The sequence below is a fragment of the Dromiciops gliroides genome, chromosome 2, assembly GCF_019393635.1.
Source record: "Dromiciops gliroides isolate mDroGli1 chromosome 2, mDroGli1.pri, whole genome shotgun sequence".
Lineage (NCBI taxonomy): Eukaryota > Metazoa > Chordata > Mammalia > Microbiotheria > Microbiotheriidae > Dromiciops > Dromiciops gliroides.
This window is the reverse complement of record NC_057862.1, coordinates 476,054,731-476,343,088: the sequence shown is the minus strand read 5'-3', so window position 1 is coordinate 476,343,088 and position 288,358 is coordinate 476,054,731. Positions and strand designations below refer to the sequence as shown.

The window sequence follows — 288,358 nt, the reverse complement described above, 5'->3', positions numbered from 1 at the left end:
ACTATCCATTTTTCCTGAATATATCTTGTTTGTTCATAATTGCTTGCATGTGGTCTCCCTCATTAGATTGTGAGCTCCTTGGGAGCAGGAACAGGTTTTTGGGTTTTTTTTTCCCTAAAGTTTTTTTTTTTTTTTATTAATCCCCAGTGCTTAGCACATGTGACCAGGGGAATTCACTTAACCTCAGCTTCAGTTTCTTCATCACAGTGCCTTGTATGTAGTAGGTACTTGATAAGTGCTTCTTGACTGACTGGAATCTTATCATAGAATGATTTGGAGGTAAAACTTGATACTTGGATGGTGCAGTGGATGGAGCACTGGTCTTGAAATCAGAAAGACTTTCTGACTTCAAATCTGGCCGCAGACACTTGCTGGCTGTGTGACCCTGGGCAAGTCATTTAACTCGACTTGCCTCAGTTCTTCACTTGTAAAATGGTATGGAGAAGGAAATGGAAAACGCTCCAGTATCTTTCCCAAGAAAACCTCAAACAGGTGTAGGATGTGGCTGAAAATGAACAAAAAGACTAACCTTATCATCTTCCTTTGTGAACCTCACCCTTTCTCCAACTTCCCTATTTCTATGGTTTGCAGCTCTATTTATTAATATATCCACCATATCATAATGAATAGAGAGGCAGACTTGGACTCAGAAAGACTCAGGTTCAAATCCTGCTTCTGACATATTCTTACTGTGTAATCCTGATAATACAGGGTCTTCTTAATAATAATTACTAACGTTTATATTGCTCTTAGTATGTGCCAGGAATGGTGCTAAGTGCTTCACAGACATTATTTCATTTGAGCCTCACACCGATCCTGGGAAATAGGTGCTATTATTATCTTCACTTTACAGATGAGGAAACTGAGGCAAACAGAAGTTAAAATGTCTTGTCCAGGGTCATACAGCTAGTATCAGAGGCTATATTTAGTTTGTTGTTGTCGATGTTGTTGTTGTTGTTTTTAGAGGCTGTATTTGAACTCGGGACATCCTGAGTCCAGGTCTACTACTCTACCTACTGGGCCACCTAGCTGTCTTCTTAGTATTCCAGGTAGCTCTCTAAGATTGTAAGTTATGGAGCAGGTGAAAATCTATCTTGATCACATCTACCTTGATATAGATTATTTCATTTTGGCCTTTGCATATGGCCATGTACACAGTAGGTACCAAATAAATTTTGTTTAAATGATTCAACTACCTCATGAGGTAACCTGACAGAATAGAAAGAGGACTGGATCCAGAATCAAAGGGCCTGGGTTCAAATCCTGCCATTTGCTACCTGTAGCACTTTGGGTTCTTCATTCCCCCATGAAAGGCTTTCAATAAGTGATCTCTGAGGTAGTTTCCACCTCTGAAATCCTATGAACCCAAATTTACAGGCAGCTCTTCAGGAATTAGTCTATTACCTATAGCTATACTGGACTATCATGACCTTAAGCAAATCATTCTCCATCTCTGGGCCGTGATGGCCTCATCTGCAAAATGAGGGGGTTGGACTACATGACCTCTAAGGTCCCTTCTAGTTCCAAGTCTATGGGCCCCTGATCCTGTGAGAAAAACCTGGAAAGAAAAGCAGTTGAATTGGCTACAGGTCCCTTTAAGCTGCTAGGAAAGAACATTTATGCTACGTTACCAAGGCTTTTAAAAGGCAATGTTCTGTGCTGATGGTCTCCCTGCTGTATAGATAATTGTAAAACAAACTCCATATTTCAGTGACACCCTTTCTAATTACATCTCACCTTCATTAGGCTATTAAAGTGATAGATGGTAGCAATTACATTGAACCCCACTGAAAACATTCTATCTGTGACACACACTGACTAGAACATGAGTTATTTACCCAGGAGCCTGGAAGAACCCGGCTGCCAACGGGAGGCATGGCAAAAAGAAACCCCATTCACTCTGACAGTTGCCTAAGGCCTCCCGGAAGAGGGAAGGCACACAGGTCAGGCTGAATCTCCATCTTGGTACCTACCACCCCTGCCGGGCTTGCCAGATGTCAGGTGCAAAAGACAGAATTCTGCATATTCATTAATAAAATGTTGTTTGTCCTTCATTCTTGAAGAGGTCTATGACATTGGGAGGTGATGTCATGACTTGCTGTGAATTGGGTTTAAGTGAGGGAGGGCTGTGCAGAGTCACCAGCCTCACTCTCTTCTCCAGAGCCATCTGGGTCCTGTGGCAAGATATAAGGCAATAGGGGTTAAGTGACTTGCCTGGGGTCATACAGCTAGTACGTGTCTGAGGTGGATTTGAACTCAGGCCCTCCCAACTTCAGGACCAGTGCCCTATCCACTGCACCACCTAGTTGTCCCTTGTTTAGTTCAGTTTGTTTTAGTTAAGTTTTTTTTTTCCCTCCCAAACCTTATGTACTCTCTTGATAGAAGTACCACCAACACAAACAAGAGTGCTGAATTCTGGAATCAGATGGTCTACATTTGAATCCAGGCTCTGCCACTGACCTCCTTTGTATGACTTTGGGGAAGTCACATAACCTCCTTGATGTTAGCTTTTTTATCTTTAAAATGAAGGGATTAGATTACATGAACTCTAAGATTCCTTCCAACTCCAACGCTATGATCTTGTGATTCTCTATCCCCTCACTCACTCCTACCCTCATCCCCAGGAAATTCAAATAAAGGTCTCTTTAATCTTATCCCATTATTTTTTCCAGTGGAAGTCTTTGGCTCCCTAGACTTGGTGACCAATCTCCAATCATGGGTGCACTCTAGCGAATTAATTGCCTGCTGAGGACCTCAGCTTCACCAAGAATAGAATGGGATCTCACTGAAATCTATTGCAGTAGAGTCCTGCCCCTATGTCTCAGCTCAGGAGCTGCCCTCGGCCTGCAACCTAAATCTCACCAGTTTCTCAATTCAGGCTCAAGAGATTAAGTCCATGAACCTTCCTTAAGTCTCTTTGGTTTCCTAGGGTTCAGAAACTTCTTATATAGCTAACTCTTATTCACCGTCTTCTTTTTCTGCTTCTGCTGCTGCCGCTATCATAAGAGGTATCCTCAAATCAGCTGTTTCAGATAAATTCAGTTTGTTGACGTGAGAATGGGGACAGGCCTTGGACTTTGGGACTTTGAATCTTGGGGACAAAAGGCCCTGTGGTTCTAAAGACCCTAAGACACCACCCTCGAGAACAAAGGAGTCCTCTTGGTCCCTCAGTGGCACTGCTGGGAGGAAGTACTGTGGGACAGGGCCAGAGGAGCTAACATACAAACTCTTCTAGTTGCTTCCTGTTTTGACTAATTATACTTGCTAACTAGATTCCAGCTCTTCCAATTATTTCTATCTGCTGAAGCACAGCAGTGCTTAACTCAGCGGCTGGCATATAATAAGCACTTAATAAGCACTTGTTGACTGACTGATAGTACTAGTGTATCATTGCCCTCTATATGGTTGTGCCCTGGAGCAAAGCTCTCATTACTCTGTCCTGGTTTTGGCTCTGGCTGATACTACCCCTGAATACCCTCTGCTTCCTCCACTTCTCCCCATCCCTTCCCTTAGCACTCCCTTCTAATACCATCTCATAAATGTTTTCCCCCTGCTTAGGGTTTATTTACAAGTAAACAGAGTAATATGACTTCAGAAATAATATACAAGGCTAAAAATAGTCTTAGGTAAATGAGGCCACATTTAAACTCAGGTTTTCTTGACACCAGGCCTCGTATTCTACCTGGCTGTGTGACCCTGGGCAAGTCACTTAACCTCTATTTGCCTTAGTTCCCTCAACTGTGAAATGGGGATAATAACAGCATTTTTCTCCCAGGATTGTTTGGAGGATCAAAGGAAATAGTATTTTTAATACTTAGCACAGTGCTTGACACATAGTAGGCACTATATAAATGCTTATTCCCTTCCTTTCTTCCCCTATACTACAGGTTTTTACAAATATATACTCCTCGGGGGCAGCTAGGTGGCGCAGTGGATAGAGCACTGGCCCTGGAGTCAGGAGTACCTGAGTTCCAATCCAGCCTCAGACACATAACACTTACTAGCTGTGTGACCCTGGGCAAGTCACTTAACCCCAATTGCCTCACTAAAAACAAAACAAAACAAAACAAAAAAACAAACAAATATATACTCCTCTTACCCCAAGACACTTTTTTGTAATTAAGTAGGCCAAAACCAGCCTAATAATAATGAAAGCTCACATCAAAGTGTGCAATCTTTAAAATTTGCAAAGCACTTTACACATATTATCTTATTTGATCTTAATAACCACCTTATTGCTATTATTAATTTCATCTCAAAGAGGAGGAAATTGAGGCTCTGAGAATTGGAAAAGAATTGAGAATCATCCAAGGTGCCACAGCTAATAAGTGTCAGGTGAGATTAAAACCCAGGTCTTGCTGAGTGCAAATAAATGCTCTGTCCACTGTAGCCTACTGTCTCTCATATCTGACAGGGCACTTTGTATTCAGCATCCATAGTCCCCTGCCCTCTCATTGGCAAATAGCTCCCTCCTTCAGGGTGTCAACAGTGTACCCCCTCCCACCTTTTTTTTTTTTTTTTGGTTTTTGGTTTTTGTTTTGTTTTGCAGGCAATGGAGGTTAAGTGACTTGCCCAGGGTCATACAGCTAGTAAGTGTCAAGTGTCTGAGGCCGAATTTGAACTCAGGTACTCCTGACTCCAGGGCCGGTGCTTTAACCACTGCGCCATCTAGCTGCCCACCCCCCCCCCCCGACCTTTTTGCCTTCTTTATGGACCCAGAAACAATAAGGTCCTGACCCTTCTGCCTTTCACTATAAGAGGCTTAGTTGCAAAGGTCTTTCCCTGCTAGGCCAATTGGCCCAAGCTGGGCCCAAGCCCCAGAAATGAAATCAGTCTTATTAATCACTACCTTGCTAGTTAACTGCCCTTCTTCACAAACAAAAGGAAAGAAAATGGCCCAGTTTCTACAGACAGGTAACATTTTGGGTTTTTCTCCCATTGCCTTGAAAACTTATTCTACTGTTCTGAAAGTTCACAAAGATCATGTCATACACACCTGTTTGAAGCTTTCAGGGCCAAAGGCTCATGTCAGCCACTGTGGCTTATTCTGAATAGAAGCAGTAGCCTGAGACAAGAGAAGAGAGACCCAGCCTGCATTTGCTAATGACTTCAGGACTGTCCACTCAATGATAGACTGTCTTCCTTGTGCCTAGGTCATTAATTTGATAGTATGGGATTGTCAAGATTCACGGACCCCTAAAAATAAACTAGTGCAAAATCCCTCTTTATAAAAGAAAAAAAGTGAGGCATAGAGTACTTTAGTGATTTTAACAATATCACACAGAATATCATAAGATTCGATAAACATTTATTAATTACTATGTGCCAGGCACTGTGCTAAGCCATTGTTGTTTGTCCTTCATTCTCAAAGAGTATTGTGACAGATGTCATGACTTGTAATGAATTGAAGTGAGGGAGTGCTGTACAAGGTTGCCAGCCTCACTCTTTCCTCCAGAGCCATCTGGGTCCAGTGGCAAGGTATAGATCAAGACAACTAGATACGGCTCCAGAGGTTTGAGGCAATTGGGTTTAAGTGACTTGCCCAGGGTCACACAGTTAAGTGTCTGAGGTGAGAATTGAATTAAGGTACTGCCACTTTGGGGGCTAGTGCTCTATCCACTGTGCTACCCTCCCATGCTAAATGCTGGGAATATAAATAAGAAACAGAAAGACAGTCTCTGCCCTCAAGTAGCTTACAATCTAAGGAGGAAAGATAACAAACAAAAGGAAGTTGGAAATGGGTAGAGGAAGCCAGTGGAATATCTTGTTCCATGGAGTTGAAACCAGGCAGAACTGCAGATGGAGAGTGGAATTAGCTGAAAGTTCAGTTTCTGCTCCCTATAAAGGAAAGCTCTAGGAAGAGTTTGATACTTCATTCCCCAGTCCTCTAGTCAAAGGGAAAAGGAAATGGTATCCAAAGCTTGAGTTAGCAGCCTAGTGATGAGATTAGAACAGTGTAGCTAGATCCAGATGAGTATCAATAATGAATCCCCTGAAGTGGTCCCATCATTTAAATTCCCACTACATATTTCACTTGGGATAGAATTGTAAAGTGCTTTTCAAACCTTAAAACACTATACGAATGCTAATTATTATTATATTATTCTCTGACTTAAAAACCAGTGTCTTTCTATTAGACCCCAATAATCAAAAGAAGTGTGATTAAATTGAAGTTAGTGAAGGACTCCTTGCATCCATCCACTCCATGGATTAGGAATTTAATGAGTTGCTATGTCAAATTTTTTTTTAATTAAAAAGAATTATTCTTTAGAAGCTATGCTTTAGAGGCCAGGAGCCTTTTTTAATGTAGCAAGACAGGTTCTTGAATAGCTGATACAGAGTCTATCATTAGAACTCACACTTTCAACAAATACAGTACATTACCGAACATTAAATGCAGAATGTATTACAATCACAAGGCATTAAGGCTTAAAACTGCACTGACTTCAGGGATGTGTATCTATTACTCAAAACCTTTCCAGATTGGTGGGAGCTGCCAAAACTTCCACTCTGCTGGCATAGGCTTCAAGAGCCCAGGGTCATTTCCATGCTATAATATGACATTGGCATAAATAGAATTTAATGGAGGTGGCTTCAGTAAAAATGAATGTGATAATTAGCATTTTTTTTCCTACCAAATTCCCATGGATGGTATAAGGACTTGATGCCATAAGGGAGCCTGTCCTCTGACTTCTACATTGGGGAAGTGCCTTGCTTAGAAGTTCAAGATGGGGAAAAGTGCCTCCTTGGGGAGCCTGTCACTTGAGGAATGACTGAACTAATTGTGATATTTAAAGGTAATGGAAAATGATAGGGCCACAAGAAATGATTAAAGAGATGGGTTCACAGAAACCTGGGAATTTCTGTGAACCTATGCAGAGTACACTGAGGATAATCAGGGAATGATTATAGACTAACAAGAGTACAATGACCTTCCATGATTCTAGAGGACCAATAATGAAGAATGCTACCCACTGCCCAGTAGAGTGGTGATGGACTCAAGTTGCAGATAGAGACATGTTTTTAGACATAGCTACTGGGGGATTTGTTTTGTTTGATTATGCATATTTGTTACAAGGGTTTTTACCCCATTTTTTCCAGTGGGGGAGAGAAAACAAATGCCTATTAATTGAGAAACATTAAAAAATATATATCCCTGAGACTTATGGGAGTTAGTTTCATCGGCTCTTTTTCTTAAACATTATCTTAGAAAAGGAGGGTGTCTGAGCCAAGGGGAAGACTGACTGGTTTTACTGCCACCCAGTACAAAGGAATAGCCCCCATTTCTCTGCTCTCACTATTTTCTGTATGAATTTTAGAATGTTGAAAAATTCTTGAGATAATGACCAGGAAGGCCATGAGCTGAGGATAAGGAAAGGAAAACTGCATGGCAGGCTCCTGAAGACAGAGAAGGATTCCACGGTGCAATAAACACTAAAGAAAGGCAGTATGATGTAAAGAGAAATAACACTGGGCCAGGAGTCAGGGGAGAACTGTTTTCGAATCCTGCCTAGGATACATGTTAGCTCAGACCATGGGTAAGTCATTTAACTTCCCTAGGGCTCGGTTTTCTCCATTGTAAAAGGAGGACAATACTTTGATAGTATAAGAGGCTATGTGACCTAGTAACCAGACAATTGCTTCAGTCAAGAGGGCACAGGTTCAAATCTGCATCTGACATATACTATGATGCTGGGTAAGTCACTTAAGCTTCCAGTGCCCAAGTCAACTCTAAAACTTAAAGGTATACTTTGTAGAGCATTGGTAGAGATGGGGAGAGTCCACTACATTAGTAGATTTCAAAATGTGATTCAGGGACCCCTGGGATCCTTGAGACTTAACTATGTTATAATAATCCCAAGGTGTTTATATTTCTAATACATTTGATGTCAGTATATATAACTGACATAAGCAGAGCTCTTTAGAGGGTACTCAGTAGTTTTTAAGAATATAAAGAGGTCTGGGACAGCTAGGTGGTGCAGTGGATAAAGCACTGGCCCTGGATTCTGGAGGACCTGAGTTCAAGTTCTGACCTCAGACACTTGACACTTACCAGCTGTGTGACCCTGGGCAAGTCATTTAGCCCTCATTGCACTGCAAAAAAAAAAAAAGAATAGAAAGAGATCTTAAGATCCAAAAGTTTAAAAACTACTGCCCTATATCAATAAAATCAGAGACTCATGCAAAAATCCCTACAGTACCAACATTACAATGTTTCTGTGAAGATTGAATGAGAAAAAACATCAAAAGTGTTATATAAATGTCAACTTTTATTATTGTCAAAACCAAGAAAGAGGTGCTTATGACCAGTCCTTGGAATTATTCAATAGTAAAGGACCAGTTGCCATCAATCCAATGACTCATTTTCCTACCTTCTATCTGTACCATCCAACATCAAGAGGGCACTCCATGGTTGAGGCCAAGCTCTTATTGACTTTTGGGGTGTTGGCTGCCTCTTTGCCCTCAGCTCTGCCTTTTTTGGGAAATACTATTTGTCTTAACCTATAGTTTTGTATAAACCAATTATCCAATCTGATTCTTAGCTCAACCCCCATCTTACTAGGAAAAGTCTTCATCTCATTCCCTGCTGTCTTTACTAACAACTACAGCCTCTATATATAGTTAAAATCAAATGGAATTAGATAAATGGAAATGAAATGTAAGCATCAAAGACAGGTTTTTCAGAAGTGACTTGTCTGATTGATTAATAATAATTGCAAGTAACTAATAAATGCTTGTTGATTGACCCACCACTGAAATAATACCATTAATAATAGCAACAATTTACATTTATGCATCACTTTATGGTTACAAAACACTAATTTAATCTTCACAAAGCCCTTATGAGGCATGCAGGGAAAATATTATTATCTCTATTTTACAAAATAAGGGCAACTGAAGCTCAGAGAGACTAAATCATATGATCATATGGTGGATTAAGAGTGTAAAGGAAATCTTAGTGGTTATCTAGTCCAAATCTCCCATTTTACAGGTAAGGAAACTAAAGTTCAGAAATATCAGGAAGTATCCCCAAGGTCACACAAATATTAAATAGTAGAGGTGGGACTTGATTCCAGACCTCCTATTCTAAATCCAGCATTTGTGTGTGTGTGTGTGTGTTGACCCTTCTAGTATTGCCTAAGGCCACATAAATAGTAAGTGACAAAACAAGAAGTAGAACCCAAATTTTATTTATGAAACTTAGATTTACTCAGTCATTTTCTACATAATACCTGAACGCCATATGTGACATGTAGAACACATACTGAAACATTAGCAATGCATGGAGTGATGTCCAGTTCTGATTAGTTTTAGCTCTTGGCTTCTTCTAGGGTGCTTGACACACTCTTTATCGAATAGAAGGGGAGAAGAGGGAGCAGAGAAGCATTTAAATTGGATAGTACAGAGAAACAAGTGAGTTTTTAACAAAACGTTACATTTATGTGAATTGATTTTTCAAGATGTTTTCATAAATACTGTTTAGGCAGTCAGGTAGCACGAAAGAGAGAGCATTGGGCCTGGAATAAGGAAGACCTGAGTTCAAATTCAGCCTCAGACATTTCCTGGTTGTATGACCCTGGGCAAATCCCTCAACCTCTTTACCTGCCTCAGTTTCCTCAACTGTAAAATGGGAATAATACTCACATCTACCATCCAGGCTTGTTGTGAGAATCAAATGGAGCAATATTTTTAAGTCTTTAGTATAAAACCTAGCATACAGTAAGTGTTTAATAAATGAATTTATCCTTTAATATTTAATCAACATGACAACTTTGTAAAGAAATAGGACTAGAATTATGGTTTCTATTTCACACATGAGGAAGCTGAGGCACAGAGTGGTTAAATAACTTATTTGTTGTTTTAGTCATTTTTCAGTCAGGTCCTACTCTAAACTAAAAAGGGTTTTTGTTTGTTTTCAGAGACACTGCAGTAGTTTGCCATTTCCTTCTCTAGCTCATTTTGCAGATGAGGAAACTGAGGCAAACAGGGTTGTGACTTGCTCAGGGTCACATTTGAACTCAGGTCTTCCTGACTCCAGGCCCAACACTATATCCACTGTGCCACCTAGTGGCAGAGCTTGGACTAGACTCTAGATCTCCTGATTTTTAGTACCATTCTCTTAGAGAGAGAATTACAGTGTCCAAAAGTAGAACAGTCTGCCTCAAAAGATGGTGATTTCCTCCTTTTCAGAGTTTTAAAGAAAAGACTGGATGAGCACTCATCAGGTGTGTTATAATGGCAATGCTTTTGGGGTATAGATTAAACTAGATGGTCAATGAAGTCCTCTTTACTTCTCTTTTTTAAATTTTAAAAAATATTTTGTTAACAAACATTTATTTATTTATTTATTTATTTATTTATTTATTTATTTATTTATTTATTTATTTATTTTTTTGCTGGGCAATGGGGGTTAAGTGACTTGCCCAGGGTCACACAGCTAGTAAGTCAAGTGTCTGAGGCCAGATTTGAACTCAGGTACTCCTGAATCCAAGGCCGGTTCTTTATCCACTGCGCCACCTAGCCACCCCCATTTATTTTATTTTTTCCTGTTACATGTAAGGGTAGTTGCCAACATTCATTTTCATAAGATTTAGAGTTCCAAATTTTTCTCCCTCCCTCCCTTTCCTCCCCCCTCCACAAGACATCAACAAGGTTATATATGTACAATTCACAATTGCTCTTTTTATCAGTTCTTTCTATGGGGGTGGATAGTATGCTTCATCATTAGTCCCTTGGGATTGTCTTGGATCATTGTATTGCTGAGAGTAGTTAAGTCATTCGCAATTGCTCATCAAACAATACTGCTGTCACTATGCACAATGTCCTCCCAGTTCTGCTCACTTCACTATACATCAATTCATATAAGTCTTTCCAGGTTTTTCTGGTATCATCCTGTTTGTGATTTCCTATAGCACAATACCATTCCACTACAATCATATACCACAGCTTCTTCAGTCATTCCTCAATTGATGGACATTCACTTGATTCCCAATTCTTAGCCATCGCAAAGAGTTGCTATAAATATTTTTTGTGCAATTTCCCCCTTTCTCTTTTCATTATTACTATTGTTAACTCTTTCCCTCCAACCTATTCTCTTCCCCATGATAGTGACTCTATTATCTATCTTCTTTCACCCTATCCCACTTCAAAAGGGATTTGCTACTGTCTGTCCCCTCCCCCAATCTGCCCTCCTTTCTTTTGCCCCTCTCTCTTTATCCCCTTCTCCTCCTATTTTCCTACAGGGTTAGGTAGATTGCTCTACCCAATTGAGTTTGTATGTTATTCCCTCCTTGAACCAATTCTGATGAGTATTAGGCTCATTTACTGCCCAGATTAAATAGATTACTCCACCCAATTGTGTGTGTGTGTATATATGTGTGTGTGTGTGTGTGTGTGTGTATGTGTGTGTGTGTGTGTTAATCCCTCCTTGAGGCAACTCTGATGAGTTTAAGGTCTTTAATCCTATTCTGATGAGTGTAAAATTCATTTACTGCCCTGCTCCTCCCCCATCTCTTCCCAGCCTCCATAAGTCCTTTTCTGTTTCTTTCATGTGGTATTTCACCCCCCTCCCCCAATGAATTTCCCACACCCCTCAAATTAACCCTAAAGATGTCATCATGGGGCATCTAGGTGACACAGTGGACAAAGCATCCACCCTGGACCCAGGGGGATCCCAGCCAAAACCCAGCCTCAGAAAACAAGACAGTCACCCATTGCACGACCCCAGGTATGTCCCACAGCTCCAATTTTTTATGGTTCTCTAGGGTGTTGTATTTGAAAATCAAATTTGCCATTCAGTTCAGGTCTTTTCATCACAAATACCTGAAATTCCTCTTTGTCATTGAAGTCTCATTTTTTCCACTGAAAGATTATACTCAGTTTTGCTGGATATGTGATTTGTGGATGTAATCCCAATTCCTTTGCCCTCTGAAATATTATATCCCATGCCCTCTGGTCCTTTAATGTAGAGGCTGCTAGATCTTGTGTTATCCTGACCTTGGTTCCACAGTACTTGAATTCTTTTTGGCAGCTTGCAATATTTTCTCTTTGACCTGAGAGTTCTGGAATTTGCATATAATATTCCTAGGAGTTTTCCTCTTGGGATCTTTTTCAAGAGGTAATCAGTGGATTCTTTCAATTTCTATTTTACCTTCTGCTTCTAGAATATCAGGGCAATTTTCCCTGAGAATATCTTGGAAGATGGTGTCTAAGCTCTTTCCTTGATCATGGTTTTCAGGTAGACCAATAGTTTTCAAATTATCTCTCCTGTACCTATTTTCCAGGTAAGCAGTTTTTCCCAGAAGATATTTCACATTGTCCTCTATTTTTTTTATTCATTTGGATTTGCTTTATTGTTTCTTGGTTTCTCATAAAGTCACTAGCTTCCATTTCTTCAATCCTAATTTTTAGGCAATTATTTTCATCATAGAGCTTTTGTACCTCCTTTTCCATTTGGCCAATTTGTCTTTTCGAACTGTTGCCTTTTTTCTCATGTCTTTCCTGCATCACCCTCATTCCTCTTTCCATTTTTTCCTCTATCTTTCTAACTTTATCTTCAAAGTCCTTTTTGAGTGCCTCTATGGTCTGAGACCAATTCATATTTTTCTTGGAAGCTTTAGATATATGGGCCCTGATATTGACATCTTCCTCTGAAGGTGCACCTCCATTTTCCTTGTCACTAAAGAAACTTTCTATAGTCCTCACCTTTCTCTGTCTGCTCATCTTGCCTTTCTTTTACTTGACTTTTAGCTCCTAAAAGTGGAGCACTGTTTCCAGGCTTCACTATCCCAAGCTTCAGAAGGTCCAAGGAGGTATGATTTAAGGAGTTCTTCACTTGCCTGGCCTGTTGTCTGCTCCATAGATAACCCCAGACCAACTTGCTAATCAACCAGCTTTGTGTGTTGTGGTTGTTAGCTCTGATGAGCCTGTGTCCTTCCCCCACCTGGGCCACTGCTACTCAAGCCTACCTCCTGGTTCCCAGCAGGGGTGAAAAACCCAAATTCTGCCTCAGCACCAGCATAGACCTCTGTAGTTTCCCCCTGCCAAGGGCTCAGCCCTCTCACCAGACTGTGAGCTTAGTTCCAGATGACACTGGTGCTGCAGATGATTCAGAAGATCCGGGTGGGGGGGTGTCTCTTTCTCTGGAAAGGCCTTCCTAAGACTGGATCTGTGTCAGGGTGACTGTAGGGTTTATATCCACTCCTGTCTCATAACAGCAATTCCCTCCTTCTGACCTTCCAAGCTGTCCTTGGTTGGAAGATGATCTCAGCACATTCTTCTGTGGGTTTTGCTGCCCTCTTTACTTCTCAAACCCAGTGATTCTTTCCTTTAACACCACAATTTATAATTAGGTACTAAATGAATATTTGATCATGAGAATAAGTGGATGATGCTAAGGAAGAAGGTTAAGAAGGGCCATTGAAAAAACTTCCCCATGCCAATGTCCATAAATGTGAGACACACCCTTCAATGACTTTCTTCCTTAAATGGAGGTATTAAGAAAAGCAAATTGAAAGCCTAAAAGTAGAAAAATGCTGGTATTTAATATTTTATAATTATAGATAATGTTTAATGTCTATACTCATAGGCTCATAAGTTCCTTCATATCACAGATGAAGAAAGTGCGACCCAAGGAAGTTAAAAGATGTGTCCAGGGTCATAGAGATAAGTATCAGGGACAGTATCTGAATCTAGGTCTTCTGAATCCAGAGACATTGTTCATTATGCTGTACCATGCTGCCTAAATTTTTTTAATGAAAAATTTCATTGACATCATTGGTGGTGGAACTTCCTAAAAAGACTCAGATCTCAACCCTCCACTGCTTAATAGAGTGTCTCTATGAGTTTCTGTGGCTAATGGTCCAACTGGCTGCCAAGCCTCTGATGAAGTGCTTCTCCAAACTTAGCCACTTAGTTTCTTGGACTACAGATACATAGTACATCATTAGGCCTATATCTTATAGCTGGAGAACTTCCAGGTTGGCAGGAAATCCCAAATCTTATGTCCCACTGACCTAACTTTTGAGCACCCACAGTTGCCTTTATGTGATGAAACACTCAAGTAGGAGTTTAGTGTGTAACTCTTGTCAGGCTCCCTCCTGATATGAAGTGAGGGGACCTCTCACTTCTTTGGCTTGTTGCTCCAATGTAGGTAGAACCTGGGAGCATTAGTCAGTAACAGAAAACTCCCTCTCCACCCCAACACACACCCCTTCCACCCAGGGGATGTTCCAGCTCCCCTTGTAAGCTGTTGTTGTTTGTCCTTCATTTTCAAAGAGGACCATGATATTAGGGTGATGTCACGACTTGCAGTGAATTGGATTTAAGTGATGGAGGGCTGTGCAAGGTAACCAACATCATGCTCTCCTCCAGAGTCATCTGGGTCCAGTGGCAAGATTCACATCAGGACAACTGGAGATGACCCCAGATGTTTAAGGAAATCATAGTTAAGTTACTTTCCCAGGGTCACGGTGCTAGTAAGTCCTCAGTCTACAAGTTAGGAAGCACTGATCCAGAAAAGTCCCTTTGGGGGTTTTGAGCTTATAGAGAAAGTCTATAAGGAAAAAAAGGGGGGGAAATGGGAACTGCAATCGGAACACTTAAGATATAGTGATAGTGTCAGAGGAAGGATTATAAATTGGCTTTAGGTGCTAAAGAACTTCTTTCCCAAGATAGTCATATGAATGCCAGGAGCTTAGAAGGTCAAGAAGGTCAATGATCTAAGGAATTCAATGATCAGGGAAATTTAGAATGGAATGATATCAACCAGCATTTATTCAGAGCCTACTATATGCCAGGCATTGTAGTAGGTACTGGGTATACAGAAGCAAAAATGAAATACCTCTACCCTCAAGGAGCTTAATTACTATAGAAAGGAGAATTAAAGATTAAGGGATAAAGTCCTATTGAAAGTTCTCAGGATATGTTCTAAAAAGAATAAAGTGATTCACAAAGTTCTGAGGTTCCTGACTAGATCCTTGACCCCTTCATTTGGTGGCTTCAATAGTCTTAAGTCAAAGTCTGTTAATCTTCTTCAAGGACTACATTTGGGAAGATGTTGTCAAGAATTAACCAGCTCAGAATTCTGACAATGCTCTCTCACTTTTTTTATTTCTAAGGTCATCTCTCCTAGGCACCTATCAATTGATATGGTTTCTTAACAATAATTGTTTGGAATGCTTCAGACATTACCCTTGTGGTGAACTCCATTCCAAAGACTCTAGTCAACCAGCTGAAAAAAGACCACTTGTCTGGTTTACAGGAGAGGGACTTAGTCATCTAGGTACCAGGTTTGACATATGACTCATTATCACCCACCTGGGCTTGAAATGACTTCTTAACTGACCTATGGATTCTGGTAGAATGACACAGTTCATACTATGCTCAAAGGGAATGGAGGAATGATGGGAAAACATAAAGCCCAACTGGGCCATGGGGCACAAGAACTAATCATTTACTCATTCTCATTTTCTTTCCCTGCCCCCTCCAACATGATAGTATTTTATATTTTCCAATTATATGTAAAGATAGTTTTCAACATTTATTTTATAAGATTTTGAGTTCCAGATTTTTCTCTCTCCATCCTTTTACTCCCACCTACCTAAGACAGCAATCAATCTGATAGAGGTTAAACATGTACAATAATGTTACACATATTTCCACATTAGTCATGTTGTGAAAGAAGAATCAGGAGACAGAGCCAAGATGGCAGAGAAAAGGCAATGACTTGCCTGACCACTCCTCCCAAAGCCTTCCAAATAACTTTAAATGCCATAAAACAATTCCTGAAGCAGTGGGACACAAAAGTACTCTAAAATAATTTTCTGGTAAAAAAAAAAAAAAACTTAGAAGGTCAACATGAAAGGTCTATTGTACCAAGGTGAGAGTGGAGTGCAGTCCAGTGCAGGCTACACCAGTACAGATTTGCCCCCTGCAAACCAGGAGAAGATCTTGGGAGCCACTGAATCTGCAAAAGCAGTGGTTTCTTTGAGAGCTTGCAGTCTACAAACAGGGGGTTGAACAACTGGTCAGAAGGAGATTATGAGGTCTCTTTGCTGGCACTGAGGCAAGACTCTATTGCTTTATCCATACTCAGTTCCAGGTTGCATTCCTGGGGGTTGGGGAGTCCCAGGGTGAGGACGGGTGCTAGCACACCAGAGTTTGTGGCCACAGTGGACTGGGGACCCTGATCACAGTTTCAGGGCAGAAAAGAATGGTAACATGCCTCTAGGAGCACTGAAAACTTACAGGTCCCTACAAGTATCTCTGAAAACAGTTGAAAAAACCCTTGAAGCTTGTCAAAGTGCACCCTCCACTCTGGAAGTAGATACCTACTTTAACAAAGAGTTAAAAGTCAAGAAATAGACTGAGAAAATGAGAAAACAACAGATAAAAATCCTTACTATAAGAAAGTTATTATGGTGACCAGGAAGATCAAAACCTACCATCAGAAGATAACAAAGTCAAAGCTCCCATATCCAAAGCCTCCAAGAAAAATACAAATTGATCTCAGGCCATGGAATCACTCAAAAGGGACTTTGAAAGTCAAATAAAAGAGGTAAAGGCAAAATGGGAAGAGAAATGAGAGTGATCCAAAAAAATCATGAAAAATGAGTCAATAGCTCAATAATGGAGGCACAAACATTCACTGAAGAAAAAAACTCCATAAAAAATAGAACTGAGGGGGCAGCTAGGTGGCACAGTGGATAAAGCACCAGTCCTGGATTCAGGAGGACCTGAGTTCAAATCTGGCCTCAGACACTTGGCACTTACTAGCTGTGTGACCCTGGGCAAGTCACTTAACCTCCATTGCCCTGAGCCCCCCAAAAAAACTTTCATCAAGTAGAAGTTCTTAGGGGACCTGCTTCGATGAATATAAAAAATAGAATTGGCCAAGTGGAAAATGAAGTACAAAAACTCACAGAAGAAAATAATGCCTTAAAAATTAGAACTTAACTAATGGAAGCTAATGACTTTATAAGAAATCAAGAAACAATAAAACAAAGCCAAAAGGATAAAAAAATAGAAGACAATGTGAACTATCTCATTGGAAAAACAACTAACCTGGAAAATAGATCCAGGAGAAATAATTTTTAAATTATGGTACTACATTAAAGCCATGATCTAAAAAAGAGTCTAGAAATTATCTTTCAAGAAATTATCAAGGAAAACTGCCCTGATATTCTAGAACTAGAGAGTAACATAGAAATTGAAAGAACCTATCACTCACCTCCTGAAAGACATCCCAAAATGATAACTCCCAGAAATATCACAGCCAAATTACAGAACTCCCAGGTCAAGGAGAAAATATTGCAATTAGCCAGAAAGAAACCATTCAAGTATGATGGAGTCACAGTTAGGATAACACAAGATTTATCAGTTTATTCATTAAAGATTAGGAAGGTTTGGAATATGATAATCCAGAGGGCAAAGGAACTGGGATAAGAACCAAGAATCATCTACCCAGCAAAACTGAGTATAATCTTTCAGGGGGAAAAGTGGGTATTAAATGAAAGAGAAGATTTTGGGGCATTCTTGATGAAAACACCAGAGCTGAGTAGAAAATTTGACTTTTAAATACAAGACTCAACGGAAGCATAAAAAAGAAACAAAAATAATAAGGAACTTAATAACATTAAACCATTTACAATCCTACATGGGAAGATGATACTTGTAACTCATAAGAATGGTCTCATTATTAGGCCAGTTGGAAGATATATATATATGTGTGTGTGTGTGTGTGTGTGTGTGTGTGTGTGTGTGTGTGTGTGTGCATGAGAGAGGGCACATATATGTGTTGAATAAGAAGGGATTATATCTAAAAATAAATTAAGGGGTGAAAGGTAAATGCAGTTGGAGAAAGGGAAAGGGAGAGATGGAATGGAGTAAATTATCTGACATAAAAGAAGCAAAGAAAATCTTTTATGTGGAGGGGAAGATGGGGGAAGTGAGGTGGAATTAGTGAAACTTACTCTTATCAGCACTGTCTCAAAGAAGCAATAACATACAGACCCAGTTGGTATAGACATTTTTCTTACTCTGCAGGGAAATAGAAGGGGAAGGGGAGAAGAGGAAGGGGAAGGGGGTGACAAAAGGGAAAGCAGATCTGGGGAGGGGTAGTCAGAAGTGAAATACTTTTGAGGAAGGACAGGGTGAAAAGAGAGAGAGAGAGAGAGAATATAATAAATGGGGGTGGGGAGAAAAGGTTAAGGGAAATACAGTTAGCAATAGTAACTAAAAAAAAAAACTGAAACAAGTTGCTCTGAATACAAGTCATTTCCCAATTGATAAAGGGTCAAAAGATATGAACAGTTTTCAGATGAAGTAATCAAAGTTATCTACAGTCATATGGAAAAAAAATTCACTATTGATTAGAGAGATTCAAATCAAAACAATTCCAGGGTCCTGCTTCATACCTATTAGATTAGCCAATAGGACAGAAAAGGAAAATGACCAATATTGGAGGGGATGTAAAAAAATGAGACAATGCATTGTAGGTGGAGTTGTGAACTGATGGGCCATTTTGTAGAACAATTGCAACTAAGCCCAAAGGGCTATAAAGTCTTTCATATTCTTTGACTTAGCAATACCACTACTGTTTGCAAACAAAGAGAGATTTTTTTAAAAAGAAAAGGATCTATATCTACAAAATATTTATAGCATCTCTTTTATGGTAGCAAAGAATTGGAAATTGAAAGGATGTATATTAATTGGGGAATGGCTGAATAAATTGTGTTGTGTGATTGTGATGCAATACATTTGTGCTATAAGAAATGATGAGCAGGATGCTCTCAGAAAAACTTAGAAAGACTTATATAAGCTGAAGCAAAGTGAAATGTACTGTGTACCAAGTAACAACAATATTATAAGATGATCAGCTGTGAATGACTTAGCTATTCTCAGCAATACAATGATCCAGGACAACTCTGAAGGACATAATCAAAAATGCTATCCATCCCCAGAGAAAGAACTCATGGTATCTGAGTATATATTTGAAGCATATTTTTTTACTTTATTTTATTTGAGGCTTTTTTTGCTCTATGTTTTCTTTTACACCATGACTAATATGGAAATGTTTTGCATGGCTACACATGTATAACCTATATTAATTTGTTTGCCTTCTCAATGTGGGGGGACAGCAGGAGGAAGAGAGATAATTTGGAGCTCAAAAGTTTTTTTAAATGAATGTTAAAATTGTTTTTACACATAATTGGGGAAAAATAAAATACTAATTTTTTTAAAGTGTTAAAGGTCAAGAAATAGACTGAGAAAATGAGAAAAAAAAATTCTAATAGCGACAAAGATCAAAACACACCACAGAAGAAGACAAAGTCAAAGTTCCTATATCCAAAGACTCCAGAAAAAAATATAAATTGGTCTCAGGCCATGGAATATCTCAAAAAGGATTTTGGAAATCAAGCAAGAGAGATAAAGGAATAATTGGGAAGAGAAATGAGAGTGATGAAAGAAAATCAGAAAAAAAGAGTCAACACAAAAAAGGAAAATAATAAATGTTGGAGAAGCTGTGGAAAAAATGGAACACTAATGTTTTGTTGGTGGAGCTGTAAACTGATCCAACCATTCTGGAGAACAATTTGGAATTATGCCCAAAGGGTTATAAAGCTGTGCATACCCTTTGACCCAGCAATACCACTATTGGGTCTTTTTCCCAAAGAGATCATAAAAAAGGGAAAAGGACTCACATGTACAAAAATATTTATAACTGCTCTTTTTGTGGTGGCAAGGAATTGGAAATTGAGGAGTTGCCCATCAATTGAGGAATGGCTGAACAAGTTGTGGTATATGAATGAAATTGAATACTATTGCACTGTAGGAAACAATGAGCAGGCAGATTTCAGAGAAACCTGGAAGGACTTATATGAACTGATGCTGAGTGAGATGAGCAGAACCAGGAGAACATTGTACACAACATCAACAACATTATGTGTTGATCAACTGTAATAGAGTTGACTCTTCTCAGCAACATAATGGTCCAAGATAGTTCCAAAGGACTCATGATGGAAAGTGCTCTCCACATCCAGGAAAAAAGAACTGTGGAATCTAGCTGCAGATTGAACCATACTATTTCTACTTTTTTGTTTTTCTTTTTGAGGTTTTCCCCTTTTGCTCTGATTCTTCCTTTACAGCATGACTAATGTAGAAATATGTTTAATGTGATTGTACATATATAACCTAAATCAAATTGCTTGCTATCTTGGGGAGGGAACAGGGAGGGGAGGGAGAAAAATTTGAAAGTAGAAATATTATAAAAACAAATGTTGAAAACTATCTTTATATTTAACTAGAAAATATTAAAATATTTTAGTGATTTTAAAAAATCAATAGCTTATTAAAAGACACAAAAAATACTAAAGGAAATAATACCTTAAAAACCAGACTAGGCCAAATGTTAAAATAGGTAGAAAAAGGCAATGAAAAGAATTCCTTGAAAAGTATAATTGGCCAAATAGAAAAAGAGGTAGAAAAATTCACTGAAAAAAAAATAGTCCTTAAAAAGTAGAATTGGCCAAATGAAAAGGAGGTACAAAAGCTCACTGAAAAAATGATTACTTAAAAATTAGAATTGAATAAAAGGAAATCAATCTTACAAGTGTGAGTTGGTACTTCAGAGTTGTTTCAATTTGAATTTCTCTAAGCAATAGTGATTTTAGAGCATTTTTTCAAATGACTAGAGATAATTTTAATTTCCTCATCTGAAAATTGCCTTTTCATGTTCTTTGACCATTTATCCATTGGGGAATGACTTATATTCTTATAGATTTGACTCAGTTCTCTATACATTTGAGAAATGAGGCCTTTGACAGAAACACTGGCTGTAAAAATTACTTCCCAGTTTAATGCTTTCCTTCTAATCTTTGTTGCATTGGTTTTGTGTGTGTAAAACCTTTTTAAGTTAATGTAATAAAAATTATCCACTTTGTATTTCATAATGTTCTTTATTGTCCGGTCACAAATTCATCCCTTCTCCTTAGATCTGACAGGTAAACTGTTCCTTGTTCTCCTAATTAAATATAGTCCAAAACATGTCCCCATTTTGATCTTATCTTGGTATATGGTGTGAAATGTCATTCTATGCCTAGATTCTGCCATACTATTCATCCAGTTTTCCCAGCAGTTTTTGTCAAATAGTGAGTTCTTATCACAGAAGTTAGGGTCTTTGGGTCTACAAACTGTAGATTACTGTAATCATTTACTACTGTGTCTTGTGTACCCAACCCATTTCGTTGTTCCACCATTCTATTTATTTGCCAGTATCAAATAGTTTTGATGATTGCTGCTTTAAAATATGGTTTTAGATATGGTATGGTTAGGTTACCTTCCTTTGCATTTTTTTCCCATCAATTCCCTTAATATTCTTGACCTTTTGTTCTTTCTGGTGAATTTTGTTATTTTTTTTCTAGTTCTATAAAATAATCTTTGATTGAGTGGTCTGTCACTGAATAGTAAATTTACATAGAATTATCATGTTTATTATGTTAGTTTGGCCTACCCATGAGAAATTGATATTTTGCAACTTCTTAGATGACTTTATTTGTCCAAAAAGTATCTTGTAATTATGTTGATATAGTTCTTGGATTTGTTTTAGCAGGTAGACTCCCAAATATTTTATATTACCTAAGTTATTTTAAATGGATTTTCTCTGTCTTTTGCTACTGGGTTTTTTTTTTTTGGTAATGTATAGAAATGCTGATGATTTATGTGGGTTTATTTTATATCCGATGACTTTGCTGAAGTTAATTATTTCAATTATTTCAATTAGTTTTTTAGTTGACCTCTAGGATTCTCTAAGTATACCATCATATCATTCACAAAGATTGATAGTGTTGTTTCCTTATTGCCTATTCTGATTCCTTTAATTTCTTTTATTATTGCTAAAGGTACAATATTGTACCTTTACTAGTACAATATTGAATAATAATCATGATAATGGAAATTTTTGTTTCATCCCTGATTTTATTGGAAAGCTTCTAGCTTATCCCCATTACATATATTTCCAATACTACTTAGCATTCTAAGGAAAATGCCATTCATTTCTATGCTCATTAGTGGTTTTAATATCAATCAATGATGTATTTTGTCAAAATGTTTTTTTTTTCTGTATCTATTGAGGTAATCATATGATTTCTGTTGTTTTTGTTATTTATATGGTCAATTATACTGATAGTTTCCCTAATATTGAAATAGTTCTGCATCCCTGGTATAAATCCCACCTGGTTATAGTATATTATCCTAGTGATAAATTACTTTAATATCTTTGCCAATATTTTATTTGAAATTTTGCATCAATATTCATTAGGGAAATTGGTCTTTAATTTTCTTTCTGTTTTGACTCTTTCCTGTTTTTTTTTTGTATCAGCACCATATTTGTCTCCAAATAATTTATATATTAATTTTTCTTTAAATGTTTGGTAGAATTCACTTGTATATCTATCTGGATCCAGAGATTTTTTTCTTGGGGAGTTAACTGATGGCTTATTCAATTTCTTTTTCTAAAATAGGGTTATTTAAGTATTTTATTTCTTCTGTTAATAAGAGAAACTTATATTTTTGTTAAATATTCATCCACTTCACTTAGATTGTCAGATTTGTTGCCATACAGTTGGCAAAATAGCTCCTAATTATTGCTTTGATTCCCTCCTCATTGGTGGTGATTTCATCCCCTTCCCTTTTCCTGTTAATTTGATTTTCTTCTTTTTTTAAAAAATTAGGTTAATGTAAAATCTTTTTTTCCATAAAAACAGCTGTTAATTCAATTAGTTGAATAGTTTTCTTTCAATTTTATTAATCTCTCCTTTGATTTTCAAAATTTCTATTTTGGTAATTAATTAGGGATTTAAAATTTTTTTCTAGCTTTTTAGGTGCTTGCCCATTTCATTGACTTCCTCTTTCTCTATTTTATTTATATAAGCTTTTAGATATATAAAATTTCCCTTAAGAACTGCTTTGGATCAGACCCAAGATGGCAGAGAGAAGCCAAGAAGTTGCCTGAGCTCTCCCACATTTCCCTTAGAAATAACATTAAATCAAGCCTCTAAATGGATTCTTGCAACTTGAGATAATTTAGATGACTTCAGGAAAGGTCTAGCTCACTTGGGAAAAGGGGAGTACAGCACAGCTCAGCACAGCATGGAGGGTAACTAGGTAAGTCAGCAGAAGGCTTTTGACCACAGCATAGATCAGTAGCTGAGGACTCATGGAATAGCAGGCAAGTTGAGAGACCTGCCAACCCTGGGTGAGAGGGCACACTGCCAGCTATAGAACCACCCACATGTGATGAGTACAATCTAATGTGTAGTCACCTTATTCTTGTCCCAAGTGTAGGGAAAAGTAGCTAGGGTTTACTTATAAATTAGAAGCTTTAGCACCAAGTTTTGGCATTAAGCACTTAGTAAAGAGTAAAGAGAGAACATATGGAGTTCAGGAAGTTAAGAAACCTATCTACCTTAGAGGAGTGATAAGAATTCAACCTGGCCTGGTTCTTCTCCCAAATCTCCTGCCACTACCTCAGAGACCCAGCCAGAAAGAGAAAGTTCCTATCCCTGTGAGAGCAGAAGCTCTCTAGGATCTGGAAGAGAGGCGGTCCCCACACACTGCTCCAAGCTAATTGGCTGTTAGCATTCAAGTCCATTGATTAACATGACTTGAAGGTGGTCTTAAGTTAGTTAACTTCCTTTAGTTAGTTAGTTAGTGTGTGTGTGAGTTTTTGGGGGGGGGGAGGGGGCTGAGTCTATAGCTTCTCAAAACAATACTCTTGAGGGCCAGGCAAGTGTGGCATCAATCAAGTCAACTTTAAGTAGGTTAGTCAGCAAAGTCAATCACTTTAACTCAATTCAATCGATCCAAATCAATCTCTTCCAGGTAGGGACTTTGGGCTTTAGCAAATCCCATTATTTTCTCACACACAAGACAGGTGCGATGAGTCCAAGCCATCCTAGCACAGGGAGCAAGCCCGAGGAGTGAGGCATCCACAAGTCACAGAGGCCTCAGAGCAGAAACCTAGAGAACAGGCCCCTATCCAATAGCACAAGAGGCTTGCAACCGTGGCTCCTGTGGCCCAGGATCAGACCTCAACCTTACTTTTTATTTATCTATTCATTTATTTATTTGTTTCCCTATTCACTAATTAATTAATTTGCTCATTAATTTATTTAATTCATGCATTCATTCATTTATTATCTGTTTGTTTTGTGGGGCAATGGGGGTTAAGTGACTTGCCCAGGGTCACATGGCTAGTAAGTGTCAAGTCTCTGAGTCTGAATTTGAACTTAGGTCTTCCTGAATTCAGGGATAGTGCTTTATCCACTGTGCCACCTAGCTGCCCCACAGACCTCGACTTTAAAAGTCAAAAAAATACACTACAATATGAGTAAGAAAGAGAAAAGGACTCTTAGCATCAAGAGATTCTATGGCAACATGGAAGACCAAAACACAAATTCAGATGAGGACAATACTGTCAAAATGCCTAAATGTGAAGAAGCCTCAAGAGGGAAGATGAATTGGTCACAAGACCAAAAAGCCTTCATTGAAGATCTTAAAAAGGATTTTTCAAAATCAAATAAGAAAGATAGAAGAAAAATGGGAAAAGAAATGTGAGAAATGAGAGTTACACAAGAAAATTATAAGAAAAGAGTTTGGGGCAAAGGAAAGACAGTGAGCTCCCGAACTCATGACATGATTGCTGCAAAAAACATCCAAATAACACCATAGGAAAATGCCTGGAGCAGCAAAACTCACAGAAGATTGTGCTGAAATCATCTTCTAACCAAGAACAGCTTGGAAGATCAGAAGGAGGGAGCTGCTGTGCTGATACAGGAGTTGGGCCCAACCCCACAGTCACCCTGACACAGATCCAGTCCCAGGAAGGCCTCACCAGAGAAGGAGAGACCCAGAGCCTCTGAATCAGCTGAAGCACCAGTGTTGTCTGGAACTAAGCTCACAGTCTGGTGAGTGGACTGAGCCCTGGGCAGGGGGGAGACTACAGGAGTCTATGCTGGTGCTAAAGCAGAACTTGGATTTTACACCCCTGCTGAGAACCAGGAGGTAGACTCGAGTAGCAGTGGCCCAGGTGGGGAAGGGGCACAGGCTCGTCAGAGCTAACAACCACAACACACAAAGCTGGTTGATTAGCAAGTTGGTCTGGGGTCTTCTAAGGACCAGGGAACAGGCTGGGCGAGGGAAGAACCTGATTCTCCTTAAATCATACCACCTGGGACTTCTTAAGTTTGGGATACTGCAGCCTGGAAACAGTGCCCCACTTTAAGGAGCTAAAAGTCTAGTAAAAGAAAGGCAAGATGAGCAGACAGAGAAAGGTGAGGACCATAGAAAGTTTCTTCAGTAACAAGGAAGACCAAGGGGCACCCTCAGAGGAAGATGTCAACATCAGGGCCCCTATATCTAAAGCTTCCAAGAAAAATACGAATTGGTCTCAGGCCATAGAGGTGCTCAAAAAGGATTTTGAAGAGAAAGTTAGAGAGGTAGAGGAAAAAATGGAAAGAGGAATGAGGGTGATGCAGGAAAGATATGAGAAAAAAGTCAACAGCTTAAAAAGTCAAATTAGCCCAATGGAAAAGGAGGTAGAAAAGCTCTCTGATGAAAATAATTGCCTAAGAATTAAGATTGAATAAATGGAAGCCAGTGACTTTATGAGAAACCAAGACACAATAAATCAAATCCAAATGAATAAAACAATAGAGGGCAATGTGAAATATCTTCTGGGAAAAACTGCTGACCTGGAAAATAGGTCCAGGAGAGATAATTTGAAAATTATTGGTCTACCTGAAAACCATGATCAAGGAAAGAGCTTAGACACCATCTTCCAAGATATTCTCAGGGAAAATTGCCCTGAAATTCTAGAAGAAGAAGGTAAAATAGAAATTGAAAGAATCCACCGATCACCTCCAGAAAGAGATCCCAAAAGGAAAACTCCTAGGAATACTATAGCCAAATTCCAGAACTCTCAGGTCAAGGAAAATATTGCAAGTTGCCAAAAAGAAAGAATTCAAGTATTGTGAAGCCCCAGTCAGGATAGCACAAGATCTAGCAGCTTCTATATTAAAGGACCGGAGGGCATGGAATATGATATTCCAAAGGGCAAAGGAAACGGGATTACAACCAAGAATCACCTATCCAGCAAAACCCAGCATTATCTTTCAGCGGAGAAATGGGACTTTAATGAAAAAGAAGACTTTCAGATATTTGTGATGAAAAAACCTGAACTGAGTGGCAAATTTGATTTTCAAATACAAAACCCTAGAGAACCATAAAACATTGCAGCTGGGGGACATACATGGGGTCATAAAGTGGGTGACTGTCCTGTGTCTGAGGCCGTGTTTTGGCTGGTATCCCTCTGGGTCCAGGGGTGATGCTTGATCCACTGTGTCACTTAGCTAGGTGATGACATCTTTAGGGTTAAATTGAGGGGTGAAGGGAATTCGCAGGAGGGGCAGAAGTGAAATCCTACATGACAGTAACAGGAAAAGGCTTATGGAGTTGGGGAAGAGATGGGAGAGGAGCAGGGCAGTAAATGAATTTTACACTCAGAAAAGGCTCAAAGACCTTAAACTCATCAGAGCTGCCTCAAGGAGGGACTAATGGACACACTCAACTGGGTGGAGTAATCTGTTTAATCTGGGCAGTAAATGAGCCTAACACTCATCAGAATTGCCTCCAAGACCTCAATCTCATTAGAATTGGCTCAAGGAGGGAATAATGTACACTCAATTGGGTGGAGTAATCTCTCTAACCCTGCAGGAAAATAGGAGGGGAAGGGGATAAAGAGAGAGGGATAAAAGAAGGAAGGGCAGAGTGGGGGAGGGGACAGACAGAAGCAAATCCCTTTTGAAGAGTGATAGGATGAAAGAAGATGGATAATAGAATAAATATCATGGGGAAGGGAATAGGATGGGGGGAAAATTGTACAAAAAATATTTATAGCAACTCTTGGTGGAGGCTAAGAATTCAGAATCAAGGGAATATCCATCAGTTGAGGAATGATGGAAAAAGCTATGTTATATGATTGTAGTGGAATGGTCTTGTGCTACAGGAAATGACAAACAGGATGATCCCAGAAAAACCTGGAAAGACTAATGAACATGGATGTATAGTGAAGTGAGCAGAGCTGGGAGGACATTGTGTGTAGTGACAGCAGTATTGTTCAATGAGCAATTGTGAATGACTTAAGTACTCTCAGCAGTGCAATGATCCAAGACAATCCTAAGAAACTAATGAGGAAGCTTACTATGCACTCCTATAGAAAGAACTGATAAAAAGAACACTTGTGGATTGTAAATATATAACCTGATTGTGATCTTGTGGAGGGGGGAGGAAAGGGAGGGAGGGAGGGAGAAAAATTTGGAACTCTAAATCTTATGAAAATGAATGTTGAAAACTACCCTTACATGTAACTGGAAAATAAAATAAATCTTTGTTGCTAAAAAAAAAAAAGAGTTTGGAAAAGGAAGCACAAAAATTGACTGAAGAAAACAGTTCCTTAAAAAATACAATTGGTCAAATAGGGTAAAATTGGTCAAATGGAAAAGTAGGTGCAAAAATTTACTGAAGAAAATAATTCCTTAAAAATTAGAATCAGGCAGATAGAAGCTAATGATTCCATGATACACCAGGAATCAGTCTAACAGAATCAAAAGAATGAAAAAAAAAAAAAGAAAATGTCAATTACCTTATCAGAAAAACAACTGACCTGGAAAATAGATCCATGAAAGATCATTTAAGAATTGTGCTTCCTTTTTACTAATGAAATTCAGTTTTCATTCATGATTTTAATAAGCCATTTTCCAGAAGTTAAGTTAAACCTGTAAAAGCTGGGAAGTTCCATAAGACTAAAACATTCATCCTCCCCAGACAGTTTGAGGATATTTTATTTCTAGAGGTCCTGCAAGTCTTATTCCCATTGAGGGAAAGATGAACTCCAATAAATGCAAGGACCTGGGAACTTACCTGATTTGTTTGTTTCGTTTTTAGTGAGGCAATTGGGGTTAAGTGACTTGCCTAGGGTCACACAGCTAGTAAGTGTTAAGTGTCTGAGGCCGGATTTGAACTCAGGTCCTCCTGACTCTAGGGCCAGTGCTCTATCCACTGTGCCACCTAGCTGCTCCCAAACTTACCTGATTTAAACTGCTTTAAAATTCAAAATTAAAAACCAATGGTTCATAATTACGGCAAAACTTGGAAAAATGAACTGTTTATCAGAGGCACATTTATATCTAATGTAATAAAAGTGTGGCTTCATGGTGAAGAATTAGTTTGTCAAAACCATGCAGAGTGAATGACAAATTGCAAAACTTGTCATTGCTTCTAAAGGAGGGCATTTCGCTTATTAAATATTTTAAAGATGTCACAAAGGTTCATTATATATCAATAAATATAATTATTTCATTTGTCTCAAGTCACTTATATATCACTATAGTGACCTAAAACCCTTTCTTTTATCCCAGTAGAAATCAACAATTCCTTCCCTTTCCTTAAGAGATAAAACAAATAGTATAGTGTCTTGTGACAAATCACAAGATCATAAATTTTGAGCAGGAAAGGATGTTAGATGCCATATAATCCAACCATCTTATTTTACAGATAAGGAAACTGAGCCCTATAGAGTTTAATTGACTTGCTTCGAGTCAACTAATCAGATATAAAATAAAATTGAATACTATATATTATAATCACTAATTATGTCTACAAAGAAGAGATAGGGAAATATATGAGAGGTAAGAGTATTTTATCGTTTTTGTTGGATCTGACTCTTCATGACCCTATTTGGGGTTTTCTTGGCAGAGATATTAGAGCAATTTACCATTCATTACCTTCTCCATCTAATTTACAGAGAAGGAAACTGAGTTAAATGGGTAAATTATTTGTCCAGGGTCACACAGCTAGTAAGTGTCTAAGGCCAGATTTGAACTCAGGTCTTCCTGACTCCAGGTCCTGCAGCCTTTTCACTGTAACACTTATCTACAGGGGACTATAGGTATGGAACATTGCCTATGCTGTCAGATGCACTGTTCCAGCTAGTTTTACTTAACTATTTTTCTTAGTTTGTTTATTTTGTTGTTGTTGTTGTTAGAAGGGAAGGTTCATTAGATGGTATTGAGGTGGTAGTGGTATATCTTGAAATGATGGCAATATAAAATAAAAGGCATTAAATTGTTTTAAGCATGTACCACAAGACTTTGGTATGTCTAAGATTGAGGCATATGGTATCAGAACTTGGAGCTAGAGCCAAGATGGTGGAGAGAAGCCAGCAAGTTGCCTGAGCTTTCCTTCAGTTCCCTCAAAATCAGGGCAGCTAGGTGGTGCAGGGGATAGAGCACTGGCCCTGAATTCAGGAGGACCTGAGTTCAAATCTGGCCTCATACACTTAACACTTACTAGCTGTGTGACCCTGGGCAATTGTGTCACCAAAAAAAAAAAAACAACCCCACAAAAACAAAACAAAAACAAAACAAAAAAAAAACATTAAATAAATCCTCTAAATGAATTCTGAAACTACAGAACCTACAAAAAGACAGAAAGTCACAGTCACAATCTTCCAACCTGAGATAATATAGAAGACTTCAGGAAAGGTCAGTTTCACTTAGCAAAAAGGGAGCACAGCACACCTCAGTGCAGCACAGCATGGAGTGGATCTGGGTAAGTCAGCAGGAAGCTCTAGGCCACAGCCTAGCAACTGTGGAGGCCCTTTGATCCTGGCTCAGCAAGCTGGTAGCACAGCAGGCCAGTGGTGAGATCCACTAGCTCCAGCTGAGAGGGCAGACTGCCAGCTAGAAGGCCACCCACAGGACAGGCACAACCAGGCCTAGCCATCACAGTGTGCTGGGAGCAGGCACAAGGAGCAAGGTGAGGGGAAGGTGTCCAGGGCAGTGAGAAATCCATAAGCCTTAGAGTACTCAGAGTAGAAAGCCAGTGACACATGTAATGATTGGAATGATGCCACCTACTGGAGACTTGCTGTGGGAAAGCTCCACCATGAGGAAAATGCCTCAGAGGCATTGTGGCTTTTCCTTGGCATCAGGAAATGATGTTTGCTCATGGGTGCTGTCTATCAAAGTTACCAGCCAATCAACTTGAGGAGCCTCCTATTTTCTTGGAGGGGACAGGAAGGAGGAGAGGGAGCCTGCATGGAGAGCTCTTGCAGTTTTGGTGTTCCTGACTTGGTGGTGATGGCGGCAGAGGACTTCACAGGAAATTTGAGGAAAGATAGGAATGCCAGGCTGTTGGAATTCTGTTCTCAATCTTTTTCTTTCCATTTTCCAATAAACCCTTAAAAACCTAAACTCGTTTTATCAGTGATTTTAGTCAGTTTCCCCCAAAACTGGGGGAACAGATTAGAATCCACAATTAGAATCTTAAATTACACACACAGCCCCTATCTCTCAGCACAAGAAGCTTGAAACAGTGATCCTGGTGCCTCAGAAGCAGACCTCAACTTTAAAAAAATAAGCTGCAATATGAATAAGAAACAAAAAAAGAGCTCTTACCCTTGAGAGCTTCTGTGTTAACAAGGAAGAGCTAAACACAAACTCAGATGAGGACATTACTCTCAAACTGCCTACATGTGAAGCCTCAAGAGTGAAGATGAACTGGTCTCAAGACCAAAAGGCCTTCTTGGAAGAGCTTAGAAAGGATTTTAAAAGTTAATTGAGAGAGGTAGAAGAAAAATGGGGAGAGAAATGAAAGCAACACAAGAAAATTATGAAAAAAGAATCAACAGCTTAGAAAAGGAAGCACATTCCTTAAAACATTCATTTGGCCAAATGGAACAGAAGGTGCAAAAGCTTACTGAAGAAAACAATGCCTTAAAAATTCCATTTGGACAGATGGAAGCTAATGACTCCATGAGACACCAGGAATCAGTCAAACAGAATCAAAAGAAAGAAAAAATAGAAGATAATGTGAAATACCTCATTGAAAAGACAACTGACCTGGGAAATAGATCCAGGAGAGACAATTTGGGAATTATTGGACTACGAGAAAGCCATGATCATAAAGAGTGTAGACACCATATTTCAGGAAAGTATCAAGGAGAGCTGCCCTGATATTATAGAATCAGAGGATCAAATCATCATTCAAAGAATCCACTGATCGCCTCCTGAAAGAGACCTCAAAAGGAAAACTCCAAGGAATATTTTAGCCAAATTCCCGAATTATCAGGTGAAGGAGAAAATACTCCAAGCAGTCAAAAAGAAGCAATTTAATTATCATGGAGCCACAGTCAGGATTGCACAGGACCCGATAGCTTCAATATTAAAGGATGGCAAGTCTTGGAATATTATATTCTGGAAGGCGATGGAGCTTGGATTGCAACCAAGGATGAACTACCCAGCAAAAATGTGCATTCTCTTTCAGGGGAAAAGATGGACATTCAATGAAATAGGGGACTTTCAAGGTTTCCTGATGAAAAGACCAGAACAGAATAGAAAATTTGATCTTAACATACAAGACTCAAGAGAAGTTTAAAAAGGAGGGAAAAAAGTTATTCAATATGGTTAAACTGTTTACATCCCTACATGGGAAGATAATACTCATAATTCCTGAGAACTGTATCTCTATTCGGACAGACAGAAGGAGTATACATAGAGGATATAAATATAAATTGTCTTTGATGTGATGATATAAAGAAAATTAAGAGGTAAAAAAGGAGTTTATGGGGAGAAGAGGAAAGGGGAGGTGGAATGGGATTAATTACATCATATAAAGAAGTGCAAAAAACCTATTACAAGAGATGAAAAGAAGGGAGGGGTGAGCATTGTTTTAACCTTACTCTCATCAGACTTGGTTCAAAGAAGAAATCACATATACATTCATTTGGATAAAGAAATTTAGCTTATTCTTTAGGTAATTAAAAGGGTAAGGGGAAAAGGAAAGGTACTGATAGAAGGGAGGGCAGAAACAGGGGAGAAAGGGTAAAGAAAAGGGAGAGGGGCTGATAAAAGGGAAAGCAGATTGGGGGAGGCAAGATTAAGAAGCAAAACATTGGTGAGGATAAATACGGTGAAAGAATCACGGGAAAAGTACAAAGGGGTAAATAGAATGGAGGGAAATAGATAGTAATAATAACTATGAATATGAATGGAATGAACTCTGCCATAAAACGGAAGTGAATAGCAGAGTGGATTAAAAAACAGAATTCTACAATATGGTGTTTAAAAGAAATACATTTGAAGCAAAGAGATACACACAGAGTAAAAGTAAAAGGTTGGAGCAGAATATATTATGCCTCAGCTGAAGTAAAAAAAGCAGGGGTAGCAATCCTTATCTGAGCCAAACAAATGCAAAAATAGATCTAATTCAAAGAGACAAGGAAGGAAACTACATATTGCTAAAAGGCACTATAGATAATGAAGTAATATCAATACTAAACATGTATGTGCCAAGTGGTATAGCATCCAAATTCTTAGAGGAGAAGTTAAATGAGTTACAAGAGGAAATAGCAAAACTATACTAGTGGGGAATCTGAATCTTCCCCTCTCAGAATTAGATAAATCTAGCCACAAAATAAATAAGAAAGAGTGAAAGAGGTGAATAGAATGTTAGAAAAGTTAGATATGATAGATGTCTGGAGAAAATTGAATGGGGATAGAAAGCAATATACCTTTTTCTCAGTGGTACATGGCACATATTCAAAAATTGACCATGTAATAAGGCACAAAAAACCTCATAGTCAAATGTATAAAGGCAGAAATAGTAAATGCATCCTTATTAGATCATTATGCAATAAAAATTACATGTAATAAATAGTCATGGAAAGGTAGACTGAAAATTAATTAGAAACTAAATAATTTCATTCTAAAGAATGAGTATGTCAAACAACAAAGCAAAGTAATAATCAATAACTTTATCCAAGAGAATGGCAATAATGAGACAACATACCAAAATCTATGGGATGCAGCCAAAGCAGTGCTTAGGGGAAATTTTATAGCCCTAACTGTTTCTATGAATAAAAAAGAGCCCTGATTCTGAACTATTGGACCAAATCAAGTGTTGGTGGCCCAGTGGTGGAGGGGAAAAGGCATGCCAAGCTTCTGACCATAGAGAATGAGATTTCAGTCAGACATCTGCTTCCTTGTTGAGTAGGTAAAGAAAACAGTGGACAATAGACAGCTTCTTTGGGGGAAGGGTAGACCAGAATTCACCTTCAGAAGAAGATAATAACAAAGTCAAAGCTCTAACATCCAAAGGTTCCAAGAAAACTATAAAATGGTCTCAGGCCATGGAAGCACTCAAAAGGGACTTTGACAGGAAAGTAGGAAAGATAGAAGCAAGATATAGAGAGATGGAAGAAAGAATGGAAAGAGAAATGAGAGCAGTGCAGGAGAGTCATGAGAAAAAATTCAACAGCATAAAAAGCCAAATGTATAAGGAGATACAAAAGCTCTCTAAAAAAAATAATTGCCTAAGAATTAGGATTGAAGAAATGGAAGCTAGTGACTTTATGGGAAACCAAGACACAGTAAAGCAAATCCAATTGAACAAAAAAAAATAGAGGGCAATATGAAATATCTCCTTGGAAAAACAGCTGACCTGGAAAATAGATCCAGGAGACATCATTTGAAAATCACTGGACTACCTGAAAACCAAGATCAAAATAAGAGCTTAGACATCATCTTCCAAGACATTATCAGGGAAATTTGCCCTGATATTCTAGAATCAAAAGGTAAAATAGAAAATGTAAGAATACACCAAACACCTCCAGAAAGAGATCCCCAAAGCAAAACTTCCAGGAATATTATAGCCAAATTCCAGAGATCCCAGGTCAAGGAGAAAATATTGCAAACAGCTAGAAAGAAAGAATTCAAATACTGTGGAGCCACAGTCAAAATAACACAAGATCTAGCAGCTTCTCCATTAAAGGACTGGAGGTCATGGAATATGATATTCTGGAGGGCAAAAGAACTGAGACCATAACCAAAAATCACCTACCCAGAAAAACTGTGTATAATCTTTCATTGGGAAAAATGGAACTTCAATGAAAAATAGGACTTTCAGGCATTTGTGATAAAAAAGACCTGAACTGAATAGAAAATTTGACTTTCAAATAGAAGACCCTGGAGAAGCATAAAAAGGTAAACAGAAAAAATAAATCATGTGGCATATTAAAAGATTGAACTGTTTACATTCCTACATGGTAAGGTAATACTTTGAACTCATAAGAACTTTTTCTGTAAGTAATACACAGAGGGATGATATCTGTAAAGCATTTATTTTTCATTTATCCTTGTTCTTTGTGGGGCAAACAGGGTGGGGTGTCTTATGTCTGGGGCCAGATTTGGGCTTGGGGCCTCCTGGGTCCAGGGCTGGTGCTTTTTCCACTGGGCTACCTTGCTAACCCATGATGGCATCTTTAAAATAAGGTTGAGAAGTAGGAGGAATTGACTGGGGGAGGGGGAAGGGGAGAGGTGGACTGGGGAGAGGTAGCTCACATGAAGGAAACAAGAAAAAAGTTTATGGAGGGGATGGGAAGAGGGGGAAGGAGTGGGGGAGTGAGTGAACCTTACTATCACCAAAATTGGCTCAAAGGAGGAATAACATAGGTACTCAAGTGGGTATAGTAATATATTTTTGCCTTGAGGGAAAGTGGGAGGGGAGGGAGATGGGGGGGGTGGAGAAGAGGAGAAGGAGGGAAGGGCAGATTTGGGGAGAGAGCAGTAAAAAGCAAAACACTATCAACATAATCAACCATATCAATAACAGAACTAACCAAAATCATACGATTATCTCAATAGATGTAGAGAAAGTTTTTGACAATATATAGCACCCATTCATAATAAAAACACTAGAGAGCTTAGGAATAGGTGGTGCTTTCCTTAAAATAATAAGCAGTATCTACCTAAAACCATCAGCAAGCATTATATGTAATGGAGATAAGTTAGAGGCCTTCCCAATAAGATCAGGAGTGAAACAGGGTTGTCCATTATCACCTCTATTATTTAATATTGTACTAGAAATGTTAGTTTTAGTACTAAGAAAAGAAAAAAATGAAGGAATTAGAATATGCAAGGAAGAAACAAAATTATCACTCTTTGCAGATGATATGATGGTATACTTAGAGAATCCTAGAGAATCAACTCAAAAACTACTTGAAACAAATAACAACTTTAGCAAAGTTTCAGAATACAAAATAAATCCACATAAATCATCAGCAGTTCTATAGATGACCAACAAAGCTCAGCAACAAGAGATAGAAAGAGAAATTCCATTTAAAGTAACTGTAGACAAATAAAATCCTTGGGAGTCTACCTGCCAAGACAAACCCAGGAACTCTATGAATACAATTACAAAATACTTTTCAAAAAAACAAAATCAGATCTAAATAATTGGAAAAGTAGCAATTGCTCATGGATAGTCTGAGCTAATATAATAAAAATGACAATTCTACCTAAATTAATTTACTCATTCAGTGCCATACCAATCAAATGACCTAAAATTATTTTATAGAACTAGAAAAAATAATAACAAAATTCATCTGGAAGAACAAAAGGTCAAGAATATCAAGGGAACTAAGGGAAAAAATGTACTGGAAAGTGGGCTAGCTATACCAAATCTGAATCTATACTATAAAGTGGCAGTCATCAAAATAATTTGGTACTGGCTAAGAAATATAGTGGTGGATCAATGGATTAGGTTAGGCACAGGAGACACAGTAGTAAATGACTATAGTAATCTACTGTTTGATAAACCCAAAGACTCAAGCTTCTGGGATAGGAACTCAGTATTTGACAAAAACTGCAAGAAAGTATGGCAGAAACTAGGCATAGACCAACATCTTAAACCGTACACTAAAATAAGGTCAAAATGAGTACATGATTTAGACATAAAGGGTAATACCGTAGGTAAATTAGGAGAGGAAGGAATAGTTTACCTCTCAGACCTGTGGAGAGGAGAACAATTTATGACGAAATAAGAGATAGAGAATATTATGAAATGGAAAATGGGTAATTTTGATTACATTAAATTAAAAAGGGGTTGTACAAACAGAAGCAATGCAGCCAAAATTAAAAGGGAAGCAGAAATCTGGAAAATAATTTTTACAGCCAGTGTTTCTGATAAAGGCCTCATTTCTAAAATATATAGGGAAATAAATCAAATTTATAAGAATACAAGTCATTATGAAATTGAGAAATGGTCAAAGGATATGAACAGGCAGTTTCATATGAAAAATCAAAACTATGTATTGCTATATAAAAAAAATTCTAAACCACTATTGATTAGAGAAATACAAATTAAAACAACTATGAGGTGACACCTCACACCTATCAGATTGACTAATATGACCAAAAAAATAAAATAATAAATGTTGGAGAAACTGTGGAAAAATTGGAACACTAATTCATTGGTGGTGGAATTGTAAACTAATCTAGCCATTCTGCAGAGCAATTTGGAACTATGCCCAAAGGGGGAAGGGACTGTGCATACTCTTTGACCCACTAATACTACTACTAGGTCTATATCCCAAAGAGATCATAAAAAAGGGGAAAGCACCCACATGTACAAAAATATTTCTAGCAGCTCTCTTTATGATGGCAAAGAGTTGGAAATAGGGAGGATGCTCATCAAATGAGGAATGGCTGAACAAGTTGCAGTATATGAATGTAATGGAATACTATTGTGCTGTAAGAAATGATGAGCCAGCAGATTTCAGAAAAACCTGGGAAGACTTAAGTGGACTGATGATGAGTGAAGTGAGCAGAACCAGAAGAACATTGTACACAGTAACAGCAGCATTGTGTGATGATCAGCTGTGATAGACTTAGCTCTTCTCAGCAATACAATGATCTAAGACAATTCCAAAGGACTCATGATATAAAATGCTCTCCACATCCAAAAAAAAAAAAAAAATTGTGGAATCTGAATTCAGATTGAACCATACCATTTCTATCTTTTTTTTTCTTTTGTGAGGTTTTTCACTTTTGTTCTGATTCTTCTTTCACAATATGACTAATGCAGAAAAAGGAAATAGATGAGTGTCTGAGAAACAAATCACAAGCTTGGCATAGAGGCATAACATATTAGCAATGAGGGATCCTAATTTTCCAGAACTCTTGCTCTGTGAGTATGTGGCAAAAGCAAAGCTGCTTTTAAACAAAGAGGAACCAACAAGGAGGATTTGTAAAATGAAGGGCTAAACTATGTGGCATCTAAGATCCCTTTGAGCTATAGATCTATAATTCTATGATTAATAGGGCTGATATTCATTAACATGGAGGAACTGATTGCTATAGTCAAAATGATGGGAACACTGGGAAAAAGTAAGTGACTAGTGCTTTATAGAAGATAAAATAACAGAGAGGAAATAGAAGCATATTCCTAGATTTTGGGAAATTAAATTTCAAAAGTTTCTTAAGAAAGACAAATAAGCAGGATTCTATGAACTAAACTAATACAAGAGAAGCTAGTCCAGGAGAATAAGGGATGCCCAAGGATTAAATTCTGAGCATATTGCAGAGAAACAAAGGGAAATTATTCCAATGAGGAAGAAAAGTAGGATTTTTCTCAAAGGCCTAATCTGAAGTACAGAAAACTCACCACCTCACTTAAATTTTTAAAAGAAATGTACAAAAGATAGAAGCAGTGGAAGGTAATATAAGAGTATAGCACAGTCCTATAAAAAATAGTGTCAGGAAACATCCCCATAAAGACAGAGTGAACAGGAGTAGAATAGCCTAGTTTTCATTGAAGTATTCAAGCAAAGATGAAAAAAGGTTAACAGACCAACTAATGATTAAGGAATTCAAGGAGAAACTATAGAAAGTGCATTTTCTTGGCTCAGGTCTAGACAAAGAGAGAGCCTAAAGCCTGTAGGCACTAGGGAGAGAGTCCAGTAAGAAAACTGCAGCTTTGTAGTACAGTGCCCAGAAACTGTATAGCACACAGATCAGGAACTAACCAAGAACATGTAGAGCTTTGACCCCGAACTGGGGATTGGAAACAAAGGGAATTATACTGAGATGGCATTATCAGGCAGTATCCTTTATCATACCATTCTGGTATAATTCACTGACTTGCGATCTCCCTGAGGATCCTGAAGTATATAATGCTTAGCATCATGAAAAAGCATTGGCAGAACCCCAGATAACAAATATCAAGCTCAAACAAGGTTCTCTAATTCCTTCTAGAACTGAAGACTTCTTGGCTTTTACACAAAGTCCAAATAGAGAAAATAAGGTGAGAAAAATTAGCAAGCAAAATAAAATTCAAGAGATAAAGGAATATTATGGAACCAGTAACTCCAAAGCCACAAATCCATAATAAGAGAACAATCCTATAACATCTGCAAACAAAGCATCAAACAAAAACACATTCTGAGAGAAGTTCTAGAATTCTTGGAAATATGAAGTCAGAATTTTAAAATTATATTATAAAGGAAATGAGAGCCCTAGAGGAAAGAATGGTTAAGAAAACAAGTGCTTTATTGGAAAGAAGGGCAAAGGAAATAAGAGCAATAGAGGAAAGAATTGAAGGTAAATAAATAGCTTAGTATAGGATGCTTAAAGTCTTCCTCATATAATAGATACCTTGAAAATTAGATTGCACCAAACAAATTAATAACTCCATGAGATAACAAGAAATATTAGAACAAAAATGAAAGTCTGAAAAAAAAACATAAAATGGAAAGTATCTTTCATCCCCCTTAAAAATGATATGGAAAACAAGTCAAGGAGAAATAATCTAAGAATAACTAGATTCCCTGAAAATAACAGCTATAAAATAAAAAACCTAGACATCATATTTCAAAAAAATAACTATGAAGTCTATCCTTAAAAGAGATCCCCAAGAAGAACAAAAATAATGCATAAGTCAAAAATTATTAATACCAGCTCTTTTGGTGATGACAAAGATCTAGAAGCTAAGAAAATGCCAAAAATGGAGAATAGCTGAACAAATTATGGCATATTAATATAATGGAACACTATTGTGTTGGAAGTTTCAGAGACACAGAGAAATAGTTTGGTTATATTTTGATCATCTTATGAAAAGGGGGTAAAATAAAGTAAAAAGGAATACCCTAGGGAAGAAAAAGAGAGAAAGTTGAATTTATTATTACTTACATAAGAAGACTATATAAATATGGAGGAAGGAGTGGGGAAGGGGACACACTATATTTGAACTCCATTTTTATAATAGGGAGAGAGGAAATAAGGGTTGGGGAAGATTCTGGGAGGTCATAATTATTATTAGTCATAATAAAATAAAACCTCCATTGGGAGATAGACAATTAGGAGGAGGAATAAAGGGGATAAAGCTAGGATTTGATTGGGGACTACATGAGTAGAAGAGAAGAGTAGCAGTGGAGTGGAAATCTATTAAACCAATTGAAGATCTCTAATGATAAGAACACTCCATTATTACCATTTAGATCTCCCTTGAAAAAAGCAAAACGGGTCAAAGAGAAGAAAATATATAGGAAGGTAGGAAGGAGAAAAATAATTAACAGTGAAAAGAATGAATATAAATAGGATGAACTCACTCATAACTGGAAGAGAACAACAGAATTTTATTAGAAAGAAAATCTAAGTATATGTTTTTATAAGAAACACATTTGAAATAGAAATATATACATGAATTAAGAGACAAGCAAAATTCATTATGCTTCACTTGAACTTTAAAAATCAGGAATAGTAATCATGATCTCAGACAAAACAGAAGTTTAAAAGGACTGTTAAAAGAGATAAAGACATTATTCTTAAAGACAACATAAATAATGAATTGATATGTATATTTCAGAAAGATGTAAACAGTGAAACTATAATGATTGGGGACCTCAATGAACCCCTCTCTGACCTAAACAAATCTAAGAAAATTATAAATAAGAAAGGGGTTAAGCACCTGAATAGAATTTAAGAAAAGGTAGGTATGACAGAGATTTGATGACCACTGAATGGGAATTGAAAGGAGATGCATATTTCTCAGCAGTTCATGATATCTTTCAAAGTTAACCATATATAAGGCCATCAAAGCCTCATGAACAAATGAAGAAAAGAAGAACTATAAAACAGATTCTTTACTGACCACAATGAAATATAAATTATATTAAGTAAAGAGTCTTTGAAGAAGGCATTAAAAATAAGTGGGACTTTCCTCCCTGGGGCTTTATCATGCCTAGTAGCATTTTAGGAAGAAGTAAAATATAATTCTATAAGGACTTATAGGATTAGAGAATGTGGATGACACATGGCCTGTAGATATTGGCTTTAATTTTTTTGCCTTAACAATTGTTTTTCATTTTAAGTGAAAGAGACTATGTGTTATTACCTTTTTAAGTTTTGAAAGATCAGAAAAGTAAGATACTAAAAGGTCTAGAAGTGGAGTCTGTACTTGGTTTGTAGGCCTATAGGATCAAGGTTTGTTCTTCAGGTCCCAGCCCATAAATAGGTAAGACGGGAACTAAAGCATCAATCATATCACATTTGGATCTGAACTTGATGGGACCAATGCTATGTAAAATTGCACTGAGTCTGAATCTACCCTCCCTGAGACTGAGGTGGTATCTAAAAAAGCTTCTTCAACTGTGGGTCATAACCCCATATAGGATTGAATAAATGAATGTGGAGGTCACAATAATTTGGCAGCAAATGTTTGATTTGTATATTTATTTTATATGCCTATAAACCCAGGGTCATGTAAAAATTCCTTGGGCAAAAAGGGATTGTAAGTGGAAAAAAGTTTAAGAAGAACTGGTATAGGTAAGAATGAACATCCAAATTTATGGGTATAATGTTTGCACTTCTTTTCTTGCTATTTATTCAAAGTAAATTTACTTTAAATGGGACAGAAGTGTTAATCACTAGTGTTTAATATCAGAGGGACTGGACTAGAATATGGCATGAGCTGATAACATTACGAAAAACACACTCCAACCCTTAAGGGTACCTTAAGGGCAATATGGTCATCCTTGCTCTAGGAGAGTAAAGCCAGAGTACTTTCTACATATGGAGACTTGTCTGGAATAATGAGTTTTTTGTATTTACGAAAATTCCTAGAGATCTTCTCTGTCCAGGACTTTCATTTTTGGATACAACAGTTTTGGAAATCCACTAGAAAATGAATTGGTCACATTTTTTTCTCTTTGTGTTCAGCACAGAGTAAAATAGAAGGGAGGTCAGAAGTAACACAGACAAGCAAGACAGCTTGGAAAGTAATTAATTATAGCTAACTTTTCAGTATGTGTTTCCCTCATAAGTCAGTTCCTTTTGAGATAATTTTTGCTCACTTTGCATTTTTTAATTTGTTGAATATTTAAGTACTGTTACTTGCTATATTAGTGAATCCTGTGCAAGTATTAATATTGAAACTAATATGAGAAATATGAACCTTGCATCATTAAAATATGGTGAGTGGTTTAAAGAAACAAATGGAAGACTCAATTTAATTCTAAAGAATTATTGGTACAAAGAACAAATCATAGAACTGATAGATAACTCCATCAAAGGACAAAAATAGGAAAACAACAAACTTTTAGAATACAGATTAGGTTGTCATAAGGGGGAAATATATGTCTTAACACTTTCAATAGCTAAAGAAAGAAAAGAACAATGAATTTGGCATGCAACTCAATTTAAAAACAACTAGAAACACAACAAATTATGAAATACCAACTAAACAATAAAATAAAAATTCTGAAAATAAAAAATAGAATGAAAAACAAAAGAAAAAAGGAATTGATAAATAAAAACTGTGAGGAGTTTTAGGGGAAACCAATAAAATAGATTTAACCATTAGATAGTCTAATTGAGAGAGAGCAAATAATATTAAAAGTGAAAAAATTCAAATCAAATAGAGAAATAAAAAGAAATATGAGAAACCATCTCCATCAATTATATGCCAAGAAAAGTGACAACCCAAATGAAATGGCTGAATATTTACAAAAACAAAATCTGTTTAGGTTAACATTATAAGAAATTTAAAATTTCAGTTAATCAAATCTCAGAAAAAGAAATTAAACAAACCACATATCAAGTCCTAGGGAAACCAGATAGATTTACAAGCAAATTCCATCAAACAGCTAATGAACACTTGATTCCATAATATTTTTTAAATTACAAAAATAGGAAAAGAAGGGATCCAACCAAATCTCTTCCATGAGTACATTGTCTTGATGCTCCAACCAAGGAGAGAAAGAGAAAGAAAACTATATTTCAATGTACCTGATGAATATTGATGCAAAAATTTTAAATAATTAGCAGAGTCTGCAGAAACAAATTAAAATAATTGCACACTATGATCAAGTTGTATTTATACTAAAAATACAACAGGTTCTTGGAATAGGGTTTCCAGAAAAAAGAAGAGGGTCACTGAAGAATTTTTTGAATGCACAGAACAAAATAAAAGGGAGGACAGAAATAATAGAGATGAGCAAGATAGCTTAGAAAGTTACTTGCTAAATTTGCTATATTCCCTTTAAGTAAAAGAAAAAAGAAAGTTATACAAAATAGAGATTTATATACACTCCTTTTCCTGTTCCAGTTTGTATATGAACATGCCCATTTTGGTTGGTGTTAATTTCAGAGTAAAAAATTGAAAGAGAGTTTTTCAGCTCATAATAACCTTAAATTGCCAAGGGAAACTAAAGACAACAAAAAATGGAGGGATTTTAGGAAGTTTTTTTTTTCTATTTTTTGGAAGGGGGTTATACTATGAAAAAGAGGAGAATCAATGAACGGAGGATGTTAACTGAAGACAAAGAGAAGATAGATCTGCTCAATTTTTATTTTGTTTCTGTTTTATCTACCAAAAAGAATGACCTTTTCAGGAGAAATGACAGAAGAAAAAGACTAATGGAGCTGATACCCAAGATAACTTAGGAGAAAGTAAGAACACTTAGCAGCCCTCAGTGATTGTTAAATCGCTTGGTCCAGATGAACCAGTGGGTGTGATCACAGACATTGTCATATCAACAAACATTTATTAAGGGACTACTATATGCCAGGAACTATGCTGGGTAATGGGGATACAAAGCAAAGCAAGAACAGGTACTGCTCCCAAGGAATGGCATTTGAAAAATCATGGAAAATGGAAGAGGTACCACAAGATTCCAGAAGGGCAAATTTTGCCTTAATTTTTTTAAGCCTCTTCTCCCCATCTTATCCAGGTGCACAGGCCTCTCATAAGTGTGATCCCACTACTGATTTGCATAGGAGCTTTGCCTTGCTTCATTTCCACCTTGGGCCAATTTTCCCCTCTTTAGGCAACCCTGTGCCCCCCACCCCATGCTCCTAGGGGTTTATCACAGTGATGGTGAAATTAGTGCAGACCCTCAACTGCATAGATCATTGTGCCTCAAAACTTTTGAGCTCAAACAGCTCTCCAGTCTTTGCCACCATGAACCAGCTTCTTTCTCACTCCGGGGCTTCACTCATCCCAGTGACCTTCTCATAATGGAACATACCTCTACCATACAGGCTCCTTTATTGCACTGATGAGTTCCTTCCAGGACCCCAGTTTTGGAGATAAGCCAAGTTGGCATGCTTTATTCCCCTACTGTCTATGCTGCTGACTTCCCTGGGCTTCACCATCATAGCCTCATCTGAGTACCTTCTCCCCCCACCTTTTCAACTCTTTTTTATTTTGTCGTCTTCCCCCATTAGGAAATAAGCACCTCATAGCAGGCATTCATGCTTTTTGCTTGTATTTGTATCCTCAGGACTTAACACAGTACCCAGAACCAGTAAGTGCTTAATAAATACCTGTTCCCTTTTTTATCTCAGCATCCCAGGTAACTGGAATTATAAGCATCTGCCACCAAAACTGGCCTGGTTTTCTAAAAAGAGAAGAAAAGAGTCTTCACACTATAAGTCATAGAGTTTGATGTCAAATATTTGGAAAATTGTAGAATGGGTCACTGAAGAGATGGTTGGCAAATGTTGAGAAAGGATTACAAAGGCCATTCTGGGGGCAGCTATGTAGTATAATAAATAAAGTAGCAATGATGGAGACATAGCACTTTCAATCCTCTAATTAGCTTATAAAATAACCATCACATATATTTAATAGTCTTTTTAAAAACCCAGACAATCAGTTGTGAGGGCCAAAATTTGATATACTGAGCATTATTTGGGTGACTCACCTCAATATTGGGGTCCCAGAAATATCAGGGACCTTTAAGGTTTAACCCTCCCCTCTGAACAGCCCTTTTTTAGATATTTCTCCCAGGTCAATAAGAAAGGAGCCTCTAAGCTTTAGTTCACAAAAGGATCAGATTTTATTACTTGGGAATTAATTAAACAACAAAGGTAAAACTAATAAAAATCAAAGATACGGAAATAGGAAAATAGAAATACAGATAGATATTATTAACTCTAAGCTTAACCCAGACCCTTTCCAATTTAGCTAGTTCAAAGGAATTTAGGGTTTTCTGTAAGTAACTCACCAAACAACTGAACAGCCCGCCAGTCTAAGGTTGCTCATGCAGAGACAGCAGTCGCCCGAGCCAGAGCAACGAACATGCGCCACCAGCTCAAGGGCCCCAGCAGAAAGAATGAGAGCGAGCTCCTGTACCTTAAGTAACCCACCTCCCTTCCGGGAGCGTTCAATGTCCCCTTCCCCAAAAGGGGAAGTCCTTCATAAAGCTGCCTTCATAACCTTGGGGTGGGCCAGGTGTGGCTAACACCCAAATGAGTTAGCTAAAAATAGGAATATTAATCTTTACCACAAATAATTTTTACCACTCAGTCAAACAGGATAGATCATCAAGAAAAGAAATAGCAGATAAACTCATCAGCACAGTATTCAACAAACCCAAGAATATAAAGCACTGTGGAAAGGAATCCTTTATTGACAAGAACTGCTGGGACCAGAAAGCAGTTTGGGAGCCAATAGAGTTAGACACGCAGCACATAGTACAGTGAGCTTCAAACGGATACGTGAGTTAAATGTAAAAGGTCACCTAACAAGATAGTGGAGAATAAAAGGATATACCTTTCACAATGTTGGCTAGAGGGAGAATTCTTAACCAAACAAGGGATAGAGGAGATCATAAGAGAGAAAATAGACAATTTAGAATCCATAAAATTAAATGGCTTTTCATGAGCAAAATTAGCATGGCTATGACAGGGAAGATTTATTTGCAACAAATACTTCTGATAAAAGTCTGATATCCAAGATTTATAAGGAATTATCATATATAAAATAGTCAAAGCCTTTCCCCTATATTATAGCAGTTCCACCAAATAAAAGATAGATAAGAGGGCATCTAGGTGGCACAGTGGATAAAGCACTGGCCCTGGATTCAGGAGGACCTGAGTTCAAATCCAACCTCAGACACTTGACACTACCTGTGTGACCCTGGGCAAGTCACTTAACCCTCATTACCCTGCAAAAAAGAAAGAAAGAAAGAAAGAAAGAAAGAAAGAAAGAAAGAAAGAAAGAAAGAAAGAAAGAAAGAAAGAAAAGAATAGGCCATGCCAAACTAACCTCATTTGCCTTTTTGACAAGATTATTAAACTGGTAGATGAGGAAAATGCTGTGAATGTAGTTTATCTTGATTTTTAGCAAGGCTTTTTGACAAAGCACCTCATATTATTTTTGTGGCGGAGATGGAGAGATGTGGACAATACTATAATTCAGTGAACTGGATTCAGAATTCGTTGGATGACCAGACTTGAAGAGTTCTTAATGGTTCAATGTCAACATGATATAAGGCCTCTAGTGGAGTACAATGGAATATGTGCATTTTTATTGTTGGTTTAGATCTTGACAGACTAGAGTATTAGGTAGGATTTAATAAGATGAAACCAAATAGGGATAAATGTAATATCTTGTACATAGGTATAAAAAATGGGGAAGTCAACAAAATGGGGAAGACATGGTTAGACATCTACGTTGTGAAAAAAATAGATTTGCACAAGGCAAGCTTAATATGAATAAGTCACATGATGTGACAAGCTAAAACCTAATGTGATCTTGATCTCTGTAAAGAGAGGCATAGTTCTCAGTAAAAGGAAGGTAAGAGTCTCCCTGTACTTTGCTCTTGTCAGAACTTACCTGCAGTGCTGTACTGAGTTCTGGGTACCATATTTTAAGAAGAACATTGAAAAGCTGGGACATATGAATAAAGGGCAAATCAGGATGGTGAAATTTCTTGAGTTCATGCCATATTAGACCAGATGAAAGAATTGGTTATGTTTAGCTTGGAAAATGGGGGATTTGGTGGAGAGAAGGAGGGGAGACCGTATTCAAGTATTTTGAGAGTTGTCACCTGGAGAAGAGATTAATCTTGTTCTGGGTGACCTGGGGGGATCAGAACAAAGATCAATGGGTTGAAGTTTCAAGGGGACAAATTTATACTTGATGTCAGGAAAATCTCATAATAATTTGAGCTGCCCCAAAACAGAGTGAAGTGCCTTAAGAAATGCTGAGTTCTTCCCCCTTGGAAGTCCTCAAGTAGAGATTGAATGTTCATTTGTCAGAGAGTGTTATGTCGGAAACTTGTGTGTGTGTGTGTTGTGTGTGTGTGTGTGTGTGTGTGTGTATGTGGAACTAGATAGTAGCTAAGATCCCTCTCAACTCTAAAATTCTGTGATTTATGTAAGTTTCTAGGACCTTCTTCTCTAGGTCCTTGTTTCTTCATATTAAAAATGAAAGCATCAGACAGAATGATATTTAAGGTCCTTGCACTCTCTAATTTTCTGTGATTCTTTATCACAAGGTAGTTTTTATTGAAGCCAAAGATTATTGCAGTATACTGGCCTCATAGAACCAATATCTTTATTAGCATGAGTTAATACCTGGAATCACCTGTGCTTTAAGCATTAAATAAAACTATACTAATCATTCTTTACATGCTCACATTGGCAGCATATATACTAAACTAGAATGGTACAGAGAAGATTAACAGAGCCCCTGGGCAAAGCTGACATGCAAATTTAAGAAGAATTCCATATTCATTTAAAAAAACAAAACAAAACACATTCTTTGTATTTCTCTAGCAGAGGTTGTTTGAAAAATATTTTTAAAGTATTTTCACATCTATTTCTTCTCTTATTTTCTTACTTGACTCTGTAAGGGGTGTTATTATTTAAAGCTAGGATTATTTTTCTTCACCAGACCTTTTCATCATAGTGAAATGTGTAAGTTTCATATTTATCTACCTAGTAGATGAGTTGCTCTGATCTTGGGTACTGAACATTTCTGTTTTCTTCCACCTTTCAATAAAGCAATGAAGCAATGCAGCACAATGGAAAGAGTGCTGAATTTGAACTCAAAAGATATGAGTTCAAATCCTGGGTTTCCTCAAATAACTTTGCCTCTGTAGGTCTTAATGGTTTCATCTGAAAGATAATTAGACTAGCTGACCTCTAAGGTCCCATCCCTATTCAGAAGGGGGAATAGTACTTCCAGACCTCAAACTTCATTATAAAGTGGTAGTCAGGGAAAGCTAGGTGGTGCAGTGGATATAGCACCAACACTGGATTCAGGAGGACCTGAGTTCAAATCCGACCTCAGACACTTAACACTTACTAGCTGTGTGACCCTGGGCAAGTCACTTAACCCCAATTGCCTCACCAAAACCAAAACCAAAACACTCAAATAAAGTGGTAGTCATCAAAACCATGTAATATTGGTTAAAAAATTATTTTTTGAAGTTGATCAATGGACCAGACTAACCAAGGGAGAATCACAAATAATAGAACTCAATAACTCAGTGTTCAATAAACTCAAAAACATAAATTACTTAGGAAGGATCTCTCTATTTGTTAAGAAATGCTGGAAAAGCAGTCTGGTAGGAATTAGGTTTATGCCAACAACTTATACTATATTTCACAATAAATTCAAGATGGCTACATGACCTGAATGTTAAAGAGCATACTATTAAAAATAGAAGAGAAGTATGGAAGAGATCATATGTCTCTCACATGGACAGGATAGATGAACAGGGTACACACATATGCATATGTTTATGTATATATGTATACATATACATATATATATTTGCATGTGTGTAACTGTCTGTCTGTCTATCTATTGCTCGATCAATCATCTATCTAACCAAAGGAAAGAATCAATTACAAAAGATAAAATAGATCATTTTTATTACATTATAATAGAAAAGCTTCTACACAAGTAACATAAATGGATATAGAATAAGAGAAGTGGTCAAAAGGGGGAAATCACTTTATCAGATTTATCAGATAAGGGCTTGGTATCTAAGATATATGAAAAACTAACAGCAATTCAAAATCAAAAGTCATACACCAAGAAATAAACAATCAAATGATATAAGAAAAGTTCCCAAAAGAAGAACTATTATGATCAACCTATGAAAGGCTGCTCTAAATCACTAATAAGAAAAATACAAATCAAAGCAACCCTGAGGTTTCACCCCACAGTTAATAAATTGGAAAAGGTGACAAAAATGAAAATAGTCACCCTTGAAATATAGGCACACTGAATCATTGTTGGTGGAGCAAAGAATTAGTATGACCGTTTTGAGTTATTCTAATAAAATGACTAATATGTCCATATACTTTAACAGAGATTTCACGGGGCAGCTAGATGGCGCAGTAGATAGAGCACCAGCCCTGGATTCAGGAGTACCTGAGTTCAAATCCGGCCTCGGACACTTAACACTTACTAGCTGTGTGACCCTGGGCAAGTCACTTAACCCCAATTGCCCCTCAAAAAAACAAAAAAACAAAAACCAAAAAACAGAGATTTCACTACTTAGCATAGATAGATAGATAGATAGATAGATAGATAGATAGATAGATAGATAGATAGATAGATAGATAGATAGATAGATATAGGTATAGATATGTACACCAAAGTACCTATAGCAAAAAAAAAATTGTGGTAGCAAATAATTAGAAATAAAGTAGATGCCCATTGGAACAGGGATTGATTAAAGATACTGTGGTACATAAATGTAATGGAATATTTTTTGTTTACTAAGAAATGACAAATGTAATGACTACAGAAAACCATGGGAAGACTTACATGAACTGATGAAGAGTGAAGGAGGGAATACATAATGATGACAGCAATGCAAATAGAAAAATGACAACAACCACAAAACAGTAGACAATGAATACTATAAAATTACAAAGAACAAGTATGTCCAGGTAGAAGAAACCTCCCCCAACTCCTGTACAGAAGTGTGAAAAGGCAGTATCATTGGTGGGGGGAAATTTGCATATATTTGGGGGTATATATTGATCCATTTTGTTAGTTTTTTTTTAGTGTTCTTCCTATGTATTTTCCTGAAAAAAAAATTCACTTTTAAGTTAGCTTTCTAGGAGTGGGGAGAAGAGGTACATAGGAGGAAATACAGGGAATGTAAAAATATCAATAAAAATTACTTTTTAATATATGCTTCTATTCAGCAAGCATTTAATGAGTTCTTCTTGTGTACAATCCAATGTAGTAGGTGCTATAGATATAAGGACGAAGATGAAACAGCTTTTGCCCCCAAGAAGCTTACTTTGTCCACTAAGTAAGTCAATCAACAAACCTCATTAAGTGACTACTATTGGCTAGGGACTGTGCTATATGTTGGAGATAGGAAGAAAAGCAAAAGGCATTCCCTACTCTCAGAGAGTTTATGTTCTAATAGAGGAGGCAATATACAAATTATTAGGGATATACAAAATATCTATTCAGAATATTCATAATAAATAATATTAATAATGAATGGAAGACAATTCAAGATGGCAAGTCATTAGCAGCTGAAGAAACCATGACAATTTTGCAGAAGGTAGAATCTTAGCTCATTCTTGAAGGAAAACCAGGGAGTCTAAGAGGCAGATGTAAGGGAGCAGGACATTCTAGGGGTGGGGAATAGCCAGTTCAAATCCATGGGCACTAGAGTTGGAATATCATGTATGAGAAACTCCAAGTAGACCAGTGTTGTTGGATTGAAGAAGAACATGTAATGAGTGTTTACAAAGTACTTTGCTAAGCCCTGGCATTACAGTAGTGCCTGATTGCAGGTAAATTTTGGGACATCACAGATTTAAGACATTTCACCTACATCTGGTGAATAGTCCAGAGGTTTTTAGAGTGAGAAACCAAAGCAGATGTCAGTGCATCTACTATAATGCCATTTCTATTGATAAAACTACATCCATTTCTGAAGTTGAGTCATTTGACTGAACCAAGAAACTGGTTGCTTAGAACTTTCTTTTCTACATGTTCAGTAGCTGTGGCTGCTGAGCAGACAGGGGCTATTGCACTTGCATACAATATGAAAAGGGAAGGTAGAAAGATTTCTGCAATTGCAAAAATATGAAAATAAGATAGAAGGAGCTCAAATTTGTTGCTACAGAACATCTAGCCTTTCATAATCAGTCAGTCAGTCAGTCAACAAACATTTATTAAGGCTTGCTATGTACCAGGCACTGTTTTAAGCCCAGGGAATAAAAAATATAAACAAAAAGAAAGGCAGTTATTGTCCTCAAGGAAATTAAATTCTAATAAAGGAATATGATGTAAAAGGAAGCTGAAAGGGGGCAATGAAAAGATAGAGGCATGGCAGAGAAGCCCCAAGGGCAGTTTGATGAGAAACAATGAAATAGTTGGCCTGGGACATAAATGGTACAGGTTAATTAAGGCACGATTAAGACACTGTAGGTCAGGACCTGCACACTAAGGTATGGCCAAGCATATCACCAGTACTGCCTTTAACCCAAGAATGGTTTTTACATTTTAAAATAAAATTTGAATGCATTTTAAAATGTAAAGCTAGTCTTAGTTCATGCCTTATAAAAATAAGTAGTGGGCTGTATTTGCCCCTCTGGCCATACTTCTATAGGCCATGAATAGAAGAATAGAATTGGGAATAAACTACAAGGCAATAGAAAACAGAAGACAAGGAAAATGACAAATTTCAAGTGGAAAAAAAGGTGTAACAAAAAATTGTGATTTAAGGTGAAAGGAAATGTGGGGGATGGATTTTGAACCACATTCATATGTGTATGTGGAATGAGAAGAGTAAAAAGTAGAAGGGGCAGAAATTAATTGTTTAAGTAGAAAGAAATAAAAAGGAACAATTTAAATAGGAACTTCATATAAAGAAGGTAAATAGGACCTAGGTGAAAAGGGAAAGTTGAAGGAATAAACTACTATCAAAATACTGGAAACAAAATAAATCACAAAGTACTAACCCTGAAGAGGAAAGCAATAAAAATCAATACAAAATAGGTAAATGAATAAAAGTGCAAATATAATAATCATAACTTTAAATGTGAATATATAAAAGAAACCAAATAAAATATAATTGAATGGATAAGAAAATAAAGCTCAACCATTTGCTACATATTTATAAAGCTAAAGACACATGAAGATTGACACTAGGAATGAAAATGAGAGGCTGGAACAAAATTGGCTATGTATCAAGTAACTCCAAAAAAGTAAGAGCTTCAGTCATGCTTTCAGAAAAGCAAAAATAATAACTCGTGATGTGGAGAAATAGAGAAACTACATTATGCTTTAATTGACCATACACAATGAAAACAATCAATATTAAATGGGTATGAATCAAATGGCATGGCATCTAGATTTGTATATTAAAATCTAGCTAAATTGCAAAAAAGCGTGAATAGTATTAGAATGTTAGGAAGCTTTAATATTCTTCTCTCTGAGATGGATAAATCTAACAGAATGATTAACAAAATAGACATTCACTATAAAATAAAGCATATTGTTGGAGGAGAATGAGTTGGAAAATTTGTCAACTTCTTTTTGTGAACATTAAAGAATATCCATATTTTTCAACATTATATAGTACCTGTACAAAAGTAGACTATATGCTAAGGAATTGTTTATGTTTGTTCTCCATTCTTGAAGGGGATCATAATATCACATTGATGTCATGGCTTGCAGTGAATTGGATTTAAGTGAGGCTCCTGCAGAGCCATCTGGGTCCAGTGGCAAAATATAAATCAGGATGACTGGAGATGGCCCAGATGTTTAAAACAATTGGGGTTAAGTGACTTGCCTGGGGTCACACAGCTGGTGTCTAAGGTGAGGTTTGAACTCAGGTCTTCCCAGCTTCAGGGTCAGTGCTCTAACCACTGTGCCACTTAGCTGCATTCTAAGGAATAGAGAAACTATAAAAGTAGAAATATCAAACATATTCTTTATGGACTATAATACAATAAAAATAATAACTGGTGTGAAGAATGAACACGAAAGATACAGGGCTTAAAAGTAAAGACTTAATAATGACATCCTAAATAATCTGGATTAATAATCATATAAAAGAACATAATAACAATAAGACAACATATTAAAATTTGGGGGATGTCTAAACCACACTTGAGGGAAGTGTGAGAATATTATTACCAGGGGAGCAGCCAAGATGCCAGCTATCCATGAAAGGAATACATACATTACCAGGCATTGAACTGTCACAGAAGGGGAGACACACAAAGTCCAGGTAGTGTACTGCCTTGGGAAAGGCCAAGAGGACAACTATTGGCAAGAACTGAAGTTGGATTCTCTTGGTTTAATTCCCGCCCCTCCCCCCATATACCACCTAATGGCTGGACTATGCCTTCTCATTCTACGCCTGACTTCGATTCCCCCTCCTATATGCCTGATGCCATGGACATCTCAATCCTGTGCATCTGATTAAGCCTGACTTAGTTTCCCCTCAACATACTGCATTGGCTGTCTTCAGAGCCACAAAGTTTGGCTCATTTCTTTTACTCCTCTGTTCTTTTATGATAACCCCATAATTATCTCAGATGTCATGATAAACACGATGTTGAATCTGGCCATGGCATCTGTTACCAGTTATATTAGATTCTTTAATTTCTCATAATGACATGAGGATAATTAGGCAGATGATGCAAAAAGTGATGAAACAAAGATGAACATTCTTTTCTTAATTGATATCACAATTGTCTTAGCCTTGTATTAAAGAAGGGTATATAAGCATAACTTATGGACTCTCTTACAAGTAACTTAAGGAGACATCCACTTTTGTTAGAAGTTACATCTTCTGAATTTATTCTCCACAGGGGGCTTTACAGTAATATTAAGTTAAAAAAAAGTTTCAATTTTTGTTTTTATAATATCTGTTTCACATGTAACAACCAGAAGATAATTGTAAAATCTCTAAAAGTTTCTGAATTTCTTGAGACATGTTTTTTGGGTTTTGGGTTTTTTTTTTGTTTTTTTAAGTGAAGCAATTGGGATTAAGTGACTTGCCCAGGGTCACACAGCTAGTAAGTGTTAAGTGTCTGAGGCCGGATTTGAACTCAGGTACTCCTGACTCCAGGGCTGGTGCTCTATCCACTGTGCCACCTAGCTGCCCCGACATATGTTTTTGAGAACTCTCATTGTTTGATTTGGTTATTGGCAAAGCTACTTAAAGTTGTGTTAAAATCAATTTTGTAGGAAATTTCCCAGCTGAGGAGACTTTCTAGCTGATTATCAGTATCTGAATCACCTGAAAGACTTTTCTACAACCACACCTGAGAACATGCCCACGATCCAGAGCCAGAATCCAGAGCTATACAGAAATGACATCCCAAGAACCATCTGAAATAAGACTTTCAAAGACTTAAATGGACATTTTCCTGTTTTCCTCTCCCCATTGCATACACTATTTGTAATATTCACTTCCTAAATGGGAATGCCCCCTTTAGTTTTTCTTTGTTTGCAATGTCCACCTACTAAAGGGCAGTGCCCCCTTTAGTTTTTGTCAACGCATTGCTCAATTTCTTTTCTCTCTTTTCATTCCTTTTACTTTGTTAGCTGTAAGTATCTGTAATGTTATTGCTTCATTTAAGGAAACCATGTTTCTTTTTTGTTTTTTGGTTTTTTTAGTGAGGCAATTGGGGTTAAGTGAGTTGCCCAGGGTCACACAACTAGTAAGTGTCAAGTGTCTGAGGCTGGATTTGAACTCAGGTCCTCCTGAATCCAGAGCCAGTGCTCTATCCACTGTGCCATCTAGCTGCCCCGGAAACCATGTTTCTTAATGAAGCACAGGGAGGGAGTGTGAGAATATTATTACCAGGGGCTCCCCCTGCTGAGAGAGCATGGGTTGACCAAGGTCAACCCAGCATCAGGAAGTTACCTCCCAATTCATGGAGCACCTTCATGTCATGTAAATAAATCGACTTTTATGCTACCAGCCAATTAGCTTGGAGCAGCGTGTGGGGACTGCCTCTCTTCCTGACCCATAGGGAGCTTCCACTCTCTCGGACACAGGAACATTCTATTTGTGGCCTGGAACTCATGGGTAAAGGCAGCTTTTTCTCCTCTCTCTTCCCTGTAGATCCTAGCTAGGCATTCCTATCTTTCTGAACTCCATATGTTCTCTCTTTACTCTTTAATAAATGCTTAATGCCCAAAGACTGGTGCTAAATCTTCTAATTTATAAGTAAATCCTAGCTAGCTTTCCCTACATGAGGACAGAAATAGGCTTCCACACATTTAGTGTTACTCATCACGGAAGCTAGGTGGCACATGGATAGAGAGCCATACCTGGAGTCAGGAAGGTTTCTCTTCCTGAGTTCATATCTGGCCTCAGACATTTACTAGCTGTGTGATCCTTGGCAAGTCACTTAACCCTGTTTGTCTCAGTTTCTTCATCTGTAAAATGAGCTGGAGAAGGAAATGGCAAACCAATCCAGAATCTTTGCCAAGAAAATCTCAAAAGGGATCACAAAGAGTCAGACAAGATTGAAAAAAAAATTCTAAACAACAACAAAGACACTCCTCAGATGGAAAAGTATATATCTCTGAAAACATATGTTAATGAGATAGAGAAAGAGATAATTGGCTGAGTGTGGGATTAAAACAAAATTGGAGAATAAATTGAATTAAATTTTAAAAGTTTCAGAATGGTTCTAACACTATGCATGAATACTCTATCTGGAATGTGCTATCCAGGGTCACACAGCCCTTGAATGAATGAATAGCTAACTAATTAACCAATGGCAGCACCCATATTAGAATCCATTGACTACATAACAATTTACTGTTGTAATGGAAAAAGTGCAGTATTTAGAGTCAGAAGACTCCAGATTCAGTGCTGACTCTGCTATTTCCTACTGGTGTGACCATAGACAAGTTGCTTGATCTCTCTGTAATTTGGTTTGCTCATCTGTAAAATGTGAAGGCCATCTCTGAGGTCCCCCTCAGCTCTAAATTTCTTATCTTCTGATCTGTGTCCCGTAGTCTCTCTTGTCTTTAGCCACTACTTCTACAATACTTTCAGGGAGCATAACATGAACAAAGATCATAGAACCTTAGCTTTAGAGTGAGAAGGTGCCTAAGAGATTATCTAGTTCAACCCCTCACTTTACAGATGAGAAACCTGAGGCTTAGAAAGGAAGATTACTTCCTCAAGGTCACACAAATAGCAGCAATGGGGATTTGAATCTAGGCCTTTTGTCTCCAAATGCAGCATTCCCCCCACTATATACCAAGTAAAACAGCTTACACTTCACCAACAAGATTGCTCTCAAAGCCCACATTTCTGATATCCTCTATACAAATATTGACTTGGCTCACAGCCAGGCTAATGACACAGAAATGCCATTGGATTGTCAACATATTTTGAAGGAGGCCTGATAAAAATGTGAAGTTAAACTTGTCTCATCTGACTTTAGCTAGGCATAAGGCAAAGGAAAAACACATATCTTGCCCCCCCCCACACCCCGCAAATAATTTCACACAGGTAGCATCACATTTCAGAAGTCTGTAGGAATGTGGGATATTTTAAAAATGAAGTGCGATTAGAAAATGTAAGAAATCAGAGGTGGTGCTGAAATATAATGGGGCAATTGGAAAGAACTTGTTAAAATAATCAGTCCTCTGAGACACCTATAGAAATGTAAATCAGAAGCTACCCCTGGATCACTAAGCTAACAGAATTAATCTAGAGGCTGAATCAGTTTTTCCCTTTGGATCATAACTGCAATTTCTATAAGTTGAAAGCACAGAGGTGGAAAACAGAAAACTTCAGTTCTTGTAGGACAAGAAGACAGTTATAAAAGTGCTACTGTTTGCTCACTCAACTTTCCCAGCTCTTTTCCCACAAGGCCCCCTGTCTGAGCTATCTCCCATCTCCACTGGGCTTTGTTCTCACTTTCCTTGGATAAGTTATCTAGGCAAAATTTGGTTTCTCATGTCTATCTCTGCCTCTTGAAGCTTGATTAACCTAGCAAGTAATTTCCAATTACTCAGGTTCAGATTTCCAATGACAATGTAACTCATGAACAGTGAAATCCATATAACTTTAGTAAGGTAGCTTGACCAACAACAACAAAAATCAATGCTCTAAATTCTTATTTTGAAATTGCTCTATGCAAGTTACTGGGCATTGCAGATACAAAGTTAAATGGGATTTTTCTTTCTAGGAAAGGGGAGGAAGGGATGACAGTATCTCCTTCCTGGGTGAGAAAGATTATAATAATCATAACACTAACAAGTATATAGTCTCTTAAAGTTTGTATAGTGCTTTATATTGCTACAATGTTGAGACATAACAAGCCTGGGAGACAGGTACTATGGGAATTATTATTTCCTTTTCATTGATGAGAAAACTGAGGCTTGTAGAGGTTAAATACCAGGCCTGTTAAGGAACAGCTAGTAGATGAAGATTTTCTATCTCTAGGGTACTCCAGCCCCACAGAAGGATGTGATCATCTTCAGAGAATTAGGTACTAAAAGGGATTTTGTACTTGTATAAAGGGAGGAGGTATGGACCTAGTAGAATGTAATCTCCTTGAGGTCAGGGATTGTTTCATTGTTGTATTTTTATCCCCAATGCTTAGCAAGGTGATTCCTACATAGTAAGCACTTATTAAATGTGTATTAAATTGAATTATGGGGTGGTATGGGGAGAAAAAAAACAACATTAAAACTACAAAGTTACTCCCAGGGCACAAAGTAGCCAGCTGACTTAAGAGAAAAATTACAGTCACCTCAGAAAGAGGAGTTCGGGCAATGGTCTCATGAAATTTGGAGATAGTAGTAGGAAGTAGACCATCTTCTAAGGGTCTGGAAGGAGCATTAAAGTCTCTGTGTTCAGAGTAGTAATGCAAAGCCAAGTAACAGCAGGGAGAGAGTCAGGGCTCCTCCAATCCCTGGTACCTTCCCAGGAGGTACATGAAGCTAATTAAACTATGCCCTGCAGGAAGTAGGATCTCACCAGCCCCTAGAGTGAACTTTTCCACTGCCTTGTGAGAGGATGATTAATTCCACTTCCCTGCTCACATAATCCCACTGAAGGCTGCCCTTTACATTAAGATTTCTCAGTAAATGAATCAGGTTGAATATGAAGTTCAAGGTTCCTCCCCTATTTCTTTCCTATAGAACTACATGGAATATGTCCACATGCTTTTCGTGCCTTCCTTAAAATGTGATGCTTATAGACCAACATCTTACACCTTATACTAAAATAAGGTCAAAATGGAAACATGATTTAGACATAAGAGGTGATACCATAGGTAAATTAGGAGAGAAAGGAATAGTCTACCTATCAGATCTTTGGAAAGGAAAACAGTTTTTGACCAAACAAGAGATAGAATATATTATAAAATGCAAAGTGGATGATTTTGATTACATTAAATTAAAAAATTTTTTGTACAAACAGACGCAATGCATCCAAAATTGGAAGGGAGGCAGAAAGCTGGGAAACAATTTTTGAGGCCAGTACTTCTGATAAAGGCCTCATCTCTAAAATATATAGGGAACTAAATCAAATTTATAAGAACCTAAGTCATTCCCCAATTGAGAAATGGTCAAAGGATATGAATAGGCAGTTTTCTGATGAAGAAACCAAAGCTATCTATTCCCATATGAAAAAATGCTCTAAATCTCTAATGATTAGAGAGATGCAAATGAAAACAACTCTGAGGTACCACCTGACACCTATCAGATTGGCTAACATGACAAAAAAGGAAAATAATAAATGTTGGAGCTGTGGGAAAATTGGAACACTAATCCATTGTTGGTGGAGCTGCGAACTGATCCAACCATTCTGGAGAGCAATTTGGAATTTTGCCCAAAGGGCGATAAAGCTGTGTATACCCTTTGACCCAGCAATACCACTTTTGGGTCTTTTCCCCAATGAGATCATGGAAGGGGGAAAGGGACCCACATGTACAAAAATATTTATAGCTGCTCTTTACATGGTGGCAAAGAATTGGAAGTTGAGGGGGTGCCCATCAATTGGGAAATGGCTGGACAAGTTGTGGTATATGAATACAATGGAATACTATTGTGCTATAAGAAATGATGAGCAGGAGGAGTTCAGAGAAACCTGGAGGGTCTTGCGTGTGCTGATGATGAGTGAGATGAGCAGAACTAGAAGAACCTTGTACACAGTAACATCAACAATGAGTGTTGATCTACTGTGATGGACTATATTCTTCTCACCAATGCAATGGCACAGAAGAGTTCCAGGGAACTTGTGATGGAAGAGGATCTCCAAATCCAGGAAAAAAAAAAAAAAGAACTGCGGAGTATAGATGCTGAATGAACCATACTATTTCTTTTGTTTTTGATGCTGTCGTTTTTTTTTCTATTTTGAGGTTTTCCATCATTGCTCTGATTTTTTTCTCTTATAACATGACTAATGCAGAAATAGGATTAATGTTATTATGTGTGTGTGTATATATATATATAACCTATATCAGATTACCTGCTGTCTAAGGGAGGGGGGAAGGAGGGGAGGGAGGGAGAAAAATCTGAAATTGTAAAGCTTGTATAAACAAAGGTTGAGAACTATCTTTACATGTAACGGAAAAAAAATAAAATACTTTATTAATTAAAAAAAAGAAAACATTAAAAAAAAAAACTTGGTAAACTGAAAAAAAAATGTGATGCTTAAAAGGAAACGTGTGATCCAGGTATGAACTGACAAGAACCCACACAACCTAGTGGCTGTTCTCTCCCACACCCTAAAAGTTATACATCTATTAACTGCATTAAGGTTACCTTTGGTTTTGTGGCTGCCAACTCACTATTTGCTCTCAATGAAAATTACGAAATTGTCTTCATGTGAATTGTCATGAAACCAGATCTCAATGGAAATGTAGGACTTCACATTTAAGTCTATTAAATTTTATCTTGTTAGTTTCACTTCCAAACTGTTCCCAGCCTGGCTTTCTGGACCATTGCACCACCTTGTCCTACTTTTCCATCTTTACCTCCCACTACATGCCTGAAGTAGGACTTTATTGTTGTTTTTTGTCCTTCATTTTCAAAGAGGATCAATGACGTCATGGGTCAACGTCTTGATTCTTGGGTGAATTGGATTTAAGTGAAGTAGAGTTACCAAAGTTGTCATTCTCGCTCTCTCTTCCAGACTCATCAAAGTCCAGTGGCAAGACAAAGGTCAAGGAAACTGAGGATAGCTTGGCACATGGTGGATGACCTTCCCATCTTCCATGTCTAACCAAGTTCTAAGTGTTCCATGGTTCTTGCTTCAACTACCTTCATGAAGGTTGGAACAAATTGTTCTTATCAGTACATTTTACCGGAGGAATTTTTCACATTCTGGGGGCAGACACGTCCCCAACTTACCAAGGACTTTGAGGCCTGTTAGTTACCCTTAACCTGGTTTATTAAGTGTACTGAGACACTTTACCAGTGTGTGGTCTCTGCACATGCTATTGCTTCTTGGAGCCACGATTGAGAACTAAGCACCAGGTAAATACCAAAGATGGAAAGCAACCCTAAAAAGGACTCAGCAAGCCCTCACACAAGAGTTGCCAGTCTTCCTTGAATATGTCATACACCCCAGTATGACTTCAGCCAACAAATAGTAATAATTCTCATTTATAGAGTGATTTTTCAAACTGTTTTCCTCAATTTTAAAACAATTTTGAGGCAAGTAGTATTATTGCCATTTTAGAGATTCAGAAATTGAGGGTCAAAGTGTTAAGGTGGCTTGCCTAAGGTAACACAGCTAGAAAATCTCAGGGGTGAGACCAAAACTCCCATCTCCTGAATATGAAACTGATGCTCTTTTCACTATAGTATAAAAGATTAATCCCTCATATTATACTTCCTTGCCTTTGCCAATATTGTTCTTTCCACCTGAAATGTTCTCCTTCTACATGAAATATCATTCTTCTTCCTTGTCCACAAACAAACAAAATCCAACCCTTACATCAAAATGCACTTTGATTGGCATTCCTTTCATGAAACCTGAATCCTGTTTGATTGTATGGGATTTCTTCTTCATAAGGCACTATTTTGCTTGGTTTGGGCTTCTGCTAAAGCAATTAGTAAGCTCAACTTTGGATCATACTTATATTCATCCCAACTAGACTACAAGCTCTCTGATGGCTGAAGCTTTGTCTTACTTATCTTTGTATTTTCTTCAACACATAATACTGTCCAAGTTATGCATTCAGTAAATATATGTACATTTTAATTTAATTGAATACAAAAATTTGAAAGCTCCTTCCCCCAAGCCTAACTGCAGCTCCTCTATTTCAGATTGGGAAGGTGAGATAATGTGTTATAGCAAATAGAACATGTGACCTGGAGTCCGGAGACCAGGATTTCAATACCGGCTGAGACACTTAACTAGTCTTGTAACTAAGGGCAAGTTACTTCCTTTTAGCTGGGCCTATTTTTATCATCTGTAAAATGAGGGCAAGTGAAGCTAGGTGGTACTTTGGATAGAGTGCTATGTCTCTAGTCAGGAAGAACCTGAGTTCAAATCCAACTTCAGACATTTATTAGCTGTGTGACCCTGGACAAGTCACTTCACTCTGTTTGCCTTAGTTTCCTCATCTATAAAATGAGCTGGAGAAGGAAATGACAAACCACTCCTGCATCTTTGACAAGAAAACCCCAAATGGGGATCGTGAAGGATTGGACATGACTGAAACGACTGAAAGACAACAAAAATGAGATTAATAATATCTGTGCTGACCTTTCTCACATGGATTGGGAAGGGAATTACTAGGAAAATCTTAAAGAATTCTATGATCTGGGGTATCCTTAGAAGTAGGAAGGAAGTAGACCAGAGTTATCTAATGAATCAGCATAAAGACAAAGGACAGGAAGTTATATCCCTGCTTCAGCATAGAAGGCCTCTGTGACTTGAGGAAAGTGATTCAATCTCTCTTAGCCTCAATTTCCTCATCTGTAGAAGGAAAAGGTTGTATTAGATGTCTCCAAAGTACTTTCTAGGTCTAGATCTCTGATTCTGTGACTCCTATCCTTCATGTCAGAAACCTCCTTCTTTCCAAGAACCTCTCCTCACTTCTGGATATCCCTGGAAAATTCTTCTTGGAGCTTACCTGTTGTTATGGTGGGAGTGTTGGGGTGGTAGGGGTAGTAGTCCTTAGGAATTCCTCTTTAAAGAATTACATCCCTGGGAGGCAGCTAGGCAGTGTGGTGAATTAAGCACTGGTCCTGGACTCAGGAGGATCTGAGTTTAAGTCTGGCCTCAGATACTTGACACTTACTAGCTGTGTGACCCTGGGCAAGGCACTTAACCCTCATTACCTTGATAGATAGATAGATGAATGAATGGATAGATAAACAAATAAACAAATGAATGAATGAATGAATGAATAATTTTTTTTAAAAAAGAAGAAAAGAATTATACCCTCTTGCACGCAAATCCAATTAGAATAAAATAATATTTTATTTGGGTGCTAGGGGAAAGGAAACCAAGAGAGAAATCCTTGGACTTCTCATGAGGAGAAGGCATGGCACAGAGACTTGGTTCTCTGAGATACCTATCTCCTCGAGCAGGAGACAGGCAAATATTTTTATAGAAGACTGATAGTGGAGGGGGAGATGGGGTGATCATGTGACTGTGCAAAGTTCCCTTATTGGGGTGATCACCTGAGAGAGAGGACTGTCCCCCACTGGTGGTGACTGGGGGAACTTGGGCGAGAGGTGGCTCTGATCTCTTGAGCCATCTCTGTCCCCTTCACCACTCAGGCAGCAGCCTAATGGGCTTATCGCTCTTGCTTCAAGGTATAACTCAAGGAGAAGACCTGTGTCAGCTGGCCAGGTTAAACTTTAATAGTCCTAACCATATAATAACTGGTACCCTACAAAAGAAGACAGAGGTTGATTTTGCAGCCTTGTGAAAATGGAAATGAAATTTGCTTCCAGGATGCTTCAGGTTAGCACCTGTTACCACATTTATTTGCTGAACAACATATTGGTTGCCCTGTAAATTTGGCCTTGGGTTTGTAGTGGTCTGAAAACTCACAGTAGAAGGCTTTCAGATAACTGGGAAAATTAGCTAAAGATGAACTGGGAGGAAGGTGAGGAGGATTGTACTTGAGTATTAAACTGGCAGAATATGCATGAAAAGAAATGTGATCATTATTAGGCAGCCGGTTATGGGTCCTAGACATATGGATTAGAGTGGTGAGGTATTCCCCATGATCTGGCTTAATTTCTAAGTCCCTTCTTCTAAAAGGGGGCTCAGCAGTGCTGCCCTTTCCATTAGCTCCCTCCTCCTTTTCCTGATCTTTCTAATATTTCCTCCTCTTTATAAAACCACAGATAAGAGCTGAAATTATCTTGTCTAATCTACCAACTACAAATAAGGAAACTGAGACCCAGGAAAATCTCAGGGGTGGGACCAGATAGAAGGTCAACTACATGAGGGGACCAGTAATGTTTTGCTCTTCTTGGTAGCCTACAGATTACCTGTTTACACTTAACATTCAATAAATGTTTGTCTAATTGAATTGGATGGACAGCTAGGTGACAGTGAGTAGAATACAGGGCCTAAAGTCAAGAAGAACTAAGTTCAAATCTAGATTTGGACCGTTACTAGCTGTGTAACCCTGAATAAGTCATTTAACCCTGTTTGTTTCAGTTCCTTATCCATAAAATGAGCTACAGAAGGAAACATCAGGTTATTTTGCCAAGAAAACCCCAGATGGGATCATGAAAAGTAAGACATGACTGAAATGACTGAACAACAACAAAATTGAATTGAATAGAGCACTGGGCTGGTAGTTGGGAGACCTGGGTTTATTTCTTGACTTTGTCACTATTAACGTCTTTGAACCTCCATTTCTTACCTTATAAAAAAGAGGATAACAGTAGGGGAGGGGTCATGGAACAAATGATAATCTGGAATCAGAGGATGTGGATTCAAGTCTTGGTTCTTTCCAGTCACTTAATTCGCTGTGTCTCATTTTCCTTATTTGTACAATGAAAAAGTCAGATTAAATATAAAAAATCCCTTCTAGATAATCTTCTATAAAAAGTAAATTGAAGGGGCAGCTAGGTGGCGCAGTGGATAGAGCACTGGCCCTGGAGTCAGGAGTACCTGAGTTCAAATCTGGCCTCAGACACTTAACCCTTATTAGCTGTGTGACCCTGGGCAAGTCACTTAACCCCAATTGCCTCACTAAAAAAAAAAAAAAAAAGTAAATTGAAAGAAAAGTAAATTGCCCAAGGTCATGTATGTAGCTGGTTAGTTGTAGAGCCAAACATTGAGCTCAGCTCTGCTCATTCTCCATTCAGTGTTCTTCTTTCTACTGACCAAAGCTTTCTCCTCATCCACCAATGTCTCTTCAGAGGGGTGTTCCAAAAGTCTTAGTACAGTTTTAAGCTTTAATAACTTCAGAACAAACTTACAAAAACATTTGGAAGGTTAATTATTTAAAAATCTAAAATATTGATATGTTTCTCATTAAAATTTAAAGCCCCTGTCTTGTGCTCTATTTCACTCTAGTCAATTTTCAAACTTTGCAAAAACCTTTCCTCAGCAGCTGCTCAGTGATTGAAAGGAATGCATTTGAAATTGTAGCCCTAATATCATGCAAAGAATGAGGTTTTGATGCATCCATGACAGTTTCGATGTTATCTCACAAGAAAAAGTATAATGATAGATGAGGTGACCAAACAAGAGGACCTTCTCTATCAATCCACTAGTCTAGAGAAATGTTCTCCAGAAATGGTCACCCACAAAATGCATAATAAAAGGGTGCCCCATTTTGTTAAAAAGTCAAAATAAAAAAAAATTATTATTCAAATTAACAAAACTAAACAAGTATATGATAAATTTCAATAAAACTTTCAAATAATAGTCTTGTTTGTTGCATTTATGCTTCTGAATTTATTGACACTGAAAGCTTACTAAGACTTTTCAGACACCTTATATTTATCTTGTCTTCAGTTAGGTTTAGTTAGCCTGATGGGATGTCATGAAGGGCTGAGGTCAGGACTTGAAACAGGATGGGGAGAGATGGACCTGAATAAAGCAGATTGTGACAGATAATGAGAGTGGAGATATGGGAAAAGGAAATGGTTTTTGTGCTCTCTTCATCCCCCATACCCAGTCTACTTCAAGCTCCTCAATAAAAGGAAGAGTTGAAAATGGATGAAGTCACTCAAGATTCTCAAAGGAATCTCTTCTGGTGTTTCCAATATTGTTCCTCCTGCAGGACACTGCAAGGGCAAAATTTTCTAAGAACATCTATGCAAAATGGGATGTAATAGAAAGCATTTGTCTTGCAATCAAATGACATGAGTTCAAATCCCAGGTCTGACACCTACTAGCTCTGTGTTTCTGGGCAAGTCACTTTACCTCTGTGAATACTTGTTAATAAATGGAGCAGGGGGGTGGAGCCAAGATGGCAGAGAGGAAACAGCAAGCTGCCTGAGCTCTCCTTCTGTTCCCTCGAAAAGAAGATTAAATCAATCCTCTGGATGGATTCTGAAGCTACAGAACCTGAAAAGAGACAGAGAGACACAGTCTTTCAACCAGAGATAATTTAGAAGACTTCAGGAAAAGGTCAGTCTGACTCAGGCAAAAGGGAGGCCCAGCACCGGACAGCAGCCCAGCACCAAGGGGGTCGGGGCAAGTCAACAGGAGCTGTGGGCCACAGCCGAACAACTGAGGTCCCTGGAACCTGGCTCAAAAATCTGGTGACCAAGAAGGACAGTGGAAAAACCTACCTGCACCAGCCAAGAGGGCAAGTTTCCAACTGCAGGACCACGAACAGGATAGGCATGACCAGGCACACAGACGCAGCACGCTTAGACAGGAAGTGCAGGGGGGCGAACTGCACACACTATAAAAGCCTCAGAGTAAAAAGCCAGTCACACAGCACCTATACCCCTGCACAAGAAGCCCAAAACAGGGACCCTGGTGCCCCAGAGCAGACCTCAACTTAAAAAATAAATAAATAAGCTGCAATAATGAGTAAGAAGCAAGAAAGAGCCCGCTCCATTGAGAGCTTCTGTATCAATAGGGAAGAAGCCAACGCAAACTCAGATGAGGACAATACCCTCAAATTGCCTACATGTGAAGCCTCCTGAGGAAAGGTGAATTGGTCTCAAGAAAAAAAAAAAGCCTTCCTGGAAGAGCTCAAAAAGGATTTCAAAAATCAATCCAGAGAGGTAGAAGAAAAAATGGGGAGAGAAATGAAAGCAAAACAAGAAAACTATGAAAAAAGAATCAGTAACTTGGAAAAGGAAGCACAAAGATTGACTTCAGAAAACAATTCCTTAAAAAATTCATCTGGCCAAATGGAAAAAAAAGTGTATAATTTCACTGAAGAAAACAATGCCTTAAAAAATTCATTTGGCCAAATGGAAAAAAAGGTGCATAATCTTATTGAAGAAAACAATGCCTTAAAAATTAAAATTGGACAGTTGGAAGATAAGGAATCCATGAGACACCAGGAATCAGTCAAGTAGAATCAAAAGAATGAAAAAATAGAAGAAAATGTGAAATACCTCATTGGAAAGACAACTGATCTGGAAAAGAGATCGAGGAGAGACAATTTGAGAATCATTGCCTGCCTGAAAGCCATGACCAGAAAAAGAATCTAGACACCATATTCCAGGAAATTATTAAGGAGAACTGCCCAGATATCATAGAATCAGAGGATAAAATCATCATTGAAAGAATCCACCGATCACCTCCTGAAAGAGACCCCAAAAGGAAAACTCCAAGGAATATTGTAGCCAAATTCCAGAATTATCAGGTGAAGGAGAAAATACTCCAAGCAGCCAGAAAGAAGTAATTTAAATATCATGGAGCCACAGTCAGGATTGCTCAGGACCTGGCAGCTTCAACCTTAAAGGACCACAAGGCTTGGAATATGATATTCTCGAAGGCAAAGGAGCTTGGATTGCAGCCAAGAATCTATTACCCAGCAAAAATGTGTATTCTCTTTCAGGGGAAAAGATGGACATTCAATGAAATAGGGGACTTTCAAGGTTTCCTGATGAAAAGAGCAGAACTGAATAGAAAATTCGATCTTAAAATACAAGACTCAAGAGAAGTTTAAAAAGATAAACAGAGGGGAAAAAAGGTTACTCAATTAGGTTAAACTGTTTATATCCCTACATGCGAAAATAATACTCATAACTCTTAGGAACTGTAAATGTATTTGGGCAGAGAGAAGTACTTTACACAGAGGGTATACATATAAATTGTCTTTGATGTGATGATACAAAGAAAACTAAGGGGTTAAAAAGGGAGTCTATGGGGAGGAGAGAAAAGGGGAGGTGGAATGGGGTGAATTATATCATATGAAAAGGTGGGGAAAAAAACCTATTCCAATAGAGGGAAAGAAAGGAGGGGTGAACATTGTTTCAACCCTACTCTCATTAGATTTGATTTAAAGAGGGAATAAAATATATGTTCATTGGGATAAAGAAACTTAGCTCATTCTTTAGGGAAGCAAAAGGGGAAGGGAAAGGGGGGGACCGATAGAAGGGAGGACAAAAGCAAGGGAGAAAAGGGTAAAGAAAAGAGAGGGGGTGATAAAAAGGGAGGGCAGATTGGGGGAGGCAGGGGTAAGAAGTAAAACATCAGTAAGGAGGAATAGGGTGAAAGAAGGTGGGAAAAGTACAAAGGGGGTAAATAGAATGGAGGGGAATAGACAGTCAGTAATAATAACTGTGAATGTGAATGGGATGAACTCTGCTTTAAAACGGAAGCGAATTGCAGAGTGGATTAAAATCCAGAATCCTACAATATGCTGTTTACAAGAAACACATTTGAAGCAGAGAGATACACATAGAGTAAAGGTAAAAGGCTGGAGCAGAATATATTATGTTTCAGCTAAAGTAAAAAAAAGCAGGGGTAGCAATCTCAGACAAAGCCCAGGCAAAAATAGACCTCATTAAAAGCGATAAGGAAGGAAACTACATCTTGCTAAAAGGTACTATAGATAATGAAGTAATATCAATATTAAATATGTATGCGCCAAGTAGTATAGCATCCAAGTTCTTAGAGGAGAAGTTAAATGAGTTACAAGAGGAATTAGACAGTAATACTATACTAGTGGGGGAATCTGAATCTCCCCCTCTCATAATTAGATAAATCTAGCCAAAAAATAAATAAGAAAGAAGTGAAAGAGGTGAATAGGTTACTAGAAAAGTTAGACATGATAGATGTCTGGAGAAAATTGAATGGGGATAGAAAGGAATATACCTTTTTCTCAGCAGTACATGGCACATTTTCAAAAATTGACCATCTATTAGGGCACAAAACCATCATAGTCAAATGTAGAAAGGCAGAAATAGTAAATGCATCCTTCTCAGATCATGATGCAATAAAAATTACATGTAAGAAAGAGCCAGGGAAAAGTAGAATGAAAATCAATTGGAAATTAAATAATTTCATTCAAAAGAATGAATGGGCCAAACAACAAATCATAGAAACAATCAATAACTATATCCAAGAGAATGACAATAATGAGACAATCTACCAAAATCTATGGGATGCAGCCAAAGCAGTGCTTAGGGGAAAATTTATAGCTCTAAATGCTTACATGAATAAAAAAAAGAGGAGATTAATGAATTGGGCATGCAACTTAAAAAGCGAGAAAAAGAACAAATTAGAAATCCCCAATTAGATACTAAACTAGAGATCCTGAAGATTAAAGGAGAAATTAATAAGATTGAAAGAAAAAAAACTATAGAATTAATCAATAAAACTAAGAGCTGGTTTTATGAAAAAACCAATAAAATAGATAAAATATTAGTCAATTTTATTTAAAAAAAGAAAGAAGAAAACCAAATTACCAGTATCAAAAATGAAAAGAGTGATGTTACCACCAATGAAGTGGAAATGAAGTCAATAATTAGGAATTATTTTGCCTAACTGTATGCCAATAAATTTGACAATCTAAATGAAATGGATGAATATTTACAAAAATACAAACTGCCTAGGTTAACTGAAGAGGAAATAAAATCCTTAAATAAACCCATATTAGAAAAAAGATATTGAACAAGCCATTAATGAACTCCCTAAGAAAAAATCCCCAGGGCCAGATGGGTTTACAGGTGAATTTTACCAAACATTTAAAGAACAATTAATTCCAATATTATACAAATTATTTGGAAAAATAGGTGAAGAAGGAGTTCTACCAAATTCATTTTATGACACAAATATGGTGGTGATACCAAAACCAGGCAAAGCAAAAACAGAGAAAGAAAATTATAGACCAATTTCCCTAATGAATATTGATGCTAAAATCTTAAATAAGATATTAGCAAGGAGATTACAGTAAGTGATCACCAGGAAAATACACTATGACCAGGTGGGATTTATACCAGGAATGCAGGGCTGGTTCAACATTAGGAAAACTATTAACATAATCAACCACATCAATAAGAAAACCAACCAAAATCATATGATTATCTCAATAGATGCAGAGAAAGCTTTTGACAAAATACAGCACCCATTCCTAATAAAAAGACTAGAGAGTTTAGGAATAGGTGGAGCTTTCCTTCAAATAATAAACAGTATCTACCTAAAACCATCAGCAAGTATTATATGCAATGGAGATAAATTAGAGGCCTTCCCAGTAAGATCAGGGGTGAAACAGGGATGTCCATTATCACCCCTATTATTTAATATTGTACTAGAAATGTTAGCTTTAGCAATCAGAGAAGAAAAAGGAATTAAAGGAATTAGAATAGGCAAGGAGGAAACAAAACTATCACTCTTTGCAGATGACATGATGGTATACTTAAAGAATCCTAGAGAATCAACTCAAAAATTACTTGAAACAATTAACAACTTTAGCAAAGTAGCAGGATATAAAATAAATCCACATAAATCATCAGCATTTCTATACGTGACCAACAAAGTCCAGCAGCAAGAGATAGAAAGAGAAATTCCATTTAAAGTAACCATAGATAATATAAAATTCTTGGGAGTTTACTTGCCAAGACAAACCCAGGAACTCTATGAATACAATTACCAAACACTCTTCACAGAAATCAAATCAGATCTAAATAATTGGAAAGATATCAATTGCTCATGGATAGGCAGAGCTAATATGGTAAAAATGACAATACTGCCTAAATTAATTTACTTATTCAGTGCCATACCAATCAGACTACCTAAAAATTATTTTATAGAGCTAGAAATAATAATAACAAAATGCATCTGGAAAAACAAAAAATCAAGAATATCCAGGGAAATAATGAAAAAAAAATCACAGGAAGGTGGGTTAGGGGTACCAAACATGGAGCTTTAATATAAAGTGGCAGTCATCAAAACTATCTGGTACTGACTAAAAAATAGAGTGGTAGATCAATGGAATAGGCTAGGCACAGGAAATGCAGTAGTAAATGACGCTAGTAATGTAGTGTTTGATAAACCCAAAGACTCCAGCTTCTGGGATAGGAACTCAGTATTTGACAAAAACTGCTGGGAAAACTGGAAGATACTATGGCAGAAATTAAGCATAGACCAACATCTTACATCTTATACTAAAATAAGGTCAAAGTGGATACATGATTTAGACATAAGAGGCGATATATAGGTAAATTAGGAGAGAAAGGAATAGTCTACCTATCAGATCTTTGGAAAGGAAAACAGTTTATGACCAAACAAGAGATAGAGTATATTATAAAATGCAAAATGGATGATTTTGATTACCTTAAATTAAAAAAATTTTGTACAAACAGAAGTAATGCATCCAAAATTAGAAGGGAGGCAGAAAGCTGGGAAACAATTTTTGTGGCCAGTACTTATGATAAAGACCTCATCTCTAAAATATATAGAGAACTAAATCAAATTTATAAGAACCCAAGTCATTCCCCAATTGAGAAATGGTCAAAGGATATGAACAGGCAGTTTTCTGATGAAGAAACCAAAGCTATCTATTCCCATATGAAAAAATGCTCTAAATCTCTAATGATTAGAGAGATGCAAATTAAAATAACTCTGAGGTACCACCTGACACCTATCAGATTGGCTAAAATGACAAAAAAGGAAAATAATAAATGTTGGAGAAGCTGTGGGAAAATTGAAACACTAATTCATTGTTAGTGGAGCTGTGAACTGATCCAACCATTCTGGAGAGCAGTTTGGAATTATGCCCAAAGGGCGATGAAGCTGTCCAAACCGTTTGACCCAGCAGTACCACTTTTGGGTCTTTTTCCCAAAGAAATCGTGGAAAGGGGAAAGGGACCCACATGTACAGAAATATTTATACCTCCTCTTTTATGTGGTGGCAGGGAATTGGAAGTTGGGGGGATGCCCATCAATTGGGGAGTGGCTGGACAAGTTGTGGCATACGAATACAATGGAATACTATTGTGTTATAAGAAATGATGAGTGGGAGGAGTTCAGAGAGACCTGGAGGGTCTTGCGTGTGCTGATGATGAGTGAGATGAGCAGAACCAGAAGAACATTGTACACAGTATCATCAACATTGAGTGTTGATCTACTGTGATGGACTATATTCTTCTTCCCCATGCGATGGTACAGAGGAGTTCCAGGGAACTCATGATGGAAGAGGATCTCCAAATCCAAGAAAAAAAAAAAGAACTGTGGAATATAGATGCTAAATGAACCATGCTATTTCTTTTGTTTTTGGTGCTGTTTTTTTTTCTATTCTGAGGTTTTTCATCATTGCTCTGATTTTTCTCTTATAACATGACTAATGCAGAAATAGGATTAATGTTATTATGTGTATATATGTGTGTATATAACCTGTATCAGATTGCCTGTCTGGGGGAGGGGGAAGGGAGGGGAGGGAAGGAGAAGGATCTGAAATTGGGAAGCTTGTATAGACAAAAGTTGAGAACTATCTGTACATGTAATGGGAAAAAATACTTTATTAATCAATCAATAAATAAATAAATGGAGCAGGCTATTGTCAAAAGTGAATTTTTATCCTATCACTGGGAAGGTTCCAAGCACCCCCAAAGCCCCTAGGGTAGTGAGGTAGGCAGGAGAAAAGCATGGATAGATATGAAGGACATAGCTGATAAACTCAAGGAAATCCCATCCAGTTCTTAAATCTTCCAGGCTACAGAGAAAAGAGCCCAATGTCCAGTTCTCTCTCTGACTCCTGGATATTGAAAGTGCAAGGTTGAGTAGAAGAAAATGGGAGATTTCTTTTCCTTCTTGCCTTGCCTGACCTCACTCTGTGTCTAGAGAATAGGAAGGGAATCAGCCCAATGGGGACGCTAATTCAAGGCTTTTCCCACTAACCAATTAAAAGAAAAATACCACATCACCCTCAATAGACATGTTTTTATTGTAATTGCTTAGTATTTGAATAGCACACCATAACTATCCCCATAAATTGAACTTCTTTGGATTTATTAAGCTGTTTATTGAACGGTGGGTAATAAACATTCAGGATTAACTGCTCCACAACTGTTCTATGCCAGTTATGTATGGAGTCGCTAAACTTCCATAAAATAATTACAAATCAATTACTGCATCGACAGACCATCATTGTGGAAAGTTCAGCGCAGATTCAGGAGCTTATTTAAGTTTGTTTCTTTTTGTTCCTTAGAATGTGGTCTCCCCACTGTCCTGGGGTCTTCTCCTTTTCCTTCTTTCCTGATTTTTCTTATTTGAAAGAGGTTTACATCATAGTCCTTCGCCACTTTTAGATTTATTTTCTTAAAGCACTACTTCCCTATTCATAATGTGATAATCAGCTATTTGGTGGTAATCCTGGATTCAGGAAGATCTGAGTTCAAATCCAACCTCAGACACTCACTAGTGGTATGACCCTGGGCAAGTCACTTAACCTCTTTTTGTCTCAGTTTCCTTGTCTATAAAATGGGGATAATGACAGCACCTACTGCATAGGATTGTTGTAAGGTAATATTTGTGAGGTATTATTTGTAAAGCACTTAACACTTTTCCTAGCCCTTAGTAACCCCTATATACTCATCCACTCCCCCTCAACTCACATTTATGTTACATTGTCTGATTACAAAATGTTTATACATGATCTCAATTCGTATACTAACTCTTTCAGTTGGCTATACCTTATTTTTCTTTGTTCTAGACTTGTGATTACAGACAGTTAGATGGTGCTGTGAATAGAGTGCTGGGCCTAGAGTCAGAAAGACTTCTCATTCTGAGTTCAAATCTGGACCCAGACACTTAATAGCTGTATGATTCTGGCTGAGTCACTTAATCCTGTTTGCCTCCCTTTTGGCCCTACTGTAGCCCAGAACTCCTAAACTGAAGTGATCTGCCAGTCTCTGCCTCCCCAGTAGCAGAAATACAAGTGTGAGCCATCATACCCAGCCTTTTCCTTTTTAAGTTTTATTGATGTGTTTTGTTTTTATTTTACATATGCTTACAATTTACTCCTACTTTGTAGGAGGTACATGTAACAAGGATAAAAATAATAATACAATGCCCTCATCTGAAATTACATGAAACATTTCATATCTTCAGCACATTCTCCCCATTTTTTCTATTTTTTATGAAAAGAAACATATTTTCTCTCTCTCCCATCTTGTACACTATTGAGAAAAGAAAAAACAAATTCCTTTTAACAAATAGAAATAGTTAAGCAAAAAAAAATGACCTCAATTGTTATATACATTACTGCATCTCTTTCTGCACTTTAAATATGGTATTTGAGGCTGTTAGGTAGTACCTTGGGCAGAGGGCCAAGTCTAGAATCAGGTAGATCTAAGTTCAAATCTAACCTCAGACACTTACTAGCTGTGTGACCCTGGGCAAGTCACTTAACCTTTTTGCCTCAGTTTCCTCATCTGTAAAATGAGGATAATGATAATACCTACCTTTCAGGGTTGCTTTGAAGATCAAGTGAGATATTAACTTTAAAGCAGTCACACATCGCCTAGCACATAGTAGGTGGTATGTACATGCTACGTATTATTTATTATTATATCTTTGTAATGGATTCGTGTTTTATCATAGTTGGATCATAGTTCTTATAGCTCTCAAAGACATTCGTTTTTATAGTATTGTTCTATTGTTTTCCTGGTTTTGCTAATTTTATCCATCAGTTTATAAAAGTATTCAAAAGTCTTCATTTTTGTAATATTGTTGTTAAAGTATAACTTGTTCTTCTAGTTCTGTTCACTTCACTCTCCATCAGTTCATACAAGCCTTTCCATTTCCTTTTGAAACGATTTATTTCCTCATTTCTTATTAGTACACTAATAATCCTCCATTCATATACCACAACTTATTCAACCATACCTGAATTGTGGACATCTTAGTTTCCAGGGTTTTTTTGGCACCACAAAAAAAAAGAGCTACTATAAATATTTTTACATAAAGGACTTTTCCCTCTTTCTTTGATCTCTTTTGGATATAAGCCTAACAATGGTGTAACTGGGTCAAAAAGCATGCACTGCTTAATAACTTCTTGTGTATAATTCCAGATTGTTTTCCAGAATGGTCATACATATTCACAGGTTCATCAACAGTGTATCAATGTGCCAATTTTTGCATAGCCCCTCTAACATTTATCATTTTCCCTTTTTTGTCATCTTTGCCACTCTGATGGATGTAAGATGGAATCTCAGGAATGCTTTTATTTATATCTCTAATTAGTAATGAAGAAGAATGTTTTTCATATGGCTACAGATATTCTGGGTTTCTTCCCTTAAGAACTTTCTGCTCATATCATTAGCCCACTTATCTAAAGTCAAGAGCTATTATTATTATTTTTAACAGAGATAAACTAGAATCTTTTCCAGTAAATTTAGGGGTGAAACAAAAATATGTATTGTGACAATTTCTATTTAACATCACACTAAAAAGGTTGGCTATAGTAAAAAGATAAGAAAAAGGAGTTGAAAAGAAGAAACAAAATTATTACTTCTTCAGATGACATGATGGGGTACTTAAAAAACCTTAAAGAGTCAACTAAAAATAATTGATAATAATAATTTCAAATTAAAATTAATAACTTTAGCGATCATCCAATAAAACCCAGCAAGAAGAGATATAAAGAAAAATTCCATCTAAAATTACTGCAGAGTAAAATACTTGGGAATCTAACTTCCAAAATATATACCAGATCTATATAAATACAACTACAGAAAACTGTTTAGAGAAACAAATACAGATCTAAGTAATTGGGAGAATATTGATTTTTCATGGCTAGTATGAGTCAGTATAGTAAAAAAATGATAATACTACCTAAATGAATTTACTTATTCAATGCTGTACCAATAAAACTACCAAAGAATTACTTTATAGAACTAGGAAAATAACATCAAAATTCATATGGAAGGAGAAATGGTCAAGAATTTCAAGAGAAATAATGAAAATAAATGGGTATGAAAGGGATCTAGTGGTGCCAGATCTCAAACTATACTATGAAGCAGTAATTGTTAAAACATGTTGGTACTGGTTAAAAATTAGAGAAATCGTGCAGTTAGGGGGTACAGTGGACTTGGAATCAGGAAGACTCATCTTTATGAGTTCAAATCCTGTCTCAGATGCTTACTTACTAGTTGTGTGATCCTGGTCAAGTCACTTAACCCTATTTGCCTCAGTTTCCTCATCTGTAAAAATGGCAAACCATTCTAGTATCACTGTCAAGAAAACTACAAATGGTATCACAAAGAGTCAGACACTACTGAAAAATCACTGAACCCTATAGCCAAACTCGTAATGAGTCTTTCCAAACTTAGCAAGGCTATTCCTTCTATGCTAGACACCTTAAAAGCCTGTTATCTGAGCCATACAAAAAGCTATTATAACTTCAGAGGACCTGACAGAATTCATGTTTAACTGGCAAAGCCTTTAAAACCCAGGGTCAGATCTGTGCCAATATGAATTATCTCAGGGTCACCTTGGTATATGTGCAAGATTACAAATAAATTGAAATAAACATTCTCATTTTATTAGACAATGAGATATAAGTTAACTCAGGATATGATTATGTTTTTGGGTTGGTTTCTAGTAGTAAGAACAACTAAGGGAGATGGAACTTAGAGGTAGAGAGAAGCCAGTAAGTTTCCTAAGCTCTTCTAAATTTCCTTCAGAAACAACATTATATCAAGCCTCTAAATGAATTCTAGAGCTACAGAACCTATAAAAAGATGGAATGAAACAATTTTCCGAAAATTTTTCTGAAACCCTCAGTCCTAGGTCAGTACACTATTGGCACAGTAAACCAGTTGTGAGGCCCCTAACCTCCATGCAGAAGGCAATTTGCCAGCTGGGGTATCCACTACACAATAGGAACAACTAGGCCAGGACACCCCAGTATACTAATCAAGCCTCTGAGATCTCAGAGCAGAAAGCTAGTGATCAGGGCCCTGACCCCCAGCAACATAAGTTTGGGACAGTGTCCCCTGTACTCCAGGAGCAGAACTCAACTTTAAAAGTCACTAAATAAGTGAAAATATGAGTAATAAAAAGAAAATAACCTTCAACATAGAAAGCTACCATGGCCACAGAGAAGACCACAACACAAACTCAGAGGAGGACAACATTGTAAAAATGCCTACATGCAAAACCTCAAAGGGGAAGATGAATTGGTATCAATACCAAAAAGTCTTTTTGGAAGAGCTCAAAAATGATTTTATAAATCAAATAAGAGAGGTAGAAGAAAATTTGGGAAAAGAAATGAGAGTTATGCAAGAGAAAGTCAATAGCTTGGGAAAAGGACAAAAATTGACTGAGGAAAACAAAACAAAACAAAAATATAATTGGCCAAATGGGAAAAATCCACTTAAGAAAATGACTCCTTAAAAAGTAGAATTGTCCAACTGAAAAAGGAGGGACAAAACTTAACTGAAGAAAATAATGCCTTAAAAAATCAAAATTGGATAGGTGTAAGCTAATGACAACAGGAAGTGGTCAAACAGAATTTTAAAAATGCAAAAATAGAAGAAAATGTAAAATACATCATCTGAAAAGCAACAGACCTGGAAAAAAGATCCAGGAAGGACAATTTAAAAATTATTGGACTACCTGAAAGCCATAATCAAAAAAAGAGCCTGGACAGCATGTATCAGAAAATTATCAAGGAGAACAGCCCCAATATCCTAGAAGCAGAAGGTAAAATAGTTATTAAAGGAATCCACTGATCACTTCCTGAAAGAGACGCCAAAATGAAAATTCTGAAAAATGAAGAGCTGAGTGGATTAAAAAACAGAATCCTACAACATGCTGTTTAGGAGAAAGACATTTGAAGCAGAGATACACACTGAGTAAAGGATAAAGGGTGGAGCAGAATATATTATGCTTCAGCTGAAGTAAAAAATAAAAAACAGGGGTTGCAATCCTGATCTCAGACAAAGCAAAAGCAAAAATAGATCTAATTAAAAGAAATAAGGAAGGAAACTCCTTCTTGCTAAAAGATACCACAGACAATGAAGTAATATCAATACTGAACATATGTGCATCAAGTGGTTTAGCATGCAAATTCTTAGAGAAGTTGAGTTATAGAAGAAATAGACAGCAAAACTATACAACTAGGGGACCTCAACCCCCCTCTCCGAACTAAATAAATCTAACCACAAAATAAACAAGACATAAGTTTAGAAAGTGAGTATACTTTTTTAAAAATTTAGATATTTTAGAGCTCTACAGAAAACTGAATAGGGATAGAAAGAAATATACCATTTATTCAGCAGTACAAGGCACCTATAAAAAGATTGACCATGCATTTGGACAGAAAAACCTCACAATCAAATACAAAGGCAGAAATAGTAAATATATCCTTTTTAGATCATAATGGAATAAAAATTTTGTACAATAAAGGACCATGGAAAGACAGATAAAAATTAATTGGAAACTAAGTAATAACATCCTAAAGAATGGATGGGTTCGGGGGTAGCTAGGTGGCACAGTGGATAAAGCACTGGCCCTGGATTCAGGATGGACCTGAGTTCAAATCCGACCTCAGCCACTTGACACCTACTATCTGTGTGACCCTGGGCAAATCACTTAACCCTCATTGTCCTGTGGGGGGAAAAAAAAGCAAAGAATGAATGGATTCAACAAGAAGCAATCAATAACTTCATCCACGAGAATGACAATAATGAGACAACATACCAAAACTTATGGGCTGCAGCCAAAGCAGTTCTGAAGGGAAATGTTATATATCTAAATGCCTACATGAATAAAATAGAGAGAGGAAATCAATGAATTAGGCATGAAACTAAAAAAAGTTAGAAATAGAACTAGTTAAAAATCACCAATTAAATTGCAAATTAGAAATTCTGAAAATCAAAGGAGATATTAATAAAATTGAAAGAAAACAATTCAACTAATAAATAAAACTAAGAGTTGGTTTTATGAAAAAACAATAAAATGGAATGGAATGGAATACTATTGTGCTGTAGGTAATGATGAGCAAGCAGATTTCAGAAAAATCTGCAAAGACTTAAGTTGACTAATATTGAGTGAAGTGAGCAGAACCAAGAGAGCATTGTACACAGTAACAGCAACATTGTGTGATGATCAATTGTGATAGACTTAGCTCTTCCTGGCAATGCAATGATCTAAGACAATTCCAAAAGACTCATGATGGAAAGTGCTCTCCACATCCATAAAAAGAACTATGGAGTCTGAATGCAGATTGAAGCATAATATTTTCACTTTTTTGTTGTTTTTTGTTTTTCCTTTCTTGTGGTTTTTCCCTTTTGTTCTGATTCTTCTTTTACAACATGACTGATGTGGAAATATGTTTAACATGATTTTATGTATATCATGTGTAATTTTACATATATCACATATAATCTATATCATATTTCTTGCTATCTTGCAGAGGGGAGAGGCAAGGGAAGGAGAGAGAAAAATTTGGAACTTAAAATCAAATGAATGTTAAAAACTCTCTTTACACATAATTGGAAAAATTAAATGCTTTAAAAAAAGAACAGCTAGGATAATCATGCAGCTATGTTAGTCTGGGGTAATTAAATGAAACCCAGGAATTTGTTTTCTGGATTTTTTGAAATTTATTTTTTAAGCATTATTATACAGATACTCCACCAAACTTCAGATTTATTTTAGGGAGGAGAAGACTGTATTTAGTATCTGTGCATAAATTATATTCCTCCAAACAAAATATAAGCTCCCCGAGGGCAGAAATTATTTCAATTTTTTTTCTTTCTATCTTCAGCTTTAGAAATAGAATCTTGCACTTAATAGGGAGATGATAACTATTTTAGGGTAAGTTGAGTTGAATTTGTGCACATATATGCACATGTGTGTGTGTCTTCTCTAGAATAATACTTGGATGAGATTCTTTTTGTTTGTTTGTTTCTTTTGTTTTTTTGGAGAGGCAATTGGGGTTAAGTGACTTGCCCAGGGTCACACAGCTATTAAGTGTCAAGTGTCTGAGGCCGGATTTAAACTCAGGTACTCCTGACTCCAGGGCCGGTGCTTTATCCACTGTGCCACCTAGCTGCCCCACTTGGATGAGATTCTTAGATGCGTCGTCAGATTTAAACCAACCTCATTTAAAACAGCACTATAAAAGACCCATTTTCTCACAGGAATGATTTTATAAAAGGGAATTTTATTTCTGAAGATTTCCCTAGTGACACATAACACCACTTAGGAAAGGACAAATGTTAAAACTGAGAGTTGGAGGAAAAAATGAATCATAAGGAGAATTTTGTCTCTTTAGTCTTTCTAGGTATGATAAAGTCCAAAACAAGAGCATTTTCTTAAGAGCCATTTAGGGAATAGACCAGTTCTCCCAACTGGCCAGGCACTGAGACTTTAGCAGGCTTCTGATCTTCTCTTCATTTCTCTCTAAGTTGTTAGCGTTTGACATTCACAATGTCAGACCTGTGGAGGATGGAAGGAGGACAGAGGAGACAATATTTCTGGGTCCCAGCTTTAGGAAGGCTCTTCTTATAGATGGTTAATGAAATCAGCAGTAGCGTTATGAAAATGGTCTCCCTCGGACCTATGTATAGCAAGAGTTTGCCCTGAATCATATAGAAGCTCACCATTGCTTAAGCTGGTGCTTATAGTCTTCCCCTATGCTCACCCAGTGGGGTACAAGGTGGGAGAGGAAGAAAATATATTTCTTTTCATTTAAAAATAAATAAGGGAAGGGGAGTGCTTTGCATATACTTTCCAATAAAGTCACTGTATTATGAATTTTCCTTAACCATTTTATCTTGTTATAGTCACCTTTTACAACATCAACGTAAACTGTGAGGTCATGTAATATCAAAATAAAACATCAATAAATTTTGAAAACACAGGAGAAGAAGACAGAATCAAGATTGTAAAGCTTGTTTATTTTGTTGGAAGGATTCTGGTGCTCTTGACTTTAATAAGGAAGTTCAGAGAAGGAGAGGGTTTGGTGGGAAAGAGATTGAGTTTACCTGGATAACTGTATGGGTGATAGGAAGAATTTTAAATAGCTATCTCTATAAAACACACCCAGTGCGTTCATCAAATCTCCACTGATCTGATAAACATTTTTAAAAATAATATTGTTTTCACCCAATTACATGTAAAAACAAATTTTAATATTCATTGTTGCTGTTTTTTCAGTTTTGAGTTTTTAATTCCATCCCTCTTTTCCTCCCTTCCACCCTCCCTGAAGTGGTAAGCAATCTGATATAGGTTATACATGTGCAATCATGTAAAATATTCAATAAACATTTCCAAAGAAGAGAATGTTCCTGTTTGTAACAGAACATTATGTGTATTCTAAGATTTATTTGTTATATCATCCTTATCTTATAGAATGCATGTGCCATCTTGATCATTGCATATTATGCTCTGCATGCTGGGGGACTTAATAGACAACCAACTGACTAAAGGTTTGTGGCAGGTGGAAAAAGAGAAAGAAAAGCAATAATAAGGTCCAGGGTCAAGATATATGGAATTTCTCTAGAATTCTATCTACAACTTGCTGTAGGTGAAAGAACATTAAACTGGAATTCAAAAGGTCTAGGTTAGACTTTACTCTTTCTTAACTAATTAACTCTTTCCCTTTCTAGCTGTGTGACCTGAAGAAAGTCACTTAACTTCTCTGAGTTGTTCCATCTATAAAGTGGGAATCATCATGCTTGAACCACCCATATCACAAGATGTTTTTGAGGACCAAATGAGGTAATGAGTAAAAAAAAAGGTTAACAACAATAAATCTTATATAAATGGAAGCTATTTGGAGAAACTATAAAATTCATGTATTTCTTAGGGAATCTTCATATACAACTTTAAAAAAAATTATCTTGGCAAGGTATTTTCCAAAGCAATGCAAAGTTCTTAACAATATGCCAACAGACTGCTTGCATTCCTGAAAAACACAGCACATGGTTGCACCCACACCTATGCGCCATTCTTCCCCCACGTGTTAAAAAGCTATATGAGGTTTAAAGTACTATGCAGGTTCATATCAACTCAAAATCATTGCTCATGAGCCCTCACCAATGTGCTGACATTTACTTTTCAGCCAGAGGACATAATTAGTTGAGAAAAGATATTTAATAAAACAGCTTAGTAAGTAAAGTAGCAACAAAATATTTCCCCCAGAAATCTGGGACATTTTTCCACAGCGGCATACACCCATCCTCCTAACTTCTTATCCTCTCTATAGCATCATACCAATCCATCTCCTATCATGCTTTCAGTTTCTTGGAAAGTTAACTCCTTCAGCTTTGGAATTCTCACCCTGGCTTGAATTATTTTTATTAATTAAGAAAATCTAAACTCACCTAGCACACTATATCTATTGAATCCCCCAAAATATCGTGCTTCACATGCTATCCACTTAATTCATACAAATATGCCTCCTACCCTTCCACTAATTCTTCCTTTAAAACTCCTGCTCTGGGCGTGGGCAAGGCCTGAAGTCAGAAAGACCTAAATTCAAATTTGGCTACAGACATTCACAGGCTGTGTGACCCTGGGCAAATCACTTTCCCTCTATTTGCCTCAGTTTACACACCTATAAAATAGGAATAATAATAGCATCTACTTTCCAGGGCTGTTGTGAGTATCAAATGAAACAATAAGGAAAGTACTTAGCACTATCCTTGGCACACAATAAGCTGGATAAGTAAATGTTAGTTACATTCAAATTAATATGAACATTTCTTCTGAAAGGTCAAACCAATCTATGGATGAAAACTTGTGACTACCCACACTAAAATTCAATTCCCTGGCCATCACTCCTCTATATCTGTCATCTCCCTTTCTTTGAATATAAGCTCCTTGAGAGAAAAGACAGTGTCACTGTTGCATTTATATTATTAGCACATAGCATACTGCCTAGCATATAGTATGTGCTTGACAAATGCTTTTTCTTTTGTACACTCATTCATCTATTCATTTTCTGGTCACAAATATTCTTGATATTATTTAGTCCTCATTTTGATTGTAAAGTCATCATTGTTTATATTCTGCAGCCTGTTTCTCTACTCACAGACTAACATTATACCACTTCCCTTTGAATAATCTTCAATTTTGCTTCTAATAAGATTGTGAAATTCTAAGGTTTGTAGTAATCACCAGGAGATTTTGGTGTTAAAGAGTGTGGCTTGTATAGCAGAAAAATGGCTCAAGATAATTGAGAATGCTATATAATTTTCTACTATCTGTGATATTGCCACTGAAGGGAGACAGGTCATCAATATGTACCCACAAGCTACCTCCCTAGGACCTACAAAGGCTATGGAACCAAAGAAAATCCAGAGAATAAGTCACATAGAAAGTACTTCTGTGAGCAAGTAACAGTTTTCACAGAAGTTGAGGTAGACTTTAGCCCCACCTTTTAAAGTCTCCAGGCTATGAATTGGTTTAATTCATTCTAGAAAGCATTTTTTAATTATGTCAAGAAAATATTCAAGATTTTAATTACTTTTGATTCATAGGACCCACCACTAGGCATCTATTCCAATGAATTCAAGGGAAAAAATAATCGTCCAATATACTTCAAAATATTTACAATAATATTCATAGTAGCAAAGAACTGGAATCAAAGTGGATTCCCATACAATGGAAAATGGCTAAATAAGCTCTATATAATATATGAATGCAATAGAATATTATGTCACAGTAAGGGGTGATGAATGTAAAAAAGTAAAAAGAAATATGAGGATATTTATATGAACTGATAAAAATGAGGCAGAACCAAAAAATTGTTTTACACAATGACAACAACGATGTAAATGGAAAGAACAAGAACCACAAAAATCAAAGCTGAGTCCCTTGCCCTCATAATAACCAAGCTTGGCCCTGAAGAAGAGATATGTGAATTTGATTCTCTCCTTTCTATGGAGATGTTGGGGAGAATGACTGGTAAGACGGGAAAAGCATTGGCTCTAAAATCAAGAGACTGTAAAAATAATTAATAACTTAACTTAATCTGAAAATTTCATAACTGTACTTATATAAAAGATATCTATATGGAAAATTATAAGTTTAGAAAAATTATAATTTGGGCCATAAGTCCCTTTGTGGACACCATTCAAATGTGAGAAATATTTAGCTAACTTGCTTGGGGGGACTAATCTGACTGGGGGCCTAAACTGGGGACTTTTGACTGGCTGGCTATCTGACTGCTATTAATTTAATATGGGCCATTTAAAAAATTTCTCCACACAGCTCCCAAATTGATAAGCAAATAATTAAGAAGCCTCTTAATTAAATAACAGAACAGAATTTATTTATAAAAATCAATGTAAAGAATAAGGGTTAAGAAATGCAAATTATACAACCTGTCTGCTTTTAATATAATAAGGGCTGTTACCTCCTCTTGCCTTAGGGTATGCTCCAGCTTTCTCTAACTTTCATTCTTTTTCTCCTTCACTCCAGCTCCCCTGCACTTTCACTTTCACTGCTCAGCTCCTTTCTTCTAGCTCCAAGCCCCTTTCACTTTGTCAACCCCCCTTATTGTCTAACTTTCCTTTCTGTACTGCCAGCTGAACCCCTGCGTCTCTCTCTCACAGACCTCCTTGCATTCTCTTAGTACTCAGGCGTCCCTTCTGTTCTCTCAATCTTCTGGCCTCCTCCTTTCACTGTCTTCTCCCCTGTATATATGTTCCTTCTCTCCCCTCAAACCTTGGGCTCCCTGCACCCCCACACATGCCAAGCTAATCTGCCGGCCACACTAGGGCTGCGACCAGGGGCACTCAAGGGGCCTGTGCCCCTTGCTGCACACCTGGGACCTCCACACGGGCTGCGCTAGGTCCTGGCAGGACAAGCCTGGGATCTCTTGGGTAGATCCCCCCAGGGTGGAGAGAGCTGGGGCTTTTTTCCCCAGCCATCTGACCTGGTGTCCCATAAAGCCCATAGGACTTTTTGGCTCAGCTGGAGCAGAGAGGGAGGGCCACCAGACCCTTTTACATGGAAAAAAAACCCCTGAGGGCCTAAGGCTTTTTAATCTCAGCCCAAAGGCAGGGTCCCCAAATCAAAATAAAGTCCCACAAGACCCAGGTTCAAATCTGAACTGTGACATGTCTATTTACATGACTCTGAGCAAGTCACTTCACCCCTATGGGCCTCAGTTTCTTTATCTCTAAAGTGATTTGATTTGATTAGGTCCTAGCTTCTTAAACTGTGGGTTTGACCCCATATGAGATCATGTAACTGAATATAGGGGTTATGAAAAATTTTGAAATGGTAAAAGGTTATGTATACCTATTTTATATACTTTCATACCTGGAGTTGTATAAAAATTTCTCAGGCAAAAAGGGATAACTTGTGGAAGAAATTTAAGAAGCTCTTGACTAAGTGACCTCTGAGGCTCCTTTCAGCTCTAAATCTATGATCCTTTAGAATACAGTAAAAAATGCCAAACATAGTTGATGTGTCTGTTTATCTGACTGGTTTTATTCCTCTTTTTTAAAAAAAATTCTTTGTTATAAAGGATGAGTCTTTGTTATAAAAGAGTATATACTGGAAAGTAAAGATGATATCAAAACTAAGAATAGCAATTTTAAAAAGTGTTAATGGGATAAAATATTTATTTAGATAAAGAAAAAAGCTCCCAACAGAGAATCTCACTGAATTGAATGACCATTCAAAAAGAATAATACCAAATTAATAAAGTCAAGAGAAACCCTTCTTTTCCTTACCCTATTCATCTCAGGTGAATGCATGAAAACTCTAAAACAGGCATCTGTAGCTTTTTTGTGTCAGATGAATCCTTAGAATACTGTAAAAAGTGTCAGACATAGTTGATGTGTCTGTTTATCTGAATGGTTTTATTCCTCTTTTTAAAAAATTCTTTGTTATAAAGAATGTCCCTTTAGCAGTCTGGTCAAGTCTCTGGACCCTATTTCAAAATGTTTTCAAGTTCATAAAATAAAATGCTTAGAATTTCAAAGGAAACCAATTTTAGTGAAGTAAAGCTTTTTTCATTTAAGTTGTTGGATCCCTTAAAATCTATCTATAGACACCTTAGTTCCTAAGTTAAGAGCCCTGTTCTAAAACAAAATGGTCTTTAATTCAAGACCAACAATATTCCTTCTGCCTCTAACACAACTTCCCTGTTACATGATATTCCTTCCTTGGAAGCCAGAAGCACATTTATTAATTCATTCTGATATTGACACAGATGAAGTAAGAGCAGTAACCAAAAATTGGTAAGCAGAATTAAAAATGGATTTATTATCAAGTGGACCCATAGCATTTATCAAATCACCATTGATCTAATAAGAATTTCTCAAGAAGAGAATGTCCCTGTTTGAAAAATAATATTAACTATATTCTAGGATTTGTTTGTTTACCTTATCCAAATCTTATAGATGATAGATTCTTTTCTTAGTAATTACAGATTGTGTCCTGTATATTTGAGGAATTTTATAGATGCTTTTGACCATATGACTGAGTAGTTTGTGGAGATTGGAGAAAGGGAGGAAAAAACAGTAATAAAATCAATGTTTTGTCAAGATGTATAGGGTTTCTATAAGCCTGCATCAGTAATTCAATGTAGTTAAAGGAACATTAAATTGGGGTTCAAAAAACTTGGTTTGAGTCCTAGCTCCAACCTCTGGTACAAGTCATTTAACTATTTGAATTTTTTCATCTGTACCCTGAGCTTCTGGGGATGTCCAATTCTAACACAGAGCCCACTGTGTGCAGTGGAGAAAGTTTCATTTTATTGGACGCCTGAGACTTTAAAAGTGATGAGACTAAGCCATTTGCTCTTTCCCACCATCTTTTCTGACTGAGCTCTTTTCAGCAACTCTTATCAGTATGAAAGCCATGAATTAAACCATTGAGAGAGCAAGGGCTTACCTTCCCCTGCTTACCTTTATTTTATGCCAATGCTAATAAATATGTACAGTGATGTTTATTTCTTTTCTGTGCTGTTTGTCCTCAGTTTCAGGTGCCTGAGTTGATCCCCCTGGGATTGAGAATAAGAACCATGGCAACCTCGAAGCCAGGATTGCAGTTGGGGTAGTTCAGTTAGCCATCCTGAAATGGAAATCCTGAGAAGCCAGTATGTTTGAGACTATAGCCTGAGGGGGGTTTTGACCTTTGAAATGGGATTGTGATCTATTGAAACCAGCTAAACTATGATCTTAATCTCCTTCCCAACCCCAGAGACTGTAGTAGTACAAAGGAGAAGGAGAATTATGGCTCCCACATGTTGAGGGAGTAAGTTTGTATGTTTCTTATTATACCTGTCTTGAAGTAAATATTACTCTGTAAAAAGTTCTATACTACACATCTAAAAAAGTAGAAATGATCACATCTGAACTACTCATCTCACAAGACTTTTGTGAGGATGAATGAGGTTATATATAAAAATGTTTTGTATTAATAAATCTTATTAAAATGGAAGATATCTGGGGAGAGAAACCATAGGATTCATATATTTTAGTGAATTTTCATATATAACATAAAAATTAATCTTTTCAAGGTATTCCCCAAAGTAATGCAATGTCCTTAGCAGCATGAAAATATACTACTTTCCTATAATACATGTAATACCTATTATCACCTATATCTATAAAGACCTCCCTGTCATACATTCACCAAAACATTACTGAAAATGTAAACTACTCTGTGGGTCCACATTCATTCAAAACCAATACTTTTGAGCTTTACCAATGTGCACACACTCACTGACATTTAGAAGATAATTAGAAAAAGCAAAAGGCATTTAACAGAATAGTTTAATAAGAAAAGTTGTAGTATAGCAATTACAATAGGACTATGCTAATGGGGGGGGGTAAAAAAAAAGACAAAAGACAGTCCCTGCACTCAAGAAGCTCACAATCTAATGGGGAAACAACAAACAAATATGTACTGAATGGGAATAGAAAGGAGTATACCTTTTCCTCAGCTCTAGATGGCACCTTCACAAAATTTGACCATGTATTAGAGCACAAAAACCTTGTAAATAAATGCAGAAAAGCAAAAAAATACTAAACGCACCCTTTTTGGACCACTATATAATAAAAATTACATTCAATAAAATGACTTCAAAGAAGAGATTAAAATTAATTAGAAATTAGATAATCTAATCTTAAAGAATAAGTGGGTCAAAGAACAAATCAGAAATAATCGATAATTCATTAAAAAGAATGACAACAATGAGACAACATACCAAAATTTGTAGGATATAGCCAAAGTAGTACTTAAGGAAAATTTTATATCTCTAAATTCTTACATCAATAAAAAAGAGAAAGAGTAAATTAATAAATTGGGTCTGCAACTAAAAAAAAAGCACAAGAAAAGGATGTTGTTGTTGTTGTTTGTCCTTAGTTCTCATAAAGGACCAACAACATCACTAGGGTGATGTCTTGACTTGCATGTGAATTGGATTTCAGTGAAGCATATCTCACTCAGCCTTATCCTCTCCTCCAGTCTAGTGACAAGAGTAAAGGCAATGGGTGACCTTGGCCTTTCTAAATTAAGGTCTTTCCCAGGTCTCAGTTTGTCTGAGGTAATGTCTATTCAATGACTAGGAGCTAGGTAAAAATTGAAACAAAAGATGGCCAAATTTACAACCACAAAATATCAATGTCAGTGAAGAGTTCACTGGTAATTTTAGATGGAACAATTTCAGTTCCATTATTAGGTCAAAAGCCAGAATGGTGAGGATTTATAAAAGTGAGATGAGAAGAAGTGAAGGCACTGAATGTAGATTTTCTTTTTCCAAGTTTAATTGAGAAAAAGAGTGACATAGAATATAGAACAATAAATGGTGGGCACAGTAAGATCTGGTTAGTTTTTGTTGTTTTTAGAATGGGGAAGACTACCGGGATGATTGTAGGCAACATGGAAATAACCAGTAGTACGGAAGACTGAAGCAGAGACAGAGACAAAGAGAATAATAGTGGGAATAATGTGCTGGAGAAAATAGAAGATGGGATCAAGGGTATATGTAGAGAGAAGAAGGGACAGCTTTTCTTCAAAGACTAGAATGAAAGGAGATAGTGGAGGATGATTTCAGGGGGATGTAATTTCAGAGGAGAAGGGGTGATCTTTAGTGAATTGTTCTCAATTTTTTGATGTATGAGGTGAAATCCTCAGTTGAAAGGTTGTGTGCGTGTGGGGGGTGGGGTGTAATATGACTTATAGGAGGCTTGTGGAGAGAAGAAACAGTTTGGAATAGCCATTGTGGTGAGTTTTGTGACTTCCAGCTGCATTCAGTAGCATATGAGTAGAAGTACAAGTTAAGAATTAAGAAGGGTTTAGAAAAGCTTGCTATAGATGAAAATTTTAGTTGGGACTTAAAGGAAGCCAGTAGGCAAAGATAAAAAAGGAGAACATTCTCCCTCCCTATGGGAGCCAAGCATGGGTGGGGTAGGGATGGGGGATAACAAGCCATAGAAATTGCCCGGAACTGAGATATATAGTTTCTTATTTGTGGAATAGCAAGGAGGTCAGTGCCACTGGAAAAAAGAGCATGTGGTAGGAAGTAAGGGGTTAAAAAATACTAGAAAGGGAGCAGGGGGTCTAGATTATGAAGGGCTTTGAGCAACAAAGGATTTTGTATTAGATACTGGAGGTGATAGGGAGCCATTGGAATTTAGTGAGTTGGGGTGGGGTGGTGGGAGTGACATGGTCAGACTTGCGCTTTAGGAAATTAACATTGGCAGCTGAATAGAGAATGGATTACAGTGATTCAATATCAGAGGAGAGAAGGGACTAGATTCTAGAGATGTTGGAAAGGTGAAATCAATAGGTATAGACAAAAAATTTAATGTGGGAGGTAAGAGATGGTAAGGAATCACAGGTGACACCTAGGATGTAAGCCAAAAGGACTGGGAAGATGGTGCTGCCCTCAACAATAATAAGGAAGTTTTAGGAGAAAGATGAGTTTAATTTTGAATACATTACTTCTAGGATGTCTACCATATTATCCAGTTTGAGATGTCTGAAAGGCACTTGGAAATGGGAGGCTGGAAGTAAACAAAGAAATTGAGACAGGATAGGTAGATTTAAGAATCGTCAGCATAGAGATGATAATTAAATCCATGAGAGCTGATGAGATCACCAAGTGAAGTAGTATAGAGGGAAAAGAGAAGATGGCCCAGGACAGAACCCTGATGGACATTGATGTTAGAGGGCATGATCTGTATGATGATCAGGCAAAGGAGATAGAGAGAGTTGTCAGACAGCGGAAAAGCAGTAGAGAATGCTGACCTGAAAACCTAGAAAGAAGAAAGTATCAAAGAGGAGAGAAAGACAAACACTGTCAAAGGCTGCAGAAAGGTAAAGGAGAGTGAGGATTGAGAAAAGGTCATTGGATTTGGCATCATTGCTAAGGAGAGAGAAGATTCAGTGTGATGATGAGGTCAGAAGCTGGATAGTAAGGGGCAAAGAAGAAATAAGCCTGGGGCATTGTCAGATAAATGCATATCCTCATCATTCCAAGAGTAAATTGACATTGGGAACACGTGTTAGGGATAGAGATGCAGCCAAGATAAAGGTATTGAGGAGGACACATGTTGGGGGCATGTTTGTCAAGGTCAGACTGGTAGAAGGGCAAGTCATTCCTCAAGTACTTCAGGACTATTGATAGCTTCTGGGATTCTTGATCATTGTTGGGTCTACTGTGCCTTGTTCTTTCTCTACACTCGGTGCCACATTGTAATTACTCTGGGATGGGCATGGTGCTTCAACAGTTTTCTTCTGAGGAATAGTTTAAAACTCTGCTGCCTCCAACTGGTCTTTAGCAAGCAGCCATCTAGTGGGTACTGCCACCTCCCTTTTAGTTTTGTGCTAAAATTCTAGCTATGATGTCTAAAATCTAATGAGAGGGTGCTTTAAATTAGAAGCTTTAGCAAGAGTTTAGACATTAAAGTATTTATTAAAAGTGCATCAGAAGTTGGTGAGGAGAGAGAGGTAAAAATCTAACTATTTCTAACTATCTAATAGACCCCAGCATCTGACCCCTCAAGCCAAGGTCAGGAACCCAAAAGGACCAATGCTTCAGCAGCTACTCCCAGAACCTCCTGTGAAACAGGAAAAAGGGCTGTCCACACACACCCAGCTCCAAGCTACTTGGCTGGTAACTTTGATTGACAGGACCCATGAGCAAACATCACTTCCTGATGCCAAACTGACCTTCAAAACCCCAGAAAATGTCACTTCCAGACGCTAAAATCACATGGTTTCTAAATCACGTGCTTTCTCTTCATGGTGGAACTTCCCTGCAATATCTCTCCAGCAGGGGGTGTCATTCCAATTCTCACAGTGCAAATGCTAAGCTTTAGCATTTTCAAGGAGAAGGTAGAATCTCTTAGTCCACTTAGGGACAAACAACTCCATACCTCAAAGTATGGATGACTTAATGGTTTACCTTATCAATTTTCTCTCACCAAGTCAGTCTGGTGTGTATGCTCTGGAATATTATCAGAAATTACAAGAATTGCAAAAACCTTTTCTCTAATTGGCTCAACAAACTTCTCAAAGTGATGGGGAAAATCTCTTTTGTCATGGATGACTTTCCTCTTTCTTAATTTCAAGCCACAAACTTATAAACTTAGACAGAAATAACTCTTAATGTCCAAATAATTAATTAGAAATATAAAGTAATAAATAAAGGAAATTAAACACATGAGATTAGCATAGAAACTCTGATGGGGCTTTTATCCAAAGTCATCTCTGGGCTATGGGAAAACAGAAAATATAAGGGCTACTGACTCAATTTTCTCTCACAAACTGTAATGACTGCTATTTTCTCCTAGTCTCAGCTCCCAGCCACTCTTCTATCATACATTCCCATTCTCCCTTCTTACTCTCTGAATCACAGCTTCATTCTTACTCACAGTCTTCCACAAGGAGGAGTAAAATTAACTTGCAGAAGATCAGCCTTCAGGAGTTGAACAGTCTTGAAACTCAAATCAGTCATTCAGGTAACAGGAACCCACAGATAATAAATTGGTCTTTTGGACGTAACTTCCCCCTGATAATAGGATCCATCTCCCTGTACCATGCTTCTATCTAACTGAATAAAAAGTATTTAGAATCCTTGTCTAATGTCCTATAAAGATCTTGAACCCCAAAACCCATTTCAAGGAGCTTACTAAAAAACGACAAGGTCTATGAAGGTTACTTCTCTCACCAAACATCTTGCTTAAAAATCAAGTGAATCTGAGGAACAACAAAACTAATCAAAGACAATAAGATCATTATCCATTACCTTACCTAACCTGGGTCATATTTGTGTCCTTTACTATATACATAAATATATGTCTATATAATATTTCCATGCATATGTGGGTATGGATGTATGAGTATTATATATACATGGGTGTATATCCTATATAGTTGTATAGGCTTTAGTTGCTGAGACCAAAAATCTCATAATCATTGGTTACTGATGAGTACTATGATCATAAAGACTTTGTAGTACTTTCCTAGATAGATAATCTTTGAATGTATATAATTAACTGATGTGGAATATATATATACATATATATATATATGTTCTCTATATTAACATACATTCATATGGGGCAGCTAGGTGGCACAGTGGATAGAGCACCAGCCCTGGAGTCAGGAGTACCTGAGTTCAAATCCAGCCTCAGACACTTAACACTTACTAGCTGTGTGACCCTGGGAAATTCACTCAACCCCAATTGCCTCACTAAAAACAAAAACAAAAAACATTCATATAAATTTGTTTATACACACACACACACACACACACACACACACATATATATAAATATAATATCAGTTCCAAGTTGCTTCATATTCCCTAAATTCTCATCTCTTCCAAAGTGCAGTATTTCTTTGATGGGCGCCACTTTCCTGCCCGTCATCCATGCGCACAATCTTGGGGTCATTCTTACCTCACTGTTCTCTCTTAGCTCCATATATAATCAGTTTTCATATCTTCTTGATTCTGCCACCATATGTCTTTCATTTGTCCTTTTCTCTAGTCCTGTGGTCACCACCCTAAATGAGAGCCTCATCATTTCTCAACCTCTCTATTATGATAACATCTTAATTCCTTTTCACTGTCTCTAGTCTATCCCCTTTCTAACCCATCCTTCACACAACTGCAATTTTAAAAATAATAATAAACATTTTTATTTAAAATTTTGAGTTCCAAATTCTATCCTTCCTTCTCTCCCTTCCCTTTCCCCTCCCTGAGGTGGTAAGCAGATATAGATTATACATATGCAATTATGTAAAACATTACCATATTAGTCATTTTGTATAAGAAAACAAATAAAAGAAGAAAGTGAAAGAAAGTGAAAAATAGCATTTTTAGTCTGTGTTCAATCAATATTGGTTCTTTCTTTGGAGGTGGAGAGTATGCTCCATCATTAGTCCTTTGGGATTGTCTTGGATCATTGTGTTGCTGAGAATAGTTGTCATTCATAGATCTTCATCAAACAATATTGTTGTCACTGTGCACAACATTCTCCTGGATCTGCTCACTTCACTATATATCAGTTCATATAAGTCTTTCCACGTCTTTCTGAAATCATTCTGTTTGTCATTTCTTATAGCACAATAATATTCCATCCCAATCAAATACCCTAATTTATGGGCATTCCTTTGATTTCCAATTCTTAGCCATCACAAAAGAGCTGCTATAAATGTTTATGTATAAATAGGTCTTTTTTGGAATGTCTTTGGGAAATAAACCTAGCAGTGGTATTGGTGGATCAAAGGGTGTGCACAATTTTATATGCTTTTGGGTATAATTCCAAGTTGCTCTGCAGAATGGTTGGATCTATTCATAACTCCACCAACAGTGAATGTGTCCCAGTTTTCCCACATCCCCTCCAACATCCAATATTTTCCTTTTTTGTTATATTTGCCACTCTGATAGGTGTGAGGTGATACCTCAGAGTTGTTTTAATTTGTATTTCTCTTATCAATGGTAACTAAGAGCATTTTTTCCTATGACCATAGTTTTGATTTCTTTGTCTGAAAACTGCCTATTCATATCCCTTAACCATTTATCAATTGGAGAATAATTTGTATTTTTAGAGATTTTATTTAGTTCTCTATATATTAGAGATATGAGGCCTTTATCAGAGATACTTGTTTCAAAAATTCTTTCCCAGTTTTCTGTTTTCCTTATAATCTTGATTACATTAGTTTTGTTTATGCAAAAGCTTTTTAATTTTACATAGACAATATTATCTATTTTACATTTTGTATTGCCTTCTATATCTTCTTTGGTCCTAGAGTCTTCCTCTGTCCACAAATCTGACAGATAAAACTATTCCATGGTTTCTTAACTTGCTTATGGTATCACCCTTTATGTGTAAATCATGTACCTATCTGACCTTATTTTAGTGTATGGGGTGAGATGTTGGTCTATACATAGTTTTTGCCATCCTGTTGTCCAGTTTTCCCAGCAGTTTTTGTCAAATAATGAGTTTTTGTTCCAAAAGCTTGGATATTAGGTTAATCATACACTGCATTACTACAATCATTTACTATAATGTAATTTGTACCTATTTTATTCCACTGAACCACCTTCTTTTTCTTAGCCAGCACCAGATTGTTTTGATAATTACAGATTTATAACAAAGTTTGAGATATGGTATTGCTAGACTACCTTCTTTTTCACTCTTTATTGATTCGCTTGATATCCTTGAGCTTTTGTTCTTCCAGATGAATTTTGTTATTATTGTTTCTTGATCTATAAAATAATTTTTGATAGTTTGATTGGACAACTGCCAAATTTAAGTTCCTACAATACAGGCCTAACCGTGTCACACATCTGTTCAATAAGCATTAGTAGCTACACATTGGCACTAGAACAACGACAACAAAAAAGAAATTCTCTTTATTATTTAAATTCTTTCAGTCTGGTTCTCATATTTCTTTTTTGACTGATTTTATAATATTTTCTCACATACTCTTTGATCTAGCCAATATGGTTTTCTTATTGTTTCCCATGCATGGTATTCTGTCTTATCCTTATATACTTTTCACCTTTGTTCCTTATGACTGGAACAGATTCCTTCACTTCTATTTTATCAGATCCCTAGATCCTTTTATAGCTTTGCTTCCCAATATGAAGGAGGCTTTCATGTTCTCCTAAGTTGTTATTGCTCTCTTCCAAACAACTGCAGCCTGGGAATCACTTTGTATTTATTTTGTATATATTGCATATGTATTCTTGCCTATAAGAATTTCCTCAATAGATTACAGCTCTTTGAAGGTAAGAAAATGTTTCAATTTAACTCTGTAACTCCAATCATTCTCACAGTGCCTTGCCCACAGTAGACACTAAACAAATACTGAATCGAATTAAATTTAATGAAATGATGTTTATGTCTTATGGAGACTATCTGTGCTTCAAATTTAATTCTTGAAAGTGAATGGTACCTTTTGTTACATAAGATGCCACACAATTTTCAAAGCAGATTTTTTAAAAATCCCAGGATAAGAACATGATGAGTTTTGGAATTAGAACTTAGGTCACAGTTAACCTCTATTTCTGATTAGGGAATTAATACCACCAATTTGCATACCAATCTTTAATAAACTTTGGCAATTTCTGGGACTTGTGATCTCATCACTGAGCACCTCCTCCATTGGTGGTATAGCTGATAATCTCCTGACAAATTTTCACAAAGCCCAGTTTATATCTATGTATTCCTATAAATCATATATTGAAGGTTCACCTACAATTTAGAATGTCTTCTTTTGATTCTTTAGATAATTTGTGGATAACAATGAAAAACTTAAACTCCCTATATGTTACCTTTCTCCCTCTGTGCATCACCAGCCCATCTCCTATTATGCCTCCAGTTCTAAAGAAGTTAATTCCTTTACTATGTAATTCTCAGCTGGTGGTGTTGTAGATAGAAGGCCAGGCCTATATCATCAAGAAGACATGTTCAAATTTGGTCTCAGACACTTACTTAGCTGTGTAACCCTGGGAAAGTGACAATTTTTGTTTGCTTCAGTTTCAGTATCTACCTCACAGGGTAGCAAACTTAGCAAAGACATTGGAGTTGTTTTTTTTTTCCATTTCCTTCTCCAGATCATTTTATAGATAAGAAAATTGAGGCAAGCAGGGTTAAGTGACTTGCCCATGATAATACAGCTTGTGTCTGAGGCCAGATTTTTTTTTTACAAGTTTATTTAATTTTTTATACACTGTTTAGTATTTGTCTCCTCGCCCCCCGCCCAATTACATGGAAAAACAATTTTAAACATTCATTTTTTAAAACTTTGAGTTCCAAATTCTTTCCTTTCTCCATTCCCACCCCCCTCATCAAGAACACAAGCAATTTGATATGTTATATATTTATAAGCATGGAAAACATATTTTCATACAAGTCATGTTGTGAAAGAAAACATGGACAAAAAACTCAAAAATAAAGAAAGTTTAAAAAGTATGCTTCAATATGTATTTAGACATCATCAGTTCTTTCTCTGGGAATGGATAGCATTTTTCATAATAAGTCCTTTGGAGTTGTCTTGGATCATTGTATTGCTGGGAATAGCTATGTCATTCACAGCTAATCATCTTACAATATTTCTGTTACTTTGGACACAGTACATTTCTTAGGTTTCAGCTCATGTAAGTCTTTCCAGGTTTTTCTGAAAACATCCTGCTGATCATTTCTTATAGCACAGTAGTATTCCATCATAATAATATGCCACAATTTGTTCGGCCATTCCCCAATTGGTGGCCATCCCCTCAATTTCCAATTCTTTGCAACTAGAAAAGCTGCTATAAACATTTTTGTACATATGGGTCATTTTCCTTTTTCTTTTTCTATACAGACCTAGTAGTGGTATTTCTGGGTCCAAGAGTTTTATAGGGTTTTATATGTATGGTTTTATAGGCTTTTGGACATAGTTCTAAATTGCTCTACAGAACTGTTGAATCAGTTCACAACTCCACCAACAGTGCATTCATGTCTCATTTCCCCTCTAACATTTGTCATTTTTCCTTTTTTGTGCTATTAGTCAATCTAATAGGTATGAGGCGGGACCTCATAATTGCTTTAATTTACATTTCTCAAATCAATAATGAGTTAGAGCATTTTTTCATATGGCTATAGATAGTTTTGATTATTTCATCTGAAAATTGTTCATATATTTTGATCATTTATCAATTTGACTCAAATCTCTATTATGTTTGAGAAATGCGGCTTTTATCAGAGAAAATGGATTCATTTTTTTTCACTTAATATTGCTAACTATATTTCCCTCCATCCTATCCCTGCATTTATTCTATTATCTCTTTCCTTTCACCCTGTCCCTCCTCAAAAGTGTTTTGTTTCTGACTATTAACTCCCCCAGTCTGCCTTCACTTCTATTATCTCTCCCATTCTCTTACCCCCTTTTCCTCCTACTTTCCTATACATAATTATATTCTATAGATTCTATAGATATATAGATAGTTTCTATGCCCAGTTGAGTGTGTATGTTATTCCCTCTTTCTGAGCCAATTCTGATAATGGTAAGGTTCACTCATTCTCCCCTCATATGCCCCCTCTTCCCCTCCACTGTGAAAGTTTTTTCTTGCCTCTTTTATGTGAAATAATGTGTCCTGTTCTATGTCTCCCTTTCCCTTTCTTCTAATATATTACTCTCTCACCCCTTAATTTTATTTTTAGATATCATCTTCATATTCAACTCATACCTGTTCCCTCTGTCTATATATACTTCTTCTAAGTGCCCTAATAATGAGAAAGTTCTTAGGAGTCACAAGTATCATCTTCCCATGTGGGGATATAAATAGTTTTACCTTATTAAATCCCTTATGCCTTCCTTTTCCTATTTGCTATTTTGTTTCACTTGAGTATTGTATTTGAAAGTCAAATTTTTTATTTAGCTCTGGTCTTTTCATCAAGAATGCCTGAAAGTCCTCTTTTTCATTGAATACCCATTTCCCCACCCTCACCCCCGAAGGATTATACTCTTTTTTGATCATGGCTTTAATGTTGTGCAATAATTTAAAAATTACTTCTCCTGGATCTATTTTCTAGGTCAGTTGTTTTTTCCAATGAGATTATTTCATATTGTATTCTATTTTTCATTTTTGTTTTGTTTTATTGTTTCTTGATTTCTCATAAAGTCATTGGATTCTATTTGCTCAATTCTAATTTTTAAGGAATTTTTTTCTTCAGTGAGATTTTGTACCTCCTTTTCTATTTGGCCAATTCTAATTTTTAAGGAGTTATTTTTTACTTCCACGAATTTTTATGCCTTTTTTTTTTCAGTTTGGCCAATTCTACTTTTCAAGGCATTTTTCTCCTCACAGGGTTTTTATACCTCTTTTATTTACCATTTGGCCTTATTTGTTTTTAAGGTATTATTTCAGTTCTTTATCTGTTTCCCTTACAAAGCTATTTACTCATTTTTCATGATTTTCTTGCATTGCTCTCATTTCTCTTCCCATTTTCCTTTACCTCTCTTACTTGACTTTCAAAATCTTTTTTGAGTTTTTCCACGGCATGAGACCAATTCATATTTCTGGATGCTTTGGATGTAGGAGCATTTACTATGTTATCTTCTTCTGAGGGTGGGTTTTGGTCTTCTTTGTCACCATAGTAGCATTCTGTGGTCAGAATTTTTTCTGTTGTTCGTTCATTTTCCCATTCTATTTCTTGACTTGCAACTCTTTGTTAAAGTAGGGCTCTGCTTCTATGATGGAGGTTGAACTGTTCCTATCTTCAGGTGTTTTATGCAGCTATTTTCAGAGATACTTCTAGGGACCTGTACCTTTTCAGTTCTTCCAAGGTGGTGTGATCTAAGAAGAGCTGTGTTTATTACTCTGTCTCCTGACCTGAGCTTTGGTCTGTAAGTAAGCCCAAGCACTCTATTCTGCCCTGGAAGTATGAGGAGGGTCCCTGTTCTCTTGCTGTCCCAAGCTCTGGTGTGCTAGTACTCTTTTCTCTAGGACTACCACCCAGGGCTGCAACTCAGATCTGAGTATGGGAAAAGCAACAGAATTCTGACCCAAGGGACAGCAAAGATACTTCTGTAATTTCCTTATCAGTTGTTCGACCCCTTTATCTTCTGTGGACTGAGAGCTCTTGGAGCTGTCAATGCTACTGCCACTGCAGATTCAGTGGCTCCCAAAGTCTGCTCCTGGTTTGTTAGGGCAGGTGTGTGTTGGCACAGCCTGTTCTGAATGTGTGCTCCACTCTTACCTTGGTACAACAGACCTTTTCTGCTGACTGAAGTAGTTTTTGGCTAGAAAATTACTTCACTGAAGTCTTTTCTGGGTTCTGCCACTCCATGAATTGTTTTGTTGCAATATTTAAAGGTGTCATGGGGGTGAAGAAGTCAAATGGGGGTTAGGGAGAACTCATGTGAACTGCTGCTTTTTCTCTGCCATCTTGGCTCTGCCCAACTAGAGGACTGAGGCAAGATTTGAAACCAGGAAGATGAGTCTTCCTGAATTCAAGCTTGGTGCACTATCCACTGTGCTACCTAGTTGCCCTGCTTGCATCATAGTATATTCTATATAAATGCTTATTGCCTTAGCCTGTTCCCCTTCCCTCTGCACTAGAACTATTGTTATTGGCAATTAAGTCAGTCCTGTCTCACCTATCCCATTATATCAATTGAACCTCTGGCCAGATGATGCTTCACAGCCTATCTACCTGATCCACCAGGGCCATTTTACAATCTGTCCTCTGTCTTTCCCTCTTTCCACAACTAAAGCTTTCTTCTCTAGGCATCATAGTCAAATTAACATAAATGTTTGTTCTAAAAATCATGCCAATCAACTGACCTACAGATGAACACACCATCCCTGTGACTTGCCAGACAAAAATTTCCTTCCGTGGCTCTTACTCCTCTCCATCTGTTATTAGAATGTAAGCTCCCTGAAGGTGCAGACTGATCCACTTTCACATTTATATTACTGTTTCTTTGCAAACTCCCCAGCAAGTAGTGGGAACTTAATAAATGCTTTTTCTTTCATATATTTTAGTCATTATTTTGCCTCTAAGTCATCATTGATCATAATCCAAAGCCTGATTTTGCTTCTTATAAGATTGTTATGTACCATGGTTTGCAGTAATATATTATCACCAGGAGAATATTGGTGTTAAAAGAGATTGGCTTCCATTGTTATGAAACTAGCTGAAAATGCTTTGTGGTTTTCCAGTGTCTATGATATTGCTCCCAAGGGGAAATAGGTCCTCAGTCACTAGCTCAAAATTTCTTTCCTAAAACACACATAAACTTTAATACAAAAGAAGCTGAGTAAATAAGTTACACAGAACAGATTTTTTGAGCAAATCACAGCTATCTCAGGAATCGAGGTAGACATTTGTCACCATTTAAAAAGTCTCCAGGGGGAAGCTAGGTGGTGCAGTGGATAGAGCACCGGCCCTGGAGTCAGGAGCACCTGAGTTCAAATCCGGCCTCAGACATTTGACACTTACTAGCTGCATGAACCTTGGCAAGTCACTTAACCACAATTGCCTCACCAAAAGAAACAAAACAAAACAAAACAAAAAAGTCTCCAGGCTTTGAATTTGTTTAAGTATTCTGGAAAGCATTTTTTAATTTTGCCAAGAAAAGATCAAATATCAAATATTTTAATGCCACAAGACCCAGAATGCCCACTATCAAACACTTATTCCAGTGAGGTCAACAATAAAAAGAACAGTCTGATATAAATCAAAACACTAACAGCAGTACTTTTGATAAAAGCAAAGAATTGGAAACAGAGTAGATGCCCATCCACTGCAGAATGAATAAGCAAACACACACACACACACACACACACACACAATTTCATGCCAAGAAATGATGAATATTAAGAGTATAGAAAAGAATGGGAACACTTCAATGAACTGGAAAAAAAATGCAGTGACTGGAACGAGAAAATTGTTATTACATATACAAGCTTATATACGTGTGTGGACATGTATATATTTGTCTCTAAAGAAATTATGAATATTTTCCTCCAACTAATCCACATATATAGAATGTACATAAATTATATACTATATAACTATAAAGCATATTAATCATATTTATTTATAGTTTATATTTAATTATATAATGTGTCATATAGAGAATAAATAAAATTGTATATGTGTGTATACATACATGCATGTATGAATGTATATGATAAAAGCAGGAATATGATCTAGATTGGGTTAAGGAAATCAGAATTTTAAATGGATTTGTGTATACAGAGTGATAAAATAATGGGATTTGTCAGACACCCAGGGGTACCACCAAAAACGTAATTATTCACTCATCCTATTGTTGATTCAAATGAAGTAAGGGCATTAAGTAAAACAAGGTAAGCAAAACTTATTTCTTTTATAAGGGCGAGTGGTGGCATTTATCAAATCGCCATTGATTTGATAAGCATTTCTCAAGAAGGGTGTGCTTCTGCTTGTTTACATTATCCCAATCTTGTAGATGACAAATTCTTTTCTTTATAATAGCCAATTGTGCTCTGCATGCAATGGAAATTTTAGAAATGTTGTAGACCGTATGACTAAGTGATTTGTGGAGGGTGGATGAAGAAAAAGAAAAGTCAAATTAAAGTCAAAGTATGCTCTAGATAGCTAATGTTTCCATAGAACTGTATCTACAATCCAAAATGGTTGAAAGAACATTAAGTTGGATTCAGAAGACATAAGTTTGATGCCCAATTCTGACCCTTTCTACCTGCATGACCTGGGGCAAGTCACTTATACTCTCTGAGATTTTCCATCAATAAAGTGAGAATTATCATATTTGCATTAACTATCTTACCAAATTTTTGTGAGACTCTAATCAAGCAATATATTTTTTAAAATGTTTTGCAGCACTAAAACTTAGATTTTTTTTCTTTTTGTTCTGATTCTTCCTTCACACTATGACTAATGCAGAAATAATTTTAATGTGATTGTACATATATAACCTATATACTTAAATATGGAATTGCTTGCAGTCTTTGGGAAGGGGAAGGGAGGAGAGGGAGGGAGAAAAATTTGGAACTAGAAGTGTTATAAAAATAAATGTCAAAAACTATCTCCACATGTAAGTAGAAAATAATAAAATATTTTTATGATTCTATGATTTTTTTTAAATGGCCCTAAAGAAGAGAGAAAATTTTCTGAAATATTTTCCTATCTAATTTGAGGGATCCCTGGAAATTTCTTCACAGGATGTTTAGCTCCAAAGTTAAAAAAGCCCTGCTTGTAAAATATCAATGGACACCTCTTCTGCCTCTAACTTGTTAGGTCAAGCCCTTTAAGACCCCAAACACCTATTTTCTCATTTTTCTGTTGACTTAGATGAAGGAAGGGCATTAGCAAAAAATGGCAAGCAGAATTTAAAGTTGATTTGGATATAGCATTTATGAAATCACTTTTGATCTGATGAGTTTCTCAAGAAGAGATTGTTTCTATTAAATAAAAGTATGTGTATTCTTAGGATTTGCTTGTTTATATTATCTCATTTTTATAGATGCTAAGTGTATTTCCTGATGATTCCTTGTTACCCTCTGTATACTGAGGAATTTTGAAGACATTATTGGTCAATTGACTGACCAGGTGGATTGTGGAGGGTAGGAAAAAGCAGGGAAAATTAATAATAAGGTCTAAGTTTGGTTAAGATATATGGAGTTTCTGTAGAATTATATCTACAGTGTACTTGAAGGAACATTAAACTGGTACTCAGAACACCTAGATTGGGGTTCTAACTCTGATCCTTTCTAGTTGTGTGACCTGAGACAAGATACCTAACCTCTCTTGAGTTTCTTATTGTTAACATTAATTACATTACCCAATTCATAAGGTTTTTATGAGGATCAAATGAGGTAGTATTTAAAAAGTATTTTAAAGCAAAAAAAAATTATAGGAAGGAAAAATATTTGGGGAGAGAAACTATAAAATTATTTCTTGAGGAATTTTCATGTACACTTAAAATTAATCTTGGTAAGAAAAAAATTAATCATGGCTTTCCTCAAAGTAATGCAAAATGCTTAGCAATGTGTAGACATGTTGCTTACTTTCTTGTAACATATTTCTTACCTAAGTACACCCACTTCACTGTATTTCTCCCTTTCATGTGTATCTCCCAAATTTTCCAGAAGCCTATGGACCCTTTCTCAAATAAATTTTAAATGCATAAAATAAAATACTTAGGAAAACAAAGCAAAGAAATTTTTTGAAATAGTTTTTTTTTTCCATTCAAGTTGAGAGATCCTATAAAATTTATCCATAGAACCCTTAACTCCCGTTAAGAAGCCCTGCTTGAAAAATGGCATACCCTTCAACTGAAACCAAATAATATGCCTTCTGCCTCTAGCTTGTTATGGCAAAGGCCTTTGAGACCAAAAACATAATTATTCACTCATCCTGTTGTTGATTCAAATGAAGTAAGGGCATTAAGTAAAATAAGGTAAGCAAAACTTATTTTTTTTATAAAAGTGGCATTTATCAAATCGCCATTGATTTGCTAAGCATTTCTCAAGAAGGGAGTGCTTCTGCTTGTTTACATTATCCCAATCTTGTAGATGACAAATTCTTTTCTTTATAATAGCCAATTGTGCTCTGCATGCAATGGAAATTTTAGAAATGTTGTAGACCATATGACTAAGTGATTTGTGGAGGGTGGATGAAAAAAAAGAAAAGTAAAATTAAGGTCAAAGTATGCTCTAGATAGCTAACGTTTCCATAGAACTGTATCTACAATCCAAAATGGTTGAAAGAACATTGAGTTGGACTCAGAAGACATAAGTTTGAGGCTCAATTCTGACCCTTTCTACCTGCATGACCTGGGGCAAGTCACTTAAACTATCTGAGTTTTTCCATCAATAAAGTAGGAGTGATCATATTTGTAATAACTATCTTACCAAATTTTTGTGAAACTCTAATCAGGCAATATAATTTTAAAAATGTTTTGCAGCACTAAAACTTATTAAAGTAGAAGATATTTGGAGAAACCATATATATATGCACACACACGAATATATACATATATGAATATTCCTTAATAAATGAATTAGTTTTATGGTTTCTCCAAATATCTTCTACTTTAATAAGTTTTAGTGCTGCAAAACATTTTTAAAATTATATTGCCTGATTAGAGTTTCACAAAAATTTGGTAAGATAGTTAATACAAATATGATCACTCCCACTTTATTGATGGAAAAACTCAGATAGTTTAAGTGACTTGCCCCAGGTCATATATATATATATATATATATATATATATATATATATACATATATATATATATATATATATATATGTGTGTGTGTGTGTGTGTGTGTGTGTGTGTGTGTGTATAACCTTTAAAAAAGTAATATTGATATGGTATTCCCCAAAGTAATACAATGTGCTTAGCAATGTCTAGACATACTACTTATTTTTCTCTATTACATTTTGCACCTGCGTATACTCCCCACCATATATTCAACATCTATCCATAAATCCCTTGTGTGCCAATTTAAGAAGCCTGGATTTAAAATAAAGTATACTTTTATATGGGGCATATTACACCCTTAAAGTTTCTTCATTGTTATGTTCAAGCTCTCTGGCCAAAAGCACAGTTAGTTAGTTATTTATCCTCCTGTTGACTCAGTTAGCTGAGGCAAAGGCATTAAACAAAAAATGGCAAGCAGAATTTAAAATGAATTTATTTATAAAAAGTTCCCCTACCATTCATTAAATCACTGTTAATCCAATAAGCATTTCTCAAGAATGGAGTGTTTCCATTTAAATTTTTTTTATTTCCTCTTTGACAATTCCTTAATCTGAAGTTTTGGGTTTTTTGACTGTTTTCTCTCAGAACTAGCTAATATGTGAATTTTTCCATGACTACTCATGTATAACTTATTTTGAATTGCTTGAGTTCTTGTGGGTGGGGGGTGAGAATGGAGGGGGGAAGAGAAGTTGGAACACAAAGTTTTTTTAAAAATTGATGTTAAAATTTTGTTTTTACAGATATTTTGGAAAATAAAATTCTATTCAAATACAAAAAAAGAATGGAGTGTTTCTGTTTGTAAAATATTATTTGTATTTTACAGTTTATTTTTGCTTGCCTAATCTTTTGTTTATTTTTTTAAAAAAACATAAGAAAATATTTTATTTTTATTTGATATGTGTATTTCTAGAAGTTGATGAGATTAGAGAAGGCTCCATGTTGTATCTATAAGGCCTAATAAAAAAACTGCAGGAAATTATTTAAAAGAAACTTGAATTCTTAATAAAAAATTTGAAGAGAAAATCTATGAATTAAAACATAAGTTTAAAAAGCCTTAGGTGAAATGAAAACTGGAGGATATAGATTAAATAACACAATAAGCATTTGGAAGTATGGTTTTCTTTAATTCATAAAAGTATTTTATTATTTTCAGGTTACATGTAAGGATAGTTTTCAACATTTTTTTCCATATTATTTTTAGTTTCAAAATTTTCTCCCACCCTGCCTTTCCTCCCACTTTCCCACAAAATGGAAAGCAATCTGATATAAGTTATATATGTACAATCACATAAAAACATATTTCTGCATTAGTCATATTGTGAAAAAAAGAAGCAGAAACTCAAAAAAGAGAAAAAAATAGCCAAAAAGTCAAAACAGTATGAATCAATCTGCATTCATAACCCACAGTTCTTTTTTCTGGATGTGGAGAACATTTTCTAGGATGAGTTCTTTGAGATTCTTTTGGATTATTGCAATGCTGAGAAGAGCCAAGTCTATCATAGTTGATCATCACACAATGTTGCTATTACTGTGTACAATGTTCTCCTGGTTCTGCTCACTCAGCATTAGTTCATGTAAGTCCTTCCAAGTTTCTCTGAAATCCTCTTGCTCATCATTTCTTACAGAACAATAGTATTCCATTACATTCATATACCACAACTTGTTTAGCCATTGCACAATTGATGGGCATTCCCTCAATTTCCAATTCTTTGCCACCACAAAGAGAGCTGCTATAAATATTTTTGTTCATGTGGGTCCTTTTCCCTGTTCTATGATTTCTTTGGGATACAGACCTAGTAGTGGTACCACTGGGTCAAAGGGAATGTACAGTCCCATAGCCCTTTGGGCATAGTTCCAAATTGCTCTCCAGAATGGTTGGAGCACAGCTCCACCAACAATGCATTAGTGTTCCAATTTATCCACAGCTACTCCAACATTTTTTATTTTCCTTTTTGTCATATTAGCCAATATGCTAGGTGTGAGGTGGTACCTCAGAGTTGTTTTAATTTGAATTTCTCTAATCAATAGTGATTTAAAGCATTTTTTCATATAGATAGCGTTGATTTCTTCATCTGAAAACTGCCTGTTTGTATCCTTTGACCATTTCTCAAATGGGGAATGACTTGCATTCTTATAAATTTGATTTAGTTCCCTATATATTTTAGAAATGATAGCCTAATCTTTTAGATGGCAAATGACTTTCTAGATAATTAATTACAGGTTGTGCTCTGGATATTTTGATTATTTTATAAATGTTGTTGACTGTAGAGGATGAAAGAAGAGAGGGAAAAGCAAAATTAAGATCAAAATATGGTCAAGGTAGCCTGAATTTCTATAGAATTGTATCTACAGTCTAATGTTGTCAAAAAAACGTTAAACTGGTAATTCAGGTCTAGGTTTGGGGCCTAACTCTGACCCTTTCTAGCTGTATGACCTGGAGCAAGTCACTTAAGCTCTCTGAGTTTTTCCATCAATAAAATGGAAATGATCATATTTGCAATATCTCACAAGATTTTATTAATATAATATCAGATAATATACTTTTAAAAGTTTTACAGCACTAAAATTTGTAAAAATGGATGGTGTTTGGAAAGAATAAATTTCTTGTGTTCTAGTAGAATTTTCTTTTATAACTTTTTTTTGGTGATTTTATAATTTATAAAAAACATTTAGTCTTGATAAGACGATCCCCAAAGTAATACAAAGTGCTTAGCAATGTGTAGGCATACTACCTACTTTCCTGTAACATGTCACACCTGGGAGCACCTAGGAGAAGTGGACTCTGGTCTGGAATCATCAGGAAAACTGGACTCTCGTTGTCTCTGGACTCATTTCTTTAGCTGTTGAACTGTTGGATTTTCACTAATCCTTAGCATAGCATTGTCAATGATCAAATTAAACAGTGAGTTCTTCAAAATATAATTAATGGGGCAGCTAGATGACGCAGTGGATAAAGCACCGGCCCTGGATTCAGGAGTACCTGAGTTCAAATCCGGCCTCAAACACTTAACACTTACTAGCTGTGTGACCCTGAGAAAGTCACTTAACCCCAATTGCCTCACCAAAGTATATATATACCACCATGTGTCTGGATCAAGGCCAATTGGGGAATGGCTGTATTTTGATACAAATAGACATGACTTCACCCATGATATAAAAGAATGACAAAAGGCACATGCCACTGTGTTTGTTGAATATAACTAAAGTAATGTGTCTGTGATGACACCTGAAAATGTTATGGAAAGCTTGCCATAACACATCTCATGGTTCTGAGACATCCCATTTGTAACATGTATTCTCTGCTGAGGCCCTCCCTCTGCAGGAAGTGTCAAAATTCCGGTTCATGAGGAACTGCCCCTCTGGAGGGGAGGGAGCTTTAAACCTAGAGGTCCCTCATTATCTCTGGGACCCCAATATTTAGGTGAGCCACCCAATTAACTCTTCATATATTAAATTTTGCCCCCACAGTCATATTTTCTTTTCAGGGTGTCTTTCTCAGCAGATGGTGGCACTCTGATTCTCACAGTTACCACAAAATTTAAATTACTCTGTAGGTCGATCTCCACTGAAAAATTTTTCCTATGATCCTTACAAGTATGTTTATGTTTACTTGCCAGACAGAAGACACAATTGGTACAGACAAAAGCCATTTAATAAAATAGTTTAGTAAGAAAAGTAATCCTTATGTTATCCCTCATCTTCTCTACATTACCAGTCTATCTTCTGTCATACATGCCTTCAGTCTTAGGAATCCAGTTTTGGAATTCTCATTCTGGGTTAGAACTGCTTTTATTGGCAACTGAGTCCAGATTCACCTAACTTACTGTAACTATTGAACCCCCAGACCATATTAAGCTTTACATCCTATCCACCTGCTCCATTGGACCATATCATTATCATCAACTTCCTTCCTTTCCTCCCCACTTACCATTTTCTGCTCTTGTAATCACATTAATATTGCCATTTCTTCTGAAAGATCAAGTCAATCAACTGACCTATGGATAAAAATATGCTTCCTGTGACTCCCCAGATGAAAACCCCCTTCTGTATCTGTTAACTCCTCTTATTGAAAGATAAGTTCCTTGAGCACAAAGGATGCCTCACTTTTGCATTTATATTACTAGTACTTAACTTATTGCTTAACACTTAAGAAGGGCTTGATAAAATATTTTTCTTTCTTTCATTTATTTATTCATGTTTTGGTCATAAATATCTTTTGAGCTTTATTGTGCCTCTAAGTCATCATTCATTGTTCATGCTCCACAGACTGTTTCAATTCACTTACTAACATTATACCACTGCCCTTGGATCATCTGCAATTTTCCTTCTTCTCAGATTGTGATATTCCATGGTTTGCAGCCATATAGCATCATCAGGAGATCATTGGTGGTGAAGAGGTTGGCTTTTACAGTGGCAAAAGTAAGTTAGGATTATTGAGAATACTTTGCAATTTTCTAATATCTGTGGTCTTGCCATCCAAGGGAGACAGGTACTCAGTCTGGACCCAGAAACTTCCTGGAACTTACAGAAGCTGTCAAAGCAAAGAAAATCTTGCAAATAAGCCACTTAGAAAGAGTTTTTATGACCAAATCAAAGCTATTTCAGGCATCAAGATGTAATTTTGTTCCTTTTCAAAAAGTCTCTAGATTGTGAATTGGTCTAACCATTCTAGAAAACATTTTTGAATAATGCCCAGAAAATATCAAAGAATTCAATGCTCTTGAACACAGAGTACCCTCTATCAGGCAACTATTCCAATGAACTCAGTAAAAAAGAATGCCTAATATATATCAAAATATTTATAACAGCATTTTTTATCATGACAAAGAACTGGAAACAAAACATATGCTCATTTGTCGATTAGAGAATGGCTAAACAAACTATGGGCAGTGAATAGAGTGCTAGACTGGAGTCAAGTTTAAATCCAGCCTCAGAACTAGTTGTGTGATTCTGGGCAAGTCATTTACCCCTGTTTGCCCCTGTTAACTTATCTATAAAATGATCTGGAGAAGAAAATGGCAAACCACTCCAGTATCTTTCCCAAGAAAACCCACATGGGGTCATAAAAGAGTTGGACACAACGGAAATGACTGAACAACAAAAAAGCAAACTGTACTACATGTATTTAGCAAAATATTATTTGGCAATAATAAATGATGAATATGAAGATTACAGAGAAATATGGGAATGTGTAAATGAACTTTTAAAAAATGAAGTCAAAAGAACCAGGAAAATGTTATACACAGTGGCAACAACAATGTAAATGGAAAGAACAAGAAAATACACAAAAAATCAAAATCAAAATCAAATTACTGTCATAATGATCAGGGCTGGCTCTCTAGAAGTAATATGAGAATTTACCTTCATTTCTTCTGTGCAGAAGTTGGGGAGAAAAACCGGTAAGGTAAATAAAATCACTGCCTCTAGAATCAGGGCGACTTGATTCAAATTCCACATCTGACACTTAATAATTCTGTGACCCTGAGCAAATCACTTTCCCCTTATGGGTCTCATTTTCTTCACTTCTAAAATGAGGGGAATGGACTCTGAGGCACCTCACAGATAAATCTGTAATCTTTTAGAAGACTGTAATGTCAAACATAGTTAATGTGTAAGTTTACTTGGTCTTTATTTGTTTTTTTATTCTTTATAATAAGGGATTGTGATGAAATAATGGGATTTAGCAGATACTCAAGGACCCACCTGGAGATTAATCTAGACTGATTGAATCAAGTGAGAGTGATTGACTGCTGATTAGCCTATTTCAAGTTAACTGGATTGTAATCACATCTGGCTAGCCCTTAAGAAGGTATTGTTCTCAGAAGCTAGACTGTGAACTCAACTTGAGAACACCTTCAAAAGCAATGGATTTGGATGACACCAACCAATCAGCTTGAAGCAGTGTATAAGGACCGCCTCTGTTCCAGACCTATAAAAAGCTTCCACAATCAGCTTGCTGGAGAGTTCCTGATTAAAGCAGGCTTGTGGAGGAGGACTTGAGGAAGAACCCAACCAGGATGGAACTCTAGGCTAGATAGACCTTTTCTTAACTTTCTGAACTCCATGTGAATACCTGTATGCTTTAATAAATGTGTAATGCCCAAAGACTGGTGCTGAAGCTTCTAATTTAACGTGACCACAATTTAGATTTTAAACATCAAAGTATGAATCTTTATTGTTAGGGATATATTGGAAAACAAAGATGATATAAAATGACAATAAAATGAAAAAGTGGAGAAAAGGAACTTGTATGGATAGAAAAAATCTCCAATAGAATCTCATTGAATTGATACAAATTATTTTAAGAAAAGAGGAACTCAGGGCAGCTAGGTGGCACAGTAGCTAGAGCACCTGCCCTGGATTCAGGAGTACCTGGGTTCAAATCCGGCCTTAGGCACTTAACACTTAATAGCTGTGTGACCCTGGGCAAGTCACTTAACCCCAATTGCCTCACTTTAAAAAAATAAAAAAGAAAAAAAAAGAAAAGAGGAACTCCTCTCTTCCCCTTGCCCTATTCATCCCGTGCAAAAAAACTTTAAAATAGATAACCAGATACTTCTTTTGTATTATGCACTACATTAGCAGTCTACTGAAGTCTATGGAACTTTTCTTGGAATATTTATAAGTGCATAAAATAAAAGAATAGGATTACAAAGTAAATCAGTTTTACTGAAATAAGGACTTTTTTCCATCAAGGTTGACGAACCCCCTGAAATCTATCCACACTTCCCTTGGATCTCAAGTTTAAAATCTCCGCTTGTAAATTATAATACATTTTTTTTTCTCTTGTACAACTTCATTGCTACATCAAAGCCCTTGGAGGCCAAAAGCATGGTTATTCCCTCCTCCTGCTGTTGACTCCTTTAGCTGAGGTAAAGGCATTAATCAAAAATGGCAAGCAGAATTTAAAATAGATTTATTTATAAAGAGTACCCTCATCATTCATCAAAATCATTGTTGATCCAATAAGCATTTCTCAAGAAAAAAGCATCCCTGTGTGTAAAATAATATTATGTATATTTTAGGGGTTGCTTGTTTATACTAACCTGATCTTATGGATTGTAAATGCCTTTCTTAATATTTGCATATTGTGTTCTGCATATTCTGATAATTTTATAGATACTGTTGACTGACTGATTTATTGAGAAGATTTTGGGAGGTGAAGGAAGGGAGAGAAAAAAAAATGTAAGGTCCAAGTTTGGTCAATAGCCTGATTTTCTGTGGAATTGTATCTACAACCCAGAGTAATTGTAAGAACATTGAAATTGAATTCAGAAAACCTGGATTTGAATTCTATCTAATTCTGTGACCTGGGGCAAGTGACTTATCCTCTTTGAGTTTTTCTTCTATTAAAAAAGGGTAATCATATTGTAATATTTTTATCTCTCAAAATTTTTATAAGAATCAAATTAGTTTGCTGCAACTCAATTGATATATTTGGGAAGATTTTGTTATTACTGCAATAGATGGGTACACACAATGTGGGTCTATAGAACTAGGCAAAAGGAGTTCAGACAGATGATAACTGGTGAATTTAGAAAATCCCTCAGGGGGCAGAATCAATTTCCATATTGCTGCCAAGTCCTCAGCCATTTGGCTAAATTGCCCTGTTTGAATGCTCCCCCCAGCAGCACATGGGGACAATAGCTCAGCCCCCCGCTCCTCCTCCTCCTCTAGGGACCACAGCTCTTTCTGCTGTGACCTCATTTCCCCTTTCCCTAGCCCCACCTCCTGCTCCCTCCATGGCCATGCCCCTTGATTCTCCCACCAGGGCAGTCAAGAGATGGAATCCACCCCCCTCTGGTCCTGAGCTTACACATATGCTGACTTCTCTACCTGCATTTCCTGCTTCTGCACAGTTACCAGAGCCACCTGCTGCAGCCACTGCCATTGCCCCAACCCTGCCAGCCTCAGCCCCAACTGCTGCAGCTGGGCCATGCTGTAATTCTACCACTGACTGTTTAAAGTCCAGAAATGTTCATTTTGTTTATAATCATTTTGTTAATCTGCTTTTGCCTTTAATTAATAACCTTATAAAGCATTTGTATTTTGAAAGGACCAACAGAGAAAATAAAGGGGTTAAGAAAAACAAGAGAAACTTAGCCCAAATAAAAGTGTACAAGACAATTATCATATTTCAAAAACCAGTTTCTAATACCATAAACGGTGACATATTTTACAGAAATGTAGAATTAGACAACAAGATATTAATATGAGATTTGGGGATTTTAGATATCAAAATCAAAAATGTCCTAGATTCATTCAGAGAAATAATGTCAATTCAAATGTTACATAAAGGTTTCTTTTTTATGCTATTACATCTATATTTTGAAATTAATGGTATGGGTTTATTTTCATAGAGATTTCCATTCTTTTAAGATTGTGTTTTAAATTGTATTAGAATATGTTCTGATTTTTCACAAAGATGTAATCAGACTTATATTTTGCAATATTCTCATTAATATTAAGTTCATATTCATTTAGACTTTTCCAGTTTTCACAGTATGTTTTACTTTTTTTTTTAATTACTAGGCCATTGAATTTCATTGACTTTTATTCTTCCATGTGTATTTTGTTCTATTCATCTATCTTTCTATTATTTTTGAACCAATGCAAAATGTTCTTGATTTCATAGTACAATATTAATTCTGGAAATATTATTCTCCAATATTCTAAATTGTTTATTTTTCCAACTGATTATTTGATCAAATTCTATGAAGTATTTCCTTGGTAAACTGATTGCCATGGCAAGTGTAAATTAATTCTATAAGTATTATTTTTACTAAGCTTAAATATATATATGTATATATATATATATATACATATATATATATATAAAGGGATTCATGGGCAGCTTACATTGATTCTCAAGGTAATGTAATTATACTTATTAATGCATTGATGGAAATTATGTAATAATGAATTATGAATAATATCAGTCATTTATATTTGTCATCTATTTTCTATGTGATGTTGATTTGTAGTTATTATTTGGAATTATTTTATATTATATCCTGAGTCATAAAGCAAATTCACATTTTTTGCTTTCATCAATATTCTCATTAGTTAAGTCCATTTTAGCCTTGGATTATGGGAACTTACCATTTGAGACATTAATTGCCTTTATCAGATCAGAGCAGCCAAGATGCCAGCCATTCATGAGGGAAATACATACAAGAGCAGGTATTGAACTGTCTTGGATGGGTGACACTCATGAAGTCCAGGTACTACACTGCCTTGGGAAAGGCTGAGAAAACGGCCATTGGCAAGGACTGAGGTTGGATTCTCTTGGTTTAATTTTCCCCTCCTACATGCCTGATGCCATGGACGTCTTAATCATATGCATCTGATTAAGTCTGACTCAGTTTCCCCTCAATATAGTGCATTGGCTTTCTGCAGAGCCACAAAGTTTGGCAACATTCATTTCCCTTACTTATTTAGGGGCCAAATTTTAATTGGGGAGTGTTAGTTAGGTGGCTCGCGTCAATATTGGGGCAAGGAAGGAGATGAACAGTATCTTTCAAAAAGAGAACAGGGTTTATTAACAAGAATGAACTTAAAAACACAAGATTAGTAGAATTAAGGGAAAAGGGAAAAAAGGGAATGGGGGAAGGAGAATAATACGACCTGAATCACACCACTGCCCGGGACTCAGCAGAATATACGGCTGTGTCCAGAATGGCAAATCTCCTCCCTTCTCCTTACCAGCAACCCCCAGGCTCCCAGGAAACAAGGCAGACAGACACACAATGCAAAGCTAATTGGCTGGCAGTCCTAACTGACAGAATTAACAGATGTTTATAGAATGGCAAGCCTCCCAGCTTCCGCACGCCAAAGGTCACCTGGCTTCCCATCATTATAATTTGGCCAGGCCCACATAGGCATCAGCACGAGGTGGGTGAAGCACTGCACCAGCATAGAGGCCCGGTGCCTAAGCCCCGTCTGGAACGTGTGCTGGGGCTTCTAAATCATGATTAATTCTTTACACTTCTCTATTCTCTTATGGCAACACCATAATTATCTCAGGTGTCATGATAAACATGATATTGAATTTGGCTTGACATCTGTTACCAGTTATATTAGATTCTTTAATTTCTCATAATGGCATGAGGATAATTAGATGATGCAAAAAGTGATGAAACCAGGATATAAATTCTTTTCTTAATTAATATCCCAATTGTCTTAGTCCTGTATTAAAGAAGGGTATACCAGTATAACTTATGGAGTCTTTTGCAAGTAACTTAAGGAGACATCCACTTTTGTTAGAAGTTATTACAACAAATTAATCTGACAATTTTTACATTACATCTTCTCAATTTATTCCCCAAAGGGGGGTATGTAGTAATATTAAGTTTTAGAAAATATTTCAATAAGAGGGTATATCATAATATTAAGTTTTTTAAATGTTTCCATTTTTGTTTTTATTATATCTGTTTCATGTGTAACAACCAGAAAATATAAAATCTCTAAAAGATTCTGAATTTCTTTAGACATATTTTTGAAAGCTCTCATTGTTTGATTTGGTTATTGGCAAAGCTATTTAAAGTTGTATTAAGATCAATTTTGTAGGAAACCTTCCAGCAGCATGGAGAACCAGGCAATCCCCAGTGTTCTCTGGGTACCCGATTCCAAATTCCATCAACACCTGAGAGACTTTTCTATAACTATACCTGAGACCATGCCCAGAATACAGAGCCAGAATCCAGAGTTACACCCAGATGACATCCCAAGAATCATCTAAGATAAGACTTTCAAAGACTTAAATGGCCATTTTCCTATTACATATACTATTTGTAATATCCACCTCCTAAAGGGGACTGCCCCCTTTAGTTTTTGTCAATGCATTACTCACTTTCTTTTCTCTCTTTTCATTCCCCTTATATTGTTAGCCATCATAGAACTCCTTTATAAGTATTTTATCATATGCATTGCTTCATTTAAGGAAACCCTGTTTCTTAACAAAGCAGAGAGCGGATTGTGAGAAAATTATTAATAATAGGGGGTTTGGGACTCCTAGGGGCCCCCGCTGAGAGAGCCAGGCTGACCTTTCTTAAGGTCAGCCCAGAATCAGGAAGTTACCTCACCTACCTAAAAGCCTTGTTTCTGCCAGAAACTCTGGGCTCTGACCTCAGCATGACTGTGCTGAACCACCCTCAAATCCAGTGAACCAATAGATTTGAGTGATGCTAGCCAAGTAGCTTTGAACAATGTATATGGGCAGATTCTGCTCTTGCCCACAACAAGCTTGCACAGACACTCATTCTTTTTGACCCAGAAGTTTGATGAGAGCAGATGCAGTCCTCTATGGTTTCCCATTTTCTTTCTTCTCTCTCTTCTATTTCCTAGCTAGACTTTCCTATCTTTCAGAGCCATGTGAGCTCTCTTTACTAATATTTAATATACTTTAATAATTGCTTAATGCTGCAAAACTGGTGCAGTAGCTTCGAATTTCTAAGTAACAAATATATGATAAACCCTAGCTAATTTTCCCTACACTTGGGACAGAAATAGGGCAACCACATATAGTTTTACTTGTCACAATTTCCCTGTCTCACCCCCTAGTCATCAGTCTTGGAGAAAAACAAGCAAACACACTTCATCTGCTTTCTTTCCAGATGAAAGAGGAAGTCTTTTAGCTCCCAGAGTCTTAGCCTTCAAGGGCTAAGCTGTTTTGGAACAGAAAATAGCCATTTAGCTAATAAGGACCCAGAGGGATTTAATCAACCTTTATAACTCTACCTCCAGCTCCCATAGGATCTATCTCCTTGATCTAAGACCCTAAGATTCGAGTTTGCAATTCTGATTTATCTATGCTGATCCTGGATCCCAAAAATATATTTTATAACATCTATGATTCCCCAACACCCCATAAGAACTATGAGGAACTGCGGTATGATGGCTATTTCTCTTCCAAAATACTCTTTGGCTTGGCATGGAAGTGGATCCAAGGAAGAACAGAGGAAAACACTTAAGATCATTCTCCTGTATTGCCTTGGACCATAATCTTGCCTTTAATGTGTGTGTGTGTGTGTGTGTGTGTGTGTGTGTGTACATCAATAAAACTTCTAACACCTCAACAACCCTACATGCAGAAACGAATGTATGTTTGGCATTCAACAAGTCATGGAACATCTCTGAATTTCCATAAAATGGAATTGTAAAGTATAAAATGAGATAATGGAGGCAAAATGCTTTGTAAAACACAAAACATCACATAAATGCCAGTTATTATTGCTTCAAATATCTTATATTTTCCTCTCTAGACTATTGAACCACCTCAACACATCTCCCTGTTCTTAGAAAGAGCCCAAATGATTGAAGTCTTAAATGGTTTCAGAGAAACCTTGGAAGACCTATATGAACTGATGCAGAGTAGAAAAATCATAACCTAGAAAACAATGTACAGGATGGCCCACAAGTCACAAAGGGGTTTCAATACTTAATAATTCCTTTATTTTTTGTTTTTAATTTATAAGGTAGAATAATATATTACATATAGTAAATGAATTTACATTATGTGTGAAAAATAAAATTTCATACATGCAAAAATTAGAAAAAATAATTTTCAAAAAGTTATTAAAACATTGTGACTTTTGGCCCACCCTATATATAATAACCTTATAAAGAAACAACTTCGAAAGATTTAAAAGAACTGTGACTAACACAATAACCAACCATGACTCCAGAAGATACTATATATATTCAATTGTGGAAATTGGGAGAAAACTTTATTGCATTGTTTGAACCCAGACCCACCTGGCTGGAAAGCTGGACCACCTCTACATGCTGCTTAGAGATCCTTAACTAAGGACCTGGGTTATGCTGACCAGAAAGCCAGTCAGATCAAAATATTGATGCAAGGAGTTTTTTCACAATTATACATCCCAAGCAACATATCTTACCTAAAAACTGACTCCATATTGATTAATCAATTATTGTTTCCATGTTCTTTTGATTGTTTACAGACACTTGTGGAAAGTGGGATGCCTTTTTTGTCTTAATTCAGGGAACTATATCTCTTCAATCTCTTTCTCCCACCTTGTAAAATCCCTTATCTTTCCTTCAATTACAAATCAGATCACCTAATGGTGTATTGTTCCCTTTAAAATAATTGACCTTGGGGCAGCTAGGTGGCACAGTGGATAGAGCACCGGCCCTGGAGTCAGGAGTACCTGAGTTCAAATCCGGCCTCAGACACTTAACACTTACTAGCTGTGTGACCCTGGGCAAGTCACTTAACCCCAGTTACCTCACTAAAAAAAAAATTGACCTTATTTGATTAATTGTTCTAATGTATAAAAGTCTGTCTCCCCCTGTTGTTGATGTTCAGGCCTAAACTGAGGAGCTCTAGTCCCAATTTGTTAGTAAATTGCCATGCATTACTTAATAAATCAATATGCTCAAGAGATCAAACCTTTATTTCCTTAGTCACTTCATCTTTTATCCACCACAATATTGTGTGTATAATAAAGCTGTAAAGATAGTTTTGAGCCAGAATATGGAGTCTGTTAAATGCTAGGCTAAGGAGTTTATATTTTATCCTATAGTCAGTAGGGAGCCAGCAAAGGTTATTAATCAGGGGAGTGGTATGGTCAGGACTGCTCCTCTTGTAAGGTTATTTTAACATCTGTGTGGTGGATAAATTGGAGAGGAGAGAGACTGAAGTCAGGGAGACCAATTAAAAGCCTTTTACAATGATACAGATGAGAAGTGAAGAGTCTGTGAACCTGAGTGATGGCCAGCTACATGATAAAAATAGAAGTTGGGTTCAAAGGATGCTGTAGAGGCAAAATCTATAGGACTTTGTAAATGGTTGGATTGCAAAGTGAGGAGAGAGAGAAGTTAAGAATGACCCTGAGGTATCAAACCTGAGAGACTGAGAGGATACCTGACTAAATGATCATCCCTGCTTCCAGCAGTGAAAGGGGAATAGAAGATGATGTGCAATTGATGATCCTTCCCATTATGACTGTGAAGGCTGATGGAGAAAAGGAAAGTGGTGGCATCAATAGGCATCAGAGGAGAATAAGATCAGCCTAAATTTTATAAGCAAAGTTATCAGAAGTCACCACAGTAAGAGTGTCTACCTCCTTCTAAACACATGGCACTTATAAGATCACACTTGATGCAGTAGCCTCTCACTAAATATGAGGTACTTGTTAATCTCTCCCCCTCCCCTACCCCCTGTAATTAAAATTTTCTAGATCTTTAGACAGCAAAAAAATAGAGATAGAAGTGAGAGGGTTTTGGGGCCACCATAAAAGACAATTTTCATGGTTGAGTAGAGTTGAGTGCTTTGATGGGACATTTAAATAGAGATACAGTTCTTTCTTCTGGGGTCTGATCTTTCTTAACAACTGATACTCCCAGTAGATGGCTACAACACTGGGAGAAGCTGTAGCCATATATCTACATGAGAATTCCAAGGGGTGAGGTAGAGGGTGGACCCCAGGGTCAGCCCATAGGATTATGGAGAAGATGACCTACCTTTAGGTTTCTGACTGAGTCCACCCCATATTTGTAGAAGCAATAGGAGGAATCTGAGCTGTCCAGGTAGCCCAGTGAGATTTTCTCAGTACCAGCAGTTGAAATATCAGATAATGAGTTTCACCTGACTGTTGGCCAGGTGATGGTACTAATGATAGCCACTGGCCCTACCAAGGAATTGGGGAGCTGAGAGATAATCTCTCATTGTCTCTGAAGATGAGAATGTTTGATAATACATTTCTACAATGGCCTTCAGGTGTTTCCCTACAGCGACCTTTGGGTGCATCTGAATGACCTTCCCTAACCCATATACTCCTTTTCTCTATGAGAATAAAGTAGTTAGTAATAATAACAACAACAAATAACTAGCATTTATATAGAGATTTAAAGATTGCAAAAAGTCTTTACAAATATTACAACATTCCTGCAATGTAAGTTCTTTTATTAACCCCATTAAAGAAGAGGAAACTGAGACAGACATTGGTTAAGTGACTTTCCCAGAGAGAAAAAGAGAATCTGAAATTCAGTTTCAGGAGTGGAAATTCAGGAATGGTTGCATTCTGCCACTTCAATTTATTGTTACGCTTGATTTTCATTTTAATTATAAATGCATTATAGCCAATATTCTGATTGAGTTCTTTGGGGATATGTTGAGGAAGGGAGAGAGACTGGGATCTAGATTATTGGTGAATGTAGACCAAAAGATTTATGAATTTATATTATAATACCCATAACCCTAGATGGGAGCACAGAAAACACTAAGAGGGGAAGAAATACTTTGGAGAAGTTGGGACTGCTAAGTATTTTTTGTGTATGCCTAGTTGGATGTGAGCTGGCAGAGTTCACTTAGACACTTAGAGTGCCACCTAGTGGCTTGTATAGATAGTAGCCCTTAGGGCTACCGAATGAACCTTTGTATCCATGAGAACTATTCTTGTTTCCATTGAGATGTGTTTCATATGAACATTTTATTACCCGGTGATTCTGAACAATTCATGTACTAATTAGGGATGTTTCCCTTCTTCTCTATCTTTCCAAAGCTTAGTACTGTAGGCTTGTGATATAGTAGAAGGAACACAGGGTTTGAAATCAGGATACTTAGATTGAACTCAGATCTTCATTCTGCCTCTAGCAAGGCACTTCTCTCTCTTAAAGCTCCATCTGTAGAATGGGGACAGTGGTATTTATCCTGCCTTCCTCACAGGGTTATTATGAGAAGAATCTAATCTAGTAACCTGGAAAATGCTACAGAAATGAGGATATAATAATTCATCATTTCAGTAATGTCACCATCAGCCTATCCCAATATTTACCTGTGAAGCCACCACTGTGAAGATGACTCCTCTTCCTCCAAAGACAATGGACTGAACAAGTACAGCAGTGTGACACAGTAGAAATACACCAAAATAATAGTCATGGATGGATATGTCATTAAATAGCTCTGTGACTGTGAATAAGTCACTTATCCTCTTTGGGACTTGGTTTTCTATGCAGTAATATGAAAGAATTTAACTAATCGATCTCTAAGGTCCCTTCCATCCCTAAATTCTGATCTGATGAAATTTGTAGGGCCTCCATTTTAAGGAGGCTAATTCTGATGTACAATCAACCAGAATGGTTTAGCTCAGTGGTGTAAAATTCAATAAGAGGCTGGGCCACTAAATGATACATAATAGATCCCTCTGGGCCATACATTGATTTGGAAAGTCATATACTAACATTATCTACATTTTATCATGTTTTGTTTAATTAAACTAATGAAACTAATTTAATTATATAAATTAATATACTAATTTTGTTATATAAACTAGTTAAATAATTCCCAATTACATTTTAATTTGGTTTACTGCACTTAGGAGTTCTGTGGGACACATGCAGCAAGCAGCCAGTGTTTGACACGTCTGGTTTAGGCAATTAATCCACCTGTGTTCTCATTCAGTATTTATTTGATATATTGAGAGAAGACATCATTCAAAAAAGCTGTTACTAAAATAAACAAATCAGTCATTCAACAAGCATTTACTAAGTACTTACTATGTGCTAGGCACTCTAGCTGGTATAAGTAAGAAGAAAAAGTCCCTGCCCTCAAGGGATTGCACTCTAATGGGGAGAGATAACACATAAAAGGAAGCTAAAGGAGGAGAAGGAAGGTAAGCATCATAAAGTCATGATGGAGGGCATGATAGAGAAATCCAGAGTGTAGCCTTGTAAGAAATGAGAGAGCTGACTTGGGAACCCTCCTTCAATGGAGTCATGCATTCAGAGGGAAAAGCTGCAGAGGTGGTGAGTACTTCCAGGCTGAAGAGATTTCTGGGGCATAATGGAAAAGTCTGGATTTAAGCCTGGTGAGAGAGGAATGAATGGACTTCAGTGGGCATCAATTAGAAAAGACAGGTGTCTCTTAAGGAGTTTACATACAGGGACTCTATCCTATGAGAAACCATCAAGTAAAAGTTGAATGTTGGGAGCAACTTTGGAGATCACCTCACTCCAATCAACTCCCCATCTTCTCTATTCCCTAGCATAGTACAGTACCTAGAACTTGATATTTTTTGGTAGTGGGGCAAGACAATCAGGGTTAAGTGACTTGCCCAGGGTCACACAGCTAGGAAGTGTCAAATGCCTAAGGTTGGATTTGAATTCAGGTCCTCCTGACTCCAGGGTCAGTGCTCTATTGTTTGCCCCAGCTGCCCTCTAAAATTTGTTCCTTGCATAGAATGGAATTTAAATGACATAATGAATGCTAAGAGGGATTAAATACCAATTTTTGTTATTAGCATTATTATCTCATTTTTCTGATCTCCCTTCACCCACCCAGCACAGCACCTAGCACAGTGCCAGGAATATAGTAGGCACTTAAATGCTTGTTGAATGGAATGGAATTAAAATGAAAAAAAAATGCTAAGAGGTTTATAAATGTCCATTGATGCTATTATCTAGTGCTTCACATCTGTTCTTTCTCATTTCTCACCCCTTAGACCTCTACCAACATCAATGTCAGAAATATAGCAGGTGCTTTATAAATAACTGTTGATTAATTATTGAAATTCCGTGTACCTCCTCTTTTCCTCTCCTTTCTTCCTTTCTGGTAGGGACAACCAAATCCACTAGAGGTACACATGTTGTTGTTGATTATAATGATTGGAATGACGCCACCTGCTGGAGATTTACTGTAGAAAAGCTCTGCCATGAGGTGAAGGTCTCTGAGGGCCAGACCATGAGTCTTTTCTTTGGCATCAGGAAGTGACGTTTGCTTGTGGGAGGAAGAAGGAGGAGCCTGGTGCTCTGATTCACTCTCTTTCATGGTGAACTCTAGCGGAGAGCAGAGCTAGGAATCTTCTCTCCCTTTAATAGATAGGAATCTAGGCCTTTTCTTCTCTCTTTACCAAATTCTTATTCTCCTTAATAAATGCTTAAAAGTCTAACTTTTGCTAAATCTTATAATTTATTGGCAACCACTTATTAGAGATTTTAGACAGACTAGCTAGAATTATAGCCCTTAACATGATGATACAATTATTCAGTCCTTGCTGTGGAATCTGCCTGAACCACTAGCAGGATAAGGCTGCCAACAAGGCTAAAAAAGACCACTTAGAAAAATAAATAAATAAACAAACAAACAAACAAATAAATGAATGAATGAATGAATTAATGAATAAATGAATGAATAAATAAATAAATAAATTGTGGATGAGGGCTTGTGGGACTTAGCTCTCCAATTCTGGGTGAAACAGACAAATCCAGGCACCATCCAGACTTTTCTTGAACCATCCCAGCCTCCCTTGCAAGCTTACAGGACCTGGCATTGTTTTAAACTTAGGAGATGCAAAGATTTTAAAACCTCCCTCTGGGCTTGCTGGTGGTGCTTTCTAATCAACTTTGCCATGAATGTAGTTTGGACAGTAATCCTATCACTTAAACAGAGAGATTGGTTCATTTAAGCAGAGATTGGTTCCAGACATTGAGCCACAACACCTGGAGGGGAATAGACTGGTGGATACCCCCAAAGGAAGAGTGATTAGCAGCACATACAGGCTGCTTGATGAGCAGGCTCTGGGGTTTGTTCAGTTCTTAGCTCTTTGTTTATAAGGGGAAGGAGAACTCCCTAAGCTTGTTGATGGGCCCTATTCTCCCATCTTCCTTCCTTCCAAGTTATCTTCTTAAAGGAGAACTGATTCAATTTTGCTTGCTTCCCCCTCTTCACCTCTCCCAACCTTCCCCCACCTAACCCCAATATCTTTAAATATAAGAAACTAGGTTGTGTAAACCTACTCAAAATGAAATGCTCCAACATGCTTTGAATCAGTAAAGTTTAGTGGAATGTACATTATCTATAGAGTCAGAAAAGATCTAGGTTTTATTCCTTTATCCCACAATAAGTGTGTGATCTAACCTCTCTGATATATGTAATAGCAATGATGGTGGTGGTGGTGATGGTGATGTCACAGATGAGGAAAAGGAGGGAAGAAAAGGAGGAGAAAGAGGAAGAGGAAGAGGAAGACAAGGAGGAGGAGGAGAGACGATGTGGTGTTGGTGAAGTGGAAAGAGGACCAACCTTGAATTTAGGAATCAGAAGGTAGGTTCTGGTCTTTCTTCTGACATATCCTGACTTTGTGATCCTGGGCATATCATTTGATAACTCAGTGGCTCAGGGAACTCTAAGACTGTAGGTTGCAAGGAGCAGCTAGGTGGTGCAGTGGATAGAGCACCGGCCCTGGAGTCAGGGGTACCTGAGTTCAAATCTGGCTTCAGACACTTGACACTTACTAGCTGTGTGACCCTGGGCCAGTCACTTAATCCCAATTGCGTCACACACACACACACACACACACACACACACACACACACAGACTAGGCTGCAGGATATTCTCTTATCCACATCGGTAGAGGAAGTTTTCTCATTGAGAACTCCATAAATGAGTCAATTGGTCAGTCAGTGAATAAACATCTGATTGCCCAATGTATGCCTGGAACTGTGCTAAGTACTGGGGTTGGTTACAAATAAAGACAAAAGATAGTCCCTGCTTTCAAGGAGGTCACAGCCTAATGGTAGAGACAATAACAACTATGTACAAACAAGATACATACAGGATAAATTGGAGATAATCAACAAGAGAAATGAAATAGCATTAAGAGAGATTGAGTTTGGGAAAAGTTTTCTATAGAAGGTTGGATTTTACCTAGGAACTGAAGGAAGCCAGAGAAGCCAGAAGGGAGATGACAAGGGAGAGTATTCCAGGAATGGAAGAAATGCCCAGAATCAGTAGATAGAATGTCTCATTAGAAGAACAGTCAAGACAGCAGAGTTTACAACTAGATCACAGAGTATGTGGGGGAGGGTGGTAGTAAGGCATAAGACTTCAAAAGTAGGAGCTTCCAGGTTACAAAGGGCTTTTAACATCAATCAGAGGATTTTATATTTGATCCTAAGGGTGATAGGGAACATGTGGAGTTTATTAAGTTGGGTGGGGGTGAGGGATATGTATAGATATGTTCAGACCTTTAGTTAAAACATTTGAGCTAGGGGTACAAAGAAAAAAAGTGCCTGCCTTCAAGGAGTTTAAATGTTACTAGGGGAAGCCACACATGGATATTAGAACACACTAAAGTAAATGGAAGGTCACTTTAGAGGCAATGGCACTAGAATCTGGAGGACAGAGAAAGCCTTGGGAGATAGCATTTGAACTGGATCTTTAAAAAAGTCAAGGATTACTAGAGTTAGAAGTTGGAAAGAAGAGCATTGTAGGCCTGGCAGTATGACCAGTGTAAAGGTACAGAGATGAATAATAATATCACGTTCAAAGAAGAGCAAATAGGCCAGTATGACTGGGTCATGGAATATATGGAAAGCATTAGAATATAAGATGATTGAAAAGTAGGAAAAAGATGGTGGAGCAAAGGCAGGGACTTGCCTGAGCTCTCCCAAATTCCCCTACAAACAACTTTAAATAAGGTCTGAAAACACATTCTGGGGCAGCAGAACCTACAAAAGGATGGGGAGAAACAATTTTCCAGCCCAATACAGCTTCAAAAGTATGTCACATGGAGGTGAAAGTGGAGTGCACTTCAGCATTGGCTACAGGAAACCTGCAGCAGACCTTGGGAGAATCTGAATTTCTAGCTACAGACAATAGCTGCTTCCAGAACTCCACAGACAGTAAGGGGGTTGGACAACTAGTCAAAAGATTACATTGAATGCAGGACTGTTGCATTATCCACACTCAGATCAAGGGCTCAGTCTTAGGTCACAGTCCCAGTGTAAAGAGGAGCAATAGCACACAGGAGTTTGTAGCTGTAGGGGAGCAGAAATACTGGTCACAATTCCGGGGCAGAAAAGAGTGCTTGTGATGACTCACAGACCAGGGCACAGGTCAAGAGAGTAATTAACACACTCAGATAATATCACCTTTATAGAAATGAATGCTTACAGACTACCAGAACTAGATCTGAAAACAGCTACACACTCAAAAAAAATCTGAAGCTTGGGACAGTGCTCCCTCCACCTTGGGATCAGAGTCTAACTTTTATTTATTTTTTACAAGGCAATTAGAGTAAAGTGACTGGCCCAGGGACACACAGAATCCAACTTTAATAAAAAGCTAAAAGACAAGAAATAGACTTGAAAATGAGCAAACAAAAAAGATACTGACAAGAAAAAGTTACTATGGTGACAGGGAAGATCAAAATACAAACACAAGAAAACAAAATGAAAACTGCCACATTTAAAGCCTCAAAGAAAAATATGAATTGGTCTCAGATCCTGGAAGAGCTACAAAAGGATTTCAAATAAGAGAGGTTGAGGAAAAAAGGTGGGGGAAATGAAAATGGTACAAAAAAATCATGAAAAAAGAATCAACAGCTTGGTAAAGGAGGCACAAAAATCAGTGAAGAAAATAGTACCTTAAAAATACAATAGGTAAAAAAATGTACAAAAATCCAAAGAAGAGAAGAATGCCTTAAAAAGTAGGATTGGTCAAATGGAAAAAGAGGTACAAAAATTCACTAAAGAAATAAATGCCTTAAAAAGTAGAATTTACCAAATGGAAAAGGAGGTACAAAAGCTCAACAAAGAACATAACTCTTTAAAAATTAGAATTGGGCAATGACTTAACGAGAAATGAAGAAGCAATAAAGCAAAATCAAAACAATAAAACAAGTAACCTGAAAAATAGATCAAGAAGAGATAATTTAAGGATTATTGAACTACCAGAAAGCCATGAATTTTTTTAAAGCCTAGACATAATCTTTCAAAAATTATCAAGGAAAACTGCCCTGATATTCTAGAACCAGAGGATAAACATTGAAAAATATCCAATGCTCACCTCCAGAAAGAGCTCCCAAATTGAAAACTCCCAGGCATATTGTAACCAAATTCCAGAGCTCCCAGGTCAAGAAGAAAATATTGCAAGCAGCTAGAAATAAACAATTCAAATCACAGAGCCACAATAAGGCTAATACACAATTTATCAGCTTCTATCTTAAAGTATTGAAGGACTTAGAATATTATAATCTAGAGGGCAAAGGACTTAGAATTAAAACTAAGAATTATTTACCCAGTAAAACTAAATATAATCTTTCAGGAGGGAAATGAATATTCAATGAAACAGAGATCTTTCAAGAATTTGTGATGAAAAGACCAGAACTGAATAGAAAATTTGACTTTCAGATATTACATAAGAGAAGAATAAAAAGGTAAACATGAAGGAGAACTCATAAGGAATTCAATAAAGTTAAAATGTTTATATTCCTACATGGGAAGATAATACTTATAACTCTTAAGAACTTTCTCATTATTTGGGCAGTTAGAAGGAGTATACATAGACATAGGATATGGATATGAATTGATTGTGATGGGATGGTATTTTTAAAAAATAAAATTAAGTGTGAAAAAGAGTAATGTTGCAGATTATCTCATATGAAAGAAAAACAAAATAGATTATGATGGAGGGGAAAATGGGGAGAGTAGGTGGGAGCACCTGAACCTTACTTTCACTGGAATTGGCTCAATGAGGGAATAACACACATTCAGTTGACTATAGAAATCTCTCTTACACTATAGGAAAGTAGGAAGCAAAAAGGGTTAAGAGAAGAGGGGAGTTGATAGAAGGGAGGACAATTTATGGGAGACAGTAGTTGAAAGCAAAACACTCGAGTATGAACAAGGTGAAAGGAGAGAGTAGGATAAACAAAGAGAAAAATAGGTTGGAGGAATATATACAGTAATTGTAACTGTGAAAAAATTTACAGCAAGTATCTCTGATAAAGAGCTCATTTCTCAAATTATAGAGAACTGAGATAAATTTACAAAAAATAAGAGCCATTCCCCAAATTACAAATGGTCAAAGTATATAAACAGGCAGTTTTCAGACAAATTAATCAAACCCATCTAGAGTCATATGAAGAAATGCTCCAAACTGACACTGATTAGAGAAATGCAAAGGGCACTCTGAAGTACCATTCCATACCTATCAGATTGGCTAATATAACAGAAAAGGAAAATTATAAATGTTAGAGAGTATGTGTCAAAATTGAGACACCGGGGCAGCTAGATGGCACAGTGGATAGAGCACCGGCCCTGGAGTCAGGAGTACCTGAGTTCAAATCTGGCCTCAGACACTTAACTAGCTGTGTGACCCTGGGCAAGTCACTTAACCCCAATTGCCTCACTAAAAAAAAACCAAAAAAAAAAAAATTGAGACACCAAGGGCAGCTAGGTAGTTCAGTGGATAAAGCAATGGCCCTGGATTCGGAAGGTCCTGAGTTCAAATCCGTCCTCAGATACTTGATACTTACTAGCTGTGTGACCCTGAGAAAGTCACTTAATGCTCATTGCCCTGAACAAACAAACAAACAAACAAACAAAATTGAGACACCAAGGCATTGCTGATAGAGTTATGAACTGATTCAGCCAATCTGGAAAGGAATTTGGAACTATGCCCAAAGGACTATAAAAGTGTGCATACTCTTTGGGCCAGCAATACCACTACTAGGTCTAAATCTCAAATAAATAAAAAACAAAAAGGAAAAGGACATATGTGTACAAAAAATATTTATAGCAGCTCTTTTTGTGGGGGAAAAGAAATGGAAATTGACATGAGCATCAATTGTTTTTTTTAATAGTAATAGCATCTTTACAGTTACATATAAAGATAGTTTTGAACATTAGTTTTTATAAGATTTTGAGTTCCATATTTTTCTCTCCCCCTCCCCACAAGACAGCAACAAGTCTGATATAGGTGATATTTGTACAATCATGTTAAATATATTTCCATATTAGTAATGTTGTGAAAGAATCATCAGGAAAAAAGGGGAAAATCCCAAGAAAGAAAAAATAGTATGAAAAAAGTATGGTTCAATATGGATTCAGATTTCACAGCTCTTTTTCTGGATGTGGAGAGCATTTTATATCATGAGTCTTTTGAAATTGTCTTGGATCATTGTATTTTGGAGAAGAGCCAAGTCTATAACAGCTGATCATCACACAGTGTTGCTGTTACCGTGTACAATGTTCTCCTAGTTCTGCTCATTTCACTCAGCCTCAGTCCACTTAAGGCTTTCCAGGTTTTTTCTCAAATCTGCCTTCTCATCATTTCTTATAGCACAATAGTATTCCATTATATTCATACACCACAACTTATTCAGGTATTCCTCATGGATGCCCATCAATTATAATGGAATATTATTGTGCTATAAGAAATGACAAGAAGTATGCTTTCAGAAAAACCTAGAAAGACTTACATGAATTGATGCTGAGTGAAGTGAGCTAACCAGAATAGTATACACAATAGAAGCAATATTGTATGATGATTAGCTGCAAATGACAGTTATTCTCAGCAATACAGTGATCCAAGAAAATTCCTAAGGATTTACGATGAAAAATGCTATTTCCAGAGAAAGAACTGATGAAGTCTGAATGCAGATCAAAACATACTTTTAAAAACTTTATTTTTCTTTGTTTTTTTTGTTTGTGTTCTCTTTCACAACATGACTAATTTGGAAATATATTTTGCATAACTGCATATATATAACCTATGTCAAATTGTTTACCTTCTCAATGAGGGGGAAGAGAATACAGAACTCAAAGTTTTAAGAAACAAATATTGAGAATTATTTTTACATGTAATTGGGGGGAAATAAAATATTAAAATTGTTAAAACGCAATTACCAAAATAAAAAAAAGAAAAGATAGGGGGAGGCTAAATAATTGAAAAGTGCTAAGCACAGTATCTGGCACATAGAAAGAGCTATATAAATGGTAGTTATTATCATCGCCATCATTCTCATTATCATTGTTATAAGAGCTTTAAAATTCCAAGAAAAGGACTGTATTTGATCTAATCATAATGAGGAATAGGGAGTCACTAGAGTTGGGGAGAGAGGTAGGATAGATTGCAGTGGAAAAACATTTGAATCAGGAAGGCCATTGAAAGTCTATTGCAGTAACTGGAGTCAACTGTGTGGCCCAGTAGATAGAGTACTGAGACTAGGGTCAGGTAAACCTGAGTTCAAATTCAGTCTTGGACAGTTACTGGCTTTATGACTCTGGTCAAGTCATTTAACATGTATCTCAGTTTCCTCAACTGCAAAATGAGGATAATAATAGCACCTACCTTGATAATAATAGTTAACATACAACATTTACTATATTCAAGGCACTGTACTAAGAACTTTGCACATATTATCTCATTTGATTTATATGGATTGAGAAAGAAATGATAAGGAAGATGAAAGTGTATCAAGACAGATTGTTCTCAAGTCTTTTTGACTCTGAGTCCAGCTCTATATACACTTCCACTAGTGAAGAATACATGTATTACTCACCTCACTGAAGAAAGTGCTTTGTATATCTTGAATCCTATGTAAATGTAGATGCCTAGACTAGCCAAAGTATTTATTTCCCAGCCAAAATAGAAAGGTCAAGAGAAATCTTAACTTAGAAGGTAGGACATCCAGGCCCTCCCTGACAAAGCCCATTTCCTTTCCAGAAGGCTAGATATAATTTGCCTTAGGGAGAGTGTATCTCCTACAAACCTCAAACCCCTGTGGGCTGAGATGGTAAGGCAGCTCTTTATTCTCAATGTATGCTATTGAAACCTAGATAAATCTAACCAGAAAATGATCAAGAAAGTTCAGGAAATGAATAAAAATTTTTAAAAGTTAAATATAATATCTCTGGAGAATATTGAATGAGAATAGAAATGAGTATATTTATTTCTCAGCTATGTATGGAACCTTTGCAAAAACTGACCCTGTATTAAGGCATAACATCATAACAAACTAAAGTAGAAAAGCAGAAATATTAAATGCATTTTTCCTAACCATCATATAATAAAAATTACATTCAATAAGGGTTTTTTGAATCATAGGTTAAAACTGATTTGAAACTAAAGAACCTAATCCTAAAGAATTAGTGGGTCAAAGAAACAATCAGTAACTTAAAAAATAATTACAACCACAAGACAATATACCAAAATTTGTAGATTAACCAAAAACAGTCCTTGGGGGGATATTTCTATCTTTAGACTCTTATATCAATAAAAAGAGAGTAAGGGGGGCAACTAGGTGGCACAGTGGATAGAGCACCAGCCCTGGATTCAGGAGGACCTAAATTCAAATCCGGTCTCAGACACTGGACATTTACTAGCTGGGTGACCCTGGGCAAGTCACTTAATCCCAATTGCCTGACTAAAAGAAAAAAAGAAGAAGAAGAAGAAGAGTAAGATCAGAACAAAAAATTGGGACTGCAACTTAAAAAAATCCTAGAAAACAACAAATTTTAAACTCCCAATTAAACACCCAAAACAAAATCCCTCAAAATCAAAGGAGAGATAAATATAATTAAAAGAAAAACAAAAACCTTCTTGATCTAATAAATAAAGCAAGGATCTTGTTTTATTTTTTTATAAAGCACTACAATTGATAAACCATTGACTAATTTAGTTTAAAACAAAAAGAAGAAGGGGCAGCTGGGTGGTACAGGGGATAAAGCACTGGCCCTGGATTTAGGAGGACCTGAGTTCAAATCCGGCCTCAGACATTGGACACTTAATAGCTATGTGACCCTGGGCAAGTCACTTAACCCACATTGCCCCACCAAAAAAAAATTTAAAAAAATAAAAGGAAAGAAAACCAAATAACCTGTATCAAAAAGAAAAAAGGTAAACTGGTAATGAAGATGAAATAAAAGCAATTATTAGGAGTTATTTTGCCTAACAATGTCATTAAACTGATAATTCAAAGGAAATGGATTAATATTTATAAAATAAATCAATTGCCCAGATTAAACAAAGAGGAAATATAATATTTATACTATCCTATCTTAGAAAAAGAAATTTAACAAATCATAAATTAAGTCCCCTAATAAAAAAATGACCAGATGAATTTATAAGCAAATTGTATCAAAAAATTTAAACAATTAATTCCAATTTTGAAAAAAATGTGTAAAAATGGACCCCTACCAATTTATTCTATGATACAAAAGGGTTTTGATACCTAAACTAAGGAGAGTCAATGCAGAGAAAGAAATCTATAGACCAATTTCCCTAATGAATATTGATGCAAACATTTTAAATAAAATAATATCAAGGAGATTACAATGATACATAACAAAGATCAGACACTATGACCAGACTATATTTATATGAGTAATACGGAAATAGTTCACTATTAAGCAATCTATCAGCATAATCAATCATATCAATACAATAATAAATACAACAAAAATCATATGATTATTTTAATAGATATAGAAAAGGCCTTTGATAAGATACAACGCCCATTCCTGTTAAAAACACCAGAAAGCACATGCATAAATGAGTCTTTTCTTAAAATAAGTAGCATATATCTAAATCAAGAGCAAGAATTATCTATAATGGTGATAAACTAGATGCCTTTCCAATAAGATCAATCATGAAGCAAGGATGTCCATTATCACCATTATTGCTCAATATTGTACTAGATATATATACTAGCTATAGCAATGACTAGAAAAATAAATTGAAGGAATAAACACAGACAATGAGGAGACAAAATTTTTGCTTTTTAAAGATAACATCATGGCAAAGTTAGAGAATCTAAAAATCCAATTTAACAATGAAGAACTTTAACAATGTTGTAGGACATTAAACTCACACAAATAATGAGTATTTCCACATATTGTCATCAATAGATAGTAAGAGGAATTCCATTTAAAATGACTATATTATAAACTAATTGGGGGTCTACCTGCCAAGACACACCCAGGAACTATATGAACATAATTAAAAATATTCTTCATGCAAATAAATACAGAGCTAAATAAATGGAGAAATATTAATTGCTCATGGGTAGGTAATTTGATTAAACCAATGTGATTAATCTTATTTTTTTTTTTAGTGAGGCAATTGGGGTTAAGTGACTTGCCCAGGGTCACACAGCTAGTGTTAAGTGTCTGAGGCCGGATTTGAACTCGGGTACTCCTGACTCCAGGGCCGGTGCTCTATCCACTGTACCACCTAGCTGCCCCAGCCAATATGATTAAAATGACAATGCTACCTAAATTAGTTTACTTACTCAATGCCATACCAATCAAACTGTCAAAGAATTGCTTTATAGAGGAAGAAAAATAACAAAATTTCATCTGAAGGAAATAATGGTTAAGAATATCAAGGGAATCAATTCAAGCAATTCAAAATAAGTTATACATGAGTAGTCATGGAAAAATTCCCATATTAGGGAATCAATGAAAGACAAAGTTAGGGAAGGCAGCCTAGTAATACCAGTTCTCAAACTATGCCACAAAGTTTTAATCACCAAAACAATTTGATACTGGATAAGAAATCGAGTGGTTGATCAATGGGAAAAAAATAGGTACACAGTATACAGAAGCAAATGAACACAGTAACCTTGTGTTTGATAAACCTCAAAAACCCAGCTATTCGGGGCAGCTAGGTTAGATAGAGCAGCAGTAGATAGAGCACCGGCCCTGGAGTCAGGAGGACCTGAGTTCAAATCTGACCTCAGACACTTAACACATACTAGCTGTGTGACCCTGGGCAAGTCACTTAACCCCAATTGCCTCATTAAAAAAAAACAGCTATTGGAGTAAGTATTCACTATTTAACAAAAACAGCTGGAAAACTGGAAGTAGTCTTACAGAAGCTTGGCATAGGCCAACATATCACACTGTATACTAAGGTAAGCTCAAAATGAGTACATAATTTAGACAAAAAGGGTGACATCATAAGCAAATTGGATCATGGGAAAAGTTACCTGCCAGATCCATGAATAAGGGAAGAATTCATAAAGAAACAAGAAGTAAAGAAGTTCATAGGAAGTAAAATAAATTATTTTTATTGTATTAATTAGAAAGTTTTTTCACCAAAAAAAGCAACTAAAATTAGAAGAAAAACAGAAAAGCAGGGAAAAAATTTTGCAGCAAGTTTTTAAATAAAAGTCTTATTTCTCAAATATATAGAAAACTGAGCTAAATTTATAAGAATAATAGCCATTCCTTAATTGATAATCAAGGGATATAAACAGGTAGTTTTCAGAAGAAGGGATTAAAACTATAAATAGTCATATGAACTGTTCTAAATCACTAATAGAGAAATGCCAATAAATGTGGCTCTGAGATTCACTTCATCCTTATCAGATTGGCTAAGATGACGGAAAAGGGAAAGGACAAATTCTGGAGGACCTGTGGGAAAATAGGTATATAGCTGTACTATTGATAGAACTGTGGACTAGTCCAACCAATTTAGAAGGCAATTATGCTCAAAAAGCTATTAAATTGTGCATACCCTTTGACTCAGCAATAGTGCTACTAGTTTATACCCCAAAGAGATCAAATAAAAAGGGAAAAGACACACATGTACAAAAATATTTATAGTAGCTCTTTTGTGGTGACAAAAATAAGAAATAAAGGGAATGTCCATCAACTAGGGGATAACTATACAGATTATGGTATATGAATATGATGAAATATTATGATGCTATAAGAAATGTAGGGGATAATTTTAGGAAAAATCCAGGAAGACATATTAACTGATCCAAATATGAAGTGAATAAAACCAGGAGAACAATTTACACAGGAACAGTAACATTATAAAGATAATCAACTATAAAAGACCTAGTAAAACTGATTAACATGATGGTCAACCACAATTCCAAAAGATTCATGATAAAAATTTCAATCCACATCCTGACAGAGAACTAATGTATTCATAGATTAAACGCATAGATTGAAGCAATTTTTCTCTTTATCTTTCCTTTATTTCCCTTCAGAACATGAATAATGTGGAATTTTATTTTGTATGTTTTCACATTTGTAATGGATTTTCTATTTCCTGCTTCTCAGTGGGAGATGGGAGTGGGGAAAGGAGAGAATTCGGAACTAAATATAAAAGAAAATTGAATGAAAAAATAAATTAAAAAGACCTACTCTCTGTAAGAAAACCATTGTACAACTCATATGTACAAAGGACTTCTTATCACAGATTGCCAGTGAGGATACAGTGAGATAATTCCTACTTTCCATGTAGAGAGGGAAAGTAGGCAAACTTATGGACGGTGGTCATCTAGATTTCATATAGTTCACAGGGGTGGAACCCAAGAATTTAAAGACAAGGCTGGCATAGTTATGAAGCTGAAATGAACACTAGCCTAAATTGTCAGTCATCTTTGGACATACCCCACTCTATAGAAGGGATACACAAAGAGAAATGAAACTAGAAATTCAGAAGCAATATACATTGGAAGCAAGAGGCACTGGAAAGATTGCTGCATCTTGAGTCAGGGGGTCAACCTGGGTTCCAATCTCGCTTTTGACATTTTCTAGCTTTGTGAATATGAGCAAGTCACTAAACTTCACTGAATTTCGGTGTCTTCATGTATAAAATGATGACAATAATAAATCTGACTCATAAGATTGTTCTGGTGGGGATCAAATGAGATCACGTAGGTAAGGTGCTTTGGAAAGCTAAATGCAATATATCAATGTTAGCCATTCTTATTCATGAAGAAAATCTAGAGGGACTTTTTCTGGGACTAGACCCAAAGCCACAGTCTTTTCTTTTTCTTTTGACACCAGGCAAAGTAGATTCTTTTTCTTTATTGACTTTCCTTTCACCCTCCCCCCCCCACCCCAGTATTATTTGCCTCTACTGTAATCACTGGTAGGTTGGGACAGTTCCATTGAATAATCCCCCTGGTGTCCCAACTTGTTTACCCAAACACAATAACTCCTTTGTTCCATATTTCAAAGGAATGCACATGAATCCTCTACCTAAAACTGGATTCTAGGTTGTTTTTTTTAATAAAGGTAGGAGGGAAGGGAGCTTGAATACTTTCCCCCATCAGCTTAACTATAATTGTCTTCACAGGTTATTTTTATATCCTGTAGGCCCTTTTTCTTCGAGGAGCTCCAGGCATTTTACAGTACCAGATTGAAACTGTCAATCCATTTCTCTAGTAGAGGAGAGAGAACAGAATAGGACAAGCTGGGAAAAGAAGAGCAAAAAAATAGTAAGGGTTGAACTAAGGAGGAGGCAACCTCTGTTTGGCATGTGGAGTCCATCACATCCTAGCCCCTGCCTACCTTTTGAAGCCTTCTTACATGTTACTTACCTCCACATGCTCTTTGATCCAGTAACACCTACCTCCTTGCTCTCTGTCACACAGCTTACTCCATCTCCTAAATCTGTGCCTCTTTATTGTTTGTCCCTGCATCTGGAAAGTTCTCCTTCCTCTCTTCCACCTACCTACCTACTAGGCTCTGTGGCTTTCCTCGAGTTGTTATTCAGTCTTTTTCAGTCGTGTCTAACTCATTGTAACCCCATTTGGGGTTTTCTTGGCAAAGATACTAGAGTGGTTTGCCATTTCCTTTTCCAGTTTATTTAATAAATGAGGAAACCGAGGCAAACAGGGTTAAATGACTTGCCCAGGGTCACACAGCTGGTAAATGTCTGAGGCAAAATTTGAATTCAGGATGACGACTCTAAGCATAGCACTCTATCCATTGTACCATCTAGCTGCTTCCACAGGTGCATGATCCCCAAATAAACTACCTCACAGAGAAATATAATATAGGATTATGTCTAGGCCCGAGACATAATTTCTCCATTTTATCTATGTTTGTGTACCCTGAGTCAAACAAAAATGTGTTGGCCATGGTAGGTGTTTAATACATTTGTAGAATTGAATTAAATCGAATGGAAATATGTTTTGCATGATTTCATATGTACAATTCATAACACACTTCTTGCCTTCACAATGTATTGGGGAGGGTTGGGAGGGAGAGGGAGAATTGGAAACTAATTTTTTTTTTAAAAAGAACGTTAGAGGGGGCAGCTAGGTGGTGCAAGTGGATAAAGCACCGGCCCTGGATTCAGGAGTACCTGAATTCAAATCCGGCCTCAGACACTTGACACTTACTAGCTGTGTGACCGTGGGCAAGTCACTTAACCCCCATTGCCCCGCAAAAACAAACAAACAAACAAACACACAAAATGTTAGAATTAGATTGAAACTTAACTCTATTGGGAGAAAGTTACAGTAGAGAAACAAGATACAGGGAGCTATTGGCCTAGAGAATAAACCTTCAGAAACTACAAAATAATGAATGATTTTTCCTCACATTTCAATTCCCTTTCAATACCATCTTCCCACACCTCCCTTCTGCCACAAGGTCTAGGTTGCTAAGAACATGAATTCAAATTTGGGCCCAGCCACTTAGGAACTGTGCAGCCTTGAAGAAGTCACTTAACCACCAATAGCCTCAATTTTCCTCTGCAACATAAGAAGGTTGCAGTAGATAGCTTCTAATGTCTCTTCTAGAATTAAATCTATGCTCTATAGTTCTCTGAACTATATCATCAGCTCCTGATATTGAACCCAAGCCTGGGCTTTTCCTCTCTGGTAGGTTCTAGACTTTTCTTCCTGTATTTTAAAGTGGATCTTCATTTCTATGTTCCTCCCCAAGTCCCTTACAAACTTCTTGTCTATTTCAGTTTGGAGAATTTATTTAAATATAACACCTAGTATCTTTCTTGTGACTTGTCACAGTATTCAACTTTAGCACTTTTATCAAAACAATTTTTATCTGTAAAGGTTGCTTTTATAAGTTTAGTCATAAGGCTTCTAACTCATGTACCACTTACCTCTTTCTTCAGTGTATTCCCCAGCAACATGACTAAGAGCACATTCACTTCAGCCTCACTAGACATCTAACACTAACAGTTCTCTTTCAATCCCTCACTGTGGTGTGCAGATGACTTTAGAATATGCAAGGCCATGTCAGGGAAGTAAAAGGTCTAGCATCCCTACAGAGCTGGAGGAGCTCAGAGTACAGACCTGCAGATGGACTATATGTTTAATGATAAGCCATAGTGTATAGTGCTGCACTTAGAGTCCAGAAGACTTGACACTAGCTTCATGACCCTGCCTACATTACTTAACTTCTCAGCACATTTCCTTACCTGTGAAGAGGGGATAATAATATCATCTGTCACTTAGGGCTATTGTGGGGATCAAATGAGATAATATATGTCCAGTGTTTTGTAAACTTTAAAGCAATATATAAACATTTATTCTTATTATTCTTGTCATCAGATAAGCCTCACTAGGTTTAGGGAAGCTCAATACTAGAAGGTGGGCCACCAGATAATGAATACCTATAGCACAGGAGTACATTTCAACTTCTTCCTACAGTATAGAGGTATTGTTTTCTAATTTGGTGGAAGGAAGAATCACACTGATGAGATCATGGACATTTGACATAATAAAGTTTGAAGTCAGCAGATGAGCCTGGAGTCAGCTCCAAAACTTATTATTACTTGTATAAACCTAGACATGTCACTTGATTTCTCTGGACTTCAGGTTCCTTTTTTGAAAAATGAGAGGGTTGGACTGGATGCCTGAATTGCCCTCTAGAAATAGTGATCTATATTTATTTTTAGGCTTAAATCTCCCTGTATCTTATTTCTGTACTGGCTCGTTCCCACAATAGAGTTTAGTTTCAATTTAATTCAATTCCACAAATTTATTAAGCACCTACTGTGGCCAAAACATTTTGCTTGACTCAGGGGACACATAGTTCCAATGCATTTTCTGCTCTTAAGTAGGTTACAATTTAATGGGAATGTGAGGAACAAGTACACAAATAACTGTAATATCAAGGACAATGCACGAAACTTACAGAAAAACTGGTCTGAGAAATTTGAAAAGGGTTAGATGACTTGCACCTCAGTGTGGCATTGGAATCAGCAAAGTTTCATGGAGGAGGGAGTAGATTTTGAGATGCAGGGTCTTGTTTTGCTTTCCTCTTTTTCTCCCCAGAACATAGCACCTTGCACATAGTTCCTAGGATCATAGATTTACAGACAGGGAAAGGAGACTCAGAGAAGTTAGGTGAATTGCCTATGGTGCTACAGTTGAGAGCCTGAGATTGAAAAACCTTTTTCTGACTTCAAGCCCAATGCTCTGTTCATGGTACTGAATTGATATTTATTGAATTAAACTGAATCTGTTTCCAAATGCTATCAATTCAGCCTGTATAATGCCTCTTATATTTGTCTTCTCCTTCCTCGTCTACTATCAGTCTGACCCAGGTTGTCAATATGGACTTGGCAGGTGACATGGTATTAAAGTATAGCATACATCACCCCATGATGTTAGCCCAAACCTGATCTTGTGAAAGTAGTTGTTGATCACTTCTCCTTACCACTAGTCATACAATATGTAGAAAGATCTTTGCTTTGGACACAGAGGACAGGAATAGAAATTGAACCTGAGATTTCTATGGTATAGGGAACTCCTAGGTGAGAAAATGTCCTCAACCTGCCTTTTTCCATAACTTATCCTAGATAGTGGCCAAGCAAAGCAATGAAAATTAAGTGACTTACCCAAGATGCTGAAGTAAATAAAGATTGGAAATACAGAACTGGGACTCTGGTGAATGGTTGGAGTTGTGATGAGGTAATAAGGGACAAAAGATGGCATTTACTTTTCAATGATTTCTCATGGAAGCATTTCATTTTTTTTTCCTACATCAAGAGGGAAGAATAAGAGAATATTGCGTTTCACTATATATGGTGTTTCCACTTCTGAGCATCATCTCAGGAAATCCCTGAAATCTGCAGTGGAGTTCCAGGAAAGAAGAGATTATAGTAGGATAATGACTGAACTAAATGTGACACCTCTGGCAACACTGAACAGCTACAATAAGGGCAATCAGCCAAAAGGAAATCCTTGAACCCTTTGACTTTCTGGAGAAACAGTAAGGACCAATGTTTACCCAGTTTAAACTAGGTAAACTGTTTAACCAAGGAGGGGCCCGACAGCTGTGGTTATATAAGGAAGAGCAGGAGAGAAAACAGCAAATAAGTGCCAACCTTCTTTCCCTTCTTCCAGAAGAGGTTATAGAAAGGTGCAGTGCACAGCCCATAAAACATCTCTCTGTTGAGAGACCAAGCTAGCCAATATTTCTATTACTGATTCCAAGGAGCAACCCAGTCTTGCTTTGACTTGCTGCAAGTGAATACCTGTCAATTTTCATCAGATTCACCAACCACAGGAAAACAGGTAGGGCGCTTCAATATTTCCTTAGGGGTTCTTATTCTGGATCCCATAAACTTTTTTCTGAATATTTTGTTAACTCGATTTCAATAGTCAATTTCATTTGTAATGTATGCATTTTATTTTGTGCTTTTAAATGCATTATTCTGGAAAATGGTCCATAAGCTTCACCAGACTGCCAAAGAGGTCCAGGACACAAAACAGGTCATATTCACTCATTGTATGATCTGCAACATTGAGTTGCTTACGGTAAGGAGGGAGCAGGGTCTGACTTGATTCAAACATTGCCATGCTCAGGACAAAGGGGGTGAGTCTCATTACCATTCCAACTCAATCTACATTTTGTTCACAAACCTAGGACCTGATATTTTGAAGGCAATATTGTCCTTAATCAACAGATCAGGTAACAGAAATCTTGAAAGAAAAGCAGATTGTACCTCTTTAGGCTGGGAAGTCAATGAAGCAGAAAACTTTTTATGCATTTTAAAGAAATGTAATGTAGTCAATATACTTGTAGGCCACATGCTATCCCATTGCTGGGACTTAAAGAAGGGTACTGCAGAAGAATTAGATGGTCCATTAATGCAAAGCAATAGGCTTTTATCACCATTGTATTTTAATTCACAAGGGAAGGTTTGTAGCTTAACTGAGACACTCAAGGGCATGAGGAGGGGGAGTGAAGGAAGAGGAGAAAAGGATACATTCAGATAAATTGCTGGTGAGATATGAGCACAGCTGAAATCCAGAAGGGGCAGATTACATAGGGTCAAGATCAAAATTACCATATTCTCTCTTGCTATACTACCAACCTATTGCTTTTGCTGATCAAACATCTCTTAGATGAAAGGTAGTACCTATTATCCATTGAATTTTTAAAAGATTTTTAACTTGTCTCTGTCTCAAAAGATTTGAGGTAGTGTGTAGATGAAATCACAGTATTGGATAAGATGTTTAAAAATAAACAGTCTATTAAAAAGAAATAGCAGGGGGCAGCTAGGTGGCGCAGTGGATAGAGCACCGGCCTTGGAGTCAGGAGTACCTGAGTTCAAATCTGACCTCAGACACTTAACACTTACTAGCTGTGTGACCCTGGGCAAGTCACTTAACCCCAATTGCCTCACTAAAAAAAAAAGAAAGAAAGAAAAAAGAAATAGCAGGCCTTGTTCTAATACCCAAGATGAGCAGACTTTATTGCTTGGGTAATAAATTTTGCTTTAACTCTTCTGGCAACTAAAGCAAAAAGAGAAATACACTGGGCCACATAGCCTTCAGTTTCTTATTACAGAAAGTACATAAATTCATCTGTAAAGAACTTCTTTTTCTGATACCCAATTCAAGCAGGAATTCATTGTGTGAAACTTTATATAAAAGACACTATATTAATCTACTTGGCATCTCAAGGAACAAAATTCCCATCATATCCACCTTAAATCTAAATGTGGAATTTATTAATAGCATACAAACAACCAGTGAAATCTCACATACACAAAAAGCATACAAGGAGGCATTCTTCCTCTTCACTGCCAACTTTTGGACCCAGTGTTGGTACGGTTCTGAAAAATGAAGCTGCACATATGGCTGTAACATATGTAGACAATTCCATATTACAGGAAAACTCAGGGTGACTTGAGGCTATTAGGGGCTATGTGGTTTTATATTGAGGTAAAGCAAAGGAGAGAGACCTACTTGCAAATGAATGAATCTACAATGAATAGACTAAAGGACCCTTGAATATACCAGTATGCCAAAGAATAGAGGTTGTTGGAATTTGCATGGAGTCAAGGGTTACAATTTTAGATTCATCAGTCATTGTAACTATTACTTTGCAGTGACCTCCTCCTTTCTCTGAAGGATGGAAACCAGTGTATAACTAGCCAGCCGGCACCAGACACCAAGTGATATAGGAAGCAATGTATTTACTCATAGTTTCACAAAAGACATAAAAGTGCTGTTCAACCAGATGAATATCTTATTCACCCTCTAAAAAGGCAGAAGTCCTGACATTAAATTGTATTTCAATTAAAGTGTTTCATGGAGAGAATAGAATGTGATACAAGTTTTCAGAAAAGCTAATGCCCCACTGGATTTGTGATCTCATGGAATCACACTTTCAGACTTAGAAGGAATACCATTGGTCATCTAGTCCATTACATACCTAGAAAAGTGGATTGCAGTTTCTTGGGCTAATTATAAAGAATTGTAAAGGGCAGCTAGGTGGAGTAGTAGATAAAGCACTGGCCCTGGATTCAGGAGTACCTGAGTTCAAATCCATATTCAGACACTTAACACTTACTAGCTGTGTGACCCTGGGCAAGTCACTTAACCTCCATTGCCCCACAAAAAAAAATTGTCATTTAGCCTTCATTTAAAGACTTTCAGGGAGAGAGAACCCACTATCTTCCAAGTTAATCCACTCCACTTTTTTTTAGTTCTGATAAGGAAGTTTTTATTTCTTGCATCAAGCCTAAATATGCCTTTTTTCAACTCTCCACCATTATTTATGGTTATGTCTTCTGGGATGATACATAGTAATTCAAATCCCTTTTTATACAGGCTGATCCTTGAAATGCTTTCATAGAATATAATGAACGATGAGCTGGAAGGGACCTACCTCATAAGCCACCCCTTATTTTATAGATGAAGAAATTGAGAACTAGAGAGGTTAAATTAAACTCAAGGTTCATGTAGGTGATAGACATCAGGTATGGGATTTGAATGTTGGTATTCTCACTCTTTCCACTGTAGCATGTGTTGAATATTAAATATAGTTTTCATACCCATACTCCTACAAGATGATAAACAGGTCAGAGACATCAATAATTTCTCCTATAATTTGTTCACCCAGATCAGAAAAGGCTATTTCTGCCTCTCTTACCAAAAGTAGGTATCTCGCAGAAACCAGATCAGAGAATGGATAAGAAAAACATGATATCAATGTAATATTTTGTCCCAAGAAGAAATATAACACATGATCATGTGGAGACTCACCTCCTAAGAAGAGAACTCAGGGGACTCCCCATTTCTGAGGGTATATATGGGGTTTTTGTCCACTAATTACAAGGGCATTGCCAGTTTCAATAGTATGATACAGAAGCAAAGGCAGTTTAACAATTTCAGTTATAACAAATATGGAGGAAAAGCTGAATCATCATGATAAGATTACAAGATTCCAAAAAATGGTTTGGCAAGGACGAGAACACCCAGATGTCATCAAAAGATAGGGACTTACTATCCTGAGGGAAAAGAAGTCACTAGGTAGGGTCTTTTATCTGCTAGCTTTCCGGGTTCAGTTTTGGAGTTCAGTTGAAGGACATTTTGGTTCCTATTAATCCAGGGTTTTATAAAAAATACTTTTGGATAAGAAGGTACCTCCATCAAATACAGGTGATACATATATTCCTATTAATACATGCCACTGTATCATGAAAGCCATTATTATGTCCTCTACTAGTCTTCTCTTCGCCAGGCTAATTTTCCCCATTTCCTTAAATGAATCTTCATGTGGCATATCACAACTCCACCATTCTGGTTGTCCTCCTTTGTGTGCACTTCAGCTTTTCAATTTCTTTCCTAGAATGTGGTGCTCAGAAATGAGAACAGTACTATAGATATGATATCACCAAGGCACAGTATGGTAGGACTAGCAGTTCCTTTGGAGTCAGAGGGTCTGACATCCCCTCCTGGCTCTGCCATCCCCTCCTGGCTCTGCCATTTTTATTCCCCCCCCCAATTACATGTAAAAATAATTTTTATCATTAATTTTTAAAGTTTTGAATTCTGTATTCTATCCCTACCTCCCTCCCCTAACCTCTCCCTGAGATGGTAAGCAATCTGATATAGGTTATATGCATGTAATCATGTAAAATATTTCCATGTTAGTCACTTTGTTTAAGAAGACAGACAAAAAGAAAGAAAGAAAGTAGAAAAGGAAAGAGGGAAGGAAGGAAAGAAGGAAGGAAAAATAAAAATAATATGCTTCATTTTTTTAAAGGCAGGAAGGAGGGAAAAAAGATGAAAGAAAGAACAAAAGAAAGAAAGGGGAAAGGAAAGAAGAGGAGGAAGGAAGGAAGGAAGGAAGGAAGGAAGGAAGGAAGGAAGGAAGGAAGGAAGGAAGGAAGGAAGGAAGGAAGGAAGGAAGGAAGGAAGGAAGAAAAAGAAAGAAAGAGAGAGAGAGAGAGAGAATATGCTTCAGTCTATTCAAATGACATCAGTTCTTTCTCTGTATGTGGACAGCATTTTTTTCATCATAAGTCCTTTGGATCATTGTGTTGCTGAGAAGAGCCAAATCATTCACAGTTCTTCATCATACAATTTTGCTGTTACATGTACAATGTTCTCCTCATTCTTCTCATTTCACTTTGTATCAATCCATATGACTTTCCAGGTTTTTCTAAAATCATCCTGCTTGTCGTTTCTTTTTTAAATTTATTTTATTTTGAATTTATGGAATAAAATAGGCATTTCTATAACATAGTATAATAAAATTGATCATTGTATATGAAAATTCAAGTCTGCTATGAACAACTTACTATTCCTTTCAAATATACAACAAAATTATCATGTAAATATCTTTTTTCCCTTTTTTTCTTTACTCCCTCCCCTGCCCTAAAGATGGCCACTAATGGATACAAATGTGTGTGTATAATTATTCTATACATACTTATATATGTTAATTCTTTCTCTGGATTCAGATAATATCTTTCTTCATATGTCCTTTATAGTTCATTTGGTATTTACAATAGTCAAAATAACTTATTCAAAGTCATTCTTAAAACAATATTAATGTATACAATGTTCTCTTGGTACTGCTCATTTCATTCTTTGTTATTTCATCCTAGTCCTTCCATATTTTTCTGAAGTCATTAAGTTCATCATTTATTATAGCACAGCAATATTCCATCACAATCATATACCATAACTTGTTCAGCCATTCCCCAATTGATGGGCATCCCTGCAATTTCCAGTTCTTTAATGCCAAAAAGAGTGCTGCTATAAACATTTTAGAACATATAGGTTCTTTTCCTTTTTTCTCTATTCTTCTTTGGAAATAGACCAAATAGTGATATTTCTGGGCCAAAGGGTATAGATAGTTTAATAACTCTTTGGGAATAATTCCAGATTGCTCTCCAAAATGGTTGAATCAGTTCACAATTCCACCAACAATGAACTAGTGTCCAAATTTTTTCATATCCCCTTCAACGCTTGTCTGAAAAGTGTTTTGTAATTGTGTTTATACAGTTCCTGGGTTTGTCTTGATTGGTAGACTCCAAAATATTTTATAGTCTACAGTTACTTTAAATGGAATTTCTCTATCTTTTGCTGTTGGGTTTTGTTGGTCATATAGAGAAATGCTGATGATTTATGTTTTTATATCCTGCAACTCTGCTAAAATTATTCATTGTTTCAAGTAGTTTTTAGTTGATTCTTTAGGATTCTCAAAGTATACTATCATATCATCTGCAAATAATGATAGTTTTGTTTCCTTCTTGTCTATTCTAATTCCTTCAATTTCTTTTACTTCTCTTATTGCTAAAGCTAATAATTCTAGTTCAATATTGAATAATAGTGGTGATAATGGGAATCCTTATTTCACCGGTGATATAATTGGGAATGTTTTTAACTTATCCCCATTACATATAATGTTTGCTAATGGTTTGAGATAGATACTGCTTATTTTAAGGAAAGATCCATTTATTCCTATGTTCTGTAGTGTTTTTAATAGGAATAGGTGCTATAATTTGTCAAAGGCTTTCTCTGCATCTATTGAGATAATCATATGATTTTGGTTAGTTTTGTTATTGATGTGGTTGATTATGTTGATAGTTTTTCTAATATTTAACCAGCCCTGCATTCATGGTATAAATCCCACCTGGTCATAGTGTATTATCCTAATGATATATATATATATATATATATATATATATATATATATATATATATATATATATATATATATATATATATATATGTACATATATATATATATATATTGCTGTACTCTCTTTGCTAATATTCTATTTAGAATTTTGCATCAATATTCATTAGGGAAATTGGTCTATAATTTTCTTTCTCTGTTTTTGTTCTTCCTGGATTAGTAATCAGCACCATATTTGTCTCACAAAAGGAATTTGGTAGGATTTCTTCTTCATCTATTTTTCCAAATAGTTTGTATAATATTGGAATTAATTTTTTTAATGTTTGTTAGATTTCACTAGCCCTGGAGACTTCTTCTTTGGGAGTTCATTGATGACTTGTTCAATTTCTTTCTCTAACATGGGCTTATTTAAGGATTGTATTTCCTCTTCTGATAATCTGGGTATTTTATATTTTTAAAATATTCATCTATTTCATTTAGACTGGCATATAATTGGGCAAAATAGCTCCTAATCATTCCTCTAATTTCCTCTTCATTGGGTGCAGCTAGGTGGCACAGTGGATAAAGCACTGGCCCCGGATTCAGGAGGACCTGAGTTCAAATCCAACCTCAGATACTTGACACTTACTAGCTGTGTGACCCCGGGCAAGTCACTTAACCCTCATTGCCTTGCTCAAAAAAAATCTTCTTCATTAGTGAAGCATTCACTATTTTCATTTCTTTATACTGATAATTTGGTTTTCTTCTTTCTTAAAATCAAACAAAGGTTCATCTATTTTATTGATATTTTCATAGAACCAGCTCTTAGTTTTATTTATTAATTCTGTAGTTTACTTACTTTCAATTTTATCAATCTCTCTTTTGATTTTCAGAATTTCTAATTTGTTATTTGAGAATTTTTTTTAATTATAAAAGTATTTATTTTCCAGTTACATGTAGAGATAGTTTTCAATATTTGTTTTTATAAAATTTCTAGTTTCAAATTTTTCTCCCTCTATCCTCTCCCTCCTCCCTCCCTAAGACAGCAAGTAATCTGATATAGGTTATATATGTACAATAACATTAAACATATTTCTGCATTAGTCTTGCCATGAAAGAAGAATCAGAGCAAAAAGGAAAAAGCCTCAAAAAAGAAAAACAATAGCACCAAAAACAAAAGAAATACTATGGTTCAATCTGCATCTATATTCCACAGTTCTTTTTTTCTGGATTTGGAGAGTCTTTTCCATCATGAGTCCTTTGGAACTATCTTGTTCCATTGTATTGCTGAGAAGAATCAAGTCTATCCTAGTTGATCAACATATAATGTTGATGATACTGTGCACAATGTTCTCCTGGTTCTGCTCATCTCACTCATCATCAGTTCATGAAAGTCCTTCCAGGTTTCTCTGAAATTCACCTGCTCATCGTTTCTTACGGCACAGTAGTATTCCATTACATTCATATACCACAACTTGTTCAGCCATTCCCCAATTGATGGGCAATCCCCCAATTTCCAATTCCTTGCCACCACAAAAAGAGCAGCTATAAGTATTTTTGTACATGTGGGTCCTTTTCCCTTTTTATGATCTAATTGAGGATTTTTAATTTGTTCTTTTTTTAGCTTTTTAGTTGCATGTCTAATTCATTGAACTCCTCTTTATTTTATTCATGGAGGCATTTAGAGATGTAAAATTTCCCCTAAGAACTGCTTTGGCTACATCCCATACGTTTTGGTATGTTGTCTCATTATTGTCATTCTCTTTGATGAGGTTATTGATTATTTCTATGATTTGTTGTTTGACCCACTCACTCTTTAGGATGAGAGTATTTAGTTGCCAATTAATGTTTGGTCTATCTTTCAATGGCCCTTTATCACACATTTTTTTTATTTCATCATGATATGAAAAGGATGCATTTATTATTTCTGCCTTTCTGCATTTGTGTGAGGGTTTTGTGCCAATTTTTGTGTAGGTGCCATGTAGTACTGAGGAAAAAGTATATTTCTTTCTATCCCCACTCATCTTTCTACAGAGTTCTATCAAATTTATTTTTCCTAAAATTTATTCACCTCTTTAACTTCTTATGAATTTTGTGGTTAGATTTATCTAGTTCTGAGAGGGGGAAGTTGAGGTCCCCCACTAATATAGTTTTGCTTTCCATTTCTTCCTGTAACTTGACTTCTCTAAGAATTTGGATGCTATACCACTTGGTACATATATGTTTAGTATTGATATTACTTCATTGTCTATGGTACATTTTAAGCAAGATGTAGTTTCCTTCCTTATCTCTTTTAATTGGGTCAATTTTTGCTTTGTCTGAGATAATGATTACTACCTCTGTTTTTTGTTTTTATTTTTACTTCAGCTGAAGCAAAATATAGTCTGCTCCTATCTTGTATCTTTACTCTGAGTGTATCTCTCTGCTTCAGATATGTTTCTTGTAAACAACATATTGCAGGATTCCGATTTTTAATCCACTCTGCTATCCACTTGTGTTTTATGGGAGAGTTCATCCCATTTACATTCACAGTTATGATTATTAGCTGTGTATTTCCCTGTATCCTATTTTCCCTTTCTTTGTACTTTCCTCTCTCCTTTCCCCCTGTCCCTTCTTACCAGTGTTTTGCTTCTAACCACCACTTCCCTCAATCCACCCTCCCTTTTTTCCTCTCCAGCATTTGTCTATTTGCCCTTCTATAATCTTAGCCAATCTGGTAGGTCTAAGTTGACATCTCAAGGTTGTTTTAATTTGCATTTCTCTAATCAACAATTATTTAGAATATTTTTAAATGGCTATAAATTGTTTTGATTTCTTTATTGCAAAATTGCCTATTCATATCCTTTGACCATTTATCAATTGAAGAATGACTCATACTCAAAAATTTGACAAAGCTTGTTAAATATTTTATACATGAGACCTTTGTCTGATAAACTGCCTATAAAAATGTTTCTCACTTTTCTGCTTTCTTTCTGATCTTGACTAGATTTGTTTTCTTTGTATAAAACTTTTTAACTTAATGTAATAAAATTATCCATTTCACAACTAACTTTGCTCTTTATCTCCTATTTATTCATAAATTATTCACATATCCATAAGTCTGATAAGTAATGTGTTTCTTGTAAAATTTACCTGTATATCTATGTCATGTATCCAATTTGACCTTATCTTGGTAAATGGTATAATATATTGGTTTATGCCCAGTTTCTGCCATATTACTTTTCAGTTTTCCCAACAAGTTTTTTAGCAAATAATGAATTCTTAACTCAAAATATTAAATCTATATACTTGTTAAATGTAAGGTCAAAGGGTTTCTGATAAAAGCCTCATTTCTCAAATATATAGAGAAATAAGTCAAATTTATAAGAATACAAGTTATTTCCCAATGGATAAATGGTCAAAGGATATGAACAGGCAGTTTTCAGATAAAGGAATTGAAGCTATCTAGTCATATGGAAAAAAAATGCTCTAAATCACTATTGATTAGAGAAATGTAAATTAAAACAACTCTGAGGTACCATGTCATACCCATCAGATTAATTAATCTGACAAAAAAAAAAGAAAATGATAAATGTTGGTGAAGATGTGGGAAAATTGGGACACTAATGCACTGTTGTTGGAGTTGTGAACTGAACTAACTATTCTGGAGAACAATTTGGAATTATGCCCAAAAGGCAATCAAACTGTGCATACCATTTGATCCATCAATACCACTACTAGGTCTGTATCCCAAAGAAATCATAAAAAAAGGGAGAAAGAACCTACATGTACAAAAAATATTTATAGTAGTTCTTTTTATGGTTGTCAAAGAATTAGAAATTGAGGGAATGCCCATCAATTGGGGAATGGTTGAACAAATTCTGATATATAAATGTAATGGAATACTACTGTACTATAAGAAATGATGAGCATGCCTTCAGGGCATCATAAAAGCACTTTGGATTGTTTCTATCAACACAAAACTCAATTTCATCTGCCTTCTTCCCTAACCATAAATCCTGCATCTCTAAGTTTTGCTTGCACTTAACTTTTGGTGAGGTTAAACAATGCCTGTTTAGAAATGGAGGAACCCTGGGGCTGGTTTTGCTCTGGAAATAGTCTCTCTACTGGGAGGTCACAGGGTGGGAATCTGTTGTTGACCTGCTTGGGTGGAGCTTCACTACTATTCTGCCAGCTCTGAGGTCTGTTGTAGGCTTCTGCTGTGAGCCCAGAAGCTGTTTCTGTTACTGCTCCTCCTGAACCTCACTTCCCTCACACCCAGTATAGTCTAAGATCTGGCATTGCTAAACTTTCTTCCTTTATATTTCTTTTCATTATTTCCTGATATTCTTGACTTTTTGCTTTTCCAAATAAATTTTGTTATTCTTTCTTCTAATTCACTAAAAAACAAAAATTATGGGGCAATTTAATTGGGATGGCATTGAATATGTAAATTAGTTTTGGTAAAATTGTTATTTTTATTATATTGGCCCTGCTTACCCATGAACAATTAATATTTCTCCAATGATTTAAATCTGATTTATTTGTATAAAAATTTAAAAAATAATTTTGTTTATATAGTTTCTGGGTGTTGTTTTTTTTTTTTGCAGGTGTACTCCCAGGTATGTTATACTATCTAAAGTTATTTTAAATGTGGTATTTTTTTTTTACTATCTTTTCTTGCAGAATTTTGTTTGTGACATATAGGAATGCTAATGATTTATGTGGATTTACTTTATATCCTGCTACTTTGCTAAATTTATTAGTTGTTTCAACTAACTTTTTAGTTGAGTCTTTGGGATTTTCCAAGTATATCATCATATTGTCTGCAAAAACAGATAGTTGGGGTTTTTTTAACCTCATTTCCTATTTTAGTTGCTTCTATTTCTTTTTTTTCTCTTATTGCTATTGCTAAGATTTCTGATATAATTTTGAATAATACTGGTGACAATGGGCATCCTTGTTTCTCACCTGATCTTACAGGGAAAGCTTCTAGTTTATCCCCATTAGAAACAATGCTTTCGGGGCAGCTAGATGGCGCAGTGGTTAAAGCATTGGCCCTGGATTCAGGAGTACCTGAGTTCAAATCTGGCCTCAGACACTTAACACTTACTAGCTGTGTGACCCTGGGCAAGTCACTTAACCCCCATTGCCTCACTAAAAAAAAAAAAAAGAAACAATGCTTTCTTATGGTTTTAGATAAATGCTTCTTCTCAATTTAAGGAAAAATCCCTTTATACCAATACTTTCAAATGTTTTTATTAAAATGAATCATATTTTTACACTTATTATTTATGTAATAATTATGTTAATAGTTTTCCTTATGTTAAACTACCCCTACATTCCTGGTATGAATTCCATTTGATCATAATATATAATCTTTATATTATGTTGATATAATCTTTTAACTTGTATTTCAGGCATCATTATTATTTATTTATTTGCTTGTTTATTTATTATTTATTTATCTTGGCATCCATATTTATTAATGAAATTGATATGTATAATTTTATTTTTCTATTTTTACTCTTCTGGTTTAGGTATCAGTATCATATTTGTTTCATAAAATGAATTTGTCATTTCTTATACTACAATAATATACCATTATAATAATACACTACAATTTGTTCAGCCATTCCACAGTTGATAGGTATCCCCTCAATTTACAATTTCTAGCTACCACAAAAAGAGCTGCTATAAATATTTTTGTACAAATAGATCCTTCTCTTTAAAAAAAATCTTTTTGGGATGCACACCTAGCAGTAGTATTGCTGGATCAAAGGGTATACCCAGTATGATTGTCTTTTGGACATAGTTCCAAATTGCTCTCCAGAATGGTTGCATCAGTTCACACAACTCTACCAACAATTCATTAGTGTCCCAGTTTTCCCACAGCCCCTCCAACATTTATCATTTTTCTTTTTTGTCATATTAGCCAATCTGATAGGTGTAAGATGGTACCTAGAAGTTGTTTTAATTTGCATTCCTCTAATCAATAGTGATTTAGAGCATTTTTCATATGACTATAAATAGCTTTTATTTCTTCATCTGAAAACTGCCTGTTCATATCCTTTGACCATTTATCAATTGGGAACTTGGATTTTTTTTTGTGGGACAATGAGGGTTAAGTGACTTGCCCAGGGTCACACAGCTAGTAAGTGTCAAATGTCTGATACCAGATTTGAACTCAGGTCCTCCTGAATCCAGGGCTGGTGCTTTATCCACTGTGCCACCTAGCTGTCCCTGACTTGCATTCTTATAAATTGGTTCAGCCATTTTTAACTAACAACTAGCCCAAATTTCTACAAGTATAGAAGTGGCATGTGGGAATCAACTCTTTCCTAAAAATGTCCACTTCTGGTACAAGACTTGACCATCTGTAAGACATATACATAGATTTTAAGATGAAATGTAAAGAATTTCATATTTGGTAGAAACTGCCCAGGGAATGGGCCAAATGTAATTACTTTTTGGGAAGAGAGCCAGGGTTGTGAGGTTAACATCTTGATCCAACTAGAAAACCACCAGGGGACTTTTTTCCAACACTACATTGAATTAATGGTCCCTTCTGTAAAACTCTACTTTCTAATCACTAACTAGATCAATTTCAATTTCTCCAATAATATTTTCTACAGATGCCTACTCAGTGTATATATAGACACACATGTGCTATGTACATACATACATACATATATACATATGAAACCTTACCATTTCATGGGAGCAAAGAGGATCCTGAGATCAGGGAGGGACACTGACCTAGCAATAATAGACCATTTTCAAAGTTGACCTGGTAGGTGCTAACAGTATGTGGCACATTATAAGTAGGTGCTTGTAAATTGTAACTTAATTGTAAAAGTGCATGGTTCTTAACTGATTGGTTGCTATTGTTTCTTCCAATATAACATGAACTCCTTGAAGGCAGACAATTCATTTTCATCTTTAGATTCTCAGCATCTAGTACAGTGCCTGGCACATAGTCAGTGTTTAATGAGTGCTTGGTGTTTGGTTAATTTCATAAATTATAGTGCTAAAGGGCAGCTACATGGTGCAGTGGATAGAGTGCTAGACCTGGAGTCAGAAAGACTCACTTTCCTGAGTTCAAATATAGCCTTAGACACTTACTTAGACCGTGGGTAAGTCACTTCACCCTGTTTGCCTCAATTCCTCATCTTTAAAATTAGCTGGAGAAGGAAATGGCAAAACTACTCCAATATCCTTGCCAAGAAAACCCCAAATAGAGTCATAAAGAGTTGGACATTAGTGAAAGGCGTGAATGACAGTAAACTTCACGTTAGATTCTTTTAAGTGACCAGGAGCACAGTGTTTTAGAAATAGAAAGGAAGAAGAGAGAAAAGATACGTTGAAGCTCTGTTCAACAAAATTATTAAATACCCTCAGTAGTCTAATTGTTTTCTGGAATGGACCTGTTGTTTCTTTGGTATAGAGTTATTAGTGAAGAAACTCCTTTTATGGATGTAGATTACCAACTACCCTGCAACTAAGAGTCTTCTATACCCACCTGGGCCATGGAGGGGTTGTTTAAACCAGTATGTTTCTGAAGCAAGACTTGAACTCAGCTCCTTTTGATTTCAAGGCCAGCTCTCTATCACTATGCTATGTTTCCTCTCAGTCTATTTAATAGGATCATTAAATAGATACAAAATGTCATACTCTCCATTAGAACAAAATAGTGCTCAAGGTAAAATATTATCCTCTTAGCTTCATTAGTTTATAGTCAAGGTAAAAGCACTTTCTCATATGAAGGGAGGGGAGTATAGGTGGGCAGGGAAGTGAAAAGACTGGGATTTCTCCTTTCTTTGTACCTGTGAGATATTGGCACTGATACTGAACATGTGCTGGCACCAAGAAAAGTATTCTCCTTTGAAATTGCCTGCAGTCATTAACAGACAATTGATATTTGGGTTATGTATTTATTTACTTAGTATCAGGTCTGGAAGCATCATTACAAGCAGAGGCAAGTAAAGAGTTTCCCTTTGGTTTTCCCTTTGTCTGGGAATAGTAGAACTGGCCTAATCTCAAAGGATAAGAAACATAAGCCTAAACTGTTCACTTTGGAGCAGAAAATGATGGCTTCTTTAGAAAAGGGTAGGATTTATTGTTTGTGGGTTTGCCTACTGGAACTGACAGGGCCTTGGAATATTCTATCTGGGCTCTATTCCCAGTGCTATAACTGGCTCACTTTATTTGGTTTCAGACAAGTGACTTCCTCTGGATTTTCATTCCCCCATATAAAGAGAGAGCCCACCATAGTCTGTCTGTCTGTCTGTCTCTCTCCTTTCTCCTCCCTTTTTCTACCCTCCCTTTTCTCTTTTTCTCTTTCTCAAATGCATTTATCCCCCTTGTTATTACATCATAGTCACTGCCAGATATCACTCCTTCTCACAGAAATGAGCCCTCCCTTATAACAAAGAAAAACTGTTGAGAAAAAAACATACCAATATAATAACACATGGAAAACTGATAATATAACTGCATATGCAAAATGCTGTGCTTATGGTCCTCCATTTCTCTGCTCATAATAAATTTGAAATCAGAAAGGACTTTAGAATTTATCTACTCCAATCCCTTCATTTACAGATGACGAGGCTATGGCCCAAAATGACTTGCCCAAAATCACTCGGGTATTTTGTCAGAGTTTAGGAATTTGAACCCCCTTGACTCTGATTCCAGCACATTTTCTACTATATTTCAGAAGCTCTGGGTCATATATTTCATTATCTGTTCTGTTGGGACCATGATAAATCTTTATAGTTACTCAGAGTTTGACTTTATCTTAGTGGTCTTATTGTTCACATTAGTGTAGTCATTGTGTATATTGTTCTCCTGGTTTTGTTTACTTCACTTTGCATCAATTCATACAACTCTTCCCATGTTTCTCTGAATTTTTTATATTCATCATGTTATTGCACAATAATATTACATTACATAAATATCATATAATGTATTCAGCCATTTCCTAATTAGTATACATCCTTATATTAATTCTAGGAAGTCACATTAACAGCTATAGGTCTAGTTATTCTTTTCAATAAGTATTTTGGGAATCCGGGAAAAAAAATGAATCTTCTTGATAAAGAGTGATAAATTTGTTTCTAAGTGTAGGGTGTTGTTAAAGGAATCTGTTGAAAGGATAAGAAGCCTTAAATTTGAATTCCATCAAAATATCTTAAATTCTCATATTCTCATCCTCAAATGCTCATTTCTTTCCAATTGCTTACCCATATTTGTGTTGATGTATGTGTGTATGTGTGTATGTATATGTGTGTATACAGAGTGGGCCAAAAGTCACAATATTTTAATAACTTTTTGAAAATTATTTTTCTTCATTTTTTGCCATTTATGAGATTTTATTTTTCACACATAATATAAAATCATTTCCTATGTAAACCATGTATGATTCTATGTTATTGTAAATTAAAAACAAAAAATGAAGGAGTTTAAAATATTGAAACCCCTTCATGATTTTTGGCCCACCCTGTACATATGTATTATCTATATCTTATATCTGACACTTTCCCCTTTTCTCTCACCTGCTACAGCACTGAGAATTTAATAGTATAAAAATTAGAGCCACAGGGTTATTTTTAAATTTTGATTTGTTTTGAGATTTTTCATTTTTATGTTACTTTAATTTCCAAATCTCCCCCTCCTTTGCTGAAAGCATTTCTGCAAAACTAACACATCAACAGACTTTGACAGTATATGTAATTTCACATCCATAAATCTCTATCTCTCCAATGACGGGAAAAATCTGAATTTTCTCGTCACTTCTTCAAATCCAGTCTTGGTCATTATAATTACACAGTGTTCAGTTTCAATAATTTTCCAGTTGTTATTTCCATTTACATTGTTGTATTCATTGTATATATAGTCTTCCTAATGCTGTCTTCTTCACTGTATCAATTCACACAGGTCTTTCCATATTTCTCTGAATTCTTCAAATTTATCTTATCCTTCCAGCACAAGAATATCCCATCATATTCAAGCTCCACAATGTGTTGAATTGTTCTTAAAGCAAAGGGCATTTGCTCTCTTTCTAATTCTTTCTGACTACAAAGAGTGCTGCCATTATTATTTTTAATGGAAAGGTAACCCCAACATTTTAGAGATGATAATACTAGGGCCCAGATGTGTTGAAAGGATTTATACAAGACCTTGAGAGAGTTGAACCCAGGCCTCCTGACTCCAAAGCCAGTGCTCTTTCCACTCTAATTATGCCTGCTCTTCCTCCCCTCATGCCCCCTCTCTCCTTGTGGGAGACCCTGTAGGTATATGAGGCTTCATGCGGCCTGAGGCAACTAGCTCCCGCAGAGCTTTTCCACCAGAGAGCAGTTAAGTGCCTTTATTTTCTCCACTCTGGTGGCTAAATTATTCTCGATGTGTTAAACAATATAATTAAACACACACACACATGAGGGTGTGCATGCCCCCCCCAGCACATACCCCGTCCTTCCTTGTTCCCTGTCAGCCCTGAGCGTGTGTCAGCCCCAGCCTTCAAGCTCTGTTAGTTTTAATTTGAGTTGTGGAATTAGTAATCGGTTTTGCTGGAACACTGTTGTGGGAAACAGATCACTCCTTGAACAGAGCTCGGGCACCATTTCAAATGAGTATTTGTTAAGGGGAAAACCATCCCCTTGTTGTGTTCCACTACATTACATTAGATTTATTTCTATTGTACTGAAAAACACCAGTCAAGGGAGAACAATGAACATTTCTCTGGAGCTGGGAATGGTCGAGCTTTTCTTCTTGTTTTTCATTGGGTTTAGAAAAGAGGAGGAAGAAGAGAGATGAGGAAAGAGGAGAGGAGAGGAGAGGAGAGGAGAGGAGAGGAGAGGAGAGGAGAGGAGAGGAGAGGAGAGGAGAGGAGAGTAGAGGAGAGGAGAGGAGAGGAGAGGAGAGGAGAGGAGAGGAGAGGAGAGGAGAGGAGAGGAGAGGAGAGGAGAGGAGAGGAGAGGAGAGGAGAGGAGAGGAGAGGAGAGGAGAGGAGAGGAGAGGAGAGGAGAGGAGAGGAGAGGAGAGAAGAGAAGAGAAGAGAAGAGAAGAGAAGAGAAGAGAAGAGAAGAGAAGAGAAGAGAAGAGAAGAGAAGAGAAGAGAAGAGAAGAGAAGAGAAGAGAAGAGAAGAGAAGAGAAGAGAAGAGAAACCCTCTTATTGGCAAGATGATGTAATAGACCCAGTCCATTTGACAAGCTGAAAGTTATGTGCTGGTAACTCAGCTTACTTGTCTTTTTAAAGAGGAAACAAGCCATAGCTGCAGATTTAAATTTTGGCTTAAAGAGATCCCTGTGCATTCTGGTTCTGAAAATAAAGTAATAGAACCATTAAACATTTAGAATCCTATGCAGAAACATATAGTCATAGAAAGTCAAATTTAGAAGGAACCTCAGCACTCATCCAGAGCTCTAACTAGGAATTTTTTCACCAGGGGCAAAAATGGTAGAGGATTAAAAAAAAAAGTAATGTAGAAAAACAGTAGAAGATACATTTGTGGATGCTGGGGGTGTAATATTTGGGGTGCAGCCATGTCAGGAGAGGAGTCAGCTTGGTAATGGCAACCAGGGTGACATAAGATGGTAGAGGACCTTAAGGCAAGATGAAGAAACAATTGCCATTAGGAGGAAACATGCTCTTCTGGGCTGGAAATATGGCCCGTTGAGTATTGACACCATGGGCGAAAGCCCCTTAGCTCCATGATAGTTGTCCTTTTACAATAACCCTTGTCAGATGGTCATCTAGCTTCCTTTTGAACACTTCAATTAGAGGACCATCAACTACTTTATGTTTGAGCAGCTCTAATTGTTAGAAAGGTTTTTTTCCCCTTTTTATTGAGCCAAAATCTGCCTCTTAGGCATCTCCACAGAGTAGTCCTAGTTCTTCCCTTTGGAAAGAAATAAAACATGCCTACTCTTTTAACTCAAATGAGTAAAGCTCTTTGTGAATCTTAAAGTGTTATACAAATGCAAGCTAATTAAATGAGTAGGGATTACCCAAATTGGTGCTACTGCTTTCAACCCACCTCTCCCAGCCATCATCTGTGGAGAAAATACTAGCCATCCCCATTAATTGCCAACCAACTGCTACAGATAGGACAGGCAAGCCAGCCTAGTGGAGACAGAAAGGCACCCTGAAAGAGAGAGAGTGGGCAGCATGTTGAGGTAGGAAGTCAAACCAATACCTTGACCACCGTTTCCCCTCAGACCTTGATATAAAACATCCAAGGACTCTGAATCCAAGTGCCTTGGGGAAAACAGTCCCCATTCAAACTACCAAACCTGCTTCTGGACTCCCCCTCACAGCCATCATTGAAGAGAGAAATTTTGAAGAAGGGGCTTCACCTTCCTCATCACAATGAGCAACAACTTCTAACCAGATGCTGCCAAAGGTCACACAGGCATAGGAGCCCTGGGAGTGGCAGCACCTCCCAGACCAACAGTCCTGCTTCCAGCCCAGCCCTAACAGTCACCCTCCAGGGAAGCAACTCTTATAAAAAAGAGGTCAGTCATTCCCACCAATGGCCAAACACATATGAGGCAATCCAGCTTAGCTCAAGCAGCAAGGGAATACCTTAACTTGCATAAGGCAAACCAAACCACTAATATTGACCCCTGTGTCCTCTGTGCTGTTGATGTATAAAGTCCAGGACTCTGAGTCCAAAAGTCTTAGAAGAAAATTCAATATGTGCATCCCAGTGCCCTCAGTTATGATTGTGGGAAGTAGCCCCTGTGAAGATGCAGGTTCTTCAGCCACCACAACTGAAGAACCAAAGAAAGACTTGTCACCCAAAATATTTCAATGTCAAAAGCTGATATTTTACATAGGGGAAATGGAATTACCGAAGAGGCATTACCAACTACTTTGCAGCTGCACCCTAAGAACCATGGGATCTTTCCAACTACCTTACAACTGAAACTTTCCATCTATATTGTCTCCCCCAATAGAATGTGAACTCTTAGGAGCAAGGGCAGTCTTACTTTTCAGATTGTTTCTTTTGCTTAACACAGTGAGTTGCACATAGTAAGCACTTAATAAATGCGTAATTCATTCACTGAATCATAGAAGTCCACTTGGAGGGCCAACATGAAATTATGCTGGGAAAAGGGAGGAGAGAGAGGGAAAATTAATCATTCATATGTTTATTTAATCAATTATTTAAGCCTACGATCTGTCAGGCACTGAATTAGGCACTGGAGACAGAGAGACAAAAAATAAACAATCTGTGCACTCATAGAGCTAACATTCTGTGTAGGGAAATACAGTGTATGTGAATATGAATGTAAAAAATAACTACAAAGTGATTTGGAGGGAGTGAGGTATTAGTAGCTACATAAGTGGGGGGATCAGGAAGGAACTCATATAGATGTCACTTGACCTGAGGTGAGCTTTGAAGGAATCTGAGGATTTGAAGAGAAAGAAGGAATTAATTCAATGTATGGGAGATAACCTATTCCAAATCATAGAGATAGGAGGTCAGTGTGACTGTACTATATATGTTCTGTGTGAATGAGAGTAATATGTAATAAAGGTGGAAAGGTAGATAGTAGTCAGGTTGTAGTTAATTTTAAATGACACGTGGAGGAATCTGACTTGATCCTAGAAGTAATAGGAAGACAGAAGGGTTAAATTAGGCAACTAGGTAGCCCAGTGGATGGAGAATCAGGCCTAGAGTCAGGAAGATCTCATTTCAAATCCAGCCTCAGACACTTACTACCTATGTGATCCTGAGCAAGCAACAATCTCTTCTGCCTCAGTTTTCTCAAATGTAAAATGAGTCCAATAATAGCACCTGCCTCCAGAGTTGTTGTGAAGATCAAATGAAATGAAATATGTAAAGCATTTAGCACAGTGTCGGGAACATCATTGTTGTTAAGTGTTAGTTCTCTTCCCATTGAGCAAGGGATGGCATAATTCTGTGTTTTAGGAATATTACTTTGGCAATTGTATAAGGGATAGATTGGAGAGGGAGAGAGACTGAAAGCAGTGAGACAAACTAGTAGGCTTTTGCAAAAGTCCTCATAAAAGGCAATACTAGCCTGAACTAGAGCAACTAGATGGTATAGTAGATGGTGTGTTGGACTAAAAGTTAGGAAGACTTGACTTAAAATCTGGTCTCGGACACTTATTAGCAGTATGACTAGTCAAGTTATTTTTCCCTCTTTGTATCAGTTTTCTCGGCTGTAAGATAGGGATAATAATAATAATGTCTGCCTCTCGGGGTGATTGTGAGAATCAGATGGGTTAATATTTGTAAAGCTTTTTGAAAACCTTAAAGCAATACATCAGTGCTAGCTATTATTATGGTAGTAGCCATGTGAATAGAGAGAAGAGAGCAGATACCGGAAATGTGAAGATTGAATCCCCAAGATTTGTCTATTTGATTGGGTATCTGAAGTGAGGAAAGAGGAGAAGTTGAGAATGACTCAAAAGTTGAAACTCTAGATGGCTGGAAGTTTGGTGATTCACTTGACAGAAAATGAGAAGTGAGGAATTGTGGAGAGGCTTTGGGGAAAGATCATGAATTGTGTTTTGTATATTTTACTTTTGAGATGCCTATGAGTCATCCCATTCAAAAAACCCAAAAGATAGTGATTCAGGACTAGAGCACAAGAAAAAGACAATGGGAAAACATAGAGATATGGGAGTCATTTTCATAAAGATAATAACTGAACTCAGAAATGAATGATATCAAGAAGAGAAATCTATATGGGCTCAGGATGAATTGGGGGTATATCCACAGTCAGGGCTGGGGCTAAATGGAAGATGATACAGAAAAGAAGACTGAAAAGGAGTAGTCAGGCAGTTAGGAGGAGAACCATGAGAGAGCATTGTCACAAAGATACAGAAAGGGATGAATAACCAGAAGAAGAGGAGAGTCAACTTTGTCAAACGCTGCAAAGAAGTTAAGAACGAGAATTAAGAAAAAGCCTGTTATTTGACAATATCATTGAAAAGAATTTTAAAAGGAGATTATTGGAAGTTCTGTAGAAAGATGGGTACCTTAGCTTCATTGATGGGATTATGAATTCATCTAAATATTCTAAACAGCAATTTGGAATTATGCAAAAAAGAAGTATTCATATCATTTGAACCAGAGAACCCACTGCTAAGTTATATCAAATTGATCACAGACAGAAATGATGGTCCCATATACAATAAAAATTTCCTAGTCATACTTGTTTTTTGTAATAGCAAAGAAATGGAAATAAAGTACATGTCCATAAATTAAGGAAGGGCTAAAAATGGGGGTACAAGATTTAATGGGACATAACTGCACATGAAAATTGAATGAAACATTATTATACAGACTATAATGGAATATCCCTATGCTAAAAATAACGGAATATTACAGCAAAGGAACAATGAATATGAAGAATTCAAAGAAGAATGAAAAGACTTATATGAATTAATGTAAAATGAAGAAGCTAAAACCTAGAAAACAATATACACAAAACTGCAATAGTGTAAATGGAAACAATAAAAAATGTTGTACAGTTACAATAACCAAGTTTGGCCTAAATAAGTATGACAAAATATACTTCATTTCCTTTTTTGCTGAGGTGGAGAAATACAGGTTGGAGGATTACAAATACTGTCAGACTCAGTGGTTGAGTTGATCAGTTTTCCTGAACTGTTTCTTTTTTCCCCTTTTTTATTCTTTGTTAAAAAGTATAGCTCTGAGTAGGAGAGTGAAAGGGCTACATTTGAAAAGGAAGGTGTTATAAAAACAAAATTTATTTTTAAAAAATTAAGACTATTGGAATATTTGGAGAGAACATTTCAGTTGAGAGATGAAGATGGAAGTCAGATTGCAAGACATTAAGTAAGTGGGAAGAGATGAAGTGGAGACAATGAAAGAAGGTAACTTATTCTAGGAGCCTGTCTGAGAAAAGGAAAAGAGCTATAGCTTGAGAATTTGAGGCAATTATAGGGCCAAGAGAAAAGGTTTTGCTGCTGCCATTTTTGTTATTATTGTGATTTGTTTTTGTTTTGGGGATAGGAGAGGCCTGGGTATGTTTGTAGACAGCAGGGAAGGAACCAATAAAAAGGAAGAAATGAAAGATTGGTGGGGTTAGGGGAGAAGAATAATTGTGGAAGCATTTTTCTGGATGAAATAGGAAGATATATAGAGGGGTTGGACTTGGTAAGGAGAAAGATCACCTCTTTATCAGAGATTGGAGTAAAGAAAGTATTAGAGATGACATCAAGGAAGGACATAAGAGGGAGCTCACAGAAAACATTCTCTGTTTTTTCAATAAAGTATAACTTTAGGTCCTCTGCTAAGAAAGAAGGAATGAATAGCATAGGGGACTTGAAGAGAGAAAAGAAGATTTTAAATAACCTCTTTAGGAAATAGGTAGGAGAATCAATAAGGAAGGGATTGAAGAATGATTACCTTGCTGCAGTGAGGGCTCAGTTGAAATTAGATCAAATAAATTCATAGTCAATTCATCAAGATTGCATAAAAAGAATTGTCTCTTGCCTTGTATCCAAGTAAAAAAATTTATGCTGTTGAATTGGGTGGGGAAATATCAGAGAATACCATTTCATTCATTCATTTGTTCATTTATTCATTCATTAATCATTTACTAATAATTTTTATTTATTTCATTTATTATTCATTTATACATTCATTCTTTCAGTCTACTATACATAGGCTTTACAGCAGATGCCACCATATGTCTTGCATTCCCACCTTGGTCCATATGTAAACACCCCCCCTCCCCACAAACAATCTATAACATGGGATTCTCTTGATCCCTAGATGCACTAGAATGTAGCTGCTGCAATAGTTACTGAATTTGGAAAGACATAGGTTGTCAGAGCAGCCAGGGGTTCATCTTGTAATTTAAAGGCAAGAACCCAGTTCAGTTTATAGATGTAGAAAGAAAGGTAAAAGGGGAATTAGATTTTCAAATAGCAAAGTTTGAAGAAAACTCCCAATTATACACCATAAATTCCAAGTTCCACCCTGGAACTTGAGTCATTAGTCTGAGTAGCTCTTCAATGCCAAGTACTTGCTATTGACTAAAAAAAAAAAATACCTAATATCTCAGTGTTCCTGTGAGGACTAAGTGTCTTCTACTAATCCCTTTTGTCTATACTCTCTGTTTTTCTGTCATACCTAGGGAAGTAGTACCACATAATAATAATAATAGGCATAGGAACGGGATTGTACCAGACTTCACTGACATAAGGAACTAACTCCAGGGTAAGGAAACTCTGTCCATGCAGGTTGCCATTTTTCCTCAGCTTAGAATATTATAGAGTTGCCTAAAGTCAAGCATCCTGGGCACTTTAAAATGCTTTCACTTCCAGCCTAGCCCAGCCCTTCTATATTTGGGTTTTTAACTGATTTGTTGTTTTACACAAACCCCATCTGACATGGCTGAGTTTCCTCAACCAATCCAAATAATTTGCCTGGGTAGCTTCGTTTCATTTCATCCAGTTAATGTAATCAATAGGTTTTCACTGGTTTAAACCAGTTTTATACTGATTTGAACTGATTTAGACTAGTTTCAACCAGTTTCAACTGGTCTAAACAGGTATGAACTGGTCTAAATAGGTTTTGACTGGTTTAAATGGGTTCAAACTAATTCTGACTGGTCTTAACCAGTAAGAAGAGCCTAAATGACTGCTTTGAAGTGTTTCAAGCAGGTTTGAACTACTCTGACCTAATTTTGAATGGTTTGAATTGGTCTAAACCGGTTTTAACTGATCCAATTTTTTTTTTTTTTTTTGCGGGGCAATGGGGGTTAAGTGACTTGCCAAGGGTCACATAGCTAGCAAGTGTTAAGTGTCTGGGGCTGAATTCGAACTCAGATACTCCCGAATCCAGGGCCAGCCCTTTAACCACTGCGCCATCTAGCTGCCCCCATCCAAATTATTTTGAACTTGTCTAAACTGGTTTAGACTGGTTTGAACTGGTTTGAACTGCTCTGGTACTGAGGACAACTCTATAGCCATTATCTAGGCCATACCTCCCTCTAAGTAAAGTAGAACTGACTTTTATTGAGTACTTGGAAGTTTGCAAAATGCTTTCCATACATAATCACGTTTGAGCCTTTTAACAACCCTGTAATGGGGGCGGCTAAGTGGCACAGTGGATAAAAGCACCGGCCCTGGATTCAGGAGTTCCTGAGTTCAAATCTGGCCTCAGACATTTGATACTTACTAGCTGCGTGACCTTGGGCAAGTTACTTAAGCCCCATTGCCCTGCAAAAAAACCCCAAAACCAAAAAACAACCCTGTAATGTAGGTAGTACCTATATCATTATCCCAGTTATATAGAGAGGAAACTGGGGCTCAGCAATGTTAAGGGACTTACCCAGGGTCATACAGAGAGTAAAGTATCAGAGATAGGATTTAAAGTTAGATGTTATTGACTTCAGCTCTAGCCCTCTTTCCACAATACCATGCCATGCCCTAGGATGTAAATAAAGCTGCTGCATATGTACAGTGGCTTTTAAGAATTCAGTGTGGAATGATATCCTTCTTTTTAAGGTCTTTCCTTGTGGCAGTGATCTTGGGTATCTGTCTTTCACAGGCCTTGGTCACACACTCTTCATTTTTTTTTTGGTGGAGGGGTGGGTTTACACAAACAGGAAAAGCAAAAATAAAGACTAAGGGAAAATATACATTGGCTTCCCTTGTTGCATGATTACAGTGTGGGGCTGGAATCTTTCAGAAGCCATCCTGGGAGAATGAGGAGCTAGGATATTCTCTGACAGCTCCCTGTGTGGTGCAGAAAGATAGCAAAGCTGAAACTGGATAGGTACAAATGGAAATGCATTTCTGGACAACAGAGACAAACTTTCCTCTGTCCTGCCTTTCTCACTGGTATTCCTGACAGGAATATTTGTCTCTGTCTTTCCCATTCTCTCTAGCACCAGCGAGTAGCAAATGCAAGAGAATGTTGCCTCTTCCTTTTCTCTTATACACTACATCCTACAAGAAAATCCTATAAAGTCAACCGCTGAAGTATCTATGCTACCTATCCTCTCCTTTCCATTCCCAGGACCATCACCCTAGTTTGGTCTGTCAGCACTTCTTCATTTATCTAATGAAATCTTCTCCTAACTGTTCTTCCTGAATTTAAAATCTCTTGACTCCAATCCTGCTCTACACCAATAGATTAATTCTCCTACATCATAATTCTAATCATGTTTAGAATTCTTTAATACCTTTCCATTGTTTACCAAATAAAATCCAAACTCCTTAGCCTGCCCTTCAAGGTCTTCCAAACATACCTTTGCAGACTAACATAGTAGTCTATGCTTCCCAAAACTTAACTACTTTCCTCCATGCTTTTGTTCTTACCTATATTCTCTATGCCTATATTCCTTCTGTATACTACCCCCATACTTAATATATCCATTGAAATCTTACCTATCCTTTAAGACCTAAGCAGCACAAATTCCAGTCCCTTCAAGGAATTCTTCCCTGATTACTCCCAAGACAAAGTGATTTGTACCCCCTCTGAACTCTTCAGGAACTTTATTCATAACCTTTTAATGTACTTGTTATATTTTATATTATAATGATTTATACACATACCTTAAATTGTAATTTTCCTGAAAGTAGGAGCCATATTTTACTCATCTTTGTACATATGATATCTAGCATCATGCTTTGAACAAAGTAGGTGCATAATAAATGTTGATAGCATAATTGATTGAATGAATGTTTCTTCATTGAAACTGTTTAGTTCAGCTGATGAGAGTCCCTTGCCATTAGGGTCAGAATTCTGGCCCTAATGAGTTCCTCTAGGGGAAACCCCAAATCCAGACTTTTATCCAAAGCCAGTATTCCCTTGGTTGAGAGAATAGGGGAAGACAAAAGGAGGAAGCTCTAATTCAGAGAATGTAGCATAGGGATTCAAGGTTTACTTGTAAAAGTATCTCAGTGCGGGGGCAGTTAGATGGCACAGTGGATAAAGCACCAGTCCTGGATTCAGGAGGACCTGAGTTCAAATCCAGCCTCAGTCACTTGACACTTACTAGCTGTGTGACCTTGGGCAAGTCACTTAATTCTCATTGCCCCACAAAAAAGAAGAGCCAAAGAAAAAGTTTCTCAGTGCCCCAAATGTACCCACTTCTTTGACTGGGTTCACAATGTCCTCTTTGCATGTTGAGGTCAGTGCTATATGAACATTTTCATATGCATGGAATAAACCAGAAGAGACCCTGAAAGAATAGGTGACTCAGTCTCATAAAAATCTTTTCTTTCTTTCCAGAGAAAGGGTTTATTCTTTGGAGAGGCCATGTTCCGTGACCAGATGAAACAAAGATATTCCAACACCATGGACAGCATCGTAAGATTCAAAAACCAGGACTTCACCTCCTTGAGGGATCACTGTTTAAGGAGCGGCAAACTATTCAAAGATGACATGTTCCCGGCCAATGACAGTGCCATAGGGCAGAGACTCATAAATGAAAAAAATATTCCAAACATTAAGTGGAGTAGACCAACGGTGAGTTTGAGTCATATTGATAAGAAAATAAGCAGGAAAGAGCAAAGAAGGATGAAAAGGATGGTAAATAATCTTGAATTCATGTTATATGAGAATAAGTTGAGATAACTGGGGGTATTCAGCGTAGAGAAAAAAGATTTTGGGGAACATAATTGATTTCAAGGCTCTTAAGGGTCCTCACAAACCTAAGAGGGGTGAGACTTGTGTTAAGCCACATTGTTCAGAACTAGTAGTAGTGAGTAAAAGTTGCAATAAGACAGATTTAGGCTGGATGTGTGGAAAAGCTTCCCAATCACTAGAGCTATCCAAAAGGAAAATTGGATACCTTTGGAAGTACTAGTTTTCCTCTCGTTGTAGGCCTTTGAGTGAAGGTTAAAAGACTAATATTCAGGTATATGATAGTAATGATCCCTCTCATATACCAAAGAATCATAGATTTAGAACTGAAAGAGGGCTAATCTAATTTTTCAAAAAGCCCTTTCTTTAACATATGGGGAAACTGAGACAGAGAGGTTAAGTGACTTGACCAAGGTCACACAGGTAGACCCAAAGTTAATTACCACACCTGGGTTTTCTGACTCCAAATCCAGGGTCCTTTATGCTACACCATTATGTCCAAAAGGTATCTTCCAACCCAGATTTTGTGACTAGAAACATGGTTTTCCTAGGCCCAAGATGGGGCCCCATGCAGAATTTAGTACATGGTAGTCATATTTACAATTTTTATTGACTGACTAAATTTCTTGAGGTATTTATGAGAAGGGGCTGCAAAACTGGTAGTACTGTTTTCTTCTGGAGAGAGAAATGTGTCTATTAAATGAGATGGACAACTGAGGTTACATATAAAACCAAACTAGGTACCCCATAATTAAAGTACAGTTTCCCCTCTCTGGAGTAGATGAAGGGAAGAGCTGATCTTTCAAGTCAAAGATCTGAAACAACCAGACCCCCTCACTCTTTTATCAAGGACAGATCATGAATGATGGGGATCACATCCAATTTTGCCATTGTGGCCATGTCTTTGGACTTGCTTAAAATAGATGCAAGTTTTTGTTTTTGTTTTTGTGGCTCAGATTAATGTAGTAACATAAGTCCACAACAAAGATTCCCATAGATCTGTCTCCTTGGGGAAGAACTAACACTGGGAACATCTCCATTTTATATGGAGAAGAGTGTGTGTGTGTGATTATACATATATGTATGTTTGTGTGTGTATATATGTGTGTATGTATGTGTATATATGTATATGTGTGTGTACACATATATACATACATACACACACACACACACACACACACACACACATATATATATATATATATATATATATATATATATACACACACATACACACAAGCACATACATATGGTGTTCCAATAGTCTTTTTTTTTTCTTTTTTGGTGAGGCCATTGGGATTAAGTGACTTGCCCACAGTCACACAGCTAGTAAGTGTCAAGTGTCTGAGGCCGGATTTGAACTCAGGTCTTCCTGAATCCAGGGCCAGTGCTCTATCGACTGTGCCACCTAGCTGCCCCCTCCTATAGTCTTAATAAAGTTTTAACTATTAAAACTTTAAATTGTACTAAGACGTTAGAACTTTCTCTTTCTCTCTCTCTATATATAGATATATAGATATATACACACACACATATATTTCCATATATACACACATGAATAATATGTGTAAATGTGTGTATAGATTTATAGATAAAGCTATATGGCTATATTTTCTCTTGTTATTTTAAGACCTCAAGACTATTTTAGAACTTGTCTTTTTTTTCTCTTTTCTCAGAGAGGTGCTGAGCCAGAGAAGCAAGATTATATTTATAGCATTGAAGAGTTTATAACATTTCTATTTTGGCAGGGTTATAGAGTCACTCAGTACCCAAGTAAGCCTTGGAATAGCCCCGAAATGTACTCTCCATGTGGTGGGTGGAGAAATTGATGACACAAGACCAAACTCTTCTATTAAGTCTAATCAAAGACCTAAGCTGGAGGCAGGCTAGGCATCAAAGGCAAGCTTTCTTCTCAGCCATGAGCTTCTTCTGTTTCTTGACAAGCAGCTGAAAACCTCTTTGGAGACTTTGACCTGCTTGTGCTTTTCCTTTTTAAAAGTGTCAGGTGACACTTTCTGTTTCACAGAAGTAGGTATCTTGAACCATCTCCTAGTAGTTCCTAGCCTCACTGCTGAGAAAATGTGCAGGCTTTCTTTAAGAGGTAACTTACTGGGGCAGCTAGGTGGTGCAGTGGATAAAGCACAGGCCCTGGATTCAGGAGGACCTGAGTTCAAATCCAGCTTCAGACACTTGACACTAGCTGTGTGACCCTGGACAAGTCACTTAACCCCCATTGCCCCACAAAACAAACAAACAAACAAAAGAGGTAACTTACATTATAATCCAGGTATTCCTTTACACAGTCTTCTCTTTTGTGATACCACTAACTTTAAATTCAAGCTTGATTTATTGATTTTGCTACAGTTGTAGCAACAGAAAATTAAAAGGGATCTTTGAGAGTATACAATCCCTCTTATTTATGGATAAGCAAACTGAGGCCAAGAAAGAAGAAAGGACTTGGTCAAGGTCACACAGCTAGTTAGTGAGAGATATGGAATTTGACCCCAAGTCTCCAGTTGCTCTTTCCCCTCCGCACCCTGGGGACCTACAACATTCTGCTGTAATGTTCTGTCAATACCTCCCCGGTCTAAGACAAATTTATCATCTTACCTCTCATTCCTCTGAAGCCAGATCACCTCCTGATTTCCCTATGGATAAGAGGTTTAGAGATTTTTACTAGCTGTGTGACCCTGGCCAAGTCACTTAGCCCTGAGTGCCTCCACCCAAACATTAGAGATGGAATGGATTTTAGATGCCTTCTAGTCTCACCCCTTCATTTCACAGATGAATAAGCTAAAGACAAGAAAGGTTAAGACACTTGTCCAAGGTCATACAGGTACTAAGTGCTAGAGGTAAGATTAAACCAAGTCATTTGTCACCAGAGTCAGCATTTGTTTTATAGATTCTGGCCATGATACCTATAATAAATTCATACTGGGGTGCTTCCTAATGGCTTAGAGATAATCCTGAGACCCTTAAAGGGCTAGTGGAGCAAAGGCCCTGGAAGCTCCTACTTAGCTGAAAATCAGTATAGTAGTAAGAAAAATAATGGAAAAGTATAGAGTGTTTTGAGATTTGTAAAGCATATTGTCTCATTTAAGTTCCACAACAACCCGGTTAGGTAGGCATACAGATATTATTGTCCCCATTATATAGATGTGGAAAATCAAGCTAAGAAAGTTCAAATGACTTGCTCATGGTCACAGTGTCCAAGGTGGGATTCTAATCCAGATCTCTGCTGAATCCACATCCAGCCATCTTTCCATTATACCATGCTATCCAGGAATGGATTATGTGTCTATTAACAAAAGATCAACATGAAAGGGTTGTTTGATCACCAATAAAATCTAATTCAGAACCCCCCCCCAACACCATTCATTAACCTCCTACTCAGCAAGTCAAATCAACAAGCATTCATTAAGTGTTTACTATATGTTTGGTCCCTAAATGTTATGGGCGAGCCAATGTGCTAGGCTATAGGAATACAAATGCAGTTTAAAAATAGCCCCTTTTGGGGCAGCTAGGTGGTGCAGTGGGATAGAGCACCAGCCCTGGAGTCAGGAGTACCTGAGTTCAAATACAGCCTCAGACATTTAACACTTACTAGCTGTGTGACCCTGGGCAAGTCACTTAACCCCAATTGCCTCACTTAAAAATTTTTTTTTAAATAGCCCCTTCCTCAAAGTGCTTAGCTTTATAGTGAGCATGCCCTGATCCTCTATCTCAGAGCCTCTATCTCCCCCTTGGGGCTCTAGGGGTACCCTCAGGAGGCGGAAAGTCTTTTTTCCGAATACAATTGGCTCAAACCTCCAACAGTTTTGCTCCTCTCACAGTTAGATGCCAATGAGTGGCTAATGCCCTTTCCATTTAACCATACAATGTCAATTAGCTTTTGAAAAGGGATATTTACTTTGAAAAAAGAACACTAACAAAAGCAGAAAAATTTTGCCCACAACATTTTGAGGGCCACTCTCCCCTATACCACATTGGCCTTGAGGAGAATGGACTCAGATTTAGCAGTATCTTAATAGACTTGGTCCAGGCAAGTTCATATAAAAATATAATATTGCTCTCTGTTGAGTCCTCCATAAGGTCCTCACAGCTCAAAACATCATTGCTGGACTGCAAAATACTACATGAATTCAACTTCCAGATTCCTGTATCCTGAAATTCTAGGAAATTGGAAAGCTAGGAAGCTTCAATGTTCAAATTCCCATAGGATCACTCTCCTGGTATTTTGAAATTCATATAGTCAGAACCTCCAGATTAATATCCTTTACCTAAAATAAAAAATGGAAAGGCAAAAGACAGAGGCCCATTTTCATGGGACCTTATGTTGGCCTCAAAGGGAGAGGGCTCATGGGCTCTCCACTAACAGCATTATCTTTCATTGGATGCCATCAGCAAAGGCTCAAAATCAAGAGCAGAGATCCACCAAGGAATCCCACCAATGGGAAGACAGAGGTTAATTAGTGTCCTTTTGAATGCCTTCATGGCCAATCAAAGACCCATGTGGTGACCAGTCTGGAACCAGTTACATCATGTGTATTCATTCCCAAAGTCTCTCCAAGGCACTTCTATTCCATGTCATCATAACTCTCACACAATCAGACTATCCAGTCCCCTTCACCTGAGGAGTATTTATCAGTAAACTGATAAATATCTACATGATAGCACTAAGAACTAGGGGATGGGATGGAAAGGCTTTCTGGAGAAGGTAGTATTACCAGCTGAACCATCAAGAGATGAAGGGGAATAGGGACAGTATTCTAGGAATGGGGGCCAGCCTGTACAGTGGTGTAGGTAGGTGATGGAATGTTGAGCCTGGGGAATAGCAAGGTGGCTAATCTGATGACTGGGAAAGTATGTGAAGGGTAGTAACATGAAATCATGATAATCACAACAACATTGTATAGCATCCTACAAATATTGTCTCATATCATCCTCATAATAACTCTGGGAGGTGCTATTATGATCTTCATTTTACCAGTGAGGAAACTGAGACTGACAGAAGGTAAGTGATTTGTCCAGGATCACACAACTGTCTGACACTGAAATATCTGACACTGAACTAGAACTCAGATCTTCCTAATTGGAGGTTCAGTACTCTATCCACTGCACCACTTAGCTGTCTCAAAATGAAGCATGAGTTGCTGCCTCTTAATGTACTGAAGGTAGGCTGAACTTAGACTCTGCTTCATACCAGCCTTATACCAACATGGAGGGGGATTAGCAGTCAGGAGATACTCTTCCCATGATAAGAATGCTCAGCTCCCACTCCCAAGTCTCCCACAACAACCATATCAATTCCGTTTGTTTTCTATAATAAAGAAGAATGTTCTTCCTTATTTTCAAGAAGGCTTGCTTCAGGGCTCCATGGCGGAACACTTTCTAACAATTGGTGATGTCTTGGGAATGGCATGGGTTGCCTCTTTACATTCCCACCACTGGAAATGTTTAATCAGAAACTGAATGACAGCTTCTTGGGAATATTGCAGTGGGAATTCTTATATAGGGTAGAAGCTAAATGAGATCATCTCCGAGCTATTTTCCAAACTCTGCAATTTTAGGATTCTAAGAAAAAAGACAAAGATAGAGTAGGATAGATGAGTCAAAGGCTTTGGGAAATATACTATTGAACCTAGAAGATGGAGTCCTGTACCATCCCAGGACCCTGAGTCTTAATCCTAACCAACATGCTCTTACTTCATTCCTAACGAATAGCTGGATCATAAAATCATCCTTCTAAAGCTAGAAGGGAGGGCAGAGATCATCTAGTTTAACTGCTTTCATTTCAGATGAGAAACTGAGACCCAGGTGGACTAAGTGGCTAGTTTGAGTTCAGATAGTGAACTGCCAGAGACAGGATTTGAACCCAGGGCACTTGACTCTATAGTCAGTACTCTTTTTTTTCTGTACCATGCTTCTGGATGAGGACTATAGATACCTGCAGAATGGAGTATGGCTACCTTCTCCTTTCATAACACAAAGTGGGGAGAAGATAAAAGAAATAGAAACTGACCTCACAGAGGTCATCCAAATTAAAAAATGTAATGTTCTTGTCAACTGATTATGTTATATTCCCCTATTAGTGTGTAAGAGCTATGAATTCATCAATTACAAAACACATATCAAGTACTATGTGCTAGATATTGCTGCTAAAATTATTTTTTAAATTTAATAATAAGTCCTATTTATATAATGCCTTATAAAGTCACATCCTCACAACAACCCTATGAGGTAGGTAAAGCAATTATTTTAGCTCTGTTTTGCAAACAATTAGGCACAGGCTCTGAGAATCAAAGTGACATGCCCAGAGTCACAATATAATAATTTGGGGAGTCACATTTTGAACCCAACCTTCCTGACTCCAAGTTCAGAACTCTTTTCCAACATAGCATGAAATTATACATGAATAAACAAATTTTTTAAATCCTGTAACAAAGTCTTTCAATCATATGATTAAATAGATCAGGTTATGTGTAAGCTGATCCTACCCTTTAGCTTATAGGTGTCTGGCTTCATTTTCACATGCACCTCTCCTGTATTTTATATCTTTGGTTTACTTGTGTTTGCTAAGCAGGTATGAAAAACAGAATATAAATTCACAGGAACTATACAACAGGAAGGAGGTCTAAGTCTACTCTGGCAACAGACCATGTGAAAAAAAAAAAACATCTGTCCAAGAGCTCATGGGATTTCTTAGTTCCAGTTTTCAGCTTCCTAAAGTTTTCTAGCCTCTCTAGTAGACCAGTACAAGTCCAGGACATCAACTCCTAATCTTCTCTCTCCATCCCTATTGACTTGTTCATAGTAATGAAAACACAGGTTTATAAAGCACCTCGTGTCTAGAAAGAATTATCTATATTAACTATATACACTCACAGGCCATGGTGGTCCCATGTTATAGATGAGAAAGCAGAGCTCCAAGAAAGACACTTGCCAGAGCTAAAAAGCACTGTGCTATGTGTTAATTGCTTAACTCATGGATCCATAGAACTGCCTGTTGTGTTCTAATTGCTACAATGACTAGAAGAGGAATTAAACAGGAGTATCTATTTCAGCCCGTGGTCAAGCCATCATCCATGACTCTCCCTTCTTCCTCACCTCCTATCCCCAGCTAGTCAATATGTCCTATTGATCTTCCCTTTGTTTAGTCCCCTCCCTCCATCCTTTTGGCTTCGTTCATTTCTGCTGTCACCACCCTTAGTTACCTTTCCTTTATATATACTTCCATACTAAAATGGGCCAATGATCTCATAGATATGGACATTCCCACTGATAAAGCCAATCACATCTGAAACACACATTCTCATCCTTTGCAATTTCCTTTCTGTATATTCTGCCAACACCTCATGAAAGACCCACCCAATTATTATGAAGAAAATTCTTTGTCAGGTATAAGGTACTATATAAATGTTATCTATTACTGTTGTTGCAATAATCAACCTCATGGGTTTATTGTAAGGAAATCTCTCTTTAAAGTACTACATAAATGTAGTTTACTATTTTTTAAAAAATGATGAAAAGGATGCTATCAGAAAGACCTGGAAGAACCTGTAAGAGCTGATGCAAAGTGAAATGTACTGTATACAAAATAACAACAATATTGTGAGATGATCTGCTGTGAATGACTTGGTTATTTTCAGCAATGAAATGATCCAAGACAATTCTGAAGGTCTTATAAAAATGCTATCCATCTACAGGGAGAGAACTGATGGTATCTGAATACAGAGTGAAGCATATTTTTTGTTAGTTCCTTTATCTGAAGTTTTGTTTTTGTTTGTTTTCTTTCACAACCTGGCTAATGTGGAAATGTTTTGCATGACTGCTTATGTATAGCTTATATTGAATTGCTTGAATTCTTGGGTGGGGTGGGGAGGGAGGGAGGAAGAGGATTTAGAACACAAAGTTTTTTTTTTTAATTGATGTCAAAATTTGTATTTGACATGTAATTTGGGTAAATAAAAAATTCTAAACAAAACAAAACAAAAAATACCCACCCAAATTGCTGGAGAATTTCCTCAAATTCTTTAAATATCTCAGGATACCAATGAACCTCTCAGCCTACCTGTTGTTCCTCACTCTTGTTATATGATCTAGGCCTTGTTTTCCAGGAATGAATGTTCTCAATGATGCTTCTTACATCATTTGCTTTTCTTTAATCATTTGCTTAATGATATAAATAATTATGATTTAATAAAATATATTTATATAATATTTTATAGTATATTGTTTTTAATTGATTATAAATTTTATATTTTAATTTATTGTTTATCATTAATATATTATATTAATTTTAATAAATATGTTGAATATACTTATAGAATATATTTATATTATATAACAGTATTTATATAATATGCAATTGTATAACATATTATATGCTATATAATAATATAAATAATTATATTGCCATTAAGAATACAAACTTTACTATTCCTATTCTCTACTGTAAAGAGTTAAAAGGGAATATGTATCAATGGTACTACCAGGCTTAGCATACTTCAATGAAAAGAGAATAATAGATCTTCCATAACTTGTGTACATAAGTCATAGTCAGCAGCCTGCTTACACCCCCTATGCTCTTCCCACTTCTCTGTTGGCTACTTATAGTTCTGATCCTCCTGAGAGCATGATAATAGCTGATTTGTATTTAACACCACAAGGAGACTATCAGTTTTGTTTTAGTTTTTTTGGTGAGGCAATTGGGGTTAAGTGACTTGCCCAGGGTCAGACAGGTAGTAAGTTGTCAAGTGTCTGAGGCCAGATTTGAACTCAGGTCCTCCTGACTCCGGGGCGGTGCTCTATTCACTGTACCACCTAACTGCCCCAAGACTATCTGTTTTAAAGAGCTAGTTACTTATTGCAAAATTTGAGATCATGGAAAGTACAAGGCAATTTCCTCAATTGTATCTTGACTGATCTCAGCCCTTTGTAACCTCTTAAGGATGCTCTTGTCACTAGGCCCTTCCTCAGAAGCTTTATCAACCAATAAATCAACAATGCTGCAGCCTTCCATTACCATGGAAGCAGTTTGGGGGACTGTGCTTACTAGAAAGGGTGAGGAAGTTCAACAAACTTCAGCCCTCCATAATCATAGTATAGGGCCCTCAACACCAGAAACCTGGTTAGTACCAGAGTCTCAGCCACCAGAACCTCATCCAAGAGTGAGGCCTTGGTCACCAGACTGGACCAGGAGCTAAGTACTTGCAACACCTGAAAAAAATCACCTGATCATAGAAAATCACTTTATAGATTTAGAAATGGAAAGGTGTATAGAGGAGATCAAGTTCAACCCTCTTATTTTACATAAGAATCTTAGACCCAGAGATGTTAAGAGTCTTGCTCAGGGTTACACAGATAGTAAATGTCTGAGGGGAGATTTGAACCAAACTATTCCTTACTCCAAATTCTTCACTGTCCACTGTACTACATTGTCTCACTGTCTGTGCCAACTAAATAAAGTTCAAACTCCATGGCCTTGCAACCAATGCCCTCTATTACCACTACACCTTATCATGTACTATCTATCCAAACTGAATTACTTAATATCCTCTGAAGAGATCTTACTTTTTCCATCCCAAGCCTTTGTTTACACTATTTCTCTGCTCTTGCAACCTCCACTGCTGATATCCTATCAGTGAAGGCTATCCAATTGCAGTGTTCAATAACATACATGACTATGTGGAACCAGTTTATCTGTGTTTGCACAGGTGGCTACCATCCCTCACCCCTAGGATATGGTGTGGTTTGTAATTCTATTAGGATACTTGGCAGAAAATCCTTTCAGGAACAAATGTGGCCTTGTAAGCTGTGGATTGGGTTATCATGATAGAAGTTTTGATGGAATCCCCAAGTCAATGAAGACTTTTAATTTGGGGTTCCCACATTCTGGGGTTTTCCAATAGTGGGAAATGAAGATATGGGGAATGAATCCTCAGAAACAGATAAAATGGGCAGCCATATCTAAAGGAACATATTTGTCAAGATTCAATTTAATTGCCAGCTGATCCATGAAGTCTTCGACGAATTATTGTTCACCTATAAAACTAAGATAATTGTGATGGTTGATTAACTCAATGGCTTCCTCACCCAGATCCATATCCTATTTTGTGAAATATTAGACTTATTTCTTTACAGTTATTGCAGATTTCACTGAGCAGGCTTGGTGGTGTTCTGGGACTCCATGCTCTTATCATGATGTTATGTGTGTCTTCCAGTATCTAAAAGCCTATAGAAAAGGAATTAGATTTGCTCTGGTTGGCCTTACAAGGCAGAACCAGAAACAATGGGTGGAAGTGCAAAGAATCAGAGTCATCAACTATCAATACCCATGAATGCTTGTTTTTAACATGTGAATGTAATCTTTTTATCATCTACCCTTATTGACCAAGCCCACTAATTCTGATATAAATTTTGCCATGTAAGATCAAAGATAAAGCATGATTTGGTCAATCAGTGGAGGGAAAGATAAGAAGGTAATAAGTTAGAGGAAGGTAGAGTTGGCTAGTTCTTGAATTTTGGTGAAGGCCTTACACACTATGTAGCAAGAGAGTTTAAAATACATTCACGTGTGTTCAATCAGAGAGTGAAACTCTGGATATGCAGCAGGTTGTTCTGTCATTGTGTAACAAGTGTCATTTCTTATTTCTAATCCTATTTTCTCAAGGGCTTTATACCTTGTAGACTTTGTGTGCAGTCCTTAAATTCTTTGTCTGCCTTGTAAATGTGTCAATCATTTGAAAAAAAATTGTCTATGTTATAAACTAACTTTCAAATAGCAGAAATAAAACCTTAGCCCACTAGTTAAAATATGTGAATTCTATTTTGTTTGTAAAGTAGATGAGCTATATGAGGTTTAGGCCTCTCACTTAAACTGTCTTCAGCCCAAGTAGTGTTAGGTGCCAACTGGTTGGAGAGACACATCTTGTCACATGCTTTTTGTGGTTCCTCTGATTTGTAAAGAACAAAAAGATGGTTCAATAGATGACCATTTTTTTGCTTAACAAATAACAGGGATTTGCCTCCATATTTTTTTTAAACTATTCAAATCTACCATCAATCATAAGACTATTTTTATACCATGAAGTGCTACCTATACCAAAACTAGCAGAAACTTGGAATTTGGATAAAGAAGAAGGTTAGATTTAGATCATAATGATGAGACTGAGCATGACAAGGTAGGAGACCCAAATAGGAGACTAGCCTCCATCTGGTCACCTTTTGCTCTTCAGATCCTCATTTAAAAACTAAAGTAAGCCAAAATAACCTTTTTAATGATCTTAACATTTAAAAAAACAAACTGAACTTTTAGATTATAGGTTATAATAGTAGAAACTCCTAGAAAAAGGCCTCAAATATATTCAAAACATGAAATGTCTCTTGAAAAGTATGAAAAGTATCTTTGTCACATCTGAGGCGTGGGAGCCAAATTTAATATGTAGAGAGTTAATTGGGTGGCTTGCTGTAATACTGGGGTTCAGAAAATAATGAGGGACCTCTAGGTCCAAAACTACCTCCCTTCTGAACTGCCTTTTTAGATATTTCTCCCATCCCAATAAGAAAGGAGATTAACAGCCTCTTTTCCACAAACGAATCAGGTTTTATTAATGGGAATAAAATACACAGCAAAGGTGAAATTAATAAAGTCAAAGACAAGGGAATAGGGAAAAAGAAAAATGGATAATCCCCCTAACTCTAACAAAAGCCTACATAATTCCCAAACTCGCTTCCAGCTAAGCTAATTCAAAGAGCTGGGCTCATTTATTAACTCACTACCTGGGGTCTGCAGCTTCAATAGGAAACAGCTATGCAGCCAGGGCACACAGGACAAAACTGCCCAGAAAAAACCTCTCTCTTATCCCCTCCCACAGTTCACCAACTGGAAAGAGACTGAGCTCCCCTCAGCAAGCGTTTACTCTCCCTCCCCCCAAAAGGGGAGGTCCTTCAAACTCGATCAAAGAGTGGTTTCTCCTGCTGACATCAGCAGCATACATCACTCAGGACAGGACAGGTGTGGCCCATTCCAATCAGTCTGCCAAATTCCATTATTTTACCACAGAAGAAAATGAAAGCAATTGCTCTTTTATTAGGATTGTGAATTGGGTATACCAAATGCTCTTACTGTATTTGGAATAAGTTGACAGATACAGAAAAAAAAAAAAAACATAATATATATGCTGGGTGACTACTATTGGCCACTGAGAAGAGATGTTCCACAGGTGAAATTTAATAGGAAAAGAGCAGGAGCAACATTTTAGATGAAATTAAGTGAGCACAATTTTGTTTCATTAAGGGTTGTGGTGGAATACAATAAGAGAAATGCAAAATAAATCAGCTCTGAGGCTTCAGTTCACATCCCACAAATCAATAAAAAGGACAATCAGTATTGGAAGATCTGACTAATACATTATTGATAGAGATGTGAATTGTTCTAACCATTTTGGAAAACTATTTGGAATTACGCACATAAAGTAATTAAACTGTTCATAACCTTTGACCCAGCAACCCCTTAGGAGGTAGAAAAAGGGGGATGGGGTGAAAGATGACTAATAGATATTAAAATATTCATAGCAACAAAGAATTATAAAGAAAACATGTGCCTATTGATTAGGGAATAGCTGAACAAATTATGGCATACAAATGTAATGATATATTACCATGCCATAAGAAATGTAAATTACAAGGAATGCAGAGAAACATGGAAAGACTGGTCAAAACTAATGCAGAGCAAAATAAGCATCCCCACAGGAATAATGTATATTATGCCTGCAGCAATGTAAATGAACAGACCTCTGAACTGAAGCTGATTTCTATTTTTAAAATTAGTCATGGTCCTTGTGAATAAATAATGAAATCTATCTCCTTCTTCTTGGTAGAAAGACAAAAGACTACAGAGCAGTAATGGAATGCATAGGTGTGCATAGAACTTGGGCCAGGTGTGTATAGAACTTGGGCCAGGTGTGTCTGGCAAACCCTATAGTGGCCGCAAGGTGGCGCCATAGTGCATAGGGTACTGGGCTGGGAATCAGAAAGATTCCTGAGTTCAGGTTTAGCCGCGGACGCGTATTAGCTGTGTGACCCTGGGTAAGTCACTTCACCCTGTTTGCCTCCATTTCCTTATCTAAAATGAGCTGAAGAAGGAAATGGCAAACTCCAGTATCTCTGCCAAGCAAACCCTAAATGGGAAGGTGACTGAAATGATCAAACAATGCTCTACCAGGGTGTGCCAGCATACCTGCCCAAAGTTTGGCTCTATGGACAGGAGGTATTGTGGTATGGTATAATGAAGACTGAACTTGAAATAATGAACTTAGAGTCCCAGGACCTTATTTCAAATACTGCTTTGCCAATTTCCATCTCTTTGTGACTAAGTATTTTCCCCTTTTGCACCTCAGTTTCCTCCTTTGTAAAGTGAAAGAGTTTAGACTAGATGACCTCTAAGTTTCACTCCATCTCTAAATATATGAATATATGAAAGAATAATGTTGTATACATAATTGCTGTTTCTTGCTTTTCTCTCACAATGAGGCTTTGTTGCGGGGCAGGAAATAGGAGATGGGGATGGAAAATATACCCATAAATGACTGGTTAAAAAAAAACAAACCCAAATGAGATCAATAAAACATCAAGACAGTTCTGCTTGTGTCCCCTTCTGAACTTTCTTTTGTTCTCATCTTTGTATACACATATATTAAAGGTTAATGTTTCATTGATTCTATTTTCTTGATAGCTTCTAAGTGATCAAAGCTAGCAATAAAGATAACAACTTTAATTAGCAACAACTAACCCTGAACCATTAGACTAGTTCAAAGAGGATAAGAAAGGAGACCAATTAAACAAAGTTGGGATTCCTGGTTTTTGACAACAAAATCAGGAAAATTGATTCAAAGTGTAAAAGGTTTCTGAGAGGTCCATCCAAGGGACCAATCAGCTGCCACCATGGAGTTACAGTTGACAAAAGGATTTTGAGTAATAGAAAAAGAAGGAAAATGGAAATTACCCACACACAAACCACCTTAAACAAGCAATAGAAATTGAAGTTTCTTCAAAAGTTTTTGTCAAAAAGCAAGTCCTTCTCCCAGTAACTGGGGACTATGGCCACATCAAACAGTTATAAATGTTTCCTTCTATTTTTCGTGGACCTAATCTGTTGTACTACTCTCCGTCTGTCTCTCTGTCTCTCTTGATCTCTCTCTGTCTCTCAATCTCTCTCACTGTAACCAAATTGTTTTAATGATTACTGCTTTCTAATACAGTCTGAGTGCTGGTATTGACATATTTTCCTTCCCACTTTTTCATTATTACCCTTGAAATTCTTGACCTTTTGTTCCTTCATATGAATTTCATTATTTTTTTTCTAGGTCTATAAAATATTCTTTGTGACAGTGTGTTTGGTACAACACTAAATAAGCTAATTAATTTAGGTTGCATTATCATTTTTATTATATTAGCTTGGACAATATATTAGCAATTAATGTTTCTCCCATCCTTTAGGTCTGCCTTTATTTTTGCCAGTGTTTTATAATTAGATTCCAATAGTCCTTAGCTGGATCTTAGTAACTTCATTCCCAAATATTTTAGAGCTTCTGTATTTATTTGAAATGAAATTTCTCTTTCTAGCTCTTTTTCCTGAGTTTTGTTGCTTTATATATAGAAATCCTAATGATATGTGGATTAATCTTATAGCCTTCAACTTAGCTGGAGTTTTAATTATTTCAATTAATGTCTTAGTTGACTCTCTAGCGTTCCTGAAGTACATCATCATAGCATCTCCAAAAAGTTTTAATTTTGTTTCTTCTTTGCCTGTATTTATTCCCTCAATTTTTTTCTTTTGTTGTATTGCCCTTGCTGGCATATCTAGGACTATATTAAACAGTAGTGGTAATAATAGGCACCTTTGCTTTACCCTTGATTTTATTGTAAAAACCTTTAACTTTTCTCAGTACTTGATCTTGGGTTTAGATAAATCCTATTTACTATGTTAAAGAAAGATCCATTTGGGGCAGCTAGGTGGCACAGTGGATAGAGCACCGGCCTTAGATTCAGGAGGACCTGAGTTCAAATCTGGCCTCAGACACTTAACACTTACTAGCTGTGTGACCCTGGGCAAGTCACTTAACCCCAATTGCCTCACCACCAAAAAAAAAAAAATTAAAAAAAAAAAGAAAGATCCATTTATTCCTTTAATTTCTAGAGTGTTAGGCAGAAATGGGTGTTGGATTGTATCAAAAATCTTTTCAGCATCTATTGATATATTATTAACATGGTTTGCTTCATTATAGTTTTCCTTATAATGAAGTAATCCCACATTCCTGGTATAAACCTAGCCATAGAGTACATGGCAATGAAATCTTTTTTTTTTTATTTGGAAGGTATTTGGGGCAAAGTGACTTGCCCATGGTTACACAGCTAGTAAGCGTCTGAAGAAGATATATTTGAACTCAGATCCTCCTGACTCCAGGGTCAATGCTCTTTCCATTGAACCACCTAACTGCCCCTTGGCAATATCATCTTAACATGTAACTTTGTGATAGGTACCACGTTGCCAAGGTTTAGCATAGCCCTCTTTTACATCTGGGCACTTTAGAGCCAAAGAGGCTGGTAATGTCATTTGGAATGGGGTATTGTTAAAATGGAGACAGTAGAAGGCAATGCAATACAGTGAGAAAATAGTTGGATTGGGAGTCACATTTTCCCAAATAACAAATATAGGATCACCAGCCCAAACCAAAGCCTGGACTTGCTTTCAGACTGACCTCCCTCTAGCTATTATAAGTAATTCCTTTATTATTATTGTTAATAAGAATAAGATTAATAAATCGGGTCTGGAGTATCATGTTAAGTTGTGAAGACCTCATTTTAGGATTGAAACTGACAAGTTAGAACATGTCCAAAGAAGACCAGCCAAGATGGTAAAGGGATTGGAAACCCTGTCAAATGAAGTTCGACTTTGTGGGGGTCAGTAGGTCAGTAAGCATTTACTTAGTAGCTACTGTGTGCCAGGGGTGTGTGTGTGTGTGTGACTCTATATATACAAATGCATATATACACACATACGCAGGCGTGCGTGTGCACACACACACACACACACACACACACACACACACACACACACACACCACAGTCCTAAGCCTTCTTCCCTTTTTGGTCTTATTTCTCCACTCAGTCTCTTCAGTCTTTGTCTCTTTAAGATCTACTAGCTAGTAGCCTGACCAGTGAAGGCAGTAAACACGGAAGGACAATGGGCTACCAAGCTCATGCAATCTGTGGCCACTGCAACCACCACCAGACCTGGGGTGATGCCAGGGTACAGAGATAACTCCAGAAGCCTTTCCCATCCCACCCCTCATTCAAGCTTTTCCCACTCCACCCCCAAAAGGAACTTTCCATTGCCAGGTGGTCACCCCATCTATCCTCTATAAAAGCTTTGGTCTCCTTTCCATTTAGGGAGGAGAATGTTTCTAAGTCATCTCCTTCCTGTGAAGGGAAGTCTTTGACTTTCTTCTTGGTCACTTCCTCTAGTGCCCAAATAAAAGACCATCTTTATTCTAATTGGATTGTGTGCAAGAGTATAATTCTTGTTTTGTTTGGTTTTTTTTTGGTGAGGCAATTGGGGTTAAGTGACTTGCCCAAGGTCACACAGCTAGTAACTGTTAAGTGTCTGAGGCCAGGTTTGAACTCAGGTACTCCTGACTCCAGGGCTAGTGCTCTATCCACTGCCCCACCTAGCTGCCCCAAGAGTATAATTCTTTACAGAGGAATACCTAAGGATCCTCATGACCTATTTCCCCTGTGACGATATGTATATATAGATACATATACATGTAGAACTAACTTTTATATTATACACACACACACACACATACACAATTTTGTAATCATCAAGGAGATAAGTGAATTTGTGTTAAAATCAGTTAGGACTTCATAAACCACCCAGTCTATCTCTCCATCTGCCTATCAATGATAGCACCCCTCTACACCAGACCTGTATTTCCAGTATCCCTGCTCTTAATCCTTTCTGTGGATTAATCCACTATGTTCTTGAATTTCTCTCCTGACCTAGGACTGAGCCTTCTTGATTAGTGGATTCAAATGAGTGAGTTCAAACTAGCCTCCTTAGACCACAGTATCCAGTACCCTGCTTTAACTTCACATAGCCATCCACCCAGACCATTTTTCCATCTATCTGCCTGATGCCACCTCTCTGCCTTCCACCTTTTCTTCTGGGTTTAATAGTCAAATTAACATTAGCAATAGCATTCTCAAAAGGCCCCATCAATTTGAAGCCTTGTACATTATCACTTCACCATCCCCAGGACCACCCAGAGCAAAACTTCCTTCTTTGGCCTCTATTCTCCTGTATATTTTGTCTTCTCCTATCTGAATGTTAGGGCCTTGAGAACAAAGGCTGTCTCTCTTTTTGTTTTTCTATGCCTAATACTTAGCACATTGCCTGGGACATATAAAATTCTTTTCTTTTTTTTTCTTTTTTTTTTTGTGGGGCAATGAGAGTTAAATGACTTGCCCAGGGTCACACAGCTAGTAAGTATCAAGTGTCTGAGGCCAAATTTGAACTCAGGTCCTCCTGAATCCAGGGCCAGTGCTTTATCCACTGCTCCACCTAGCTGCCCCATATTAAATTCTTAATAATTTTTCAAAACAATTCATTCATTGAAACATGTATGAATATAAAATAATAAACAAATAAAAGGTATTAGGTAATTCATTATATCTGTATAAGTCTAATTTTCCCATTTATTCCATTAAAAAAGAAGCCTACCATTTTCTTCTTTGTAGAGATGGTTCATTTGTAGATGGCATCTTATACTTTACAAAGCATTTTGCATACATCATCTCATTTGATGCCCACATACTTCTGTGAGATAGGCAGTTTTATTATCATTTATGCTGTTATTAATAATATTTAGAGGTAATGTACAACAATATTGTGTGGTAGGAATTAATTGTTGCTATTGTTCTAATTGTCAGTACTAATATTAATAGAGACAACATTTTAACAGAGCCATAACTAAAAATGTTTGAGCCCAGGGCAGGAAACACTGTAAATTACACATGGGGCAAAACTGAATGGAATAAAGGAGCATAGGATGAGTCTGGGGTAGAAGAGGAAGCAGCATATGGGAGCTTCCTAGTACAATTAATTATTTTTGCTAACTGTGCTAAACTCTACTATTTCTATGCTGTTAACTGACTCTAAGATCCAATCGATTGTGAAGTCCTTGACAGAAACTGTTTTTGCCTTTCTGTTGTATCCTAAGTGCTTAACACTGTGCTTAGTACTTAGCCGGTACTGCAATTCTCTGCTGACTAAAACTTAGGTCAAGATCCTCTGAATTTGGCACTTTAGGACAAATACTTGGTGGCCATGCTCTAGTTTTAGCTCTGATTTTTGCGGGGGAGGAGGCAGGGGAGATAGAGGGCAGGGCCTGTGATTTGACTTTTATGGAAACTGTGTCCCTCCGCCAATGAAAACTGACAATGATCTGAAACTTATATGCTTACAGAATTGTCTAGGGGCATTGGCAGGTTAAATAATTTGCCCAGAGTCACACAGCTAAGATGTATCCGAGATGGAATTTGAACACAGGTCTTGCTAACTCTAAGAGAGGATCTCTATCCACTATGCCACATTGCTTCTAATGGTTCTGATTATTATCCCTGTTTTATAGATAGTAATCCTGAGGCTCAAGGAGGTTAAGTGATTTACTCAGTTAGCAAGTTTCTAAGATGGAATTTGAATTTGTTTCCTGGCCTCTGGTATAGCAAGCTCAATCAATCAACAAGCACTTATTATGTGCCAAGTCACTGGGAATGCAAAAATGAATGAGGTGTCTGTCATACCCATAGGAAATGGGGTGGACTTGATCATTTCCTACAGTGTCTTTGATCCCTGGAGTTTTGTGCCCATACATTAGCTAGTACTTGACACATTACAGGTTCTCAGGGCTATAAGAAGTTGTCAAGCTCATGAGTGGGGAGTGTCTGACTTAGAGTTTAGACTCTCTCTTGGGCAGGCTGTCAGGTGTCAGACATTTGCTTGGAGAGAGAGTTATAAAAGCCAGCAGCAGGTCTTAATGAGATGATTGCTCTTGGGCACTAGGGATTGCCTGTTTACATAGAGGGGGCTCCTTTGTTTCTCTCTGTCTGCCTTAGAAAACAAAGAGTTGTTTACTAAGGGTTGACAGGTTTTATAAGATTGTGACTCCCAGCTTTGTTGGTGGTTCAGCAAACGAAGCCATTTCTGCTTTTCAGTCCACCTCTCAGGGGAATTTTCCATCAACATGTGGAAAAAAATTACACAGGAATAATTACCAACTTATGCAAAGTTATTCCAATAGAAAATAGCAGGTGCCATGGGAGGAAGACTGATCCATGCAGAAGTTACTAAGGGCAGCTTCCCCAGATAGAGAGTAAATTCCGGGAAACTTGACTTTGGGAAGTCAAAAAAAATTTTGAGAGGGGTAGGGAAGTGAACAAGCATTTATTAAGAGTGTGCTATTTGGGGCAGCTAGGTGGCACAGTGGATAAAGCACTGGCCCTGTATTCAGGAAGACCTGAGTTCAAATTCAGCCTCAGACACTTGACACTTACTAGCTGTGTGGCCCTAGGCAACTCACTTAGCCCCCATTGCCCCACAAAAAAAAAGAGTTTGCTATGTTCTAAGTACTTAACAAATATTATCTCATTTGATCCTCACAACAATGTTGGGAAGAAAGTGCTAGTAACATCCCCATTTTATAGTTGAGGAAACTGAGGCAGAGAGTGGTTAAGTGACTTGCTCAGGGTCCCACAGCTAGTAATTGTCTGGAACTAGATTTGAACTCAGGTTTTCCTGACTCCAGGTCCAGCATTCTATACACTACATCACTTACCTGCCTCTAATTAATATTAATATTAGCTATTGAGGTAGGGTAAAGAGAGGAGACACTTGAAGATCTCCATCCATTGTAGCAAAGGACATGGGCATAATCCCCTAGATATCCTTAATTACCTGTTGGAAGTAACACAGACATTGTGATAGATTTCAGGGAGACAGGCTTATCTTGGAAAAGCAATATGGTTTAGTGGACAGTGTTTGTTGTTGTTAGTCTTATCACTTGTGTCCAACTCTTCACGACCCCATTTGGGGTTTTCTTGGCAAAGATACTGGACTGGTTTCCCTCTTCCTTCTCCAGCTCATTTTACAAATGAGGAACTGAAGCAATTAGAGTTAAGTGACTTGCCCAGAGTCACACAGCTAACATCTGATGTTGGAATTGAACTCAGGAAGATGAACCTTACTGAGTCCCAGACAAGTGTTCTATCCATTGTATCAACTAGCTGCCCCAGTGGATAGTGTAGCAGTAACCAACATTCTTTGCAGGAGTATAACTCTTTATTTCAAACAAAACTTTAGGATAAAATATTTTTAAATGATTTTAAATGAATATCCCCAATAGTGATGCCCCACAAAGTCATCCTCTGATGTTTCCCATGGCATGGCAGTATCTGTGAGCTCTCAAAGGCTATGCCAGCTGAGCATAAGCTCCAGAAGGTTCACCCAAGTTAAAAAGATTTCTGGAGGGGGCAGCTAGGTGGCACAGTGGATAAAGCACTAGCCCTGGATTCAGGAGTACCTGAGTTCAAATCTGGCCTCAGACACTTGACACTTACTAGCTGTGTGACGGGCAAGTCACTTAACTCTTATTGCCCAGCCCACCCCCCAAAAAAAAAAAATCTGGAATGGTTGTAGTAACAGATTCTGAAGACTAGCCTAGTTAAGCAAAGAAAGGCTTATCGCCGGATATGAACATATCCAGTGTGCTTGCCACTGGATGAACAAAGAAACCCATGGAATGCATAAAACAGTCCTTTGTTCTGGGAATCACTCTGGCATCTGCAGTGACAGTGGCAGAGAGACAGGAAAGGAAATAGAGGATGCTAAAACTCATACAGTTTTTAGGCTCCTTAGAAGTTTACTTAGCTCTTAGTATGCTAAATGTGAGATCTTTTTCCATTGACTCAGGAATGGACATACTGACTTGAATCACATTAATCTTGACATTCCCAATATAAATGGAATGAGAAAAGGTCACTGGAGATATGAATGACCAGAAAAAAACAAAAAGATCTTTTGATGTGTTGATCATATAGCTGTTAGAACCACTGGAAAAAAAAAGAGAGAGAGAAGAAAAAAATTCCTGAAAAGTGTTATCCCCTTCCACCTCTTCCAATCCCTGGCTTCTCCTTTCAAACTCACAGAGTAAAACATGCGAAGGGAATTGTGGTTGATTTCCAACCCAGTCAGGGGACCAGTGGAAGAGACAAATAAAGGTCACAGAATCAGGGAATCTCAGAGTTGGAAGAAATCTCAAAGGCCAACAAGTAGCTGGAGAACAAGTCCCTCTACCATGTGCTCTAGAGAACAAGTCTGAGGAATCTAGCAGCGCTTGACTGTTTCTAAGGAAGGCAAACCCACATCACCTATTCCACTGCTGAATAGCTATGTTAGGAAGGTTTTCTCTTTGGCCTAATCTTCATCTCTGCCCCTGCTATCCATTTCTTCCACTTCTGTCACCTGGGGTCAATGCCATTGTATAACTACTCTCCAAGTAGACACATAGCTAGATGTGACATTCCACCTGATCAGTGTGGAATTGAAGGGGCCAATCCTGTTCTCTCTTCTGTGGAAAATGCACTGGACTTTGAATAAAGAAATAGCTGGGCTATTAAAAATAGCATCTACCTAATTATGGAGGCAATGTTGTAATGTGGGAAGGGAATAGAATTTAGAATCAAAGCACCTGGGTTTGAATCCCTCATAATCCATGATCTTGGGTGAGTTAGTCATAAACATTTATTTAAGTGCATTTGTTGTTGTTGAGTCATTTCAGTTATGTCTGACTCTTCATGACCCTATTTGGTATTATCTTGGCAAAAATACTGGAGCAGATTGCAATTTCCTTCTCCTGCTCATTTTACAGATGAGGAAACTAAGGCAAACAGGGTTGTGACTTGTCCAGGGTCACACAGCTAGGAAGTATCTGAGGCTGGATTTGAATTCAGATCTTCTTGACTCCTGGTCCAGTGCTCTATCTGCTGTGCCACCTACTGTACTAAGCATCTACTGTATACCAACCACTGTACTAAGCATCAAGGATACAAAAAGAAGCAAAAAGAAAGGCTCTTCTCTCAAGGAACTCATAATCTAATGGGGGCAAGTCACTTAACTTGTTTGAGCCTCATTGTTCTCATCTAGAAAGTGGGGGCAGGGAGGGGGAAGAGAGAAAGGGTTGGACTCGGTGACCTTTAATGTCACGGCCAGTTCTAAATCCTCGATCCTGTTGATCCTATCTTTAGCTTGGTGAGAGATTCTTCATGTATTTGTAGTCTTACCTTAGGAAAGGAGCATTAGCCTTGCATTGCCTGGAACAGAATTAGAAGGAACAGTAGAGTAGTTCAGTGCTGTATGGCTCAAATAAGATAACATACAGAAACCTAAATAAACCTAGCCTAATTTGCAAAGCTAAACTTGCTGTATGAATGGCAGCTGTTATTATGGTCCATTGTGAGATGAGTGAGGCTGGCAAGAGCTAAAACTACATATACAAGAGTCTAAGATTTTCTTTGCTTCAGTCCTCCCTCCTCTGCTCTCTTGATGGGGACCATGGGCATAGTGAGCATATTTTTCAAAGTGAACATTGGAACATCTGGTCCAACCCAGGATTCTCTTAATAATTGTGAGGTAAAATTATTAGGATTCAGCTGACTCATTTGGGAGGGGCCGTACAAGAGAGCTCCGGAAGAGCCTCAGCCTCCCCTCAGTGAGCATCTAATTTTCCTCCCCCAAAAGGGGAGGTCCTTCAAAAACTGCCTTTGGAGAGAGGCTTCTCCTTCTGACCTCAGTAGAATACGTAACTTCAGGGCAGGCCAGGTGTGGCCCCTCCCAAATGAGTCAGCCGAATTCTAATAATTTTACCACAATTGGTAGACAGAGCAAAATATTGAAAACCAAGACTGTTCCAGAAAATCTATGATGAAATGGTCATATATGTGTGTGTGTGTGTGTGTGTGTGTGTGTTTATATAAATAGATATAACTAGATGGCCACTGAGGTCCCTTCTCTCCCCCAGTAAAACTATCATTTCCTTTATTCATGGAAACTATAACTCTCTTTTCTTCCTGGATCACTGCCTTGTTATGGCAAAAGGGCTTGCATAACTCAATGAATTGTGAACTATGCTATGCAGGGTTACCCAAGAAAGACAGATTATAGTAGAGAGTTCTGACGAAAGGAAGAAAAGGAAATGGCAAACCATACCAGTATCCTTGCTAAGAAAACCCCATAAGAGTCCATGGTTTGAAGAAGAGTAGGGTAGCACTGAAAGATTGAACAACAACAATGACAAATACCTCTCTTAACACAGCCCTAGATTTTTGTAACATTTTTGCCTGCCATATCACATTGTCAATTCACATGAAGTTGAAGTCCATTGCAACCTCCAGATCTTCTCAGGGAAAATTGTTTTATAGCCAGACCTCTGGTACATTGTAATTGTGAGATTGATGTTTTGGAATTCAAATATAAAATAGTGTGTTTATCACTATTAAATTTCATCTCATAATATTCAACCCAATGTTCTAGCCTGTCAAGATTTATTGGATACTACCCTTGGAATACAGTGAGTTAGTTATCTGTCCCAAGATTACATTACCTGAAAATATGCTAAGGATGCTGCCTAAGCCTTTATCTGAGTTACTGATAAAAATGTTAAACAGTACAGGACCAGTCCACTGTAAACCTCCTAGAATGATGGCATGCAACCATTAATGACTACACTTGGTATCTTGTCATTTAATCTATTCTGAATTCATCTAGTGTTATCATCTAAGCTGACATCTCTTCATCAAAGAATAACATGCAAGGCTGCTAAATGCTTCACTAAAACCTTGGTAAACCATATTTATAGCCTGCTTCTACTCTACCAGTCTAGTAACTCTGTCAAATAAGGAAGTAAAGTTAGCTAAGCATGATTGTGATCACCATTGCACCTTCTAGATAGCAATGCTCAGACTAAAATTATTCTAGGAATAACAGTCAAGATCCCTGGTCTACAGAGTTTAAACTCCATTCTCTTCCCTTTTTAAGAAAATTATGACATTTGTCCCAGTCCAAATGCTATTCTCTCTTTTGAGATGATTTGACTGAACCACTTTGAGGTTAGTAGAATGTAAACTCCATGAGGATAGGAACAATTTTGGTTTTGTCTTTGTATTCCCAGAACCTAGAATGATGTCTTGCTTATAGTAGGAACTTAATAAATATTTATCTAATTGAATTGAATTAAATTAGGGAAAGTAGTATTCTGACTGGGCAACATAAGAGGAATTATAATTTCTGTTTCAGAAAATGTCCCTAGATAGACCATTTTAATTTACAGAGAGAATACTTCTGAATCAATCTCCATTAAGGGGTCATTAACTGAGGAATAATTTGGTGTTCATTTGCACATTTAGCAGAATAATGACATATGATTTGGAAGTGAGAGACCTACTAGGCCAGTGTAAGGGATAAGTGTGTCTTGTTGTTTATGTAGGGTATGTGTTCACATGGGTCTATCTAGATGTGGCTCAAAGGGAGGCATGAAGAGATACTTACAGTCTCCTCCACCCATCCAGAGATGTACAGGTAAATGTTTAACAATCAGCTCTGAAAAAAAGTTTATGCAGGATGTGTGTGTGTGTGTGTGTGTGTGTAGGCAATTGGGGTTAGGTGACTTGCTCAGGGTCACACTAATAGTATCTGAGATCAGATTTGAACTCAAGTCCTCCTGACTCTAGGGCCAGGCTCTATAGCGGACCTCTTAAACTTTTTCCACTTACAATCCCTTTTTGCCCAAGAAATTTTTATGTGACTCTGGATATATAGGTATATAAAATAGGTATTCATGCCAAATTTTTCACAACCCCCATATTCAATTACATGACCCCATGTGGGGTTGCAACTCACAGTTTAAGTTTTGCTCTATAGCATATAGTTTTAAGTTTAATCTGTTTATTAACATTTTCTCCATCACTTTCTTAAGTCTAGACAATCAACAAAACAACAAATCAAGTCCAGATTTATAGCATTTGCTGATTTCCAAAGTGTAAATACTCACATTGAAAACTGAACAATCATTCATTGAGAATCAGTATACATTGCTTACAGTACCTGGGCTCACTCTTCTTGAAGAGAGTCTTTGATTCCTGCTAGGAGGGGAAACAAGAGCTTGGTGCTAGACATTGGCCACTCTGTTCTTCTCAGAGAGGAAGTACTAGGCTAAAATTATACCTATCTGCCCTCTAGATGTTGTTAGTCAAGAGGTTATAATTTTTAGGTTCAAGCTTTAATCCTGATTGTTTTCCATAACAATGAAGGAACACCCCCAAGCTATATGGCTGAGGCTTAACTTGTCACTAAATGCCAGTTCCACAAAGATCATACGTAGTGAATGATAAATAAACATTTATACAAGGTGAAAGCAAACAGAAATCAGAGCAAGTATACAGATGAGAATATACCAGACAATATGCAAAGTAAATGAACTCTCACACTAGGAGTGAGATAGCTCTGGTCAACCAAGAGAGAGTCTGAGAACTCACCCCAGGGGAAATGCCCCCAAATCTCTAGTGTAGTAAGCTGGGGATAGTGACATGATCATTCTATCTGTTCACTTCTTTCCAGAATCCCTCTGTCCCTTGAGGGACCTTTCCCTAAAGAGAATCTGGAATCATCTGCCTTTCCTCTTGAAGCTAGAAATCAGAAGCCAAGGATCTCTCCCATCCCAAGCTCTTACCAACTCCATTCTCCTCACAGGCATTGAACACTGTACAACTAATCTCCACCAAGGAGAAGAGTCTCATGCAAATGACCTTTGAACCCTGGGTTAATACAAATATTTAAAATGTAAAATTTCTATGTTTCTGAAATCTCCTCTCCTTTCAGATCATAAGGTCCCTGAAAGCAGGGAAGACAAGGCAAAGCAATATGCATTTCTTAGGTTCTTATGATGTGCCACACACTATGAAGAGCACTTCGGGGTAGAGATTTGGACAAAAAGAATGATAAACCTTCCCCTCAGTGAGCTTACATACTAATCAAGGAAGATAACACATGAAAGAAAGATGAATAGGAATGGGAGGTGGAGCTGTCAATGGGGGTAGGGTGCGGGATGGAGGCTAACAAGGGATCAGAGTTATGAAAGTGATCAGCAGAATGAAAAGAGGAACGAAGACTGGTTAGCTTGGGCCCTTCCCCCAAATGGAAGTCCCAAGAGGAGCTCATCAATGGGAGAAGGCAGTTGCAAGGCAGAGGATAATATAATTCTTCATACTCATACACCCAGTACCTTTCACAGTGCTTCATTCATGGTAATTCTTAATAATTGTTTGTTGAATTTAAATGTCTTATTCCTATTAATTGTTATAAATTTGTACAAATAAATGTCATTTAGTTTGTATTACATTTGCTCAGTTTTTGTTATGTATTAAAACCAACTCTTTTGTTCATAAACTACTACATAGGGATTCAGATTCTTTGTGTTTCTGAATATTACTTAATGACGAGGTGCCAGTCTGCTCAGTAATTGGTGCTAACTGGCATTTGTTGGAGCTCTCTTTGTGTCCCCAGTCTTTAGCACAGTGCCAGATACTTCATAAATGTTTATTGACTGATTGATTAAAGGCAAAATCCGAGGACTAAGCTAAAAGGTTCTCAAATGAGATTTTAGACACCTAGTTAAGAATGACCTTATATCCTGAAAAACATATCACCAGAGGGGCAGCTAGGTGGCACAGTGGATAAAGTACTGGTCCTGGAATCAGGAGGACCTGGATTCAAATCTGGCCTCAGAAACTTGATACTTACTAGCTGTGTGACCTTGGGCAAGTTCACTTAACCCTCATTGCCCCACCAAAAAAAAAAAAAAAGAAAGAAAAAAAGAAAAAAAAAAGAAAAAAAAACGTATCACCAGGCCATAATGGTAGGAAAACACCATGCTCATGGCTCATGGCTCTTCTTTTTTCTCTTTCTAAGGCATCGTTGAGGACCGGGTCCCCTCACTTTATTCTGAATGGTATGAGCAAATTTGATATGCAACAAGGAAGCGCAGGTAAGATCATGACATTTTCCTTCCCAGGTATCAAGTCTGAAGCCATAGTCACACAGCCTAGACCTGCCAGTGAGGACTGGTGGGGTTTCCTCCCCAAACCCACACCCTGACTAGAGCATCCCGACCTGCAATGTTAGAAGTGAAGAGGACCCAGCAGAGCAAAGGAGCATGAGGAGCAAAGATTGCAAGGCAGAAGAGACTTGAGATAGTTGAGGCCAAAGCAAACTCTCCCTCAATGGCTGCTAAAGGTTTAATTATTGACTTTTATAACTCTAAGGCTCTCCCCATCCTGGCCCATTCTTACCGTTCTAGTCTTCTTATGCTTTACTCCCCTCCACACACCACAATCCAGCTATGCCGGGTTCTGTTTCCTTGTTTATAAAATTGGTTAAGATGATCTCTAAAGTGCTTCCTCGCTTTAGGTCCTGTAATTCTGGGAGAAAGTGATGAGAAATTCACAGTGCAGAGTTCCTACGACAGGCTTGTTTCAGTTGGATCAGTGTAGGGAGAGGCTTGCTGGTAAATGAAGCTGTTCAGGAATGGAATGGGCTATTTTAAGAAATGATGAGCCCTCTGAGAGAGACTGGATGGCTGCTTGTTGGGGATGTTGTCAAGGGAATTCCTGGTCAGGTACAGGTTGGAGTAGGTGACCTCTGAGGTGCTTTCTAACCCTTGAGATTAAATCCTACAAGCAATTTTTCCATGTCTTTTAACAGGTGACTGCTGGTTTCTAGCAGCACTGGGCTCTTTAACCCACAAACCCCAACTTCTGGCCAAGATTGTGCCAGCAGACCAAAGCTTCACACAAGGATATGCAGGGATTTTCCATTTTCAGGTATGTACATCCTTCTGCTTGTTTACATGTAGGTCACTGGAAAATATCAGGGAAATTAAAGGTATCCATGATGTGACATGACATGATAGCAAGGCAGTGCGGTGGATAGAGTTTTTGACTTGGAGTCAGGAAGAACTGAGCTTTAAATCCTACCCCAGACTCTACCTTCTTCAGAAAGTCATAGGCATTCCTTACCTGAGGTTCTTCAGACAAAGACTGGATGGACAAATCCTGATAAACCTATGTAATGTATGGAGTAGTCAGTCAGTCAAATAGCATTTATTAAGCACCATACCTTACAAGTATTAAGGATACAAGGAAAGGTAAAAAACAATATCTATGATGGAGTAGACTAAGTTAACTTCTTGGGTCTCTTCCAACTCTGAAATGTGGTGGTCCTGTGAAGCCATTTCTCCCCTCTGAGGCTGTTTCCTCATTTGTGAAATTAGTTGATATGACTGGAGGATCTCTCAGGTCCCTGCTGGGTATAAATCTCCAGATCCAAATCTACAGGAGAAAGCACCCAGTCCTGGTATGTTGTAAGTACTTAATGACTTCTTACTGACTTGTTGACTTCTTTGTGCCCTAGTGCCTGGCACAGTACCTGATTCATAATTAGCATTAAAAAATGTTGTTGATTGATTATTAAGGGGAAAGGACCTATAGAATATTGGTGAGGGGAAAGAACCTATAGAATATTTGTGGAAGGGATCTTGAAGACTCTTCGTAGGGGATAGGACTTACCCAAGGTCACACAATTAGTAGCAGAGCTGGGATTTGAATCCAAGCCTCCTGACCAAGATTTGGAGGAGGGGTTAGTGGCATGGTTCACTGCACAATATATCATCTTCAAACCCCACTGTCTCTAGGGATATGTGATAGCATCCTCAATGTTTCCTTTATGCTTATACTCATAGTGCTAATGATGCTTCTCTTTGCCTTTCAACCCAGACCCCATCTGGAGCCCTCTTCCCCACATGTCTTACTTACTGCTTGAAAAGTGCTCAGCCACGTTTTGGAGCCAGAATGATGCTGCACTACATTGCTTTACTAATCACCGTGAAAACATCTTCTTTGTGTTGTCTCTGCTGACGTCCCTACCTCTCCCTCTGTGTTCTCAGAGCACTTCCTCAGCTTGATCTGTCAGGAGAACATCTGTGACCTCCAGCTGTCCAGATGGTTTTGTTGAGGGTTCCACTTCATTTATAAACAGATGATGGCTAGCAGTTTCCCCTTCCCCCCACCACCTTACTTTCTTTGTGTGGCCTCTTCCTTGATGAATCTGAGTCCATTCAGCCTGGGACTCGGATCATCAAATCAAAGGTCTAGCTCAGAGGCCAACTAGAGCAAATGTGGAATCTGAGGCCCAGAAAGGGGGAAATTACTTGCCCAATGTCATGCAAAGAATTAGCTTTGGAGGTGGGATTTGAACCTAGGTCCTCTGAATTCTCTTTCCATGACACCAAACCCAAAGCATGAGGTAAAATACATCCTCCTATGCTTTTTAGTTATGTGACCCTGGAGAAGTTACTTAGCCTCTGTCTGCCTCAGTTTCCTAAACCATAAAATGGAGAGAATAATAGCACTTGTGAGGGTTAAATAGGATAATATGTGTAAAATGCTTAGCATAATTCCTAGCACATTGTTGTTTTTCAGTTGTTCAGTTGTATCTGATTCTCTGTGACCCTAGCACACCAATACTGCCTATGGGATTTTCTTGGCAAAGAAACAAGAGTGATTTGCTATTTCCTTCTTCAGTAGATTAAGACAGAAAGTAGTTAAGTGACTTGCCCAGGGTCACACAGCTAGTGAGTGTCCAAGACTGGATTTTAACTCAGGACTTCCTGACTTCAGGCCCAGTGTTCTATCTACTAAGCCCCCTAGCTGTTTCCTGGCACACAGTAGGTACTTAATACATGCTTGCTTCCTTCCTTTATAGTCTCAGAGCTCATCATGGTACCCTACAGAAAATGGGGACTTAATCGTGTCTGCAACTGTTCCTGATATACAGGCAAAGGCACACAGGAATGTTTTGAGCAGCCAGCCCAGTTTAGGTTCTCTGATCCATTGACATAAAGATCCTGCCCCAATTTCCAATGTCACTGACAAATGAAATTTTCATTGAGTCTGCCCCTATTTGCTGAAGAAGGGCAGTATGCTAGAGTAGGGAGGTCACATGGGATAGTGGGAAATGGCCCAAATTTAGAGTCAAAGGACCTTGGTTCCTATTCCAAATCTATTGCCTGCTAGCTGTGTGACTTTGGGCAAGTTGTTTTAACTCTCTGGTTTTTCTCCTATGTAATTATTATACTCATACACCTAAAATTATACTGGCATCACCTACTTACATTAGGGAAAACACCTTATAAAGCTGTAGAAATGTGAGTCATTAACTAAGACAAAGGACATCTGTGTTCTGTTCTGGGCTTCACTATGTGAACCCAGGAAGCTCATTTAGAATGATAAAATCCCTGAATTAGAAGGGACCTCAGAGAGAACTGAGTTCCACACCTGCCTGAAACATGAATCCTGTCTCCCACATCAAACAGGGACAGGGGACCAGCTACTTCCTGAATCAGCTATTTCCATTTTGGACAGTTCTCTTTGTCAGGAAATCTTTTCCTTATGTTGACACAAAATTTGCCTTTCTGCTACATTTACCTGAGAAGCAACTTGGCATCATGGCCTTGGAGTGAGGAAGAACTGGGTTCAAATCCTGCCTCTTATGCAGACTGGGTATCTATCTGACCATGGAAACATCCCTTAAACTCCTGGTCTCCCCAATCCATTTTCTAAGAGTATAAGTTATACATGGATAAGTTGTATATATATATATATATATATATATATATATATATATATATATATATATATATAGAGAGAGAGAGAGAGAGAGAGAGAGAGAGAGAGAGAGAGAGAGAGAGAGAGAGAGAGAGAGAGAGAGAGAGAGAAAGGGAATTTCCCCACTAAGAGTTCCACCATGCTGATGAAATCACAGGTTAGGACCCAAAATGACCCTTCTACTCATTTGTCCTATTGTCTGCCCCCTTTAGGGGCAGAGAGGTTTTCCTCTCTGTTTTCCATGACAGTCTTAAAAATTTGAAGACAGCTACCATATTCCCTAAGTCTTCTCTCTTCCAGGCAAAACATTCTCAGGTCCTTCAACCTCTCCTTGTGTTGAGGTTTCTCTGGCCTTCACCATTCTTGTTGCCCTTCTCTGAATATGATCCATCTCTCAGTGATCTTTCCAAAATGCAGTATTGAAATCTGAATACAAGACTCCTGATATGTTTACTAAGTACAGCCGGACTATAACATTCTGTTAATATAAATGTATGGATCACCTAGATTTGATGGAGCTGCCATATTATCCAAGTCAAATCTATGAGACCCTGGATTAATTGGAGCAAAATACCTTTTTACAGAGACTTCAAACAGAAGCAGGACAGTCCCTATTCACTTTCCCCAAGAGAATAAACAAACTTAAATGCCCCTTTAAAATTCCTATTCACTATCTTCTTTCCCCAAGAAAGTAAATAGATTTTATTGTTCTCCTGATCTTTTAGACAACCTTGTCTTTGATAAAGCCCTTCAGGTTTCCACATAATGTAACCCTAGCATCTGCTTTAAATTGAGCTGTGTAATGATTGGAATGACGCCACCTGCTGGAGACTTACTGTAGAAGAGTTTCACCCATGAAGCGAAGGTCTTTGAGGGCAAGACCAGGAGTCTTTTCTTTGGCGTCACTTCCTGACACGGGCTAGTGGGAGGAGGAAGGAAGAGACTGGCGCTGAGTCTTGCGCTCTTTCCTCTGGACTCTGGTGGAGAAGGGAGCTAGAAATGTGCTCTCCCTTTAATAGATAGGAATCTAGGCCTTTCTCTCTCTCTTTACCAAATTCTTATTCTCCTTAATAAATGCTTAAAAGTCTAACTCTTGCTAAAGCTTATAATTTATTGGCGACCACTCATTAGATATTTTAGACAGTTTAGCTAGAATTTTAACCCTTAACATGTATTCTCTGCAGAGGCCCTCCCTTTGCAAGACTAATGTCAAAGCGTCGGTTCATGAGGACAAAAAAAAAAAATCACCCCTCTGGACAAAACTTTCCTCTCTTCCTTTTCTATATTGTTGTTCACATATTATTAGTTAGCAATAGTTATTATATTCTTTTTACTGTTCCGTCAAGGAAACATTTTGTTTCTTGAGGAACAACAGGGGGGACTGTAACGATTGGAATGACGCCACCTGCTGGAGACTTACTGTAGAAGAGTTTCACCCATGAAGTGAAGGTCTTTGAGGGCAAGACCAGGAGTCTTTTCTTTGGCGTCACTTCCTGACACGGGCTAGTGGGAGGAGGAAGGAAGAGACTGGCGCTGAGTCTTGCGCTCTTTCCTCTGGACTCTGGTGGAGAAGGGAGCTAGAAATGTGCTCTCCCTTTAATAGATAGGAATCTAGGCCTTTCTCTCTCTCTTTACCAAATTCTTATTCTCCTTAATAAATGCTTAAAAGTCTAACTCTTGCTAAAGCTTATAATTTATTGGCGACCACTCATTAGATATTTTAGACAGTTTAGCTAGAATTTTAACCCTTAACATGTATTCTCTGCAGAGGCCCTCCCTTTGCAAGACTAATGTCAAAGCGTCGGTTCATGAGGACAAAAAAAAAAATCACCCCTCTGGACAAAACTTTCCTCTCTTCCTTTTCTATATTGTTGTTCACATATTATTAGTTAGCAATAGTTATTATATTCTTTTTACTGTTCCGTCAAGGAAACATTTTGTTTCTTGAGGAACAACAGGGGGGACTGTAACGATTGGAATGACGCCACCTGCTGGAGACTTACTGTAGAAGAGTTTCACCCATGAAGCGAAGGTCTTTGAGGGCAAGACCAGGAGTCTTTTCTTTGGCGTCACTTCCTGACGCGGGCTAGTGGGAGGAGGAAGGAAGAGACTGGCGCTGAGTCTCGCGCTCTTTCCTCTGGACTCTGGTGGAGAAGGGAGCTAGAAATGTGCTCTCCCTTTAATAGATAGGAATCTAGGCCTTTCTCTCTCTCTTTACCAAATTCTTATTCTCCTTAATAAATGCTTAAAAGTCTAACTCTTGCTAAAGCTTATAATTTATTGGCGACCACTCATTAGATATTTTAGACAGTTTAGCTAGAATTTTAACCCTTAACAGCTGTTAATCTGATTTGTACTGTTTAACTGATTTACAATTATAGTATTTGCTTTGGGTTGATTTGCATCATGCTAATGAAGTTAACCTGTAACTAGTGAGCAAAGAAACCTTAAATATCCTTAGAAAGAGGGAGTCTTTGAGCTTCTTCTTGGGAAGGAGTCTCCGCATGATCATGCTTCTATTTCTTCTTCTTGGGACAAAATAAATTAGTATTATGTTTTTGTTGTCTGTCTCTGATCTAGGTTTTCTTGTAGGATATTATGTTCTCTGATCTGGTTTTTTGTTGTTGTTGTTGTTGTTGTTTTGTTTTGTTTTTGTTTTTTGGTGGGAGGACAGGTATGGAAGCAAAAATTGTAGGAGATATTATAAAATTGATTTCTCTGATATGTTTATTGATTTTTTTTTGTAGGAGACAGGCAATGGAAACATGTTTAATTTTTGACAATTCCTAGTTCGAGACACTAAACTTCTATCAATGCAGCCTAAGATCACTTTAAGGTTTTGGTTAAGACATCCTACTACACAGAAGTTTGCTGTGCTCAATGACGCAGCTAGGTGGCACTGTGGATAGGCTAGACCTGGAGTTAGGAACACCTGAGTTCAAATCCAGCTTCAGACACTTACTAGCTGGGCGACCTTGGACAAGTCACTTTAATGTCTGCCTGCCTCCATTTCTTCATCTATAAGGCAGGGAAAATAATAGCACCTACTTCCTCCCAGGATTGTTGTAAGATATTTGTAAAGTGCTTTGTAAAACTTAAAGCATTATATAAAAGTAAGCTACTATTATTATTTTGTTGTTTACTAGCTACATGACCTTGGGACATTTGCTTAATTTCCCTGAGTTTCAGTTTCCTCTGGAAAAATGGGGAAACTACCTCCATCCAGCTCAAAGGGTTGTTGTGACTCATTGTGCTATGATAGATAAAACATTGAGCCTCAAGTCAGAGGACCTGGGTTCAAATTCAATTTTTGAGAGAAACTATAAACAAAGAATATGTCCATCAATTGGAGAATGACTGAGCAAATTATGGTATATGAATATAATGGAATGTTACTACATGTAAGACAGGATAAAGAGGAATTCTAAGAAACATGGGAAGATTTGTGTGAATTGATGCAGAGTGAGACAAAAAGAAGCAGAGGATTTATATATACATTATTACAGTAATATAAACTTAATGAATGTTACAATTAAATAGAATATGGTATAATTTCAGTGACCAAACAGCACCAGAAAAGAGATGAGAATGAGACACAGTAGCTATAATGAAAGAAATGCTCAATTAGGAGTGAGAATTTATTGCTGTCGTTTAATCAATTAGTCATGCCCAATACTTGGTGACCTTTTTTGTGATTTTCTGGGCAAACATACTGCAGTGGTTTGCCATTTTCTTCTCTAGCCCATTTTACAGATGAAGAACTAAGGCAAACAGGGTTAAATGTCTTGCCTGGAGTCACACAGCTAGCAAGTTCCAGAGGCTAGATTTGAATTCAAGTCCTCTGACTTCAGAGTTGGCATGCTATCCACTGAACCACCTAGATGTGCATAGGTGTGAGAATATCTGGTTTCAAATCATGGATATGCTGCTTCCTACCTTGGACAAGTCATAAGCCTTGGGACTTTGTTTCTTTATCTGTAAAATGAAAGTTAGTCTTATGAACTCTCTTTTCCTTAGAGAGATGAGGAAAGATAGGTGTTAAGCCTCACCTGTTTCCTATGTAGTCTATATTGCTTGTTTTACTTAAAATCGTTGTTGTTTGTTTTTCATTGTTACAGGGGAAAGTTCTTTAAGTAGATGGGGTGGGAAGAGATAGACTATCCAAAAATTATTAGGAAGTAAACAAAAATGCACAAAAAATCTAATTTTTAAAAATATAGGCTCCGCTATTTAATTACTATATGGATTTAGACAAGCCATTTCCCCTCAATGGATTTCAGTTTTCTTATCTAAAGATATTTGGTCAGATGATCTCAAAGGTCCAGTTCAGCTTTATACTACTTGATCCAAAATGAGCTAATGAATATGAAATCACTTTATATCTAATTATCATCATCATAACAACAATAATAGATAACATTTATATAGTTCTTACTGTATACTAGACATTATGCTAAGCACTTTTAAATTATTATCTCATTTGGTCCTCATAAAAACCCTGGGAGAGAGGTGCTATTAGTACCCCCATTTTACAGATGAGGAAACTGAGGCAAACAGAGGTTAAGTGATTTGTCTAGGGTCATGCAGCTAATAAGTGTCTTAAGTCCGATTTGTACTCAGGTCTTCCTAAGTCCAGACTAGGCACTCTATCTACTGCATCACCTTGCTGTCCTTAACCACTCACTTTTTTTTTGGTTTGGTTTTGTTTTGTTTTGTTTTGTTGAAGGCCAATGAGGGTTAAGTGACTTCCCCAGGGTCACACAGCTAGTAAATGTCAAGTGTCTGAGGCCAGATTTGAACTCAGGTCCTCCTGAATCCAGAGCTGGTGCTTTATCCACTGCACCACCCAGCTGCCCCCACCACTCACTTTTTATGTCACTTTAAACAATGTTAGTAGTAGTGACAATAATCGCTAACATTTGTACAGGGCTTTAAGGTTTGCAAAGTCCTTTATCTATATTATCTCATTTGATCCTTGTGAAGAAGGTGCTATTATTATTGCCAATTTGCAAATGAGAAAACTGAGACTGAAAGAGGTTAAGTAACTTGCCCAGAGTCACAGCTAACAAGGGTCTGAGGCAGAATTCAAACTCAAATCCTCCTGATTCTAAATTATGCACTTTATACATTAACCCACCTAACTCACTTAAAGCACTTTCCTCACACCAACCCAGTAAGGTTTGTGTAGACTGCCCTTAATTCCTAGCATCTATTCTTTTCTTCTGTGACTTAGAATCCCTAATTTCTTTCCAGGTTCAACTCATGTACCACTTTCTAAGCAAAGTCTTTCCTGATTCTCCAGAAAACTAATGTTTTCCTCTAAAAATCACCTTCCCTGTTTTTTTCTATTTATTTTGCATATAACTTTGTAACCAGCAGACAGTACTATAAGTCAGGCTTTGACCATGAGAAAACCCTAAAGACAACAATATTTGTTCTTTTCCTTCCACTTTCTGAATTTCACACAGCTCCTGGTCATGGCCACTCTTCCCACTCTTCTGACACCTTTCTCTTCTCAATGAGTAGCCCAAGTCACATGACTTTCCCTTGGTCCACCCTCATACTCTGACCTTCATTCTGTAGGCTGGAGTCTTCATTGAAATACTAGTGTTAAGTGGCACCTGAATCTTGCTTATTTGTGCCTCTGCAGCCTAGGGATAAAGGGTACTGAGTCATATAATGTGTCTTTTTCTGTATCTAGTAACTTTTATAAAGTAATCTTTAAACATTTATTAAGCACCTACTATATGTCAATACTATGCTAAGTACTGGGGAAACAAAATTTTAAAAAAGAAAGACAAGATCCTGCCCTCAAGGAACTTACAATCAAATGGGGGAAGATGACAGGAAAAAAGTAAGCTGAAAGGGGATGGAAGTGAGGGATGGGAAGGGAAGGTAGTTAGCCTAGGCATAATGGAGAAATGCAGTGTAGCCAGGTGGGAATTGAAGAGATGGCTAGCCTGGGGTGGTAAAAGTCTATATGAGTTATTAATAAAATCAAACCAAGAAGACTCTCTTTTAGCTCAGCCTTTAAATAAGAAAAGAAAAAACACTTCAATATTGTGGACGATGGTTTTCTTTAATTCTGTATATTGTAACTATTTGCAGACTTCTTCCACTGCAATCACCCTGTAGGCAAATAATAAACAGATGTGAATCACATCATTTGTGACAGGTATGAAACAAAATCAGGAATTAGAAGCAGTTTAAAGAAATAGAAAAGTCTTGTAGAATATGCCTACCAGCTGCAGGAAAAAGAAAAGGAAAAGGGGAGTTAAAACTTTACTATCCTTTCATATATCTCTAAAAATGACAATAACCAGTAGCTTCTGGACATTCTGGCTATATCCATCAGAAGTGAGATTTTTCCTCCTCTAATAAGCAGAGGCTGTGGCCGTGGGTGGCAAGGCTGTAACACTCAGAGTCTGGGCTTTGAATGCTCATTAAAATGTCTATAGGGGGTTTTCTTTCTCCCTCCTCATGGCCATCATGATGACTCTGTATTCACTTCTCTCTAGAATTTAACTCCTGAATTTTGTCTTCAATCCCTTTAGGTCAGTGTCTTCCCTCCAAAGCCTAGGCTCTTCCTCCTGTGTATATATTTTGGGTGTAAGGGAGAGCATTAGGCAGGAAACTCACACTGTCCTTGAATCATGATTTCCGGAAGTCCACTGGACCTGCTGGGTCCCAAAAGATCTTCCTGAGCAGAGAAAATCTGAATAATGAAGTTAAAAATATACATACACACATATAAGTAAATGTATATGTACATATGTGTGTATATAGGTTTATATGTATGTAAATGAAATATGTACATGTCTTCTTGAAGAAATAGATTATTTGTCTCCTTTCTTTGTATTCCTGATGGCTAATATAGTACCTAGCACAGAGTAAATGCTTAATAAATGCTTGATGATTGATGAATAGTGCAAGCTTTCTGTTAGTTATTTTAAAAATGAGGAAACCAGGACTTCAAATGTAGGGATCAGTAAACCATGGCTCACCACTGAGCTAAGATTGTACATGAGCTAAGAGTGGGTACAAGATTTAACATGAAGTGTGGTGTCATAAGCAAATTAGGGGAGCACGGAAAAATATATCTGTCAGATCTATGGATGAGGGAAGAATTTATGACCAAACAAGAGATAGAGAGTATTACAAGAAGTATAATGGATAATTTTGATTACATGAAATTAAAAAGGTTGTGCACATATAAAATTAATGCAGACAAAATTAGAAGGCAAGTGGGAAATTGGAAAAGAATTTTTCCAGCAAGTTTCTCTGATAAAAGCCTCATTTCTCAATTATATGGAGAACAGAGTCAAATTTATTTTTTTAAAAATGAACTATTTCCCAATTGATAAGTGGTCAAAGAATATGAGCGAGCAGTTTTCAGAAGAAGAAATCAAAGCTTTTATAATCATATTTAAAATGCTCTAAATTACTATTGGTTAGATAATTCAAATTAAAACAGCTCAGAGGTACCACCTCACATCTATTAAATTGGCTAAGATGACAAAAAGGAAAATTATAAATGTTGGAAGGGATGTGGAAAAGTAGGGGCACTAATGCATTGTTAGTAGAGTTGTCAACAGACCCAATCATTCTGGAGAACAATTTGGTACTATGCCCAAAGGGCTATAAAATTGTGCATACTCTTTAACCCAGAAATACCACTACTAGGTCTGTATCCCAGAAAGATAAAAGGGGGTGGGGGAAGACCTATGTACAAAAACATTTATAGCAGTTCTTTTTTTTGGTGGCAAAGAGTTGGAAATTGAGTGGATGTCCATCAATTAGAAAATAGCTGGACAAGTTGTGGTATATGATTGTGATGGATTATTATTGTGCTATAAGAAATGACTAAGTGGATGGCTTCAGAAAAACCTGGGAATTTATATGAATTGATCCAGAGTGAAGTGAGAAGAACCAGGAGATTATTGTACACAGTAACAGCAATATTATAATGATGATCAACTGTGAAAGACTTGATTACTCTGATAGATTCAGTGATCATGAAGGATTCATAATTAAATATGTTATCTACCTCTAGAGAGAAAAGTGATTAACTCTAAGTACAAACTGAAGTCTAATTTTTTACTTTATTTTTCTTGCTTTTAAAAAATTACAACTTGGTTAATATGGAAATGTGTTTATATGATTTTGCATGTATAATTAATATTATATTGCTTGCCTTTTCAATGGATGGGGGAGGAAGAGAATTTTGAACTCAAAAATCTTTTTAAAAGAATGTTTAAAACAAATAAATTGGGGGCAGCTAGATGGCGCAGTGGTTAAAGCAATGGCCCTGGATTCAGGAGTACCTGAGTTCAAATCCAGCCTCAGACACTTGACACGTTCTAGCTGTGTGACACTGGGCAAGTCACTTAACCCCCATTGCCCCACCAAAAGAAAAAAAAAAGAGTTGCAAAAACAAACAAACAAACAAAACACCAAATAAATTGTGTGGTTGGGTTGGAGGGGAGAGAATGTGAACCATACAGAAATAGGCAGTAGTCTAGATTTGGCCTGCAGATCATAGTTTACATTCTTAGCTCACTGGCATACAAAAATAAGCTTCTGGTGGGAGTATATTGACCTGGGACTTAGAGAGGTGACATGACCTAACCAGTCACACACAGCTAGCAAGCATCGTTGGAGGAGGAGGAAGAGGAGAATAGGTGGTGGTGGTAGTAGTAGTAGTAGTAGTAGTAGTAGTAGTAGTAGTAGTAGTAGTAGTAGTAGTAGTAGTAGTAATAGTAGTAGTAGTAGTAGTAGTAACAACTAACTTTTATACAGTACTTACATTGTACCAGGCATTGTGCTAAAGGCTTTACAATTATTCTTTCATTTGAACCAGTGCTTAATATAAACTAGGGTCATTCTGATGGGAATTTGTTCTTTTCTCTTTCAGTTTTGGCAATGTGGACAGTGGATAGATGTGGTGGTAGATGACCAGCTCCCTTTGAAATTAGAAGTCTCAGATGAAGAATACCTGTTTGTTCATCCTTGTAGTGGGAATAATGAATTTTGGCCCTGTTTGCTTGAGAAGGCGTATGCCAAGTAAGTACTTCCAGGAACTTCCAGCCTTCCTCTTTTCTCCACTTTCCTTGATGGATGTGCTTACCCAGCTGCATCACTTTCATCCACTCCTGAATCACCAACTGCCTGTTAGGCATCTCCCCCAGGATATCCCAGATATGTCTAAAATTCAACTTGTACAAAACAGAACTCATAATAGTTTCCTTAAGCCATCTCTTCCTCCAAACTTCCCTATTTCTTTTGAGGGGAATGTTATCTTTCTTCTAGTGACTTATGTGCATTTAACAACTTCTGCTGATTTAAACCCACACAACACATCATATCCATTTCCTTCCAGTACTCAGACAGCTTCCTGTGCTCACCTAGACCTTCATCACACCTTGCCTGGCCTATTGAAACATCCCCCCTCTCTAATTTGCCTTCCACAAAAATTGCCAACATGATATTCCTAAAACACATACCTGACTTCCCCTACTCAAAAATCTATGGCTCCCTATTGTTTCTAGGATAACATGTAGCTTAGTATTTATAGTCCTCCGTGATCTGGCTCTCATCTCCTTTGCCAGTGTTACTTCATATTATTATTTTTCCATGCACTCTACATTCTAGCCCAAATGACCTTCTGACTCTACATGTCACTTTCTTCCACTTCTGTGCTCCTGTGGAGGTGCTCCTTTATATCTGGAAAGCACTTCTTTCTCACCTCCTTGGTTTAAAAAATATTTAGTTCCCTTGAAAGTATAGCTCCTACTGCTGACCTTTCCCAATTCCCTATATCCCAGTTGTTAGTAAGTCCTCTTTCCCTTTTGAAATTACTTTGTACTCATCTCTGTTCATATCTCCTAGTAGGCTGTGAGTTTATTACTACACATACTAACTATTCAATAAATATTTCTTATTTTGAATTGAATGTATAGACTTTATCTCCATAGCTTGAAAATTGGTGAGTTTTGCTTAATAATACATGAGACAAGTATTTGCTTGGAAAATAATATTTTGTTTGGGCTCAGACCTGCTATTTCATTGGTTTAGGGAACATAAGGAAACCTCCCCCTACCAATATAGATCAATATTTTTCTACAAATTATAGCATTAGAAAGTTAATTTGAAGTCAAGGCACTTGCCCAGGGTCATATATCCAGTAAGTGTCAGAACTTGAAGTTGAACACAAGTCTTCCTGACTCTGAGGCCAGCACTCTATTCACTATGCCAATGTTCCCCTTAGAGGAATAATTCTAATAAGAATCATTTTGTTAAGTTTCTTTTCTGAACTTTGATTGCCTGATGAGGCTAATTCCAGTTTCCCATTGACAGGCTCCATGGCTCCTACTCTCAGTTGCATTATGGCATCATGGCTGATTCATTGGTGGAATTAACAGGATGGGTAGTCACAAAAATCAACCTTAAGGAAGTCCATCCCAATATGTTCAAGAATTTGAAAGTGGCTGAGCAATCTGGCTCACTAATGACATGTGGAATTGCAAACGTAAGTACCAAGTGGGGCTGTGACATATTGACCAACTTTTATACTGAGCCCCATTATCCTGTCTTGCTAAAATCAAAGTACTAGACTGTTAGAGGCTTTTATTCCCCCCCCCCAAAAAAAACAACCCTTCACAGTATGACACAACAGAATTCAAATCTGACCTCTGCCACTTACTATCTTAACCACTCTGGACCTCTGTTTACTCATCTATAAAATGGGAGGGTTGGCTTAGATGGCCTTGGAGCTCTTTTCCATCTCTAGATCTATTATCCTATTAATGAGGATACCCCAAGGCAATTTCAGATCCAGTCTAAAAAATTGTTATGACAGCCTCCTAAATGGTGTCACAGTTCCAGGTGCATGTCCCTCCAGGCACTGCCACTGCATGATATTGGCATTTTATCTCTTAATTCATATCTCTTATCACAAAATCCATCCAAGGCTACCTATAGAATAAAGTGAAATATTTTACCTTGGCATTCAAAGTCCTTTATTCTCTGTCCAGACACTACATTTGGAACTCTTTCTCCTCATGCATCCTAAGTTCCAGCCAAACTGAACTACTCTTGGTGGGATCACCTGGAGTTCAAAGGTTGGACCTAGGATTTTTTGTTTCAAAAATTCAGTTTTATTAGTTCCCCAGAGACCAGACTCTGGGAAACCAGTTTTTGCTAATCAAACTCAGCAAGACTCTTGTTGGTAAACTAGAATATCAATTTATTAATTTATAGTGATATAAGAACCAGCACCTGCTGTCTATATAGGATACCTACTCTGAATAGGTAAGGATACACTGGCAACTAAGTTATGAAGTGAAATGGTTGCTTTATGGGAATAGAATTAGAGCAAAGAGACGGATGTTCTTCAGGGAGAACTGCAATCAAGCTAGAGTAATTGAATGTCTACTATAGAAATATTTCTGTGTAAGGAATTAGTTTGGGTTGTCCAAAATTAGAAGAACAACTTCCTCAGGCCAGTGGTTCTCAAACTTTTTGATCTGAGGCTCCCTTGATATTCTTAAAAATCATTGAGGAGGGGCAGCTAGGTGGCGCAGTGGTTAAAGCACCGGCCCTGGATTCAGGAGTACCTGAGTTCAAATCCGGCCTCAGACACTTGACACTTACTAGCTGTGTGACCCTGGGCAAGTCACTTAACCCCCATTGCCTAAAAAAAAAAAAAAAAAATCATTGAGGACCCTCCCAATACCTTTATTTATGTGGGTTATGAAAAACAATATTAAATTATTATATATTGTATTATATATAATAATATAGTATATTATATATAATAATATTGTATTGTATCATTAAATATTATATTAAAATTTTAAATGTCTTAGTATTATTATGAAAATAGTTTGCTTTCACAAGCCCTCTGAAAAAGGCTTAGGAATTCCCAGGGAACCCCAAATCACACTTTAAGAAACAGCTGCCCTAAACAATCCTTGAGATACAATGATTCTATGAAGAAACTGGGGATAGTTAATCTGAAGAAAGGAAAGCTCAGCAGGAACATCAGTTACCTTCAAGTACTTAAAAACCTTTTTTATAGAAGAGAGATTAAATAGAATCTGTTTAATCCTAAACCACATAACCAAAAGCAATGGGTAGAACTTGGAAAGATATAAATTTAGGCTTAATACCAAGGGAAACTTCCTGAAAATTAGAGTGTAATGGGCTACCTTAGGAGATATTCTTCCATATTGGAAGTCTACAAGTGAAGATTGGTTGACCATTTATTGGGTGTGATGTGGGGGGTGATTTTTTCCCCAATATGGGTTGAATTAGATGTCCACTGAAGTATCTCTCAGATGTGAAATTCTGTGTTTGTTTGAATCTTGTCATTATTTGAACATGTCTTATGCTTTCCTACCTCTTCACTTATACCCACACTATATCATATTTCTATAAAGTCTTCCATCTTCTTCCTTCCTCTACCCCCCAATAGTAACTAGTAGGACTAGAACCCGGGTGGTCTGTTTACATGCTCCTCATGTTTTGAAGCCCAGCTCAGATGCCACATCCTCCACAAAGTCTTACCTGCTCTACTCTTCAGTTTCTCCCTCTTCTAGACTAACATTTATACTTATTACATGCTATATTGTATAATGTTTATTTCTACTGGGCATGGTAGTTTATTCCTATAATTTCTGTTACCATGAAGGCTGAGGATAATAGATCTTTTAAACCCAGGCATTCTGAGCCACAGTGGCTAAGCTAATCAGGTTGCCTAAGAAGGGGGCAAACTGGCCCAAGTCAGAAATGCAGCAGGTTGAAGCTCTTGTATCAATTAGTAGTGAAATTCAGCCCATGATTAGTCACTGCACTTCCAGCCTGGGGAGATAGGGATGCCCAATCATCACCATCGTTGTCAGCATCATAGTTGTCGTCATCATCATCATCATCATTGTTTTTGTATACTTGTTTTAAAATTTCCTACAAGATAATAAACTCCTTGAGTGTAAGGACCATGTTTCACTTCTGCTAGTATTCTCATGCTAGCTAGCAGAATGACTGTCACATGTTATGCACTTAATATCCATTTTCTGAACCAATGTTGAGTGAAGAGATGTGGTGTGTTTGAAAGTAGGTACCTAGTTTATCATTCAGTAGAGGTTAGGTAGTAAAAGTGGTCCCAGGAATGTACACAGTTCTGTTCAGTTCTATCGTTAATCAATGTAAATTATCCTGCCAGCAAAAATACAAATGCTTACACTCCACTAAGACTGTTGAGACATTCCGTATTTGCTTATATGTGCCCTGTTTGTGTTACTGTGTAACAAATCAGTTCTGAGAGTAACTCCTTTGTCCTACTTTTTTCTCTTGAAGTTTTCAGATTTGGGAATAGTGAAGAATCATGCCTATACAGTGACAGGAAGTGCAGAGGTAAGAGATCCCTCTCTTCTTTTGGCAGTTGAATTAACCATGGTTGGAGGGAGGGGGATGGTCCTCACAACTGCCATGGGTGACACCAGAAGACAGGTTCAGTAAAAAGTTTGAGAGGCAGAGATAAAAACATTCTCAACACAACAGAAATAGGTACTTAGTACTCAGAAAAGCATAGATTAGTAAAACTTCAAGGCTGGAAATCTTAAAGATCACTTGGGTCCATCCCTTCATTTTATCAATGAGGAAACTAAGATTCAAAGGTTCCCAAGATGTCATAGCTAATTAGTTTCAGATTTATAACTAGAAAACAGGTTTCCTGGTTTTCAATCAATAAATATTTATTAAGTGGCTACTATGTGCCAAGGGAAACTATGTGGTGCAGAAAATAGAATGTTAGAACCTAGAATCAGTAATATTCATCTTCCTAAGTTCAAATCCAGCCTCAGACACTAGCTGTGTGATCCTGGGCTGTTCCTCATCTGTAGAATGAGCCTGAGAAGTGGCAAACCACTCCAGTATCTTTGCCAAGAAAACCTCAAATGGGATCATGAGGAGTTGCACGTGAATGAAATGACTAAACAACAACAACAATGTGCCAGATACTATGCTAAATGCTGGAAATACAAAAAGAGGCAAAAGGTAGTTCCTGCCCTGAAGAAGCTTAAAGTCTAATGTGGGTCTTTCTACTATACCACATGATCTTTCACTATGCTCTCTACCTCTGAGGCCTACCTTTTCCAATGCATTGGATTGGTAAAAAAAAAAAAAAAAAAAAAAAAAAAAAAAAAAAAAAAAAAAAAAAAAACTTCTTAGTCCTGAGAAATAGTTTCCTGATGCCCATGGACATTAAAATATGGTACAATGGAAAGGCTATAGAATCATGAAGGTCCTAGGTTCAAATTCCATTTCTGACACATTACTTCTATGTCTTTAGGCAAATCATTTCATCTCTTTGGGTCTCAGTTCTTCCATTTGTAAAAGGAGAGGATTGGATCAGCTGTCCTCTAAGGCAGTTTCATCCTCTGTAAAATTTAGTGCGTTAGATAAGACGATCTCTGAGGCCCCTTCCATCTCTAAATCGGCAGTTCTATGACCCACCATGAGCAGTTTCTCTAGCTGAGGCAATGGATTGTTGTAAGCCATCCATGCTACATCACCTGGCCTCCCTTCTCAGATTATCTAATCCTATCCTTTCATTTTATAGATAAGGAAACTAAAATTTGGAGAAGATAAGTGGCTTTCTCTAGTTATCTGTGAAGGAGGAATCATGTGGCCATAGTAAACAGTTCACTTGCACTGTTCAGGATGCTATTTATGGTCTGGGTTACTTTAGTGAAGCGACAGATGGCAAGCTCACTGAGCTAACTAGCCATAGATGTTGGATAGTAATACAACTCTCCCTGCCGAAGACTATGTGACAACAACAAGCTTAACAAAAGTGTAACAACTTCCACCAGCCCCAGAGCAGAGAAGCCAAGGCCCTAAGTTGAATAAGTCTAATCCTTTGGAAAAGGACCCTAACCAATAAGTTTAAGGAATATGCTCACTCACAAATGTTTTTGTCTGTTCATTCTCCAGTCCTCACCTTCCTCCAATCCCTAGATATGCAAGTAGAATGAGAAATGAAATTAGCTTTCTTTATTACTCACCAAACATAGAAAATCACTCACTTTAAGCAAACAGGCAAGTAACTGGATGACTTGTTCAGCCTTGTTTTCAGAGTATTTCTGAATCATTGGTCTTTCTTCCTCCCAGTGTCCAGGAAATTCCTTACCAGTAAGTTATGTTCTGAAGAAATCTAGTTAAGTATTTCATGAGAACACAATTTCTTTCTTTCTTTTTTCAAAAACAACTTAAATTATAAACTTGGCATCAACAAAAGACATTCAATGAATAAACAAAAAAATTAAAGAGTACACATTAAATCATAAACTTCAAGTTACTTATGATTTATTTCTAAGAACTGTATTAGCTTTAGATATACTTCTGTTGTATGCATGTAATACATAACAGAAATTCAAGGGTATATGACATCAACATCAACTATAATCATTTCATTCAGAAGTTAAGCCAATGTAAAATAATTGCTGCAAGGAGATCAAAAGAGTCCAGAAAGTGCAGTCAGAGAATATTTAATAAATCAAATGAGATAATATTTATAAAGTGCTTGGCACAGTGCCTGGCACATAGTAGGCACTTAATAAATGGAAATAGAGAACAAATTCACATGATCTGAAGTGGGCAAGAAGGCCCATTCTTTACTCATTTCCCAGAAGCATATTCATCAAGTATTAATATGGGTTGGAACTAGGAAAGACAATAGTGAACATAATGACAACAACTACACTGGCCTACCTTTCTGAAGGACTAATTTAGAATTTGAAAGAACCAAAGTGTTTCTCTACTATTTAACTTATTAAAAACAAGTGATATGGTCCTGAGGGAGGGGGGAAAGTGACTCAGGCTCCTTCATTGATTTCCTGATAAAGGAGTTAAAGTGAGAGTGTTAAGTAACAGTCTTGAAAGCAAGAAATCAAATACAATCATAACATCATAGATGTAGAGCTAGGAGAGATCTTTCAGGTCATCTGGTCCAACTGAGGAACCATGATTTCAAGTTAAACATCTGTTAGTATGTAAGCTCCATGGGGACAGGGATTATTTAAGTCTTTGTATTGTAGTCCCTAGTGCATGTCACAGTGCTTAGACTATAGTAGACCTCTAATAATTGCCTGTTAACTGATTGATTTCTATTATATTACAGCATCCCTGCATCTCTTAGAGGTTCCCATCACTAGAGTTCTCCAAGAAAAGCCTAGATGATTACATGTCAGATGTACTGTAGAGAAAAAATTGCTATTCAGATACTCGCATATGAGTTGTACTGACTTACTTCTGACATCCCTTCTAACTCTGAGATTCTGTGATCCTGAGTAGAGTGAACATTCCCATTTTTGAAATCAGAAGTTGGGCTGAGAAAAGATCTGAGAAGACTAGTCCTTGGTTCTGGGCTCCAGCAGGTCTTCTGCTTCTCCTCTTCCCCTTCCTGACCATAATTATTTGAATGCAGAAAATTGTTCCCAACATATGACTGGGTCTGAAAGGAGAATTTGTAAAGCTTAATTTAGATATTCTGACAGAATTGCTTAGGGAAGTTCTTAAAGTTCTAGCCCACTGAATCTATAGCTACAATCCAATAATATTAAATCTCTACATTCTTCAGGTCCATAAGACCAATCATACTGAATCAGAAAGCTGACACCTGCCAAGGGAGAGATCCCTGCAAGTTCAGCTGAGCAGAGAAAGGAGATGAGGGAGAGCACAATTTTTCCTCTGCTTCATTTCAGCACAGTACAACAGAGAAATATTGATTTTTCTCCTTTGCTTCATTAAAAAAAAAAAAAGGTGACTGTAACCAAATGAAGTCCAAAGTTATATTAATCCTTAGAGGTATATTACTCATCTTTCTGCTAACTATTTCTCTAATTTATTTGCTGTCTTCTGATAGGTAACTTTGGACACTGGCCGGGTAGAACTCATCCGATTGTGGAACCCCTGGGGCCATACAGAATGGAAAGGAAGTTGGAGTGATAAGTATGAGATTTTTTAAAAAGTCTTTGTTTCCACCATTGGGGGTAAAAACTGTTTTTTCAGGAATCCTGTCCTTCTAAAAGGCATGGTGTTTCTCTCTGTCCAAAGTATACCCTTTCAAACTTTCTCATCAAGCTTGTCCTAGGTCGCTTCCATCTTGCTTCATATGTGTGAATGTGAATGTGTCTTACATATGCTATCTCTCAGGTTTTCTCTCTTTTTCCTACCTTCTATTTACTCTGCTGTCTTTTTTTCCTCTCTTTCCTCCATTTTCAATAGTTCTCTCTCCCATCTACCCTCCTTTCCTTTCTCTTTTCTTTCTTTTCTCTCTTCCCTCTAGTCTTCTCTCTCTCTCTCTCTCTTTGTTTTTTTTGCAGGGCAATTGGGGTTAAGTGACTTGCCCAGAGTCACACAGCTAGTAAGTGTTAAGTGTCTGAGGCTGGATTTGAACTCAGATCCTCCTGACTCCAGGATCGGTGCTCTATCCACTGCGCCACCTAGCTGCCCCTTCTCTCTTTTTTCTCTTCTCTCCTTTCCTCTCCTCTCCTCTCCTCTCCTCTCCTCTCCTCTCCTCTTCTCTCTCTCTCTCTCTCTCTCTCTCTCTCTCTCTCTCTCTCTCTCTCTCTCTCTGTCTCTGCCATGAGAATATTGCCCCATGGAAAGTAAATAAAAAGTTCCATCCTCTGAAGGAAATATACAAGAATTCCGCAGCAAGTGTCATCAATCCAGAAAAAGGTCTGGTGCCTCAGAGGTCCCTGTAGACAGAGATCAATGGAATTTATGACCCAAAACAAACTGGGTAGTCAGTCCTGCCCTTCTGAATTTAGTTAATCTGTTCTTGGGCTATATTAAGAAATAAAGAGTTTCTAGGCATCATTATTCCTACTGTAGTCCACCCTGATCAGGCATGAGTATCATGTTCAGTTCTGGGAACCACATTTTAGGAAGGACTTTGATAAGGTAGTGAGTATCCAGAGGAGAGTGAAGGATGGCTAAAGTTATTGAGTTCATGCCCTATGAGCATCTAATTGGGACTATTGGACACATTACCTAACCTCTCTGGTAACCTCTCTGGTTATTCATAAAATAGTTGGACTGACTTATCCCTCAAGTCCATTCCTTATCCTAGAGAAGAGTGGTGATGGAGAGAGGGAAAGAGACATGATAGCTATTTTTTTTTGGTGAGGCAATTGGGGTTAACTAACTTGCCCAGGGCCACACAGCTAATAAGTGTTAAGTGTCTGAGGCTGGATTTGAACTCAGGTCCTCCTGACTCCAGGGCCAGTGCTCTATCCACTGCACCACCTAGCTGCCCCCATGATAGCTATTTTAAAATATTTTAAGGGCTATCATGAGGAAAAGCAATTAGTTTAATTGCATTGATGGGAAGTTCCAAAGAAGGAAATTTAGGCTTGATGTTGGGGATGGGGCAGGGCAGGGGAAAAGCTTCCTAATTTTTAGAGCTACCCAAAAGTAAAATTGGGTTCCTTGGGAGGTGGTGGTTTCCTCTCATTGGAAGTGTTCAAGCAAAGATTTGATAGTTCCTTGGGTATGTTGCAGGAGGATTCTTTTCCAGATATAGGTTGGACTAAATACCTTCTGAAGTTTCTTTTGACCTTGAAATTCTGTGATTCTATAACTGGATTGGCATAATGTACATTGGGCTTCTTTTTCCAAAATCATTTTCCAAATGATTGCCAAAGACTATTTTCTGCCAAACTCCTCTCTAGTTTTTTAGAAGTTGTTATTGACTCTGATCCTATGAATATTGTCCTCACTCTAGTAATTTGTGTCTTTGAGAATATTCTTTGATTGTTTGAGGGTCTTGATTACCTAGTCTGTTCCTATTATCAACTTTTCTATTTTTTTAACCAGTGCCAAATTATTTTGATGATTACTGCTTTAAAATATAATTTGAGACCTGACAATGCTAAATTCTCTTTATTCCAATTCTTTTCTCAAGATCCTTGTTCATTTATTCCTACATATAAATGTTATTTTTCTATTTTATCTAATTCTATAAAGTGAATTTGAGTGATATGACACTGTGTTTGTATGGTAATTTATGTATGATTGCAATATTTATTATACTGGCCTCTTTTAATATTTTTAGAATTAGGGAGGGGAAAGAGATCAATAGGGTGTGGGGAAGTGTAATTCTCAGAAGGAATCATTTGCTTGACAAGTGGGGGAAGTAGGTTCTAATTGTCTTTGCTGTATGACAACAACAACAACAACAATAATAAAGTGCTTTAAGGTTTGCAAACAGCTTTACATATATTATCTGATTTTATCCTCACAGAAACCCTAGAAAGGGAGTGCTAGTATTATCCCCACTTTACAGATGAGGACACTCAGAAAGATTAAGTGATTTGCCCAGGGTGACACAACTATGTGTCTGAAGCCAGATATTAACTCAGGTCGGTCTTATTCCACATCCAATGCCTACCTGGCTAGGCAAATCTCTCTATTCCTCAGGTGCTATGTATCATTGTCATCAGGTCACAGAACTAGAAGTTGAAGGCACCTTAGAGGTCACCATGGTCAATGCTCCTCTTCCCCCACCCCCGTCTTACAGATAACACAATTGAGACTCAGGATGGTGACGTGAATTGCCCAGTGTCACAAAGGCAGTGATATAGCTGGGGTCTGAAAACAGGTCCTCTGACTTTGAATCCTGATCAGGGTTCAAAATGAGGAGGGCTTGGAGTGCTAGGCTAAGCATTTTAGACTTTACCCTATAGGCAGTGGGAGATGTAGTGATGGTTTAAATGATTTTTTGGTGTATGGGCATGAGAGGAAGTGGAATGATGTGTTCAAATCAACATTTTAGGAACATTCACCTGGCAATGGTGTGTAGGCCCTCCCTGTTCTTAGTGCCCATTACAACACCAGACTTCATAAGCTTTCTGATAAGAAAATGTTTGTGTCATAGAAGGCTGCGTAGAAACTGAGAGAGGCCCCAAGAGCCTTTAGGTTTCTGTTTCTGTTCTGGTACTATATTTCTTCTCAATTTGGGGACGAATAAAGGGATGGGCAGAGGCACTAGGTACTCTAATCTCAGACATAATTGACATCACAGTTGCACCCACTTAGAGGTAAGCTTACTTAAATTGATGCCTTATTGATTTACACTACATTTAATTTTTTCTTACTTCTTGTAGAAAATGCAATTATCACTTAATTATAAAATTTCTATTTTAAAATCAAGCATCCGACTGTCTGAGCATGTTGCAGAGAAATCAAGAGATGATCATTCCTCCAGTGCAGAAATGACAGGGCTCCTCAGACTCAGTGGGTGGCCAGCACCAAAAACAGTCTTACCTTGAGAATAAACTTATTTAGCCCCCACTGCAACACTTTGTACATTCCATTCTACTTTTAGTGGAAGGTTCACTGGCCAGAGTAAACCAGGGTGAAGAGAGCAGAACCCATGGGTGTGGAGGGCCTATCTCCTTGTTACAGATCACTAGAAAGCCAGGATATATATTTCTGAAGAAAGCACACAGCCAGGAAACCTAGGTTTGCCTCCCCATCACTCCTATTTTCTCAGTGACCATCAGGTATGTCATTTCCATCTCCATAGAACGTTTCATTGTCTGTAAAATGGGGTTAATGCCCTGAAGTCCTGTCTATTTAAAACATTTTAGTATTCTGATTCTAACCTCTGACCCCTCTGCTCCCACATAAGTTTGAGGGGACCACCATGTCAATGTCATCAAGTATGGGGAGCAGAGCAGAGCAGAGAAAGAGGTAGTAAAGAGAATTATAGAATCGCAGAACTTTAGAGTTAGAATGAACCTTGGTCAGGCGGCCACATAATCAAATCTATACCTGAATGGGCTTTCTCAATTCACTCCCTAATCCAATTACACACAGCTATTTTCTTTAAAAGGTTTATTGATGCCTTTTGTTTGATAAACTACAGTTATTTTCCAATATCCATACCCTCCATTATAATTATAATGCCTCTGGGGGAAGGGAGGAGAAGGAATAACCTCTACCCACATAGAGGGTTGGAATTTGAAGTATTCACTCACTTCTCCTGGCAAAGGATTGTTGTCCAAGAACGCAGGAAAAGAAAGGAAAAATTCTAAAAGGAGAGGAGAGAGTAGGGCTGGCATTAAGAGCTGTCTGATGGTAGCAGCAAGGGCAACAGCTGAAAATTGCTTTGTAGAATCAGTATATTCACCCCCAAAGCCTCAGGCAAAGATTAAAACTAAAGGGTCAAACACAACTCAGTCCCAATAATTTGCACCCAGAGAAATAACTGATAAATATAAATAGGTATAGAATAATTTTACACACACACACACACACACACACACACGCATGCATATCTATCTATCTATCTATCTATATATATATACATATATATATATATATACACACACATATACACATACACACACCTGTTCGTATCTAATGGTAGCCAGTTCTAGGGCAAGGGGTTGGGGGAAAGGAAGAAAAAAAAAGGGAAAAAGACATTTATATTATAACTTTGTTGTATATTTGGAGAGAATAGCAAGTTGCACATAGTAGATTTGCAATTTCATGTGCAATCTTCTTTTTAATTATAGTGTGTTATGGAAATGCTTGTTTTGTTCCATGAATTGAAAATAAAATAAATTATTATTTTTTAAAAACCTAAAGGGTTAAGCAGTAAGATATGACTACTTTTTGTTAGAGCCCAACTGATGAAAAAAACATACTATTTATTATGGAGAATGTGGAGGAGCTGACATCCTTATCCACCCACTCCCATCCTATTTCAGTTGTGTACTAGTGGCATCTGGATCTAAGATAATTCATTAATTCACTCTTCTGTGGTATACTAAGAAAAAATTAATTTCCTCGTGTCCATTGGTTCATAGCATAAGTGTGTGCAAAACAGCTTTGAGAGCAGAACAGAAGATGGTGAGAGATGATATTGTAAAGTGCTTGTAAAGTGCTGGCACATAGTAGGTGCAATATTATATAGTTCAGTTATTCTTTGGTCATTTCTGAATCTTTGTGACCCCATTTGGGGTTTTCTTGGCAAAGATACTAAAGTGGTTAGCCATTTCCTACTCCAGCTCATTTTACAGATGGGGAGCTGAGGGAAATATGGTTAAGTGACTTGCCCATGGTCACACAGCTAGTAAGTTTCAATGGCCACATTTGAACTCAGGATTTCCTGACTCCAGGTCTGGTCTTCTATCCATTGTACCACCTAGCTGCCTCCAGGTGTGATATAAATGCTAGCTATTGTTGAATTTTCCTAGAGCAAAATTAGAATCCTAATGCTCTGACTATGATTAAACTCCAATTCCCTCTCCCTCCCTCCTTTTCTCTGTCTCTCTCTGCATGTGTCTCTCTGTCTCTGCCTCTCTGGGTCTCTCTTTCTCTGTCTGTCTTTGTCTCTCTGTCTCTGTCTCTCTGTCTCTGTCTCTCTCTCATCATGAGTCATTCATATTTTTCATAACTAAACTCTTAAGGGCAAAATTAAAGCTAGATGTCACTATGAAGCTCCACTGATCTTTGGGAAACAGACACTTGAATTAAATGACAAAATAAGATTATGCTCATACTATGGTGGTACGTATTGGGAAAAAAAGCCTAAGTTTTTGTTAATTCTTCCCTTGAGGGGTTAGTTATGAAACACATGAATGACTCATAATTATGTCCCAGGCTAGAAAGTCTCTTTAACAATGGGCTCAGGGTTAGGCTTCTAGCCCTACACTGAGAAATTCATTGACCCTGAAACAAAACTGACCCAACAGAATGACTGCTTCTGATAACACATGACTCCTTGCGCTCCCATAGACCCCACCTCACTACTCAGAGAAATGGTTTTCATTATCTTTTTTTCAGAACCAACATTGATCATAGCAATCCATCTGAGTATAACTGTCTCTCAATGTGGTTTTAGTTATATTGTCATAGCCATCATGAACATTATTCTTCTGGTTTTGCTTATTTCACTCAATATATGTTCATGAAAATTGTCCTACAAGTTTCTGAAATCCTCATATTCCTCATTTCTCATAATAATAATATTCCAATAAATTCATCTACTAGAGTTTATTTAGCCATTCTTCAATCAACCAATGTCCATTTTATTTGTTTTTTTCTACCACAAAAAAAAAAGTTCTACAGCTCCATTAGTCTATAATCTTTTTTTCTGTCTTCATTGCCATAGAAAACATGTAGCAGGGTTGCTATGTCACAGGATATGAACCATTTTAGTGACTTTTCTCCTATAACTTCAAATTGTATTCTAGAATGGTTTGATCAATTCACAAGAAGTTATTGTTGTAATTAGTAAATCAAGGGGTTATTATTTCAGCTTTTTCCACCTAGACCTGGTTAATTGAATAGCAGCAGGAACTGGGAAAGGACTAAAACTACTTGCTACAGAGACTGGGGTTGCATGCCCTCTGCCAAATTAGGAATATGCCAGGACAATTCACCTCAAGAAAGACAATTTGCCTTTATGTGGCTGGATTTTCTCATCTATTAAACAGAGATGATAGTCTCTGTCCTATAAAATGCTGAGCAAAAATGAATAACCAGCCAATGTGCTATAATGAAAAGAATATTGGTCTTGGAATCAGGAAAACCTGGGTTTAAATCCCACCTCTGTAATCCTGAAAAAGTCATTTATCCTCTCTGAGTCTCAATTTCCTTATCTATGAAATGGTGAAAGAATTAGCCCTATTTCCAAGAATTATTATGAGGTTCAAATGAACTAATGTACATAACATGTTTTGTAAATCTTAAAGTGCTATATAAATGTTAGCTCTAATTGTTTAACTATTGCTTTTCTTGTCAAGATGGACTCACTTTGTACTCTCTCTTTGTCTCTCTCCCTCTTAGATCCTCAAACTGGCAGAAGGTCCAAGAATCAGAGAGGACAAGGCTTTATAAAAATAAAGACGATGGAGAGTTTTGGTATTTTTCTCTTTTATTCAAATACTTTTTGAAAATTTAGTTTAAGCTGAAACTTTCTTCCTTCATCCATCCCTAAAATTAGGTGAAGGGTTGATGATGAGCTTTGCTAATTGTGTCTTTTGTGCTCTGGAGCCTGGAAGTGACATGTACTGTCAAGTTTCAGCATTTCTCAAGGTAGTTCAGAACTAGTCTCACAGATCAATTGGGCACATAGCCAGTGTCCACAGTTGGCTTGGTGTTCTGTTTATGACATTCAATAACAATTGATTAAAATTGGACTGCATGAAGATGTTCTGGACACTGAGGAATCAATGTTGAAAAATGACATTTTCCCAGACCACAATCTTAATTTGGAATTTGGAATCATAAAATTTGAAATTATCATAACAAAAGCTCATACAATATCAATGGAACACAGGACCCTATCAACCTAAGGCAGCTATAGAAAAATTAACATTTCTTTGCCAAATAGGAGGAAGAGAATTGATAGAAATTATCAGGATAAATAGGTCCAAAATTTACAAAATTCTTTGGGGGGGGGGGGCGGCCATGAGGGTTAAGTGACTTGCCCAGGGTCACACAGCTAGTAAGTGTCAAATGTCTGAGGTCAGATTTGAACTCAGATCCTCCTGAATCCAGGGTCGGTGTTTTATCCACTGCACCATCTAGCTGCCCCAGAATTACTTTTGGAATAAGAAGACATCACTTCACCAAGCAACGGTAAAGGTTTATGAATGTTTTACAACATTGGATTTATCAAATATAACCAAAAATAGTTTACCTCCATTTAGAGTCTATGAAACTACTAAAATACTAAGGCAGAATTAAAAGGCCCTCCATGGGCAGCATCCACATGAATTCAGCCAATAAGGGACTGACAAATTAAATTGAAACAAATGGCTGAACCAACAAGGGGTCATAAAGGGAAGTTCTTTGGGGACAGGGATATTAGCAAAAATAAAAGACTCTAAATAGCAGTAGTTTGGAGCTTAAAATATCTAATCCAACTCCCTGCTGAAAAGGAAACCTTAAAGTGCCATACAAATGCTAGCTATTGCTATTCTATACAGATAAAGAAACTGAGGCAGACAAAGATTAAATGACTCACCCAGGGTCACACTGTTGGTAAGTATTTCAGGAGGAATTTGAATCCAGGTCTTTCTGATTTCAAGCCAGGTGCCCTATCTACTACCATAACGTTAATAACATTTTTTTAAAAAATCAACATTTTATCTTGCACAGTTCTACTTGTGAAAAAAAAAAAGTTCTTTTTGCTTCCTCCCTGTATCTTCTACTCACTGACTGAAGTCCTTCTTGGAATTACAGAAAACAAATCCTTTTCACTTGCTAGTCCTCTAATATTCAGAGATTTCTATCTTCAATCAGAATTCTTCAGAGTTAAACATTCTTACTTCCTCCAACTTTTTCTCTTTTTTCTCCATGATTTTAAGAGCTTCCCAGGAAATGAGCCAACTTCCTCCTTGACACATTCCAAGTCATGAATATCTCAAGACAATTTGATTTTCAATACTTAACAAATGATGACAGTTGTCAACAATTCTCTGTCCTGCTGAGTCTCCTGATGGCCCCCAGGGGCTCAACTGCTCACATTAAACCATAACACCTAGAAGTATACCTCTTCTTGGTATAGCAGAACCAAAAATACTGCTACCTTCTGATTATATTCCACCAAGGGAGGATAATAGCAATGATGATGATAATGCTGGTGATGGTGATGATAGGAGCTAATATTTATATAGCTCTTCAAGGTCTGCAAAGACATCTCATTTTATCTTCACAAAGATCTTGGAAGACAGGGGCTATTATTATGATTAGGAACCTGAATATGAAAGAAGTTACTTTATGTTCACAACAAACCTGTGAGGTCAGTGCTAATTATTAAGCCCATTTTTCAGAAGAGAAAACTGAGTTAAGTGAGAGAGGTTAAGTATGTCATTCAAGGTTCACAAGACTAGTAAGTGTTCACCCCAGGATCTGAATGGCTCCTACTTCTGATTCCAAGTCCATCATTCAATGGCTTCATTGCACCAAATCACCTGAGTACATATTCACATCTAGGAGATAAAGTCAGCCTATAAGAATAGTAGATCTCTTAAAGTGGTTATGGAAAATATCTGCATTCCATTTCCAGGACCCCAGAGTGATTTTGTTGGTCACGCAAAGATAGCTAAACCACGAACATTGTGGCTATTGCCAAACCACATCCTTTCAGGGACTCCTCCCAGCCTTATAGTCATTTCCAGTAAAGATATCCTGGGATCCATTGTTATTTTCAAGTGGGAAATGACTTGCCAAAGGTGACACAGCTAATACAACAGTAATCACTCGAAGGCTTATTTTACCATGTACATTTGTTTTTCACAGGATGTCCTTTCAAGATTTCCAGGAGACATTTGACAGCATGTTTATTTGCTATCAATATCCAATGGTAATGAATGATGGAGACCTGAACAATGGAACATGGTTCCAAGCTCCATACAAAGTACAAAAGGTCCAAGGAAACATTCTGAAGGATAGTAACTTTGGTAAGTATTTGACTAGACTGAGAGCAGGGAGGGTTAGTTGCTATCTATAAATTGAATACTTATTAACTTTAAGAAGTATGACTAGAAATTAAATAAAATGATCTGTCCTGGCATGAAAAATTGGACAACAGCAATTGTGAACAAAAAAGATGGCAGTTATACATAAGTTTTATTCCAAGATGGTCTGACTGGATGATGCTCTCTTTCAAAGTGAGTTCCTTCCTCTACTTTGGGGTCTGACCCCTCAGGTTGTTAGCTAGTACTTATAATAACTAGTATTTAGATATTGCCAGGCAGTGTACTAAGTACTTTATAAATATTATCATCACATTATCCCCATTTTACCATTGAGGAAACAGAGGCAAACAGATTAAATGTCTGTCTAAGGTCACACAGCTGGTAAGTAAATGAATCCAGATTTGAACTCATCTCTCTGACTTCAAGCCCAGTGTCCTATCCACTATACTGCCCAGCTTTAGGAATCCTGCCATCTGAAAAACCAAGGACCAACCATCATAATGCAACTTAATGTTACAGTAATATAATTTACTAGAACTTGATTGGGGAGATAGAATGCCAAGCAATTACTAGAGAGCAAAAGTTACACCTGTCTCAGTATGGACTAGCCATGGAAGGCAACATGTGGGAAGGCTCGCCTGAGTACATCCTATGCTGGTGTTGCTTGGGCGTCTCACTTCTAGGGTCTGAGTAGTAACCCAGGCTTCCAATTTCCTATTGTGGCATGGCAGATTTACAGGCAGAAGGCACTTCCGAAGTCATCTAGCCCAACCCCTTCTTTTTGTCCATTAGAAAACTGAGACCCAAAGAGGTTTGTGACTTACCCAAGATCACACAGATAGCAAGTAACAAGGCTAGCATTTGAATCAAGGTCTTTTAACCCCAAACCCATTAATGTTTATGCTATATCATGTTGCGTCTCTAATTAGTATAACTCTTTCCTGTTAGAAATACATCTTTGTTTTTATTCCCACTCTTCTCCGTATTCACATTAGTATTCACTGAATTTATGCCCATTTCAATTTTCTGGTGATTACATTTGAGTAAAATGCTAATGCCAGCCACAAGTACAGCACCTATTTCCCATTGTCTCTATCAGGGGAACTTGCTGTTTCAGGTTCATGACTCACCAGACTCTGAATGTTTTCTGCCTATGCACGTGCGCGCACACACACACACATGCACATGCTCACATACATGAACACAGTAGACAGAGTGATTAATCTAATGCAGTATACACTCCTGCCACAATGAGCTCGCTGGTCCAGTGAGCAGGAGTTGGGGTAGCAAGCTCACGGGCTGACTGTGTGTACTGTTCTCTTTTGTCCAGATACCCTCGGGGACACGCTTCAGTACTTTTTCTCTGTGACAGAGCCTATGGAAGGCATCAATGTGGTCATTTCCATCAACATCCAGCCTAACCAGAATACCAAGATATTTCCATTTTTTATAGTATACAAGGTATAGATGGGGTTAGCTCAGATTCACAGTTCAAATTTTCGAGGCACTTCACTGCCCTGTTCAGCAGTCATGAAAACAAATGTAATTTAACAGGCTAAATCCTGGGCCTCTGATTTTCCTTTCTGAACATTTTCTGAATCCCTGAAGAAAGAATCATAGAACCATAGAATGTTAGAGTTGGGAGAGACCTTAGAGATTGCATAGAATGAAATGGGAAAGCATTCATTATTTATGATGTAGCTAACATGGTGCTAAGCACTAGGGATACAAACAGGAAACAGAGACAGGCCTTGCTGTCAAAAAGCTCAAATTCTAATGGGAGGTGAATTATAAAGCAGGACTCATGTTCAATTTGTGGCAGAGTCAAACACTGGATAGCAATTAGGCTAGATTCTGGCCGTAATGAAGTTCTATGAATATTGGGTAGCAGACACCCCGAAGAAAATGCAAAAGGCCCAGGAGATCAAATAAGTCTATAAACAGATACCATGTGGGTGATCGCTGTCCAGAAAGGAATTCTGCTTCTCTCTCCAGAAGGTCATCTCCCTAACACCCTTGTTTTCACAACTGAGAAAATTGAGGCCCAGAGAAAATATAGCTATCATGTCATCCTTGAGTCTTCTTTCTTCCACGATGAGCATCCCCAGTCCAAAGGATTTGAAGATTCTAGCACCAAATCTAGAACTGACCTTAGAGGTCATCTAAACCATCTTCCTCACCTTTCATATTACAAATGTGAATTCTGAGCCCCAAAGGAAGAGCAATGACTTATCTAAGATCACAAAAAAGAGAAACAGGGTCCCAAGTCCCCTTACCATTCTCATCATATCTCACTGTCCAGCTAAAGAATGTCCATCCTATAATGCAATGTCCAGAACTGAACACAATACTCCTAATGTGATCTGATCAGGGAAGAGCACAACAGAAATATGCATCTTGCTCATAGTTGACATGAAGCCTCTCAATGCTATATAAGATTGCCTCAGCTTTCTTTTCTGCCTTGTCACATTGTTGACATACATTCAACTTGTAATGCCCTTAAATAAACATTTCCTTTTTTTTTAAGCGGGGCAATGAGGGTTAAATGATTTGCCCAGAGTCACACAGCTAGTGAGTGTCAAGTGTCTGAGGCTGGATTTTAACTCAGGTCCTCCTGAATCTAGGGCTGGTGTTTTATCCACTGCACCACCTAGCTGCCCCCAAACCATTTCCTTTTTACATGATTAGCCATGCCTCTCTATGTTGCACATGTGAAGGTGCCCTTTATAAAGCCAACTGAGGGCTGTGTAACATGAATTCACATGGAATTTTGTCTTATCCAGTTCTTCCCATAAAGATATAAAAAATATTCCAGCTTCCTGTCAGTATGCTTTTCATGCATTCACAGTGATAAAAAATGTTAAATGGCTTCAGCCTAAAGAAGGATCTCTGGGACATTCTACCAGAGGCCTGCTTCCATGTTAAAATCATAGTACTCTTTGAGTTTACACTCATTCAACAAGAATAGAATTCACCTAACTATGTGCTAACTTGCATCTAGGTCATGTCTCTCATCCATAAGGATAAGAGATTAGAGATAGTATAGAATATTTTACAGACATCTTGCCATATTCTGTATATAGCGCTCCCCCTAGATCAATTAACATAATAATATATATGTAAGAAAGAAATTAATTCTGTCCTAAATGATAAACTCTACCATTGTTCTTGGAAGGGAATGTCAACCTCTTCCCTATGATCCCATTTACCATCCCTGTAATGAGTGTCAAACCTTGTCCACAGTTGCCCATTAGAATTTAAGCTCTTTGAGTGCAGGGATTGTCTATGCTTTTGTATTTGTATCTGAAGGCTTAACACAGTTCTTGGCACATAGCAAGTACTTAATAAGTAATTTTTCATTCATTCATTCATTTAAATAACTCCCTTTTCCCTTCCTCACTGTATCATTTTGTGCCTGGAGAATTTCATTATTAAAAAGTATCTTGGGGCAGTTAGGTGGCGCAGTGGATAGAGCACTGGCCCTGGATTCAGGAGTACCTGAGTTCAAATCTGGCCTCAGACACTTGACACTAGCTGTGTGACCCTGGGCAAGTCACTTAACCCCAATTGCCTGACCAAAAAAAAAAATAATAATAATAATAAATAAAAAGTATCTCAACCCTCTTGGGCTGACTTCCCCTATAGAATATTAGGCCATGATATCCTACCTAATCTTCCTCTGTAATTTTTAGAAATCCATGCCCCTGCTCTAGGTTAATGATAATAATAACAATAACTAGAATTTATATGGGGCTTTAAGGTTTGCAAGGCACTTTGCATGTACGTTATTTTATTTGAGCCTCACAACAATCTTGTGAGATATGTCTGTAGGGAGCATTGGATAGAAAGCTGAATCTAGAGTCAGAAAGCCTTGAGTTCAAATCTAGTCTCAGACTTTTATAGTTGTCTTTTTGTATCCCCCACTACTAAGCACAGTGCCTATCACAAAGTAAGTGGTTGGTAAATATTTATTGATTTGATTTAGATCTAAAAAGAACTTCCAAAGTCATCTTGTACAATTGGCCTTTTCCACTGATATTCTTTCTGCATTATGCCTTTTACTGGTATCTTGCTTGACATACATATTAAAGGATGGTTTTCTTCCTCCTTCCTATTCTATAAAATGAGGAGGTTAGATGAGATTATCTATAAGGTCCTTTCCTGCTCCATTTGGGATAATCCCATAACCTTCTGCCATTTCAGTGCTCAAGACAAAGGATGCATATGATTGGGTGATTTTAAAGTCAGGAAAGGAAAGAAAGAACCTAGGAACTCTGACCTATTTGTGAATCACACAAAAGAAAAAAAAATGAACCTATACTGAAACTAAAACCTCCCTTTTTTTCTTCTCTCCTTTAGGTTGAACAACAGGTATGATTTCTCAGTTTCTCTGTGTGGGCACAGATCTACTGTGTGGTATATGGTATCACCAATCTAATGCTTGGTCTGGTAGCTTGTCTTCCTTTTTTCTATTTTTCAACCCTGACTAGTTACACATTCCATCATTTCCCATACTGGGGCCCACAAAGCAGAAGTTCTTAACTTGGGGTCCATGAACTTGTTTTTAAAATATTTTAATAACCTTATTTTAATATTTCCTTTGTAAGTCTATAAATTTTATGCATTAAAAAAGCATTTTTCTGAAAAAAGTTCCCATAGGCTTCATCAGACTGCTAAATTGTTCTGTGATTCCCCAAAAGCTAAGAATTCCTGCCATAATATATCTCATCCTATATCAGCATTAATAATTCTCAACCTCAGGTTGCCTTGGCTTAGATATGACCAAAGTGGTTGTTCTGGATAACTTTCTTTTTCTTTTTTTTGTCTGGAAAACTTTCAGTGGCTGTCCCCACCTGCATCTTTGATCTTTCTGGTTAATTCCAACAATCAGAATCTTGGGCTATTCCTTGAAAGGGGTTGAGCTCCCCTAATCATAAATCAACCTCTAAATGTTGTTGCCCTATTTTAGTGGGGAATAGAGGAAGGCACGATTGATACAGCAAGTTGATTTTGCTTATAAGGTTTGTGTGATCTCAAAGCATTGGTGGGAAGCAAATGGGGGGTAAAAAAAATGTAGATTGGTGTGTATTCAGACCAGTGCAAACAGTGGGCTTATTTTAGATACTTTGTCTGATGACTTCATTAAGTCCAATTAGTATAAAAGAACCTGCTCCTTTGCTATTATTTCTCCTGACAGTCAAGATTCACCATGATTTAGTAGAAATTATTATTAAATATGTAATATTTTGTTGATTTAATATTTATTTGCTATTATTTATAATCTAATATATAGTGCACACATAATATATGTGACATATGATGTTATAGTATTAATGATATTATCATTACTACTACTAATAAGAAATGACTTGTATTTATAAAGCACTTTCTTCTCAAGAAGCCTCATATTATCAGACCTAAATTTTGGATGAAGAAACTGAGTAACAGGCAGGTAAAGGGACATGCTCATGGGTAGATGACAAATACAATAGAGGGGTGATCTCTGTACCCATGGTCAGTTCAAACCTAGCTGACTCTCTTTTGTATGGGGCCAGAATATTTACTTTTATATGGAATACCTCTGTCACTCTGGTTCATTAAGCTTGTAAAAGTCCAGGGAAGGTTGTAATATCTGTAGCCTTTGACTCACCTCCTGATAGTCTTAGAAGGAGCTAGTTGGAACCATGAATATGAGCACTGGACTTGGAAGTGAAGACAAGTTCAAATGCAGCCTCAGATACTTATCAGTTGCGTGACCCTGTAGAAGGCACATGTCTCATCTTTAAAATGGAGATAATGACAGTACCTATTTCCCAGTGTTGTGAGTATAAAATGATATATTTGTAAAAGGCACTTTGCAAACCTTAAAGTGCTACATAAATGCTAGATATTAAGTGACTTGCCCAGATTCTTTGAGTGGTGGAGGTACATTTGGATCCAGGTCCTCTGACCTAGAGCTATTGCTTTATTTTGTTTTTTAAATTTTTTTGTGTGGGGGGCAAATGAGGGTTAAATGACTTGCCCAGGGTCACACAGCTAGTAAGTGTCAAGTGTGTGCAGCCCGATTTGAACTCAGGTCCTCCTGAATCCAGGGCTGATGCTTTATTCACTGTGCCACCTACCTGCCCCCTAGCCAATGCTTTGTCCAATAATACCAGGCCAGATTTTAGAGCTTGAAAGTATCTGAACTTAGACCAACCGTTCATCTTGAAGAAGAGTAGACAGAACACAAGACTTAGAGTCAGGAACCAAGAACTGAATACTGATTCTGACATTCTGACTGGTTCTGATGTTTATCAGCTGTGGGATGGTGGAAAAGTTGCTTAGTCTCACTTTGACTCAGTTTCTTCATTTGGAAAATGGGGATAATGGAACTTGTACTCTCTCACAGAGTAGTTATGAGGAAAATGCTTTGCAAACATAAAAACTTTATATGCATGTGAATCATGATTATATGTTATTATATCATGCAGCATTATAACCAGAGAGGCCTAAAATTTATAACTTATTCAGGATCACAGAACTAGCTCATTAGTAGAAGAGCTTGCAGCTAGGTAGTGCAGCGAATAGCATGCTGAGCCTAATTGGGAAGACTCATCTTCATGAGTTCAAATCTGGCCTCAGACACCAACTGTGCAACCCTGGTTAAGTCACTTCACCATGTTTGCCTCAGTCTCCTCATCTGTAAAAATGAGCTTGAGAAAGAAATAGCAAACACTCCATTGTCTTTGCCAAGAAAAACCCCAAATGGCATCACAGAGTCCTACATGACTGAACAGCATGTAACTAGACCAAGACCAAGCATCTTTTCATTCCTAGTCCATTGTTTGGAACTTTTGCTTCCGAAAAGGGTAAGGGATTGTGTGTGTGTGTGTGTGTGTGTGTGTGTGTGTGTGTGTGTGTGTGTATGTGTGTGTGTGTGTGTGTTTTAAAGGGCTTGTGGTTGCACTATCACAATATTTCCCCCTTAGTTTGCATGTCTCCCTTCAAACTCCCCACACCCCATGGGGGGGGGGGGGGGAAGGGGAATCATTTTTTCCCCTTTGGCAAACACAATGCTGCCACCTAGTGGGGCATTTTACAAATACGTGTTCCTAGGATTACAGGTGCATAGATCTAGGGCTAGAAGGAACGTGACAAGTCAGCTCTCCTTTTACAAAAGAGAAAGCCGAGGCCTGGAGAGGCCAAATAGTTTGTTCAAAATCATAGAAGGAATAAGTGGTAAAGGGGTCTTCTTGCCTCCAGCATTCTTCCTAAGGTACCAAATTAGGATCTTGCTAGTCCACAGGTACCCTCGAGATACCGATACACCAAGATGAAGCCCACTGGTGGCCTGCACACCAAAATTAAATCCCAGGATTTCCAAATCCTGCCTACATATTGAGTGAGGCTGCTGTCAGCAACTTCTCATTAAAGAGTACCAGGGACTTCCTTACACCCTGACAGGCAAGGCTCACTGCCCTAGATGGACCCAGAAGACAAAATAATTCATTTCACAGAGTTAAGCTAAGTTGGCCTCTCATATCAGTCAAAAGCTCCAGGTGACTTTTGCTCCTTCTTGCTTTGGGGTTGCCCTCCTCCCTTCGTGAGGTCCTTTGGTGCCCCAATATTAGTGTAAGTTCTGATAAGTCCTGCCAAACTGACAAAGCTCCACACATAGCCCTGGGGAGGTCTCTTGTCTGAAAATTAACTTAACTTGAGAGAATCACATCACTAGGATGACATCCATCCATGCCTATAAGTTTACATATGTGTGTGGATAGATAGATAGACAGATATGCATATATTTGCCCATAACCACTCTGAAAGAATATATGTTAGGAGACCAAGGAATTGTGATCTGCTTTGAAAGAGCACCTGTTGACAGTAATGCAATTATATTTGAAGAATTGAAGTAAGAGGTAGCAGGGCTTTGTGCAAGAGTTCTTAATCTTTTGTGATGGACCCATTCGGCAGTCTAATAAAACCTATAGATTCCTCAAGATAGTAGTCAATAAATATGTATTAATATGTGTTATAATATAACATATTTGTTATGATATAATATTATATATAAATATAACATACATAAATAGATAGATACAATATAATATGATACATAATATCCATCTATATATAATATTATATTTACTATGTGCCAGGCAGTATGCTAAGCGCCCATGTTTTTAGATGTATAAAGTGAATAGAATTACAAAGGAAACCAATTATTTTAAAATAAATATATAATATTTTCCCACACAGTTGCATTGACTTCCTAAAATCTATGTACAGACCCTATTTAGGAACACTTGGTTTACAGGTGCCATGGTAAATGCAAGTAATGCCTGCTACCAGTGAAACTGAAGCTAGCAGTTTGCTTGACCTTTGGGATTCTGGGCTTGCAGTGGGTTCAGTTAATTGGTTTCCACACTGTCTAATATCAATATGGTAAATTCTCAAGAAGTTCTGGCAAACTATCCCAGGTTAGAAAGAGAGTAAGTCCCATGCTCATCAGTAGTGAGACTGAGCCTGTGAGGGACCACGGTACCACCAGTGGGGCAAGATAAAGAGACTCCACAAACAAACAACATTAAAAAACAAAAACAAAATCCCTGGTTTAGTCAGTAGAGATTGTAGTTATCGAACTGGAATAGACCTTATAGTCCAAATAGTCCCTCTATCAAGCCCTTCGTTTTACAGATGAGGAAATAGAGTCTCAGAAAAGTTGATTGACTTGCCTGTGGTCAACATAAGTAATATAAATCATCAGTGTACCATAAGCCAGACAGAGAGATTATGACCTCAGTCCATATCCCATCTCTGACACATGCTGGCTTTGGGGAAAATCACTTAACCTCTCACTTCCTCAGGCAACTGTCTAAGTATAGATTGTAGACCCATTGTTGATCTGCAATAGTAGAGAGACTTTCCTTACAGAGAATTCATTATACTGATGAAATCAAAAGATTGAAACAAAAATAATTATCATAATTAAAAAGAGGGCTTGGCCAAGCTTGTGAAAACTGCTGTTGACTTAATGCTTGAAACTCTTGGATGAGGTCCACTGTAAAATTCCTTACATGTAACTTCCTTCCCAAAGACTGACAGTTTTTTCTGTTGTCTGTTGTTTATACTGGAAGAAGTCAGTCAACATAGAAGTAGGCCAGGCTTTATATTCACCATCTCCATTTTATAGATTAAAGTAAGAAAATGGAAATGGCTTCAAGGTCTCCTCAACCACAATTCAATTCAGCAAACACTACAGCAGGTACTACATTCAAGGCATTGTTCAAGGCTCCTGAGTTACAGTCACAGAAATTATTTTTAAATATGCTTTCAAGGAGCTTCTGTTCTATTGGGATAGAGAGACCATTTATACATAGGAACAAATATAGTATAGTTTGAGGAGGTAGAGAAAAACTAACCTAAGATGAGAGTTGAAGGAAGCTAAGGATTCCAAGAGGTAGAAGTGAAAAGGAAGTCTGTTCTAAGTATTGGAAACCTATTCAAAGACACAGGGATGGGACATGGAATGTTTAATATGAGGGACAGAATTCTGAATTGGGAGATTTGATGCCAGTCAAGGAGAAGTCCATCCTAGATATCTCCCCCAAAAGAGCAAACAAATAATCATTCCCAAAAGGGAAAATCCTCCATGCTAGGATGTTTTCCACAATGGGAAAAGCTTCCTAATGGGAATTTAGATTGCACCTTCCTCTAGGGAGAGAGACAGAAAGAGGTAGAGACACAGACACACAGAGAGACAAAGAGAGAAGGAGAGAAACAGATATAGGGAAAGAGACAAAATGAGAGAGAGAGAGAGAGAGAGAGAGAGAGAGAGAGAGAGAGAGAAAGGCTAATATATATAGAGAAAAAATATTAACCTTCAGTTCATTTAGGCAACAGTGGAAGAAGTTAATGCTCTTTGGGGCAGAACAATTACCATTATTATCTTTGCCAGAAGTGACCAAGAAAATAATATAACCTGGCTACAAAACAGATGAGAATCCACTGATGTAACCAGAACACCTTTGATTGAATACATACATGGTGGCCTTCAATGGGCCCCCAAATGCATGACTTAGAAGGAAATTCAATGTTGCAGAACTAAGAACCAAGCCCAGCAGCCTGGCCCTGTCACCTCTGACCGCTGAACAGTGCCCTTCTTCTTTCTCGCTGTTTTCTCCCAAAGGCAGAACTCATAAATAACTATGTCACGCTGTGTAACCATTTTAAATGGAATCTCGGCACTCGGTCTGTCTGGGGGGAAATTTGTTTAGTAAAGGGTTTTTACTTTGTAATATATGTGTGTCATTCCAGTAATAGCTGATGCATTATATTTATTATTTTATCTCTGGGAGAATATTGAAATAAAAGCACAATCATCAGGGGCCATTCATTCTTCAAGAAGGAGGAATTCTGTCATGGCCCTAGGAGGAAAAGAGGCAGAGGCCTAGGTGATGAGAAGTTAAAGCAACCCCTCTCAAAACCTGTCTTCTAAGGAGTTCAGCTGACCTGGATGATGGAGCACTAGCTCCCATAGGCCCAGGGAGATAAACAGATAAGACTCAGGTCTTTGATTTCATGAAACTGAGAGTAACAGATACTAAACACTTTCCCTTAAATGAAACAAGGAATTATACCATATTCACTAGGAATGATGGGAGGAAGTTACAAATACAAAAATTTAGGCCTGATGCCAGGAAAAAAAAAACTTCTGAAAAATTATATCTATCCAAAAAAGGAACACACTGTTTAACTCATTAGTTGTTTGTAAGCAAAAGCTTAATAACCACTTTCTCCATATATTAAAATGGGGATTACTTTTAGGGTGTAGATGTGAGTGGATGACTGATGAAGACTTTTTCAGTTCTGAAATCTGTGATTTTATAATAATGTCTGATACTTACCTAGTACTTTTAATTTTGCAAGGGGCTTTATGCACAATATCTCGTTTGAATCTCAAAACGTTATGTGATCACTGATATATATTATCTATGCCCATTTTACAGAAAACTGAGTCTTACAGTGGTAAAGTGATGATCACATAGCTAGTAAATATCAGATGTGGGATTTGAACCCAGGTCTTCCATAGTGTAAGTCTAGAGTCTATCCACAAAATGTAGAAGGATGATAAGACAAATTAATAAATAATTATAGTTCATGATCTTTCCCTCCTTAAAATTCTCATGGAATTTGTCTACACTATTTACCCCTCTTGCAAACTTCTCCCTTTCTGTTGATAGCTCCACCACTCTTCCAATCTTTCATGTGAATAAGCTTAGTATTATCTTTAGCTCCTCTCCCTCTTTACATAAACAATCAGTTGTCAAAATTACTTTAGTTCAACTAGCATTTATCAAATGCCTATTGTACTGTCTGAGGTACTGAAGCTACACGGGCCGGGGGGGGGGGGGAGGTTTTACTGGAGGTTGTGGAGAAACACAATACTGATGTTTAAGTACAAAAACATTGAGAGGAAAGTAGTTGTGTGGTTTCACTGATGCACAGAATTTCTAATGATGACACACCTACCAATGCATTTCAACTGCTCTGCAACTTATAATCTTATAAAGTTGCCTGAGATACTGGAAGAGTAAGTAACTTCCCTAGGGTCACACAGCCAGTGTGTGTCAGAAACAAGACTTGAACCAAAATCTTCCTGACTTTGAGTCCTGTCTATCTATCCATTACATTACATTGCATCTCAAGCACAAAATCAATACAACGTGAAACTGGAAGGAGGAGGAGGACTCAAAGGCATCATATAGGAAGTGAGCAAAATGGTACTGGGGATTCCACAAGATGAGGATTAAAGGAAGAACATTATGGAAACTTACTGTCCTATAAGAAATGGTGAGCTGGATGATGTTAGAAAAACATAAAAAGACTTGCATGAAATAACAAAGAACAAAATGAACAGAACCAAGAATCTTATACACAGTAACAGTAATGTTGTTCTAAAAACAACTTTGAATAGATGTCATTTTGAGTATTATAAATATTCAAATCAACTACAACTATGATAGAAAATGATATCCACATCCAGAGAAAGAACTGATATATAGAAATATGTACAGCATGATTTTACATATTATATATATGTATATATAGTTATAAATATATGTATATACATATGTATTTGTGTCTAATGGCAGCTTTCTCTAGGACAGAGTGAGGAGAGAGAAAGTGCACAGCAGGGGGCAAGCACAAAAAAGCATGGTAACTTTGAAAACAATGTATAGTATTTATTACATAGTTTTTTCAAAAAAAGTTAACAGTGTGAAATGGAAAGTCATAGTTTTATGTTGTGTTATCTTTTATGTTGTGATATGTACTTGGAAAGGTTCTTTTTGTCTGGTTGTAGATAAGTCTAAAATGAATGAAAATTTTTTTGAAAAGAAAGAAAGAATACTCCAGGCATGGGGTACAGACTGAGCAAATAGATTATGAGAGATTTATTAGACAGAATGAAATCAATTCATTTCAGGAGTAGACATTAGTGGGACAAAGAAAGTGACTGTGAGAAATTCATTTATTAAAATTCCAAAGTCATTTCCTGGCCACATTTCCTTGGAGTTCATTTGTGCTGCCTTTAGGAAATAGATGTTTTGGTGATCATTGCTTGCTCAGACATAATTATGTTGCACTGATGAATCAAAGGGGCTCCTGGGAATATCGTGAATCTGTCTCCTGAATAGAAAAAAAATGGTATATACTCACTCTTGTCCTTTTTTCTTCAGTTCGATGATCTCCACAACCCATTGAATCCGAAGTATTTTGAATTCACAAGTGCTATCCAGGGCAAGAAAGTTATGTCCAAATGGAATTGCACAGAAAGTTTCCACCTGGTCCCTGGTACCTATGTGGCAGTCCCCAAAGTTGAAAGAGAATTGAAGTTCTTCCTTCGAATCTTCCTGAAGTATGAGAGTGTCAACAGGTGCAGTTATTCTGATCTATCTGGGAAATAGACTCCAAATGTTCATAGGATCAAAGGGTTCAAGTGGGAAGAGTCTTTAGGGGTTATCAAATCCAACACCCTTGTTTTACAGATGAGGGAAACCAGGTCCAGAAAGGTCAAGTGACCTTTTATTTTGGGGGGGGGGGGTCATCTAGCTGGTAGGTATCTGAGGCAGGATTCAAACTCAGACCTCCCTAACTCCAAGTCAATTACACCACATTGCATTTTCTGCAAATAACAAAAACATAAATGTAATAAAGAGGGTTGGGGTGGGGGGAGGAGCAGGTAAGAATCAAAGATCTAATGATCCATAGGATCATAGACCTAAAGCTAGAAGAGACCTCAGAGACTATTATCAGAGACTACAATGCTCTCATTTTATAGAAGAAGAAACTAAGACCCAGAAAAGTCCTTTCCAGCTATAATTTTTTATTAAGTTCCTTGCTATGTGCCAGGCAGGAGCTAAGGACACAAAGACTTGCCCAAGTTCATACCACTAGTAAGTGATAGAGATGGAGATGGGATTTGAATTCAGGTCTTCCTTACTCTAAACCATACTACCAAACAGGCTAAGTTCCCATGATTTCCGGCCCCTGGCCTAGGGGGATAGAGAAAGGATAGAGCTCTTCTAGGGATTGATGCCATGTCATAGGAAACCACTAAAGGAAGAGTTTTCCAGGCTTCTTTTCCCATAACACTTTCCTATAACACTTCAGTTAGTTCATTTCAACATGTGTTGTGGTCAGGAAGATCAGGGTTCAAATCCCATCTAAACACTTATAAGCTGTGTGACTACAGACAAGTCAAAGGCAGCTATGGAACATCATGGAGTCAGCAGGACTTTAGTTGAAATCCATCCTCAGACACTAAGTAAGTAAGCTATGTGAATATGGTCAGGTCACTTAAGCTCTATCTTTCTACAAAATGGGAGGTAATCATAGCACCTATTTCCCAGGGTTGTTGTGAGGATCAGATGAGATAATATTTGTAAAATACTTTGCAAAATTAAAGTGCCTTATAAATGCTATTATCACTTAATCTCTCTATGCCTCAGTTTCTTCATATATAAAACGAGGGGATTTGACTTGACCTCTGTGGTTCTTTCCAGCTCTGAATCTATGATCCCATGGTCCCATTAAGCTCCTACTATATGCCAGGCTTTTTATTAAGTAAGAACCAGTGCAACAAAGGAAAAAGAAGAAGAAACATTGATTGTTCACAAGAATAAACTCCAAAATCTGAAAGTTTTAGAAAGGAAATTATTAGGTCCTTTGGAAGAGATAGTCAGAAAAGAGTGGCTCCCTCCACAAGTCTTCGTGAGGTCGCATTTAATAGATTTCAGACAAGCATGAAAACATAGGCCTGATTGGCCTCATGTGGGCAGTAGGTTGTCTCCAAGGGAAGAGCAGTTTAAGCTGTCTATCAGCAGATAAGTCTATGATCCCTTAATTCAAGGAACTCAAAACACAAGCTTTAGGAGGACCCAAAACAACACCCAAAGGGACTGAAAACAAGCTCTGAGAGGAATCTAAGCATTCCTCACATCCATCCTTCTGTGAGGGCAGGAATCTTACATTCTGTCTCTGAGGTCAGCCCCACCTTATTTGGGGGTTTAGAACAAATACATTCAAACAATATTAATAAATGAAAAATATTGGGCAGCTAGGTGGTGCAGTGGATAGAGCATCAGCCCTGGAGTCAGGAGTACCTGAGTTCAAATCCGGCCTCAGACACTTAACACTTAACAACACTTACTAGCTGTGTGACCCTGGGCAAGTCACTTAACCCCAATTGCCTCACTTAAAAAAAATGATAAATATTAATCCATACATTCCCTGAACTCAAAAAGCTTGCAGTTCATTTTCTGTTCTGGAAGATTATGGGTAGTTTAAGCAAGCGACTGTGTTAAATGCCCAAATATTCCTGGTTTTCTAAACTGGATGACCAGATAGGATGCCCTTCCCATCCCTCATATTAAAACTGAATGCTGATCATTCTCTATCTGATTTTCTCTACCAATTTTCCAGCAATCTATATGAAAATTTCAAGTTCATGAACTTCAGGGTAAGTAGGCAGTGGGGCCTGGGCTGGGAGGTCACTAGACATCACCCTGATTTCCAGAAGCTTATGTTTATTGTGTTTATTTTCCTTCAATATTCTTACTGCTACCCACTACAAATGTGAGAGGCTACAATGAGCTAATGATAGCATCCGATTCTACTTAATTCGATTACCATTTATTAAAAGTCCACTATCTGCAGAGCACTGCAAGATCCTGAAGGAGATAAAAAAATTGAAATAAGACAATCCATGCCTTCATGGAGCTTACAGTAGTGGCAGGTTATTTAAAATAATATGTACACAAAATAAGTTACATGCACAAAAATATAAGTGCATTAAGGAGGGGAACACAAAGTGCTACATAAGATTTAAGCGGGGTAGGGTGGGGCAGAAATAAGGCATTGTAAAGAAAATACCATTTTATCTGTTCCTTAATGGAGGGATAATATTTCATCAAGTAGAGAAGGGGAAGCAGTGGCAGAGTAGAGAGAAGGAAGGAATTATAGTTGTAGGAAATACCATGAGGAAAAGAATGGAGGTGAAAAAGCATGGAACATGTATGAGGAGTCATGGTAACCCAGTTTGGCTGAAGCATAGAATAAACAAAAGAAAGTAGTATTAGATTAGGCTGGAAAGTTAGAATGTCACCAAATTGTGGTGGGCCATGCATGCCAGACAAAGAAGCTTGAAATTTATTTGGCAGGCAATAAAAAACTGCTAAAAGATTTTTCACAGGACTGACATGACTAGACTGATGCTTAAGAAACATTTGCCTGCCATTCACATTTAGGAGGGCAGAGGAAGAAAGGAGGAACAGGAGGACCTATTAGTAGAAGAGTCCTGCACTAGTTGGGGAGGGAGAGATGAGAGCCTGTACATGTTCCCGTGTAGCCATGGGAATAAAGAAAAGGAGAGAGATGTGAGGGGACTGATGGTTGAAGAACCAACAGAACTTGGCTACTGATTAGATGTGAGAAGTAAGGAATCAGGAGGGGCAGCTAGATGGCGCAGTGGATAGAGCACTGGCCCTGGAATCAGAAGGACCGGAGTTCAAATCCGACCTCAGACACTTAACACTTACTAGCTGTGTGACTCTAGGCAAGTCACTTAACCCCAATTGCCTCACTAAAAAAGAAAAAAAAAAGAAAGAAAGGAATCAGGGGACAGCTAGGTGGCACAGTGGATAAAGCACTGGACCTGGATTCAGGAGGACCTGAGTTCAAATCTGGCCTCAGACACTTGACACTTACTAGCTGTGTGACCCTGGGTGGGGGGGGGGGGGGTAAGGAATCAAGAAGAGTTGAAAATAACACTGAGGTTTTGAAATAGTAACATGAGAAATAGGAGTGGGTTTGAGGGAAAGATAATGGGCTCCATTTTGGATACATTTTCCAGTCATCTTAATAGAGGAGATAGTTGAGGCCATGGGAGTAAATGAGATTATCAAAGGAAAGACCATATAAAGAAAAATAGAAAATGGACATCAGAATCTTTGGAATAGATGGTTGGCAAGGGTGAGGCAAGGATGAAAAAGAGATCATGTTTTCCATCCTAAATCTACACAACCTAAGGCCAGTCCTTTTTCTTCCCTGGACCTCAGTTTTCCCATCTGTAACAGGAGATGAACCTCAGTAGCAATGGATAAGAGAGGAGGTTGCTAAGCAAGACTTCTGGATCACAACCAGGCACGGGATTTTGTTTCTCCACAGTAAAGCTGATTGGGACAGTGGGAAAAGTGCTTGAACTTAGAGTAACAGGACCAGAGTTCAAATCCAGGTTCTATCACTTACTGCCCATATGACTTTGACAAGTCATTCAATACTTCCAGGCCTCAGTTTTCTCAACTGTATAATTAAAGGGTCAGATTAAATTATTTCTAAGGTCTCTTCCAGCTCTTAAAGTACATAAGCTTCTTGAGAGTAGGGACTCTCTTTCGTCGTGTTGGTATCCCTTTCTGGCATATAATAAGAATATGATAAATCATTTTGCATTCATTCATCTAGGAGAATCTTCCAGAAGTGCAGAAGCATGAGAGCATTTTCAACAGATATGCCCAACAGGTATAGTACTCTGAATTCAGAATCCCACCAAATGACAGTCAGAGGGGAAAGTCACAGAAAAGAAATCTCTTGGACTCCTATCAGTGCTTAGAGAAAAAAAGATAATATAACTCTGGCAGCTTAGTTTTATCATCCTCCCTCAAGAGAATCCTTTCCAACATTGATCTGGCTGCCAAATGCTGCAGAGAAATGGCATCTCATCAGTAGGTTACCCCTGGAATTGAATGGATGACTTGGTATAGGATGGGATAATTGTTTTTAAAAAAACAAGCAATTAACAGTAACCCTTGAAATCTTTTTTCCCCTTGATTGGAAACATTTCCAGCACAAGCTGGCTGGCTTTGGAAAGTACCATCATCACTCAGTGTTTGAGTAATTGATTCCTACTCTGCTCGCCAAGTTGCATGCATTCACAGGAGATGCTCTTAATGGTTTAATAAACTGTTATAAAGCACTCCTTGACTTAGTTGAGAGAAAAATCACTGCCAAGGGCTCCGTGTGATAGACCTTCCCAGTTAGTAGTAATATCAATATGAGAAGGTGCAAATGATATAAACAGGCATATGTAATGGGCCAAGCAGAGAGACTCATGGGGGGAAACCAGAGCCTGCTGTGCTCCAACCCAAAGTCAGGTTGTCTTTGAAGGTATGTGGTTAAGGGCAAGAGCTAAGAGAAAGTGTTCAGAGAGTGTGATCCTACAGGGAAGGAGAAAGAATTAACAGTGAAAGTAAAATCTGGTGTGCAGAGATAGATAAAATGGTATGGTTCACTATTTAACATTTGCTCAAGATTCAAGTCATAAGTATGGGCAAGTAAGAAGATGCTGTCTTTAGGACCCAGTAGATCTGTACTCCCACATAGTTTGGAATGGTTACTTAAGGGGTGGGATGTGGGGGGTAGGAGATCTGCAAAGTATAAAGTGACATCAGTATTGGAGTAAAGAAAGTAAAATTGCAGTGGATTAGTTTCCTCCAGGAACAATATTGTCCCTCCCACTCCCCGCAACAAGCTCAGTTCCCGTCAGGTCTAGGCTTGCTGAACCCAGTAGTTAGACTTTGAAAACCTGAAAATTGCAGAGCTAGTCCTCGTGGTCCACTTTCCTGTGTGGTCAATGTTAGAATATGCTTTAATCCAATTATTATTTACAAGTACATATTATTACATTGTACATTACAGGTACAATACAGTGTTAGGCATAAGAGTGGATGAGAAGTTGAACAAAGGCCAGCCTCTGTCTTCAAGGAATTAATAGTTTAACAAGGGGGTATGAGAATGATAAGACAAGTATGCAAATGACCATAATGCAAGGCAAAATGTGCCATAGGAAGGGAATAAATGAGGTGCTGTTCTGTGAATACAGAGAGATGACATCTGTATATATGAATCAGGAAGACTTCCTGAAGGAGGTGCCATTTAAGCTGGACCATGAAAGTTCCTTGAAGTTCCCATCTCTTCTTGGAACCTTGGGCAAGTCATTTTACATTTCTGCTCTTTGGTTTCTTCATTTACCAATAATAATGTGCTGAAATGGATGGTCTCTAGATATTTCTTCCAGCTACCATTCCTTTGTTCCCTCAAGGAACATTTCCTCAACTCCTACTCTCATTGGTGGACTGAGTGACCAGAAGGTGGCCAACTAATACTTCCCAAGAGTGACCCTAGGGAGTTGGAATTTCTAGTACTGTCTTTCATGAGCCCCAACTAGTGTACTTGTACTTGGCATGTCTCTCTCTGCTACAGACTAAATGCATTGTTTCCTATTAATGGGAAAAGGTAAGAAATGGAGTGCCCTCCTCCCCACAAAAAGAGCAGTTCCCCCTCAAGCGTTTGTTTCCAACTGGAATTTTCAATTCTCAAGTTAAAATCTTCCACCATGGGGCAGCTAGGTGGCGCGGTGGATAAGGCACCGGCCCTGGATTCAGGAGTTCCTGAGTTCAAATCCGGCCTCAGACACTTGACACTTACTGGCTGTGTGACCCTGGGCAAGTCACTTAACCCCATTGCCCCATAAAAAAAAAAAGAAAAAAAAAAAAAAGAAAATCTTCCACCATTCTATTGGACCCTTTTGGACTGAATCCCCTGGTGGAGTGACTACTATTTTATACATGGGCCCCATGGGATCCTTTCAGCCAAATTCCTTTCTTTCTTGGCCCAGTTAAAAAAAAAAACTGCAACTAGTGAAGAGATCACAGAGTCTAAACTATCTTTATACATTTAAAATTTATCACAAACTGTGGATTGATTGATTTAATTAGTTGAGGTGTGGGAAGAACCCTAGTCTTATACCATGAACCTTTGTTTTAAAGTATAGGTAATCTTAAACAATGCCTTCATTATCTAAATTATGAAGCTTTATACTGAGGTAATGCATACATACCTTCTAAGTATTAATGGTATGCTCCTTTCTACCCTATCACCTTGAACCTACCTCCACAGGACTAGCCTTACTCTTTTTATATAATTGTATAATATTCCATGATCCCTCCACCAGTGCTGCCAAACTTACCACTAGACAATGGGAGCAAAGAGAACAAATTCCTTTAAAGTAGATTCTCTTCCCAAAGGTTCACCTGAACCTATCTCCCTGTCCTCAGATCCTCTCCTATCGTGAATAATGGAACTTTCATGGGGTGTACAGTGGCCTGCTGCAAGGCAGGGCTTGCTCCAGCAAGAAATTGATGGAGGACATCTGTGTTCAGCCAGCCAGAAAAGCTGCTTTTTCCCTTCCACTGTGTGAGGGGGGTTGGGTATGTGTCAGGAAAAATCCTTCACTCTAGCAGCTGTTAAGGGAGGCTTCACTAATTACTGCCCATAATTTACATAAGGGCTTAAACTCATGCATGTGTTCATGTGATTGTGTGTACACATTAATAACTTTCCCTGTTGTTCTAAAAAAAGATGTGTTGTGTAGGCCAGACAGCAAGAATTGGACTTAGAAATCAGAAGACCTGTGCTCATTCCTGGCCTTTGCCACTTACTAGTTGTGTGTCCTTGGACAAGTTTTTCTGAGACTCAGTTTCCTAATCTGTAACATGGAGATAATAATACTTGAACAACCTACCTCACAAGTCTGTCATGAGGAAAAGGCTTTATAAACCTTAAAAAGTTATAGAAAAGTAAATTACCTGATTATGTAATGCACCAACTTGGGGTAGCAGCATGTCACAGTGGAGGGTGTCTTGCCGCTAGAGTCAGTTATATCTTTGTGATTTGGGGCACATCACTTAACCTCCCTCGGTCTGTAAAAAGAGGAAGATTGTATTGTGACCTCTGAAGTCCCTTTTAACTATAGAATATTCTCACTTCTTACCCAATAGACTCTCTGGCTTCCTTCAAAGCATAGTTAAGTATCACATCCTCCCAGTTTTTAACATTTCTACCTTTTGAAATTACTTTATACATACATATATGCTTCTTCTTGAATACATATATCTATATGTGTGTATACATATATACACTATATATATTATATATATATATAGTGTGCATTTGTGTGTATGTGTATTTGTGTGTATGTATATGTATACATAGGCAGCTAGGTAGCGCAGTGGTTAGAGCATTGGGCCTGGAGTCAGAAAGACTTGAATTTAAATCCAACCTGAGACACTTACTAGTTGTGTGACCTTGGGTAAGTCATTTAACCTTTGTTTGCCTCAGTTCTTCATCTGTAAAATGAACTGGAGAAGGAAATGGCAAACCACTGCAGTATCTTTGCCAAGAAAACTCCACGGACAATATAATCCACAGGGTCACGAAGAGTTGGAAATGACTGAACAACAAACAATGACAAAAAATGTATATGTGTATGTGTGCATATACAGACATCTATGTACATATGTATGTATATGCTTCTTCTTTACTTAATGGTCCAATGGTATATGATGATTTTGCTGAGAACAATAGCAACAATGACCACAGTTGAGTGATGGCCAGATATCCTTAAGTCTTAACCTGCTTGTACCTGGCCTATAAACTGTTTGTAGATAACAACTAGACTTTAAAGTCATCAGAGTATTTTATATACATTATCTTATTTGAATTTCACAACATTCTTGTGAAGTAAGTGCTATTATCCCCATTTTATACAGAAAGAAACCAAGACTCAAGGAGGTTAAATGACTTGTCCAGGGTCACTGAACTAATAAGTCTCTCAAGCACAATTTGAACCCAGGTTTTTATTTATTTATTGGTTTGTTTTACTCCAAGCCCAGGGTTTTGTCCCCTATATCATACTGCCTCACATTCCTGAGTATTCAGGGATCATAGAGGTTAAAATCTTACTTATCTCTTAGGTACTGCCATCCCATTCCCCAGTAGATCTTCCATTTGATGAGAGACAGCTAAGCATGTGAACAGGGCAACTAAATTTCTGTACCTTTCAGGAAATGTTCCTATACATTTGCTGAAACAACAGGGATGGTACTGGACTACTGAAATCAATAACTTTCTACCTAGAAGAATTATCTGCCCTGGTTTCCCCGAAATGACTTCTTTTGTGTTGCTTTCCACAGCCTAACACATTTTAATTCCACCTCCTAAAATATGGCTACTCTAAGCCTCTAACTTACTCCAAATAACTATATTAATCTCATACAGCACCATCATACAATACAGACTCTAATAGAACCTTACTAAGACTAGATAATGGGGGAGTATACTAATCCCAATGAAAAGTCTGAATTACAAATACTTCAGTCAAAGATCCCAGACTTTCTCATAGTGCCCTTAGAGTCTTAGTAATTTTTTCACAGTGCCCATAAACCAAAAGAAATACCTAACAGTTCCATTATTAAGTAGTTAAAACAAAGTTTTAAAATATCACATGTCATCACATCTGTGTTCATCATGACATCCTAGGGCTCTGCTACATTAAGTGATGTAAGTTAAATAATACACCTTAATATTTTTAGTATATTCCATGGCCTCCCATTGCCTTTAGAATAAGATATAACTACCTCAATCTGGCATTTAAAGTACCCTTACTTTTATATTCTTATTTCATACTACTCCACTTCCTGCCTCTTCATTCCATGTAGATTGACTTGGTAATAGTTTCACATTTATAATATCCTATCCCCTCTACGCCCATAAGCTTTGCATAAGTGGCCTATTTTACCTAGAATTCACTCCCTCCTCACCTTTGCCTTGTAGTTTCCCTAGTTTCCATCAAAGCACAGATCAGATACCACTTCCTACACAAAGCCTTTCTGGATCCTTTTATATAATAGCATTCTCTTTCTCTTAAAATTCCTTTTTATTGAGTTTTATTGAGTTGCTTGTAATTTACATTTACATTTTATTTCTTTATGTATTATATCTTCCCATAAGATCCTTGAAATTAGGGGCTGTTTTCCTTTTTTCTTTGTATCTCCATAATTGACTTAAATTCAAATAAATTCTACAAACATTTCCAAGGCAACTTCTATGAGCCAGAAACTGTGGTAGGTTATGCATTTGAACAGAGGAAAACAGGGACAATGAGACTTTTTGGTAGTCTGGCATTAAGAGACAAGAATAGAGCAATTTGGAATAGTAAGTAAGGAAAGTAAGACAGACAATAACAAGGAAGAACAAAAAGGATCTTCTGACTAGCTTTCAGTTGAAGGAGACAAAGAATGAAGAGTTGAGAATTATTTTAATATATCTAGCCTGGAAGACTGATAGAACAATGATAATACTTCAATTCTAGGCATCTGGGTGGTACAGTGTCAGGGCCTGGAATCACGAAGACTCATCTTCATGAGTTCCCACCTGGCCTCAGACACTTAGTAGCTGTGTGACCTATACAAGTCATTTAACTTTGTTTGCCTCAGTTTTTCATCTGTCAAATGATCTGGAGAAGGAAACGGCAAACTGCTACAGTATCTTTGCCAAGAAAACCCTAAATGGGGTTATGAAAAGTCAGACACAACTGAAAAATGGACAATAACAATACTTCAATGGATATACTCTCTCATTAATGGGGATATGTTCATCATCAATCAAGATTGGAAAACAATCCATACTTTCTGATTTCTGAGATTTTTATGCATTCTCCACAAAAGATTATTTCAATGCATTGGTTAACACAGAGAAGTCAGGATAGACAGCTTATTTTGGGGAAAAGATAATGAGGTTAGTTCTACACATGTTGGATATGAGGTAAGGGTGGGATGTTCAAATATAAATGCTTAGCAATTGGTTAGGGATGTGAAACAGAAGCTCAAAAAGCAATAGGATTAGAGATAAGGATTAAGGACTCATATGGTACAAGTGATAATTAAAGCTTAGAGAATATGTGGCTGAAATTCCCTGAAGAAGAGGACAAAATCTTTCATTAACAGTAAGAGAATACAATGACTCCTAGGAGGAGTGACACATTGACTTAAGGCCATACTAAAGTATAAATGAAAGATACTTTCCTGAAAGTAGTTTTGAAGAGGTGGGAGGAGTGGGTACAAGGGTATAAATGTCACATCTAGATATGTCAAAAATAAAGATCTTTGAGGAAGACAGTTACAATCTCAGAAAGAGCCTATGTACCTTAGAATCTGCCAAAAGGTGCCACAATATCATCTGGTCTAATAACAGCCAACAACTTGTCTGTCTGCTCATCATAGTGCTGGAGCTCATAAAGGGCTATCGCCAAGCTTTCTCTGTCCGTTGTCCTGAATGAGCTTGATGAAGCTAGCTGTGCTGTTACCTATAGCTATGGTGCTGACAAGCAGGTTTGGCACTTGAGGAGAAAGGATCATAGAGAGGGATCCTCAAGGACAACTAGTCCAATTCCTCTTCATTTTACAGTTGAGGAAAATGTGTCCCAAGGAGCTTAAGTGATATGCCTAAAGTCACACAGGCAGTGTCAAAGGAAGGATTTGACCCCAGGTCTTTTGACTGTACAGCATTCTTTACCTTCTACCCTGAGTGGGTAAGGATCAAAGTACCAAAAGCAACAAAAAATAATCTGAAACAAATTTACTGAAGGCCAATTTTAGTTCCAAATAATAATAATAATTCTAGTTTCTCTGAAAAGGGAGAGCCATAACAATCAGATTAATCGGGAATGAAGAGAGATGTGGATGCTGGTATTCTCTTGGGTTTGTACCCTTTTCCTCTCTAGGTGCTAAGCAAGCCAGGGCAAGATAAGACTGGCTTTTATGACTATCACAGATCATTGCTCTTTGCTAAGGAGTAGAACAGTAAGTAGCCTGAGAGACACATGCTCAGAGTTTACTCTTGTCCTTTTTGAAGGCCTTGAATTTTCTTTCTTTTTAATAGGAAAGTTAGAGTAATCAACAAGATGTTTTCAAGTTCCTTCTTTGTCTCTCCTTAGCACTGCACTAGATACTAAGGAAAATACAAAACAGCATAAGGTGTATCTCCTTTTTGATGTATACCCTCTCTGATATCGAGTTCTTATCTCTCTTACTCTTAAAATTAATGAATTTTACTCACTTGTGTACACTTCTTACAACACCAGGAGAATGCAAACTCTTTGAGGTCAGGGACTTTTTCATTTTTGCCTTTGAATCTTCAAAATCCAGCAAGTGTGTGGCCCAGAGTGGATACTTTAAAATGTACATTAAATTTAAATGAACTAAAAGGAGAAGAGGTATCATATTATAAGACAGTATTAAGTACCAAAGGAGCAATACATGTAGTGTTTTGGCAGTACAGAGTTCATAAGATATTGAGATTCCTATGACCAGGAAAAACTGCATGATGGGAGTGGGGCTTAGTTTAAGCCTCAAGGACTCTGCACCATGTGAATTGATTACTTTGAATACTCAGCTCTTCTACAGCAAGTCAGGTGTTGTGTGTCAGACAGATGCTGAGTACTATTTTAAATAATCATTGTTATTACTATTCCAACCCTCTTCTCTTTTTTTGCCTTAGGACTCAGATATTGATGCCTCACAGCTACAAAGCCTTCTCAATAAAGAACTACTTAAAAGTAAGAGATGTTTGCCTGGTCAGAATGTCACCTACTCTATCTTAGCAAATATGGCCATTGTTTACTATTTTCCCATCATTTTATCTTTTTTCTTTCCTCAGGTAAGACTTCTGAATTCCTAGGAAGAAAGTTCACCTTTGATGAGTGCCGGAGCATTTTGGCTCTGCTGGATGTATCCTTCATGCCATCTCTCATTCCCATGATTTCACCTCACTCTAAGGTCACTTCTATCACATATGTCAAGGAGCAGCATTTTTGAGATCCATAAAGAAGCTGAATGTAGGAAATTTAGGGCTAATTCAATTTCTCAATATTCAGTAGTCTAAGGACTCATATGAGAGAATGAATCTCCATTGATTCTCTCCACAATGGCTCTCTAGGACCTAATCTGTTGAGTTTATCTCCCACTATTGAAAGCAAGGAACTGAATTTAGTTGTGGAGAAAAAGATAATGATTGATTTTAAACATACTGAATTAAATGCACAATTGGTAAAGTGAAAAGTACACTAAGTCTGCTCTTGGAGGACTTGGTTCACTTGCTACTTTTGATATACCACCTACATGACCTAGAAGTCACTTAATCTCCCTGGGTCTCAATTTCCTCAACTTTAAAATGAGTTCTGAAGTGGATGGCCTCTGAGGTCCCTTCTAGCTTTAGAACTAATAGCCATGAGCTGAAGGGGAGAGGCATTCTAGTGCAGATGCTTCATCAGCAGTTGGAGAGAGGAGACAGTAGAGATAAGATTTAGTACTCCTGTGGATATAGGAGATAGTTGAAGACAAAAGAACGTGTGTCATCATATTTCTTATACAGTAAATGAGAACTTTCATTTTATAACTAGATATAAGGTTTAAAATGTAAAGATCCCTGGGAGGTGTAACACATCAACAACATTACACTAAGTTTTAGATTAACTCATAAGATCATCTATTTCTAGGTGGAAGGGACATCAGAGGCCATCTCATCCAACCCTATAGTTTTGTTAAGGGCTAAAATTCTAGCTAAACTGTCTAAAATATCTAATGAGTGGTCGCCAATAAATTATAAGCTTTAGCAAGAGTTAGACTTTTAAGTATTTATTAAGGAGAATAAGAATTTGGTAAAGAGAGAGAGAAAGGCCTACATTCATCTATCTATTAAAGGGAGAGCACATTTCTAGCCCCGCTCTCCACCAGCGTCCTCAGGAAAGAGAGCGAGACCGAGCGCCAGTCTCTTCCTTCCTCCTCCCACTAGCCCGCGTCACTTCCTGACGCCAAAGAAAAGACTCCTGGTCTTGCCCTCAAAGACCTTCGTTTCATGGGCGGAACTCTTCTACAGTAAGTCTCCAGCAGGTGGCGTCATTCCAATTGTTACAGTTTACAGATGAGGGAAAGTAAGGCCCATAGAGGTAAAAAGACTTTCCCAGGGTTACATAAGTGACCAAGGCAGAACTTGAATTCAGGTCCTATTACCTGAGTCACTCTTTGTATCTCTGTGTATCAGGTGCTTTACTGGGAGTATATTTAAGTAAGGGAGAAAGAGAAGCTACCTTCCTGAACCTTCATTGGCTCAGCATCTTTTTTTTAGTGAAGCAGTTGGGGTTAAGTGACTAGCCCAGGGTCACACAGCTAGTAAGTGTTAAGTGTCTGAGGCCAGATTTGAACTCAGGTACTCCTGACTCCAGGCTGGTGCTCTATCCACTATGCCATCTAGCTGCCCCCAGCTCAGCATCCTTTTATTCCTGTTTTCCTGAGAGAATGTCTCTATCCCTGTTCGACAAGTTTCCTATTCAGTATCCCTTCTACATTCCAGGCCAAGAGAGAGTGAAAGACAGAGAAACAGAGAGAGACAGAGACAAAGGGACAGAGATAAAGACAGAAACAGAGACAGAGAGACAAAGGGAGTGGGGAAAGGGGAGAGAGAGGAAACCAGCTGCACTGTGAAATTTCCTTGGTAGCTGCCCTAGAAGCTATTCATCCTCTGTGTGTCTTTGTATGTGTGTGCATGCCCATGCATGTTTGCTCCTGTGCATTTACTGTGCCTTTTAGAGTGAGATAGATTCATGCCTCTCTCCAACTGTTAACAAGAATGTTGAAAATGCATTGCTGGTCATTGTAGAACAAGAGGGCTTCTTGATAAAAACATAAATCAGTCCCCTGTCTCTCCTAATACTTCTGCTGGGGCTTAGAATAGCTCTGCAGCCTGACCAGGACATTACAGATATCTGACAAATGAATAAAAATGGCTAGAGGCAAGCCCACTGCCTGTAGAGGGCAGGCAGCTTTAGGGAAAAAAAAACGGACTGCTGGATATATGCAAAAAGCTGACAACTTTTTCCACCAGCCCTCCTCTCATCTCTCAAATTTCTCTCGGAGATGGATTATTTCACCCAATGGTTCCTGTCCAGACTATTAGACAGTATAACCTGTTCTGACCTTCAAATACAGGAGGTGTTTTATTTGATGAAGGCAGCAGGGAGTGAGTAGACATATAAACACACTTTCTGCTTTGAGACCCCAAAATGATCTTCTCTCAATGACCCCCCCCAACTAGATAGGAAAGACCTTGTCTTGCCTTGTCAAGTGGTACATCTATGGCAATATGACCTTCTTCGACCACCAGGATTGCCATGAGAGAATCGGGGTGCTCTCACAGGACATAGCTGCAGTGGTAAAGCAGGAAGGGGCAATAATGACCTCAATGCCCAGATCCAGGCAGATCCCTACTTCAGCCCTGTTCATGCCCAGGTGGAACATTTGCTAGATCCTTTTTCTTTCACTGGCCCAACAGGTGAAAAGATTCTCGAAGAAAGAAGTGTGGCATCTACTGAAATCTTAAGACAGATAGATGTGAAAGTGGAACTGAAACTTTAGAGGTGAAAAAAGGTGTAAAAATGAGTGTGAATTTGTAGGCATAATTCAGAAAGATGTGTGAAGAATTCTGAGGACACCAACAAGGTGCATTTGTGCAGTAGATAATAGCTTATGTTTATACAGGACTTTTGGAAAGTGCTTTCCTATCTCAGGTTTTGTCACTGCAAAAAAAAAATTGGAGGGCAGGGGGTATGTTTCTTCATCCCAACTCTGATATGATTAATAAACATTACTGATATTTATCCAAAAAAACCCTCTTCCCAAATCACGGAAGACAATCTACTGGTCTATTACACCTACTGAAGACTCAGTAGGGCTTTCTTCTTCAACCAAATCTCTAGTTCTTGTCTTTCTCTTTAAAAAAAAATCTAAGCTAGTTTTTTGGGGGGGAGTTGGACAATCAGTCCAACTGAAATATAACTGATTCATGATTTGGCAACTGTTGTTAGTTATCTAACTTGTAATGAGGCAGGGCTCCACTTTTGGCAAGACTAGAACCAGTGTCCCTGCTCATTAGCACATTGGAGAGAGTTGACCTTAACTCCCCTCCTGGCAAAGGTTAAGGTCAATGGACGTCTTGACCTAGAAGAATTTGGACAGCTGTGGAAGAAGATCATTCAGTGTCAGGTAATGAGCTAAATTCTTATTAAGTTCAATTCAGTTCAGGTATAGTGGGAGAAGCACTGGATAAGGAAGTGAAGAGACCTATATCTTAGCCTGTCACTCACTAGCTAGTATAAAATAAATTGCTTAAAGTTATAAATTCTCATGATCGCTTCGGCAGCACATATACTAAAATTGGAACGATAAAGTTATGGATTCTCTAGCTTTTGCATTTGTATCTCCAAAACCTAACACACAGTAGGTGCTTAAGAAATGCTTGTTGATCTAAGTTAATCTAGCTGTGTGACCTTGGGCAAGTGATAGTCCTTCTTTGGGTTCCAATTTCCCAATCTATAAAATTAGAGAGTTAAATGACATGTGGTGATGCATTCAAATCCTACCTCAGCTACTCATTGGCTGTGTGACCCCAGGTAAGTCAGATTGCCTCACCAAGCCCCACTTTCTTCATTTATAAAACAGGGGTGGTAATAGCACCCATTTCACAGGGTTGTTGTAAGGATCAAATGAGGCAACACATGGAAGACACTTTGTAAATCTCAAAGCTTTATATAAATGTTCTCATTATAAATGCTTGTTGAATTGAGAAGACTTGGAGTCTTCCTTTATATTTGGGATAAAACAAACACCAAGAGCTGAGCAAAAGCCAGGTTTTCCATGTTTCCATGAAAAGTTTTCATGTTGCTATTTTGGTTGGTCCCCCATAAATCATCTTAATCAGCATCTACCCAAAGATTCATTCTATCCCAAAACCTGCCTTCGTGGTATTTTTCCTGGGAGCAATAATCCTCCAGAGGTGCTCCTGAGCGACTTACAGGTTGGAAAGAAGCAGATACAGTTAGAACGTTAGTGGCCCAAAACAAGGTAAGGCATTGTGAGGGAATTAGGAAAAGGCAACAGATAGCAACAGGAGAGGGATGGAAATAAAAAGAAAATACCAAGGCTATTACATATGCAACAGTAGCCCAGCCAATTTTGTCATCTTTAAAATGAGAATAAATAATACTTACTTCATCCTAAATACCTAATGAGGCAAGGTCTTGAGTTCAGGGGCCAGATCTCATCTAAATTGTGTTTCTCTCCCAGTGATTAGCACAGTGATCTTTACACATTGGCATCCCTCTGTTGCTTAATTTAATGAATGAATGAATTCTTTTCCCACCTAAGGACATTTTCCGGAAAGTAGAGAAGAATGGCTCTGGGTTCCTCATGGGTTCAGATCTGTGGAAAGTGATACAAGAATCAGGTACAAAGGGGTTTTGTTTAATCATCTCACCTCCATGAGCATCAGTTTCCTCATCTATAAAGTGGGAATAATAATATTCACACAGGGTTGCTGTGAGGCTCATTCAAGATGAAATATGTAATTCCCTTCTTTTAAGTAGCATTTGCAGACTGTGACACACTTTATACTGCTTAAATGCCAGTGCCAGTTATTAAAATGATTGCTATTATTTCAGTTGGTCGGGTAGAAGAGGTTAAATGACTTGCTCAAGATTATGCAGCTAGCATGTGTCTGTGGCAAGTCTCAAATCCAAGTTTGCTTGACCCTGAGGCTGGTTCTTCCTCCATTATGCTATACTGCCTCTCATTGCTTTTGGGGGTTACTAAAACACAGATAGTATAACTAGCTAGTTCAGAAACAGAACATACCCTCTAATGGCTTTCTCCTAGGATAATCCAAGATTCAGATGGGTCTGTGATCTTATAGAAATGAGTACTCCCTCCAACTGTACAGATTGCCACCCTTCCCTCCCCTCTGATGACATATGTGTCTTGTTCTTGTCCTCTTAGAAATATGAGAGGGAGGGAGGGAAGGAGGAAAGGAGAGAGAGAAAGAGAGAGAGAGAGAGAGAGAGAGAGAGAGAGAGAGAGAGAGAGAGAGAGAGAGAGAGAGAGAGAGAGAGAGAGAGATATGCTGGCATATTCCAAGTAAGATTATCCCAGTCTAGTTGGATGGCTTCAGGAGAGAGGACAGCATTGCACTAAATTCCTTCATTCTACTGACCTCTACTGGCTTCCAGGGCTCAGATGCCCTCTGCACCCAGCAGGTTTCTCATGTGTTGGCATGTTTTTCCTAATTGGCTTTTCTCCCCCGAGCATCTCTAATTGTGAGAAAATAGCTCTGTCTGATTGATAAGCGCCTGGAAAGGGAGCTCACATTAAAGATGTTTCCATCTCAGCATCTGGCCAGCCAGAGTGTAATATCCCCTGGCAGATTGATGGATCCTTTTCAGGAGGGGTTTGGAGCTAAAAAAAAATTGAGTGAAATCTGTCTGATTATAGAAGGAGGAGGCAAATAGAAGAGGACATGTAAGTAGCAGGAAAAAACGTTTAAATCTAAGGGCAAGATTTATTAGTTAATACTGAAGTTTGCCAAGAGTAAAATTAGACCTTGAACTGAGGCAGGTCAAGGGTTAAGCAAGGTAGGTAGCTGAACAGGATACAATACTCAGGCTGTCACCATATGGGATTCTTTTTAATTTGATATTTTATTATAAATACATAAACCTGTAGTGTCATAAAAGTATGTTCTCCAAAGCATCTAGATTTTTATCTTCTGGTAAGTCAAAGTGTATGTGTTGCAGTGAAGGGATGTTTGAGACTTCTAGCAAGTTAAAAGGGTAGGGGGAGTAAGGAAAGGTTTTACTATGTCCCTGTTCCACCTTTTAGTAGGTTTCCTAAAGTCCTAGAAGGCAAAAAAGGGGGGCCAAGGTCAATCATCCTTGGCCTCTTCATCTCATTCTCATCTTGAGTCAATAACACACTGTTTTGTCATCAGAATTATTCCTAGGTACTTCTATCAACAATGAGTTGCTAGACCTCATGGCCATTAGGTATGGAGATGGAGCTGGAAAAATATATTTCACAGATATGATGTGTTTCTTCATTCGGCTTGAAATCATGTCAAGTAAGTAATTCTAAAAGGAAGGGCTAAATTTCTGGGAAGCTCTCACATTGAGTTTGACAAAGCAGAAGACAACTGTAGGGATCAGCATCATTGAGCTTCAGAGATCCAAGGTGCTCATCCCTTGGTATTGTGGAAGAGAGATGGAGCCAGTCTTGCCTCTCTAATCATCAGATATCTAGGGATAAGGTGCCCTTTTCTCAATAGGGCTGAAGGGACAGAGTCAATCCTAGGCAAAGGGAATTTTTTAAGTCAAGTTTAGAGGATCACTGGATTTTGGATCTAGGAGAAACCTTAGATTCTACCTAGTCCAACCCCCTCGTAGTTTAATAAGGAAAGTGAGAGCCAGAATCAAGAAAAGACTTTCCCAAGGTCACAGAAGTGATTTAGACTTGGGTCAAATGGTCTTTGTTTCTTTTGGGTGCCTCCAGTATCTCTTCATCTTTCCCCCCTAACATAGCACCTCTTCTTCATTTGCCTAATTCCCCCTCCCTTCTTCCTCATTTAATTCAAACTCCCTAAAATTAATCAATGTTTCCATATCAGTCATTACATCATAATATAAATTCAAGTCATGTTATCTTCCTCTTAAGGATAGAATGAAATCTTTGATCCTTGGATAAAATCACTTCAGACCTTAGCAATCAGAGGGGGATACATAGGCAAGCAGTCCGCCTCTGAAATCTTTCCATCTGGGTAGCTACCTACTTTGCCCCCCTCCCATCTTTTTTTTGTGGGGCTATGGGGGTTAAGTGACTTGCCCAGGGTCACACAGCTAGTCAGTGTCAAGTGTCTGAGGCTGGATTTGGACTCAGATACTCCTGAATCCAGGGCCAGTGTTTTATCCACTGCGCCATCTAGCTGCCCCCCTCCCATCCTTAAATGCCCATTCTCAAAGGGGGGTTAAGAGTGAGATTGTTGGGGCAGCTAGGTGGCACAGTGGATAGAGCACCGGCCCTGGATTCAGGAGGACTTGAGTTCAAATCCGGTCTCAGACACTTAACACTTAACTAGCTGTGTGACCCTGGGCAAGTCACTTAACCCCAATTGCCTCACAAAAAAAAAAAAAAAAAGAGTGAGGTTGTTACAGACTTTAAATGACGTCTGAAGGAGCTGCCAGAATGTGGGGTTCTTCCCTTATTCATGAGTCACTGCCATTTTTCAAATGAGGAAACAGGTACAGAAAAGGAAAGTGATGTTCTGAGTGTTCCTCTGTGTTCGAATCTCAGCTATACCCATCATTGTATCTCTGACCTTAGGATAGTCATTTAACTTCTTTGGCCTTCAGTGTCATCATCTGTTAAATGGGGAAGTTGGGTTGTGTGGTCTCTGATGTCCCCTCTAACTCTCTATCTCTGATCATAAGATCTGCAGCAGAGGGCCTGGCAAAGGAAACTTCAAAAAGACTTTGGTGTACAATTCTGGCGTCAGTTAACCAACATTGATTAAGTTTCTACAGTATGTCTAGGTCTATGCTAGACTCTCTTAAAGTCATAAGAGAAATCTAAGACTTACAGAGTCCTTATGCCAGGGAGTTCACAATCTGTTTGTGGAGACAAAATTAATGTTGTGAAATAAAAAATAAAGTGTGCCGGGGCAGCTAGATGGCGTAGTGGATAAAGCACCGGCCCTGGATTCAGGAGTATCTGAGTTCAAATCCGGCCTCAGACACTTGACACTTACTAGCTGTGTGACCTTGGGCAAGTCACTTAACCCCCATTGCCCCACAAAATTAAAAAAAAAACAACAAAAAAAAAAATAAATAAAGTGTGCCAAATATAACAGAAGACAACCGAGTATTATATTTTGTGACTTCAACTCTAACTGCTAAAGGAGTCTGGAGAAGAGAGAGAGATGTGTGTGCATTAGAGTCATCAGAGAAAGTTCTTTGGTAGGGGAGAGGCACCTGAGCTGAGCTTTGGAAAGCTAAAGAGATGGATTTCCATGGAAGGCGAGGTAGAAAGAAATCAGCTAGGCAGAAGCAATGTGAGCAAAGGAATAATAAGGAGAATGAACAAAAAGGCACTTGATAAAGATTTCTAATCACATGTAAGACCCTACAACTTCTTCCACTTTCCCTTCTCTCCTCTTTCCTTCTTCCAAATGAAACACTCCTTTTATTTTCTCCTTCCCATATGCTTCCCCCATTTAAAAAAAAAGTATAAACTTAACTAACATGAATATGTTTCTTATATTACAAAGAACAGAATGGAAAGATTGTAACTACTCTGTATGCATTTCATATATTCCTATTTATACACAAGTAGTCTCTCCCATTAGAATGTGGGCTCCTTGAGGGCAGAAAATGGTTTTGCTTTTTCTTTCTAGCCTCAGGCACAAGTGTCTGGCATTTATAGAGTGCTTATTAAATATTTGTTGATTGATTGATTGATTGACAGGTTACATATGAAAATACAAACTTTTATTACATTCAGCTTTTTAAAATGTAATTAAATTCAACATGGTGCTAACAAAACAGCCCTGATTATATAGAAGGGGGACACCCTCTAAACTTCCTTCTCCTGTGCATTTTTTTTTTTTGGTGAGGCAATTGGGGTTAAGTGACTTGCCCAGGGTCACACAGCTAGTAAGTGTCAAGTGTCTGAGGCCGGATTTGAACTCAGGTCCTCCTGACTCCAGGGCCAGCGTTCTATCCACTGCACCACCTAGCTGCCCCGCCTCTCCTGTGCATTTTTAAAGTATTTTATCGACATTTTCCTTTTTTCTTTTCTGTCTCTGTCTCTCTCTCCCTCAAACATAAATCACTATCTAGGGGCATTTCAGAACCTCTCAAAGGATGGAAGAGGACTCTACTTGACTGAAGCTGAGGTAAGGCTGTTTCTCCTTTCTATCTCAATGCCAGGAAGTTCCAAAGCCCAGGCTCTGGTCTTCTTTTAGCAAGGTGGTACTTTTTGTTGGACTTAATTCAAGGATATTTATCTCTGTGGACATATTGAGCAAGCCCAGCGCCATGCAGTACATCAGAACCCAGCAGCTCCCCTCTCCCCAATTACAGCCTTTATATATTGCTTTCCGTTAGCACTGCTTTAAGGTCTTGGCAGATGGATTTTATTTTTTTCCCAAAGGCTTAATAAACCAGAAGATTATGTTGGAGTAATAAATACAGGAAAGGATAGGAAGAACAACTCTGAGCTTGAGGCACCATTTAACTTTGTCATGTTGGGTTGGTAAAGAAATAGTCTCTAGGCCTGACCAATAGGCACAGCTCTTTGACATGCTGACCTCGCCACTTCAACTGGGATGACAGCAGAAATATATGAGCATCCAGGGCAGCTTTGAAGGGAGCCATTTCAACCTTCCTGTGGTCTTTCCAGCTGTTTTACTTGATTTAGGATTAGCCAGGGTGAGAGAAGGATATAGAGGGACAGGAAGAGCCCAGGATGATAAAGTATCTATTGCTCTGGGGCACTGGGCAATGATGGAAGGAGACAAAAAAAAAAAGTTTGGAGGAAGTTGAATTTGCATTAACATGAAAAGCTACAGTGCGCTTTCTGCTTAAATTTAAGCCAGCAAAGGTGAGGGAGAGATTGGAGGGGGGCATGGGGGAGGAGAGGAGAATCCTGAAGAAAATAATGTTGTTTTTCTCTTTTTCCCTAGTGGATCAAGTTCACCATGTATTGCTGAGATATTGATCAATCCTTATGGAGAAGATAAGAAGTTGCCTTAGACTTTCTTCTAACAAAAAAGTATCCCTTTGTTCACCTCCCCACAAATGGCTATAAGGTTCTTTCCCAACCATCATTGTCAAACTAGCTGTCAAGACCCAAGCCCACACAGTAACAACATGGTTAGCTAGACCACCATGATGAGAAGACCAAAGTTGCAGGCCCAGGACAATTAGGATCCATTAAATCTGTCAAATTGTTTCAAAGTGATTGGTTAACAATTTTGGATAGTTTGTATTGGAATTCTATGAAGCTAGGGTTTCTGAATAATATGTAAATCAGAGGGAAGGATATCTTTTGTCCTCATTCCCTAATCTCCAGTCACCTTCTAGACAATCTCAGAAATGTTGCTGACATGCCAACTATTTTTGTCTCTGGAATCTCTGCCCTAGGGCCCCTTATAATCTGATTGAGGGCTGTCCCTGCTGATCCAGCATTTCAAGAGGGCTTCAACCATGCTTCACTTCACTCCCTTCTCTCCAACCATATTCTCAATGGTAACACTACCCCTTGTAGTCCAACCCATCACCTCCAGTCCGGAACCATGATCAAATCACCTCTACATTTATTCCTAGAGAGGTATATCAATCTACTCCACTATGCCCCCACCTGACATTCCAGTAAATTTCCTGTCCAAAGTATCCCTCTTTAGTCAGCACACCCCTCTGCGTGTTTTCTCTACCTATTAGAATAGAAGCTTGAGAGCAGGGACTGTGCTTACTTTTGTATTTTTACCTCTAGCACCTACCATACTATATTGCTAAATAAACTCTATCGCATTGCATCCATTTATTGTTTCATTCATTCATTCATTCATTCATTCATTCATTCATTCATTCATTCATTTTGACCAACGATTTGGAATGAAAAGTCACACGGTAGCATATTAACTGGAGATGTTTTAAATCATTGAGCTAACCAGCCACTTTTCTAAAGATGTGTGAAGTTGTTAAGGCCAACAGGGGTCAGAGGTAGTTATGGTTCTTTTGAGAAACCACATGGGTGGGAAGGAGGGCCTAGACTCTAGGTCTCAGAAGTTCTCACTCTTTCTCTGTCCCAGATCTTCCTGGCTCTCCCCAAGCTCTAGAGGCACTATATCTAGGTGTATCACTCTTTAATCTCTAGGGACAAACCTATAAACTGAGGAAGCTTGCTCTCTCTCTCTCTCTCTCTCTCTCTCTCTCTCTCTCTCTCTCTCTCTCTCTCTCTCTCTCTGGTTAGCCAAGATAAAGTTGGATGTTTTCAAAAGGGACTTTTATACCTTTTTATTCACTTTTCAAAGAATGATTCCATAGTGATAATGAGAGAGCTTAAGCTTTAATAGCTTAAAAATGCACTAAGATTTTAGGGACACCTTATACTTCTATGTCACGGGGTTGTGAAGAGGAAAGCACTTTTTAAACCTCAGAGAACTATGAAAATATGAATTATTATTTATGGGTTTTAGTTGGTCATGAGGTGGGAGTGCAAATCCATACTCACTCCTGGAAGACAACCAAGGGATACTATTCATAGGCAATATAACACCTGTCAGAAATACTTGTTTAGGAATAATGATAAGAGTAAGGCAGAGTGGCTGGGATGTCTTAGAACTAAGAGGACAAGAAGCAAGAGTGAAGGATGAGAGGATAAATGGAGATTTTTCACTGCTTACTTTGGGCAAAATACTTCTACCTCAGTAGAACTGTTAAAATAGATGGCTGGGGGCTGGGGACAGGTTCGTGGTTGGTAATATATGTGTGAGATCATCAGTGATTTCCATCCTTCTGCTACACCTGTTATTCATGGAGTCTAATACTCATATAAGGAATACTAGTACCTACTGAGTCTGTGACCTTGGACAAGTCACTTACTTCTCAGGGTTTCCGTCTCCTCATCTGAGAAATGATGGGAATTAGACTAGATGAACTTCGAGGTCCTTTTTATCTATGATATTTTATGATTCTGTGACTCATTAAGTTGGGGGAAGTGGTGGACAGAGAAAAATCCTTAGAAAGAATCTCCTCTGGCAAGTTTTTACTAGTTTTTATTTAAATATTATTTTTTTAAATTAACAAACATGTATTTTCTCTCCTTCCAACTCATTCAAATGAAAAGGAAGATAACTGGGGGAGGGAAGAAAGGGAAGGGAGGGAAAGAACAAGTATTTATATATGTGGCAAGCAATGTGTTAAGTGCTTTTTTAAACAGTTATATCTCATTTGATACTCACAACATTCCTGGATGGAAGGTGTTATTATTATCTCCATTTTTCAGTTGAGGAAACTGAGGCAGGCAGCAGTTAGGTAACTTGCACAAAGTTGACTAGTGTCTGAAACCAGATTTGAACTCAGATCTTCCTGATTTCAGGACCAGCACTCTAACCATCACACCACCTGAAGAAGAAAAAAAGAAGAAAAAAATTCCTTATTAACAAATATGCTTAGCTAAACAAAACAAATTTCCCCACTGACTGTGTTCAAAGAATATATGTCTCATTCTGCAACCTGAATCCATCACCTTTCTGATACATGTTTTATCATCGGTCCTCTGGAATCATGGATGGCCATCGGGTTGATGAGAGTTTTTATGGCTTTCAAAGCTGTCTTTGCAGTGCTGTTGTGTACATTGTTTCCCTCATAAATTGTTCTGCTAATTTAATCCTCTAGCAATTTATAAAAGTCTTTGGAAATGTTCATTTTTTATAATATTGATGTAATAGTATGTCACACAAATTTAAGGTAGAGTTTATATGAAAGGCATGTGACACTAGAATGGGCAGGAATGGCAGCAGAGGATACACCAAGTCAGATCAAGATAGAGAATCCAATGCAGCCTCTGTTGCCCTACCGTCCCTTTGGGCAACAAGATGGCTGGGTGGTAGCTAGAAGCAGTAACAAAATATACTTTCCACCAAAGAAAACCACTGGGGACACGGTTCTCATAAGTTTGGATAAGATTTTCAAGCAAAGGGTCTGCCATGGTAGTTGTCCCATCACCTATGAGGAAATGGGGTCAGGGAGATGAGGTATTAGAATTAGTTGGTGGGGGAAGGGGTAGGAATTCTAAAATCTAACCAGGAAAGCCTATTCAAGCTTGCTAGAACATTTCATCAGTCAATTCTACCTAGAACTGGGTGTGATTTAAGCCTTAAGCATACTAGAGTTGTATAACAAGGCAGTAGGAGAGTGTGGCTATGGACCTCTGTGGCTATTCATAGTAGAAATTGTTCTGGTCTTTCTAATTTAGTTCTTTATCTGTTCATAGGTTTTTCTAAATTTCTTTGAAATCATTTTTTTCCTTATTTCTTATGACACAGTAGTATTCCATTGCATTCATATATCACTTTTTTAGCCATTTTCCAATTATGAATATCCTCTTTGTTTCATTTATGTTTACTACCACAGAAAGAGCTACTATAAATATTTTTGTACATATAAGATCTTTTCTTCTTTTTTTGATCACTTTTGCTAGAGTTCCAGACCAGCAGTATCAAGAAATCAGCCCATGGCCAGCAGGTTACAGTATGTATGGTACAGATGGACCACTTTAATCAATTCCAGTGTAGCCACCTTATTTCTTCTACATCTGTCCTCTGCACATCTATTTTTTGCAGCTCAATTTGCTAATCTTGACACTATACCCTTCTCCCAAACCCATAGCCTCTGTTGCTTACCCCAGGTGAAAATATTGCTAGTTAGGGTTCTTACTGGACTATTATCTTTACCAACACTCTATGACTGGCTCACCTGCCAAGGAGCTGTGGGGGGCTCAGTGGCCCAGAAATAGCATTATCCTTTTTTTTTTTTGGTGGGGCAATGAGCATTAAGTGACTTTCCCAGGGTCACATAGCTAGTAAGTGTCAAGTGCCTAAGGCCAAATTTTAACCCAGGTCCTCCTGAATCCAGGGCTGGTGTTTTTTGTTTTGTTTTTTGTTTTTGTTTTTTTCCATAAAAGTATTTTATTATTTTCCAGTTACATGTAGAGCTAGTTTTCAATATTTGTTTTTATAAAATTTCTAGTTTCATATTTTTCTCCCTCCCTCCCTCCCCTCCCTCCCCTCTACCCAAGACAGCAAGCAATCTGATATAGGTTATATATGTACAACTACATTAAACATATTTATGCATTAGTCATGCTGTGAAAGAAGAATCAGAGGAAAAGGGAAAAACCAAAAAAGAAGAAATAGTATGGTTCAATCTGCATCTAGATTTCACAGTTCTTTTTTTCTGGATTTGGAGAGCATTTTCCGTCATGAGTCCTTTGGAACTATCTTGGACCATTGTATTGCTGAGAAGAGTCAAGTCTATCACAGTTAATCAACACACAATGTTGTTGATACTGTGTACAATGTTCTCCTGGTTCTGTTCATCTCACTCAGCATCAGTTCATGTAAGTCCTTCCAGGTTTCTCTGAAATCTGCCTGCTCATCGTTTCTTACAGCACAATAATATTATATTATATTGATATACCACAACTTGTTCAGTAGGGACAGTGTTTTATCCACTGCACCACCTAGCTGCCCATGATATAGCACTATCCTGATGCAACACAAACAACCTAGCAAATGACAAATTTCATGAGAAGCTGGTATGGGACCATGTTGCTGGCATTACTTTCTTCCTACTGACTAGGAAAATCAATGAGCTGTGGCCTTAGAAAATGAAAAGCTGAATGATGTCTGTCCTGTAAGATGAATAAAACTAAAATAAAATTTTAGGGACATTTGATATCTGGCCATGTTTTTTTTTCTCTAGAACAAGCTCCCTGAGCCCTTCTAAGGATTCTAGTTTCTATTGAACTACTGTTGTCTTCATTGCCATCCAAACCCATTCCAGAAGAAGTCCAATCCAGACAGTGTATAAAGGGCCAAGGGCAGCAGCCTGAGTGAGCTAGGCCCCATTATGCCCATGAGCATTTGGCAGGAACCACATTCTCTTTTGTGCCTTTTTTTGTTGGAATCATCATATTCCATTAGTGGTATATTGAAATCTCCCACGATTCCTGATTTTTCTATCAAATTATCTTGACAAGTCAGTTTTTGTTCTTTATTAATTTATTTGCTATCATTCAGGATGGAAACATTCAATACTCAATACTTTCTAGTCATCTACACACCATACCACTTTTATTCAGGTCATCATCCCAATCTCCTCCTCACTGGAAACATAGACTCCTCTCCTGGAACAACCCTGGGCTCTAAGAGATGAGCTTTCACCATATCTTGCCTCAATGCAAGCGTCTATCTCACTTCCTGTCCATTTCCATGACAAGCAATCCATATGGATCATGCCCCTTCCCTTTATGCTCCTTCATGTTATTACCCCAAATAGGATGTAAGCTCCATGGACTGTAAGCTCTCATTATATGTATATCTGAAGTACTTAGCACAGTTCTTGGCACATAGCCAATACTTAATAAATGCTTTAGTTATTTAATTATCCAGCTAGCTATATTGATATACTCTTATCAGAAAACCTAGGTTCAAAAATGCTATCTGTGTGATCATGGGCAAGTAATTTTATCTTTCTGGTTCTTGGTTTTCTCATTTATTAAATGAGAGTAACCCTTCCAACTCTTAAAAACATACTTGATCCTCCTTTATCTTTAAACTCTCTTATCACCAGAGTGGGAAAATCCTCTTTCAAATAACATCTGAATAGGCTTAGAAAAAGAAGGAAGCTCATCTTTTTTTGTTTTGTTTTGGTTTTTTTGTTGTTTTGTTTTGTTTTGTTTTTGCGGGACCATGGAGGTTAAATGACTTGCCCAGGGTCACACAGCTAGTAAGTGTCAAGTGTCTGAGGCCAGATTGGAACTCAGGTACTCCTGAATCCAGGGCCAGTGCTTTATCTACTGCACCACCTAGCTGCCCCCAGGAAACTCATCTTAGTGGGGAGAGGGGGCATCTAGGTGGCACCATAGCGGATAGAGTGCTGAGCCTGGAGTCAGGAAGACTCATCTTCCTGAGTTCAAATCTTGCCTGGGCAAGTCACTTAACCCTGTTTGCCTCAATTCCTCATCTACAAAATGAGCTAAAAATGGAAATAGCAAACCACTACAGTATTTTTGTCAAGAAAACCCCAATGAGTTTGGACAAAACTGAAAAATGACTGAACAACAACATCTTAATGGGAATAGACTATTATCCCCACCCCATGTAGGTTTTTGAATGGGAGGATGTGGGATTTTATTGCCCTCATGTCTACCAACAGCGTCCCAAGACCCAACACTAGGATATTTCCAATATGCAATGCTTTCATTCCTGTTTGAGTTTTGTTGAAGAGTTGGAAGAAATCAAGAAACATTCTGACTGGGGCCGCTACAAATTTACATTATCTAATTTCAACTGAGTCTTCATTGCTGAGATTTGAACACTCTATTCCTCCCTAATTAATTCATTATCCCACTCTCCACAATGACTATTCTAAACATTATCATCTCTCCTCAAGCCTCCCAAAGTACTGGATCTCCCTGCATCCTACCTTCTTACCTGAGGACCTCACCTCATACTTTACAAAATATTGAAACCATTTGCTAAATTTGTCTCTCTTTTCCCTTCTTTCTCACCTCTTATCACTCAAACATATCTCTCTACTATCTCCTTTTTCATGAAGAGATGTTCTTTTTTACCAAGGTAAACCCCAAAACATGACCCTTTGATCCCATTCCCTCTCACCTCCAGCAAATTGTTCCCACTTTCATCCCACTGTGAGAAAATAATGGGATTTGGCAGACCCCAAAGGCCCCACCTGGAGATAGGTTTAGAACTGATTGAATTGGGTGAGACTGGCTAGGAACCTACTTAAGGTTGATTAAATTGAGACCATACCTGGCCGGCCCCAGTGGGGTGTTGTTCTCAGAGGCTGTGGACTAAGACATCAATACAAGACCACCCTCAACCAATCAGCTTGAAGGACCTCCCCTTCCAGGGGAGGGAGACAGGAAGTAGGAAGGGAGGCTGGCTCCCTGGCTCTGGCCTCTTTCCTTCCAGAACTTTGGGTTGGTGGCTGAGGCAAGAAGAAGAAGGAGTCGATTCTGAACCCTAGGGTAGATAGGCTTTGGCTATCATTCTGAACTTCACATGTTCTATCTCTGCTAACTTCTAATATACTTTAATAAATTCTTAAGGCCCAAACACTGTTGCTGAAGTTTCTAATTTATAAGTAAATCCTAGCTAGTTTCCCCTCCACACTGGAGGGGCAGGTAAGGACACACACATTAGATTTTACTCATCACACCACTCTCTTATATTCAATCCTTATCTACTAGTTTCTTTCCTGTTTTCTACAGTCATGTGTTGGTGTCTCCATCTTTAAAAACTATCACCTAATCCAATCATCCCCACTAGCTATCCTATAACTCCTCTTTCTGTCTTGGCTAAATTCCTTGAGAAGATAGTTTATGATCAGTATCTCTTCTTCCCTCACTCTCTTCTAAACCCTCTGAAAACTGATTTCTTGTCTCATCATTCAACTGTAATTGCCCTCCCCAAAGTTACCTGTGATCTCTTAATTGCCAAATTCAGTGCCCTTTTCTCAGTCCTGATTCTCCTTAACCCCCTCAGACGCCTTTGCACTGTTGAAAGCTTTCTCCTTCTGAATAATCTCCTCTTGCCAGGTTTTCCGTTACTCTCTTCTGTCCTGGTTCTCTTCCTATTTATCCAATTGCTCCTTCTCATTCTCATCCTCATGGTTCTTCATGTCACCACGATTAACAAAAGATGCTCCTGAACGTTCTATCCTGGGCCCCTTTCTCTTTTTGCCCTAGACAATATCATTTGATAATCTCATCAGCTCCCATGGGTACAATGATTATCTCTATGCAGAAGGCGAAGCTTGTTCCAATCACACTCTTTTAATGCACAAAGCTTAGGACCCTTATGAGGACAATGTCAACTGCCAAGAACCATGAATATCTCCCAAGACCACGGTGACAACAAGAGGGAAGGAGACTCTGGACTAAACACCATGAGGACTCCTTCCTTGCTATGCTACATCTCTGAGCCTTGAACTATTTTCTTCTCTATTCACTCCACTAACTTTCACTGCAGTACCCAATGACTCACATTGAGATTTGTTGTTGTTGTTGTTTTACTAACCTATTCTCTCTAACCCAAATATAGGTCAGTTTTCATATACCACCCAAGAATGTACATCAATCTCCTTCTTATGTATGGAACTCTCAGATAGGAATGCTAGCACACTTATCCCAGTCTTTTTTTAGCACTTTGGGGATGTAAAGGTTTCACAAAAGAGGCTATAGACCAGTGAATAAGGCAGCTAGGTGGCACAGTGGATACAATGTCAGGAAGACTTATCTTCATGAGTTCTAATCTGGCCTCAGACACTTACTAGCTGTGCGACTCTGGGCAAATCACTTAACCCTGTTTGCCTCAATTTCCACATTTGTAAAGTGAGATGGAATATTTTTGCCCGACTTGGTATTAGCTGAGTTTTTCTCTGATGCCCATGAATAGAGAGGTATGCTAACAGAGCAGTAGTTCTAGGCTTCGATAACCCTTAGCAGCTGTGCAACCCTAGGAGAATCACTTCATTTCTCTGACTTTACTGTCAAATGTATATAAAAATCTGTTCTCTCCCTGGGTTACTGGCCAGAAACATTTTGAAGACCAAGTGAGAGATCTTCTTTAAAGCACTCTGTAAATTGGAAATTATCCTAAAAATGCCAGCTTTCATTATTATTAAGCAAGACTCCAGTTTCCCCTAAAAGCTGATGAGGGTGAGATAGGAGGAATACTGTAATATTTAGTCCATAGTCTATAAAAAAGGGGGTGCAGTGTGGTACAGGGAGGAAAGTATTGATTCTTGGGTGAGAAGACCTAGATTCAATGCTACCTGCAATGCTCACTACCTGTTGCCCTTGGGCATGTCTCACCTTCCTGAGCCTCAGTTTCCTCATCTGTAAAACAAGGGGTGGGACTCAATTATTTCTAAGATCTCTTTAGCTCTAGACCAATTATTCTATGATAATAGGACAATGGACCAGAGAAGTGCAGTGGCTTGCTTAGTATCACACAGTAGAGAAATAGGAAGAGAACCTCTCTCCCCTGCCTATCAGGCAAATGATTCCTTCCATGAATTACACTGACCAATGCATTTATATTGCATTTTAAAGTTTGAAGTGTGCTTTACAAATATTATCTCATTTTATCCTCACAAAAACTCTGGGTAGGTGCATTATTATCCTCATTTTCCAGTTAAGGAAACTGTGGAAGATTAAAGTTACATGACTTGCCCAAAGTCATACAGTTAGTAAGTATCTGACCCTGAATTTGAACTCGGGTCTTCCTGACTCCAGGCCTGGCCCTTATCCACTATACCAAAGCTTCTTAAACTGTTGGTTGAGACCCCATATGGGGTTGTGTGACTGAATTCAGGGGATCGGTGACTCCACCCTCCCCAGACTATTGAATCTAATCTACTCACTACATCCCTTTTTTCTTTCTAATTCTTGATCTTTTTTTTATCTCCCAAGAAGCCCAGTGCTTTGTGGAAAGGATGATTGTCAGCTTTTAGCTGATATTGCTAAACAGCTTGAGAGTTGAGAATTGTTCTTGAAAACAGCTCCAGAATGAGGAATCTTTGAAAATATATGCATACTAAATAGGGCATTGAGGCTGGGAGGGTCTTTATGAATATGGTAAAATGCTAACAGAGGATAGGAAGGTCAGTGTGTGAAGGTGATGCCGTGTTGTCATGGAGACAGATTTTACCTGTTACTTCAATGGCACAACAGTTAAAAGGTTCCCTTCAAACTTTCCCCAGGAGAAATGTGAGGGCTCAGAAATGAAACATCCATCCCATGTCCCAACTACCTATTAGACAGCAGGTAAAAGAGGTGAGATTATTTGCAAAGTTTAATGCATCTACTCCCCATTCGTTGGCATTAGGCTTTTGTCTCTCTGAATTCAAGCCCCGATCAAGTATAACTTTCCACACAAAGCTTTCTTTTATAACCATCGCCCTCATCTTAGTACTCTCTCCCTAATTAAACATTCTATTTACTTATCTACACAAATACTGTTTTCCCCTCTCCCCCATAGAATGTAATCTCCTTGAGGGCAGGGACTGTTTTTATTATAGTGTTGACAGCACCTAGCATACTAGTTTGTCTGTGGTTTTTTTGTTTGTTTGTTTTTTGATCTGATATTTTTTTTAATTAAAAATTTTTTTGTTATATTTTAAATTCCAAACTGTCTCCCTCCCTCCCCACCCACACTAGAGTTGTACAGGCATAGTGATTTTAATAAATATTTATTTAATTGAATTTCTGCTTTCTCCATGTAAAATCCAGATAATCTGCAAGTGGAAGCAGCTTCTTTAAGATCACAAAGCAAATAGAACATGGCCTGGAAATCTTGCCTTCAAAGACCTGTAATTAGGTATAAACATCCCTCTGGGCCATATGGTGTAGTATAAGGACCATATCCCTGGGAGTTGAGACCCATTTCCTTGCCTCAACCCTTCAACCAGGAAGCTGCCTCCTTGGGTCATGTACTTAACCTGTCAGTCTCAGTGTGTTCCATTGGTCAAATAATTCTTCTACTATCTACACAGAGGATTGTGGAAATCAAACAAGTCAGTGTATGTGAAAGTGCTTTATAACCATAAAGCACTATATAAATGCCCTTTGTGCTTAGTTATGTCAGTGATCCCATGTTTGAGAGGTAATTCACAATAGCGTATACAGTGTTGGAGGGGGAGTTAAATTCTGCCTCTGACATTTACTGCCTGTTTGACCAGACAAGATAATTTTCCCCTCTGGACTCAAGGAAACTTTCTAAAGCTAGAAGTCCAACCAGATTGGTTGCTGATCTGTTTGGTAAGGGTCAAAAAAAAATTCATGTGTGAGAAACTTAGTATTTACTGTCAACAAAGCAGACACAAAAAGCCAGCTGACTCATTTTGGACAGAATTTATAGGAGATGCCCTGTGTTCAGATGTCCAGCTTCCAGCTTTCAGATGGAGAAAATCCAATAAAAACAGCCAAATGACAAATAATATGACCTCTCTCCTCTACCCCTCATCCTCCTCCTACCTGTAAAATTCAGAACTGGCTTCAATGAGAGTTCCCAGGGACTCTTGGTGAAATGGAAAAACTATTATTAATTTACCAACCCCAGAGTTAAGAACCTAACTTTCATGAGCTGTGGGGCATACCCCATCACAATGATATGCCAGGATGGTTTCCATTGTGAGTCTATGTGGCATCATCTCTAAATGAAATCTGTATAAGAATGAGTTTTTCATCTCTTCCAATCTACCCAAGTATGATACTCTGAAAGTTTAAAGTTCTGTTTGTTGTAATGGTTAGCACCCCCACACACCCCAACCTGCTTATCAAGCTTCTTGGATGACAAGTGTGAATTCACAAACATGAACAATTTAAATGGAAGCCATCTAATGCACCCTCTTCCTCTGGTTTGGGCGGGGGGGGGGGGGGGGGGGGCGGGGGGGGGGGAGTCAGAAAACCAGGTGGTAGAGCTGGATAATACCCCAAGCAGTGGCAATTCCTCCAACTGAAGACTCCTTTTGTACTATTTTAGCCCAGGGAAGGTTTTTTTTGGTTTTTGCCATGGATCCAAATACTCCTAATTATGGATTCTTAGGGCTAACTCCACAGACTAAGTGTACAATAGCTGTATCTGATATTTCTTCTTTGATGAATGAATGAATGATTAAATGAATGAAAAAGCATTTATTTAGTACTTATTAGGTTCAAATCCACAATACTTTCTACTTAAGTTATTGTTTACTGGGAATTGGGTTTCTGAAGCCATCTCCTAGAGATAAGATAAAACCTATTCTGGCTATTATAAATTTCTTGTGAATCCCTACTTCTCCTTGAATGACCTTGTATAAGGCAGACACAGCCAGGATTTTTTCATCCAGTTTTCCTTTGGAGGATAAAACTCCACCTGGAGTATCAGTGCTGACAGCCATATGTGCATTTCCTGGTTATTTTATTGAATAGGCTCACCATGTCTCCAGTAATTGGGATTCAGGAATCCAAGTTGACATAGGGCTGATTGGCTTGTGATTTCAGGGCCTGCTGGGGCAGCATATACTAGCACAAGAAGCTACCAAATGACATCTGGTCCTGTGCATCCCTGAGTCCTTGTGCTTTCCCTCTCTAACTGCCTTATGTTTATTTTGCATTTATTTTGAAAATTCTTATATGGGTTCATATTGGCTAGGTGGATGGAGCACTGGACCTCAAGTCAAGAAGACCTAACTTCAAATTTGACCTTAGACACTAGATATGTGACCCTAGGTAAGTCACTTAACCTCTGCCTGCCTCAGTTTCCTCAACTGTAAAGTGGGGGGGTAATAAAAGCACCTACCTCCTAGAGTTGCTGTGAGATTAAATTAGATAATATGTGCCAAGTGACAACCTGAAAGTATGATATATATGCTAGCTATTACTATTATTATATTGTTTTCCCCAACAGAATATAAACTCCTAAGGAGTAGGAACTGTTTCACTCTCTGTATTTATATGTCTAACACACAATAGAATACAATGTCTGATACCTAGAAATCATTTAATAAATACTTGTTGAAAGGGCAGCTAGGTGACACAGTGGGTAGAGCACCTGCCCTCGAATCAGGAGGATCTGAGTTGAAATCCAGCCTCAGATACTTAGTAGCTGTGTGACCCTGAGCAAGTCACTTAACACCCATTGCCTTCCAAAAAAGTGCTTGTTAATTAATGAGCTGATTTTTCCAATAAACCTTGCTACACTCTATACCTTTAATTCTCCCAGGTCCTCACAACCTGCTTCTTAATTCGAACCTGAATATCAATTTGCTTGACCATTCAAGCTCCTACAAGTACTCCTAGGACTGACACTGAATGAAGGCTTTGGAGACCACAGAGCATTAGGACCTGAAAATGCAGGCTTTTTTCACAGGAATCCAAGAGATAAGTAGCATAGTCTTTTTTTTTTCCTCAGTAAATACTCCTTTATTGAAAAGTTTTGAGTTCCAAATTTTATCTCTCCTTCCCTCCTGAAGGTGGTAAGAAATCAGACAGAGGTTATACATGTGCAATTATGAAAAACATTGCCATATTAGTCATTTTGTACAAGAAAACTTGAATAAAAGAAAAAATGAAAGAAAGTGAAAAATAGCATGCTTCAGTCTGTGTTCAATCAATATCAGTTTTCTTTGGAGGTGGATAGTATGCTTCATCATTAGTCCTTTGGGATTGTCTTGGATCATTGTATTGTTGAGAATAGTTGTCATTCACAGTTCTTCATCAAACAATATTGTTGTCTCTGTGTAAAATATTCTCTTGCATCTACTCACTTCACTATATATCAGTTCATACAAGTCTTTCCAGGCCTTTCTGAAATCATCCTGCTTGTCATTTCTTATAGCACAAGAATATTCCATCACCATCATAAGTAGTATATTCTTCATGACAGACCTTAGATAACATTTGAAATTCCAATGAATGATGAAAAAAAAAAGAGAGACCCCCTAGGAAGCAGTATTCAGTCCAAAGTTCATGCCTGGTACCTTCTGTGATAATCATAGTAGCTTGGGGGCAGCTAGAGGATGCAATGGATAAAGCACTGGCCCTGGATTCAGGAGGACCTGAGTTCAAATCTGGCCTCAGACACTGGACACTTATTAGCTGTGTGACCCTGAGCAGGTCACTTAACCCACATTGCCTCACAAAATGATGATGATGATGATGATGATGATGATGATGATGATGATGATGACAGTAGCTCAAGAGGCAATTCCTTGTAAGCAGAAACTGTCATTTTTCTTTCTTTGTATCCTCAGCACTTAACACATAGTGTAGTGTGAACTTAAATAAGTGCAAATTGACTGATTGACTCACTGAGTCACTGTAGTAGAAAGAAAGTGAGCCTCTGGATTAAGAAGATTGGTTTTAGGGCAGCTAGGTGGCACAGTGGATAGAGCACCGGCCCTGGAGTCAGGAGTACCTGAGTTCAAATCCGGCCTCAGACACTTAACACTTACTAGCTGTGTGACCCTGGGCAAGTCACTTAACCCCAATTGCCTCACTAAAAAAAAAAAAAAAAAAAAAAAAGATTGGGTTTAGGTCCTATCTCTGACACAATTTGATGGGTGGCAATCACTTAAATGCTTCATGCCCCCCGGCTGTTCTGCACTGATACAGGGAATGTCCTTACTGGGAGTTCTCTACATCAAATGAAAGCAAAAGCATGGGTCTGAACAACACAACGAAGACAACAAAATAGAGTAGATACTATGAGGAAAAGGAGGAAAAGAAGAGAACCAGACATGGGAATGGGGTGAAAGAAAGAAGAGACTTAGAGAGACAGAGAGTGAGAATAATAAAATCTAGCCAAATGGAGTCTATAATCTGATGCCCAAGACCAGAATTTACCTACCTCAACTCTGTCCTAGGAAGCCTATAAACTTTATACTAATTTTACCTCTCATATCATCTATAGACCTCAAATAACTGATGTCCATGTTGATTTATGTCTCTAAATAAGCTCATTAAACACTAATCTGAGAAGAATTCATCACTGGGACAAGTTGGTTCATTAACCATCCCCCAGCAAAGTCAAAGGTGCTTAATATCCTGAACAAATAGGTCAATAATGAGAACAGCAGTAGAACTGGGCCAGACAGTAGTGATCACTCTATTGAAGATGGATAGTCACAGAATAGGAAATTATGCTCTGCAGTCTTGGCAGTCTGGGCACTAGCAAAAGAAACTGATAAAGTGATACTGGCTAAGAAATGGAAAGTAGCCCTGGTCACAGGTCTGTCTGTCTTAGTTAAGTCCCCAAAGAAGCCCAAGTAAAGTCTCCAGCCTTGATTCTCCAGGGCCCAGTCCTGTTGCCCATTAATATTCCCTGGCACCCCTCAGGTCATATCCACCATGACCTGGTTGCTCTTGATACTTTGGGGCTTCACAGATTTCTGCCTGCCCCTCCTTGTCTCAAGTCACAGCTTGAATACCCACAACCACAGTAAAGTTAGTTCCTACATGTTGTTGTTGTTGTTGTTGTTGTTGTTGCTACTGAGTCATTTTTTAAGTCACATCCAAGTCTATGTGAACCCTTTTGGAGTTTTCTTGGCAAAGATACTGGAGTGGTTTGCCATCTTTAACACAATTTGACTGACAAGGCAGAAATCCTCCTCCCCTTTTAGGTGAACACGTAAGGAATAAGAGAAGGCCTCCTGCCTTATCGTAGTGGCATGTGTGTGGCATAGTAGATAAAGTGCTGGAGTAAGGAATACCTAAATTCAAATCCAGACTCAGACACTCACTAGCTGTATGACCCTCAGAGAGTCACTTAACCAGTGACTGCCTCAGTTTCCTCCCCTGTAAAATGGGGATATTAACAGCACCCTACTTTTCAGGTTGCTGTAAGGATAAAATAAGATGAGGTTTGTAAAATTTACCAACTTTAAAGTGCTATCTAATTGCCCACTCTTGTTATTATGCAAATTCCATATTTCCCCTCATAGACTAGCACAGTTCTAGGTACTCACTGTGTGCTCGGTTAATCAAATTGATAAAATGATAGGAGTCTACATGTGCTGAAGGTTGAAGGTCAAGAGCAGTTTGACCGCTGGAGATGGGTAGAAGTAAGAGGAAGGCATTCCAAGCAGAGTGAAGTACAGAAGCAAAAGTATGCAGAGGGATGGCCTTTCAGCTCTCCCTCCAGGACCCTATAATTTGATAAGGAACAGGAAGTTTGACTAGAGAATAAGGCAAAAGAAGGCAAATGTTGAGAAATAAGGCTGGAAAAAGAGGCACTTAAATGATTATTGAACTTAACTGAACTGAACCAAATTGAATTGAATGATGGAGCAAGACTGTGGAGCACCTTGAATTCTAGCCATAGGACTTTGGACTTTATTAGGTGAGCAATCAAGAGTTATTGGTGTTGGGGCAGCTAGGTGGCGCAGTGGATAGAGCACTGGCCTTGGAGTCGGGAGTACCTGAGTTCAAATCCAGCCTCAGACACTTAACACTTACTAGCTGTGTGACCCTGGGCAAGTCACTTAACCCCAATTGCCTCACTAAAAAAAAAAAAAAAAGAATTATTGGTGTTTTCTGAGTAGCAGAGTGGCATGATCAGATAAATCCTTCAGGGTCTATCTGTAAGAAATATTGGAGAGAGAAATAGCTGGGTGGAAATAGGAGATTAGTTATAAGGCTGTTTCAGTGTCCCAGGTAATCAGTGCCTGAATAGCACTGACACAGTAAAGTCACAGACTTTTTAGTTTTCTCCTCCCTAGGACTAAGTACTGCCCTAGAACAGGATAGTCTTTGTGAAATGCACCTAAATGGGCAATGATGTCAAGAAGTAGATATGGGGGACTTGAAGCTGCCAGCAGAGAGCCTCTGTCTTCTCAATCAAGTGGGAGAGTCATTTATGAGGATGAGACTGGGGTGTAGCTATGGACTTAAAGAAAGAAAAGAACCATTTCTATGGGAAATATAAGAGGGAGTCAATAGGAATTGATAGTTTCTAGGGTACTAGATGGGGAAGAAAATGGCAAACCACTACAGTATCTTTGCCAAGAAAACCTCAAATGGGGTCATGAAGAGTGGGACACAACTGAAATGCCTGAACAACAAGAAGAAATGTACTAGATCAGATTGAATTAGATAGGCCCTTAAAAGGGTTATTTCCAGCATTGGAATTCTATTATCTGTGTTTGAGAGGCTTACTGACGTCTAGCAATAGTTGAAGAGATTAGTTTATGCTCAAGGATAAAACGTTTAACAACCAGCTCTCTGAGGGTGTTAAAGACTTAACCTATGGCACACTTTTTAGTTAAATATGTATTATTAACATTTTCTCCATCATTTTCTTAAGTCTAGACAATCAGCAAACAATAAATCAAGCCCTCATTTCTAGGTTTGCCAATTTCTAAGTTATCAAGGTTCAAACTGACATTTTAACAATGGTGGTTTAAGCTATCTCTAGTCCACCCCTGCCTGTGTTACACATTTAAAGGGAGTTCAAACACAAGGAAAATAACGTAGCTCTTCTTTCCCAGGTCAGAAAAATCTTCATTAGTGATAAGACTATATCTCTGACTTTAAAAATGAACATCCTAATCTATCATAAATTAAGCTAGGACTTTTTTCCCCCATTGAATTGGTCTACATCTCAATAAAAGGTGGGAAGAGAAATTTTTTTCTTATATTTTGGTTCACTTCAAATACTGAACTTTAGCCAGCCCCTTCAGCTCCCTTGTTGAACAATAACTAGGGTGGATTATTTTATCAAAGACATTGAATACAATGGCCACATCCTGCATGATGGATGGAGAAACAGTGACATCTAGTGGACACCTGAGTAAGGCACTTTTCTACTTTGAAAAACTGAAAGGAATGGTCTACCAATCCACCAAGTAAATGGAACATGGAGTGAGATTTTCCTCCAACATGTTTTTTTTTAAAAGACCACTCAGTTTGAGGGGCCCAGGACATGATGGTTATAGTATCTGTAGGAAGGAAGGTGGTAGTTTTCCCTGCCAATACAGCATGGAAACTAACCTTTCGTTGTTCTTTGCCTCCTGACCAGAGAAACCAAAAAGCAAAGGGAAAAAAAAAAAAGTGGGAGCTTTCCATGTAGGAAAAGTAAGTGTGCCTTTTAATGGAATATCATCCAGCATAGTGCAATGGGAAAAGAGTAGTTTTTGATTCAGAGGCCATGAGTTCAAATCCCAGGCCTCCCACTATGTGACTTTGGGAAAAACACTCATGTTTTGGAGACTCAGTTTTCTCATCTGTAAAATAAGGGAGTTAGAATAGATAGCCTCTAAAGTTCCATCTAAATGTTCTAAGGTCCCTCCTAAATATATGATCAGCCCTTATTGGATTTCTTTTGCTCCCTCGGGAAGTGGGAAGGGGTCTGTGAAAGGAGAGGTAATAGATCTTAGGTTAACTCATCTTTGCTAAACGACTCACGATTGGGTGATTATTGATAGCTGGAGCCAGAAATGGAAATCAAATACAGAGCCATGGATTTTTGTTAATGGATGAAGACATTTCAATTGCTCTGCAAAGAGCAAAATTGATTCCTTGTTTGTCAAGCTGGGAAACTGGTAGAATGTGTTCCCTCTGCCTGTCCCTGCTGGCATCTAGCCAAGCAGCACCAGCTCATGTTTCACTGGCGGGAGTGACAATGAAGGCGATTTTTTATGGGCTGGAGGTAATCGGTCAGAAACATCAACTGGCTCAGTTGATGTTGAGAGGGCTCTTTTTAAGTTCCAGAAGGAAAATAAAACCCTTTGTGGAGAGGAGGAGAGGAGAGGAAAAAGTAGAGAAGGAAGGGAGTGAAGAAAGGAGAAAAGAGATGGGAATTGAAGAATTGGAGCAGGAAAATGAGAGAACAGGGATTCATAGAATTGTGTAATTTCAGAATTGAAAGGGATCATGGAATTCAACCTGTACCTGAACAAAAACTCCCCTCTATATAATATGTCTGCCATGTCATCCAGCCATTGTTTGCAGCCCTCCAGTGAGAAGAAACTCACTACCTCACAAAGTAGCTCATTCCAATTTTAGATGGTCCTAATTGTTGGGAAGAATTTTGGATCTTTTTTTCCTATGTTGAGCCTAAACTTTGCGTGTTCAGCTTCTACCCGTAGTACTGTACTCTGTAGCTAAGCAGAATAAGTCCACTCCTCTTGCCCATAACCCATAGCCCTTTAAATACTTCAAATACAACTATTAAGCCCCCTCTAAATATATGTATTTCTAGTTAAATATTGTGAATTCCTGCAACCTGATCCTGACAGGACATGGCTTCAAAGGCTGCCCATATAACCTTAGACAAGTTACATCACCTCTCTAAGACCTGGTTTCCTTATCTATATGAAGATAGAATTTCAGGGCAGCTGGGTGGCACAGTGGATAAAGCACTGGCCCTGGATTCAGGAGGACCTGAGTTCAAAGCCAGCCTCAGACACTTGACACTTACTAGCTGTGTGACCCTGGGCAAGTCACTTAACCCCCATTGCCCCACCAAAAAAAAAAAAAGATAAAATTGTTATGAGGTGACCTCATAGATCCTTTGACAACTCTAAGAATCCTATGATCTTTCACCATATTGGTCAGCCTCCTCTGGATACTCATCTTATCTATATCCTTCCTAAAAATATGGAGTTAGAGATGAAAGAGACCTCAAAAGCCATCTTGCCCAACTTTACCACTTTATAGATGAGGAAACTGAGGCTTAGGGAGATGGGACAGTGGATAGAGTGCCAGAGCTGGTCAGGAAGATCTAAGTTTAAAACTGGCCTCAGACATTTAGTACCTATATGTTTCTTGGCAAGTGACTTGTATTTTGTCTACCTCAGTTTCCTCTTCTGTAAAATGGGTAATAATAGCACCTAGCTTCCAGGGTGGTTGTGTGGTTAAAATGAGATAATATTTTAAAGAACTTTGCAAAACTTAAAGTGCTATGTAAATGCTAGCTATTTTTATAATTACTATATGAATTATCCAAGGTTTTACATAAATTGCCCAAGGCATATAGTCTTGGTAGTATGTGTCACAAGTAATATGTGAACACAAATCCCCTGACTTCAGCATCAGTGTGCCTTCCTCTACACTACTCTACCTTTCTCTGTGGCTCCAAGAACAGAACAAAATGCTTCTGAGCAAGGCAGAATACAATTAAGCTAGATAACATCATCCAAGTTAAGTTGGAAGAGGTTTATTGGCAGAAGAAGGAAACAGGTGTGCTGTGTGGTACCTTGGAAAAACGCAGTGAATTTGGAGTCAGGAGGCATCAGTTAGGGCCTCATCCCTGATTCTATATTTCCTTGGACAAGTCACTTCAATTCTAGCCCCATCTAACGCCACTCCCTCATTTTACAGATGTACTGAGATAGGATTCTCCTGATTCAATTTCCCCAATACAACACATGGAATAGAAAATATCCCATCTGGCTGACTTTAAACCTGGCTCAATGCAATTGGCCATCTACATAATTTTTTCCTGGAATTGACGTGAAGTTAGAGAAGCATTATTCCCTCACTGTATAGTTATGTCCTTATTCTTTTACGGCAAATTTCTATAATCATATTAGGTGATTAGTATGATTATAATATGAAATCCCTATCTTATAGGCTAATACTGAAGCACATCTGAGTTACTATAGTAAGATGTTATAATTTCATCATTTTATTTATTTATTTTTTTATTTTGGGTGGGACAATGAGGGTTAAGTGACTTTCCCAGAGTCACACAGCTAGTAAGTGTCAAGTGTCTGAGGGGGGATTTGAACTCAGGTTCTCCTGAATCCAGGGCCAGTGCTTTATCCACTGCGCCACCTAGCTGCCCCAAATTTTGTCATTTTAAAGCTGACTCCAGGATCCTTGCATAAGGGATACTATGGATATTTAAAGTATTCTCATTAATAATGTTATTATTTTCAAGGGGATGTGGTATGTATGAGGATATCTTCATTTCCCAGCAGAGTGTCTTACACAAACTAGTTATATGGCAGAGGGATTTGAGAACAAGGTTTGAAGTCAGGAAGACCTGAGTTCAAATCTAGAGAAGGAAAGATGTGAGTGAATGATGAATCTGAATTAGGGTGGTAGGACTATGAGTAAAGAAAAAGAGAGGGGTATGAAATATATTTATAAAACAGAATCAACAAGATTACTGATAAGATATGGAGAAAGGAAAAAAGATAATAAATTACAAAATTGAAAATTTTTACAATTTTCCATTTTTGGTTTTTAAAAATTTTAACTACAAAATTTTTAATTTGGAAAATTAAAAATTTTTTAATTTCAAAATTTTTTGAGTCTTGAATTGGAAAATTTGAAAGTGTTAAAATCTAAAATTTTAAATTTTGAATTTCAAAATTTAATATTTTTAATTTTCAAATTTGAATCTTGAATTCAAATGACAAATTTTAAATTTCAACTTTCAAATTTTGAATTTCAACTTTCAAATTTTAAATTTCAACTTTCAAAAGTCAATGACATGCCAGTTACACACCAATTACAGAACATCAAACCATCAAAGTCAACAACTTACCAATCACAGTGTCAAAATCAAGAACATGGTAATTACACACCAATTACACACCAGCTTAAAAACATCAAAGTGAACACCAAAACATCAAAATCAACACCATAAATTGAAATTGAATTTTTAAATAATTTTTCATTTTGGATTCTTAAATTTCTTAATTCTTAAATTTTTACGTAAAATTTGAAATCTTTGAATTTTGAATTTCAAGATTTGAAATTATTCACATTAAATTTTCAAATTTAAATTTATGAATATTAAATTTTGAACTTTTCAAATATAAAGTTTTGCATTTCAAATTTTAATTTTCTAAATTTTGAATTTAAAATTTCTCAAGTTGCAAAGTAGATGCTAATTACTGTAACGATTGGAATAACGCCACCTGCTGGATACTAACTGTAGAAGAGTTCTGCCCATGAAGCGAAGGTCTTTGAGGGCAAGACCAGGAGTCTTGTCTTTGGTATCAGGAAGTGACGCGGACTAGTGGGAGGAGGAAGGAAGAGACTGGCGCGGAGTCTCGGGGCTTTTTCCTCTGGACTCTGGCGGAGAAGGGAGCTAGAAATGCGCTCTCCCTTTAATAGATAGGAATCTAGACCTTTCTCTCTCTCTTTACCAAATTCTTATTCTCCTTAATAAATGCTTAAAAGTCTAACTCTTGCTAAAGCTTATAATTTATTGGCGACCACTCATTAAATATTTTAGACAGACTAGCTAGAATTTTAGCCCTTAACAGATGGCTGACCACGAAGAGGAAAGCTAACCCTCAGTCTTCTTCTGATCTGCTGGTTGGGTAAGAAATTTCCCCTCCCTCTCCCTTTAACTGCTAAGTACTGGTGTACTGGCTGTGTTTTTCCTTTGAATTTTTTCGAATGGACCTTTTAAACTCCCTAATTATCCTATTTTTGATTTTGGTCTGTTTAACCAGACAAATGGGAGATAAGATCATGTTAATGCTTTGTTTTTGTGGATTTTCTATTTTTCTTTTTATTTTTGTTAAAAGAGCCAGCAACTTACTCACACAAGGAAATATCTCTCCCTCTCCCAACCATGCTTTTTCAGAGAAACCTGAAGAGATTCCCGCAGCTTTTCCCAGTTCTAACACTAATTGTTGCTCTAATTTTGCATGCCTGGAGGCAATGACCCACCCTCTAGAAGCTTTTAATCCCCTAGCACCTGGAGGCAAAGTGGGGGAAGAGGAATCCAGGCCTGAGTTCAAAATCAAGTCTGATTCAAATTGCGCTGGTCCTTCCCCTCCTCTCCAGACCCCACCCTCTACTCCTCCCATGGCCAAGCCCATAGCTTCCCCTGCCTGGAAGTCCAAAGATCTAATGCGCATGCTCAACTTTCTCTAACTGCATTTGCAGCTTCAGGCTCACCCCTTCCCCAGCCTGGCTGTGCTTCTGAGACAACTTTAGAAAACCCTTTAAATTCCAGATATGCTCGTTTTGTTCATAATTTTGCTAACCTGCTTTTGTCTTTAATTAGTAATCTTATAAAGCATTTGTATGGTGAAAAGACTGACAGACAATATAGAGGGGTTAAAGAAGAAAAACTTAAGCTGAATAAGAATGACAATCATCACCATAGTTCAAGACTCCGCTTCTTTTGCCATGGAAGGGTATATATTGTACAGAAATGTAGAAGTAAGCAGAAAGCTATTGATATGAGTATTGGGGATTTTAGATATCGGAATCAAAAGTGTTCTGAATTCACTCAGAGTAATAGTATCAGTTCAGAGGTTACATAGGATTTCTGTGCTATTATATATACATTTTGAAATTAATGGTATGGGTTTATTTTCATAGAGATTTTCATGCTTTTGAGATTGTGTCTTATACTTAGTTTCTAAAACAAGGAGAATATTTGTAAAAGCTTTTTATAGTCATGTGATCAAGTTTATATTTTATAATACTCTTATTGATATTAAGTTCATATTCATTTTGTTCCATGTGTATTTTCTTCTATTCATTTGTCTATCTAATTTTGAAACATTGCAAGATGGTTTTGATTTTATTATACAATGTTAATTCTAGGAGTATTGTGCTCCCATATTCTGAGTTATTTGTTTTTGTTATTTTTCTCAACTGATTATTTGATCAAACTCTTTAAAGCATTTCCCTAGCAAATTGTTTGCCATGGCAAGTGTAAATTGATTCTAGAAGTATTATTTTTGATAAGCATATTCAAAAAAAAAAAAAAAAGAGGGGAACATTTGTAAAAGTTCTTTGAGATTCTGTTGTGCTTTAACTTGTATTTAAGTATGTTCAGATTTTTCACAAAAGTAATTGTATACTAAGTAAAAAGAGGTATTATTTGAAATTGTTGCATAATTATATATTGTGTTCTGAGTCAAGATGTATTCACATTTTTTGCAATCATTTATTATCCTCAATTTTTAAATACATATGAGACTTGGATTATGGGAACTTATCATTTAAGACATTAATTGCCTTTATTCTGAGTTATCAGATGCCAGTTGGCCAAGATGCCATCCAATCACAAGAGGAATACACATGAGGGGAGACATGCATGAAGTCAAGGTATGGCCAAGGGAACGGCTTTTGACAAATGTTGAGGTTGGATTCTCTTGGTTTAATATTTTATTTTATTTTATTTTTCCCCACAATATTGTACAGATGGCTGGAAGTATTGATCCCACCCATCTCACTTCTACACCTGGCTTCTATGCTCCCTCCTATATGCCTGATGCCATGGACATCTCAATCCCATGCATCTGATTAAGTCTGACTCAGTTTCTTCCAATATGTTCGGTGGCATGGACATATATTCCATCCACCTCTTTTAAGCCTGGCATACTGTATGGGCAGTACATACTGCTCAAGTGTGGGAATGCTCATATCCCATCATTTCTCTGTTCTTTTATGGTAACCCCCATAATTATCTCAGGTGTCATGATAAATACAGTGTTGAATTTGGCCTTGACATCTGTTACCAATTATATTAGATTTTTTAATTTCTCATAATGGCATGAGGATAATTAGGCAGATGATGCAAAAAGTGATGAAACAAAGATAAAAAATTATTTTTAATAATTAATATCGCAGCAATTGTCTTCTCAATTACCCTCCATAAGGGGGGGACTATAGTAATATTATAATTTTAAAGAATGTTTCAATTTTTGTTTTATTATATGTTTCATGTGTAACAACTAAGATTCTGAATTCCCTTAGACATGTTTTTGAGAACTTTCATTGTTTGATTTGATTATTGACAAAGCTATTTTAAAGTTGTGTTAAGCTCAATTTTGTAGGAAATTTCCTGGCTGATTACCAGTATCCACACATCAACCCCTGAAAAGACTTCCATTCCACGACTACACCTAGAGGACATCTAAGAAAAGACTTTCAGAGACTTTAAATGAACAGTTTTGATTTGTTGTTTTTGTTTTTGTTTTTGTTTTCTCTTTCTGTTATAATATACACCATCTGTAATATGTATTCTCTGCAGAGGCCCTCCCTTTGCAAGACTAATGTCAAAGCGTCAGTTCATGAGGACAAAAAAAAATCGCCCCTCTGGACAAAACTTTCCTCTCTTCCTTTTCTATATTGTTGTTCACATATTATTAGTTATCAATAGTTATTATATTCTTTTTACTGTTCCGTCAAGGAAACATTTTGTTTCTTGAGGAACAACAGGGGGGACTGTAACGATTGGAATAACGCCACCTGCTGGATACTAACTGTAGAAGAGTTCTGCCCATGAAGCGAAGGTCTTTGAAGGCAAGACCAGGAGTCTTGTCTTTGGTATCAGGAAGTGACGCGGACTAGTGGGAGGAGGAAGGAAGAGACTGGCGCGGAGTCTCGGGGCTTTTTCCTCTGGACTCTGGCGGAGAAGGGAGCTAGAAATGCGCTCTCCCTTTAATAGATAGGAATCTAGACCTTTCTCTCTCTCTTTACCAAATTCTTATTCTCCTTAATAAATGCTTAAAAGTCTAACTCTTGCTAAAGCTTATAATTTATTGGCGACCACTCATTAAATATTTTAGACAGATGTGGTAAAATATGAAAGTTTTTAACAGTCGGCTAGGATAACTGAAAGACGCCAGTTTTTCAAGGACCACCCTTTTGGGGAGGAGATGAACAGTCCGCCTGCTGCGCATGTCAGACTGCCTGCCGGGTACAGTCCGCCTGCTGCGCATGTCAGACTGCCTGCCGGGTTTTTTTGACTTCCGGGGTGGAGAGAAGAGGAGTAGCCTTTTTTGCCGGCTTGGCGGGACTCCGGGCGGCGCGGCACAGACGGTCTGACTCACTCCAAAGGTGGCCTAAATCGGTTTGGTGAGTTTTTATAAGGAATATAGACTAAGCCTAGATTTAAGACTATTTGTACTGTATTTCTGTTTTCCTATCCTTCTAATCAACAACACCTTATATACAATAAAGGCTCTATCTAGAAAACCAGAAGCTTCTTCCATTTACTAGTCTGGGAGATGAATTAAGGGAAGGGTTAAGTAGGGGAGATTTATGATCTAATATCCAATTTTAAATCTCACACAGACTAGCTAGAATTTTAGCCCTTAACATTACAAACCAGCATCATGCTGTCAAAGTCAACAAAATGTCAATTACATGACATTACATGCCAACATCAAACTGTCAAAGAACACAATAATTACATGCCAACAACACACCATCAAATCAACAACACACCAAGAATACACTGTCAAAGTCAACATGTTAAGTACATTCCAGCAACACACCATCAAACTATGGAAATCAACAACACACCAATTACAAACCAACATCATACCAATTACAAAGTATTACAGACAAGAACATAGTAATTACATGCCAATTACACACCAGCATCAAACCATCAAAGTGGATGCCATAAATTATCAAACTGAATAATTTTTCATTTTTAGTTTTTATATTTCTTAATTCAAAATTTTGAATTTCAAATGTCAAAAATTGAAATTGTTTGGATTTAATTTTCATATTTAGATTTTAAATTACACATTTTCTAATTTAAATTTTTAAGAAACAAATTTAAAAACAAAACAATGAAAAAGTATAAACAGTTCAATTGAATAATTTACTTTGTTGACTTTTATGGTTTGCTGTCATGTAATTGGCATGTTTCTGACTGAGGATTTCATGTTGGCATATGGTTAGTGTGGTTTTTACTTTGATGCTTTGAAGTTGGTGTGTCATTGACTGAGGTTTTGATGCTGGTGTGTTATTGACATGTTGACTGTTGGTGTGTTTTTGGCATGTAATTTGGCATGTTATTGATTTTATGGAGTGTTGTTGGTGTATTGGCATGTTCTTGACTTTGATGCTTTGTTGTTGTCATATGATTTGATCAAAATTTGAAATTCAAAATTCGACATTCAAAATTGCAAGCAACCAAAAAGAAACAATTGAAAAACTGTGGAGCTACAGTCAGAATTACACAGCATTTGGCAGCTTCCACATTAAAGAATCACACATCTTGGAATATAATATACCAGAAGGCAAAGGAGTTAAGTTTACAACCAAGAATCACCTACCCAGCAAAACTGAATATATTCTTTCAGGGGGAAAAAATGGACATTTAATAAAATAGAGGACTTTCAAGCATTTCTAATGAAAAGGCCAGAGTTGAAATTTAAATTTTAAAATTTGAATTCAAAACTTAAAATTTGAAATTTGAAAAATTTTACATTTTAAATCAGAATTTAATATTTTAATTTTGATATTCAAATTTAGTAATTTAACATAATATTTAAAATTAAAATTTGGAATTTACAATTTTTATTTCAAAGTTTAAAATCTGAAATTTGAAATTTGAAAACTCAAAATTTGAATTTCAACAGTCAAAAATTTTTAAATTAAAAAACTTTAAATTTTATAATTAAACAATTTAAAGACCAAAAATGAAAGCTGCAAAATTTTTCATTTTGATAATTTATTGGGTTTTTTTATCCAGATCTTATCAATATTCTTGTTGGTTCTGTTTTGTAAACATATTTCATACCCTTCTTTTCTTTTTTTAAATTATTATTATTATTATTATTATTATTATTATTATTATTTCAGGGCAATGAGGGTTAAGTGACTTGCCCAGGGTCACACAGCTAGTAAGTGTCAAGTGTCTGAATCCAGGGCCAGTGCTTTATCCACTGTGCCACCTAGCTGCCCCCCTCTTTTCTTTACTGACAGTCCCACCACCATAGTTCAGACTCATCATTCACACATCTTTCCTTCTTCAGATTTGAACTCAGGTCTTCCTGACTTCAAACCTGGTTTTCAAATCCCTCTGCCATACAACTACTATGTGCCAGACAATCTGCTTGGAAATGAAGATATCCTCATACATACCACATCCCCTTGAAAACAATAACATTGTTGAGAATACTTTAAATATTCACAGTTTCCCTTATGCAAGATACAACCACGGCATCCTGGAGTCAGCTTTAAAATTTAAAAAAAATAAATAGTTAATTAAAATTACAAAATTAAAAATTAAAGGATTAGCTTCCCATCTTTCCTTCATGTCTGAACAGTACTTTTGCTGCTTCTATTTCCTCAACATCACTCACATTTCTCACTTTCTCTATACTTATAGTACCACCACCATAGTTTAGATCACCATTTACTCACTTCTTTCTTTCTCCATATTTGAACTCAGATCTTCCTGACTCTAAGACTCTCTGCACACTAGGCTCAAGTCCCTCTGCACACCAGGCAATCTGGAGATGTAGATATCCTTAATCTCTTTAATAACACTAGCACTGTTAGAAAGAATACCTAAATTTAGAAAGAATACCTAAAGTATCCACAGTTTCCTTAATGTGGGAAAGAACCAGAAGATCCTGGAATTAGCCTTAAAATATAAAATTTAGGCAGCTAGGGGGCAGAGTGGATAAAGTACCAGCCCTGGATTCAGGAGGACCTGAGTTCAAATCCGGCCTCAGACACTTGACACTGACCAGCTGTGTGACCCTGGGCAAGTCACTTAACCCTCATTGCCCCACAAAAAAAAAATAAATAAAATATAAATTTTAAAATAAAAATTAAATTTAAAACTTTAAAAATAGACATTAAAAACTACAAAGGAAAAAGTTATACATCATGAGTTTAATTTTAAAAACATTGTTAATAAGAATACTTAAAATATCAATAGTTTTCCTGATATGAGACTCTGCCACATAGCTGCTATGTGTTAGGTACTCTGCTTAGAGATGAAGATATCCTCAAGTTTACCACATCTCTTTAATAACAATTACATTGTGCAGAAGAATTCTTAAAGTATCCATTGTTTTCCTGATGTGAGATATAAGTAGGCACATCCTGGAGTCATCTTTAAATTTTTAAAGTTAAAATTAAAATATTAAAAATATGAATTAAACATTAAAAAATTTCCTTCTTTCCTCCATATCTCCTCAGTAGTTTTGTTGTTTCTATGTCCTCAACACCACTCAAATCTTTCTCCCTCTCTTTATTCACAGTACCACCTACAGAATTTAGAATCATTACTCACTCACTTTTCTTCTCTGGATTTGAACTGGGATCTTTCTGACTCTAAGCCTGGTGCTTGATTCACTCAGGCACATAGCTGATTTGTGCAAGGCAATTTGCTTGTAGATGTACATATCCTCACATATATCACATGTATTTAATTTTTTAAACTGTTAATAAGAATTCTCAAAGTATACACAGTTTTATGTGTGTATATATATATATATATATATATATATATATATATATATATATATATATATATATGAGATACAATCATCAGTATACTGGAATCAGCTTTAAAATTCCAAATTTAAATTTAAAATTAAAAAAAACATAAATTAAAAAATCATCCTCCAATCTTTCCCCCATATTTGTTCAATAGTCTTCTTGATTCTATGCCCTCAACATCACTCACATTCCTCTCTTTCTCCCCACTCATAGCACCACCACCATAGTTTAGCCTCATCAATCACTCACTTCTTTCCTTCTTCAGATTTGAACTCCTGATCCTAAGCCAGGTGCTCTATTCACTCTGGGACATAGCTACTATGTGCCAGGAAATGAGGAGATGAAGATATGCTTAAGTATACCAAATATCTTTAATAATAATAATGTTGTTAGAAAGAAGATCTAAAGTATCCACAGTTTCTTTGATGTGAGAAAGAACCATTGGATCTAGGAGCTGGCTGTAAAATATGAAATTTAAAATAAAAAAATTAAAATTAAGTTAAAAACTTAAAAACAAATACTGAAGAATTAAAAAGAAAAGGCAAAATATTTTATAGTATTCATTCAACACTTTAAAATTCAAGATTTCAAAATTGAAATTTCAAATTTCAAAAATTTAAAACAAAAATATTCAAATTCAAACCTCTAGTATTTTCAAATTCAAAAATTTAATAATTATCTTTTCTCTTTTTACCCAAATCTTATCAGCAGTCTTGTTGATTCTATTTTGTCAATATACCTCACACCTCTCTCCTCTTTACTCATAGTCCCAGAACCATACTTTGGACTCATGATTCATTCACTTCTTTCTTATTTCAGATTTAAACTCAGGTCTTCCTGATGTCAAGCTTTATTCTTGATTCCTCTGCCATGTAACTGTTATGCACCAGACAAACTTCTTGAAAATGAAGATAACTTTAAAAAAATTAATAATTTAAATTTAAAAATTACAAAATGAACAATTAAAGTGTTAACTTCCCATCTTTCTTCCACCTCTGAACAGTAGTCTTGTTGACTTTATTTCCTCAACATTACTCACATCCTCCTCCTTCTCTTTACTCATCATACCACCACCAGAGGGCGAACTCATCCCTTATGCATTCCTCCATATTTTAACTTGGGTCTTCCTGACTCCAAGCTTACTGCTAGATCCACTCTTCCATGTAGCTTTCCTTGTTTATGAGTTAGATTTAAACCATAACTCTGCTACCTACTTTCTATAAAAGTTGGTCAACTATCATACCTTAACCAATTCAGCACCATACATGTAATTAGATGCCTGCTATGTTCTAGGTCAGGGTTTCTTAAACTTTTTCCACTTGTGACCCCTTTTCACCCAAGAAATTTTTTCAAGGCCCTGGGTATATAGGTATATAAAATAGGTATAAATAAGTTTTTACTGTTACCAAATTTTTGTGATCCCCACATTGTTACCCAACTGCATATATGGTTGTGACACAGTTTAAGAAGCTTTGTTCTAGGCACTCTGCTTTGAAGAGGAAGATATACAGAAGCATACCACATCTCCTCAATAACATTGTTAATAAGAATACTTAAAGGGTCAGCTAGGTGGCACAGTAGATAGAGCACCGGCCCTGGAGTCAGGAGTACCTGAGGTCAAATCCGGCCTCAGACACTTAACACTTACTAGCTGTGTGACCCTGGGCAAGTCACTTAACCCCAACTGCCTCACTAAAAAATAAATAAATAAAAATAAGAATACTTAAAGTATTTGTGTTTTCCTTAATATGAGATACATCTAGGGATATACTTTAGTCAGCTTTAAATTTTTTAAATTAAAAATTAAATTTTAACTTTCAAATTTTAAAATAGTTAAATTTTGAAAAATTTAAAAAATAACTTCCACTGTTTTCCCCATACTTGATCAGTGGTCTTATTGATTCTATTTCCTCAACAACATTCGCACCCCTCTCCTCTCCACTCCTAGTACCACCGCCATAGTTCAGACTCACCATTCATTCACTTTTTTCCTTCGCTGGATTTGAATTCAGGTCTTTGAAATTCAAAACCTGGAAGTCACATAGCTGCTCCTCTAGCTTTCCTTGTTAATGGGAGGGATTTGAACCCAATCTCTGCTACCTAATTTTGATTCAACTTGTTCAACTCTTATAGTTCAACCAACTAAGTAATCAGCAAGAATGTATTAAGTGCCTGCTATATGCCTTGCACAAAAAGGGGGTAAAATTTTCAAGTCTACTTATAATGTAGACTTATAATGTAGTAAGTTTCATCCAAAGTTATTTGTTTATCACTTATGAAGGTTATATACATCTTGAAACAGCTTAGTCTTAACAAATGCCACTCAAAGATTAATTTTGCTTTTAGGGGTGAATATAAAATACTTTTAGAGAAGAATATATGTATGTATGTTAACTTTGAGGTCTGTGTTTTCTAGGGATCTAAGTGAGTCATCACATAGTCACTATCTAAGTGGGATTCCAGAATATAATTATTTTTATTGATTTATAGTGATATATTTAAAGAGAAAGGGAAGAAAAAGATATTGGGGAAAATTTTTATGGCCTGGTAAACTTTGTTATTGTGATAAGGCTAATTTAATTAGGTATATTTGAGAGAGGGGGCTTAGAAAAATATTGCAAATACCTTTTCATGAAAGGGAGATGGTAACTAGGAATTTTGTGGTAATTAAGAATTTATTTTGTTATAGTACTTTGGGATTTGTTTATGTTACTTAGACATTTTACACCAACTTAGTTTTGATAAAATCCATCTTTAAAGTTTTATTTTTGCTTTAAGCTTGAATAAGAATATCTGTCATTCTAGAAGCTTTCAACTAATTTACTTCATGGAAGTCTAGTAATTATTCTTTTTAACATCAGGATAAATTTTAAGCTGTTTTTAAGAAAAATAAGTATTTTTATGAAGGAATGCTTGAGTAAAACAATTCTTTTGTAAAAATAAACTTTCTGCATGTATGTTTAAGATCTTTTGTGTAGTTTTTTGAAGTCCTAATAAATTTTCATTTTTAAGCAAAATTTATTGCAATAAATTTATGTTGATAACAATTATGTCC

At 37.5% G+C, this 288,358-nt stretch overlaps 1 protein-coding gene and 1 non-coding gene across 2 annotated transcripts; both read left to right on the top strand.

The window, feature by feature from the left end:
* The first annotated feature begins 46,811 nt into the window (after window positions 1-46,811).
* On the top strand, window positions 46,812-46,917 carry LOC122744980. Its single transcript, XR_006355302.1, has one exon. It is a non-coding gene; the product is annotated as a U6 spliceosomal RNA (small nuclear RNA).
* Window positions 46,918-137,893: 90,976 nt separating this feature from the next.
* Window positions 137,894-256,540, top strand: CAPN13 (calpain 13). Its single transcript, XM_043980997.1, has 22 exons — window positions 137,894-137,989; window positions 163,827-164,063; window positions 187,930-187,940; window positions 191,274-191,338; window positions 192,055-192,173; window positions 203,929-204,077; window positions 205,371-205,542; window positions 208,371-208,427; window positions 211,939-212,024; window positions 218,880-218,954; window positions 221,340-221,500; window positions 222,849-222,979; window positions 234,241-234,437; window positions 236,486-236,522; window positions 238,523-238,579; window positions 246,455-246,512; window positions 246,614-246,684; window positions 249,925-249,993; window positions 251,155-251,233; window positions 252,770-252,898; window positions 255,669-255,724; window positions 256,514-256,540. The coding sequence occupies exons 1-22, from the start codon at window positions 137,894-137,896 to the stop codon at window positions 256,538-256,540; spliced, it is 2,139 nt and encodes a 712-aa protein (XP_043836932.1).
* The last annotated feature ends 31,818 nt before the right edge of the window (window positions 256,541-288,358 follow it).

Bases quoted from the DNA above. Each gene is read 5' to 3' on its own strand.
- CAPN13 (XM_043980997.1), top strand. From the start codon at position 137,894: ATGGTCCATAAGCTTCACCAGACTGCCAAAGAGGTCCAGGACACAAAA. The intron at 238,580-246,454 runs GTATAGTACTCT...TTTTTGCCTTAG, and splicing joins TCAACAGATATGCCCAACAG to GACTCAGATATTGATGCCTC. The intron at 252,899-255,668 runs GTAAGTAATTCT...ATCACTATCTAG, and splicing joins TCGGCTTGAAATCATGTCAA to GGGCATTTCAGAACCTCTCA.